This window comes from Emydura macquarii, unplaced genomic scaffold, assembly GCF_026122565.2.
Source record: "Emydura macquarii macquarii isolate MOO-44397 ecotype Brisbane River unplaced genomic scaffold, CSIRO-AGI_Emac_v2 contig_509, whole genome shotgun sequence".
NCBI classification, from domain to species: domain Eukaryota; kingdom Metazoa; phylum Chordata; order Testudines; family Chelidae; genus Emydura; species Emydura macquarii.
Genome location: NW_027130646.1, coordinates 1,020,671 through 1,304,293, shown reverse-complemented (window position 1 = coordinate 1,304,293; position 283,623 = coordinate 1,020,671). Strand labels below are relative to the sequence as shown.

General features: G+C 56.0%; 2 protein-coding genes and 1 long non-coding RNA gene across 3 annotated transcripts; 1 reads left to right on the top strand and 2 right to left on the bottom strand.

Annotated features, from left to right (window-relative positions):
- Window positions 1-8,341: 8,341 nt before the first annotated feature.
- Window positions 8,342-50,252, bottom strand: ATG16L2 (autophagy related 16 like 2). Its single transcript, XM_067539089.1, has 18 exons — window positions 50,138-50,252; window positions 38,856-38,940; window positions 37,265-37,385; window positions 36,490-36,563; window positions 35,693-35,935; window positions 34,442-34,507; window positions 28,623-28,718; window positions 25,225-25,287; window positions 24,835-24,943; window positions 22,876-22,981; window positions 21,994-22,064; window positions 20,335-20,406; window positions 17,141-17,261; window positions 14,623-14,728; window positions 13,367-13,516; window positions 13,027-13,074; window positions 11,325-11,426; window positions 8,342-10,109 (listed from the first exon to the last, which is right to left on the bottom strand). Exons 1-18 carry the CDS (start codon window positions 50,250-50,252, stop codon window positions 10,022-10,024), a joined length of 1,836 nt encoding a protein of 611 aa, XP_067395190.1. The 3' UTR covers window positions 8,342-10,021.
- A 9,922-nt stretch (window positions 50,253-60,174) lies between these two features.
- On the bottom strand, window positions 60,175-267,952 carry PDE2A (phosphodiesterase 2A). The gene is made up of 30 exons (XM_067539088.1): window positions 267,783-267,952; window positions 154,061-154,150; window positions 141,429-141,517; window positions 112,501-112,610; window positions 111,836-111,891; window positions 106,944-107,003; window positions 99,702-99,861; window positions 98,896-98,948; window positions 97,200-97,274; window positions 95,998-96,039; window positions 92,166-92,234; window positions 86,295-86,425; window positions 84,265-84,376; window positions 81,865-81,904; window positions 79,630-79,693; window positions 77,998-78,076; window positions 77,479-77,656; window positions 75,209-75,321; window positions 74,410-74,487; window positions 73,778-73,900; window positions 73,232-73,302; window positions 72,569-72,691; window positions 71,917-72,004; window positions 71,093-71,140; window positions 70,537-70,611; window positions 69,732-69,831; window positions 69,062-69,174; window positions 68,553-68,591; window positions 68,036-68,142; window positions 60,175-65,757 (listed from the first exon to the last, which is right to left on the bottom strand). Exons 1-30 carry the CDS (start codon window positions 267,801-267,803, stop codon window positions 65,529-65,531), a joined length of 2,736 nt encoding a protein of 911 aa, XP_067395189.1. The 5' UTR covers window positions 267,804-267,952; the 3' UTR covers window positions 60,175-65,528.
- LOC137147187 (uncharacterized) lies at window positions 205,364-206,763 on the top strand. Its single transcript, XR_010918164.1, has 2 exons — window positions 205,364-205,674; window positions 205,865-206,763. It is a non-coding gene; the product is annotated as an uncharacterized lncRNA (long non-coding RNA).
- Window positions 267,953-283,623: the final 15,671 nt, after the last annotated feature.

The following is a 283,623-nucleotide window of genomic DNA, read 5'->3' as shown; positions in this document are numbered from 1 at the left end:
GACTGACCTCTCTGCCCACACCCCAACCTGAGTGCCTACTGTGTCCCTCCCTGAAACGGTGCCCCGCTCTGCTACCCTCCCCCATGCAGCTTTCCAACAGGCAAACCTGCTCCCCTGAGCCAGGCGTGCCATGGCTAGAGTTGGCTCCCCGGTGCTCTGACCTGCCTCCAGCTGTGGGGCCGGGCTGAGACGCACCGGAAAGGGCTGCAGCACCAACCCAGGAGAAAGCGAAGGCTGGGGAGCAGGCGTCCTGCAGGGGAGACAAACCGCCTGGAAAACGAAAGCTGGAGCCAGGGCGAAGGGCCACTTGGCAATAGCTACGTGCGACTTTGCCGGGGGGGCTGATTGCACAGGCGGGGCCGTGGCCTTTTAAGACACAGCCACTGAAAAGGAAGGGTGGCCGCTGCGCGAACGAACTGGGCTCATCTCCCCTCACCTACGCTGCGAGATCCATCTGGGCAAGTGGCTGTTGATGCCACGCTTTGAACAGCATTGCGCTGAGTGGCGTCCTGTGTCTGGGCAGTGCGGCCTAGGGGATGATGCACTGGACTGGGAGTCAGGAGACCCGGAATTTATTCTCTGACCTGCTGCGCAATCGCAGACAAATCACGTCGCTTCGCTGTGACTTAGTTTCCCCTCCCACCTTTCATCTGCCGTGTCTGCTTAGAGTGGAAGCTTTTCAGGGCAGGGACTGGCTCTCTGGCTAGATCTTCTTCATTACATTGCACCCATCAAATGGGGTTCCCTTTACGGGTCAGCTCCCTCCGAAACACTCCGTTCAGTGTTACATCCTCTGTCACACCCCATGAGACCACGTCTTCCGTTCTGCCACCCTCACACTTCTCCTTAGGTCAGCCCTGTTTTCATGGAGGGGTGTTACTTTGAGCAGGTCTCTAACATTCATGTGCCTCCTGCAGTCTGTCTTGGTTGCACCACCCATCCGTCTCGACCCTCGCATTTCCAGGAGCGGATCAGTCACTCACATTTCATCTTGGTTGCCCAGAACCCTACATTAAAATCAGACGGACCACCAGGTCATAGGAAGATACTAGTAAGCTTAAAAGTCTATCACATGCTACATCACTTCTCTGTTTCCATTCCAGCCAGGCATGTATTATCCTAGGGCTAGTTTCAGCCTCTATTTCCCCAGATGCTTGAAACTTTGCATTTGCGATGTTGTCCGCCCATCTAGTTTCAAGGTTAATTCTTCAGCGGCCACATCTTCGAAATGACATACCCTATACTCCGTTTCCCAGCTGCTTATTCTGAGCCTGTGTCTCTGCAACCCATCCCTCCTTTTATCAAGAGCCTCATCTAAACTCTTTCACCTCGCTGCACAGAACAACAATATCCCCTGCAGACAGCACGCACCGGTAACCACGAAAGGGCCCTCGATGCGCTCCCACCTTTACCAAGAGTTTGTGGGTGTCACTGCTCGCCATTCCCACGAGTGACGTTGCACCTTCATACGTGGTGCGAACAAGCCGCACGTCAAAGCGCCCTGCTTGTGTCTTCGCTGCGAACCAGGGGAAGCTGGGGTTGAGGTTAGCTGATCTGGTTTGTCTCTTTCCAGTCCAACTCTCTAGCGGAAGGAGGAGAAATCGAAACTATTTGCCCTGCTGTCGCAGCACGGCAGGGGCCGTTGGGTTTGTGTACGGAGGATGCTTCTTTCTCCGTTGCCGGCTGAGCCAGGTGTGTGGGGGTGCATCAGGGGGGTGTCCCAGGCACCCAGGCCCCATCTGACACAGAATAACTCTGTCCCCAGCCTGTAAAGCACCCAATGTTTCTTTGCTAGGCCCTGCCCGGTGAGGTCCGGGGCAGGTGGATGGACTGACCTAAATTAACAAACTCCATGGCCGGCACGGCTGGGGCTGGGAAACGGAAATCAACGTCCCGTCGCACTGATGCTAGGGGACCAGGAGGGGGCTAATGAATAGGCCCTCTCCAGGACCCACATCACTGCTACGTGACTACGCTGGGTGAGGAGCACGGGGCCTTCTCTGCAAACCATCAGCATCCCCAGCCTACTGCCTAGTAGCACGGCGAGGGGTTGGAGACAGCCCGGCTACTAGTCTCGGCTCGCAGCCTGGGCTTGTGTCGGGGCACAGGGCTGGGCCTGCCCCTTCCCCTGAGCTCCTACAGCTGGCCCCCGTCCCGGCAGAAAGGGGATCTCGCACTCCACGGGTCCCCCCGTGACGTGGCGGCAGCCAGACCTGTGCCCCAAGTTGTCACAATGGGGACGGCAGCCCTGCAAATCGGGCCCCTTCCTGGGCCCCAGAGAGGGCCCCGTGGCACAGTGGCCACCCATGGCCGTGAGAGAGGTAGCCGCAGCCTGTCACGCTGTCCGAGCGGCAGGCAGGAGGTGTGAGCCTGGGTGGACCCGCCCCCGCTAGTTTGGGGAACAACAGCAGAGACGCTGAAGCGGGACAGGTAGCAGCCGCTGGTGCCTGGAGCCGGGCTCTGGGGCGGGCAGGGCCAGTCCATGCCGCTGAGGCTTCCCTGCTGCTGTTCCTCAGGCTAGCGTGGTATGCCAGGCTCAGGGGAGCTGGCTCCGGGAGAGGGCTAGGAGGCCAATAGATCAGCCCCAGGCTCACCAAGTCCCGTGTCCCCTGGTAGCTGAGCAGGGGTTACGCCAGGTTAATTCACACACCTGGAGCCCATCCAGGGCCGCCCAGGACTTGTTAAAAGCCTCCCCTCCAGAGAAAGAGCGCAGCTGGAGTTGTGGGAGTGAGGAGAGCTACCAGAGTGTTGTGTTAGACACACAGTTGGGAGTTTGGCCATAGTATTTCGGAAGCCAGACAATGCACACACCTGAGTTGAAATGCTAAGTAAATATAGACTGAATGAAGTGTTTGTGAGCCACTTGTGTAACTCATCTGAAAGTGTCATCTATTTATTTGGTCAGTTTTGCTTTATAACCTGTCAAGAGCCGACAGAACTTCTAACGGGGCCAATGCCTGTTTTTCATTTTTGAACCATCAACCTTCCTTAGTTTTATCTCTGAACTAAATACATGCACTTTTTCTGTTATAAATAAAGGCCCTCTAAATCACCACCCACTGTAGCACTTTCCCTTTGGCTGGGATGGTGGAATTGGCAAGACGCTGTCAGAAACCAGGCGGGTTACGGAGCAGGACGCTGGCAGGAGAGGACCCTGCAGGTACAAAGACTGGGGGGAGGGAAAAACCCTGCCCGAAGAGGGCAAAGGACTTTTCCCAGGGCTGGAGGCCTGAGGGAAAAGACCTGCCAGAAGGGGAAGATAGCACTGGACATTTGGTTCGGCACCACCACGCCCAGTGGGGCTGTCAGGGGTCAAGAGCCTCCCCTGGCAAGGAGGCAGGAAGGGCCCTGTCCGAGCAGGGGCCAGACATGAAGTCAAGGGGCCTGGGGCAGTAACCTGGGGAAGCTAGCAGCTTTTCTGAAGCCACAGCACGAGGCTGCTACTTGTAGGGTCCCTGGGTTGGGGCCCGGAGTTGAGGTAGGACCGGGTCCCCCCAACCAGCCATTCACTGGAGGGGCAAGAGCCCCAGCGAAGAGGCAAGGGCCTGTGAGAACCAGAGACAGGACTGGGACCCAGCAGGGAGCGGCCACCTTAGAGAGGCTGTATTACCCTCCCCTACCACTAGAGGGTGGAAGAACCCTAAGGGGCAAAGCAGTTCCCTGACCTGCCGCTGGAAGGGAGCGCTGGACCCAGCGAGGCAGAGGAAGAGCTTTGTCACATTGGGTGCATCAGCACAGGCCATCAGCACACCTCCGGACTGCGGTGCTGACTTGCACAGGGAGAGTGACTCTAGGATGATTGTGTCCCAGAACGGGGTGGGACAGGCCCCGCAAGAACGGGATGAAATTCAATGCGCACAAATGGAAGGAACGATCAGGTGCACACACGTACACACTGGGCAATGACCGCCTAGGAAGGAGCAGTGCAGAAAGGGGCTTGGGGGTCGTAGTGGATCACAAACTAAATATGAGTCAACAGTGTCACACTGCTGCAAAAAAAACCAACCATCATTTGGGCTGGATTAGCAGGAGTGTTGTAAGCAAGACACAAGGAGTGATTCTTCCGCTCTACTCTGCACTGATCGGGCCTCAGCTGGAGTATTGTGTCCAGTTCTGGGCAGCACATTTCAGGAGAGATGTGGAGAAACTGGAGAAAGTCCAGCAAAGAGCATCAAAAATGATGAAAGGACTTGAAACATGAGCTACGAGGGAAGATAGAAAAAAATGGATTTGTTTAGTCTGGAGAAGAGAAGCCGGAGGGGGGACATGATACCAGTTTTCAAGTACGTAAAAGGTTGTTTCAAGGAGGAGGGAGAAAAATTGATCTCGTTACCCTCTGAGGACAGGACAAGAAGCAATGGGCTTAAATTGCAGGAAGGGCGGTTTAGGCTGGACGTTAGGAAAAATGTCCTATCAGGGTAGTTAAGCACGGGAATAAATTGCCTAGGGAGGTTGTGGAATCTCCATCACTGGAGCTGTTTAAGAGCAGGTTAGACAGACACCTGTCAGGGATGGGCTAGAGAACGCTTGGTCCTGCCATGAGTGCAGGGGACTGGAGTCGATGACCCCGCGAGGTCCTTCCAGTCCTACGACTCTGTGGGCTCCTGGGCCCAGCACTGCCGGTCAAGGGGAAAACCCCTTTGCTGTAACCTGAGATACGGTGCTGTGAAACAGCAATGCCGTTACCATGGTCACAGCGGCCGTTATGTTTACAATGGCCTCCTTTTTGTTAAAGTGGATGGGCTTTTGGGGGGGGGGGCCGGGCCCTGTGGGTCCATCAGCTCTCACAAGCTAAACGGTGTTAGACCGGGTTAGGTCTAATGTGGCCGGGAAAGCTGCCAGCACTACCTGGCGCTGTGGGCAGGACACTGGCCTGGCCTAGCACTCAGGCGGCTGGGGTCCAAGAATCAAGACCCTGCTCCACCATGGGCCTCCTCTTGGGCCGGTCACGTAGCCTCTCTGTGCCTCAGTTTCCCCAGCTATGTCATGGGGATATTCGCCCCACCCTACCTCAGAGGGGCGTTAAATACACTACAGACTGAGGGGTGCTCAGCTACCCTGGGGATAGATGCCAGGGCGAGGGGAGCTTTACAGATCCCTGCAGCAGCAGGCCGGTGCAGGCTGAGCCAACCCCTCCAGAGGGGGGCGCTGCTCTCACTGAGCAGCAAAGAGGCTATGCTGAGGTCATCCTGGCTGAGTCCCAAACTCAGCTCCAACGCGAGGGGCCAGGCTGCTGGCCCGACGGGCAGGGAGATAAAGGAAAGATCCAGGGGTGTTAGGGCCAGCGGGGATCATTTTAATCCTCTAACCTGGTCCCCTGCATAGCCCAGGCCAGAGACTCATCCAATGACACCTGCATCACGCCCAAGCCGGCTGTCTGAGATAGAGCGTCTTGTGGAGACAGCCATGGAGCTGGGAGCCAAAGACTTCCAGTGGGTGAGAACCCACCGGTTAATCCCTCTGGCTGTTAAAAACATGGGCCTCATTTCCGCTTTGAGTTTATCTGGCCTCAGCTTTCAAACGGTGCCTCTCGTTCTGCCTCTGTCTGCTTAGCTAAAGAGCCCTCTGCTCCGGGCAGCCTGCTGTCCCTGTCGGAGAGAATCCAGCCATCGCTGACCCTGCCCTCCGCTAGGGTCCTGGAGCCCCTCGCTGTCAGGTGTAAGAGAAGTGCGCTGGGCTTTCCAGGTCTGCCAATGTCGTTCGTGACGTGTGGCCACCAGCCCCGGACGCAGGCTCCAGTAAGGGTCTTATCATCGCCGTATCCAGAGCCAGCCCCAGAGAGGTCCCAGGAGGATACATCCCAGGATTGCACCGACCCTCCTCGCCAGCGCATCGCAATGGCAGCTCGTGGCTGGTGGATTCTCCAGTCGCTGGAGGCCGGGTGGTGGAGAAGCTTTTGAACATCCCCTTCCCGGACGCCGCACGTGAGACGCTGATGTCACCGCACTAGCTCTGCCCCCAGTGCAGTGCGACGGGGTGACAGCCAGGCTCTGGGAGAAGACCCCCATTAAGTGCTGCTCCGTCTCATACGTGCCACTCAGCGGTCACAGGGGCAGAGCGGGCAGACGTCCTCCGCCTGGGAGCGAAAAAATGGCGAGACGCCTGGCTTCTATTCTCACCTCTGCCACTGGCTGACCGTAGGACCTGGGGCAAGGCTCTTGACTTTTGTGTCTCCCTTTCCCCATCTGTGCAACTGGACCCAGCTCCCGGGGAAGGGGGGTTGTGAGGTTCATTCAGCGCACAGGAGGGACAGCCCAGGTGGAACGTGTTTATTATTTGGGGGCAAGAGGCTGACCCCGGCAGTTGCCCAGGGAAGATGGCAAACCCCTGAGCAATTCTCTTGCCCCTTGGCTCTCCCCACAGGGACGCGAGGTGCAGAAGGAGCAGGGACCTGGGGAAAAGGATCCTGGTTCCACCAGCTCTTTAAAAAGTCAATGTCTCTCCACTCTTCTATGCCAGCAAGAGTACAGGAAGCTCCCCCCGACTCCACCCCTGCCAGTGCAGAGTTCCCACTAATGCCCGGAAACGAGCCGGCTGGCTAAAGATGCCTCGCCCAGATGGTGCTGCCCAGAGGAAGAGCAGTAGCACCAGCAGCTGCCGGTCAGCCCAACAGCCATCGTCCTGCGTGGGAACACAGCGCAGCGTGCAGGCCTGGGGAGCCAGCTGCAGCTGAGCCGAGCTGAGCGCGGAGCTGGCGGCCCGGCTGTTACGCTGATCACAAGGGCACAAAGGGCCGGTTGACGGGTTAATGAATCACGTCTCCCCCAGCTTTGCCAGGGGGGATTTACCTTCATTTTACAACCAGGGAAACTGAGGCACAAAGAATGGTGGCAATTTGTCCAGGGTACAGCGGGGACGGTACCACAGGCTTCCCCATGCTTCACACCGCCTCGGGCAACTCAGGCGTTTGCAGCACGCTGGCCGTGGCCAAGCACAGGTCATGAGCCGGCCGCTGGGTGGGGGACTCCACTATGGGGTTAACTCTGCTCCGGCATCTGTCTCCTCCTCGGCAGATCCAGCTGGTGAGGCAAGGGCTGCCTTCGTTCGCCAGCTGGCAGCACCGCTCCAGGACGGGCCTCGCCCATAGGCAGCCTCCCATCCGGAGGGCAGGTGTGCCGCAGCAGCGCATGCCGGGGATTGTCCCCGCCAAGGGCAGGTTCACGACCCTTTGTTCTTTCCCCGCCTTGTGCCGCCCCGGTAAAGACACTTAGTGCATCCCAGACAGTTAACCCGCACCAGTATCCTGAGATCAGGCTGCACCGTTATTATCCCCTTATGCTGATGGGGAAACTGAGGCACACACGCCCCGTGACTTGATCAAAGCCACAGAGCCAGTGGCAGAGCTGGGGTCAGGGCTAAGGGATTCCTGGCTCCCGGTCCCACACGCACAGCGGTGGAGAAGACCAGTTAAGTGTTGTAAGAAACCCACAGGGCAGGGCGGACTCCCTGGTTGTCAATATGCTGCACGCAACCCCAGAACGACCATGAAGACAGCAGGGACAGAACCCTGATCCTCCTGCTCGAACGGCAAAGGCCCCCACCTCATGCGGTAAAGGAGAATCTCCATTAGCGCCGTAGAGACTCTGACACACAGCTGAGGAGTCCTGATTCTCTCCAGCAGAGGGCAGTCATGCACAGTTCATTTTAGCAGCGCTCCCACTTTACAGCCAGCCCAAACGATCAGCAGCGTGCAAGATGCGAGCGAGCGCTCGGTCGCTGCAGAATCAATGGCCAGCCGTGCAACGGCCGCTCATGTAAATTGCAGGCCCAAAACAGCCGCAGCTGGCCAGGAAACACGTGGCTAGTCTGCTGGGCAATGGGCCGGAGCCCTGTGGCTTTCACCTGATCATCCCAGGGGATGGGCAGCCCTGAACTCTTTATTTCTGCCTGGGTGGGGCTTTTAAGTGGAGCCAGGCATTGGAACTGGGGGGGAAGCGTGGGGCTGCTGAATGAACCGCTTTGTCAAGGCTCGCGCCCCCTTGGATTTCTACAGCGCCTTCCATAGCAAAATGCAGCTGCCTCTGCAGGGGAGCACAACAGCCAACCCCACCCAGCAGTGCAGGGCGACCTGGTCTCTCTAGCTCAGGGCTAAGATGCATGGGGGGGAGGGGGGAAGGCTGCGTTTCTAGGGTGCCTGTTCTGTGTCCAGAGGGCGTCAGCTCCTGGGGCGGGGGGTCACAGAAACCGGTGTCTTTGAGGAGCACTAGCCCCCTAAACAACTGTGGATAACTCCTCCGGGGGGGGAGGGGGGGGCGGCATGGCTGTGGAGCGGCTGGGTCTGTCCTATGGGAGGCTGGGCTCCAAAAGGAGAGCTCGGACACGGGAAAAGAATCAGCCCAGCTCATGTTTGACAGCTGTATTCACAGCACGGCTCTGTCCGGACAGAACAGGCCCGGAGAAGGACACGCAGCGCCAGGACTACAGCTGAGGTCACGGTCTCCTGCCCCCACGTCCTGCCACTGGGCCTGCCCCTGAGCTGGTAACAGCTGGTGGGGGGAACTGGCGGGAGGATGCTACGTGCCCTGCCAGGTCCTGCCCTAGCTCCAAAGGCACAAAGCTTATTCAGCGTGGCTGGAGGGGCCGCCTAATTCCTCGGCTCGCAGGGCAGGGCAGGCCGGCTACTTGCCGAAATCAGGTGGTCGGCCCCCCTAGCCCTGCTTTGCCATTGCCAAAGCGAGGTGGGCGACTCCGCAGCAACAGAGCGACAGGTGGGCTGAGCCGCGCATCCAACGCCTTCTTCGCCGGCAGTGGAATCCATCGGCACCCGCAGCCCGCTCCTGCGCTGGGCTGAGCCGGGCACAGCCAGTCCCCCCCGCTGGGCTAATCAAAGACCAAGCCTCTGCAGAGGGCGGATCCCACTCCCCGGCCGATCGGGGCACCGGACAGCACCGGGGACCTGCCCCAGGCCACGGTTTAGAACCCAGCAGAGGCAAGAGATTGAGATGAGACTCACTCCCCGGGAAAAGCACCCAGAGGCCGTGTCTAGAGCCCACAGGGCTAGTGTCTATGGCATCTGGGTTGGCACAAGACTGCCCAGGCCTCGGAGATGGTGCTCGCTGGCATCCCACGAGGCGATCCCCGATTCCCAAAGCAACCCCCCGCCCCCAATCTCCGTGCAATTAATGGGAGCTTGTCCACAGCCAGGATTTACCCTTCTCCCACGTGGGCTGAGTTAGCCTGGCACCGGTGGGAGGATCTATTATCAGTATGAGGCCAGAGCCTAAATAACCTCTTGGTTACGTCTACACTGCACACACTGCCCGGGATCTGACTCGGGTTTGAGTCCACACACAAACCAGCCTGACTCAGGTCAGCAAGCACTCGGGACCCGGGTTCTAGGGCCCTGCTGGGGGGGTGGCTCAGAGCCAGAGTCCAGCTCTGACTCGGGTCCAAGCCTTGTCGTTTTGCAGTGTGGACGCAGCTCAAGCCGCAGGCCAGAGTCAGAAGGTCTGTGTCGGGCAGTACGGCGGCGTTAGCAGGGCGAGACCCGGGTTTACAATGCAGCGTGGACGCTCGAGCGCAGGTTTGGAAACGCCGCGTCATCAAGCCCAGGTCCCACCGGCTGTGGTTCGCCATAGAGTGTAGACATCCGCGTGGAGTCCGGGCCCCCAGGAGCAGAGGTAAGCGTAGGATTAAACGCCAGCTACAAACCGTTCCACCCCACTGACCGTTTCAGTCCCAGGTCCCATGCCCAGAGGCAGGCGGCAATTTCGAGCAGGCCAGGCCCATGGCTGGCAACGCAGCTGTGTGAGAGAGAAACTTGCCCTTCGGGTCCGAAATCTTCCTTTTCCAAAATCGCAGCATCCGTCCATCTGCCCTTCGAGGGCGGAGTTGCTCGCGGAGGCAGAGGTCTTTGGAGAGCAGCACGTGCGGCTTTCTGACCACCTCCCAGCGCCAGCCCCTGCGGGACCGTTTGCATTCGCCAGCCCTTGGTTGTGTCCAGAGCTGAGCACAGCAGAAGGGGCCGGGCCGGCTGCAGGTAAAGGAGGGGCTGGTGCACAGTCCGGCTCCAGGCTGCGCGCTATTTCCAGAGCACCACCTTCCTCCCCTGGTCCACGCTCACAACACTGTGGCCGGAGAAGCACCACGCCACGGCGTTCACAGAGGCTCTGGAGGGGGGGCAAGGAGAATTAACAGCACACGAAGGATCAGCCCTTCCCATCGAGGCTCCCTAGTAGTGCTATGGGGGTAGGGATTCTGTTATCCCAGTGGGGAAACTGAGGCACAGGGCAGGTAAGTGGCCTGGCTCAGAGGGAGGAGTAGACTGCAGAAGTTCCTGGCTTCAGTCCTGTGCTCACACCATTCTCCCGTCAGTGAGAGAGGCACAGTTACCCCAGGAACAATGCGGACAGTCGGACAGGCAACAGGGGTGGGGTGGCAGACCTGTGACTGGCGTAAACCAGCACAGCTCCTCTGGCCCCTGATTTACCCCATCTGCCCCAGGCTCTGTGGAGGCAGCGTGGCCTAGTGTCTAGTGCACTGGGCTGGGACTCGAGAGACCTCGGTTCTAGTGTTGGCTCTCCCATTGGCCTGATGGGTGACTGTGGGCAAGTCACCTCACCGCCCTGTGCCTCAGTTTCCCCATCTGGGAGACTACCCTTCTACAGAAAGTGCTTGGAGATCGCTGGCTGAAAAGCGCTGTAGCGGAGGGAGCTATTATTATGAAGCAGTGCTTTTCACCGATCTGCATGTACAAGGCTCGTAACTGCAAACACCCTTGTGAGGAACCATGTTATACAGCTGGGGAAACTGAGGCACGGAGCGTTTACATGATCCCATACTGAGCCAGTGGAAGAGCCGGGCGTCCTGGCTCCCACTCCCCTGCCTTCAGCACTGGATCTCCCCCGTCTTCCTTCCCCCGCTATGGATTAAAGCACAGCCGCCTGGACGGAAGGACACTGTGGTGGAAACAGCTTCATCCCCACTCTCTAAAGCGCCCCAGTGTCCCGTGCCCTAACGCCGCACCCCGGTTTTCTCCAGCTCTGAGCAGGGGTTACAACAGGATCCACCCGACCCTCCCCTAAAACATGGGCCCCTCCAGGAAGCCACGGGGTGCCTTAGACAAGCCTGTCTACGAAGCCTCTTCCCCAGCCTCCCTGGCCCGGCCCGCCCACTGCCCCAGTGCCCCTTGATCGTCTGCATCCTAGGAGCCGGGCCTGTCCCCGACTGAGCCCGTGCTCTGCATTCCTTCCCCACGGAGCAGCCAGAGCAGGCTCCCCTCCTGCCCTGCCTCTGGGCCCGCCCGACCCCAGGATCCTGGTTTAACACACTCAGCCTAGCCCCTTCAGGACAGCCGCCTGCCCCAAGGGTCAGCGGAGCGTCACCTGTGCTCCCCAGACAGGATGGCTTCCAGCTTCCCGCTCTCCATGTTCCAGAGGTAGAGGGAGCCGTCGGAGGAGCCCACCAGGGCATAGCTCTTGTCGGGGCTAGAGAGGGGGACAAGGACCAGAGAAGAACGTGAGCTCAGCACACACAGACTCCTCTGCTAGTGGATGCTGGCACATGACGTAAGGACTCCAGTCCAGTGAGGCACAGAATCCGTTCTGGGGTTTGAGGGCTCCATCCAGAGAAGCACGCTGAGACTAGAGCTTGCAGCAAATCTGTGGAACTCCCTGCTGCAGGAAAAGAGCTGGCGAGGTTTATAGTCTCTAATACGTGCAGCTCTGCAAGCCCAGGGCAGACTAAGGGTAGCTACAGACCATGTTCTGGGCTGTTTATTCATCATCCGCAGGGGCCAGCACAGAATCTCACGAACCTCCCTTTCCCCACCAGTACAGCTTTATCCCGGGGCAGCTCTGCCTTCCTTCGAGCCGTCACGCACTGAGCCTGGCTGGAGGAAGTTCCCCTCACCAGGGAGAAAACAGAGCAGCAGGTGGGAGACGCCAGCTCGGGCTGTCTCAAGGACAACAGAATGAACACAACCACAAGCAGAAGCCATCCACAGAGAGCGCGCTGGGGCCGCAGGGCTGGAGAGAGCCGGGCACTGGGCGCTTTGCTCAGGGGGGGGACAGCCTTAGAAAAGGGCCGCAGCATCTCCGAGAGACCCTGGCCACGGGTCCGCAAGGAACCAGCAACACTGGCCTGGAGAGGAAGGAAAGGGGGCTGGGGACGATGGACCGGGGTTGGGGCCAACCCTGCACCAGAAGGGCAGGTAATAGGAGGGTCCCGCCCAGACTCGGCTCAGCACTCGCAATGTTGGCGGTCCCACTGAACCCCCGTGGGAATCCATTGCCCCACATCCGTCAGCAGGGCCTGGCCCTCAAACCTCCCCCCACCCCCCCAGAAACGAACCCATTGTCCCATCACCGGGGGGGCAGAGAGTCCAGGCACTGGCCCAGGGGGATGGTCAGAGCCTTGGAGAGGGTTCTGCCACCTCCGCTCCCCGGAGCCGTGCCCATCCAGCCCAGGGAGAGGGATCCCTCCTGTCACCCAGACCCCAAACCCCTGGCGGGGGGGGGTGGGTGAGGCTGAGACTGACACGTTGAACCCTCCCCGTGGGCAGCCAGCGAGGCTCCCTGAGCGGCTCTTCCACGCTCCGCGCGTGGCGCGCTGCCACGGGGGCCGCTGGCCGTCAGCAGCACGGCGCTGCTCTGCCCTCGAGGGGTTAATGGCCGGGATCACCCCACGGCTCGCCCAAGAGGCCTGGCTCGCCTTACCACGCCCGGGGGGAGAACCGGCTCCCCTCCCCTTCTGGGGAGGTCTCCAAGGGCCCGCTGCACCGACGCACTGTACCGAGCGGAAGGGGCCTGCCGGCGCTCGGAGCTGCCAGCCCGTCTGCCCCTGATGGTGCCGGCCAGGGAACGGGGCTGCAGCGGCTGGGCAGATCCTCAGGTTGCCCCCAGCCGAAGCAACCATGCCTGGGCAGCAGCCACGGGGCATCGTGGGGGACCGCAGGAGGAGCCCCCCACCCAGTGACCCCCGGCAGCGGGTGTCCCCTTCATTGCCCCTGGATCGGCCCGAGGGCCGGGCCGAGCCTGCTCCCCGGTCTGTACAGCGCCGAGCGCAGCCAGCGGGCCCCCCGCTCACCTGAATATCGCCTTCGTCCAGTCGGAGCCGCACTTGAAGCCGTCGGCCCTGCAGGCACAAAACAGGCCCTGGTGAATGGGCAGGCGTCAGCCAGGGCTGGGGCTCGGAGGGCCGTGGGGCAGAGCCCCGCCGTGGGGCAGGGACAAGCTCCCTTGTGGGGCGCAGGGCAGCCGGCCGCGGACGCGGGCCCCGGGATGGCACAAGCTCGCCTCGAGGAGGAGGGGTGGCCGAGCTGGATGGGGCGGGGGGACCGAACAGGCCCGGCCCTGGCCGGGGGGCAGAGGACCTTTCGGGAGGGGACAGGGGTCACGGCCACGCCCGGCTGGCCCCCGCCGCTCACCGGAACACCTGCCGGACGTTGTTCATCCGCAGGTCGATGACCTTCAGCGTGTCGTCCCTGGAGCAGCACAGCAGGTGCATCTGGTCCTGGCTGATGTGCAGGGAAGTCACCTTGCCCTCGACGGGGATCACTTCAGTGCACCGCGGCCCCCTGGACTCGTTAAAGGGGGGGGCCTCGTTAGAGTGGGGGGGGGGACGCGTTAGAGGCCAGCCACGCGGCCGTCCCGTGGAGAACCCACGGGCCCTGCAGCCACCCGCCCTGGCTGGATCAGAACCAGCCCGCCCCCCGCTCATTCGGATCCCCGCTTCCAGCACACGCCAGATCTCTAGGGCGTCGATTGCATTCAGCCCCGGCTAACCCGGCAGCCGCCGGGCTCAATTACAGGCATTAATTAGCCGGACGGAGCCGTTGCTAGGGAATGGCACCAGGTCAGCACTCACACACCCGGGGGGGACCCGCCGAGCAGCCAGACGCCCGGCCACGCTGAATGGTGACTCGCCCACCCCTCCCCTCCCACCCGAGCACCCCTTCGCTCCGCGCTGCCCCAGCTGGCACTGGCCTGCAGCCGTCAGCCCCACTCCAGCCCAACCACGGAGCCGGGCCAGGCCCCAACGAGCCGGCCCGGGGGGGGACCTCTGGCGCCCTGATCGCGGGGCTCGTGTGACGACTGACACAGCGGCATCTGAGCACTACAGAGCCATCCCACGGTCCCCCATGACGCACTCAGCCCCAAGATCATGGATGGGAAACTGAGGCACGGAGACAGGGAGTGACTTGTGCAGGGGGCCAGGAATCTGGCCCTGCTCTCCCACGTTCCAGGCCAGAGCCTGACCCACAAGGTCACCCCGGAAAGGCTGGTCTGCGCATACCCAGAAGGGGGGCTAACTGCTTAGTAGCCCGCTGAGCGGCCACAAGGCCCAACCCACAAAGCACAGGCCCCGGAGGGACTCCAGAGCATTAACCCCAGCTCCGACACTCACTTCCTCTGTGGCCCCTGGGCGAGTCACTTAGCCCATCTGTGCCTCAGTTTCCCCACCTGTGAAACAGGGAGATTCATGAGCCCCTTTCTCTACGTGAGACCCTGGACGAGTGGGAGGGATTGAGGGCAGGCAGGGAGCTGTTCTAGAACAGCAGGACGGGGCTTTATCCCACCCGTTCACCCAGTGCCAAGCAAAGGGGGCCCGAGAGTCGAGGAGCCCAGCCAGGGCTTCCTGCCTGGCAGCGACCCGGCCCGGGCCGGGGGGGGGAGGAGTCACCTGCTGTCCCAGAAGCGGATCTTCTTGTCGTGGTGGCCGCTGATGATGACGTTGTCACAACACACCACGTCGTTGCAGTAGGAGACGACGTTGATGGTCCTGCAGCCTGCGGGGGCAGCACAGACAGAGTGATTGGGGCGGGGGCGAGGGAAGGGCTAGGACAACAGGGTGGTGGAGGCTGGCGGGGCAATGCCCAGAGCCCGGGGGGCTCTGCCATGGGCCACGCCACCTCGCAGGGAATAGCCTTCACCCGCAGGGAAAGCACTGACCGTGCGTAAGGGACACAGATCATCCACCGACACGTCGCAGCTGGACAACGCCGCCCGCCCACCCCTCGGCAGAGCCCCCGCCACACTGCAGAGTTGGGCCCGGCACTGGGTCCCACGCACCAGCCCCGAGTTCAAGTCCCAGGCTCGGTGGGCTGCGACCCGGGGTGGTTCTGTTCTCAGCACAAACCGCTCGGCATCCCGGAGCCAGGGGCGAACCCCTGCTCAGGGCAGCCTGGCCCACGCCCGGATACCCTCCGCCTGCCTCCCCACCACCCATCTTGCTCTCTGGGGCAGGAGTTGGCCACCCCTTGCGGGTTTGTCCAGCGCCTAGCACAACAGGGCTGTGAGCTAATGGCTCGCCGAGGGTATCACTAGTAGCCCCAGGACTGGAATGACACAAACAGGGGGCAGGCCCACAGCCAGGATAACGGGGCGGGAGGTCAGTAATGGGGGGCCTTTGCCGAGCCGTGGGTGCGTTTCAGGACCGGCACGGTGAGGGGCTGCAGGCCGGGTCCGAGACGCAGCGGCAGAGCTGTGGGCGGAGGAGAAGTCCCGGGCTGGCGTGACAGCTGTCCCGGGAAAGCTCCCGCTCCGGCAGCTGCCCGGACTTCCCAAGTGGGTCCCCCCCCGCCCCGCGAGGGACACGAAACTCGCAATGCCGGCTCGCCACGCCGGGGACCCACCCCCCGCCTGGCTAGTCCAGCGAGGCGCCTGCTTGGCTCCCACCATAGACACGGTGGGAGGGCCAGAGGTCAAGAACCAGGGTGCTGCCAGCTCCCACAGCCTCCTCTGAGGCCTGCAGCGCTCTGTAAATACAGCAGCCCCAAGGTCCCCCGCCCCTCCTTTGTCTGTTTATCCACCTGCTCCATCTTGTCCTAACGCCAGTACGTGAACTGCCTGGGGCAGAGACTGTCTTTGTTTCACTGCCCAGCACAATGGCCCCAACTGCAGGCCATTACCCTTGGGGAAACTGAGGCACGGCGTGAGTTGGGTGGCAAGGCTGGGAATTGAACCCAGGCCCCCTGCCTGAGTCCTGTGCCCTGCCCACTAGGCCACACTCTCCCTCCTACAGCTGTGCCACCCAGCCACTGAGAGCCAGCACTTCTCTTCCCCCTTGGTGACATTTCATCCGTCACACAGAGGGAAGCGGGAACGCGTCCCGAAATCGCACAGCCGGCAGGTGTCTCCCCCGGCGGGTGATCAGCCGTGAGCGCTCCTCTTCCCCATCTCCCCATGTCCTCTAGCCCCCGTTAAAAAGCCATCCCATGTAAGTAACAGCTGAGCCAATTCATCACCATGTAAGCACGCCAGGATGGCTCGTCCCCATCCCCGGGCCAGGGCGTGTCTTTCAGACTGTAAGGCCATGGGGACAGGGACTGTCTCTTCCCTGTGCGTGCAGCACCTGACACACGGGGGATCGGAGCCCTGGGGTATTACTGTAATAGAAACGGTCACTTGGCCGGCTTTTCTGAGAGGCCTACACACCACAGGGCAGGCTGTCTCCCTGCGGCAGGCCCAGAGCAACTAGAGATAAGACCTCCAGCGCTCCACCCGGGGACCACAGAGAGGTTCTGCTAGAACCTGCTGTAACAGCAACGGCCAGAGCTCCGAGGGCCCAGTGGTACCCCCTGCACATGGAACATCTAGGCTAGAACCCAGCACCCTCTGCTCTAAGCATCTGTCCTGGAGCTAAAGGGAAATGGCTGGTCGCTGGCGCAGCATAATTAGAGACTGTATCACGGCCGCTAGCCCGAGACACTGGACTGGGCGTCAAAAGAGCTGGGTTCTGCTCCCAGATCTGCCACTCCCCTGCTGCGTGACTCTAGGCAAGTCACGTCCCCTGTCGGTGCCTCAGTTTCCCCATTCAGACCGTAAGCTCTATCGACCCAAGGGCTGCCTCTGGCTCCGTGGCTGTGCCTCTCGCAGCACGAACCGCTAGATCAGTGGTTCTTAACCTTTCCAAACTACTGTACTGAAGCCTGAGTCCCAACCCCACGGGGCTGAGGCATGTAACTTAGTTTCATGGCCCCTGTGGTTCCAGCCCTTTCTTGCCACCCCCAATACCAGCTCTGCACTTGCGAGCCCTCTAAAACCCCAGGTTAAGAAACACTGCTCTAGACCTCCTACAATCCAGCAGCGTGCGTGGAGCGTGGGACACGCAGGCGTGTGTGAGCGCGACTGAGGTGCCCCCTCGCGGAGGGGCGCTGGTGAGAGGCGGAACCCTCTGCCCGATAAAGCCAGTTACTTACAGGCCCCCTTGCCCAGGTCCCACTCTTTGACGGTCCGGTCCCGACTGCCCGTCACCGCCTGGTGGCGGGTGGAGCGGAATTTGGCCGCCGTCACTTTGTCGGCGTGTCCCGTGAGCGTCTCCTAGATAACACAACAGCCGGGGATGTTCAGAGGTTTACGGCTTGTTTTTTTTATTTCATTTCCTGCCCCAATTGTCTAAGTTTGAAAAATAAAATCAAAGAAACCGAGCAGCACCACGGGTCTTGTTACAGAAAAATCTGCCGGACCCCGACCCAGGGAACAAGAGCCCAATGCTGCCCCCTGCTGGAACTGCTGAGGAATTGACAGGGATGGTGGGTTTCTTTTGAAATGCATGAAAACATTAAAATCATGGACTCAGTACACGAGGGTCCCTCCTGACCTTAAAGTCTATGAGACTCTAAAGACTTCCAGTTAGAGAATCCACCGTTTACACTAGTATAGACCTGCACATGACCCAGGCCCCCCGTTGCAGAGGAAGGTGGAAACCCCCCCAGGGGCTCTGCAAACCTGACCTGGCTGTGGGGGAATTCCTTCCCGACCCCAAATAAGGCGAGCAGTTAGACCCTGAACACGTGGGCAAGACCAAAGAGTCAGACCCCTGGGAAAGAATCATCTGGAGTAACTCGGAGCCCTCCCCATCGAGTGTCCCACCCCCATGGGGATATTTGCTACTAGCAGCTGCAGATCGACTACAGACCACTGGAGGCTGTCCTGGCCTGCCATCCCCTCCAGAAACATGTCAAGCTCAGTCCTGAAGCCCGTTAAGTTTCTTGCCCCCACTGCTCCCCTTGGGAGGCTGCTCCAGAACTTCACTCCTCCGATGGCTAGAAACCTGCGTCTAATTTCAAGGCTAAACTTGTCGATGGCCAGTTTACATCCATTAGTTCTTGTGTCCACACTGGCGCTGAACTTAAATAGCTCCTCTCCCTCCCTGGTGTTTACCCCCTGATGTATTTACAGACAGCAATCGTATCCCCCAGCCTTCTCTTCGTTAGACTAAACAAGCCAAGCTCCTTGAGTCTCTGCTCAGAAGGCGGGTTTTCCATTCCTCCAGTCACCCTAGTTGCCCTGCTCTGCACCGGTTCCCGTTTGAATACATCTTTCGTATACATGGGAGACCAGAACTGCATGCACTGTTCCAGACCTCACCAACGTCTTACACTTTCCTGTCTCTGCCGGAAATACCTCGCCTGATGCATCCTAGGACTGCGTTAGCCTTTTTCACGGCGGCTCATAGTCATCCTGTGATCAACTGGTACGCCCGGGTCCTTCTCCTCCTCCTACGTGGGCAGGCTGGATTTAAAGGCCGTGGGACCTAGTGGCCGGGGCCCCAGGCTGGGAGCCAGAAGAGCAGGGAGCTAATCCGCAGTTACACCACAGCTCCTCTCTGCTCCTCAGGAGACCCATAGGGGGCGGAAATAGCCTCAGAAATCTTTTCCTGGCTGGTGTGAGAGCTTGGAAATAGGCTTGCTTTCAGCCCCCAGCTCGCGGGCACAGGCGGAGTGCAGCGCACTCCAGCTCTTCTCAGTTTCCAGGGCCCGTGGGGAGCAGAGCGCGAGCTGGAGCAGCCTGGAAGCTGCTCTGCTTTACGTTAACAGAGCCACATCCAGACCGGTGCGGCTCCAGAACACAGGGCGGGAAGAGAGCTGCCGAGAGGAATGTCCTCCCTTTCTAGACTGAGCTCTGCTGCTGACCTGCTGGGTGATCGCACCACGAGCCCCGGGAGACTAGCCGCTGGCTTGCTGCGAGAATCTCTCGCTGAGCCGCCCCTGCAGGAAGGCACACGTCAAAGCCGGGACTAAAAGGAGCCTAGATCTGACCGCGAATTAATTCAACGCCACGCGCAGCTCCAGCCAGGGGAACCGACCCATCTACACAGGCTGGAGACAGCTCCTGAAATCCCGGGTGACACCTGTTCCCAGCGAGGCCAGCGTCACCCCAGCAGGGAGGGAGGGAGGGTTTGAGCGTGCAGCACCATGGGCAGGAAGCGTTCCCGTGGGGAGACTCAGCGGGGGTTTCGTTTAGGCCCCATCCGCAGATCCGGGTGTAGGGCCGGTCAGTCCTAAAACCCCAGTGCTGCCAGCCCCGGCGGGACTTGGGAAATAGCTCTGTGGCCTCCCAGGGCCGGATCCTCCACCGGGGTGGATCTGTGCAGCGCTATCTCCGCGCCATCAGAGCCACTTTGCACCAGCTCTGAGCCCAGCTGCAGCAGGGCCGGGTGGGGTGGGGCACGATTTCAAGTGAATGCAGCCAGGATGCCCGATTGGGGTGGGGATTCCCGCGCTCCGCCCAGAGGCCCAGACCCTCCAAGGTGTCTCGGCTCCCAACTCCCCTGGGTTTCAAGGGAAGTCAGGAGCCTAAATCCCTCGTCGCTGTTTCCCCTCGAAAGCCGCCCCAGAGGTCGGTAATTATTGAGGGCTGAGGGTTGGGGTGTTTTGCTAACCTGCTGCGGACGTGTGTAAAGTGCTTGAGCCTAAGTAAAAGTCTAGCTTTAAAGTAAGAGCACGCTCGTGTTGTGCTGGAGCCTAAGTCAAGTCGAACTCTGTCGTAAAAGCACTCCTGTGTTGTACTGTTTCTACTCGGCCATCTGTCGGCTGGACGGCCGTGTCTCCATTTGGCTATTTCCCGACACCACCTCGCACCAAGTAAAGTGACCCCGGACTTCGGGTTGGCAGAACCCCGGGTAACAGCTCCGTGCCTCAGTTTCCCCCTCTAACATGGGGATGCCAGCACTGACTGACTGGAGCGGGGCCAGTTCACTGCCTCCGGCCGAGCCCCTTCCACACGTGCTAAATTCAGGAGAGCTCATCTTCATAGCATCCAGGGGCAACCAGAACCGGCCCTGCCCGCCAACAGCATGTGAGCAGACCTTTAGCTGCGGCCACCCCGCTGATAAGTTAACCTGACTGGCAGCTCTGGGGTCAGAAAAGCAGGCTCAGGGTACCAGCAAGGGGGGTGTGCCAGAGATAGAGATCAGGGGCACGACACCCACCCCCCGTACATCCCGGGTCTGCTTCAGCTGAGCGCATCTGACACAGCTGGTGGCCCTCAGTCCTCGCCATCTCCCCCAGTTCTCTGGATCATTCCCCAGACAGCAGGGGATAGTCACCCCCCCCCGCCGTCCCCCGCCACTCGAAAGGCAGGGATCCAGGCAGGACCCCGCGGCACTTACTTTGGATTTGCAGTCCCTGATTTGCCACAGCTGCACTGCCTTGTTGTACGAGGCCGCCAAGACCTGGCACCCCTGAAAAGGAGGAAAAGGGAGTCGATGGGAACAGCCAGGGAAGGAGTGGCGTGAACGGGGGTTCCTGCCGCTGCCGGGGGTCATGGAGAGCTGGGATCTACAGATGGCAGGTGTGCGCCGTTAGCTGGGTCCACGCCTCACCGCGGGGCGCTCCAGAACAGCCAGCTCCCCTCTGCCAGCCACTCAGCTGCTCCAACAGCATCCGGGATGTTTGCCGTGGGTTCAGCGGAGACCAGGACAAAGGAATCCCGCACAGAACCCGCCCCCTGGTTTCCCTTGGATCGGGAATATTGGCTGAGTCCGAGACAGGCTGGATTCAGCTGCTTGCCTCTATAGCATGAAGAGTCCCAGATGACGGCTGCAGATCGATGCTACCACCTCGCTAGGTGGTCTGGATCTTCCACCTGGGCTGCCTGCCCCGGGTCGCCCCACATCCTGCCCCGTCTACCCTGCAGCCTTTCTCCCCTTCCATCGTCCCAAAAGCACCTGCCCGATCCTCCCGGACACAGCCTGACGCACTACCACAGCTCACAAGGGCAGGGGAGCCAGCCCCTTCCCCCTCCCGGACTGGACGAGGCTCTCCAAACACCCCCTTTCTCCCCTGCACCCCGCTAGCTAACACCTGAGCGCCGGCTGGTTTCTGGAAGAAAGCCCGGCTTTGGAGATCATCTGCTGTACTGGACCAGCGGGAGCTGGCAATCCAGGAGCTGGCTCTTCTCCGCAGCCGTCTGCTGCCACCCAGCGCCCACGCTGTGCAAACCCTCCTGCCGACGGCACAGCACCTTCAGTGCGCGCTGAATCCAAGCCACTGGGGGGGAGCTGGCCCGGACGCCTGGCTCACATCTGCCCTGTCACTCTCTAGGGCTGCCATTTGGCCTTTCACAAGCACTGTTACAAAGCTAAGCCACAAGGCCTGGGGGGGGCACGTACCAGGCCATGGCCCTGCCATGGCTGCCGGGGAGAAGACAGGTCCTTGGCACCTCCCCGCGGTGGCAATACCAGGGACAGATCCTGTGCAGCTAATACCACTGCTGAAGGGTCCCGCTCCCGCGCCGCACCCCGTAGCCCCCAACGGAGCCTGTAGCGACCTTCCCCCTCCAGCTTCTCAGCACCCTCCCTCTCCTGCCCTGGGGTCCCCTGACATGTCACAGTTTCCTTCCTGTACCCCAGGGGCTCCTGAGTTATTCAGAGACGAGCAGAGGTCTCAGAAGCCCCGTAGCTCTCCCTGGCCCCATGGCTACGACCCCTGAGACCTTCCAAGTTCGGCAGGAGACATTTCCCGGAGGCTGCTCCAGGAGCGGCGAGAGGAACCTGGCGACCTGCCCCCTATGCCAGGCTCTGGCACTGATACGCCACGAGGAAGCCAGAGACCAACCCGTCCTTCACCAGGCTAGGCAAAAAAACCTGCAGGCCTTTGGCCTAATTTTTTTCCCCTGGCCTGGCTCCTCCACCTCTCCTCTCCCCAGGAATGACTCCTGCCCTTCGACAGCCCCCTCCTCGCAGTCAGGGGAGGCGGCGGCTGAGAGAGGCGGCCTGCAGCTCCGAACAGGGTCGGCCTAGCCACGCCACGCCCCGTGCCTGACTCACCGATGGATCAAACTCAATGCTGGTGATGCTGCCGTTGGCTCCTTCCAAGGTCTGCCGGCTCTCCAGCCTCCCTGAGAGCGGACAGACAAACAGCACCGTGATTAGCAGCACCGGGGCAGCGGGGACAGACCTAACAACCGCAGGGACAAGCCCAGTTCCCGAGGCTCTGCACGCTGGGAGCTGCGAGCCCTCGGCAGCGCTGAGAACCAGACGGCTCAAATCAGGGGTCACTTTAAAAAACAGCCCTTGACCTCTCTGTGCCTCGGTTTCCCTCTCTATGTAATGGGGATTATTTACATAGCAATGCCTCTAAGCAGAGAACACCCAGGACCTGGGGGGTGCTTGGGTCTGAATTTCAAGGCCAGGGAGCCTCCCACTTGGCCACGCCAAGTTTCTCTTGGCTGGCTTAAATTGTATTGCTGTGTTCTGTCTAGGAGCTGCCGTGTTCCACCCCAGAGACAGCTGCACCTCCGTGCAGCAAAGGGAGAACTCCCAACCTGTTAAAAGGGGAGGTGAAGCGATTTGAGGTGTGTCTGGAGCAAGCGCACAACAGGGACGCAAGCTCGCTATTACGCCAGCTGTTGGAGAGGCAGGAAAGGGCTGGGCGGTCATGGGAGGAGGCATCAAGGACTGGCCGCCCTTGCAGGCGTGGGGGCACAGTCACTGGCATGGCAGGACTCACCAGCCCGCACCAGACGGTCAGCAGCTCAGCCCGACCCCCATTAGGGCAGGGTATTACCACCCGCTAACGCGGCTTCATACGAGACAGGAAGTGAGCTCTCAGCCACCCTCCGCCTTCACCAGGCTGCTTCACGTTAACCCCCGGCTCGCTGCGGTACTTGACGCCAGGGGCCGGACGCAGCAAGCTGCCCGTGGCTTTACCTCCCGCCACGTTCCAGAGTCTGACGAGTCGGTCGGTCCCGCCCGTGGCCAGCACATTGGAGCTGGGACTGAACTTGACGGCGTTCACCTCGGAGAAGTGCGCCTCCTGGAAGAGAGAAAGGAGAACAGGAGAGGGGAGGCTGGCTGCCAGGCTGAAACCAGGAGGGTGAATGTCTCCTGGGATCCGTGACCCGGCACCGGGCGCCAGCCTTCCTGGGCGGCATGGCCAGGGCAGGGCGCCTGGGATTGCCACATTGATTCATCCCTCTCCGTGGCCCTGCTTAGCAGAGTCACAGCTCGCTTCCCATCTCCAGATCCGGTGCCAGGCAGGAAGGAGAGGACCCCACGGCACATCGCGTGGGAAGGACTCTCATGGTCAGGGCAGTGGAGGTCCCGGCTGACGACTGCCGGCCACGGTTTGCTAGCCAGGTCTCCTGCGGCTTCTCGCGTCCGCTGGTTCCATCCGCCTCCCACAACAAATCGCAGGTCCTGGCCCCACAGGGCAGCTATTACCAGGAGGCTCCCACTAGCATCTAATGGGCCCAGCTGACATCAGGGGCCCAACGTTATTCATCCCTCCAGATAACACAAGAGCCGGGGGTCACCCCATGAAATGAATAGGCAGCAAGTGTAAAACAACCAGAAGGACCGACTTCTTCGCCCAACGCACAGCCAGTCTCTGGAAGGCAGCACCGGGGGCTGACGACTCGATAAATGGCCCGGTTCTGTTCATTCCTTCTGAAGCACCCGGCCCTGGCCACTGTAGGAGGACAGGTTCCTGGGCTAGACCCCCTGCAGCTGTTCTTCCGTTCCTACATGCTGGGCATTGCACACCCATGCAGGGAACATCTATGCTGCAATCTGAGCACAGCTGGCCAGCTAGAGGAGACTACGAATGAAACGGACCTGATCTCTGTAGCCTACCTGGGTGTTAAGTTGCTGGGCCTGTGACCTTCCGAGAAGAAGGTTATGAAGGAGGCAGGGCATCTACCCTGTGCAGCAGGCAGAGGTCAGCAGCTCTCCCAGCCAGCGCACGGGGCTCTGAAGGAAACACCTGGCAGCACACGTCTCCCCAGCGGCACAGGATGCCACGAGCAGGTACCAGGCACCCCCCACCCTGGCTTCCCACAGGACAGTGGTTCAAGTTCAAGATCACAGAACCGTAGGGGGGAAGGGACCGCCAGGGTCAGCGAGTCCCACCCCCTTCCAAGACACAGGATTTGTGGGGTCTAAGCCGCCCCAGGCAGACGGCCGGCCTGCCTCCTTTCGGTCACTATCCTTATCTTTCAGCGCCCCGTGGCCTGGGCCCAGGACACCTACGCGATCCCGTCATGCTCTCGGAGCGGGTCACTGTCGGCCACGCTGTCCCGCTGGCCCAGCGCTGCTCTCCACGGTCAGAACCTTCTCGGGGGCTGGTCCCGGACCATGGAACAAACACCCCCAGGGACTCAGGCCCGTCCCAAGCCCCCCCTTCCTGCTGCCAGGCTCATGTCTTGGACCCACCTTCACAAACAAAACACAGAGCAAGGGGTGTCGTAACGAACCCCACCTGAACCCCTGAAAACCAAGCCCCTTCTGCACCGCACGCCCTTCTCCCTGGGGGGACGAGAGAACACACGTGACAGACATTAGTCTGGTGACCTAATGCATGACTGGCAGCTGCTCAGAGGATCCGGTGCTGAGGGTGGGAGAAGAAACGACGCAGAAGAGAAGAAACCAGCACGGTTGGGAGCAGCGGCTGAGAGTCCCTCTCGTGGGCAAGGGCAGAGGCTGACCATTTTCCAGAGCCCCCTTGAACGCAGGGGCTGCAGAGAACAGCGCTGGAGGGGGTGGACCAGCTACCTGGCTCGCGAGTGGGAGCGAAGCAAGCGAGCGAGAGACCGGCAGCACAACGGGCTAACGGGAGAAGGAGGGAGACGCTGACCAGTCCACCTGTCGCGCGCGTCCCCGAGCCGTTACCTGGACGTCGCTGACGCGGGACGGCAGGCAGGCGACGAGGCAGACGGGCATGCAGCGGTAGTGCGCCTCCGACACGCTGCTGATGGAGTTCCCTCGTTTCAGCCTGAAACTAACAAGAGCAGGGGCCAGGTCACAACAGAAGCAAACGGCCCTCGGAGGGATACGGGGTCTGACGCCAGCCCAGCTGAGCCGCATCCTGTCTTAACGGCAAGAGATCATGCCACTGTGCCAACAGCCTGGGGAGGGGGGGTGGTTGGGAAAAGGGGGTGGCAAAGGAGGCGCCCTTAGACCCACCGTTCAGTCAATGCCACCCAGACCAGGCTGGCTGCCTTTGGGAAGTGAATTAAATCCCGGGCCCCCGCGACGCAGGACACATCACTACACACTTACTCCAAGAAACCCTTGAAAACATCCACGCATTGGGCCAGAGTCACGGACGTAGCGGAGGCGGATCTACAGCGAAAGCCAAACAGAAAGGAAGGTAATGGGTGAGCAAAGCATGGCCGGGCGCGGGACGGAGACGTTCTTCGGGAATCGCGGCCTGTTAGCGGATCGCCCAGCCCACAGGGCAACGTGCCCTTCTCCCACCCAGCTGCGGACGCAGGCCGGCTCACGGGGCTGCAGCAGATGGCAGAGAAGAACGCCGCCCTCCACGCCCGACGCAGCCGCAGAGACGAATGGGCTCGGCTCAAGGGGACGGCAAAGCTTCGCCTCTCAGCCCCGGCGCGACATCTGGGACCCCCTGAAATCAATGGGCGTTTCGCCATTCATCTGGATGGGGCCGAGAGTTGGCCTCTAGCATCGAGTTTTCTGCTGTTGGGGGGAGGCCACTAGGAAGAGCTGGGCCACGCAGGAGCAAGCTCCTGCTCTCTCGGAGTCTGGACCCAGTCATGCAAGACCCCTCCCCACCCCTGCCTGTCGGGGGCCCCACCTCGATCCTGTCCTGTATTCAGGCCAATATCCCTCCCTTGGGCCCGGAACCGGGGGCGAGGGGAGAAAGGGGGTGCGTAGGTGCACCGGGGCGGCAGCATGGCGTTGGCAACACACCCAGGTGGGTCTGCGATAGGGGAGACTCGTCCGGGGATGGTTAAGCGAGGAAGGGAGAGGGGAGTTGGGTACCCGAGCTCTGCTCCTGCGGTAAACGCCAGCCCGGCTGGTCCCATGCACGCATAGGGCTCAGGGCGGTTAAAGGGCCATCCTGGACCGTCTGAGTCAGGGCTGAAGCCAACCTCTCACGTTAGGGATCAGGACACGGACAGATTATCTGCAGCTGTGGGGTTCTCTCACCTTCCCCTGAACCAGCTGACGCTGGCCACTGGCAGAGAGAGGCGCTTGGGCTGGACCGACACCGGGACGGATCCAGCAGGGCCATTCCTATGGAGACCAAGCCTTGCATTTTCCCTTTTGGCTAACATACAGCTGACGAGGGTTTCCCTCTGGGTGGACGGATCCTAGCACGGCTGCCTCGCTCTGCTCTTCTCCATCTCCCCCCATGCTTGCTCTGCCTCGCCATTCTGCCTACGCATACCAGCAGGGCCCGCCGGCATCCAAGGGAGGACCACAGAAATCAGAGATGGGACAGGCCTGCTTGGCCACCATCCATCGCCTCTCGGAGGGATCGGGGCAGGAATTTCCCCGGCACTGTGCTCGCCAGTGCTTGGGGCAGCCTGGTTTTAAGTGCCTAGGTAGAAAATACACCCCAGTGGATGGCCCAGCGTTAGCTGAAGCAGATGGAGTAGCTGGGACCCAACAGGCATTTTCTGTCTAATCTCTACGGCTCTGTGACCTCTTCCCTCGGGAATGAATCCACAGCCCAGCACGTGCGACTGCAGGGCTAATTCCCAGGCGGTGGGAATGCTCTTGTGTTGTCCACACGGCTCGGTGTGACTCAAAACCAGTGAAGCATCCCACCGGAGAGGAATGCGGTGTCGAAGAGAAACCAGAGAGGGAGGTGTGACTGAGGGGGCAATGAGCTGGATAATGGACCTAGTTTCTGCACTAGTGATGGGGGAAACTCTAGTGGCCTGGAGGCAGAATCCAGGCCATTTGGATGCTTTTCCACGCCCTGTCTCAGCCAAACCTCTCAGGCTGGAAATGTCTGGAGAACAGACTCTCCCACGAGCACTTCTTGTTCCCATGCAAGGTTAGGACGTTCTATAAATGTCACATGTCCACCTACTGTGGGGAAACTGAGGCAGAGCAAGGTGGGGAAACTGAGGCAGAGCAAGTCCGTGCCAGCACCAGGGCTAGAACTCCTGGGTCCCAGCCCTGTGCTCTGACCAGCCTCCCTCAGAACGGCTGAGAGCCTGCAAGGTACTGGGCAAGGGACAGGATAAGCCTCTTGTGCTGACCATGGCATTCTGAGAGGAACTGCCTGAAAAACAGCAGCCAAATTTCAGAAGCAAGAGAGTAAATGAAACGTTTTGGATCCCCAAACAGGGCTGGGGTTTGACTGGAGTTTGGGGAGGGCAGAGGTTCAGGTCGCTTCTTGTTTGATCCGGGCGGTTCACCCGCCCCTAGTGCTTCAAAATAAACGATAACGATGGAAACGGGGAGGAATCAAACAGGAACGGGGACGGAGTCTAGTCGCACAGCCACATCGCCCCCTGGGGGACTCCCCGGGCCCATTCGCTGGTGAATCTGCACCTCAGAACCACAGATACACACAGGGCAAATATGTGAGCCATGGATTGCCAGCAGATGGAAGGAAGTGATTATTTCCCTCTGTTCGGCACTGGTGACAATATATTTGGAGTATCGTGTCCAGTTTTGGGCCCCACACTACAGAAGGGATGTGGACAAATTGGAAAGAGTCCAGTGGAGGGCAACAGAAATGATGAGGGGGCTGGAGCACAAGACTTATGAGGAGAGGCTGAGGGAACTAGGCTGGTTTAGTCTGCAGAGGAGAAGAATGAGGGGGGATTTGATAGCAGCCTTTAACTACCTGAAAGGGGGTTCCAGGGAGGATGGAGCTGGGCTGTTCTCGGTGGTGGCAGGTGACAGAACAAGGAGCAATGGTCTCAAGTTGCAGTGGGGGAGGTCTAGGTTGGGTATTAGGAAAAAGTTTTTCACTAGGCGGGTGGTGAAGCACTGGAATGGGTTACCTAGGGAGGTGGTGGAATCTCCATCTTTAGAGGTTTTCAAGGCCCTGCTTGACAAAGCCCTGGCTGGGCTGGTTTAGTTGGGGTTGGTCCTGCTTTGAGCAGGGGCTGGACTAGACACCTCCTGAGGTCCTTTCCAATCCTCGTCTGCTAGGATTCCATGGATAGTGCACCGGGGTCATTTTATTTTTAAGCAGCCACAGACTTTCCTCCACCTTCCTTTCCAGCGTGGAACAGGGACCGTCCCACACGATGTAGCCCCTTCACTGCAGGTGGGGGGGGGAGTCTCCTCTCTCACACGCAGCACATAGTAATAGCTGCCCTTCCCCTCGTCTCCCAAGTCTCTGCTTTGCTGTGGCCTTATCCCTTTGAAGCCTGGATGAGTCCAGAAGCTGCTCCATCAAGAGGATCAGAGATTTTCTCGCTGGCACCTCTGGGCCTTACAAACCAGACCAGGAACCTCCCCTTGATCCCGCTGGGTCAGACAAACCTTTGGATCTGTTAGTGTTGTCGAATGCCCAGAGTCCGGGCACCGGGGAGGAAATCAATTCTCTTGATTTCCCGCTAGCTAGAACTTTTCTGGCTCCCTAAATGGCTTGTCCACACAGCAGCCACCCCAGCTCCCGGCGCGCGTCTCCCTCTGTGCGCGTACTTTCGCTCAGCCACGATCGCACAGCCCCTTCCTACCTGAAAGGCCTTTTCCACAGCTTCTCGCGGCCGTCCAGTTCCACAAGCTCTTGGACAGGCGCTGTCACCTCCTCCGGCTTCACCTTGTCCGGTTCCCTGCGGGGAGAGCCAAGCTGGGCGTTAGCCTGGGGGCACAGCCAAGGGGGGGTCTGCGACAGATTGTCTGCAGCGGATTTGGTACCACTTCAACCAGCTCGCTCCAGAAAGCGATACTATTCACGGGGCAAAAAAAGGCAGTTAACCTGGGACAACGGGGCGTATCTTAGCAGCGCTCATCCCGGGAAGCCTCCTGAGAGAAGTAAGTTGCAGTTCCTTAACTGTGTCCACACTCGGGCCACCCCACTGGACAGGACACCGGCAAAGCACTCCTAGTGTAGCTCAGACCGGCAAAGCTGTGCATTTACCGCTGTCGCTCATTCCCCCACCCTGTCAACCAACAGGCTCTACTGATAAAAGTGCCATTTATCGTCATGACACAACGGCCCCTTGGCAAAGGGTCCCCTCTTCTCTCATCTCAGACCTGGCAAATTCACTACACCAAATACACGGCTGGCAGGGTATTTACCCATAAAGGGGAACACGGACGGTCTCTATTGAAACCTTGCAACCGATCCATGTGCATGATCATGGCGTGATGTGTGTATGGGCGATATATAAGGGATAATGCAACTATATTGAAGTTTCATGCCCTTATGATCTCACGGTAAAAAGAAGTCACCAGGCAGTAACGTTACTTAGTGATGGCCTCCAGCAGCAGGAAGGGACCCCCCTGTCCCTAGCCAGCGGGTGATGAAATGCAAGGCTCAGTTGTCTACCAGGCCCCAACCCAGAGCAGTCAGTGGGAAATCATCAGGCACAACTGCAAACAATCAAAACCACTTGGCAGCAAAAAGGAACATTGCAACAGACATGGAGGGGGGAGAGGCCCTTTGCACCCATTTCCTAAGGAGATGTCTTGTGGAGCAGGGCTGTTTGAGGAAAGTTTGGATCCTGGTTCCTGCGAAACCGGCCAGCTCTGCAACAGACTTTACTTTGGAGGGATGCCTCACTTATGAGATAAGAAAGGGAAAGATAAGTGTAGGGCGTAGTTTGTGCTCTATGCTTTTGTTTTGCATTGTAACCATTTTCTTCCATCACGCTCTCTTGTTTCTAGTTGAATCTCTACCCTGTCTTAAACAACCCTGCTTTGGTTTTATTACACACGCTCACAAGAGCTGTGTGTTACACGGGAGTGGTGATTGAGGGGGAACGCTAATAAACTGGGGTACAGGGACCCTTCAGGGGCGGAGAATCTGGGAAATGGGGTGCACCTACTGGTAACCCGCAAGCTGAACCAGGGCTGGCCTAGCCCAGAGGAAAGGGCTTGAATGGCTGACAGGTTGTGGGCATCAGGGGACTAATACCCAGCTACCATGGGCGAGGCTACCTCTCACTAGAGAAAAGGGGTGACAAGATGCCTCTCCATCTTCAGCACCCCAAGAACCATCACAACCATAATCTGCAGACACAGAGTTCTGAGCCCTCAGGGAATGGAGGTTGTTCGTAACTCCGAAACGTTCGTAACGCTGAACAAAACGCTGCGGCTGTTCTTTCAGAAGTTTACAGCTGAACGTGGACTTAATGCAGCTTTGAAACTTGACTATGCAGAAGAAAAATTGTGCTTTTAAATAAAACGAAACAAGCACAGACACCGTTTTCTTACCTTGTCAGACCTCTTTTTAAGACTTGCCCTTTATTTTTTTAGTCGTTTATGTTTAACACAGCACTGTGCTGTATTTGCTTTCTTTTCTTGGTCTCTGCTGTTTGTTTGCGCACTTCTGGTTGCAAATAAGGGGCGTGGCTGACCCGTCAGTTCGTAACTCTGAGCTTCTACTGTGCCGGCAAAAATGCTGGCCAGCTAGTCAGGCCTAGAAGAGCTACAGCTGTTCTTCCACCTCTCATTTCTATTATTCTGTCAGGGTGTACGGGGAGATTCGGATAGAGCAGTAAAAGGGCCAGGCACCACAGGATGGTGTAATATTGATGATCATATTTGTTCCTAGCAGCAGCCAGACTTGGCAGACCTTTCTGCAGGCCTGTGCAGCCTTGGTATAACAAAGCCAGGAGGGGAGGGGAGCCTCTTGCTCAACCTTTGCCTGACTCTGCACCCCTCCCTGACGCTCTGGTGGATGTGCTGGGATGTGTGTGTCAGGAAAAGACCAATCAGCTTATTTCTGCATGTCCTCTGGGGGATGTTTGTCCTGGCCTCCAGATATGCAGATTCTGTAGGAACACACCTAGTTAATTAAGCACTTTGGTGACCTTAGGTCTGGCTTTTGAAACTTTTTTCCCCTCTTTCTTGACCTGTTATTGTCTACTAACAAGTAAAAATAGGGGGTAGGGGGGTGAGGCTTGGACACCTTGGGGGTCTCTTCTTGGACACAGCTTCTGGATCCTCCAACGGCAGCTGGAAGATCGGGTCAAAAGGAAAGCTGTCGCTGTTTCCCCTCGAAAGCCGCCCCAGACGTCAGTAATTATTGAGGGCTGAGGGTTGGGGTGTTTTGCTAACCTGCTGCAGACGTGTTAAGTGCTTGAGCCAAAGTAAAAGTCTACCTTTAAAGTAAGAGCACGCTCGTGTTGTGCTGGAGCCTAAGGAAAGGAATAGCTTTGTCGTAAAAGCACTGTTGTGTTGTACTGTTTCTACCCGTCCATCTAGCGGCTGGACGGCCGTGTCTCCATTTGGCTATTTCCTGACACCATCTCACACCAAGTAAAGTTACCCTGAACTTTGGGTTGGCAGAACCCCAGGTAACAAGGGGACTGGAATTCAGCTACATTCAGCTTATATTTGAAAAGTCATGGAAGACAAGAGAGATTCCAGAGGCAAATATAGTGCCAATCTATATAAAGGGAAACCAGGACAACCCAGGGAATTACAGACTTAACTTCAGAACCCAGAAAGATAATGTAGCAAATAATTAAGCAATCAATTTGCAAACACCTGGGAGATAATAAGGTGATAAGTAACAGTCAGCATGGATTTGTCAAGAACAAATCATGTCAAACCAACCCGATAGCTTTCTCTGACAAGGTAACAAGCCTTGTGGATGGGGGGAGGCGGTAGATGTGGTATATCTTGACTTTAGTAAGGCTTTTGATATAGTCTCACATGAGCTTCTCATAAACAAGCTAGGGAAATACAACCTAAATGGAGTTACTATAAGGTGGGTGCAAAACTGGTTGGAATATCATTCCCAGAGAGTAGTTATCAGTGGTTCACAGACATGCTGGAAGGGCATAACGAGTGGGGTCCTGCAGGGATCAGTTCTGGGTCTGGTTCTGTTCAATATTTTTCATCAATGATTTAGATAATGGCATAGAGAGTACACTTATTAAGTTTGCAGATGATAGCAAGCTGGGAGGGGTTGCAAGTGCTTTGGAGGGTAGGATTATAATTCAGAATGATCTGGACACACCGGAGAAATGGGCTGCAGTAGATGGGATGAAATTCAATAAGGACAAATGCAAAGTGCTCCACTTAGGAAGGACCAATCAGTTGCACACGTACACAATGAGCAATGACTGCCTAGGAAGGAGCACTGCAGAAAAGGGATCCGGGGCCATAGTACATCACAAGCTAAATATGAGTCAACAGTGTGACACTGCTGCAAAAAAGCAACCATCATTCTGGGCTGGATTAGCAGGAGTGTTGTAGGTAAGACACGAGTAGTAATTCTTCCGCTGAACTCTGCACTGATTAGACCTCAGCTGGAGTATTGTGTCCAGTTCTGGGCACCATATTTCAGGAAAGATGTGAACAAATTGGAGAAAGTCCAGAGAAGAGCAACAAAAATGATGAAAGGTCTAGAAAACATGACCTATGCGGCAAGACTGAAAAAAACTGGGTTTGTTTAGTCTGGAGAAGAGAAGACTGAGAGGGGACATGATACCAGTTTTCAAGTACATAAAAGGTTGTTACAAGGAGGAGAGAGAAAATTGTTCTCCTTAACCTCTGAGGATAGGACAAGAAGCAATGGGCTTAAAGTGCAGTAAGGGCGGTTTAGGTTGAACATTAGGAAAATGTCTGAGCTGTCAGGGTAGGTAAGCAATGGAAGGAATTGCCTTGGGGAAGTTGAGGAATCTGCGTCACTGGAAGTTTTGAAGAGCAGGTTCAACAAAGAGCTGTCTGCAATGATCTAGATAATACTTGGTCCTGCCTTGCGTGCAGGGGAATGGACTAGATGACCTGGCGAGGTCTCTTCCACTCCTACGATTCCACACAACTGTCTGGAGACCAATTATCATACATGTCACTGAAGCAAGCCATAAATATTCCTCTCGCTCTACAATCCACATTATCTCCCAGGTCCTCTAATGAACCAGCTGCTCGTTGGACTCAATTAACGTATCCATCTGCATAGCCCCAATTTACCAAGTGTCTGTTCTGTTCCCTCTACTCTGCCCCGCCCTCAGCCGGCGTCCCAGACAGCACAGGGGTGAGGGGACGAGTCCAGGAGAAGCAGCTGCATGCAGCCCCGGAGCAGATGCACTCCCGCTGGGACAGGAGCTGGCTGCTAACCATGCCCAGGGAAAACACGGTTGCTGGGGAACCAACCCCCACAGCCCGAGAGCTGTCGCGCTTCAGCACTAACCCAGCCATTTCTAGCCTCACTGGGCACTTGTCACGCTGGGCCAGCGCAGTAACTCACGCAATGGGGCTTAAATCACTTCCCTTGGGACATGCCACGTCCCAGCATAATAAGCGAACGCCTCCCTGAGATACAGCCCCTATTTGTGCCCTTTCATAGAAGCAGAGAAGACGAGGGTGGGGAGGGACCTCAGGAGGTGTCTAGTCCAACCCCTGCTCAAAGCAGGACCAACCTCAGCTAAATCATCCCAGCCAGGGCTTTGTCAAGCCTCAGCTTAAAAACCTCTAAGGATGGAGAATCCACCACCTCCCTAGGTAACCCATTCCAGTGCTTCACCACCCGCCTAGGGAAAAAGTGTTTCCTAATATCCAACCTAGACCTCCCCCACTGCAACTTGAGACCATTGCTCCTTGTTCTGTCACCTGCCACCACCGAGAACAGCCTAGCTCCATCCTCCCTGGAACCCCCTTTCAGGTAGTTGAAGGCTGCTATCAAATCCCCCCCCATTTTTCTCTTCTGCAGACTAAACCAGCCTAGTTCCCTCAGCCTCTCCTCATAAGTCTTGTGCTCCAGCCCCCTCATCATTTTTGTTGCCCTCCGCTGGACTCTCTCCAATTTGTCCACATCTTTCCTGTAGTGGGGGGGCCCAAAACTAGACACAATACTCCAAATGCGGCCTCACCAATGCTGAATAGAGGGGAATAATCACTTCCCTTGATCTGCTGGCAATGCTCCTACTAATGCAGCCCAATATGCCATTAGCCTTCTTGGCAACCAGGGCACGCTGCTGACTCATATCCAACTTCTTGTCCACCGTAACCCCCAGGTCCTTTTCTGCAGAACTGCTGCCTAGCCCATCGGTCCCCAGTCTGTAGCTGTGCATGGGATTCTTCCTTCCTAAGTGCAGGATTCTGCACTTGTCCTTGTTGAACCTCATCAGATTTCTTTTGGCCCAATCCTCCAATTTGTCTAGGTCACTCTGTATCCTATCCCTGCCTTCCAGGGTATCTACCACTCCCCCCAGCTTAGTGTCATCTGCAAACTTGCTGAGGGTGCAATCTACCCCATCCTCCAGATCATTAATGAAGATGTTGAACAAAACCGGCCCCAGGATATCTCACCAGGCACCATCAACCTCCCGAGAGAGGTCTGTCTCACCGCCGTTAGCAGCCAGGGCTGCCAGCTACTTACACGTCAATACTGACTGTTCTCTTCGTCGCCTTCTTCAGTTCCCTGGACAGCTGGGCTTGTTTTACCCTACAAGGAAAGACGGGAGAATGAAAGGGGGCAGCGATGGACCAGCACTGCTCCTTCCCACCTGCCTGCCCCTTTCCCAGGCTTCTGGGCAGACCCAGGAACCCTTACCCCTTCCTGAGAGCAGGTCTAGAGGACACAGGGGTAAGGACATCTGCATTCTATCTACACTAGCGCTGCTTCAATTGCTCCTACCAGCGGTGTGCGAGCCAGACGCACAGCGGGAATATTGCTAAAAATCCCCAACGTAGATAAGCGTTCCGAGACCCCATGCAGAGCAGGGAGCGTGATCCTCTCCATGCAGCACATTTGGTACCCATGCACGTCCGCACCCACACCGAGCTCAGGAAACAGAACTCACAGCCGGCAGCTCCAAAACCAAGAAACTAAGAGCATGGGATTGCAGCCCTGCCCATCCCAATTCCATCCAGCAGGAGGAGTCATACTCAAGAGGAAGGATGGCCCAGTGGTTAGGACACTGGCTGGGACATGCGAACCTTCAGTTCAAGGCCCTGCTCTGCCACAGACTGCCCGTGTGACCTTAGGTCAGTCACTTAGCTGCTCTGTGCCTCAGTTTCCCCCATCTGTACGACAGGAATAATAGCCCTGCCCTGCCTCACAGGTGGGCTGGGAGAATAAATTCATTAAAGACCATGAGGTGCTCAGATATACGGTGATGGGGCCAGACGAGCGCCTTCAATAGACGGCGAGTACATGACATGCTCATGGCCCGCTGATAACCTCAGCCCCCGGCCTTTGGATTGTCTGTGAAATCCCACCCAAGGGGCTCATGCTGGCATAAGCGAGTGACACCCTTCATTGCGGAGGGGCCGCACTCCTCTTCCCCAGTATGGCAGCACGCCGCAGACCCACTTACAGCATTGCTTTGGCCTGCGTGGGACTCACACCAGTGTGTAAACGGCTCCCGGACTCTGCCCCAGGCAGGCAGAGCAGCAGGGAGCACGAGCAGCGCCTTGCACATTTGCTGCCTTGCCTTGGGCTCAAATTCTCTGCACTGCAGGGTCCTTCCTTCCACTGGAGGAGGGGGGGCTAGGCCAAATTCCCTCCTACCATGGGGCCTCTACCCACCAGGTCTCCGCTGTGGTGCCCAGGTCTGCCCCCCCTGTGCCCCCTGCCAGCCCAGGCGAGTCTCTCGTACACTGGCCTGTGAGAAACCCTTCAACCAACCTCTCGTTCTTCTTGTTCTGGTACTCAGCAGCCTCCGCTTTCCTCTGCACCAAGCGCTCCAGCAGCTCGTACTCCCTCTCGGCCGCTCGCCGCAGCTCCCCCTCGCAGAGTCGGTACCGCTCGCGCAGCGCATCGTATTCCTCCTTCCTGGCAGAGTTCCCGCGGCCCAGCTCCTCCGCCCGGCCCTCCAGCTGCTGCCGCTCCGCTTCCAGCTCCGAGATCCGCCCGTTCAGGGAGGCCAGCCTGAGCCAAAGCAAGCTCTAGTATGGGCGCAATCCCCCCCAGCCCCACGCTCAAACTTTTGTCAGCACTCCTAGAGTGGAGCAACTACCACCTTGATCCCTGGCCGGGGATTGAACCTGGGGTCTAAAGAGGCGAGACCACGAGCCTCTCCAGCTTGAGCCAAAGGCTTAAGTCCCTTAGCTAGGGGCTGTAGCAGACTCACATCCTCTGCAGAGGGGGAAACACAAGACAGGCTGAAGTCGGGTAACTGGCTAGCGCTAGGCATGGACTGTACAGGTTCTCTGCCACACGCCCAGCTTGCTGGGTGATCTCTGCAGGACCAGCAGGAGTGAAGAGTAATAAACATTTACTGCCATTAAAGTCAGCAGCTCAGATTTTCATTCCAACCCTGGGCAAGGTCTGAAGAGGAAGGAGGGGCCAGTTTTGCAGAGCAGACCCGCCCCTTCACGCTGCTTAAATAAACAGGTGTCTGTATAACATAAGTCTCAAGGAGCGGGGCGTCGGGAGGAAGCGTGTTAAATCAGGTGCATCCAGGACCTTGGGGGCGCCCTTACCTGGTTTTCTGCTCCTCCAGTTGACACCCTTTGGCCTTGAGTAATTTGTTCAGTTCAATAATCCGATACGCCAGCTGCAAAGGGGAGAGAGATTGTAAAGGCCAAAGAGCAACGCTCGTACGTGAACGGAGCTTTCTCGAGGGCTGTGGGGCGGACGAGGCATGGCTGGGCTGAGCAATAAACTGGACTCCACCAGAGATTGTGGGGTGGGACACAAGAATGACGACAGACAGGGGCTTTGTGTTGCTTGCTTTCATGACAATACTCAGGATATCTTTTACTGGGCCAACTTCTTGTCTCTCTCACCAACAGAAATCGGTCCAATAAAGGATATTACCTCACCCACCTTGTCTCGCTAACATCCTGGGACTGACACAACTACGACACCACTGCATACAGCAGCTCTGAATGCTCTGCCTAGACACAAGCCGTTTCTCGGCCCAACTAATTTCTGAGCTATAAGAACAAACTAAAAAGTCTAGGAGCTGCTTTCAGATCCAGATTGTTATGCCAGAATTGCAGAAGGGTTCCCCAACTCCTCCTCAACCTACAGCTCGGCAGAGGTCCTGTCTCTGGGTCTATAGTAGCATAAGTCCGGCAACCCTGCTCTGCAATACCATGCCCTGCCTTCTTTGCAAGTGCAGAGTTTGCATTTACCAACGGTAATACCTAGACACCAGCCACCGCGCTAGGTGCTGTACAGACACAGAGCGAATGACAATCCAGGGTCCAAACAGTTTACACTTTGTGTACACTTCCCTGCCCCGATACATACCTCCCCACTGACATCTTTCAACTCTGCGATTTGTCCTTGGTACTTCATCTTCAGGGCGTGTAACCCTTCTGTGGAGCCCAAGGCCGGCTCCAGCCCAGAGTCACTGGCTTCCCACCCTAACCTACAGACACAGCAAGTTAAAAAAAGAAAAAAAAAGTCACTTCTGAGCATGCAGAGCGGGCATCTGCTGAGACTGCAGCAGAGTTGAACGCATTTCTCCAGCAGCACGGCATGGCGAGTGTTTGAGGCAGAGGGGAAATGTCGCTGGGGCGGGGTGCAAGAAAGAGGTTGCAAGAGTTACAATGAATTGTTTTGCTTGATGCATTTCCAAAAAAAAAAAATATATATATATATCAGAGTCTTAACTCAGGAGCAGGGGAACATCTTGAATTCTGAGCTCCTGAAATCTCTTTGAATTTTGCCGCACTCCCCCATCCTCTTCACATTCATAGCCTTCATTTGAAAACAGCTGAGCTTCTGCTCTTTCGCAGCAGAAAATCAGAATGCAAACAGAGGTGTTTCTGCTCTATTAAGTCAAACTGCCTCTGGCTCAGATGCTGTCTCTGGCCCCAGTGCCCTCAATGAGGTGTGAAACTCAGGGCCTAATTGGAGCCATTTAAACACTAATACTGCTGAGCGTAATAACTGGCTTCTCCACTGCTTTAGCAAGGATATTACATGCAGACACCTCTCAGTGTAACAACGCAACTCCCCCAAGCTGCCCACTAACTATGAAAGTAGTCGTGCACACGTACAAGGCGGTCAAGTTCACTTTGCCGTGGGAAGCTTAATCTTTGCATAACATAACCGCTGTTAAAGGTTAACTGTGCAACATTACCAGCGAATCAGGCCAGCTCCTGCGCCCCCGGCCCTCTCTGCTGGAATAAAGATGACAGAATCTGGCCCAGAGGTTTTTGTGGGGTGAAAGAGCGAGAGACAGACACACGCAGAAGGATTGCTTCCTTCACCTCTTGAAGTGCAGCTAATTCTGGGGTGGAACATGGCAGCTGTTTACCACACAGCAGTTTGGGGCAGGACGTGAAGGAGCAAAACACTAACCAACTGAAGCTGCAGAGGGAATCTAGGAAGGTGGAACGTAATTATCCACAATTCAACCTGGCCTACGCCCCAGGCTTAACCTCCCCTTATTCTTGCAAAAAGTCACTTGGGGTCTACGGTCCAGATCTCTGAAGTTATTGAAGTCTCATCTGAAAGACAGCAACAGCGGCTCAGCACTGCCGAGGGTAAAGCGTGGCTCCTTCCATCCTGAGCCACCTTCCACCCTTACTCAGCTGCGTGCGGAGCGAGGAACTGGGTGCCTGGCTGACTCTGTGGATTTTTGTTGGGAAGGAAGAAAGATCTGATTGTGAAAGCCCCCCTCCCCTGGGCACGGACAGCCACAGCCAGTCAGAGGCATTTGGTGCTGCGAGCGACCAGAGACACGGTCAGTTACTCCTCTCTATCCACTTCCAAAGAGAACAGTGCATCCATTGTGGAGGCAGCGGGGATATACCCCGGTGCTGCTGACTCCAGGAAGCGGTCATGCCACTTTCACGCCTGCAGAGGAAGAAGAGGGATACGCTCTACTTACCTAGGGGCCTGGAGATCGAAGGACTCAGCCTGTAGCTTCTCGGTGAAATGCACCAGCAAGCTGGACTTCTCCAACAGTTTGGTATCTGCAGGGAGGTAAAGGGAGTCAGGACATGGGGACCGCGAGCATTGTGTGTGGTAGACGGGGGGCCCCATTCACCAGAACCCCTTCTCTGAAATCTGGGGGGGTGTCAGACAATAGTTCTGCTGCCACTGGCTTAGCAAGCAGTTTATCCACCTACACAATGGGGTGACCAGGCCGACAGGTCTTTTTCCAGCCCTAAATTCTCTTACTGTGAGCGCCCAGGGCCTAGCGCCGGGCTGTAGCGCAGTGACTGGGCCTGCTGCTGTCAGCGGTCGATATGGGTCACGCCTCCCCAAGGAAAGCACCCACACTCTGCTTGAGAGGGAACACACCTCCTGGGTGGAGCAGGGGACCGGGAGTCAGGATTCCTGGGTTCTATTCCCAGCGCTGTTCAGGAAACTCAGCATGACACGAAACGCTGGGTGCCCGACAGATTGTTGTGAGCTGTATTAGGGTCGCGGGGAGGTTTAAATGCCTGGGAGATTCTTGGAGAACACCCTGTAGCCAGTGTGTTAGTTGTGCTCACACAGCAGTTCTTTTCACAGCCCAACCGCGACACAGCCCAGGTTGTGTCCACCAGCGGACCAGGCCGTTTCTGTTGGCGTCAGTGCGTGCTGGGAAAACCCCGGGAGCGGGGCACAGCGTGCCTGGAGGACACAGGACAACGTACTGCACGCAGTCGGGAGGAAGGCACGGCACCCAGACTGGTTACACCGGTGCAGGTCAGGTGTCAGACAAATAACTCTGGATACACTGGGGGAAAAACCAAACAAAAGCTCCTGCTGCGACCTCGGCTGCCGGCCAGGACGACAGGTGTTTCGCTCCCACGCTGACTAACCAAGCGTGCGCTGGGCCAGATGGTTTCAAAGTCCACTTTGTCATCCATCAGCCACTTACAAACGGGGCGAAGAGGGACGGTGCACCTGGCCCTGTTGGATCTGGCGCATTGGCAGGGCCGGGCTGCACTAGATTCAAGTGTGATGCCAAGCTTGCAGGCTTTTATCCAGGGGAGCGGTTGTCAGCCCTTTCCTCCCCCCAGCTCACACACTGGGTCTAGCTAGCAGGCCCAAGCCCCGTCTGCACAGGCAGAGCTACACCAGTGCTGGAGCAACGACAGGGAAGGTGCACATGTAAATGTGGCCCAAGAGGGCTTCCAGGACCCTTGATAGGACCCTTCCAGGACCCTTCAATCAGTGGCACAGCGGAGAGTCAGGCTGTGAAAATCACCAGTGCCCAGAGAGCAACTCTTTGTAAGTTTCTTGCTGGGAAACCTGATCGGAGGGAAAAGAATGAAGTCTACCAGGCTCAATTTGTCCCACAGGCCCTGGAGGGCTGACGCTGTGACAGTCCGACCAAGGGAGATGTCGGGAAACCGTGGCCGAGATTTTAAACACGTCACCAAAACAGCAAAATATGAGTCCAGTGCTTTAAACACTGCCTTAGAATTAAAGCCAGGTGAGTAAGACTTGGTGGGGCTGGTGTTACAAGCAATTTGATGGCTCAGGCTTTGTCCGGAAGCGACATTACACACCCACCCACACATACAAATGAGAGGACTTGGCTCTATTCAGCCGTAGGTCTCAGAGGGGACAAGTATTATTATTTCTATTCTACACGTGGGGAAACTGAGGCAAGAGGGGGCCGTAACTTGCCCAAGTGACCCAGCGGAATAGCCAGGAATAGATCCAGGTCCCCTGAGTCCCAGTCCAGTGTTCTGTCCACTAGGCCACATCGTCAAAAGCGACAGATCAGCAGTTCCCTGGACTGGCAAGGCTGGCACGGTGGGGGCAGGCAGGAGGCGTGGCTGGAGCCCACTGCGCTCTGGCAGTCCCCAGCTGGTATACGGCCTGGTGCGGCAGGGCACTTTAGAAAAGCCCCGGGGCACAGACTGGGCCCCGGGATCCGAGCTCCCTGTCTCAGCTGTGTGCAGCGGAGGCCGGGTGGAGCCAGCGCAGAACAAGCCATTCCCCTTGTGATCGGTGAAAGGAGCGGGAGCCAGCTGTGGGCACTGGGCGAGGAAGCCAGGCGGGGGTCTCTCTCATTGCTCTGGGCGCAGGGAGAGTCACACAGCAGCGTCACCTCCCTGCATGTGGACTTTAGCCGGGTCCGTGTCAGATTTAACACCCCGGTGCCTAGTCCAGAACTCACACCTGGCCGAGTGCCCTGCTCAGCTCTGCCCGCCCCTGGGCTAACCACGGGACTAGAGGAGGGAAGATTTTGGCCCCTGCACCCTCCAGCGAAAAGCAGGACCGCTCTGCTTGAAAACACCCCACCCTGTAAAGGATACTCAGCTTTACCCGTCTTTCAAGCCCTGTCACAAGCACTGTCTAATTACTCCTCAACTCCCCTGTGAAATAAGCAAGTCGTGCATGTTTTAGCATGGGAATCATTTCCCCCATCACTGGAAGGCAGCCACCTCTGGCATGGAATGTGGCAGCTGTTGGATAAAAGCACAGCTAGACTTTGGGACAGGAAGGGCAGAAATGACACCGCCGGGGGAATCTGAGGCAGCAGAAGGTAACTAGCCACACCTCACTTTGGCCAGGCTCCCATGCTCTTATGGCATGTGCCCAGAGGCTTCGTGAAGCAGAGGTGGGTAGAAATGGGGTTTTACAGCTCCCCTGAATGCGGGGCAGCCAGCAGCACAGCCCCTGGTCCAGGAGAGACTCCAAAGGAGCCGTTTCTGCTGACAGCCAACGCGCATCTCTCGGTCTGCGCCTGGTCTGGGGCTCAAAAACGCTGGGTGCCCTTCCCCCTAGTCTGACTCCGCTGGGAACCGGATCAGCCGGGAGCGAGCTGCCTACTCTCAGATGGGGCTGGCTTTGCTCTGGGCAGCTTTGTTCAGCGGCAGTTCCTTGTTCCCCCGTGTTTACTGCTCTGCCTCACTGCTACAACCTCAGAGGGGCTGGGGGGCGGGGCTGGCCCCCAGCTCTCCTGCCGCCCCCACCCTCTGGGACTAACTGCGGTGCCGCTCTGTGTTCTCTAGCTCCCGGCCCTGCCTGCCCCAGCATTTTGGGCGTAAGCTCCCCGCAGTGGAGCCGATCCATCAGCGAGAGCAGCCATGCAGAAAGCACACAGGCGTTTCTTCCAGACCCGCTCCAAGCAGGGTGAACTGGCAGGGGTGCAAACGCATCAGTCCTGGGTGCACTAAACTCGCCCTGCATTGCCAGCACACCCGCCTAGACACAGACACAGCCGGTGACTTATAGCTCTGACCCTTGGGTTTCAATCTTAACATCAAGTCCAGCAGGGTCCAGCCAACACTTCCTCCTTCTGAGACTGGTTCCAAGTCCCTAGCTGCTTCCCATGTGGGGATATTGCAGAGGAAATCTGAAAACCACACATCCTGTCAGCCTGCCCTGGACTTCACAGACCCCACGGCATGTTTCACAGAAGGAAGGTTTGCTCTGGATTTCTTAAGCAAGTTTCCCCCTGCCGTCATGGCTGTCCAGCATGCTGGCTACCGCGCTCCACCCCAGAAGCGGCTGCATTTCAGCAGTCCCAGATACATAAAGCTCATAGACGCTTTGCGATCCAACCGGGTGGGAGGCGAAGGGGGCAGTCATAGAGCACAAAAGATTATTTGACAATTTAGTCCTGCTCAAATCTCCACAATGTTTGCGAATAAGGGATGCTATCGCATACTTGGCTCTGGCTGTGTTTTAACTGAGTTTGTAATCAGCTGAGAACACCGTTGGCTCAAAACATGGCTTGTGTCTGCCACGTGGTTCTTGCTGTTTATGATCTTATACCGGGCCCGTCCCCATGGTATCTGAGCATGTTCCAATGTCAGAAGAGCTCACAGTTAGTTAGCAAAGAAGGCAACTAACAGTATTTTCCCCCTCCCAGAGCATAGGCCGGCACCTGCTGTTATCTGAAGTGCAGACAGGATGAACTGGTATTAATTAATTCTCTCTTCCTCTCAACTGTCTGTGCAGGTCGACAAATGCACGGCACGCGGTTGTGTCTGGATTTTTTTTTAGCTTCAGAGACATCACTGTCTGCTGTAGCCATGACAGCAGAGCGTGTCGTGACGGGGTCACCTAAACTTGGCTCCGGCCACGGTGCAGGCAGAGATGTAGGTAAGCGGGGCCAGTGAAATATTTCCACTTCGTTCCGGGTCTGTAAGCAGCAGCAGGAGCCGCATTCGCAAGTCCAGACCACAAGGGGCCAGGAAGCATGTTCGTGTCAGAGAATCCTAGAACCGTAGGGTCAGCAGGGAGCGCAAGGGTCACCTGGTTTAACCCCTGCCAAGATGCAGGATTTGTGGTGTCTAAACCATCCACGACGGATGGCTACGCAACCTCTTTCAGAAAACCTCCAGTGAAGGTGATTCAACAACTTCCCTAGGCAGTCTGCTCCATCGTCCTGCCCTTCTGACAGTCTTGACGTTTTTCCTGAGATTTCATCTACATCTGCTAGGCTGTGGTTTGAACCCATCGCCTCTTGCTCTGCCCTCTGTGGCACGAGAGAACAACTTGTCTCCACCTTTTTTATGGCAGCCTTTCAAGAATTTGAAGACCACTATTGCGTGTGTGTGTGTGTGTGTGTCCCCAAATCTCCTCTTTTTCAAACTAAACAGACCCAGTTCCTGCAGCCTTTGCTCACGTGGCCTGCGTTCCAGCCCTTTGCGCATCTTTGTTGCTCACCTCTGCATCCTTCCCAGTTTCTCTACATCCTTTCTATATATTAGTGACCAAAATCGGACACAGTTCTCCAGCTGAACCCCAACCAGCGCTGAGTGGAGCTGTACTATCACCTCCTGTGACTTGCCTGCCGTGCCTCTGTTAATGCAACCCAAAATTGCATTTGCTTTTTTTGCAGCAGCAGCATCGCATTGCTGACTCCAGTTGAGGTTGTGATCCTCCACAACTCCCAGATCCTTCTCCGCAATGCTGCTGCCAAGCCAGTTATCCCCCATGCTGTATTTGTGCGCTTGGTTTTTCTTCCCTAAGTGTAGCACCTTACACCTGGTCTTTGCTGAATTTCATTTTGTTGTCTGTAGCCCCGTTCTCCAATTTATCAGGATCCCTCTGAATTTTAGCTCTATCCTCCAAAGTGTTTGCAACCCCCCCTCTCCCCTCTAGCTTGGTGTCATCTGCAAACGTGGTCAGTCTGCTGTCTATTCCTACAGCCAGGATGTTAAACACCAGACCCAGATCAGATCCCCGTGGAGCCCCACTTGAGACCTCCCTCCAATCTGACATCATTCCATTTATAGTTACTCTGTTTGCAGTTGTTTAACCCAGCGGTTCTCAGCCCAGGGTACACGTACCTCTGGGGGGGACGCAGAGGTCTTCCAGGGGGTAGATCAACTCATCTGGATATTTGCCTAGTTTTACAACAGGCTACATAAAAAGCACTAGCGGAGCCAGTACAAACTAAAACATAGTGTTATATTTACATTCCAGTTGATTGCATGGAAGACGAGCTGAAAACTTTCTTCTGGGGGGGGGTCGTGCCAGAACAGGAAGCAAGCCCAGGGTTTGAAAGAGCTGAATCACGGCGGTGCTGGCTTGCACAAAAGGCGCTGAATGCTGGGTTTTGTTTCTCATGTGCAAAATGTACCGAGGCAGCAAAATCAGAACAAAAGACACCGCACCAGGCCAGCCAGCTCCTCAGACATTTCATCTCCCTGCGTAGCCATGCCTTCTTCATCCCCAAAAGGCCTGTACGCGCAGAACTCCTCTTCGGAAAGATTTCGTCAGGGACTGACATCCGGCACTCGCTCTACACAGCACGTTGCATGCACATCACAATTCTCCCTTGCTGACCCTTAATAGTAACAGGGTGGCGACACTCAAATGCAGCCACCTCTGGGGAAGGAAACACCCCACACACACACACTCAGATCAGAAGTGTTGTGGGATCTTGGGCCCACACAGCAGTGAAAAGACCCTGGCTGTTTAGAACTGCATAGGAAATTCAATAGAGCCATCTCGGGAAGAAGAAGGTCTGAGAGAAGCCTCCTGGGATTCGAACTGGGCGTCCATGTTTCAAAGCTAAGGCATCACTAAGGCACCCATGGACACTGAGCTACCTAACCCTGGCCCTTTGACCTGGCCCATTGTGTGTGAACAGGAGCACCAAGTGCTCATTATTGCAGAGATAAGGGAGTGGCACCAAGAGGAACTGGGCTAGCCCTGCACTGGTCTGAGGAATAACAAATCGTCTCCAAGGCGGGAGAGAGGCACTGAACGGCAGGGGTGTCCGCAGGTCTCAGCGAGCTGGAGGGGGCCACCCCAGGGGAGAATGGAGACCGAGACAGTGACCGTTATGATGAAGAGAAGATCCCACCCTCCAACGGCGTCATTGAGAAGGACAAAGGACTGCAGGCTGCGGAGCAGACATCAGCTTCTCCTTTGCCTCGACTTATCGCCGCAGGATGATGGTAAGACAAGAGCCCTGTGCTCTCTGCAGGACCAGAGTCCAAATAAACGAGATGGGAGGTGCTCGGAGAACACAGGCAGGGCTGAGATGAAGGGAAATTACTCCCAGAGTTTTCTACGAACATCAAGACCCACCAAGTCACCACCTACCCCAAAATAGGTAGGATCATCCTGCTCAAAGGTCTGTCAGATGCAGGCCAGAAGGAGAATGGTGCAATGTTCCCATGCCTTTGGTGCCTCTCATCCCAAAGGCGCTTACACATTATGCAGCCGTGCTGAGATCCTGTCAATCGCCGCTGAAATGCAACCACCTCTGGGGTGGAACACAGCAGCTGTATGTTACGTCAGCCAAGATAATTCCTCTCTCCCCTTGGTGTTTACACCCTGCAGAACCTGGTCTGTGGTTATCATGCTACGCTTGTGCTGGCTGCTATTATAAGATTCCTAGAGACTACATTTGAGGCGTGCTTCATTTATCCGCTCTGGGGAGGAGGGTACACAGCGTGGTGTCTCCAATCAAAGGTGGCTGGTTCCTCTGAAGTGTCCATCAGTGCTCCAGTGCCTTGGTCAAGGTATCAAATTCTTTACGGTGTGGTGCATCAAATAAAAATCTTCCCCAAGCACATCATTTTTCATTGGCAATTTTTAATTCCTTCAGAGTAACATAGAATCATAGAATATTAAGGTTGGAAGGGACCTCAGGAGGTGTCTAGTCTAACCCCCTGCTCAAAGCAGGACTAACACTAACGAAATCATCCCAGCCAGGGCTTTGGCAAGCCAGGCCTTAAAAACCTCTAAGGATGGAGATTCCACCACTTCCCCAGGTAACCCATTCCAGTGCTTCCCCACCTGCCAAGTGATTTTTCCTAATATCCAACCTAGACCTCCCCCACTGCAACTTGAGACCATTGCTCCTTGTTCTGTCACCTGCCATCATTGAGAACAGCCTAGCTCCATCCTCCCTGGAACCCCCATACGTTCCCTGGAACACTTGTAGGACACCACCCCCGCCCCACTCGTTGGCAGACAGCAAAGATGCCAAGTGTTGACTGTACCACCGGTCTTGTACTAACCTCTGAGCCCATCACACTGTTGCTTAAGGTGGGGCGAGATAGCAAAGAGATGATACTGCTTCATCCTTTGCAAGTCTATAGAGCCTGTTATCTGGGGAATCTCAAAAGATCCGACATCAAACCTGACAGCACCCAGTGTCCAGGAGTGAGGAACTACCAACTTCTAAATTGTACCTCCGATTTTTTAGGTGACCTTGGGGAAGTCATTTCAAGTCTCTGTCTCACTTTCCTCCATCTGTACAAACACAAACGAGCTGCGTCTTGCAACATATCTGTGATTGTAAAACTCAAAAGTAGCACACGTTTGAACATGCAAAAGTACGGTCATTTCACAGCAGTGGAAATCGATGCACAGGAATCTTACGAGATTCTCCCGAGTCTCATCAGCAAGTCAATGGAAGAGCTGGACCTGCGCCTAAGTGACCTGCCCAAGATTACACAGGAAATCTCTGGCAGGGAAGGGAATTAAACCCAAGGGTCCAGAGACACAAGTTAGCATCCTAAGCACTGCACCATCCTGCCTCCTGGAACTGCACCTCGAGGCCTAAAGGCTTTGGACTCCAATTTCCTGGCTGGCAGATCCACAGACAATGCAGATCTTCTTCCTTTTCTCCTCAATCTCGAGTCAAAATCTGAGCAAAATACAGCTCCTGCTAGGAAATCCAGGCTGGAGGACAAGAGTTTGAGCGTGGAATAAACTAGGGGTTTTTCCCCATTGTGATTCTGGCTTCATTTGTTGTTAGGAGTGGGATTTTTCCCTGCTCTTCTCTATGTCTTTTAGCCCTTGGCCATCCCCAAAGTGAAAGACACCTGATTTACTCTACACCAGACCCCTCTCTCTTACCTAACCCACTAGGCACAGAGTCAGAGTGCAAAGCAAAAGAGAGGGTTAAAAACGAAACCTGGAGTACACGAGAGTGCGGGGGCGAGCTGAACCAGCGTTGAACCTGATTTAGAAACAAGTGTCGACCACGGCAGGCTTCAGCAGTGTTCAGCTGCATCTGTTGCCCGCATCACAGTATTTTTACAGAGCAGACCAGTCTGCATCAGATTGACACAGCCTCACTTCCGAGAAGGGGCAGAAAGCGAAAGCAGACGTAGACCTCCCCTGCCAATCTCAATACAAACGCATCAGGGAAAGTGCTGTTTTCGCCCAAGACTCCTCACAATCTCACCATCCTTGCAGAGGACACTAGAGCATCTGTTTTTCCTCAACCCACCCTTCACACACTGTTTTGGTTTGGTTCCAGAGTGTATGACACAGAAAGTTCGGGTGAAATTAGATCAGGATCAGAAATGCAGCTGGGGGGCCTGGAAAGCATGTCAAGGTGAAAGGCACAAATGTACAGACCTGCTAGCAATGGGAAAGACTACAGTAGCCTTTGACTCAAAGCTGTCATTTAACAGAGGTGAGGACATGAAAAATATTGGATGAAAAAGTATAAAGCAGATACAGTCATGGACATGAGCAACGGAAAAATAACAATAAGAAGAAGAATAACACCTATCTCCTACATGGCACTTTTTGTCAGCAGATATCAAAGCTCTTTACAAAGGAGGTCAGTATTATTATCCCAGTTATACAGATAGGGAAACTGAGGCACAGAGCTCCTCCAATATATCTCTCTGAGGCCAGGGCAGGATTATTCCCTCCAGGACTTTTAAGATTGGTCGCACAACCTGCAAAAGGTCACAAGGGTGGGGATTCCACCACTTCCCCAAGGAGACTATTCTTCAGCGAGCAATGGGAGACCATTTCTAAGGGAATATGGCAGGAACTGAACTTTGGGGAGGACTAAGCCAGGATACAAGCATGTGATCTGGGAAATGACTGTGTTATTTTGAAGAGAAATATATATATATAATAACCTGAGGTTTAAACAATTGGAACTGGACAAATGCAAGGGTTAAAAAAAAAATCAGATTCATACAGCCGTTCCCTAGCTATGACAATGAAATCTTATCCATCACCCTCAGCCACCTCCTCCCCTATTGTTTATTGGACCACTTCTTGTGTCCTGCCTTAAATTAGACCCTGATCCAGCCAACTATCCATGGAGATTCAAGGGCACATCTGAACAGAACTCCTTGCTGGATCAAAGCCCTGGGATGTCAGCTCTCCCAGGCAGGGGCTGCATCTGTGCATTTGTACAGCACCCTGCACAACGGGGCACCAATCCTGACTGGGACACATAAGGACTGCCAGGTCCAATCAGTCCTGAGGTCCATCCAGTCCAATATGCTGTTGCTGATAGTGACCAGCACTATGCTTCAGAGGAGGGTGTACAAACCAGTGTGAACATTAGATCTGGCCTCTAACGGTTGGATATTGGCTTGAGCCCTGAAGCCTGAGGTTTAATCTCCCTTCCAAGATGTTTCTTGCTAGCACAGTACAAAGAGTCGACAACAACCAGGAAGTTTTCTCTGATATGCAGCCGAGATTTCCCCCTCGGTGCGTTTCAACCCTTCTCTTACACTTTCCCCTCCCTATATCACGCTAGGGTGTCCCTCTCTTTCTAGGCACGGAACAAGCCTGATTTGTTTCTTTTGGCTCCGCGACGTGTCGGGGTGGGGGAGACGCAGCGATTCCGGCTTTCCTCACCAACGGGCATTTGCCAGCTGCGTCGCAGCCCACGCAGACACAGCCGCGCCCGGCAGGAGGGGGGACAGGGCGGCGTGGGAGCTCCTGTTGACACGTGAAAACGGAAGGGCAGAGATAGGCACAAAAACATTGAGCAAGCCACACTTCCCGCTGCCAGAAAGGGGATATTTATATTTCAAAGGCAGATTCAAAACAGATGACGCATCCAGTGAGAGGCTGGGGGAGGGCGGGGGGGACAGGACCCAGGGACACAACAGTGTGTTGAGTGACAAAAACTAAAGTGTGGCCTTATTATCACTGAAAGTTCAGTTCCCTTCGTGATCACGGAGCGGGTCCCGAGGCCCCAGCCCTCCGCCCCCGCAGGGGCTACTCAAAGTCACACACCCACCACGGCTGCAGCACCTCCTGCCCCTCACCCAAACCAGGTACCCCCCCTCCCCGGGGGCCGGTGCCTGCCCTCCCCCTTGCCCTGCCATCCTGGCCTCAAATCCGCCCATCCCGGAGTCGCTCCGACCCCTCTCAGTCAGCCCCCCCAGGCTGCTCCTATCCCAAGGCAAGCACACCCCAGAGCTGTCCCAACCCCCAATCTCCAGGTATTCCTGCACCCCAATGCAACAGGCCCCCCCAGGGCTCCAGCCACCCCTGCCCCCCCAATTCAACAGCCCCCCCCCGGGCTCCAGCCACCCCTGCACCCCCAATTCAACAGCCCCCCCCCGGGCTCCAGCTACCCCTGCACCCCCAATTCAACAGCCCCCCCGGGCTCCAGCTACCCCTGCACCCCCAATTCAACAGCCCCCCCGGGCTCCAGCTACCCCTGCACCCCCCAATTCAACAGCCCCCCCGGGCTCCAGCTACCCCTGCACCCCCCAATTCAACAGCCCCCCCGGGCTCCAGGTACCCCTGCCCCCCAATGCAACAGGCCCCCCCAGGGCTCCAGCTACCCCTGCACCCCCAATTCAACAGCCCCCCCGGGCTCCAGCTACCCCTGCCCCCCCCAATTCAACAGGCCCCCCCCGGGCTCCAGCTACCCCTGCCCCCCCCAATTCAACAGCCCCCCCCGGGCTCCTGCCACCCCTGCACTCCCAAATCAACAGCCCCCCCCGGGCTCCTGCCCCCCCGGGCTCGCTCGCTCACAGGCCTGCACCAGGTCCAGGAAGCGGCCGCCCTGCGCTCGGTCCCGGAGCTGCAGCTGCCGGACGATGTGGCGCTTCCAGGAGGAGCCGCCGCCGCTCCCGGCCGCCGCGGCCATGTCTGCACCCGACTGTCACTCCGCTCGCGCGCCGCCCGGGGAGGGCGGGATCCCTCCTGACGTCACCGGCGGGGGAAGCCCCGGGTGCGGGCCCAGCCCCGGGGCCGGGCCCGCGGGCGCGAGACACCCCGGCCCGCCCGCGCGCCGTGCACAGACTGCAGCGCCTGGCGCGGTGGGGAGCCCAGCCTGCCCCATGCACGGGCCCCGGCGACAGAGGGGGGAGCCCAGGGCCCCGCCTGCCCCATGGAGCCCAGCCTGCCCCATGCACGGGCCCGGCGACAGAGGGGGGAGCCCAGGGCCCCGCCTGCCCCATGGAGCCCAGCCTGCCCCATGCACGGGCCCGGCGACAGAGGGGGGAGCCCAGGGCCCCGCCTGCCCCATGGAGCCCAGCCTGCCCCAGCAGCCGAGGGGCTAGAGGGGGAGGGGAACTGAGCATAGCAGGCTGGGTGGGGTAGACCCCACATTGACCTGGCTCGTGGGCCTGACCCTAAGGGGCAGGAGACTGCTCCAGGGGGACGTGTGGCTCTCCCCGGCTCAGATCCAGCTCTGGTGCCCACAGGGCGCTGCCCCCGTTTCCTCTGGGAGCCCAGTCTGGCCTGGGGTGTCTGCACACCGCAGATCACCCCTCTGGCAGCTGGCTCCCCCTGACAAGGGCAGAGGCTGCGGCCAGGCCTCCTGGCACCGGGAACAGTCGCCTCATTCTTCTCTGTACTGCGCACCTCCCGGCCATGGCGTGGCTCCAGCCGCCACGGCACCATGTGTTTCTATGGGGGCCTTCACAGGCACGGCCCAGCGTGTGCGGGGAGCAGTAACCACCAGAGAATTGTTTTCTGTCCATCCCTCTGGGCCCTTTGGTTAAGGAACCCGTTTGTGTGATATCTCCCTGTCGACAGGAGCTGCCTGAGCACCGTGGACATGAACCAAAGCCAATCTGAAGAGCCAGCCTGGAAGGGTTCAGAACTAGACCCAGCTCCCCATCCTGCAATTTGACCCCCTCCAGTTCTCCCCAGTGTGTCTCATATTGTGTAAAGCTGCCTGCAGCAACGCGAGCCTGGGTACCAACCTCAAAGCCGGCTGTTAAGAAGTGGGGCACAAACCCCACATTGGCTGTGAGTTCTGTAACCAAGTGTCAAGTGTAAACTCCTCAGGCACTGTAACAGCCTACCCATGAAGTCACAGACAGTCCCGCGGGGCACTCCGATCTGCCTCGCCAACCAGGCAAGCCTACCTTTGTGATAGGTGGTCCCTAACACCAAGGATCACAGCAATGTTCAGATTATTCCCGGTCCCACAGGACCAGTCATTTATCCTTGGGCAGTTGCACCTAAGATCTCACACTAAAGACAAAGCTTGTAGCTATTCCTATAATAAACTATATACAGATTTACTCAGTAGGAAAAGGAAATAGGAGAGTTATTTATAAGGTTGAGGTGGGTAAGCATAGATACACACACATGAGTTAATATCTTAAGTTTCAAAAGATAGCTGAACCTTCTATAATAAGCAAGCTCTATATGTGCTTTAGGATTAACCCAGGCTAAGCACTGGGGACTGCTTACTTATGTCTAGTAAACCTGGCCCCTCCAGAATCCAAGCAGCACAGAGACACACTTGATCCTTCTGGTTAGGGGTTTTTATCCCTCTCCTCCCTTATGCTCTGAGCTGCAAATTCAGCTAATGGGAGGAATCCACTTGTATGACTCATCTTCACGTGGGAGGGAGCGGGCAAAACAACAAGCATCTTTTGTCCTCTTTATCATCCCACAATAGTCCATCTCCTGTCGCTGGACCTTTTCTGTTGGGCAGGACATAACACCTTCAGTTGGAGATCAGCACTTCACACCACTTAACGTCTCTTTCCTGTCTGGTGATTTACATGGTCACGGGCTCATCGCTCAGATATTACCTTACAGGAGAGGATACAGATGTTCTAGGTAAAATGAATTGATGCAGCAACTGACAAGCATTCAAAAAAGTGTAAACACTAAACACATTCTTATCATTCGAATCCCCACTTCAACAACACAAAAACTCGGGAGCCCGCCGGATTCGGGCTGTGTATTTGTCAGTGTTCGTCTGAGGCGTGGGGACCTTGGCATGAGCTGGCACCTGCTTTGCCAGCATCATAAATATCCTTCCAGAGACCCAGTTCTCACCAGTGCTTCTCATGTTTCTTCATATTATGGAACATTACTTAAGCGAAAGATCCTCTTGCAGACACGTATAATATTAGACCGGATCCCACACTTAGATTCATAGAGCGTAAGGCCAGAAGGGATTGTTAAAACCATTTCGTCTGACCCCCTGCATTTCGCAGGTTGTTAAATTTCACCCAGTTACCACTGTATGGAGCTCACTAACTTGTGTTTGGCGAAGGCATCTCTTCCAGAAAGGCAGCCACTCTGGATCTGAAGACATCAAGAGATGGAGACTCTACCACTTGCCTTGGTAGTTTGTTCCAATGATTATTCACCCACACTGTTAAAAATGTGTGCTGTATTTCTAATCTGAATGTCTAGCTTCAGCTTCCAGCCATGGGCTTGTCATGCCTCTCTCTGCTAGATTAAAGAACACTTTAGTATGCGGTGTTTTCTCTCCACGAAGGTACTTACACATTATAATCACGTCTCCTCTCAATATTCTTTCTAATAAATGTAAACCCTTCGTTATAAGGCATTTTCTCCAGCTTCCAAAGCATTTTTGTGTCTCTTTTTCTGTGCCCTCTCCAATTTTCCAACCTCCTTTTTAAAAAGTGGACCCCAGAACTAGATGCAGTGTTACAGTATGAGCCTTGACCATGCCATATACAGAGGATTAAACCCCTTGAGAGACAGAAAACAAAGGACCAGAAAACAATGTTATATATGCAAAGCAGCCGAGTTAACATTGCTCTCGGAAATGTAGCATTTGTTTTTTGTTTTGCAATTTTTCTGTGCAGCTTTAACACTGTAGTCATATACTCTTTTGCATTTCATTTCCTTCAGGGATGGGCTGAGGAACTTGGTCATGTTTAATATTGTTAGCATTTAAATGTTCTCATGTTGGGTTGTTTCCTTTAATGCTGTCCTAATGTTCATGGCACCAAGTAGGATAGTCACCCCAGAAGGAACTGAGGATTAAATGGAGTAATGCCAAATGCATTAAAAACTTGCTAACTGATAGAGCTCAAAAAGTCGTCAGTGGGAATCAGCATCAAATGAGGTTGTTTCTAGCGGGTTTCCATAGGGATTGGTTGTAGGCCAGATACAACATTTTCATCGCGATTTGGAAATAAATAAAAATTCACTGCTGACCAAATTTGCCAATGAGATGAAGTAAATAATGATGAAGACAGAGCAGTCCTACAAAGCAATCTGGGTCACTTGGTAAACTGGGCCCATTCAAAGAAAATACTACCTCATTAATCATATAAAGAAGCAACTTCTGTTTTCCAGGTTCTTCTGGTTGATAAATCCACTCCACTTCCTCTGCACCTCCATTAACCAAACCAATAGACAGGCATTAAAGGTAGCGAAAAGCTTTGTGAAGCTGGAATTAAGCTAGAAAATATCTACTTGCAGTAACCTGTTGCTATACCTCATCTACCTCGTCTTTTTAGTAGATTTCTTAAGTGCAAAACCATTTAAGAGAATGTCATTATCTCAAGAAACCCAAATGTCTGAAAGCCTGGAAATTCCAAGTTACGCTTAGCTAGACATTAGCATGCAGCAAGGCGTCTAGTTAGGGATACCCATGTACCCTAAACTCTTCTCCTGGTGGTATGCTAGTGGGTTGTGGGGGATGAACTTGAAGAAATGGCAGAATGTGTGTGTGTGGGGGCAGATTTCAGTTGGCTTTCAGGATCACACCTTGGGGAATCCTTCTTTGCTTCTGGATGCCCAGGTAGCAGTACTAACTAAGAGCATTTTAGCCATCTCTTTCTCTCCATTAAAAGGCCATTACGCTTGGAAAGTCAAGCCTTTACAAGTTAGGAAATGCCAGAATTATAGATTGCCTGTGCAACTTTAATTCAATCCTCTTGTGTCTATGCATTATGACAGTCTTTAATTCCATGATCACATTCTGTTTTTTCCCACAGGCCCCCTACCTCACTCAGTCCACAGCTCCCTTTGACGTCAAATTTCCACCCAGGCAAGCTGGACTTAGTGATAGTTCGTTGCCATACACCAAAGATCACAAAAGATTCAGATTCCTTCCAGTCCCAAGAGACCAGTCACTTACCGCAGGTCAATTTGTTCCTCAGATCTCACACCAAAGACAACAGCTTAGCTAATCCTATAGCAAACTAACAGAGGATGTATTAACTGGGGGAAAGAATGAGAGTTATTTACAGGTTAAAGTAGGCAACGTATATACCCAGCTGAGTTATAGTTTATGGTGCCAAAAGGTGACAGTTTTAGCACTGAATGTCTTTTAGGGCTAACCCAGGTCGAACCTGGGGATCTCCGCTTCTGTGTCCTAGCTTCAGCCCTGCGAAAGTTCAGACAGCAAAAAGAGGGAGGGAACATTTTCTACTGACCCTGTTTTATCCCCTTCTTCCAACATTCAAGCAGATGGGACGGGCTTTTTTGGCCATAGCACCTTCAGGAGTGTGAGGGCCATTAACCAAGTCTTTGTATGGTGATGTTCCACAAGGGCCCGTAATGGCAGGAGACCATTCCTCCCGCCTGGGTTCACAAGTTCAGAGCAAGCGTTTGTACGGTTATAAAGCAGAACGGTCATCTCACTTTAGAGCAAGGGATGCAGGCGTTACAAGTGCCATGAATGCAGGCAGCAATTTACAAGCATTCCATAGAGTCTAAACACTAACCACGCTCTTCTACGTCTAACGCCCTTGCACAATGCTCACATGCAGGGAAGCTGTCTGGTTTCCAGCTACGAATTTGTCAGTGCTCACACTTGTAATTTGAGCAGCCATGACCCAGGGGTTTTCGGCCTGTCTCGTTAGGTTTCTATTCCATAATCCCCACCATTTGCTCTGACCCTGTATCCATCGGCCTGTCGTACAGGGTCGTTTTGCAGACTAGAACGACTTCGGGAATTTTCGTATTGGGGAAACCTGTCAAAATACAATCCTGAATCCACCCCCACCATACAGCTCTAACAACGCTGCCGTTCGTTTGCCTTTCCCCACAGGATGGTGGGCCAAATCCGAATCCGAATCCTAGTCGGGGCCAAAAATGCTGCTGGCATCACTGGGACGAGTCTCCAGATCCTGGTTATTAAACAAGAGGCTTCATCTCTCACTGCCCATTGGACTACCCAGGGAAATCCTGGCCAAGTCCCTTTGCTTCTGCATCAACGTTCAAGTGAAAATTCCTCCCTGGAGAGACTCCAGTGTCTTTAGTGGAAGCTGCTGGGCCGGAGAAGCTAGCAGGGGAAGGGTGAAGAGAAGCCTAGGCCCCGTAATCATGTTAGGCTGGACGGGGTTAGCGGCTGCCATTAATCCCAGACCTGCTTAGCATCAATGGTGTGCTAATCGCGTTACACTTAATGCTGCTCCGCTCTGACTGAGCCGCCGGCGGGGCGTTTCCCACTGGCCCTTCACAGAGCAGGGCTTGAACACAGTGACAGCGCTGATTACAATCCCTGTAGCATATGAAGTTATTGTCTAAAGGAAGGTGCCTCCCCATTAGCTGATGCACAAACGCGACGCCTGGGGTATCACTGGGAACGCTCAGCTGGCTGCGCGTCAGAGCGTAGTACCATGCGTGCAGCAGCTGTAAGTGATTTCAAGCGCCTCGATTTAAATCAATCCCCCCCGTCCCCAACAGCGCCCTGCGCTGGGACTCGGGGGTTCATGCCCTCCCCCATAAGGCTCTGCCCCTATCCCAGGCGAACCCCTCTGGGTGTCACTCCAAAGGGCACCCTAAGGTGCAGGGGGAGCAGCACCAGACTCGGGGGAGGGCCCTGCCACAAGACGGGGTGGTGGCTGGAGGGTCATGCAAGAATGGGGCGGGGGAGAGATAATAGAGGGGGCTGGGCATTCAGACACAGGGTGGGGCTCGGAGCCAGGACCTGCGGGATAGATGAGGGGGTGGGGTGGGGTGACAGAGGGGTTATGGGACTCAGCGGGGCACATGAAGGGCGGGGGGGCGGGTCTGGACCCTGCGGGCAGATGGGACAGGACCTGGATGGGGTAGGAGGCTAGTGAGAGGGGTCATCACAACCCAGCTCGTGTGTGGGGGGGTAGGTAGGTGTGGGGGTCTATATCACACTCCAGCTAGAGTGACGTAGGTGAGTGTGTGTGTGTGGGGGGGGTACATTGCACCCCAGCACGCCGCGACGCTCTGATGCCTTGAGCAGCCTCTGGTTAAGTTGCGTTCAGAGACCCAGGCCTGTGTAAACAAACAGCAAGTGGACGCCTGCCCAGACCCCCCAGTAACCAGAGCCGAGCGTGGCGAGCAGCTGGGAAAAGTGGGGGGGGGGGGCCCTGGGCAGTGAAGGCCCAGCCCGGGCAGATGGCATCGGACAAGAGGGCCTTGAAGGCCACACTCGGAAGGGGGACGTGACCCCAAAGTGAGGGGGTGGGGGGCTGATGCTAGGGAGCAGGGTCCTTCCACCTAGAGTCTGAGGGCATGTGGCCACCACCCAAGCAGGGTCCGACCCACAGCATCCCCGCAGCAGGGCCAGGGCCCGAGACGGGCGAGGAATGGCCGGTGGGCTGGCTGTGGGCCCCCCGCCCACACCCAGAGGGCAGGGCCCCATCGTCCTTTCACCGGCGCCACGTGTCTCCTACGACTCTTACTGCAGCTGGTTAATCCATTGCATTCGGAGTGCAGTGATCAGTGGGCCCGGGGAGGGGCTGGTGCGGAGACAGCACCCCAGAGCGGAGTGCCCCCATCCCTGTCCCGCGTGACCATGACGAGACGGGGGGGTCAGCCTCCCAGGGACCCGGGGCCAAGGCCTGTCCAGGGTCTCGTGGCCTCCGCTGGGGCGAGGACGCGGAGCCTTTTGCCAGCTGATTCCTCCGAGGTTGGGCAGAAGCCAGGAAAGACAGCGCAGGGAATGGCAAGGCAGAGGTAGGTAGCCGGGGAGGGGGGGCTGATAGTCCCTAGTGCCCCCAATCCTTCCCTCCCCCTTCCATGCTGATAAATGGAGCCCCCGCCCCCCAGAACCCTCTTCCCTTCCTCAAACCCTCCGCACTCCCGGCCGGCAGGACACGGAACGCACCACGGGGGAGCCCTGCCTCGATTTCCCTCCCCTGGGGCAGAGACAAGTCCAAACAGGCTGCCTGGCCAGGTACCAAGGAACCCCCCCCCTTGCCTCCTCGGAAAAGGGCAGAAGCGCGACCCTGGCTCAGGCACTCCCCAGGAGAATCTTCTGGCTCTGGGTGGGTCAGGCCTGGGCCGCCCTTAAAAACATCCGCTCACCCGACCTCTGGCGCGCAGGGCTGTGAAACATTTTGCACCCTGTGGCGACGTTGGGTTGCCCGAATTCCCCGGGCCAGACGCAGCTCAGTCAGCAGCCGCCGCCCTCCATCCACCTTGCTCCCCCCTCGCGGGGAGATGTCCTGCCAAACTGGGGAGGGTTTCAGGCTGTGTCACTGGTGAACCGTGGGTGATCTGCTGGTGACTGTGGGGCTGGCTTGCCCTGACGTGCTGGAGCAGTACAGCCGCAGCGCTTCAGTGCAGACGCTGCCGACGCCAATAGGAGGCCATCGCCCGTCGGCGTTTGCCACGCTCCTTCCCCAGAGGCGCAAATTCTTCCGTCGATGTCGCGCGGGCCCCGCTGGGGGTTAGCGCAGCATCACGCTGTGGCTCAGGGAGCTGGGTTTTTCGCTGCCCTGCGTGACATTGCAGGGGCGACCTCACTTTTTAGGGTAGCCCGTGCGTGTCATGCAGAGCCCTCGCTGTACGGGAAGCCGCCGGAAGCTAGCAAGGCCGTGTCATGTCTCTGCCAGACCAGAGACCATGGGGCGTGAGCAGCACCCCACCATCAGCACGTCACCGTAAAACACTGGGACACTGGCTCTGCGCTAGCTTGGAACAGAAGCTGCCTCGGCTTGTCTGAGGGGCCGGGGCTTGGGACTGCATGGGGTAGGGGGGCGGAAGATCCTGCCTCCCTGACCAAACATAGATGATCTGCCCCCAGGCCTCCCCAGGGAGGGATGTTGAATTTAGGATGTTGTCCTGTTTTGTCTGTTCTGTGCTGGCTGAGCTTTAGCTGCTAAGTAAAGAGCACAAAACTCATCGCCTGAGCTCTGTGGAAGCTGACACGTGTGTCTTGTTCACAAGCGGAAAGATATTACTTCCCCCATCTTGTCTCTTCGAAATGTGTGAGCACGCTCACACGCCTTGACTGCTTCATTTCTGCATGCCCCAGAGAGAGAGAGACTGTAAACTCTTAGTGTCGACGACATCTTGTGGCAGTGAGTTCCACAGGCTAATTTTGCACCATGGGAAACTGCATCTTGCCTTTGCTCTGTTTTCAACGTTCTCCCCTTCAGTTTCACGGAACGGACCCTGGTTCCCGTTCTCATTTACGCTGCCTGAGGCAGGCGCACTGAGGCACCTCAGAGGGCGGTTAGAAGGATGTGCTCACAAACAGAAAGGCTGGAACACTCGCTCTGGAAGAGCAGCGTGCTGGCCAGGATCACACCCCTGCAACACAGGAGTCAGAGAGGGCAGAACAGGGCTGAGTTCATCTTGTTCACTTGCAATGCAGGAGTGGCTGCATTTCAGTGGCACTGCACGGGTAGCTTGCAAAGTGTCTTAGGAAGAAACGTGCTATATATGGTTGTCATGGACTGGCTATTGTATGCTACCACTGCCCTTAATGGATGTAGTCAGTACTCCCAGCTGTGTACCTGCTCCTAACCTGGGCCACGGACACGCCTCGTTATTTTTACTTTTCAGAGTCAATTAAAAGTAACTTAGAAAAACTTACTTTCCTCCAGTATGAAGCTGAGCTAAAGAGAAACTCAGATAAGACAAAAGAGAAAAGGCTTAACAAGGGTTTAAGCGTTGAGGAGACAAGACGCCGTTACTGTTAGACCAAAGAAATCACCGCAAACCACGGACGGATTTGTCCTCCGCATTGTTCCATGACCGAAACAGTCAGATCCCACTGTCTGTTCTGAGCGTGGGGCGATTCTGAACTGGTATAAGCTCTGCTATTCACTTGGCCATTAAGCTTCCCTCTGTCGCCATGTGTTGCATCCTCATCCTTCCTGCCAAGGGTATCATCAGAGGGGCCATTAACATCAGAGGAGCCACCCACATGATCTACGGCTCCAGAATAAATGAGCCTGCGTGCAGGCTATTTCACACCACCGCAAGAGCAGGGGTAAACCTCAAATCTTCCTGCTCTAAAAGGCCGGGGTCCTACCATGTGACCTAAAGGAAAATCTCCTTTTGCTAAAGGTAGCATGGGGTCTATGACACCTAGCTGAGCAGCCCTGATTTCCTCCCGAGAGGAGAGTGATGCACATATGCACCAGCCAGCTCCTTACAGTTTGTATCGTGGGCCCGGTTTTCAGATGGGGCAGGCCCTGTACTAAGCTGTCCAATCGCTGGGATTGCCACAGACTCTGTCAGCCTTTCCATTACCAAGTAACACGGCAGATTCCAAACATTACGCCTTAAAAACTGCCTTGGAGACATCAGTGAAGCCAAGCGTGGGCTGGACAGTGAGGTCTCAAATGCCCCAGGAGTTGCACACCAGAGCAGGACTTTTTGAACCCCGTTTCCCTAAGTGTCCTGTAACACTGTGATCAGGTATGCTGACGGAGGGGGAAGAACCCCAGGTGGGGTATCACCGACACCGCTCCCGGCTGTTCCTTGGAAATCTCCCACCCAGAACTGAAACAGATCAGCTCCTGGTTAGCTGAGATCCGACACAGCAAGCTGTGTGCCGTGTGATCTAAACGCCTGGCAAAGGCTGCCTTATCCCGCTGCAGAATAAAAACCAGGCGCGGGAGATCGGTGTATGAAATTTATTAGGAAAAAACCAAACAAACCCATTTTTTCCCCTTCACAACTATTCAAGGGGGGGAAAAATTAAACCCCAGAACAACCCATGTAATCAGAAGCTCAGACAGAAAAGCCAGAAATATTTAACATACGCTAGGTAATAGAACCCCTACGAACCAGACGTTCTTTACAATATCTACAGGTGGATATGTACAAGGGAGAGAGAGAAAAGGAACCCCACATACACACACACCGACATTAAAACCAGCCAGGGCTCAAAACACAGCCACAACTTGGAACCAGCCACTACACATTTTGGTTTGGTATGTCTTCTCCGCTTTCATACAGCACCAGGAGATTCTGGTGGCAGCGGGGTTTCGCTACTGGCGCGTCTGCTGCCCTCACCCGCCTCCTTCACTCTTTTGTGCTAGCAAGTGAGTTGAAGGAAGGGGCCACCTTTTGTGTGTTGGCTGACAGCTCTTGCTTCATTTGCAGGGAAGAGTTAAAACAGAAAAGGACCAAGCTGCGGGAAAAACACGCCTATGTATGTAAGCTAGTAGTTCTGCATTCTCTAAGGGTGAAATTCAGATCAGCACAAGTTCTGCATACGCTCTGAACCCTCAAACTAGACAGGCCTTACACAGGGGTGAATTTTAGCCTCTGTTTTTTCTTTACACGTTTTCAGTGGAGACAGATTTGCCCCCGTTGATTTCTTTTTTCCAAACCCTTTTCCATCTTGCCACCAATCAATAGTCAGCCTCTTAGAAGCCATCGCTAACTCCATATTACCGCGAGTTTACATACACCGTAAGCTTTGTTCTTCATGCAGCGGAAGATGGAGTGTTGATAAATAATATCGCGTTCACGAACAATGGCTATAATACAATGAAATTAATTACAAGCTCTTCCAGATACAATAGAATTGATCATAACACTCAGAGAAAACTTGGTTTTCAGGGTTGGGGTTTTTTTTGCCTTTAAGGGATTTTTATTTATTCTTTCAATTTCTTTGCTATCGTCTCCTCTGTAAATACTTACAGTTGTTCTAAAAGGGATTCTGGTAGAAAGAAATACACGCACTCATATACAAAGCTATCAGCCAACACTCACATTTAGTAATTATGCAAGGTCCTACAGAGGGTTTTATACAAAGCATCTTTCTAAAGGCAACTCCGAATAGGTAAGGCAAAGGAATACACGTTTTCGGTTGGCTTCTTTGTCGTCAGAGTCTCCCCCTGTTCCCCACACATAGCAGCACACACTACATATATTCAAAGAAATGTACAATTAAAAAAAAACCCCGAGAAAAATCTCTACGTAGCCCAGATCCACAAGGAATTCACGCCCCCAGCATGAGCCAATGTTTGGTCGCTGTGTGCAGCGGAGGGCATTTACGGAGGACACCCGTGTCTGCTGCGTGTCACTGAAGAACAGATGTTCCTCCATTTATTCACTTCAGTGCGCATCCACCCACAGGAGCCGTACAACTGTGCTCCTCTTCCCCAGGTAAACAGCCCAGCTGCTCTGTACGCTGCTGCAGCTTAATAGCCCTTTCCAAAGCCTGAATAATGCTTCCAGCCCCAGAGCAGCTCCTGTGAGATGGGAGAGTCGCAGATGGGGAAACTGAGGCACGGCAAAAGTGTAAGTGATTTGCCCGAGGTCACGCAGCGAGTCAGTGGCAAAGCCAGGAATAGCATCCTCCTCTAGGATTGCAGTCCACTGCCTCGAACACCAGCTCCCTCCTTCGCCCCAGGTGGAGCCCTGCTCTGGTATTTACCAGCTGTATCCAGCAGGGGAGTTTACAGGACCGACGTGCTTTTGATTGGGATTTCCCCCACTTCCCAGAGCCACAAATTCAAACCGTCTTCGATTAAACAAACACGGCAGCGCCTACTGATCATCATTCATAGGTTTTAAGGCCAGAACAGACCATCTAATCTGACCTCCTGCATAACACAGGCCAGAGAACTGGCTTTTGGTGCCCATTGTCTCTTGAGACGCTCCAGCCATGAGCATGCATCTTTCCTGTGCTCTCTCGTGAAAAAGTGGAACCAGGCCATGCAGGAGGCTGCCTGGTACTGGGCTTTGCTCCTTCTCCAACAGCTCCATCGTCTATTTCCCTTACGGCTGGAAGATCCACCCTTCTCACAATAATCGTTTGCAGAGAGGCCGGCTACCTGATCCGGAGGGGTTCTAGCGAGAAAGGCACCCGGGCTCCCACGCCTTGGCTCGGATCTTCCACGGACGCCAACTTGTTCCATCCCCTGTTGCTCAAAGAGCCCCACCCCTCATTCGAAGCTCCCCGCGGAGCAGAACGAAGGCTTACGGGACGCATCGGACGTGGCTCAGTTGAGAACAGCTGGATTTGGGGGCCGGAAGCCGAACAAGGCTAAGATGAAGAGAGACGCTCAGGGCTAAGCTGGCGTCATTCGGTGCTGCTCCAGTCAAAATCATTGGAGCCGGGCCAATTTGCACCAACTGAAGATTTGTCCCTCAGAGCCAACGGGAAGCTGGGAGGTGCTGGCCACAACACTAGAGGAGAATGTCTTGGATTTCCTGCTTTCCTAACGATCAACTGAACACTTTGCTGCAGCGCTGCACACTGATGGCTCCTTGACCATGCGGAGAACAAGGATTCACATATCCCAGATTCCAGGCAGTTAACAGGGGAAAGTGCCAGGTTAATGTCCATGACATGTACCTGGCACCCTGTACGCTTGCCGGCTGACGTGTTTCCCTGTCTGCTGCATTCACACCATCTCCTAAATCAGCCCCGAACCCCCGACAGAGCGGGTGCAGCAGAAAAGAAATCTCTGCGAATGCTAATAAAAGGCCCAAAGGAGGATTAAAACCCCTCCAGCGTTCACAGGAACCGCTGCCTCCAGCACATTTCAAATGGCTGGCGGTGGCCTGCGTGGAACATGCCCCCTGGCTCCTGGCCCTCTACGTGATCGATCAGCTGACCCAACCAGACAAGGTGCAGGTGGCCCCGTGCAGCGGCGGGAAGGATCTCAGTACCCGTTCTGCTGTGCTTTCGGTCTCTGCGCCCTCTCTGAGGGAACGCCGCGCCCGCGCAGGAAGACGCTGCGTGGCAGAGGCCGGCGTCGCCACTGCCTTCTGGAAGCAGCACGCCCCATCCAGGGCAGCCTGGGCAAGCCGGCATGGTCTGCTGCTGGCTGAGGGCACGGGAACGGGGCTGGGTATTTGCTGGACACACCCGGGCACTGGGTCCTTCACTGCCAAAGCAGCCAAAGGGTTCATCTCAAAAGGGCCGCGATGGGCCAAGATGCAGGCGATGGGGAAAATGCTCCTCGGACCAAGCACATAAGACCACAACGGTCCTTCATATGGACCAGCCCAGGCGTCCCAGCAGGCCAAGTTCCAGCTGGACCCAGACGCATGGCATGCTGGGAGCTGTAGTTCTCACCGGCTGCACGTCTGCATTTCTGTTTCAGGCCAATTAGCTGGGGCCCCGTGGGCGCCGGGCAAGCAGCCCAACATCGCTCTCCCTCTTGGGCCGAGGCTGGGTGCCCCTGACTCCAGAGCGGTTCCCAGAGCGAGTGGGAAGGACGTACACCGTGGGCAGGACGCTTCGCCTGCCCATGCACTTGTGACATTTGCAACCAGCCCTGCCCAGGAGCGGGTGCCATTCCCCCAAAGCAAAGCTGACTGGCTTGGCATAGGGGCAGCGCAAGGTGGGGTGTTTCTTTGTGGCCGTGCTCAAAGGGTTAAAGTGATTTGCTGGAGGGGGGGAAAGCTCTTTGCACTGAATTTTCTCACTCTCCTCTCCTTGGTGGTGGAGATCAACCTGGAGATGCCAGAGCCGTGTCTGCCCCTGTCTCTCTTGCCTCCCTACAGCCGCTGGTCTAAGTGCCCATATCTTCATAGCGTCACCGGCTTCCTTTATGTCCTGACCCATCTTTTATTTGCTCTCCTCAGGCGTTCTTTCCCACTCCAAGTTCTCCCTCCTGTCTGCCTCCTTCTCAACCCCTTGTGAATTTCTCAGCAGTCAGCCCCCTACCTAGGGCAAACGCCTCCATCCACTTCTCTCTGAAGTCTGAATTTAGAGGTTGGGTTAGTCTGGGCCAGTCACCGCTGTGTCTGGTGAGTTCAGGGCCGACGGGACCCTTCTAAGGGAAGGGGAATTGGATTGGAAACATTCAGTCCAGCCCATGGCCTTGAAAAATCTTTGCCACATCACAGATATAGAGCCTGGGGGGAGCGTCCGTGCGGTAGGGGGAAACCTAATGGAGATCTTGGGGTTTTCAACGGCCTCACGCAGACGGTCCTTCCCGCTGCATGTGGCGCAGTGGAACGAAGAGAATATGCCCCACTGCACTGAGATTCAGCAGGCAGGAGTCGGAGCTGGTGGCACGTGGTCTAGGGCAGTGCACTGCTCTACGCTGACGCCAATGGATGTGCAGCTGCTGACACCAGCTGTGACTCGGGCCCTGCGTTCACGAGCCGGTAGTAATAATGCACTGGAGTTTCCGCTTCGCAGCTAGGGGCACGTGCCTGGATCAAGGGCATTTTATGGCCTGTGGACGCTGGCCTCTCTCCTCCCCTGCAGTGTCCCATGCGGAAAGGTTTCCCCTTAGGATGGCTCTGTGCACCTCTCTTGATCCAACCATCCCTTCTCTGCCCTCTCTGCTTCCTGTGCCTGTCTCCGCCCCCTCACACGGCCGGAGGAGGTGTGTCTGGCACCAGACCGAAGGGCAGGGATGCGGTTGTTCAGAGGAGAGCAGGGCAGCTGTGAGCCTGCGGTTGGGAGTACGGGACCAGTCACGCCCGAGGGCCTGGAGGTCTGCAAAACACATTTCGCTGCCAGCCAAGCGTCCCTGGAGCAAAGACCTGGGCTCCAACGGCCCCACCGCTCTGCACCGCGGGAAGTTCAGATCTCGTGAGGGAACTTACCGTGGATGGCGTGAAGCCTGGGAGCCTGGCCTGAAAAAGCAACGCCCCCCGCGCTCAAGGGACGGGCAGCCTCACGCTTCCCCAAAGCAGAGGCTCTCCCTGGCCCTGGCTAAACCCCCAACCGTTCACAGACAAGATACCGAGCTCTGGGAGCTGCTAAAGAGCGCCTGGACCGGGGCAGAAGCTGCTGGCCTGCAGGGGAAGCGGGGTTCATTTCAATGTACAGCGAAAAGAGAGCCACCCGGAATAAAAAAAAGAGACAGCCGGTGGGTGAGAGTCTTGATGAGTATCCTGTCGTCCCACCCATGGGGGCGAGGCCTGGCCCGGGGGGACGGGGCGTGAGATGCCGGGGCCGCAGAGAACACACTGTACAGATAAGAACGATTTATCAAAAGTCGCCTGGGTTTGTCTCTCTGTCCCGCCCCGTCCAGCCGCGGCGAGGACAGCCTCACTGCGCCACCGACTCCAGGTGCCCCTCCGTGTCCAGGCAGCCGTTCATCTTGGCGTTTTCCTGGTCCATCACCTGCAGGTCGTACTCCTCGTCCAGGAAGTCCAGCGAGTTGTTGCTAGGGAGGCCCCGGATGGTGAATTTGTGAGACACTTTGGTCCACTGCTCTCTGTTGCTGGCCACCCTCTCGTACAGCTCAGTGGCTTTCGGGAACAGCTCCTGGAGCAGCCTGGGGGAGAAGGAGAACGCCCGTCCGTCAGCACGCCAGCAGCAGCGGCCCCGCGCGGGGAGCGGGGTCCCACCACACTGCGCACACGCTGTCAGGGGCTGACCCGAGCCAGGTGCCTCGGGGAGCGGGCTCGCCGCTGGGTGGCAGAAAACCAGTCGGCTCTGAACTCAAAACAGCCCCCGGGACATTAAAGGCCATGACATAAACACAAGCTCATCACTAGGCAAATGCCAAGGTTAGGCCACTGGCCCGGGCAGGGTCCTTGGGTTGGGGCTGGGAAAGCCAGCCTTCCTGCTCTCAGCTTCCCCCAGGTCTGGCCATTGTAGCACCAGCCAGCCCCTTTTAAACTGGCCTGCTGTGCCCTGATTGGCCTCCGTGTGATCCCGGCCCTTCTAGGCACCATAGGACCAACTCTCACTGGTTCTGCCTGCAGCTCATCACAGGAAGCCCCTCTAGGCAACTGCTGGAGGCCTGAACTCGTTGCTCTTCCCTTCTAGCTGGACATCTTCGAAGGGCGGGATGCGCCGAGGTGGCAAGTTCCCCGGCAGGGGGCAGCAAAGGCCTGGTGCACCCCATCTCACACACATACACTGCTCTCACCCCCGAGAAGCTGAGGCCCAGATCGAGACCCATGATTTGGGGGACTCTGTTTTTAGGGACCCAGCTTGAGAGAACTCAAAGGAGCCAGGCCTCTTTATGGTGTCTCAAGCTGCCCCCGCCCCCATTTCTGAAAATCTTGGCCATGCAGTCTAAATAGGGACAGGATGCAACGGGGCAGAGGAGATGAGGGGGAGGGGCAGGGGGCGGGGCAAGGTGTAGTGTATTCATTGGTTTAAGTGCGTAAGGTCCAACTCCCACATTTCAAAATACTGATGAGGAAAACATGTTTTGTGCAGCAGATCACGGACCTGTGGAACTCACTGCTGCAGGGTGCTAAGGAGGCAATGCACGGAAATCCGAGGTGCACAACAGCTATTAGGAGAGGCAGTCTGGCACCTGTGACCATGACAACGCACCTCATTCCCTACAAAGCCACTGGCCACCTAGAACTGCACGGCTATCACTCTGCTGCCTATCCCAGTCCCCAAAACATACAGAACCAGGGACAAGGCTCAGGCCCTCCTGCCCAAAAGCATAGGCCCCCGACTAGCAGAGCTAAAGCCGATTTGCTGGGAGCAGTACGGGGCGTATGACACGCAGCTGAGCAGCTCCCGGTGTGCCCAGCGGAGGGCAGCGCTGCACAGCCGCATTGGCACGTTCATTGCGCTGGCTGGGCACTTTGTGTCCAGTCTAGTGTTACAAGCTGACTCTCTCCACATGGTGCTTTGCACATTGGGCCCTCGAGCCCCCCCAGAGCTGCCCAGCCCCAGGCTCTGCTTCCCAGCACAGGGCAGGGGCCACTGCCTTGGCACCACGAAAGGAGAGTTCCCCGCCACTCTGGAATCCCGGGCTTCGGCTGCCGCACCGCGGGACCCAAGGGATGGGTTTAAATGCACCTGGCTTGACCCCAGCTGGCAGCACCATGACAGATGCCGCCCGCCAGAGTGCTCCCCCCTGGTTTTCCACCCGCTCCGTCTGCCCAGCGCCAGCGGGTGCTAAGCATCCCCCGGCCATGGGAGGATATCGGGGTCACAGCGTGCTCCCCCCCCCGGTAAACAGGATCCGATGCCCAGGGCACTGTGTGTGTGTGTGTGTCTGTGTTTCAACAGGATTTGGTGTCAGGGCACTATGTGTATGTGTGTGTTGTGTGTGTGTGTGTTTACACAGGATCTGATGCCCAGGGCTGTCTGTGTGTGTGTGTGTGTGTGTGTTTAGTTGGTTACGCAGGATCTGATGTCCAGGGCTGTGTGTGTGTGTGTTGTGTGTGTGTTGGTTGGCTTGTTAAAAAGGATCTGATGATGCCCAGGGCTGTCTGTGTGTGTGTGTTTTGTGTGGTTGGCTGGTTACGCAGGATCTGATGCCCAGGGCTGTGTGTGTGTGTTTGGTTGGTTGGCTGGTTAAAAAGGATCTGATGCTGCCCAGGGCTGTGTGTGTGTGTGTAGTTGGTTGGTTGGCTGGTTACACAGGATCTGATGCTGCCCAGGGCTGTGTGTGTGTGTGGTTGGTTGGTTACACAGGATCTGATGCTGCCCAGGGCTGTGTGTGTGTGTGTGGTTGGTTGGTTACACAGGATCTGATGCCCAGGGCTGTGTGTGTTGTGTGTGTAGCTCCATGCAGCTGCTGCATTGCTCTGCGCTGTACCCCGGGGGGGCAGGCGGCTCTGGGCTTGGGGACTCACTTGTAGATAGGCATGGCGATGTGCTCCATGAAGCTGATCTGCAGCTCGGGGATGTAGGCCTTCTCCCGGTCCATCATCTCCATGGGGCGGTTGCCCATGGCTTTCTCCTGCAGAGAACAGGCACATGGGGCAGTGATCCCACAGCACACAACTTCACTCCTCCCGGCCCTGCTCCCACCCGCCTTTCCCATGGCACTGCTGCCCGGCCAGCAATCCTCTGCGCAACCACCCCGACGCCCAGCCAGTCTGGGGCGGGTGCAGTGTCCTCTTGGGGCAGACGGCCCTGGGGATGGAGGGTGAAGTCCCCACTGTGCAGAGGGCTGGAACCTGGGCCATGTACGAGCCCCCGCCTGGGGGAACCTCACCCAAACAGGATCGCTGAGGGACTCGTGGCATGAAGCATGCTCTCACTGGCCGGAGCCCATTGGAAACGCAGCCCTGGGTGGTGTGGGAACAAAAGGGATGGAAGCCCGGACAGACACACCGGCTGCCCCAGGGGGGATCTTTCTGTACGTACCAGATCTCCCTGGGAGAAGAACTCCTTGTAGATCAGCTCCTGTGAAGGAAAGGCCACAGATCACATGGGCTTCTGCTGACCACCTCCACCCCAGCCCCTGTATCCTCTGCTACGACTCGCCTGCCAGCACCGGGCAGGGCGCCTCCCAAGAGACGCTCCCGCCAGCAGCACAGGGGGCTCCGCGGCGTACAAGGCCAGGCCCTAAGGACTCGAAGGGCCGTGATTACGGTCTGTGGGGCTCAGGAGGACCACATCTGACCACGCCGGCGCCCAGCGGCACTGCAGAGCAGTGCATGCAGAGCAAGCCCAAGGAGACCCGTCCCATGCAGCCAGCACAGAGATCCGGGCACCGCCTGCAGCAGGTGGCGGCTCCTCCCCGGGGGGTGCCACGGTCGAGGGCAGCTGGGGGGGCACAGAGGCAGCGTACGGCCCAAGCGGAAGGGCTGTGAGCCCCTCCAGGCTGGGCCCCGGTGGAGGAGGTGGGCCGGGCTGGCCCCGCTGGTACTCACGGCGATCTTCCTGGTGGTTTTCCACCCTTTGGTCTGGTCCGAGAGGTCGCAGGAGGTCATGAGCAGGCAGAGCAGCAGGCTGTGATGCTGCTGGTTCTTCGGGTCATAGCCCACTGGGCCGGGAAAGGACAGGGACGAGTGATGAGCTGCTGGGCGCCAGCAGATCTCCCCCCCTCCTCCCCCCCCCGCGAGGCCTGAGTCTCCCCAGCTTCCGCCCAGCCCTCCCCCGGGCTCCAGCAGAGTTACCCCCCATTCCCACCTGCCTGGGAACCTGCGGCTCAGTGGGAAAAGCTCTGTCAAGCCGGTCATGCCAAAGATCCCCAAAGGGGTTTCGGCATCTAACTCTCCTCGGGCCCAGTGGGAGTTGGGAGACCCTGGGAAACCGCAGCCCCGGCTGATGGATTCCCCTGGGTTCGGCCCCCGGCTGGGCTGAATGGCTCCAGGAGCCACGCCCCGCCGCCTGCCCGGGATTTGCACCCAGGTGCCCATGGGGGTTTGACACAGCTGAGGGGCTAATGAGCGAGTGGCACCTGCCCCCCAGGGATCAGACCGAGCATTACAAGCTGGGATTTCCAGACCCCCCCCCCGGTTCGCTTTGTGGCCAAAAGCGAAGTGAAGAAAAGGACCCGAACGCGCCCAACTTTGCCCTCCACGGGAGGGGAGCCTTTACCTTCCGCCATCTTCTGCAGGTCCTTGAAGATCCGCAGATGGTGCGCGAGATCCGTGGCCAGGATAATGTCCCTCATCAAATCCAGCATCCTTTGGTAATCCTGCAAGGCCAAGCACACCCCGGATGAGTGCCGCGCGCCTCGGGGCCCCTTACCCCACGTGGACTGATCGGTACCAAAAGGTCAAGGGAGCGTGCCAAGGTCACCAAGCGACACAGGGGCAGGATGGGGAGCGGGACTCAGGAGCCCCAAGTCCCCGTCGCCCGTTCTAACCACTAGGCCCCGCTCCCTTCCACCTCGCAGCCCTGTGGCTTTTATCCAGCGCCACCCATGACTGGTTTGGGGGCTGGGTTTAATCAGCGTGAGTTTCTCCTGGAAGGAGAAACCCTGATCAAAGGCTCCAGGGATCCAGGAGGAGGGAGACGCGGCTTGGCCGAGTCTGGCGCAACAGGACCAGCGCAGAGAAAGCCTCAGGACGGGTGATTTGCCGCAGGAAGCCAGGCTGGGGTGGGGCAGCGCGTGGCTGGCCTTTCTCCTCTGGAGCAGAGAGCTGAACTCCTGCGGGCCCCAGCCCGAAAGGGAGACAGTCTCACACACACGTGCCCGGAGTCCAGAAGCCCCACGTAATCGTGGGCAAGTGAGCCCGGCTGGCGCGCCGGGGGCTGCACGTCCGGAGTGAGGGGCACCAGCAAAGCCATGCAGGGGAGCTTGCCCAGCAGTCGCCTGCCCTCTGGCACCCCCCTCCCCGGCAGCGCTGTGGCCGTCCCGGGCCCGCGGGGGCTGAGCAGGAAGCCCGGGCCCACTCACCTTGCGGGAGAAGTGGTCGAAGATGTTGCAGCCGTGGGTGTTCAGGATGGCGATGGCCTGGGCGAAGTGGTGTCTCTGCGGGGGGAGATCCAGGGCAGGACAGGGAGGCTGCATTAGTGAGAGGGCTCCACCGGGGGACAGCGCCCCCCCAATGCCCCTTCGCGCCCCCCCCCCCGGCCCATAAGAACATGTCGGGCAGGACTCCACGCTGCTTCCCGCCGTGTGGCCGGCCGGCCGCAGACCTGGGCGGTGGGGAATGTGCTGGAGGGGACAGGCGGGGGCTTTCCCTGCTGTTCCGCCGCCGCCCCCAGGCCTGGGGCTTCCCCTAAGCTGCCCTCTCTCCTGGTCCCCCGCGGAGGGAGGAGGAGATGGGGGCCTCCACGCCCTGCTGGGGCCATCCCCCTCTTGCCATGGCAGCCCGGCGGCCAGCGCGGCCCGAGGCCGAGAACTGACGCCTTCGTTCCACGTGTGAGCTAGACAAGTGCGCGCCACAGCCGGAGGCGGCGCCGCGGCAGGCAAGGGAGCGAGGCAGGGTGCAGGGGAGCCGGCACCTTACCTCCATGACGGAGCCCTCGGAGCTGTACAGCGCCGCCAGGACCGATTTCTGGAAGACAGAGCGGCACCGGGTGGCGAGGCGAGCCGGCAACGGGCGAGGGCTAGCGGGGGCAGCAGCCGGGCATGTCCCCCCGCCTGCAGCCCGGCCCGAGGAGGGCCACGGCCCTGGGTCTATGGCTGGTGGGGCGCGGGACTCGGCGCCCGTCCGCGGGACAGCGGGCCACGCGGCCTGACACGGGGGCCGCGAGGGCGGCCGGCACGGTCTGCAGGGGAGGAGTCGTCTCCTCGAGCCTGACCCGGTGACCCCCCAGGCTGGGCCCGGGGAGTTTCCAGCCCTCCTGCCGCGTGGCGGGGAGCCAGAGGGAGAATGAAAATCAAGGTGGCGAAGAGGCCCCTGAAGTTCAGGCCCGGGCGGGAGGGAGCCGGGCTTTGGAGAAAGGTTTGGGGCAGTCGGCAGATCTGGAGACGGACCAAGCACTCGAGGATCACTGGGGGCTAGACCCATGGTGCTGAGCTCTTCCCAGGGCCCTGTCTCCCCACCACCCCTGTTGGGGAAGTTACGCCTCCTCTAATCACTTTCCTTTCCTCAGCAACATGGTCCCATGTCTGGATCCAGGCTGCGGGGCTCTGGTAACCCCCAAACGAGGAGTCCTGAGAGCCAGACCCCCCCCTGCAGCTTGTCTCCTGCTCCGTCAGACAGCCAAAGCCCCGACGCCCAGTGGATCGTCTGTAACCTCCACCTTCCCCCGGCCTCCCCGGCCCATCTGTAATCTCCCATCTTTACTGGCAGATCTCCTGTAACCCCCCCACCCTGCCCAGCCTTACCGAAGCCACCTGGAAGGAGTTATTCGTGCCCCTGTGGTCCAGGTCGTGGCACATGCAGGAGACGAACAAGGCGAAGATCTCGATGTCTCTGCGGAGAAACGGAGCCCCTGAGTCGTGGGCGGGGCTCTCGGGCTTTCCCTGCGGTGCCCCGACCCGCCCGCGTCGTCTGAACAAGCCTCACGGCTCCACCTGAATCCCGCCCCCACTGACGGGGGGGACGGGTTCCCCATTGAGCTCGACAGGCCCACCCAGCCTGCAGGGGCAGGGATCGCTTCACCCACCCGCTCCTGGCTGGAAGGCAGCCGTGGCTCACCGGGACCTCACACTTTGGGACAGGAAGTGAAGAGGAAGAGGGCATTGTGGGATTTCAGTTTGCAACCGGGAATGGCCCAGGGCCAACACCCCCGGCTCATGCAACGCGCCGTAGGCAAGCGGCTAGGACCTGTGGCCCCCCCGGAGAGCGGTGCGGCGCCCCCCAGCCCCCAGTGCCAGGCTGGGAAACTCAAGGGGAAAGTGCCACTGGCGGAGTCAGCAGCACAGGTTCGCCCACGCAGCGGGGCTGCTGATATCCAAGGGAACCCCGGGGCAAGGGGGGGCAGAGCTGGGGCGGGGGGAAGCTGGGTCTCCGCGCGCGCCGACGCCATCCCCCTACTCCAGGTAGTTGACCAGCTCCAGGTTCTTGTAAAGCAGGTAGCAGAAGTGGGAGACGGAGAAGGCGTGCATCCAGTTGTGGTAGGGCGGGTCCCGGTAGCCTTTCCTCACCATCAAGCAGAACCTGGCCGGAGCAAGAGAGACCGGGATGAGAAGGCAGCCATCCCCACCCCCCCGGGGAGCTGGCGCTGCCCCCTGGCCTGCAGTCGGCGCGGGCCTGGCCGACACCGTGGCGCTTTCACCCTTGACGGGCCGGGTCATGACGGGGCTTGTTGTGCTCACAAAGCCACGTGTGTGTGGGTGTGTGTGAGCCTGCTTCAGGGCGGACAAACCTGCAGACTGCCTGTCTGCATGCACCCGTGAGCAGGCCGGGACCTGCGTGTCCCTGTGCCCGCCTCTGCCTGTGCTAAGATGCCCTGGTAGGAGCGGGAGCCGGGTGGGGCGGCCGGGCTCACACAGGCCACAACTTTGGTCCTTCTTGGTCTGACTCATTTGGCAGGGGCGAGAGGTGTTTGCTAGCCCGGGGACTGTGCACCTCCTCCTCCACCCCGGCCGTGCGCCACTGCCTTCCCAGCCAGGGGCTCAAAGCCGGAGCGGCCCCCCCTGCTCACAGCTCCTCGCCCCCCTGGGTGCTGGGCTCCCGCCGCGCCGCCAGCGAGCCCACCTGGCTAACGTCTGGCGATCCATTTTGTAGGTGTTGATGAAGTTCATGTCCTGGAGCATGCTGAGGATGGCCTGCGGGGGGGAAAGGGAGCAGAGAGGTGGCGGAGAGGCTGCTTCCGGGGATGCTTGGTGGGGGTTCAAAGGGGGCCCCAGGCCGGGCACGGAGCCAGCGCCCTGCACCCCTTTTGTCGTTCCTTTCGGGCCGGGGGCAAGATCCAAATATGGAACCAACGGTCCCCAACGCTGCCCCGGGCGGGCGCCAAGCGGGGCCAGGACAATTTACAGGGAGCCGAGGCAGGGTCAGAGCGTGGGGCTTTCGTGTTAGACAAAGGCCGATGCAGTTCCTCGGGCCAGGCGTGGCCGGACGCTCTTATCCCCACTGCACAGCTGGGGAATGGAGGCGCCGAGCGATTTGCCCAAGGCCAGGCACGCCAGCTGTGGCGGAGACCCCCACCATGGCTAGCCCTCCAACCACTGGCTCGTCCTCCCTCTCTGTCCACTGCCATGGGCCAAGGACCCTCGGCGCCCAGCCCCCGCGGGCACTGACCATCGGCGTGTCGTCCTCGGGCAGCGAGCGTGGCGTGTAGGTGAAATCAGCGAAGCTGAAATCGATGGCGGACACGGGGCAGATCCCGCCGCTGAGCAGTTTCTTGTACTCGTCATCCGAGACCTGCCAGGAAGCCCCGGGACAGGCCGTTAGTCTCGGGGAGCCAAGCCGGGGCCCGTCGGAGGAGCTACCGGTACAGGCTGTGTTCAGCTGTGCGGCACCGGAGTCCTCTGGCAGGCCACAGCCGGGCTGGCTCTGGGAGTCCCCGCTCCATGCCTGGCCGCCCCCTGGCCTCTCTGCGGAGGCTGCCAGCGTGGGGACCCGCGAGTGCCGGCGGTCATGTGCTGCTGGGCCCCAGCCTGCTCTCAGCTCTCCGGGGCTAGATCCGGAGCGATGGCCGCGGAGGCGCCGACAAATGGACATTCCCAGGCCGGCCCCTAAAATGCAACCACCTCTGGGTGGAGCACGGCAGCAACACTGGGCCTGCAGCGGCTTGCGGGCGGGGAGGGCAGAGCGGGTTCCTCCAGGTGGAACGGGAAAGATTAGCCAAAGACCCCCCCCACCCCAGAGTCACCCATCCCCACCCACGGCTCAGTGCCATGGAGCCGGCGAGAGCCGGCCCTGCCCCGTACCTTCATGTGATACATCATCATCTCGTTGGCCACGTGGCTGCGGTACTGGGCTTCGTGCACCTTCTTGTAGAGCAGCGACTGGCGGGACAGGGAGGAGAGGGCGCTCAGAGGCCAACCCTGGGTGCACTTGTTCCTGCCGCCCCCGGCTTCCAGCTGATCCCCCCAGCCCGGTGCATGCAGCACGAGTCTTTCCACGAACATCAGCTCAGGCCCTCCGGTCTCCTTAGACCTTCAGGTTCCCTCCCCTGCGTTTCCGGCCCCACCCGGGACCCTCGCCCTGAACTCACGCGCACACGCAGTCTCACTGCTCTTCTCCGAGGCGAGGGGCGCTGCCTGCCACCTCCCCTACGGTGCTGAAAGGCGACAAGCCTCACCGCTGACGCAGCGTGATTTAGGTCTCCTCTCTGCCCTCTAACTACGGTCCCTTGGCCGGCACCTACAGCTGAAATGCGGCCACCTCTGGGGGGGGGACCCGACAGACACACAACAGCTCGGGACAGGAAGGGAAGACGGCTTGTGTCGAGTCGCAGGGCTAAGTCAGGGAGGCAGAACCCAGTTCCCTGGCTGGGGTGCAGACATGGGGGCCTGTGGGCAGCAGATGCTGCTGTAGGGTTGTCGGGTCCCCGGCCTCTGGCCCTCCCCGACCGGCCGTTCCCCTGCATCCAGCGCTCACCAGGGCGCTTGGGAGCTTCGAAGGCTGGACCCCGCCGGCCAGCGCCCACGCCCCTGAGCGCCGGGCGTGGGAACCCACCCCTCACCCCCCCCTGCCGTGGGATACAGGGGCAGCCCGGCTGCTCACGTGGGCGATGCTGATCCCGCAGTAGATGGAGAAAGCCGTGGCCAGGTCCTCGTCGAACTTGCTGAACCAAGGCCCGTTGATCTTGTTGACCAGCTCCGCCACCCCGATGACCTCTGCAAGAACAGCGAGAGCCCATGGGCGCTGACGTCCCCCCGGCCAGGAGACCCCGCCGGCCTGGCCTGCCCGGAAAGGCCTCATTCTCTGGGGGGCCCAGCCCTACTCCAGCGGAGGGGGAAGAGCGGGGCGCTGGTCTAGAGGAGGCAGGGCTGGGACAGGATGAGCCAGTGCCACTCACCCTCCCCGGGCTGGTGATTCCCCAGCCTGGGAGACGCTTGACTCGCCAACAGAGCCATGTGGGCCGCCCTCCCGTCCCACCGGGGAATGGCTGCTCACAGGAGGGCCAGAGTTTGAGCCTCCAGAGGAGGTTAACCTCGTGACTGACGGGCTGGGCCGGTGACAGATACCAGGCTGGAGGCTCCGGGGCGCTTAGCCCCACGGTGGGTGCGGCAGAGCCGCTCCCCGGTCTGTGCTTTGCGGCGAGCCCTCTAGGGCAGGGCCTGGCCCTTCGGGGTCTGTGCAGCCCCGAGCACCGGGCCCAGTGAAGGTCTCCCCACGACACGGCTAGCAACGGGGCACGGGCCCGAGCGGGAAAGCGCCCTCTGCTTCAGTGGGGGGCGGGAGGGGCTGGCGATGCACTTGGATCCTCGGCTTGGCTCGGCGCGGGCGTGAGGCCGCCCTGGGACTAAATCAGCCTCCTGCCGACCGCCAGCAAGGGGAGCCGCCCCAGTCGCACAGGGGGCGGGGGCATGCCATGGGGTGGGAGGTCCCAGGTTCTAGCCCTGCCGCCGCTGGCTGGCCCATGGGATTTGGCCCGTGCGTTTTAAATCACCAAGGCCCATGGGCCAGGATGACTTCGCCTGCGCTAATGCCCCCAGCCTGGCGCGCTGGAGTTAGCCGCCCTGGCGCAGTGCCCAGGGGTGCCGGTCAAGCGGAGGCCTGGAGCCATTTCTCCTCCCGTGGGAGCCTGTTCCTTGGGGCCGGCAGCCGTGGGGTTTTGTTTGGTGCAGGGCAGGAGTTCAGAGCATGGCTCGGGGGGGGGTGGGGGGGAGGTCACTTATCAACGTGACGCTCTGCGAAGGAGCTGAGGAGAAACAGCTGGGCTTCCCCCGGGGACACCAGTGCCCACACGGGTCTGAGCAATGCCAGGACCAGGGCAGGGGCCTCCCAAGCAGAACAGCGCCGCCTCAGCCAGGTTCTGGGGCTCCTCCCCGCTGGGGATCTCAAAGCACATTAGGAACGGTGAGTTAAACTTCACAGTTCAGTCCCCCGCATGGCGGTGACATACACAGACCAATCGGCGTCGTTCTGCTGACTGCCACGGAGATTTGCCAGTTAACACCAGCTAAGGATCTGGGCTAGATGTTGGGACTGGTGGGGAAACTGAGGCACCAAACGGTTTAGTGGCTTGCCAAGGGACTCGCAGTGGGTTGGCAACAGGCCCTCCTGGATCCCAGCCCTGTGCATTAGCCACAAGCTCGCCCTGCCTCCCGGGGGCCAGGGATGAAACCGGCAAAGGAAAACGTGGGCCGGGCATCAGACTGAGTTCTGCCAGGGCCCCTCTCTCCAGGAGTAGGGCTGGAATCGCCGAAGTGCACGGCCCTCAACCAAGACTCGGGGCAATTTACATTCCCTCCTCCCATCTCCCAGTCCGCCCCGCCGCAAGGGCCAGCGCCGTGAGCCTTATCTGCGGAGTGGGGAAACTGAGGCACAGAGCGGCCAGGTGCCTTGCCCAGGATCACACAACCGGGCAGGGGCAGAGACGCCAGCAGGCCCGAGGAGTCCGGCTGCCACCACCAGCCCATCTCCTCTGCCCTTCGCCACTGTGCAGCTGCTTCCCATCCGCTCTGCCCCCTGCCCGGGCTCCCCAGCCGCCCGGGGCCTTTCTCCTCCTATACCTGCTTCCCGGCTGCCTCGTGCTTCTGTTTCCCCACCCCCCGCAAATGTGCACGGCCCCCCTGCAAACGGGCCAGTGGCCTCTGACCGTGGAGTCACTTCGCCCTCCAGGCTATTTCCCAGCGAAGGCTCAGGGCAGCGCCAGGCGGCCAGGCTCCGTCCCCTGGGGAGAGAAGGGGCCAGGAGACGGGTGGAGGCAGCTGGTGACACCGAGGCATCCGAGGCGCCCCACGAGTGTGGCCCCATGGGCGTGCTTGGCCCAAGGCCCATGTGCCGCGGCGCTGCCCGGGGAGCTGCCCCTCCCGCCCGGCGCTCACCATGGCTTTCGTTCTTGATGGGGAAGCAGAGGATGTTGCGGGTCCGGAAGCCGGTGCTGTCGTCCACCCCCCGGTAGAAGAGCGGGTGGGAATAGGCGTCCTTGATGTTGAGGATCTTCCCCGTCGTCGCCACGTGCCCCGCGATGCCCTGGTCCGCTGGGATGCGGATTTCGTAGCTCTGAGGGGGAGATGGGGGCAGAGACGTTGGCCCCCGCCCGCTCCAGCCCGCCCCAGGCCCAGGCACCCTTCCCATTCCCCGTCCTCCCGGGCTCAGGGACCCGTCTCCCCTGCCGATCTCCATCTCGGTCCTCCCCACCCTCCACCCCCCCATTCCCAGCCGAGTCACCATCTCCCAGCCTTCACAGAGCCTGGAGGCCACACATCCCTTGGCTGGAGGCCACCCCCTCGGCTGCACCTCTTCCCCGGGGGCTCCACGGCCCCTGCTCCGTCCTGCCGGGCTGCCGGCGCTCCAGTGCCCGCTGCTGAAGAGCCCCAGGCCCTCCTCCCGGCTGAACTCACCTCATCATCCACCACGCCCCCGTCAAACACCTTGGCCACCAGCTCGTGGCTGAAACTGTCCAGCAGGAAAACCGAGCAGCTGCAAGACACAACCAGCCCCGCTCAGCCAGATCTCAACAGCAACCGGGCACCCTGGGCTCTCCGGCACCGGCCAGCCCTGGGGCAAAGCACTGAAGGCGCTGGAAAGACGTCCCTTGACTCCACTTGGCTTAGGACCAGGCCCCGTGCCTCCTGTTAGCACATCTCCCCTTTGGATTCGTTGACCCAATACCCCGCCAGGAGACTAGGGGCTTCTGTGCCCTGGCCGGACCTTCCCTTGAGACTTAACAACCACGATCCTGGCCTCTGGGGTCACAGGAGATCCCGTGGCACTGGGTGTTAGCCCTGCAGTTCTGGCTAAATTCCAGCTGGGTAATGGCATTTGGCTTTCCTCAGTTTCCCCTCCTCTTCCTTCTGGGCAAGGTATTCTTCACTTGCTGTCCTGAACTACGCAGTGCTGTGGGGCACTGAGAAGCAGCTGCCACATTCTGCCCCAGAGGTGGCTGCATTTCAGTGGTGGCTACCTTTCTGTGGTGGACAGAGATGCCTTTGCATAGATGTGAAACACTTGGGGGCCAAATTGGATTAAATTAGCTGGTTTGCTAAGGGCTGCGTCATGTGGGTGGCCTATTCTTCTACCCTGGTCCCTCCCTGTGGCTTTTCTCATGGATAGGGGGGTGATCCTGCCCTTTGCACTAAAAACGAACAGGGACATTACAAAATAAAAACTTCACTTTCCTGTTACATTTTCAAATGCGAACACCTGAGAAGGTGACAATTAATATCGGAAATGTGTAACCTTAACTGTGCCCTCTGGGCTAAATAACCTTAACTCTGCCCCAGGGCCATGTAACGTTAACTCCAGCTCCCAGGACACATGCCCCTAACTCCACCCCCCGGGACACATACCTTTAACGTTGTGTATCTCCACACAATCATGTTCTATTTCTCAGCTATTATATTGTGCCGGATGAGTCTCTCTCTGGGTCACAAAGACTCGAGAGCGCAGGGTCAGGCCCCGTGTATGCAACTTCTTGGGGGTGGGGGCCTTGTGTGGGAACCTCCATGAGGCTGTACCTGGTGGGCGAGCCTGGCACTCTCCAGGGCCAGGGACAGCAAGCCTCACACCCTTTAAGGGCTGCTTCTCTTCCTCCCAAGGCCACAGGGTAACAGGGCAGGAGCATGACCCTCCGCTCATACCATGCACTGAGCTGGAGGGAGCAGGCAGCCATGCAGCTGCGCTCTCAGGGCAAGCTTGAGCCCTGAGCCCCGACCCTGGGCAGGACCAAGAGAGATTGGCTTGGCTGGCACGGCCGGACCTGCCCCTGTTCACGCCGGGGGAAGTGAGAGGAGAACCAGGCCCTGTCTCCATGTTCAGGAAGCCTCCAGGTTTGCTGCCCTGCTGGTGTGTGGCGTGGGTAGGGGGAGATTTTCACGGAGGAGCCGGCGAGGACCAGTTTTTCCCAGGGTCAGCTGTTCCTGGAGGACGTCCCCGTCGCAGCAGAGCCAGGAACGTGACCCCGGCATGCGTGCACACGTGGGCCTGCTTTGGGAGCCGGGGGCACCCGAGGGGCAGAGCAGCCGCTCACTCACATTTCAGCATTGCTGAGGTTCCGGGCTTCCGTGATGATCTCCTGGAGCAGCACGGACACGTCGTCTGCAGGGGAGAAGCAGATGGTTTGGCAGCTCAGGCTGGGCCCAGGCTGCTCAGGCCAGGCAAGGCAGCTCCGGGGACACACAGCCCCTCATGTCAGCGCAGGGCAAGAAGCATCCCCAAGGGATGGTTCCCTGACACCCCCAAAGCTGGTGCTATGGGGCTAGGCCGAGGTCCTGGCCATTGGCCCCAGTCCCAGGTCCATCGCTAGGACGCCAGGCTCTGGCCTGGTAGTGTGAGCATGCCAGGGTTCTAGCCCCAGCTCCGATGCCAGCACTGACCACCGCAAGTCACTTCCCCGCCCTGTGCCTCAGTTTCCCCATCGGCCCAAGGGGACCGCGCCACTTGCCCACTCCTCGGGCACGATACACGGAGGATGAAGGCGGTGCTGTATAGAGGGTGGCAGGGCCCGATTCTGTTTGTGGTGACACAGGGGTAAATCTGGGGGGATGTCACGGGGGGGCCCCCTGGGGGGTCACTGACAACAGGAGCTCACCAACAGCAAGGTCGACTGAAGCCCAGTGAAGATGTCTGGGAGCTTGCAGCCCACTGGGGGCCGCCGGGCGAGAGTCGCAGAAAGCCAGGAGGGGAAGCCAGGTGACTAGCCGCCTGACTAGCCGGAGGAAGGCTGGCCTAATGGGTAAGACTTTAGCCTCCAAGCCGGGAGATATGAGTTCACGTCTCTGCTCCACCACAGACTCTCCCCGTCACTTTGGGCAAGTTGATTCCTTGCTCCCTGCCTCAGTTTCCCCTCTCTAAAATGGGATAACGGTCCTGCCCATTCAGACGGTAACGTCTCCCATCTGCATGGGGGTCCCTGGAGGTGGGTGGGGAATGTAGACATTGCGGGATGATAACAGAATTGGGGTGGGAATCACAGGAGAAAAGGTTTCTCCCCTCTCCCCCCACATGATTCCCAGGGCTTCCTGGTCCCAGAGGGAGATCCTTTCTGCTGACTCCAGAGGGCCAGGCCCAACTCAAGAAGAGGGGAGGCAGGGGCGGGCGGCTCCGGGCCCGGCAGTGCCATCGGAAGCAGGGCAGACCGACCCACGCCTCCCGCCTCCCCTGAGGTTTAGATCTGGGGGGGGCCCAGTTCAGCGTAAGACACGGAGACGGGGCAGAGTCTCTTCCCAGCTGGACACAGCGACCCCGGGCTGGGTGAGGCCCTGCTCACCACCGCCCAGGGGATTCTGTGGACTGGCTCAGCCCGCCTGGGCCGGGGCCCTGCCTTGTGCGTCCCCAGAGACAACAAACAACAGCCATAAAGCGTTAGAGCAGCGGGCTGTGAACAGGTGCCAAGGGGTTGTGACCACCCATTCGGCTAAATGGTGCGGGGGGGTCAGGCCTTCCTAGAGAGATGCTCCCCAGACACCCCTGCAGAGAGAGGCCACTACCCCACGTGGATAAATCCCAAGTCGCCCCCACACACCTCCCGCCAGCCCCAGGCCTTAAAAGCAACGGAAAAACACTCCACGCAATGGCTGCCGGGTGGCCCACATGAGAAATGAGTGTGTGGGTTCTCAGCCCCGTCTGCCTGGGGAGGTGCCCAGGTCACGAAGCCGCTCCCCCAGCGGGTGCGAAGGGCACTCACGGTGCCCGTCTGCACAGAAAGGCCCAGGAGACCAGGGGCATTAGTAAAATAGAGGTTTCCTTTTGGGTCCCAGCGGAGGGCGGCGCTGACGCCCTGTGGGGCGACGAAAGGGGAACTTGCAGGGCTGTGTCTCCGCGATGTGATGTTGTTGTGACATACTGGGGGGCGGAGGGGTGCACCGGTGATCTGTGTGTGCATGTACTGGTGATCTCTGTGTGTGTGCACGTGTGAAAGAGAGATATACTGCTCCCTAGTGCCTGCTCTGCAGAGAGGATAAGGGGCTACTGTTGCTACCAGCTAAAGCTGCTCTGGGAGCTGTAGTTTGGAGCGGAGAAGTCAGGGGTCGGGGCCCAGTGACCCCGACCTGTTTAATACATGCAGAGGGGCTGCCACAGATTTGCCCCGGGGCCCCTGTCCACTAGGAATGTGGCTTCCCAGAAGCCCCCCAGCCCAGAACCCCCAAACCTGGGCCAGGCCTAGAGGTGAAAGGATCCGCGCCCTATTTTCAGTGCCCAGCCTGGCCCGTCGGAGAGTCAGGCACCAACACACTAAATTGCCTGTGGGACCCAAAAAAGCCACCTACCCAAGTGCGTAAACAGGTTCTTCGCCACTTGCAGGAGCGCCTGTGGGGGGGGGGGGGAATGACACGGGTTATCTCAGAGTTCGTTATTGGCGTTAATTAGCCAAATCCGCTCCCCTCCCTCCCCCATCACCCCGGTGACCCGTCGCCATCCAAATCTCACCTCCGTCTTCCTGCCTGTGACCTACACAGTCTTCTCTAAAGCCCCACGTTTCCGCCTAATTAGACTTCATTATCTGCCACAAGCAACTGCCACCCAACAGCTCAGGGACGGATGGACAGGGACATACGTGGCAGCCGGAGAGAGAGCCCTGCCGAGTGAGAACTTACCTAGGAGGCTGCCTTCAGCTCAGCAGTGTTAGGTAGCGTGGCAGTGGAGACCAGGGCCCCGCTGCGCTAGGCGCTGTACGTACACATAGCGAGAGACGGTCCCTGCCCCAAACAGCTTACAGTCTGCACAAGGCCCAGCAGGTGAAGCTATTTCCCGGTGCAATGCCGAGGCTCTGCCCCACAGCACCACTGGAGGGCGCCCCCAGCACGCGACTGAAGGAGAGGATCACTACCGTTCGCACGGGTGGCGGGGGATTCTGGCAGACGGACGTGAGTGTGTGTGGTGAGGGTTTGGAGCAAGCCACATCTGACACTGTCAGGGAGTGGGACGAGTGCAAGAGCCGGCCTAGATGAGCGTGTGAAGGCGAGCGAGTCAGCGTGTGCAAGCATGTGATCTCTGCTGGGTGTCAGTGTATGAACACACGAGGGTATCCGCGTGTGCAAAGGAGTGCGTCACCACCTGCGTGCCAGTGTACGCCTGGGCGTGCCAGCAGAGGCTGTGCAGAGGTGTGCCGTTGCTTGCACTAGTGTGAGAGAAAGGGTGCGTGAGTGCGTGTGACCCTGTGCTTGCACGAGCGTGTCTGGGTACGTTCACTACCCCTGAGCAGCAGCCAATTCACGCGTCTGACGCTTTTCACCTGACTTTGGATAAAAAGTTGAAATTGAACATTTTTTTGCGAATCAAAAAACCAAACGTGTTTTGGCTTTGGTGGGTCCCAGCGGCTCCTTTCGCCGAGCTGGCGGGGAACGTGCCCTTCGGAGGTCGTCGTTTTCCTCCTTAATCTTTCCGCAGCCGAACGAGCTTCGATTTCAAAGCAAACAGCCAGAAAAGTGAAACGCTGGGCTTTGAAAACGTCACAACAAAACGCTTTGACGGTTTCCCAACTTTCAAACCTGTTTCCAGCCGGGAGATTCGCCAGCCCTGAGCCCGGTTCCGTGAAGGGTTTTAACCAATCGCAGCTTTTGATGAAAAAACATTTTGTCCCAAAGTTCCCGCCCGGCCGAGTGCTGGAGCAGGCTAGGACAAAACCTCCCCAAAAGAGGCCAGTGCTACACACACTTAAATCCTGCCTTTTCGTGCTGCTGAAATGTCACAGAACATGCCCCTGCATAATCTGATGTGCAGAATAAGCGCCCCCTCGCCCAACAAGCTGCGTGTGTTGTGTGCTGTGTGAGTGCAGTCAGATCTCCCGGCAGCAGTCCACATCCACGCCCCGTGTCGAGGGGAAGCATGGCCTAGTGGTTAAGGCCCTGGACTGGTTCTGAAAAGATCTGCGTTTAATTCCTGGCTCCCTAGGTGACCAGAGACCTGTCACTTTAGTGCCGTGCTTCCGTTTCCCGTCTGTAAAGTGGGGCTGATGATTGTGTCTTGTCTATTTATAGGAGATCTGGGGGCAGCGCCTGGCTCCACCATAGATTCATTGTCAGTCCTGGAGCAAGTCGCTTCATCCTCTGGGCCTCAGTTTCCCCACCTCTAAACAAGGGGCGAGACTTCCCCACTCATGGGGGAGGGGCGGGGGGGGGCGTGAACTTTAATCCATTCGCAGCAGCAAGGTGCTTGGATCCAGCCGAGGAAAGTGTCCAAATAACCGGGGTACACAGGGCTGGCCGTAGGTAACCCCGCATGGCCAGCCATGGGTAGCTCCCGATCATGGGGGCAGGGATTCCCCCCCAAAATGCGGGGGGCTGGACCTGCCTTCCTGGCATGCAGGGTTACATGGAGACTGGGAAACATCCTCCCAGCAGCGCCGTGCCCTGCTCCCCTGACCAGCGTCTGGAGACACGCTGACAACCCTTCCCTCCTTGCAGAAGGGCGCCAGGCTTTTCCAGTGGGGATCTGGCTGGGGGGGCAGCCAGCCCTCCTCGGCAGGGGGCTGCGGGCTGGCGTACAGCCTGTGGTGGGTACCCAGTTCAATCCCCTCTCAAATGCCCTTCGTGCCCCCACTCCATCTCCCAGTGCAGTGATGGCCGGGCACAGCCCCCCCCCCCCCCCCCCCACAACACTGCTGCGGCATGCCTGGTCTATGACACCCCTCCGGCCGCGCGTAACGACAGAGCCGCCTGCCCCCTTACCTGGCACTCACACTTCAGCTTCTGCTCCTTCTGGAAGGCCAGCGTGCTGGTCAGGACGGTGGAGGTGTAGCAGAAGCAGTGCTGGATCCTGTGCTCGTCGGCCTCCGTGTAGCTAGGGCGAGAACGGCCCGGTCAGAGGGAGTGACGGGAGCCCGACGCGCCAGGAACCCTGCTGATGTCACCTTTCCAGAGGTGATGCAACCCCCCCTGAAATGCAGCCACCTCTGGGGTGGGACATGGCAACGGTTGCCCAGTGCGCCACGCGTTCCTCTCCTCCCTCCCGGACTACTGCGACGCGCTGCTCTGAGACCGAGGTTCCCGGGCCCATGGCCGCACTGCCTGAGCCTGTAGGGCACGGCATAGGGGTCCGCCAAGAACTCGGCGCCTGCCTTGGGTGGGTAAAAGTGGGAAGCTCCCCGCCCAAGACAGACCCATAGTCTTTGCAGGAGGAAGAGGGGGGCAGCAAGTGGGCATCAAAATGGGGTCACTGCTGGGGGGCACCTGCCCAGCAATTCCCCCCAACCCCTCAAGAAATCCTGAACTGGTACCACTGCTTTAGACTGGTTCCCCTGTCTCCTACCCACAGTCCCCCGATCCCTCCGGCAGATCCCAGCTCCCCCCTGCAAGCGTTCCTCCTGCGGGGAGGGTCCGTCTGCCCTGGGAGGCATGACGGGGGGTGAATGAGGAGGCCAGGGGCTGAAGGTTGTGCGCGGCGAAGCGCACCGGCTGGGGATTACTGCACGCTTGCTCCTGGCCGAGCGCGAATCTCTGAGATCGCCGGAGAGCTCCAGGCCAGCGTTCGTACTGGACAAGGGTGGGATGGAGGAGTTTGTTTGGGGGAAGTTCCTAACCCCGTTTGTTATGGCAGCCCCTTGGCGCTAGGTGCTGTACACAGAGTGAGCAGCGGATGGTCCCTGCCCTGAAGAGCCGATGATCTCAAGACACCAGCAGAGTGAACGTTGGGATAGCAGCAAATGGCACGTTAGCGCCGTGGGGTTTTTTGGGGAGGGGGATTGTTGGGGGAGGAGCAGCTAAATGGAAAGAGAAAGAGGGGAGGGGGACGGGGCAGGGGAGGAGACACCGTGCGGGGCGACGCGGAGGGGAAGGGTCTGCGGGGGAAGAGGAGGGCTGGAGCCAACGGATAAAGTCCAGGCCAAACGGCAGCAAGCTCTCTGAATGGCCGGAGGTCCCTGCCTTGCTCTCCCCGCCTGGAGTCTCTGGCAGAGCGCGGCAGCTTTCCCCAAGGCCACACGAAGAGGAAGCCCCTGGGCCTAGTGCCCCAGAGTGCATGCGGGTCTCCCCGGCGTGGTTTGGGGTCCAGAGGAGTGTAGGCGGAGGGGTGGCCAAGGTTGGGCCCCATTTCACCCCATCTCCCCTCCGTACAGCACTCCCTGGAGTGGATGCCCACCCCCCATAGCGATCCTGCATTAGAACGGGGGTGACGGGTGGCCCCCCAGGACACCTTCCGGCAGCCCAACGAGTTCACCGCAGAGAAAACCGCCGCTGCTGCGGTCTAACAGGGGGAAAAAACTCCAAGGCCCAGCATGCAAAGCGCCAGCTTGGCCTTCTGCTGGGCTCCAGACAGCCACGCTGCATGCTGGGACTTGGAGTCCGCGGGAGCCGCACCTCCACGTGGGCAGCCAGGGTGCCCTGCCAGAATCCCAGGCCTGAGGGGGCCTGAAACGCCAGCGGGTCCCCACATCCCCAGCTAGGAGCCCAGCAGGCGATCTCCTGCTAGCCCAAAGGCCATCAGGCCCCCAGCACCGGCGGGGAGACTGGAAGGGAGGGTGCAGCAGTGATGCCTAGTGGTTAGCGCAAGGGGACCAGAGCGGGCGCCTGCAAGGCGCACAGCACCTCCTGCAAGGTGCATGGGGCCACGGCTCTGCTTTGGGCCCTGGACCTCCCCATAACCAGTGCCCTGTCAGCACATCTCTGCCCTAAGGCCACGCGATGGGGCCCGGGGCCCAGCCGTAGGAAGCGGAGCTGTCGCCAGCGCGCGGCTAGCGGCAAGGGAGCAGCCTCCCACTCACCTCTCTCCTCCCCGCTTGTTGAAAGCGCAGGCTAAGGCCACCACCTGGGCGGTGGCCCGGCTGATGACCGGCACGCACAGCATGGAGGTCACCTCGAAGCCCAGCATGTGGTGAAGCTGCTGGTGTTCCTCCTGGGGAGAGAAGATACAGACCGGGGGGAGGGTCAGACCGGGGCACAGCTGGTCACCGGGCACGGAGCAATAGACTGATAGATCTCAGGGACAGACGGGATGACTGCGCTCACCCAGTCTGACCGTCTGTGCCGCATGGGCCAGAGAACTGCCCCCTCCCCCAGTAATTCCTAGCACAGCTCATTTAGAAAAACAGCCCGTCTTGATTTTAAAATAGCTGGTGATGGAGAATCCGCCATGCTCCTTGGTAAATTGCTCCAATGGTCAATTACATTCACCGTTCAAAAAGTACCCGTAGTGCCAGTCGGGATTTGCCTGGCTTCAACTTCCAGCCACTAGATCGTTTTAGACTTTTCTCTGCTAGACTAGAGCCCGTTATTAAATACTCGTTCCCCACGTAGGTGCTAACAGACTGATCGAGTCACCCCTTCACCTTCTCTGTGTTAAGCTACATAAATCGAGCTCTTTACGTCTGGAAGTTTTCGGAGCCTTTCATCGTTCTCGTGGCTCTTCTCTGAATCTCTCCAGTTTATCAACATCCTGCTTGAACTGGGGCTACCAGAACCGGACCCAGGATTCCAGCCGCGGTCGCACCAGGGCCAAATACAGAGGTCAACTACCCTCTCTGCTCCTACTCAAGATTCCCCTGTTTCTGCATCCCCGAATCCCATTAGCCCTTTAGGCCACGTCCTGCTGGGAGCTCGTGTTCAGCTGATTATCCACCATGAACCCCGAATCTTTTTCAGAGTCCCTGCATCCCAGGACAGCGTCGCCCGGCCTGGAAGTGCAGCCTGCCGCCTTTGCTCCTAGACGTCTGCACAGAGGAAGGATGCAGGATCTAGGTACTGCGAGACACAGCAAAGGTAACATGCCAGCCACGCGTGGGACCGTGTCTCCCCCTTCCGGCTGGAACCACCCACCCGATTTGCACCAGGGAATGGGCAAAGGGGGTCGCGAGTCCCTGACGCCCGTTTGCCACCCCCCACGGGAGAACTGACGCCCGAACTGGGAAGCGGCGTGGCCTAGAGGATGGCCCTTCGTGGATGACCGTGCTAGACAAGAGCTAGGGATTAATGTTTTATTAATTCGTTCCACGTAGATGTCCGATCAGCCGCCCGTTGATAACAGCCAAGCGGTTGCAGCCTCTGAACACCATCTCTAGCCTCGCTCGGAGCTGCTGGGACACGGGGACCATCTGTTCCGTACACTGCTGCCACGGGGGCAGCTCGCCACGTAGATCTGTCACAAACAGCTTCTCAAGGAGACAGAGGGGCCGAGAGAGAGGCAGCCGGGCAGCAGCCTCTGCACAGCTTGGGAGGAAAAGCCTGGCCTGGGATGTTTATAGCGCTGAGCTCCTGTGCCCGCAATAATCCTTTAGGATTTACTGCTCTCAGTCAATCTAAACAGCTGGTTCACCCCTTTGCCGCTGCAGAGCCTCACAGCCCTTCCTGCGTATCCTTTCTGGAATAATTCCTGAGCTCCAGCGCTTTGCCAGCCGGGGCCGCTCGGGGCAGGAACCAAATGCTTATCTGTGCCTTGCCAGAGCCCCGCGGGACGCTGCGCTTGACTGGCACTGCTCACGAGGCCACGGGCATTTTTCTTTATATGCTGTAAAAAAACCCACACGCCGAGGCCTTCTGCATGAAACAGAGCAAACAATTGTCGGAACGGGGAGGGTAACGCAATATTGCAATGAGCTGGAGGGGACCGCCGCTGGGTGGAATCAGAACCGCGAGGCTGTGTGTCATAGGCCCTGTACTGCCCTTTAGAAATGCCCTGGTTTTTTTGCGACGGGGACGTTCTTTCGCTAGCGACTGGGCTGACAGCCACGCACTCCTTTCAGGCAGCCGCAGACAGCCTGTGAGGCAGGTTCCCAAGCAGCGACCTTATTCCCTCCACCATCCCAAAACTTATTTACGCTGATTTCACTCCCTTAAGACTTTCTAACCTCTCTGTCTGCCCAAACGGAGATGATGGATTGCTTGGGAGGCGCAGAAAAATAACTTCCCTGCCCCCCTGTGTCGGCTCCTGATCACAGCAGATGCCAGGGCAGGTTTGCAGCTGACCCTGGGGCAGGCGCTCAGCCGGCTCTGAGGTGAGTGCATGGCTGCGAGGCGGGTTATTATTATTCCTCAGCAGTGATGAAACCAAACAGCTGATTGTTTGCAACCTGGGCTTTAAAGCCAAGAGTTCTACCACGCTGCTGTGAGCCGGACAGGATCTGCACAGATTCCTCACAGGCCCATTGGAGCACAAGGCAGATAAGCAGTTGATAAGCGGGGAAATGATGAGCCACAGAGAGACTAAGTGACTCGCCCAAGGTCATCCAGGGCGTCTGGGGCGGAGCTGGTCTCCTGAGTTCCAGCCCAGTGCCATAACTGTAAGACCAGCTCTTTTGCTCAGCTGTGTTTCACAGCGCAGGCCTAGATCATGCACAAAGGTTCCACTAAGGGTCCATCAAACGTCCAGATTCCTAGGGGCTCAGATCTATCCCGCTCCTCCCCGAGCCACTCTGGGATTCTTCAGGGAGCTGTTCCCAGACCGGCCCTGCATTCGGATCTGGCCCCAGGCTGACCCGCAGCTCTGCCAATGCACCTCAAATCCAGTCTGCAGCCCCCTGCTGTTCAAGCCTGGGGATTTCCCCTCCCCCCCAGCTTTGCCGATGCAACTCAATCCCAGTCTCCCTCTCCGCACAGTTTTGCCGATGCAACTCAGTCCCAGGCTGCAGCCCTCCGCCGTTCCAGCCCTGGGCTCCCTGGCCACCCGGCTCTGTGCAGCACAAGAACGGGAGGAATAGGCTGAGACCTATCAAACTTGGCAGGTCAGCCCTAGGATGGCAACCCTGTCATTTGGAGATTAGAAAGCCATCGAGCGATCCTCTGAGCTGACCTCCTGCACGACACAGGCCAGCTCTCATGAATTCATCCCTGCTCCTAAGTACAAGAGCTGTGGCTGAACCAGAGCAGAGCTGTTAGAAAACCATCCAGTCCTGATTAAAAAATTGCCAGCGAAGGACAGTCCAGTACAGGACGAGTTGTTCCAATGGTTGTTTAGAATCAGAGAATCAGAGAGTTGGGAGGGACCTCAGGAGGTGTCAAGTCCATCCCCTGCTCAAAGCAGGACCAACCTCAGCTAAACCATCCCAGCCAGGGCTTTGTCAAGCCTCAGCTTAAAAACCTCTAAGGATGGAGATGCCACCACCTCCCTAGGTAACCCATTCCAGCGCTTCACCACCTCCTAGGGAAAAAGTGTTTCCTAATATGCAATCTAGTCCTCCCCCACTGCAACTTGAGACCGTTGCTCCTTGTTCTGTCACCTGCCACCACTGAGAACAGCCTAGCTCCATCCTCCCTGGAACCCCCCTTCAGGTAGTTAAAGGCTGCTACCAAATCCCCCCTCACTCTTCTCTTCTGCAGACTGAACATGCCCAGTTCCCTCAGCCTCTCCTCATAAGTCCTGTGCTCCAGCCCCCTCATCATTGCATCTGACGAAGTGGGTTCCAGCCTACGAAAGCTTACGCCTGCAGAAATTACATTTGTTAGTCTTTAAAGTGCTACAGGACTCGCGTTGTTTTTGCTGTATACAGACTAACACGGCTGCCCCTCTGGAACCAATCATTTCTGTTGCCCTCCGCTGGACTCTCTCCAATTGTCCACATCCTTCCTGTAGTGGGATTGTAGTGAGATTTGCCCTCACCGTAAAACATTTGAGCCTTATTTCCAGTCTGAATTTGTCTCGCTTCAACGTCCAGCCGCTGGATTGTGTTAGACTTTTCTCTGCGAGCCTGAAGAGCCAATTATCCTATTTCAGTTCCCCAGGGAGCTACTTATCAACCGTGCTCAAGTCACCCCGTCACCTTTGCTTTGATAAGCCAAGTAGGTGGAGCATCTCGAGTCTCTCTTTATCTGGCACGTTTGCCAATCTCTTAATTATTCTCACGGCTCTTATCAGAACCTGCCCCAATTTATCAACGTCCTTCTTGAATTGTGGACACCAGAACTGGACGCAGCGTTCCAGCAGCGGTCGCATCAGCGCAAAATACAGAGGTCAAATAACCTCTCTGCGAGATTCCCCTATTTATGCGTCCAAGGATCGCTTTAGCTCTTTGCAACTGCATCACATCGGGAGCTCGTGTTCAGCAGATTATCCACCATGGGATGGGTGTTTCTGAGTCCCTGCTTTTAGAGTCCCCCGCCCCAGACGCCCAGCCTGCCTTCCTTGTGCCTAGGTGTCTGACTTTACATTTGGTCGTATTGAAATGCATATTATTTGCTTGCACCCAGCATCCCAAGTGATCCTCTACGTCAGTGACCTATCCTCTTCAATATTCGCCCCCTCCCCAATCTCCGGGTCATCTGCAAATTGGGTCAATGATAATTTATATTTTCTTCTAGGTCACTGATAAAAATATTTAGGGCCAAGCATTGATTCCTGTGGGATCCCACCAGAGAGACGCCTGCTCACGGAAGACTCCCTGTCTACCGTATGGTCGAGAAGATGGGGCACAAAACTGAGACTCCCAGGATCTGTGCCCGGGTCTGCCCCTGAATCTCTGTGTCACCTTGGGAAAAATCACATCCCCGTTCCGTGCCTCAGTTTCCCCACCTGGAATACTGGTGTTAATTCTGTAACAACTCCGCGCTCCCCTAGCGCTGCACGGTTGTTGCTTTGGGGGCACACCACAGCCGCTTAGGACTTCTCAGGAGGGACACAGCTTAGAGTCCCCTGCTCCAAAAGCCAGGCCCCTACCACGTGAGCTAAAAGAGACTCTCCTTTAGATCTCAGCTGTATGGGGCCTATGATCAGTTCCGATTCCACCCAACAGAGAACAGTGCTGTGGACACCCATCAGCTGGTTCAATGCACCGCCAGTCTGAGCACTTCTGATGCAGCTGTGGGGTGCTTTCTGCAGACCTGGCCCTGGGCAATCGCCTGACACTTCCCGCCCGGTGGCGGGGTGTTGGGAGAACTGCTCTGATGGTATGGTTAGAACAACGCGTAAGGGTCGGTGACGATCTCACCGCAGCTGTGGTTCCGCCGACGGGGCCGCGGGCCCCTCGGACAGGAGAGGAACATGGGTGCCCCTCCCATCCAGCCACCTGTGAGCTGTCCAGGGCCTCGGATCATCCCCTCCTGGTAGCAGCACGTCCTTGAACGGCCCAGCAGCCACGGCCGGGAGCTGAGCGGCACGCCGCAAAGGGACCATCCTGTGGCTAAGGCCAGTCCAGGAAATTTCTGCCGCTGCTGCTGTTCTGGCGCTGCCCCTGCCCGCTTGGCCACACCGGGAGGCTCCAGCTCTGACCCCAGAGACTTCTCCCACCCTCCTCTGAGCCTCAGTCACAGAACAGCTGTCTGCGGGCACACGCTGTGCTACGGGCGTCCACCCCGCTGCGTTCCCTGGCCACCGGCTGTCAGGAAGTACCTCGGCATCACGATCCTGCGCCCATCACCCCGGTGTCGGAGCGCCCGTGCACCACCAGCTCCCGAGGGAGAAGCAGGCAGGCTATCGAGACTGGCCCTGCAGCTGAGAGAGGCGCTCCTACGCGCTCGGCCCTCTCCTTCAGCCAGCGCAATGTCAATGCCGGGATCCGTCGGCCTTTTGCATTCGCGCTGTGCCCGCCTTGGGAGCAGCCGAGAGCGGTCGCCTTAAAGACCGTGCACATCCTCCCCCTTGTCCGCCCCAGGCCCGTGTGCCCATGATCTCTCCCCACGGGGCCCGGCGGGGGACCCGAGCTACGTACCAGGCTGATGTCCTGTAGGGTGATGGATTTTTTCTCCTCCACCATCTTCCCCAGGCGCCCGAACGTCAGCTGCAGGGAAAGAGAAGAGAGTCAGGCGGGTTGGGCTCGGGGGCGGAGGAAGGGAAAGCTTGGCTGGTGGGTGAAGCGGCAGGAGCCCGGGCACAGCTGCCAGGGGCTCTTTCAGGAGCAGCGGTACGGCCAGCTGCCCCCGCCCGGCGCCCTGGAGCGCGCTGGTGCTAGAGGAGAGGCAGGACTTGGGGCCAGGTGCTCTCAAGGGGAGGCAGCTGGACGCAGATGGGCGGGTGATTCTCCCCAGCTCCCAGGATAACAGAGACTTGGCGGCCTGGGGCCTCCCTAAATCCCGGCCTGGAGGGACCGGCTGAGTCCCCACTCCCCACAATCCTGACCTGGAGGGGGAGGGCACAATATATGGGCTCAGGGGGACAGCTCAGTCTCCAAGCCCTTCCGGAGCTTGTCCTCTGCGCTGAGCTCTGCAGACCACTGCAGAAATATGGCAGGGGGGACGCCTGCCCACTAGGCAGTGGGCTGAGATGCAGCAAACCCAGCCCGCTGGGACGCTGTCAAACCAGTGACTGGCAGCTCCGGGGATGTTACCAGTCCCCGGGCCATGCAATCCCTTTAGCAACGGTCCGTGCGCCCATCAGCGCCTACACTTGCAAGACGGCTGCAAAGGCCTTTTACATGCCCCCCCGAGTGGGCTTCCCGCACATGGGGCGTTAGATCCATTGCAGCGAGCAAAGGTTCCCCGGGGACGAATCTGGCCCCCTCTGGGTTAACGATCGGGGGGAGCTGCTGATGGCCAATGCTGGGGCCCCCCTTGCTGCTGCTGTGCTGGGAGCTGCTCGCTGGCATTTGTTTCCCCGTCGGTAATGGGCGTATCCTGGGGAGCAATCCGGCTCAGTGGGTGGGTGCGTCACCGCCAGCCCCGTAACCCCAGGTGCCTTAAAATGTTCTGCTGCCGGAGCTCCCTGTCTGGACGCTCCCCACCCGTCGACTGGCCTGCACCAGAGGTGACAACCTCGGTCTGGGCTGGACTGCACCCCGAAACGTGACCCCCGGCGGCGTGGGGAAGCACAGCTCGGCCTCAGCGCGCTTCTGAATCTTTGAGTCAGAGCAGATTCGGGAGAAGGCGTGAACATTGTCAGCGGAGACTGGAGAGTTACGTTGGTAGGATGGCTCTCGCCCCCACAGCCCAGGGGAGATCAAAGACTTGGTCCAGGGACCGGCTCTTGCTGGCGCTCAGAGAGATCCACCTGCCCACCAGCCGTGGTATAATCATGCGTTCTGGCAGCCTACCGAAGTCGCCGACCCCAAACAGGTAAATGGCAGGAAAGATGAGGAGGAGATTTGGGGCATAAATCAAGACAGCCGGGGCTGAGAGCTCTCCGCCCCCAGCGTGAGTCTGAAAGGCCACTTGACCTTCCGCAGACACCGCCGCGTGCTCGGATGATTGCGTTATTACCTAGCTGATGGAGCTACCTGCTCGCATTGATTGGGCTCCCTGGCGGGCGAGCTGTCGATTGATCAGGTCCCAGGGGAAGGGGGAGCTGCTTAAATACTCACAAAGGGCCTGTTCCATGGGCAAGTCTCGCGCGGAACTGAGGTCAGGTCCAGCAGACCCAGCGGTCTATGGCAGGGGTTCTCAACCTTTCTGGAATCACACCCTTTTCTCCCCCCATAGAATCAGAGAAGACGGGGGTTGGAAGGGACCTCAGGAGGTGTCTAGTCCAACCCCTGCTCCAAGCAGGACCAACCCCGACTAAATCATCCCAGCCAGGGCTTTGTCAAGCCGGGCCTTAAAAACCGCGAAGGATGGAGATTCCACCACCTCCCTAGCTAACCCTTACCTTGACGCCCCTCCCACCCTACAAAATGGATCTTTCCAACGTAATCTAGATGGAACTGGGGCTGTTCGTACATTGATTCCAGGGGAGGGGAATTTGACTTAAAATAAATCAGTCTTTTCATCCTGCCGCAGAGCCGTGCATAGGCCGGGGGAACCTTTTACGAGCACAGACCTTAATAGCCACAACGTTTTCGGGGCTGCATTGCTCAGTTTCGTCATCGAAGAGGACTAGTGGGTGAGGCGCCCCAGGTCACAAGGTGACTCGGTGCGACTCGGAGGGGCGGCTGGCCCGAATTTGAGTGGCAGGGCGATCCGGGTGACCAGACAGCAAGTGTGAAAAATCGGGATGGGGGGTGGAGGGCAACAGGCGCCTGTATAAGACAGAGCCCCGAATATCGGGACTGTCCCTATAAAAATCAGGACATCTGGTCACCCTAAGTGTGACCCCGCGCGTGCTGACTCCAATTCGGCTGGGCTGCGCCTCTGTCAGATGGAGAGGTGACTGGGCCAGACCTCAGCTGCCAGGTGGCATCGTTGTGACCCAGGAGTGAGGAGGAAGGCTCGCCACATCCCCCGAGAAAATTCGATGTGCTTCCCGCCAGTGGCAAAGCGCCGGCCTAGGTGCATGACTCGCCTGGTGAACATTTGAAGTCAAAGGGCCTTACGCTCTTGCATGGTCGCCCCTTTTGAGAACGGCCCGGCGGAGCCTCCGTCTCTTGGGTGCTTTTGAAAACGTTAGCCGGAGTCTGCACGCCACCAGCATCCGCGCCGACTCGCACCCAGAGTCCTGGCCCGGCACACACTGGGCTCCCCGGGAAACGGGGGGTGGGTTTTTGGGGGATGGTCTCCTTTTTAGCTGTCCCACAGCTGAGCCCCAGGGACCACCCCTTCCTCTTGGAGAACGTGGAGGGGATATTCCCAGGACAGGATTCTGCCCAGGGGCTGGATGTCTAGCATGGTGCCGCGGCTGGAGGGGTTGTCTTCAGGGCTAGAATCTCGGCGGGCGTAAATCAGGGCAGCTCCATCAACACAGGTCTTGCAAAGCGGATCGCCGAGGAGGGAGACGGCTCTGGGCATGACCCGGGGGAAAGAGCTGAAGCTCTGGCTCCTGAACAGGAATGGCAGCCCGGCAGGGAGACGTGTTAGCAGCAAGCAGCCACGAGGGGGAAGCCTTCACTTTAGCAACCCAAGAGAAAATAAAACCAACTGTGGCAAATATTGGCCGGAAAGCTCCAGCATTTCAGCGTGAGCGTGGGGGAAAGGTCACGATGCACCATCACCCTCCCTTGACCTCATCATACCCCTTCCCCGCGGCCTGTAAATCCCCTCGCCCCAGCTGCTAACGAGGCGCTATCAACAGGGGTGTTCCCCTGGAGCTGGGCCACGCGCGTGCGCTGCCTGACGCCGGCTTCTGCCCAGAGGCTTTTAAAAGGACCTTCGGGAAAGTTCAGCGTGGCCCCGCACCAGATGTTCTCACTCGTGGGTTGGCGGCGCCGGGTGCAGCCAAAGCAACAGGCAAGAACCGGGGCAGTCAGTGGTCGTGTCTCCTGTCCGTAATGACAGGCCACTGGAGCTGCAAAAGCTGGAGAAGCCAATGGCCCCGCGAGGGTTGGACTGAGTGTGGCCAGGGCTAACAATGCCCGTAGACCCACAGCTCGAGATGGGGCTGAGCCAAACGCCCAGGTCTGAGCGCTCCTGAACTTTGGATCTGAATCCACACTCAGTGGCTGGGGTCCCCTCTTTCCTCTTTGCTCCCTCCCCCGGCTGTAAATGTGCCACCCTGTGCCAGGAATTCCTTCCTGACCCCAGCTGGGGAGCTGTCAAGGCCTGGAAGCATGAGGGCTGTCACATTTTGTACATGCCATGGCTAGCTTCGTCTCTAGAGTGGGGCTAATTTAAACCCCAGAATGTCTGGCGCTCAGAGCCAAACTGCTGCTGATCAACAGAGAACTCATAATGACTTACAGGGAAGCTGATCTCCTCGTCCAGCACTTTATCTCCCACAACCTGGAGGAAATAAGAAACACACAGGTGAGGACCAGGGAGCTGAGGGATGGGTGCCCTGGAGAACCCTGGCAATGGGACAGGAGCTCAGAGAGAATTTCAACCTTTTATGCAGCACCATCTAATTAGCCGAGAACTGATTGTCTCGGTGAGAGGTGCTCACAGCATGGCCAGAATCCAGGTCTTCCTGCTCCAGATGCACAGGCCTCTGACACCTGAGCTGAAGGAGACTCTCCAATAGCTATTAGAGCCTATGACACATGGATGTGCAGGTCTGATTTCATCCAATAAGGGGCATTGCTGCTCAGTGTTGCACATCCCTAGCCGGTGATCTAATACAGGGAATGCTCCTGTGTGACGGGTGGGTGGGAGGGGAAGGAATCTACTCAAAATCAGACTCGGTGTAGGGGGTGACATGACCAGGTCACCACCATGAACCTTAAGGTCACCCCCCTTTTGGAGTCTGTTTCCCAATGTGCATTGTGGCCTGACGTCATCCCACTGCACAGCGACGCTGAGACAAACCGTCCCAGGCTGTGTTGCAACGGGATCGTTTTTGCCAGTCGCAGCATCTTTGCTGGGATGGTTTTTATGTGCATTCCTAACGCTCATGCTTCAGGGTTCAACCACCCACCGGCAGGGGTCAGGAAGGCATTTTTTGCCAAACAGGGTATTTTGGGAGGGTTTATTTAATCTCCTTCCTCTAAAGCATCTGGGATGGCCACGCCCAGAGATGGGTCATTGGAGGGCAAGGATCAGGGCTCTGAGGTGGTACCGAGAGCGCTGTCTCGCTCTCAGGTGCTTGGCTGGCTGGTTCTTGCTCACCTGCAGGGTTGGGAAGGAATTTCCCCCTAGTCCGACTGACAGTGATTTTGGGACAGAGGAGGATGGGGACACAGGAGAAAACCCAGGGAAGGAAAGCTCCTCTCAGCGGAGCAGCATGGATGGGTGGATGGGCGCACGGATTTATTTCATGTGTTGTGCTTGACCCGCAACAGCCGATGACACCCCAGGCCCAGGGAACGAAGCCGGAGGAACCCTGCCTCCCCCTCTGTGCTCCAGGCAGGGCAGCAGGGCTCACGTGCACCACGGCTGTGCCCTAGGGGGAGCTCCCTGCCCTCCCATGACAGGCACGGCACGCGTGGGGATGCGGCGCCACCCACCTGGCAGAAGAGCTGGTGGTTATCCTCCGAGACCAGCAGGAGGCAGCAGCAGGGGGACTGGGTCTCCTGCTTCAGCTGTGCAAGAGAGAGGGAGGTCGTGGTGGGCGACACGGAGAGACCCTCTTCAGAGCAGGGGAGGGTCTCTAGCACTGGCAGGGAGCCCTGGGACACGCCCGCCCGCCTGTCCTGGTGAGATCTGCAGCCCAGCCGGCTTTTCCCCCCCCATCCGTGGGGAAGCTTAGCTGAGCCAAGCTGCCTGATGCGGGCCCATCGCCAGCCCCACCACCTGGGACCTGTACTTACACAGGTGGAGAAGTATCATCCTCCCTCTGCTGCAGGTGAGGAAACTGAGGCAGGCAGCTTTGGGTGACTCGCTCTCAGTCACACAGGGAGTCAGCGGCAGAGGGTGGACGAGAACCCAGGAATCCTGGCTCCCAACCCCCTGCTCTGACTGCTACCCCTGGCTGCCAAATGGGCTCCGGGCACAGGGAGACGTATCGTAAGAGATAAAGGGGCTAGGAAAGCAGAGGACGGCCCCTTCCCGGCTGAGGGAAACAATAACTTCCAATGGTCAGAGTCCAGTTGCACCTCCATAGGAGTGCTTGGGGGAGCACATCCAGCTGCTTCCTGCTCACCTGCACCACAAAGCCCCCATTCCCACCGATACACGCTTCTCCCCAGACGTCCGTGCAAACACAAGCCAGCTGCAAAATGAGCTTGGCAAAGCAGATTCCAAAGGGCACAGCCGGGAGACGCAATTCCTCGCTAGGGCCCAGTCTCTACCGGCTTCACTAAAGGCGTGGCTTTATCCCCATGTACTTGGAGTCCAGCTTAGCCCTAGATTATCTCAGCTGAGTTTGATTTGCTATCTTATCTCGATTTGTTAGCTTGATTTTTCTAGCTTATCTCAGGCAACCTTGACTTGCTGACGTTCTCCCTGATGCGCTGTTCCCGCCTCCAGCGCCCAGCTGTGCCGGGCCTGACTCCACTTGATAGCTTGCGTGATCTCACGAAACCACCCCTCCCCTCTGAGGTGGGACGGCTGCAGGCTCCTGGCAGCGTTCTAGCCCCACCCTCAGTTGTGTGGACAACACGCATCAGCAGCCAAGAAAAGCTTTTGAACGGGACCAAACGTGAACTAAACCCTTCTCAGAGAAGGGAGAGGTGTGCGCGGCCCCCTCCAATTTAGCGCCACACACTGTTCACTCTGAAGCCTAGTGATGGCAATCTAGCCATTGCTCGGGAGGTTTCTTTTGCAACCTAGAGAGCGAGAACAGGGATCGGGGGTGTTAAATTGACCAAAAGTTGAAATTCTGCAGCCGCTGATGGGCCTGGGGCATGGCGCTCAATCCTGTCCCTCCGCTGGGGCATGGAGCGCACCAGACGTTCTGATAAATAAAACATGCACTGCTGTGTATTCCTGGTTATCTTGCTGTGCCGGGACCCACCCGCTCAGTCCAGCCCCTGGAGAGGCTGGCCGTATGCAAGACGCTCTGCAGGGAGCCGCTAACGTCTGCCCAGCGCTAAGAACAACGCCAAGTAACATGCAAAGCCCGGGCCGCGTCGCAGCTCAGCGGAGGGCAGCAGCTGCCCTGGGTTTCCCTGCGTGGTGGATGGGGCAGTTTCGCAGAACATCTCCCCCCACACTCCCCCCCGGGAGGTCAGTCACGGTCAACGCAAAGCGCCAGATACTCACGTAGTTAATGACTTTGAGCTGGAGGGACGCGGCGTCGAGGTCGTACAGCTCCCCTGCAGGAGAAGTGAGCAAGAGCGTTAGCCGGCGCGGCAGGGAGTGGTGGAAGGGAGGTGATAACGGCCCTCAAGCCACGGACCCCACAGTTAGTGGCAACGCCAGCTGAGCCGGCCGGAGCCACTTACGGAGCTGGCCACTGGCTGTTCTGGGAGATCAGGGGTTCTGGAAACTGCCTTCCTCCTCCTCCAGCTGGTGACTCCCCTCCGCCAGTCGTCTGCCACCAGCCAGAGGAGGGTCAGTGGGAGCTGCCAGGCTCTTCACCCCCGCCTGAGAGCCGGGCACAGATTCATTCCTTCTCGCCCCTGCCCCAGGAGGCAGCGCAGCGCCAAGATCCCGCTTTGCATATGGGGAAACTGAGGCACCGAGCAAGGCCAGAACTAGCCCACTGTCTCCCAGCCACAGCGGCAGAGCCAGGAATTCGGGCCTGGGACCGTATCGGGCCTCGAGATCCAGAAGCTCTGGCTCCAACAGCCGGACAACAAGAGGTGGGAAATGTTGATGACAGAGGCAAAGCCCGTCCGCCCCCGCCCCCCTATACACAGCTGTTCCGGGGAATCCGGGTCAGCATCGCAGCCCCTCTGTGCCTACACACGTTCGCCCGTTCCCTTCTGAGCCGCACGGCCACTGGCTGCGGCACGGGCCGTGTGCCCCCGGCAATGATCCCACGCAGGGGCTCCCTAGCATGTGCCGCCCGCCCGCCCCGGGGGTGCTCAGCCCCGCCTGGGCTGGGAAGAGCCTTTCCCCCTCACCGCACAGCTGAAGTATCTTGCGGTCCAGGTCGCTGTAGCTGTCACGGGCCGCCCTCTCGGTCTTGGCCAGGGAATTCTGGGACGAGCTGGTGGACAGGCTGACCTGGGGCCAGGGCTGCAGCTTCTGGAGGGCTTGGACCCGCCGGTACGCCACCAGGATCTGCAAGGCACAAGCAGGTGGGGGTGGAAAGGGTCGGGGGGGGGGGGTTCCCATCCCTCCTGCAACCCTGCCCTGCTCCCACCCGCCAGGGGCATAGTCCGTGCGCCGTGTGCTGGGCACAGCTCCCATGAATCGTTTCGGACAGAGCGTGGGTCAGGCCGTGCCCTTTGCTAGCCATGAGGTGGGGGAGAGAGAACAGCTTCAAGCATCAAACCCCGTGTAAACCTTCCCCTCACCATGGCACATGGCAGCGTTCCCGTTCACGCGCCCACACGGCCTGCACACAGACAATGAACCAGCTTCTGGGGATCTTTTAAATAGGAGGTGACGGAGGCTGTGCATTTGGATACCAAGGTGAGAGGCCGGGTAGAACTATGGTGACTTAGATTAGATTAGATACCAAGCAGTGAACACACCTTGCCATGTAGATCTGAGCCAGTAAGTCCGAGAATTAAAATCAGCACGAGAAAATATCCCAACTGAGAACGTTCCCTTAGGGTTTTTTACTGTTGTCCCTTTTAAATAATAAGACAAGACAGTTGTCTCCTTCCTTAAATCACTGTTGTAATAAATCCACTGTTACTTGTGATTTTTTGTATTAAAGAAACACCTAAATCCCCAACAAAAATCAGGCCGTATTGTGCTAAGAGCTGTACGCGCACACAAACAAGTGCATAGCAAGAGATGGTCTTTTGCACCTGAACCTCTATGTGGAAGATGCAGGAAGGTAGATAACAGCAAAAGATAAGGCTTCGGAGAGCTCACATTTTTCCTTCTCCTCCCTCCGTTCCTGTCTGCTGGTGAATCCTGGGAATTGTCATTCCTGGACTCAAAGTTATGGGAATCACCTAGTAACAGGCTTATAACCTGGAGTAGCTGTCTGTTCCTAGCTAGATACAATACACCCTCCCCCTTTAAAATAACCATTGTAAAACTTTAAACATCCCTTCCAATCTGCCGCTGGAGTCCAGCAACAAAGTCTTCCAATCTTTCAGGCAGGCTCCTTTGTCTCACATTTCTAATCTGTGGAGAGGCAGGCACACGACTGGGCAATGGAGCAATTCCTAAATATTACAAATTGTCCATCATTCCTACAGTGTCACTACTGTTCTCTGGTACAAGGTGGAAATCAGCATTCTCTTCTTCAGCCGTCTGCTGATGAGCTGCAGACAACCTTGAAATGTTCCATTTCTTTCCCTCTATTAATGCAGCAGAATCTGCTTGCATTTCTGTTATCTGCAAAGGACGTGAACGTCCTTCCTTTGACTCTGCATGGCAGCTCCACACGGACAAAATCCGCCGTTTGAAACTTGTGACATTTAGCACCTTCCTTCCAATCTACAGACAATCTCTCCTGCTTGTTCTTAACACGTTCATGAATAGTTCCGTTGGAGGATTTGGTTGGAAAAAGAGAACAAACCCTGGATCGGTGGTAAATCATGTACTGGCCTTGCATCCTCTTAACAATTCAAAAGATGATGCTCCTGTTGTTGAGTGCGGAGTCATCCTGAAGCAAACAGTGTTTCATGCAAAGCTTCTGTCCATGATCTCACCTGCAACTAAAGTTGCAAACTTTCCTTCACCAGCCTGGTCATTCTCTTGAGAGACCATTAGCTCTTGGATGGCATAAAGAAACCGTTTTGTGTTTGATACCATTGCTACAGAGGGAGTGTTGCAGGGCAGCAGAGGTCAACTGCATTCCACTGTCAGTTACCAATTCCATCGGAAATCCTTCTCAGGTGAAAACTGATGACGTGAATTTAATCACTATTTCAGTGGTAACCGTTCCAGTGAATGTAATTCCCAGCCACTTGGAATGATACTTTACCAGTACTTTGAGAAACCTTTGTGTACCGGGCTGATATTCAGATGGTCCCATTATGCTGAGAACGAGTTTCTCCCATGGATAGTTGCGATAGTCAACTGGTCTGAGAGAGGTGTTGAAGAGTTTATGTGACTTCTCATGAGTAGCACAAGCCAGGCAATTCTGGATTATTTCCTCAACCTCCTTGTCCAACCCTCGCCCCCAGAAGTCTTGTGGCGGCTGTCTTTTGGTTCACCTCATCCTCAGATGTCCTTCATCTGCCAAATGAAGCAAGCGTCCGCTCACAAGTGTAGGCACAAGAAGATGGTCAAGTCTCAGCATCCATTCTTGGTCACAGTCTCAGAGTGGGCAACAGCCATGAGAGAAGACAAGTTACTTTAGGACCTGAAGAGTTACATAGTCAATGGATGGCCTTACAAGATGATAATACCAGAACACACAACCATATAGATATGTATCATGAGAACTGTCCGTGTAAAAGGATGCGCAGGTGAGACTGACAATCTGCAGTGGTGTTCTTGGCACCTGGAAGATACACTATCTGGGAAGCAAAGTCTATTAATTTGGTGGCCCATTTGGTAATTCCTAGAGCTGCACATCCAGACCCTTGTGTAGTGAATAAAGGTGAAAGAGGTTTGTGATCAGATCTTAAGATGTATCTCTTACCCTACAGGTAGGTTCTGAATATCTTACTGTCCAGAACTTGCCAGCACTTCTTCCTCAATGACAGAATATGATTTTTCTGGATCAGTGAGGGCTATGAAGGTGAATGCTGTAGTTAGTGACTTCTCATCCAACTGTTTAGCTGAGTCAAGGCAGCCCCAAGAACTCACAAGCATCTGTTGTGACAATCATTTCTTTCTCAGAATCGAAAGGGCTAAGACCTGGGTGCTGGAAATTGCTGTTCTTGCACGCTTCAACCCATTCAAACCTCACATTCTTTTCCAGGAGATGAGGCAAAGGAACCACTTTTGTAGCAAATTGATGTACAAACTTCAAACAGTATTCGCATAATCCCAAGAAGGACCAAAGTTTGTCCATGTTGTTAGGTTCTGGGGTGTCATGAATGGCTTTCACCGGGTCTGGGTTTTGGCTGTATGCCGTTCCGAGAGATTGTATGTCCTGTGTATGCCACTGAATAAGTATGGAATTGACCTCTCTTCTTGCTGTTGGTAAGTCCCTGTCTTTGAACTTTCTCCAGAACCCCTTTTAGGATGACATCATGTTCAGATTCATCTTTGCCATACACTAGAATGTCATCTTGAAAGTAAGTAACCCCCTTCTCTCTCCAAAGATACCATGCATCATTCTCTGGAATATGGCTGCTGCAGAGGCTAACCCAAATGGCATCCATTGGAATTGGAACAAACCTCGGGGAGTGACAAATCAAGAGTCCTAAAGACTCATGGCTCCTTCCAGGTGAGCAGCATTTCACCGATGTTGGGTACAGGATGGCAATCCACAACAGTGTTGGAGTTTAGAGCTCTCAAGTCCACACATGTACGGACAGGCACCATTAGGTTTCCTCACAAGAATTGCGTTGTTTCAGTATCTCCACCTAGAGCGGTTGTCCCAGTGCAATTGATACATTTTGCACTTTATGCTGCACGGGTGCCAGATTGTATTTTTTGCTGGATCTTGTGGGTGAACTTTTTTTGCAACCTCTGTGGCATCGGTGAAAATGTCTGGCAAGTCAGAGATGATTCCTGGTTGTAGCCTAGCCTCAGTTTACAGGACAGGTTCTGTATGACTGGGATCTACTATCATCTGAAGAGAATTCCTTTTTGGGCTTCATAGATTTCCACTTGGACATTAGAACCTTTCTACTAAAGGGTAGCTGTAAAATAGCCATTGATGGGGATGGGACATCCATCATGCCTGCCAGGATTTATGTCTGGAGAATGCAACTCAGGTTGGGAGTTGGCAAATAGCGTGGATGGGAATTATAGCGTAAGGCGAACCAGAATCCGCTAACATCCTTGCCTCTTGGCCATTGACTCACCTTTGCCAGTGATGGGGGTGATCTCCTGTCACATTCAGAACACCGTCATTTGTGAGAACTCCAGAAACCACACTGACGGCAGACTGACGGACTTCAGCCACGTGTCCTTTTTCGTGTGCTGATTTCTGGGCCCGACACCCTTGAAAGTCTGACCTTGTCACCAGGGTCACCGCTTCTGTAGCGCTGGTAGCAGCGTGCTGTGTGGAAAGATAAAAGCACCATGGATGGAGATTTAGAGTTGCACTCTTGTATCGGACTGTCTTCACCTCTGCAGGCTGGAAGACATCAAGCACTTAGCCCAGTGGCTGGAGCTTTCCACGCGTCGGGTGGTTTCCACTGTTTCCTCCAAGGGAAGGTTTTTTATCACGAGGAGTAGTTCATGGCCTTGGAAGCGGTCGTCATCCTGACAATTTGATCTCTGGTCATTTCATCTGCGAAGCTGGCGAATTCACAGGCGGCTCTCAAAACACGTCACGCAGCGAGACGGGAGGCGATGGGCTTGCGAGGCGTGTGCACACGGGAACAGAACTTGACGCGTTCGGCGACGACATTTAGTAGCCGACCCAAATGATCATGCAGGGCTCGGAGAGCAGCATCGTATGGAGCCGCATCTTGCACTAAGTCGGTAACAGGAGGCAGCTGCTGGAAGATTTGCTGCCCTTCGGGACCAAGGCAATGTGGCAGTGAGTCTTTCTGCTTGCCTGGAGTGTAGGAAGACGTTACCGTGGGAAGCATATAGCTGCAGAAGTAAGACGTCCGTTGTTCCCAGGGGAGCGGAGGAACTCCTGGGGTAGGCACGAGCGACAGTGGAGGCGGAATTTGCGCCCATGGTAATAAGTGTGGAAGCAAGCTGGAGACGGCCGGTGAACCGAGCAAGAAAGGTGGAGAAGAAGCAGCTGGTGAGAAACGCTGGCCCCAGCACTGCCCGACTGGCCCTGGACAGCTGTGCATGTGGTGCTGCTGGGATACTCAGAACTGCAGAGGAATTTGCCAGCTGGGAAAAAGGAGCCATCTGAAAAAATAGGCAGCAGCCCTTTGAATCTCTCTGCTCCGCGAGCTGAAGTTGCAGATAGCAGCAGCAGACGCTGGGTCTGTGGAATTGTCCTGCGAGCAGGAAACTACAGGAACCAACGAACTTCCAAACCCAAACTGGGGAGCTGCCCGCACCTGGCTAGATACAAGGGGGCCACAGCCCGGCGGAGCTCACAAGCGAAATAAACAAGATAGACAAAGGAAGGTTCGTTATCCCCATCATAGCAGACTGGGGCGGGGCGGCCCAGGGATCTGCCCAGTGTCAGACACGAGGTCTGACAGCTGGGATTCGACCCCGATCCTGTCCCGCACCTCCACCAGAAGCCCACCCTTCCTTAACAATTGCCTTGCAGCCCATTGCTGCCAGTCGGTGAGCCAGTGGCGGACAGAAGATGCCAAAGCACCGGACCCACATGACATTGGACGAAGGAGGCTCTCCATTAGCTAGCAGCCTAACACGGAGAGGCAGGATTGTCCAGTGGTTAGAGCACTGATCTGCCTCATAGACGATGGGGGTTCAATTCCCTACGTTGATATGGACACTGTGTGGGACCTTGGGCAAGCCACTTAGCCTCCCTGTGCCTCAGTTTCCCACTGGTGCGAAGCGGAGAACAGCCCTAACCCCTGAGCGGCGTGGGAGGAGAAAGGCCTTGAAGATTGTGGGGTGTGCAGATGACAAGGAGCTGAGCGGATTGTCCTCGACGCAGCAGAGGGCAACACGGCCACATCAGCCCCTTCACTACACCCTCAGGCCTCGCCAACCTCCGCCCTGCAGCTAGCTCTATTCAGCCACGTGCCGCAGGGAGCACATTGCATCTCGCCGTGGCTCTCCAGCGCTCGCTCAAATGGCCTCGCCCAGACCGTACTGATTTTCCAATGATTCTCGTTCCTCTCTCAGCGTGGACGGGGCTTTGTCCCGGAGTCAGACTCTGAACGCTGCACATCGCCCTAGTTCTCGGGCCAGCGGCGGAGCAGCAGCGACATGCATGCAGGAGGCAGTCTGGCTGAGAGCTGGCTTTTCCCTAGTGCTCGGTCCCGGCTCCTCCATCCCGGGAAACCTCCATCAGAAAGAAGGTTCCGAAAACTCAGCGTCTCCTTAGATGCCGTGGTGCCACACACCGCGAGCACGAGGAACTGTACCAGCATGGAGCTCCCACCGCTCCCAGCACCAGGCCCGTGCCACCTGAACCGGCAGGGAGTCACTCCCAGCGGCCGAGCCGATTGCAAATGGCTCCAGCAACCTCCTGGCAGAAAATGTCAAAATTTGCTTTGCTCGGCAGGCTCCAAAAGCAACAGTTTGTGTGAACGCGTCAATTTCAACGGCTTTTTTGTTCTGCACCCCGATTTCTCTCCTTCCCCCCACTTCCTTCCCCTTTGTCCCTTTTGACACTGACAAGGGGGGGGAGATGGAAAGGGGACAGGGAAAGAATTGTTTTGTTTTTCGGGTTTTGTCAAAAAAAACAAACGGGGAAAAGATTAAAAACCGGCCTGGTCAACCGGGGAGAGTCTTTAAATACTCTGTCTCTTCTCTCTGTACTTTTGGGGACAATTATTTATCCTTCCTCCCACTGTTTGGGGCCCGTATCTATTTTGAACTGTAAGCTGGATGGGGCAGGGATCACCTCTCATGCTGTGTCTGTGCAGCACCTAGCGTAAGCTCCCCTGATCTCCGTTGGGGCCTCTACTCACCATGAGGCTGAATTCATGAATGCCATTAAAGTGCTTGGACATCCCCAGGCGGAAGGGAGAGTGAAGGGCAAAGCATCGTTATCATGAATATATCTGCCATGGACACGGGACCTTCTGTCCCGGGGATCCTAAAGCACTCTACAAAACGTGTGTGCACACACAGATCCCTTGCACGCACCCACACGCACAGAGATCCCCTGCGCGTACACACAGACACACAGAGACACACGCTCCGAGGGAAGGGTCGCGGAGTCTCTTTATTCCCTGACCAGTGCACCCCTACAGCCTCGCCCAGGGCGAGCCCACAGGCCATTCACCCTCTGGCACCCTGGGTAAGGACTGGGCGCTGGTGCAGGGGTCCCCTTGGCGGAAGCTGAGGCAGGCTGCACCAGGGAGCTGGGCATCAGCGGCGGGGAGCCCTGGGCAGGAGCGTGGCTGATCTCCTGGGCATCCTGGGTGCCAGAGACGGCCAGTGAGCCCTCACCAGCGAGGGGCAGAGGCGTGTCAAGTGCAGGGAGCTCCGGCGTTACTCACATGCTTCTCCAACACACGCAGGTTCTGCTCGTCCGACTCGTTCAGCCGCCCGCCGTGTACCTGGTGGGGGCAAGGAGAGAAAGTGAGGACATCCACCCCCCCGGGCGTCCCACCAAGCCTGGGCTCCCTGCACCCCAGCTCTGGGGATCAATGCTGACCCAGCAGCACCCCCCTGTCCTTCCAGCCCTGCTCCCGTCCCCCCATCTGCCGCGGCCCTTTGGCTCGGCAGCAGCCTGGCTCTGCCAGCCCCGTGCCAGGCGGCTGTCGGGGAATACCGCCGCGCCTGCTGCCTCTGATGAGGGCTGGACAGCAGGGGACAGGGTTATGGACCGGTGCTAGAGAGGGTCGATTGATGTGGACGGGGCATTGGGCTGGCTCAGCTACCTGCCCAAGTTCAGAAGCCGCTAGCCACCCAGAAACACTCGCCCGGCACGGCAAGGGTGCCCCCCTGGGCGTGAGATGACCGTAGTGCGGCTCAGAGCCCGCCCCAGGAGGGAAGGGCGGTCCAGCAGGAGTGTACGGAGCAGGGGCTGGCCCCCCCCTCCAGCAGGACTCGCCGGGCAGCTTGTCTTTTCCACTCCCGGGTTGGAACCATCAACACCGCAGCAGAGACGCTGGGAAATCCCCGTGTGACAGCAGCCGGGGGCGCAAAGCCCTGACGGAATCAACGTGACTTTTGCCAGGCACGTCAATGGAGCCGGGGCTTTACCCCCGGCCGTGATGCACCCGGGGCCGGTCTCAGGGGGCGGAAATCAGAGCCGCCGGGCTGATGTCACCGGAGCTCCCCTGGGGCGCACCACCCCAGGAGCTGGCCCTTTGCCGGAGCCCCACACGGCTCTCCAGAGCCCGGAGATCAGATCTCTGCACAGGAGGCTGCGGTCGGCCTCTCTCGCACCCTCCAGCCGGCGGGTCCAGAGGGGATGCGATGGGGTCCAGATAGCCCAGCCTGAGGCCTATGGGAGAGCAGGGGGCACCGGAGACATCACCCCGTTCTCCAGAGAGCCACGAGCCCAGATCCAAACACTCCTGACCCATGGGGCCAATCAGGCCTGAGGACGTCTCTCGCCTCCACGATTTTCTCAGCCCCAGCCTCAAGCCATCTGGGGAAGCGGCAGGGGCTCAAATCACCTGCACTTACGGCGTTGGCCCATAACTGGCGGTCGTGCTCCCGGGAACGGCCCAGCCAGCAATGCTGCTGACAGCCGGACTAATTAAAAAGCCCCCTCCAGGCCCGTCCTTTAAGCTGGGATTTTAATGATCTTCGATAACGGCACTGACAAGGCGATCTTGCACCTCTTCAGTGCCTGCTGCACACAGCTCCCAAAGCCCTTCATGAACGTCAGTGCTTCAAGCCTCACAACCTGCCCAGGACAGGAGGTCCGTCAGTGTTACTGTCCTCATCTGACAGTTGGGGAAACTGAGGCACGGAGCAGGGAAACCTCGATCTCTCCGGGAGCCGGGGACGGAGTGGGGAACAGAATCCAGGAGTCCTGAACCAGGCAAGCCTGACTCCCGGCCACATTTCAGTCACTCTCAGAAGGAGGGTTTTCCCATGGGAACCAATGCATGCGCTGTGGGACCATCTGCTCTGTAGACATCCAGGCTGGCTCAATAAACCCCCCCAGGGCCTTCTCTGAACCTCACACCTCTCAGGGGTGGAAATCAGGAGGAACTCCAAGGAAATCCAGATGTCAACGCCAGCAGAATCATGTCGGTAGGACACTGGATTACGGCCCTGTCTGTGCATGTGAAGAGATGCTGGGTGCACAGAGAGGAGATTGCTTCTGCTCCCACCCGCTCTGCCGTGCGCACTGGGTAGCCAGCTGCCACCCTCAGCGTCCCACACCCCAGATTCAGAGGCGTTCTGCATTCAGCATGACCTTTACCGCTGCAGCCAGGGTGTGCGAGAACACGGTCCCGTGTGTTAGAGCGTGTGCATGCTAGAGCGTGTACTCCGGTGTGTTACAGCACGTGTGTGTTACAGTGCGGGGACGTGGGCACGGGAGAGAGAGGCAGCGGGTATTTTCTTAGCTTCTGGAGTCAAATACCCTGTCCCCTTCTTTCAGATCCGTGCCTGCGCACCTCCGAGCTCACGTTACTGTCGCTAATTAATTAGCGCTTTGCTCTGAGCAACTGCTTGCAGGCTGACAACACTGACGAGCTGGGCCAAACCGGCACCCGAGACTGGCAAAGCGAGACGCCTTGCGCTTCGTTATTACAAGGAGAGGAACGGGTGCCAGGCGCTTTCAGTGGGAAGCAGCGAGGGCTACCTGATACGCTTCAGCTCCCACAAATCAGGCCTTCCCAGGGAGTTAATGGGCTGTTTGTTCTCCTAAATCAGTCATTAACGAACACAGCCACCTGCTTTCCAAGAGGCTCATTGCTGCTGGAAAGTGGCGTGAGTGAATTGGAGCATGAGCAGTTTGAAAGAGAAGACAAGCGAGAGCCACTGAACGAGCAAGGGTGGCTTCGATTGGTGCATCTTCCCAGGCAGGATCCTGGGTACAGTGGGGAAAGCACCTGAGCAAACGGCCCACGTGGAGTTTGGACTGAGAAGGAAGCAGAGCGGAAGATTCAATGGCCTCTACTAGGAACTTCCTGATTGTTGTTGATGTGTCAGCACCGGTGTAAAGCCCTTAGCCAGCATTTCTAGTGTGTCTCCACATGGCTTTTATGCCAGCTCAGATCAGTGAAACTGGTTCAACTTATTCAGCAGTGGGCAGGCCGCAGAGTGCAGTGGCTGCATTCCCACAGTGCCCGTGGCGTGAATGGAGCTGGACAGACAAGGGGCATGACACTGGCCCTGCCCCAGGGAGTTGAAATTGGACAGAGAGCCACGGAGCTGCATGTCTGGGGCGAGATCTGAACTCTGGGGGGACGGAGGACAGGATGGAGGGAACCGGGGGCTGAGGATGGACAGAGAGGGGAAGGGTGCAAGTGTGCTGTGCTCTGCCATGCCAACACAGGCCCACTGAATCGAACTGCCCGGCTCACGTGATGCGCGTATCTGCCTGTCACATACGTAGGTGACAAACACGCGGGAGCCTCCCACCGCTGGGAGCGCGGCGGCCTCACGCCTGTGCCGCACGCCTGGCAGCGACTCACAGCGTGTGTGAACGACGTCACATCTATGCAAGCCCGGGGCATAGCCGGGAACACACGTGTGCCGCCTGGGGGGCGAACGGCGGGGCTGGCGGGGGGTGGGGCGGCTCTCTCCCGCCGGGGCTGCGAGGGGACCGACGCGCGAGTGTGTGAATCCTTTTAATTCCTTTTTAATAAGCGCTGGAGAAAAGCTCTTGCTGCTAGCGTGCTGCTGTCGCTCCTCAATCCACTGAAACCCTTCTCTCTAGCTGGCGCTGCGTTCCCCAGGGGCGTCACGGCCTTTCCAGGGCCGGGCCCAGGTGGTATTTACCGACAGGCCGGCTCGGCTCTTCATTAACCTTGCATTTCATCTTGCTGCGCCCTTCGCACTGGCCTCTGGCTCTGCGGAGGTCACCTCAACACACCCTTGCTCGTGCGAGGCTCCCGGTCCCCGCCAGGCCCATTGCAACGGCCTAATTGGCACCCGGCTAATTGCCGGGTCACCGAAGGAGCAGCCGGCCGCGGCGTTCCCTCTGCCAGCCCCCAGCCCTCCGGCTCCCTGCGCTACGCTGGTGTGTGCAAACCGCACTTCGGAGAGCGCCGCACGGGGCAGAACCAGACAGAGTTCTACGGACCCCATGGCCCTCTGCTCCAAGAGCGCGGGCGTCCCCCTGCGATCTCCTGCTGCGGTTTAAGGCCTGGCGCAGCTCCGGGCCAGTGGAGACACATGCACAAGCCAGAACATGGCCCTGTGTCAGGATCGGGAGTGGAGTGGCCCGCAGTGACCAGGGGCTCTGGGGGCCAGGCTGACCAGCAGGGAGCTGATCCATCAGGTCAGGGCCCGGCTTCAACATTGCCCTGGGGGGTCCCTTTAATAGAAGAAAAACGACCGGCCCCCTCCTCAATTCCACCCCTTCACCTGCAGGGGGTGCCAGGGAGCATCCCAGGTAGCCAAGCATCAGCGCGCAACGCACCCTCTGTGCTCCGGCTTCCCCACTAGAGGGAGCCAGTGAGATTCCGTTCCCTCGTCCGCTCGGCCTCGGTTTCCCCCCAGCAGGGGCAGTGATGACCGACGCCCCCGGCAGCCCGGCGCTGGGCGGGAAGCCGGTGAACGAGGTGAGAACCCCAGGAGGGAAAAAAAACTCTCTCCCGCTGTGCCTGGCCAGACTCCGTGAGATTCACCCCCCGGATGGAGGCCGCATCCGTGGCAGGGGGACGGTCCTGGGCACCCACGTATCATAGAATCATAGAATCATAGAATATTAGAGTTGGAAGGGACCTCAGGAGAGCAGCGTGCAGGCACCATTAGATCCAAGCCCTTCCTGCCACTTAGAGCCACGGGCAGAGGCGGCCCCGTCAGTCACTCAGTCTCCTGCCCGAACCCCGCTCGGGGTGCTCCCTTCCAGTACCCTCACGCACCGCGGATGGATACCCTCCACCACCCCCGGCCCCCTGCAGGGCCTGCGCCTGGGGCCTTCGGCAGGAAAAACACGCCACTTTCCGCTGGAGGGAAAGCCCAACCCCATCCGCTAGGGAGCACGCGGCAGGGCCACGGTCGCCGGGCTGAGATACGCTCGTCTGCACCAAACCCGCCTACGGGCGCTGCGGGGGGCTAAGCAGCTGCTGCGTTCCACTGCGCTGGTGCCTGCCTCGCTTGGGGGGCGGGCGGGGGCAGTGGGAGCCGTCTGCGAAGGGCCGTGCAGTCCTTCAGCACAGACAACACCTCATCATACAAAGGGCTGGGCTGCCCTGTTTCTCCTACCTCCCCGCTGCCAGCTTTCTCCTCTTCCCACTAGCTCCTATTCACTTACCAGGATGACGGCTACCACGCCCCCCAAGTCCTTGTCCACCAGCGGGTTTATTAACACTGCAAAGCAAGACAGCAGAGTCAGCCCCAGGGAGAGCAGGCGCAAAACTAGAGCGATAATAGGGGAAGCAATACGGGGACACAGGCTGGTATTTGCAGACGAGGCGGTGTCTGGTGAAGTACCACAAATGTGTAGCTATCCATCCATCCATGTACTCCTTCCCTTCCATCCTTCCACCCATGCACCCCCATCCATCCATCCATCCATCCACCCCCCATACATCCACCCACCCATCCATCAATCCATCCATCCACCCAGGTATCTCCCCCTCCATCCATCAATCCATCCATCCACCCAGGTATCTCCCCCTCCATCCATCCATCCACCCAGGTATCTCCCCCTCCATCCATCCATCCACCCATCCATCCATCCATCCACCCATGTATCCATCCATCCCAGGAAGCCCATCCTCCAGCCATCGGTCTATGCCATGTGCCTCGTGGTCTGTCCATCCCACATACCCCACAATGGAGCTGCTGATCTACCTGCGCACTGCCCCTGTCACTGCGGTATCCACGCACCACTCCATCAGAAACGCAGCGGATGAGACACAAGAACCCCTGCTCACCCCCTGCCCCCAGCGCCAGCCCACTCGAGCCCCTTCCTACCTTGTTTATCGGGGGGCAAAGGGGCCGCCAGGCTGCCCATCTGTTTGCCCTGGAACTCGGACTGGGGCAGCCCACTGCATTCCATCCGCTTCTGCTTGAGGACGGCATCTCTGAAAGCACAGGAGCAGAAGGCACAGCTCTGAACCAGGAGGACAGGCGGCACTCCAAGGAGAGAGCTGCTGGAGAGTCAGGAACAGCCGTCAGGAAGGGGTGGCAGACAGCTGGCCCCAGCCTGGGAGACAGGCTGTCTGACTGTCACGATATCCTAGGAGGCCACCCAGGCAGCGGGGGACCTGGAAAATGCCAGAGTGCTCAGACTTCGCCGCCAACCTGCCATCAGCCCAGGTCTGCGCGGGGCACATAGGTGGCCACTCCGCTGAGCTCTATGACACTTGTGTATCCGGCCTGGATTTGGCTAACAAGTTTAATCTCACACCCGGTACTAGCACCAGGGCTAGGTGCGTCACCAGCGCCGAACCCTCGCCCTGCCATGGGCAGGAATTCACAGGCGGACCTGGGTTCGAATTTCAACAATGGGTCAGCCAAGACCCCGGAGCTGAGCTTCCTTATGACAATGAGGGACAGACACCTGGGGAAAAAACAGGGGGTCTGAATCCCAACCAATCAGCACTTGAATCAACCGATTGCAGCCAATATTGTGGTACAATAACAGTGCATAGAGCACAGCCTTTTCTGAGATCAGGCGCTCGATCTCACTGCGAAATGTCTGCATTGAGACTACACGAGGAATTATGGATGCTCACTGATATTGCGCTTTAAAGTCTGCGACCAAACAAAGGGAGAAACAGGTTTTCTCCTAGCGAGGCGGGCAGGCAGATCTATCTCAGCAGCAGGGATGTGACCCACTGAAGGAGCAAGACGCTGAATATTGTCTGCGAATGCAGGATGACAGGGGCTGTGCATTGCAGAGAGACATTTCGGAGGAGCTCGGGGGCTGCAGGTCACTGATTATTCTCTGCTAGGCACGGTTAAGGCTGGTAGAGTCACAGAATCTTAGAAGATTAACGTTGGAAGGGACCTCAGCAGGTGTCTAGTCCAACCCCCTGCTCAACGCAGGACCAACCCCGACTAAGTCATCCCAGCCAGGGCTTTGTCAACCTGGGCCTTGAAAACCTTTAAGGATGGAGATTCCACCACCTCCCTAGGTAACCCATTCCAGTGCTTCACTACCCGCCTAGTGCAAAACGTTTTCCTAATATCCAACCTAGACCTCCCCCACTGCAACTTGAGACCATTGCTCCTTGTTCTGTCATCTGCCACCACTGAGAACAGCCTAGCTCCATCCTCCCTGGAACCCCCTTTCAGGTAGTTGAAGGCTGCTATCAAATCCCCCTCACTCTTCTCTTCTGCAGACTAAACAAGCCTAGTTCCCTCAGCCTCTCCTCATAAATCATGTGCTCCAGCCCCCTATTCATTTTTGTTGCCCTCCACTGGACTGTTTCCAATTTGTCCACATCCTTTCTGTAGTGGCGGCCCAAAACTGGACATAGTACTCCAAATGAAGCCTCACCAATGCTGAATAGAGGGGAATAATCACTTCCCTCGATCTGCTGGCAATGCTCCTACTAATGCAGCCCAATATGCCATTAGCCTTCTTGGCAACCAGGGCACACTGCTGACTCATATCCAGCTTCTTATCCACTGTAACCCCTAGGTCCTTTTCTGCAGAACTGTTGCCTAGCTCGTCGGTCCCCAGTCTGTAGCTGTGCATGGGATTCTTCCGTCCTAAGTGCTGGACTCTGCACTTGTCCTTGTTGAACCTCATCAGATTTCTTTTGGCCCAATCCTCCAATTTGTCTAGGTCACTCTGTATCCTATCCCTACCTTCCAGCGTATCTAGCACTCCCCCCAGCTTAGTGTCATCTGCAAACTTGCTGAGGGTGCAATGCACCCCATCCTCCAGATCATTAATGAAGATGTTGAACAAAACCGGTCCCAGGACTGACCCCTGGGGCACTCCGCTCGTGACCGGCTGCCAACTAGACATTGAGCCGCTGATCACTATCCGTTGAGCCCAATGATCTAGCCAGTTCTCTATCCAACTTATAGTCCATTCTTCCAACCCATACTTCTGTAACTTGCTGATAAGAATACTGTGGGAGACAGTATCAAAAGCTTTGCTAAAGTCAAGGTATATCACATCCACCGCTTTCCCCACATCCACAGAGCCAGTCACCTCTTCACAGAAGGCCATGAGGTTGGTCAGACATGAGTCTTGTCACCATGTGGAGTGGCTCACAATGGTGAGTACAAACCTCCGGGCAGACGGTCAGAACAAAAGGCAGACACCCCGAACGGGTGGGATGTGCTCTGATATGATGTCACGAAGCCAGTGACAAATGTGAACTCCTGGGTCACCAGACCAGTCTTACCATGGAGTCACAGGCAGTCCCCTTAGTCTATCTTGCGACCCAGACAAACTGGAGTTTGTGACAACGGCCACTTAAAGCTAACATCACACCGCATCAGGTTTCTGCCAGCCCCACGAGACCAGCCAGTCAGCCCAGATCAATTGGTAACTCCAGATCTTACACCGAAGACAACGCGGGCAGCTAAATCTGCAGTAAACTAACTATAGGTTCATTAGCTAAGAAAAAAGAAAGAGAGTTCTTGAGAGGTTAACTATAAGTACAGGTGAGTCACAGTTTGTAACTCCAAAGCCATGCAATAAACGGCCAGTTTCCCCAAAGTCTTTCAGGGCACCCAGCTTGTCTCTGGCGATCTCTGCTTTGCAGCCGGCACACTTCCCTGTAGGCGTCCAAACAGTTCAGAGATGAAGGAATCCATTCTTATCTCTTCTTCAGACACAAGTCAAGCTGACCAGGTCTCTGCCCACATGGGCTTTTCCTTTGATGACCAGGACTGAGGAAGGCACTTAATCTTTTGACCTCCGACCACCCCGCACAATGGCCCCTTGCCGTGAAATTAGCACTTTCTGTTAAAGTCCTTAAGTCCTTCGTTAGCATTTCCCCAGCTTCCTTTGCTAGGTTCTTTAGTTACCGGGGTGGACAGGAGGGAAATGTTTGCTTTTACGTTGTAACAGGCACAGGTAAGTGAAAACAAGGCAAATCACATCCTGATAGTTTTCATGAAGTTCAAACACCTTATAAATCTAACTAATGCAAAGCATTGGCCTGAATATGCTCTGCCATGACCTGGTCTGGTCTGGAGGAATCTGCAGGCTGACACACAGTCTAATCGCCAGCAAAGCTCGCTCTTGTCGAAGCAGAGAGGTAACCCGGAGGCTCGCAGCTCTGGGTATCCCCAGCAGCGTGTGGCAACCCCCAAACTCCGGGCCATTGGAGAGCCCGGGCTCAGCTCTCGGCGGGGTCACACAACACCTGCACATCCACCCAAGGTAGGATCGCTCCCACTGGCCCAGGGGGAACATGTGTCTCCCTCGGGAGAATAGAGGGACCGTGCCCTGATCTTCTGCCTCTGCACAGCTTCATTCTGCCCCTGGCTGTCTCCCTGGGCCATGCTAAACTTCTTATCTGCAGGGGACGGCACAGGTTTTATTCCAGCCCCCCGGCCTGGTTCTGTCCCTGCCATGCCAGGGATGGACAGACGGACATCAGAACGGGAACGGCGTGGCTGACAGCCATCTTCAGTCAACTGCGTCTCACACGCCTTCGCCGCTGGGCCGCAGTGACACACGGCCCTGCTCACAAGAGGATTTGTGCTGCCTTTCAGCGATCGAAGGCAAAGCAGCGGACGGGGATCCTCCCCCATCAGCTGGGTACCAGGGTGCTTTGCTGCCCGACATGTCCCAGGGGGACCCAGCCGTGCCAAAGCCAGAACAGATTCCACGGGCACGAGCTCATTCGTACGGCTCTGGAGCTGCTCCTTTGATCTCAGGGCCCCCGCCCAGCTGCCAGGCGGTGACACAGCCACAGCCGGCTCACACTCAGCCAGGCTGCGAAGCTCAGAGCTTACATCTCGCACACTGGTGACATTTGCAAATGCCTGCTTCTAATGCGGCGTGTGCAACCACAGAGATGACCCGAGAGGGAGCGGAAATGTCAGGGCTGGGATGGATTCTTGCCAGTCACCGGGGAGCGGGCGCCTGGCAGACATAGGGCACCAGGAAGGGGACTGAGTCCGGGGTACTAGAGGCAAATCCGAAGGCCAGACTTGTGGGGAGAAGATGCAGTCCATATGTGAACTTACCTAACCTGTTCCCATTCCAGGGACCAGACTTGTGCAGTGTGTGGGTCCTGCATATTACGCACAATCACACATGCACACACCTTCTATACCAACACAAAGACATGCCTGCACCCTCGCACGCTACACAATCCCATAGACAGGCCCACATGGTCCCGTATTTTTTCCAGACCCTCCTTTGGAAGGATTTTAAAAGAAGCCACTAAAGATACGAGCACCGCTCCCACGTTCTCCCCGTCTGGTTCTTCAAACTATTGCTCGGTGCAGTTCACAAGATTCCCCAAAGTCACCCTTTTCCTAGAACAATGCAAGATCAGGGTTTGAGCCCCAAACTTTTTTTGCAAAAAATTCTAGAAAAAATATCCTTAAAAAACAACCCCCCCAGCCCCCAAACTTTTAAAACACGTTTTCAGGTTTTGAAAAACAAACATTTCACTTTGGTTTGGTTTTTCAGTTTCCAGTTGTTAAATGGGGGGAAAAATGGAAAATTTATACAAACCTAAAAAATGCTGGAAAAATGTTCATTCAGGTCTGCCGATGGGTGGCCGACCCTTTAAGGAAAGGGGTGTATGGGGAGATTTTGAACAGACCAGCAAAAGGGCCAAGGACCACGTGATCGCGTATCACACTTGTTGCTAACAGCAGCCAGAATTGATAGGCCTTTCTGCAGGCCTGTGCAACCTTGGCGTGACTAAGCCAGGCGGGGAGGGGAACCCCTTTATCAACCTTTGCCTGACCCTGCACTCCCTCCCTGATGCTCTGGTGGACGTGCTGGGATCTGTGTGTCAGGAAAAGACCAATCAGCTTATTTATACATGCCCTCTGGGAGATGTTTGTCTGAGACTCAAGATATGCAAATTCTGTCAGAACATACCTCGCTAATTACAGTGCTCTGGTAACCTCAGGTCTAGCTGTGGACGTTTTTTTCTTGTTACTTGGTGTGTTATTGTCTACTAACAAGGATACATGCGGGGTGGGGAGATCTCTGGACTCAGTGAGTGAGTGTGTTTTTTGGATCCTCCAACGGCAGCTGGAAGATCAGGCCAATCGGAAAGCCATCGCTGTTCCCACTTGAAAGCCGCCCCAGATGTCGGTAATTATGAAGGGTTGGGGTGTTTTACTAACCTGTTGTGGATGTGTGTAAGTGCTTGAGCTCTGTAGTAAGAGCACTGTTGTGTTGTACTGTTTCTACCTGGTCATCTGTTGGCCGTGTCTCCATTCAGCTATTTCCTGACACCACCTCGCACAACGTAAAGTTACCACGAGTTTTGGTTGGCAGAATCCCGGGTAACGGGGGCTTAGAGACACAGAGACAGAGAGGAGGAGATCTACCTACTCCACCCTCCAGCCCCTTCCTTCTCCCTTGAGACACAGATCTGCAGGGAGCAGCCAGGCAATTGCAGAAAACCCAAAGGGGAAAGGCCCTGGCTAATCTGCCTGGTTGACGCTGGACTGGCTTGGTTCTTGAGAAATAAACCCAACGCTGAAGAAAGGGACCAAACTTCCTCCGCTGTTGGGAGCTTTCTTCCCGGCCCCATTTCGATGAAAAAGCTCCCACCAGCAAAAGGCAGCATGGCCTTTTGCCCTCCGTCCTTGCTGGGACGCAATGCAAAGTCTTTTACCAATTCCAACCCGCCGTGGGTGAGCAAGAGCCACTCCCAACCCATGGCTGGCTGGAGACCCATGTGACACGCGTGACCTCCTTGATCGAGGCAGATTCGCCAGTCTAACCGCCAAGCCATCATTACAATGTGCCCGCTTTCCCGTGTACCGAACCTTCCTGGAGCGCAACCGGCCCAGGCAAACAGCACTTGGGAATGGGAAATACATGGATACACTCAGTAAAGTGACACAGCGCTATCAAAATCTCTCGTCCAATTACCCCCATCGCTGCCGCCCCGTACTTCAGCTCCCGCAGGTAGAAAGCAGCGTACAGAGACGTAGCCCCGGGGGAAGTCGGATTGGTGGAGTGGCCTGGCTTTTGACCAGGGGCTGTTTCATGCCGGGTGGGTTCAGGACTCGGGGTTGTAGAAAATTTTCTGCTGAAACTTTCTTTTGGGGACAAATGGTTTTTTCCATGAGACAAAGTTTCAATTTTCCCATCACAAGCAATATGTTCCACTGAAAAGTCTGATGAAGACAGACATTTCCCCTCCTCTTTTATCTAAATGTTCCGGGGAAAAGACCCCCCCCCCCCCCCCCCCCCCCAATTTCCCACACAGCTCTGCTCAGGATCTCGGTTTCCTGGCCTTCAGAGAGATGGCACCTCTACCACCACGGCACCCCCTGGCACCCAGCGGGAGGGAGGCGCGTCACCTGCTGAGACCCCAGCACCAGCAGCAGCAAACGGGGTCTCTTTGGCGGGGTCCCCCCCAAATAACAAGGTACAGAGGGCCGGGGTATCCATCCCGCCCAAAGCCCTCCACGATCACAAGCTTGCAGACAGCTGGGGATTAAAGAGCTCAGCCCCAAGGGGACAAGTATTGGCGGCATTAGTAAACCAGAGGCCAAGATCCCACCCCACTGGAGACGTTTAACAAGGCAAGACCCTGCTGCCCGTGGCCATCTGGGACAGGTACAAGGCACTCTAGCACTGCCTAGTCCCTGCTCTGCTGTACAACCGCCCCACGCATGGTGCAAGAGCCTTCTCCTAGGTCACTCGGACCCTCGGGTAAATTCCCTTCTCCCCTCTGCGACTGGCCGTACTAGGGAACGTGTCATTCACTGGGTCAAGAAGGGCCCAATGGGTGATTCGTCCCAGGCTTCCCCTCGCCCTGAATACAGAGGTACGTCACCAGCGTGCTGGGCATCCCGGCATTGTCACAACAGGCATTACAGAGCAGCCCCGGACAGCACGGGGTGCAAAAGTTATAGTAAAGCAGTAAAGTCATGCGGGGCATCAACAGAGCCGTGCGTGGGGAGCCTAGGGCTGGGCTAGCAGGGGGGCTGCGGGTCGGGAGGGAGGGGCACCGGCAGAATGTGTGTGAGAAGAGGCTTGGACAGTCTCTGCCCACATGACGTGTGACGAAGGCCGGCTGGGAGTTTGCAGGGAAACAGGATCCGCGAGCCCTGGGGACCAGCAAGGCCAGTCCTGCAAGGGAAGTCTTCACCGCCAGGAAAGATGGGAGCTGAGCGGATTCCCTTGGCAGCAGGCAGTGACGTGAAGGACAGCAGGGGACCCTGGAGCTGTGGAACGGGACAGGCGAACCTTGGTGTGTTTGTGTTTCCATGACCCACAGGGCTCCCCACAGCCTCAAATATCCCTTCCTAATCGGATGTGCTCAGCGCACCCACCGCCCGCTGGCAGATCAGAGGGACCGCGGCTCTGGTGCACAGACGCAGCTTCATGAGGGGCACAGGCAGAGCTGGGTGGGGAGCCCAGAGGTGGGATGCGGGGCTGTGGGTCAGGAGTGAGAGATACAGGGACAGCCGCATGTAAGAACACAAGACCGGCCAGACTGACTCAGACCAAGGTCCATCAAGCCCAGTGTCCTGCCTTCTGACAGTGCCCAATGCCGGGTGCTTCAGAGGGACTGAGCAGAACAGGTCATCAAGTGATCCCTGCGTTGCCCATTCCCAGCTTCTGGCAAGCAGAGGCTTGGGACACTTCAGAGCATGGTTTTGCATCCCTGCCTATCCTGGCTAATAGCCATTGATGGACCTATCCTCCATCAACTTAGCTAGTTCCTTTTTAAACCCTGTTCACAACATCCTCTGGCAAGGAGTTCCACAGGTCAACTGTGCGTTGTGTGAAGAAATGCCTCCTTTTGTTTGTTTTAAACCTGCTGCCTATTCATTTCATTTGGTGACCCCTGATTCTAGCGTTATGCGAAGGAGTAAATAACTCTTCCTTTTTTATTTTCTCCAACCAGTCAGGATTTTACAGACCTCTAGCCGAACCCCACTTAGTCGTCTCTTTTCCAAGCTGAAAAGGCCCAGTCTTATTAAGCTCTCCTCACGTGGAAGCTGTTCCACCCCCTAATCATTTTTGTTGCCCTTCTCTGTACCTTTTCCAGTTCCAATATATCTTTTTGGAGATGGGGCGACCAGATCTGCATGCAGTGTTCAAGATGTGGGGGTACCATGGATTTATAAAGAGGCAATAGGATATTTTCTGTCTTATTATCCATCCCTTTCCTAATGATTCCCAACATTCAGTTAGCTTTTGTGACTGCCGCTGCACACGGACTGGATGTTTTCAGAGAACCATCCACACTGACTCCAAGATCTCTTTCTGGAGCAGTAACAGCTCATTTAGACCCCATCATTTTATATTGTGGCACGGGTGGCTTGTTCAGCCCTTTCGTGGGTACTGTACCCTCTTCGGCTACGACTATGATACACCTGGGTGGGAGCGGGGGGGGGGGGGGGCCCAGTCCCACCCTTTGCCCCGGGCCCCGACCCAGGGACCCTGTGTGGAGTAGTCTCCAAACTGCCCAGTCCATGACTTACTCCCTTCCCTGGGCCGCCTGTCCTTGGCCCCTCTGCCTGCAGTCCGCTTCCTGGAACTGGATGGGGAGAGGTTCTCCCTCAGGCCTGTGCCTTGGGTCCCTGGCCATGGCCGGACGGGTACACCCTTTTGTCTCTGGTACCTTTGGGGTTGTAATACGTGGCAGTGGTTGCTCCAAGTCCTATAGCAGCTCTCCTCCCCTCGACTCTCTGCTTCTCCTCCTAACTCCCTTCCAGCTGCCCCCATCTGTCTGACAGGGAGGCTTTTAACTGCTGGGGCAAACTCCTTGATTGGCCTCAGCTGGCCTAATTGCCCTGGAGTAGCCCCAGCTGGATCACCCAGGGAACAGGGATTTGTTAATCCTGGGGCTAATATAGACCCCTCCACTACTCTCCTGTAGCCATCCGGTCTGGCCCTGTCACAATGTGTAGGGTTGGGATTACATTTTCCAATGTGCAGAACTTTGCATTTATCAACACTGACTTTCATCTGCCAGTCTGTTGCCCAGTCCCCCCGTTTCGTGAGCTCCCCTTTGTAACTCTTCACAGTCCGCTTTGGCCTGGACTCTCTCGAGCACATGACACGAATGAGAGACAGTGCGTCACTGAAGGGTTTTGTCTCCCCTTTCCCCCAACAGCCCATGTCCTCGCCATTTATGCCCTCCAAGTGCGACATAAGCCTGAGCTCCTGATGGCTTGCGGGCTCTGAAGGCCCATGGCGTTTTCCACAAGCCCGGGGAGCTCTGGCCCCAGTGCCCTGGAGAAAGCCCAGCTGGAATTACTATCCCCGGCCTGCTTACATTAGCTCCCACAACACTAGCTACCACAGGGACAGGCCCCTTGGAAAAACCCCCGAGAGTCTCCTTGACGTTTCAGAAGAATACGGTGGCGTGAAATACACAGACGTACGCAGGCTCCGAATGAGCTCTCCCCTGCCGAGCTGGTACCAGGCTTCAGGACCGGACTGTGTTTGCATGAGCACACCCGCCCTGCCTAGGTGCTCGGCCTGGTGGGACTGCTCGGCCCGAACGACCCCTTTGGCTGGGGTTGGGTCACGAGTCACGTTAGTGTTAATTGCAGGGACAATGAAATGTTGTTGGATGAGCGAGGGGCAGCAGAGCTGGGCTCGGCCCGTCCTGATTGCAGGGTCTCTCTCACCTGACCTGATCTCGGGAAGCGGGATGCTCGGAGGCAGATCCCCGTGAGAGGTAGACAGGGTGGGGATGGGTGTCCCTGCCGGGAGATGGGGCAAAGCCCCAGCCGTGGTTCGACCTGCCCTGCCCACTGTTCAAAGGCAGAGTTCATTAAGGCTCCCGTAGGAGTTTTGTTAGGTGAGCCGAGATCACTTGTTGTGGGACAGCCGGCCTGCCCAGCGTGCTTTCGTTATCCTGCCTCAAGGCGTCGGAGCGCATGAAGCTGGCAATACCACCCCGCCCCCTCTCGGCGGGTCGCCGATCTCCCGAGCCCTGCCCGTGCCGGCTGAGGTCGTGCGGCAGGCCCCTTTCTCAGGGCTCTCCAGCTAGACTCCGTGCGGATCAGTCCCGCAGGCCCATCCGCCTGGGCATTATTTACTTTCCAAAAACCCGCTGCCTATTCGGCACTTACCGGCCGGCCTTGGTCTCCGACCTGGGGGTGTCCCCTCCCAGACTCTTGCCAGGGGCTGTCTCTGCTGTCCCCCCTCTTTCTCTGTCCATCCTGTCAGTGGCTGCCATGCTCCCTGAAACCCCCAGCCTCTGGCAACACGGGCGCTGCCGGCCGGGCCTCCACAGCCCTGGCTCTCTCTGTGCAGGTTAGTGATGGGCACATGCCAACCGCTGCGCCCCTTGGGCATCCCTCTGGAGCTCCCAGCCCCGGATCCACTGACTACTCACCGAGCTGTCAGATTCGCTGCACCCCCCAAGCCCAATTCACCGAAATCCGTCCACCCAACTCATCTGCAGCGCCGAGGCCCTGGATTGCTAGGTGCACGGGACGCCCTGCCTGAAGTTTGTAGCTGCAACCGATCCAATAAACTCCCCCTCCCCGGCTCCGACAAGCGCTGGGATTTGCAAAGGAGATTAAAGCCAAGTTGCCTCTTCAGACGCTGCGTGATGCGGCTTTGTGTTTAATTTGGAAGAACCCCGAGGGTAACTGTGGTGGGGAGAGACGCAAATCGCTCAGACACTCGGGTGGGATTCGTTGCTTTTCATGTCAAGTTTCAATTTGTCTCTGGTTCCGTCTGATCTGTTTAGTTTATGCAATTAACGGCGGCTCATTGAGGATAGAAACGAGATGAAAGAGCCCCAGATGGAGCCAACTGGCAAATGAAATAGAAACAGTCTCTGATATTTACCCAAATTATCATTATTTCCTTTGTCTTTCCTTTTATACCTACCGGCACGTTCTGCAGTCCCATACATGCAGCCCGTGTGAATATTAACAAGTCACATTCACGCCTGGAGATGTCACAATGAGCCTTCAGATGCAGAGTCCTTTTTTCCCTCCCTCTGAAGTTGAGAGAACAAATTAAATCTGGTTTTTTAATTTGCTCTCATTATTTGGGCTTTGGGCTTTTCTTTGATAGAATCCACTTATTATCCCTGCTTGAGGGAAAAGAAACGAAGAGACGTCTTTGCCAGGGAGAGAGGTGACATGGTTTCCACGGGGATAGTTTAATACCATTGGAAGGACTATGGTAATACTAGGAATTATTTTTGTTAAATTAGCCTAGAGGCCCCTCTTGAGAGCGGGGGCCCATTACGCTAGGCGCTGCGCATACACCCAGAATCATCGAAATGCGGGGCTGGAAGGGACCTCAAGAAGTCATCAAGTCCAACCCCCTGCACTGAAGAAGGGCCAAATAAACCCAGACCATCCCTGACAGGTCTTTGTCCCGTCTGTTCTCAAAACCTCTCAGCGACGGGGGTTCCACGATTCTCTTGGAAGCCTGGCCCAGAGCTCGACTACCCTGAGATAGAAAGCGTTTCCTACCATGTCGCCTCCATCTCCCTGGCTGCAGATTAAGCCCATCCCTTCTTGTCCTACCTTCGGTGGATCTGGAGACCAATTGATCCCCGTCCCCTTTAGCAGAGCCCGTCACGTATTTGAAGGCTGTTCTCAGGTCCCCCCTCAGCCTTCTTTGATCAAGACTAAACATGGCCCGTTTTTTGACCTTTCCTCTCAGGTCAGGTTTTCTAAAGCCTTTGATCATTTTTGTGGCTCTCCTCTGGACTTTGTCCAATTTGTCCCCATCTTTCCCAGTTCTCCCGCTGAGGCCTCAGTGCCGAGTAAAGTGGGACAATTGCTGTTATGAAGTGGAGACGTTCTCGGGGTTTTCTCTGAGGGCTGGGTGCGTGCCTCAGTTTCCCCTACGTGTTACTCATGATTTCGGTGATGGGACCCGGGTGCGTGATCATTTCAGAGACCACTAGAGCGTGGATGGAGACCTAGCCAGGAACCCCTGCCCTGAACCAACCAGTCGCAACAGATTGTGACCAAGAGGAGTGGCCACCTTGCCCGGGAAGGAGACATTGGACTGGGAGTGGGGAGGGGCTAGGGGATGGGTCTGGTGGTGCCTGGGGGAAAGAGGCCAGCCCCCGTGTGGGGGCCTGGCCGGGAGGGAGCCTCGAGAATGGGGCTCTCCAGGTGGTTGCTGCCGTAACTCCTAGTTAAACTGCGAGCAGAGTATTTCTACGCTGTGAACCTGAGAACTAATAAACCTTCTGACTTTCCCGCTGGCTGTGAATCGCTTCTGACTGCAAGGCGGGGTGCCTGGCCCTGGGACCCATCCAAGGGGAGTGTGACATTCGCCCCCTGCAATCCAGACCGGTGTGTAGCAGTGTCACCCCAATTCTTCACTCCTGGGCCCTGACTTACCCTGCTTTGCTGTGTGAACCACCCACTTCTGGGTCGGCCCACGGCCAGCCTCCTGCGTGTAATCGGTCCCTGGCCTAGTCAAGGAGCGCTCCGGCCGGCCGCTCATGGGATAGACACCCAGCAGACACCCCCAGGCCCAGAAGCAACCCCGAGAACTGCCGCCTGCTCACTTACACGTGTCGGTCAATTTACCAAAGGAATCGATATGCACCAGCTCTGTCACTCTAAGCGAGGTCTCTGCACACACTCAATCCACACACACTGCTTCAGATCAAACAAACAAAGAAGTTTATTGACAACAGCAAGATCTGAAGTGAATCGAAGTCAGATTATTAACAAATCCCGGAGTTAGTCACAATTAACTAAAAGATAACTCGCATCTTAACCTCAGATTCACAGGTCAGTCTGTATGCAGCTTACCACACAGGCTGGCTGCGACGCCTCTTGCAACCAGGCCCCTGGGGCCAGGGGATCGGCCCTGGGCATGAACCAAGGTGCTCACAGGTGCCCAGGCCAGTCCATTGTTCCTGTACGCAGGCCTCTGTGGGGCGCAGAAAAACAGCCTTGTGTTCGTCTGCATCTATCCCAGCCGTGTGAGACACCCATTTGGGGATCTGACCCAGCAGAGTTTCACGGCTGTCCCGACGCATGCCGTTGCAGGGAACATGCTACCACAACAATAATGCTCCGCGTGCCATGAGCCTTCCAAAAACACCTCACCTGGCACCCTCTGCATCAGGCCATCCTCAGCCACACTGCCAGGGTGCACATGAATGAGACACGGATCACACCATAAGGGCGTACGGCGTGTCACAGGGAGCACGGGCGCTGAAAATTGTGGGGCCAGGGTCAGGAGGTGCCTGCACGGGTGTGTGGAGACCCAAGGGGCAGACGCTGAAGCGCTAGAGTCCGGACCGGCTGGGCCTGAGCGGTTCAAGGGCACGATCCCTGTGGGACTCCATCACCGTTACCTTCCTTCCGCGCCTTGCACACGACAATCCTGCGAATACGCCTGAGATGCTGGCAGGTCGGGTGCCAGCGCGTGCCCCTGTCCAGACCGGGCCGTGCTTTACCCTTCGTTTCTCCGTGCTCCGCAAGGAAGCTCCTAGGCTGCGCTCCAGCTGACTGGGTGCGCCGACAACGCTGCGCCGCGTCAGCTCAACGCGAAGGCTCGGCGCGGTAAACCGACCCCTGCAGGGCGCCCGGGTTCTTCGCCAGGAGTCTGCCTCGTCTGGACTCGGTGAATGGAGCGGACGGTGTGAAGCGGGGTGCTGAAAGCCCGGAGGAAGAACGAGGCCCCCCGGGGGCCTGGCAGACAGAGACTGTTCCCAAAGCGGGGGCCGGGGCCCCGATCCTGTGGATCCGTGCCAGGCGGTTACCTGCCTGAAGGCCACAACGTAGGCGCCTCTGACATTTCCAAAGCTGCCGCTCGGCTGCCACCCGACTCAACCCCAGAGATGCCGACGTCCCCCAGCCGGCCGAGCCACGATGCCGCTCCACAGGTAGCGCCCCGCCCCCGAGCGGAGTGCCTCAAATGGGGCGGGGAACACCTGTTTCCCCCCGTGGGCCCAGAGGTCTAACACCTGATACCTGTCCCAGCAGGAGGGCCGCACCTGCACAAAGACAGCAGGTGTGGGGGCAGGGGGGATGGGGGGGGGGAACACAGGGGGAGCGTGGCGGAGGCATGGAGCATGACTGGGAGACAGGGAGGGAGAGAGAGAGTTGTGGTTGTAGGGCATGGCCGGTTGGGATGGCTGATCTGGTTCCAGTGCTTCACCCCACGAGAGGATTTGTGGAGGAGGATCTGAGTGGAGGGGGGGTGCCTGTTTCTGGCCCATCAGCCAGGTGCACCAGGTCAGCCACTTAGGTGCCTCTAAGCCCTATGTCCAGATGGGAAACTGAGGCACAGATTGATCAAGGGACTCGCCCAAGGTCGCCCAGGGAGGCCGTGGCAGGCCAGAGTCCCACAGGTCTTTAGGCACCTGAAGCTGCAGAGGTGCCGAGTGGACAGATAAAAGGGCCCACGCAGGCTGGGCGCCGAACCCGCTGATTTCAGCACCACTAAGCCGCTGCAGTTTGTGAAAATCCAACCTGGCGCCCATCTGCAGCTTCGGTGCCTGAAGCCCTTGGGCAATCCGGCCCGGGATACGGAGCTCCCAAGTCCAGTCGAGGGCCTTGCCCGCGAGCCCAGCCTTCCGCCCCAATTGGAGTTCAGACGGCGACTTGACTTTAGCGATCCACTTCCCGCTTTGAACGGCCTCCGCAGACCCTCGCCCTTCCTCAGTCAGCCTCAGGCTCCCCGTCTAAGCCCTAGCAGGCTGTGAAATGCGACACTGTCCCGCGTCAGGGCAAAGCTCTCCTCTCTGGTCTGCATTACAGGGCCGGGGGTCACCGGTCCCAGGATTTCTCAGGGCGGGTTCGTGCTGCTCCCCTGACACTAATCTGCTTGAAGCCGGCTCACCCTGCGCCAGGAAGGGCTCGTTTTCACTGCAGAGCTGCTACTCCTCCAGCGCCGGCTAAGAAGCAGGGGATGTGCCCCCCCCGTGGTCTCAGCACCACGCCCGAGTGAGCGCAGCGGCAACGTGGACACAGCTGCTCCGGCGTTATCCGCTCCCACTCCAGCTGGGCGGGGAGGAGGTGAGAGTCCCTCCAGGGTGGAGAACGTGATCGATGCGCCAGGGGCGACGGACCCGGCGTGGCGCCGGGACAACGTGCCGTCACTAACCTAGTGTTCGCAGCCGTTTCACTTCGCACGGTTAAACCGTGAGCCAAGCCCTTTTCCGAGCCAGCCTGGCCTTCTGCTAGCACGGCCGCCGGCGAGGGGCTCCGGGGACCTGGTTCCGCGAGGCGGCCCGTGGGCCAGGTGTTCCCATAGCATCATCCTGCCGCTGGCGGAGGGGAGCTGGATTGAAGGGGGCTCGGCGCGGCCTCTCTCGTGGACGGGACGTGCTGAGGGCAGAGCAGAGTGAAAGCTGCCGGGCCGCGGGGAGGACGCCGCTGTGCAGGGCAGCTTTCCCGCAGCCCCAGGAAGCTGAGACGAGAAGCTGGAAGAGAGGACCTGCCAGGCAGGGGGCGCAGATGCCTCTGGCAAGAATGGCGGGGGTTTGCGTGCAATCCACCCTGGGGGTCCGTAGGTGAACAGGCTGCCTGCCACGCTGGGCCGACCACCACCTACCAGACTCAGCCCTGGTCTCCGCTTACACGTTTTGCAGGCGTAGGCGTGGGAGAAACCAGTGGTGTATGGAGAGTCTCCAGCGCCCGGGGGCCCAGCCTACATTTGCACCCCCGCCAGGCTTCACAGCCCCCCACTCCTCTGTACCTCCAGGGTTGGAGGGGAGCGTGAGGCTTGGGGAGGGCGCAAATGCAGGCTTGGCTCCACCGCCCCGCCTCTCCCTGCACTTACCCACCACGAGGCGCCCCCCTCCTGCTGCAGCCCCGCACTGGCTTGGACAGGGGCAGCCTCACCCCCCCGGCCTGGGAAGAGGGGCTGGGCTCCCCTCCATGACACGCAAGGGGGGGAGGCGCTGAGGGGTGCCCGTCAGAGCCTCCTGCGCCCCCTGCCCATCGTGAAGGGCCTCCCCACACTTACCGGAGCCTCCTGCGTCCCCCCACCTCCAGCGTATCATGAAGGGCCGGCCCAGCGCCCTCCCCCCACCCGCAGTCCGGCACCCAAGGCCTTGGCCCCTCCCCACCCACACAGCATGCCACTAGGAAAAACACATCCCCCTGTCAATGTACCTGGGCCCTAGTGTAGACGCAGGTGCACCAGCCAAAAGAAGAAAAAAGAGGGACCATGTTGTTTTGCCAGCGTGGCTTACATCACTGACGGACGGCAGCTGGTATAAACTCCAGCCCCCTTCTGCTTGTACAGGCTGCGTCTCCACTAGGCGTTTAGCTACACCGGCAACCCCTAGCTGGTGTAGACAAGGGAGCGGATTCACACCCTCCCATCCCCCCTGCTATTATCTACTGTCAATCAGCCAGCAGGCGTGACTTGCTCTTTGTTCACATTGATTTGGGGCCGTCTGGGCCAGAGAGACGGCTCCCTTCTGGCTCGCCTGCGAGGTCCCGGGCCCCTCCTGCCTGCAGCGCCTGGGCCAACCCAGGGGTCCTCTCTGCAGTTCCGCTCAGTCCTTCTGCGGGATGCTCTGTGCTGGGTGTAGGGCAGAGGATGGGTACGACTGGGGGATATTCCACTGGGGGCAGAGTCCCTGAGCCCATCTATCCGATGGAGGCCTCTACTTCTTCCAGCGTCCAGCCGGCAGGGGCCAGCCACGGCACGTGCGCACGTTCCCGACCGGCCGGCCACGGGGTACGTGGACACTTATCCTCTTTATAGCTGTTTGCCCAGCGGGATGCGGCTGGTGCTGAAGAGTGTTTTATGGCTCGAGTGTACACAAGAGACGCACCCGAGGCATGTGTCTATGTACCTTTTCCAGCACCCTCCCCCTTTAACAACTGTTTGCCCAAGGGCTTTTACCGCAGCTGGGGCAATCTCCTGGAGCGACGACCGGCTCAAACGAGAAGCGGTGCCGGGGCCCCACGTCAGAGAGCCAGGACTGCGTACGTGATGGTCCCTTTCCGCACAGGCCCCAATGAGGCCACAGCTGGAACCGCGGCCCGGCTCCGGGCGCCACCCTATTACCAGAGGGATGGGAACAGATCAGAGGCAATTCAGAGCAGAGCAAACACAGCGATGGAGGGGTGGGCAGGATACAACCGGGGAAGAGGAATGCAGTGTGCTGAGTATGGCTGCTAGCGTGGGGATGTGAATAACCAGCGGGGAGAGAAATTGTCTAGGACAATTGTCTAGGGCAGCGCAGGGGAAATGGGATGCAGCTGAAGGAAGGGGGAAATTAGCTTGGGAAAACCTCCTGACTGCGAGATCCTGCCTCAGCCTGGCAGGATGGACTTACATGACCTATGGAGGTCCCTTCCAGCCCTAGTTTCCACAGCTGTGGAATAGCTTCCCCAGGGGTGGCTGCCTGGGACGGCTCAGGAAAGTTCAGACAGGACCTTCATTCTGGAAATTTAGAGTCACATTCTGCCACCCACCCCCACGCTGGGGATTTCATCGGCTGGTGCAATAAGGCGCTGGGGATCTAACCACTAGGGACTCCCATCAGTTCAACTCCACCGTGGTCAGCGGAGTTACTCCGGATTCACCGCTGTCAGTGGGAAACGCTTCAGGCCCTCCGCTCGGAACCAGGAAGAGGGGGGTAAATATCACTGCTTTAACATCAATAAATACATTCAGACCTTTTATACGTCAGTCTGTTTCTTTGTATTTAGTTCCATTTAAAAAATAAACCTACTTGAAATAAAATGTGAAATTATATTAAGGCCTAAACTTACTGCGAGCTAGTAAAATCATTCAAAGAAATAAATACAAAAATTGTATCCAGCAGTGGTTTTCAATCTTTTTTTTTACTTTACGGACCCCTAACAAATTTCAAATGGAGCTGTGGACCCCTTTGGAAATCTTAGACATAGTCTGCAGACCCCTGTGGACCACAGACGGGAAACCACAGACATACAGAATCTGGGAGGAAAAAACATCTTGAACTTCTGAGGGCAGCTCCAGCTTTATAAATGTGTCACAATCTCCTGGACTGCATTAAGGATCTCTGGTATTTTCAGGCTTTACAATGCAGGCAGCGCAGGTATTTTCACGTTTCCAGATGTAAGTACTTCGGAACCTTAATTACTTGGCGCGGCAGTGTAGCTAGCAGGGGCAGAGCCCATGTTCTGAATTTGAACTAGCCCATTCAGAGTGGAGAAACTGATCTTGACTTGAAAACGCAGAAAGCGCCTAGGAGGATTTTCATAGACTCAGATCGCAAGGCCAGAAGGCCCCGCTGTAATCACCTAGCCTGACCTCCTGTATAGTACGGGTCGCAGAACATTCCCCTCCAAAAATTTCAAAAGCAGTTAGGTGCATAATTGATTTCCCAAGGGAGTTCAACCTGCTTTTGAATCCCTCACCGGGTGCCTCTATACCTTTGAAAATCTTGCCCAGGGTGGCCAGAAAGACCTGTCAATTCACTAACTACAGGTAATGCTCCCTTTGTTTAACACTGCTGCAGCCATGTCAGGCCTAGGATGTTAGCGAGACAAGGTGGAAGAGGTAATATCTTTTATTGGACCAACTCTCTTGGTGGAAGAGATAAGCTTTTGAGTTTCCCCTACAGACGTTCATAGAATATTAGGGCTGGAAGGGATCCCAGGAGGTGTCTAGTCCAACCCCCTGCTCAAAGCAGGGCCAACACCAACAAAATCATCCCAGCCAGGGCTTTGTCAAGCCGGGCCTTAAAAACCGCTAAGGATGGAAATTCCCAGGTAACCCATTCCAGTGCTTCACATTGGTCCAGTAAAAGATATTACCTCACCCACCTTGTTTTTGTTTAATAAATCACTTTAAAAACATATTTAGGTAAACTTTTTGTTCCATCAGAAGGTAGCTTGCCACAATTCATAAGCAAAAAACTACAAGGCACGTGTCACTCATCATTTTCTAACCTCATAAAGCATGTAATAATGAAGACTCTGAATAAATGTAAGTTACGCTACATAATTGCTTAACTAAATGTGTATGGATCTAGTGTATCCTCCTGCTTAGCAAAAGGGAGTTTCCAATGTAGTGTGAAGGCTGTAAATCAATGTGTCTGAATGGTTATAGCAACCAGTCGGAATGAACCTTTCTTTAAGAAAGATAACTGAAAAGCACAAAAAGATCCAGCTCAATGATTTAAATGAAGGTTTCCTGCTTGCTAATTTAAATGATGGTTAAAATAACAGAATCCTAGACCTGTCGAACTGGAAGGAGCTTGAGAACTCTGCTAGTCCAGGCCCCTGCACTCAAGGCAGGACTTAAGTATTATCTAAAATGGACAATTTAAATCAATCCACCCACCAGGGACCAGCTTCGTCCACACAGCGTTCAGTCACCCTCTGGGCCGATAGCTGGCACAAGACGTCTGCCCATACCCCTAGGGCTTGATTGCTGCACCCTCGGACCAGACCCTCTGCCTGTGAGACTCTGCGCAAATCATTTCAGTTCTGCAGGACTCAGCTCCCCCTTCCCCAGGTATTACAGGGCTGGGAATCCTCGTTTTGTCTGTCTTGTGCAGCGAGCCTCTGAGGTCTCGGGCAGGGCCCGTCTCTCTAACACGACGGGGCTCTGGGTCGATCATGGCCGCTAGGCGTACTGTAATACAAAGAAAACGGTGCACAGGCTTCTGGCAGTTCCCGGGCATCCCACTCCGGCGTGGGTGGGGCCAAAATCCCGGGCATCTCTAAATGCCCACACCCCCAGCGGAGCTGAGGATTCAGGGCCATGCGTGGCCATCAACGGCTTTCCAGCCAGAGCCATGCCCGGTGAATCCCGCATCTCACCAAATTAGCGACAGCAGGCGGGAAACAAGCCAGGCAGGGCACCGTCTGGGCCTGCCCTGTTCTCATCAGCGGGGACCGCACCTTCCGTGGTGGTTAGCCCTGCAAAAAACCGGCCCTGGAGTCCAGAGCGTGCTCCAGTGGTTACGGCAAACGCTTAGGAAGCAGGAGGCCCAGTTTCTGGTGCCTTGCTCTGCCCGGACTTCCTACATGACAGTAGGCAAGTCACTAAGCTGCTCCGTGCCTCAGTTTCCCATCTCCGCACTGGAGATGAGAGCCCCGTCTCCAGAGGGAAGGGTGTCGTGAGGATACAGGCGCTAAAAGACTGAGCGGCTCTGGTGCTACGGGGTCAGCCACGTACCAAAGACGAAGATGGATGGATCAACCGGGTTTTGCTTCCACCTCCTGATTTACACCAGAGAGCAGGATCTGGCCGTGGGAGATAATCCAGTCTCCCATCACCAGGGTTCAGCCCGGCTCCTCGGCCTGCTCTCTTTGTAGGCTTTTTGTGGCGGTTACGCTCTGGCCCTGCGGCTGACAAGCTGTTGCTAAAGACAATAAACTCCCCGAAGGCGGCGACAGAGGGAAAGGGAGAGAGAGAGACCTATCTGATAGGAAATCGGGGAGATGCAACGGCTTCACAGCGCCAGGCCAGCCCCCAACGGGCCACCCCCACCGGAGTGACAAACACTGGCGCTCGGCACGTCGTCCGAAACGACAGCAAGCGATCGCGTCCGCTGTGAACGGGCCGGGTCCTTTCTCCACGATGCTGGGGTGGATCAGACGTGACCCCCCGGCCTCCGCGGCGTTGCTCCGTATTTATGGCTGTGCCCCGGAGACGCGGGATCTCGGCGGACACACAGTGGCATGGCTACGCCAGTCTAGGCCGTGCTGGGCCAGGGTCTGACCTCGGCTCTGCCGGTGTAAATCCAGAGTGGCTGTACTGAAATTCACAGAGCAGCCCTCCAGATCTTTTTATCTGGCCCACCACAGCCCAGCTCGGGGCAAGCGATCCAGCAGCGCCACAGCCAGGAAGGGGGCAGGGGATACAGGGGGAGGGTGCCTCCAGCGTGCAGCTACAGGCATTACATGACGCTCTGGTGAGAGCCAACGGGCTGGAGCCGGGAGCCAGGGATCCAGCCCTCTGGGACAGCAGCTGCCACTGCAGAGCGAGTGGGGGGTGGGCTCACGCTCCAGCCCCCACCCCTCCAGGGCCCACCACCCCCTGAGGGCAGGATCCGACCCGCTTCTTTGGGCTGCATTCCCTGCCCACCCATGGCTCTCAGTGCATTTCGTGGCCCTCTGCCATCCTAAATTTGCCCATCCTGGCAGTAGAGTTAAACTCTGGATTTACACCACCAAGACCAGATCTGGCCCAATGCTGAATTTCCACGGCACCGGCACAGCAGGAAAAGCAAAGCAGGCTCCCAATATTCATTCTTCCGTCGTCCTTGTGAAGTAGGGAGGTCCGAGCCCCATGTTACAGACGGGTAAACTGAGGGGCCGAGCAGCCGAGTGACTCGCCTCGGGCCACAAAGCGATCCAGTGACAGGGCCTGGAGCAAAATACTCAGTCCTTCGCTTTCACCGCTAGCCCAGATTCCTCCACTGTCTCACAGGTGCCTGTGAACACTCCTTTTATTTCACTTGCCTGGATCTGTGATCCAGCCAACGTTGATTTGTTTTGTGCTTTGCGTGGGAGATGCACGTGGGGTAAAAGTCACCCCTGTGTGTGTTTTTGGGGGGAGGGGGGGGGTAAAGCACGATGTCACGGCATCAAACTCCCACAGGCAGCCGATAACAGTGCATCAGCCGGGGGGAAGGGGGGGAGCGGAGGGGTCAATTTCACCCCTACCCCAGAACGATGGCGTCTGTTTGCAGGGAACGGAGCCTTCCATGGCAGACAGCAGCCGGCGCACGCGGGAGTTACGCCGTTTACGAGGTGGGAAGCTCTCAGGAGGTCACAGAGCGGGGGTTGTGAGCCAGGCTGATCGCTCACTAACTGGGGACATGGGACGAGTCACGGAGTCGCTTACCCCACTGGGAAAGCACAGGCTGTGGAAAATCTTTGCCAAGCAGCGGCTGCCCACCTGAGCTCAGATTTCCAGCCTCTGCGTATTTTCCCCTCTGCAGACTTAGTGAGCACTTTGAGGGAAGCTGATATAGGGGACGGGGTGAGTTTGTGGTTAAGATACTGGATTGGCATTTGGGGGCCCTGGGTGCTCTGTCCCAGGCTCCTTGGGTGAGCTTAGGCAAGTTGCTTTGTGCCTCAGTTTCCTCAATCTGTAAAATGGGGGCATCCCCCGGGTGTGGAGTTGTGGTGATTATTTCATGTACCATGTGCTGGGCAACAACATGAGACGACAAAGTGTCTCTTCGTTAGGAGAACTATTCACAGAAGGCAGCTCGCATTCCAGCCACTTGCACACAGACTGACGTCCGGGTGCTTCACGCTGCCTCCTCCCCTCCTGCAACCTTTGCGCTGCCCGCCGAGTTCCAGGCCAGTTGCTACAAAGATCAATTCATTGTTGTTACTGTGATGGGAGCCGTTACTCCCCTGACTCTGTGGAGACAGCCCATCTCTGCACCTCCACCCAGCTCTCCAGTCACTCAGGACGGGGGCATTATAAAATGGAACCGATGGAGAGTACAAAAGCACCGCCAGGTTCATGCAGGCATCTCTGGAGCCAAAGAGATGGGAGAGCCCTATCTCAGATCACTGACTCTGTCGCCCAGGGCCAGGCCAGGACTGGGTCTCACTCAGACGGTCTGGGTTTGCCTGGCGTACTGGTAAATTTTCCAGGAAGCTCTTCTTGATAATCACCCCAAAGGTTCTCTCTGTGTTTCCTCCCGTTAGTATAATAGGCTGGATGCCACACTAAATCATTCCTTTCCCTGCTCGGTGTCATATATCTGCAGACTCTTCTCCTATCCCCGGAGAGATGCATAGTGAGAGGTGAAGGACCCACCCAAGGTCAGGCAGCAAGGCAGTGGCAAAACCAGGGTCAGCTGACCTCCCATCTCGTGCCTTATCCCCCTACAGTGTGCTTGATGATGGTGACGTGTGTGTCCTGGGTCCCTGTCTGGGCCTGGTCTGCAGGTCTGAGTCTGCTACAGGTAACCAAGGGAGGGGGCCCTATCGCTTTCTGTTAAAATCCCAAATGCTCAGCGTAAGAAATTGCAGCTTCAGTTCCCGGTGGTGACCGTGGTGGTGGTGGTTCCAGAATGCGGGTCACATAGCTATGTGAATCCTACATTCCTGCAGCAGTCGGCTGTAAGGCCAGGCCTACACCAACCTTAAAATTGGGTGGCCGTTGATGGGAGTTATGCAAGCCACACAGAGTAACTTGCGTAACTCCCGTCGACTTCGTAACTAAGGAGCAAGGCATTGGAGCGAACAGTTTATGGTTATGAGAACATATCTTGGCCAGAAGTGGATCTATTCCTCTGTCACAGCTGCTTGCAGAAGATGCTGTGTGCATGAAACTTTCCACCCACACCAGGAGCTGAATAATTTATCCTGAAAACCCTTCAGAGTGTTTTGCTTCCAAACAAACACGGGATCCATTTCTCCAGGCCAACAGCAGTGTTTTTACAATGATGTCTTTTAAAAGTTTAATGACACCAGGGCCAGCTGCACACAGCACATTCAGAGCAGGAACGTCCGGGCCGCCGACTCCCAAAGACACAGCAGATGGGCCCTTAATCACAAGGATCAGCAGCCAGGTCGCTGCTTCGGAGCTTCAATTGAATCATGTCAACAATCAGGGGTTTTTTAAATACAGAGGAAAATCAGCCCATTTAGGAGACTAACAATGGCTTCACATGCATATCTTCCGCAGCACGTTCCGAAGGTAGAGCACGGTCATCGCCCCCATTTTACAGATAGGAAAACTGAGGCACAGATTAGTGGAGTAACTTGCCCAAGGTCACACAGTGAGGTGCTGGCAGCGAGAGTCTCTTGATTCCCTTGCCTCATACTTTATTTGCGGTCCCACAACCCCTGGTGCCATGGAGAACTGGTGATGGACGTTAACACCCTGGAATGATCCCTTGCATATTCCAGACCAGGACTTTAGAACAACTGAGGCAGAGTTCCCTGCCCTGCCCAGGAAGGTGGGACAAGCCAGGCCAGCTGGACGAGTCTGTTTAGTTTCAGGCAGACCAAGACCCCGGCTCTATCACTGCCTTGCTGTTTGCTCGCTCTGTGCCTCAGTTTCCCCATTTGCAAAAGGGTGGTGATGACACACACCGCCTTTGAGATCGGCTGATGAAAAGCGCGAGGCAAGAGCGAGGGATGTTGCTTTAATGCAGCCTCTTGAAGGCCTGAGGTTCAAAGCTGCTGAGCACCCACAGCTGCCGCTCAGCGCTTCGGGAAAACCAGGCTCTGGGCGTGTGAAGATCCCAACCAGCTGAATGGAAGCCGAGAGATGGCAGATGGGCACAGACCGACGGGGGGGAGCCCATCTCCGTCCCGTGTCCCATCTCCAGCGCTTAGCAGCATCCCGGGTCTGCCCTAAAAGGGCAGCGTAATCTGCCGGTGCCACCTCCATGCCAACCCCTGCCAGTCTCCTTTCTCTGCCTATTCCCTTGCTCCTGGCAGCTCCGGAACGCCCCGGGCGGCCCTGCTCATCTAGCAGTGCCACGCTGACAGCCGCTCCCTGCAGATGGAAGAGCCCCTGCTTCGAACAGAAACCAGTGCCTCTTCGCCGTGGGGGAGCCACAGGCAGAGGGAGCATTCGGTGTGTGGGGCTATGGAGGGGCCCTGCTGGGGAAGGCGACCGGAATGAATGAGGAAAGGGACATACTCAACAATACGTGGGGCGGGCGAGGCACCGAGCCGGAGGCAGGGAGCTGCACACAGAAGAAGCCCCAACACGCCCGACCACATGTGCACAAACCACAACGCCTTCTGCTGCTCCACGTTATGTCCTGGTACAGGAAGAGGCAGAAACCACATCACTACAGCGCCCCGGGTGTACCATATAGCTGCATCCACATGAGGGGCTGTACCAGGCTGAGCATATCAGTCACAAAAATCGCCAACATAGTTAGACCAGTTCAAAATCTGCATAAAAACTGAAAGTCTTTCTAACTCTTCTCTTATCAGGGGTAATTGCAGCTGCTGTTCTAATGATTTGCCTCAGTAATTTCCTGCAGCAGGGAGTTCCAGGGATTACCTGTGCGTCACATAGAAACAAGGCTTCCTACATTGGAAACTCCAACAATCTGCAGAAGAGGTGAGATGCTTGCAATAGTTTCTCTCATCATTCTACTACCATCCCTGAGGTGCTTATCTCCCATTACCAGTCTCTTACACTGAATTTATACAGCCCCAGTTCCTTTAATAGCTGAGCACCTTACAATCTTAATGTATTTATCACTACACCCCTAGAGCTGTCCTGGAACTCACCAGATAACCAAGGTTAAAACCCAATGACCCGGAGAGCTATAAAACCCTCTGGCCCTATTAATATGGTGACAGCGTTTTATGTAGCACGGTGCCAGCCGGAGATATATGGCAGCTAAGAAATTAAATAGGAGAGGAGCACTGAGCCACTGAATGGAACAATTTAATTTCTGCCTCCATCTCTCTCGGTTTATTGCCTAATGGAGCCTTCTCCTTCCCCAGAGCAGTAAAGAACAAAGTTAGCGGTGGGGTCAGGGAGCAGAGAAGCAAGGAGGAGAAAGAACTCATATCGCCAAAGCTGGGTTTATACAACTATTGTAATGAACGGGCTAGCATGTATGTAAATGTCACCGCGGCCCTCTGCTGGATAGAATCGGATCTGCTCCACTGCGTGTCATAGATCTTCTACTGCGGACAGATGAGGGAGATTCTCCTTTAGTGCATGTGGAAGGAGCCTGTGTTTTTGGGGCAGAAGGATGTACATTTTAGTGCCAGTGAAAGGTGCTGGGTTGTCAGTCTTGGGGTCTGAAGGCTGTGGCAGCTTCCCCGACATGCTGCCTGGCTAATTCTGGATGCACATGGAAAAAGTGGGCCGTCTGTTCAAAGATAGACCAGGAGCTCTCAGAAGAGAATTAACTGCTGCTCTCGCCAGCCTGCTTTTCCAGTGCGGGGGGAGCTGCATAAAACCAGGATCCTCGGGGCATTTCAGTTCCCTCTCCTCCAGTGAGGTCACAATCCTTTGTTTTGACATCACAATTCATTGCCATGGAGACAACGATGTCACAAAAGCAGAGGATTAGGATTCCTAAGCAACAATGATCCTGTTTTCATGCTATTGTCCTTACACATAAATAAATACAAAAACGAAGGGCGCAGCCTCCGTCCCGTCCCGTGCAGAACGAGCCATCTGTCCATGGCATTTTTAGGGTGCCCATCACGGGCTCATCCAGACACGAGAATGTTTTTCGAAAATGCCTGTGGTGCGGAGATATTTAGCAGGGCTAATGAATTAACGGGAAAACCAATTCTGCTCTATAGATGGCAGACTTTCCCTTCCAAATGAATCAGCTGCCACACGGCACCCCAGAGGCGGTTGCATTTCAGCGGTGGGTGAAGTGATATTTGTTTACATCGGGCCCTCTCCTCCCCCCTTCCTGAGTTCTATTCCCAGCTCTGCCGCTGACTCCCTTTGGGGGAGTCTCTTCCCTGCTCTGTGCCTCAGTTTCCCCATTTGTTAAAATGAGGAGCGCAGTACTACTGATCGACTTCACAGAGTTTGAGTGCTGTTCAGATACCCCGGTGATGGGAGAATTCCCAAGGGCTCCGAGCAGCTGAAAACATGTAAAAGGGCCCACAGAACAGGAATCCTGTGTGGGGCGGTGGATTAGCAAATAGCTGTTAATCCGGCACACGGAATGGCCTGGACTGGAATGGCAGAGGGTGCAGCGGAAGATCAGGATGGAGAGGCAGTGGCAGAGCGGTGCAGGAAGCACTGTCCCACTAATGCATTACTCCCATTAGCAGTAAATTCCCTTACAGACGTAAAAATCAATCAAACAAACAATCCCTGGTGAGAGGCAAATGGGGCAGCAAAGTGCTTCTCTGCACTGGCGTGAGACAGGCACTAAAACGACGGAACAAAGCTTCGTATCAACGCCATTGATCTCTGGCTAATGGTCTACTCAGCAAGCTGGCTGTTTCCTAATGAACTCCAGCCCAGCCTGCAGTAGCTCTGAAGAAGATGAGATGCAAGAAGAAATGACAGTGATTTATTCTAACACCCCAGAAACCCAAAGAACTAGAGGAAGTGTGAATATATTGTAACAAACCTCGGGCCACCCGTGCTTATCGCTACACTTCACATCACATCTTACTTGGCGCTATGGAGCAACCGCAAGGCTACCACAACTCAGATCCTCCTGCTCAAAAGGAAACCCAGCCCTAGGCCATTTGAGCCGAAGGAGAATCGTCAGTAGCTGGCAACAGTATAGGGTCTATGACACACTGTTGAGCAATGCTGATTCCACCCTATAGATACAAAGACAATACAACGACAGAGCCAAATCCCTGTCCCATTAGACTCATAATTATAGCCAGAAAGCACCACGATGGCCATCTAGTTTGACCTCTTGCATAGCACGGAGCAGAGAACTTCCCCAGCAGACTTAGACTCAAGCCTATCACCTCTGTTTGAGATAGAGCGTCTCTTTCAGAAAGGCATCCAGTTTGGACTTAAAGACTTCAAGTGACGGCAAATCCACCAGCTCACTAGGTAAATTGCTCCAATGGTAAATTCCCCTCCCGGTTAAGCCATTAGAAAGCACTGAAAAGCACGCAGCTTTGTATAATAACCCTGCCTTCGCACAGTCGCAGCTTTGCCAAGACTGAGCTCATTTTCCTCCAACTCCAGTTGTTTTTCCTACTGCAAGGAGGGCTACGAGAGAGGCCAAGTCTGAAGCTCCTACCTTCAATCACTGTTAAAGTTACATAAGTCCCGACTCTTACTTTAATCAGGATATGCCAACACCCCAAATTCATTTTTTTTTAAAGTCCTCCGAAAATAATTAGCCCCTAGTATATTGGTCTAATAAGAATCCCGCCCTCCACCCACCCCTAAAACACCCTGATGAACGTGTCACGTACATTGACACCCATTCACCTGCGCACCTACGCATGCGATATACGCCATCGTGTGCCAGCAATGCCCCTCGGCCATGTACATTGGCCAGACCGGACTGTCACTACGCCAAAGAATAAATGGGCACAAATCGGACATCAGGAACGGTGACATTCAAAAACCAGGCGGAGAGCACTTCAATCTCCCTGGACACTCAGTAACAGACTTGAAAGATGCCGTTCGTCAGCAAAAAAACTTCAGAAACAAAGTCCAGCGCGAAAGGGCGGAGCTGGAACTCATATGCAAACGTGACACTCTCAGACTGGGTCTGAACAGAGCCTGGGAGTGGCCAGCCCACTACGAAAAACAATGTTCCCTCTGTTGGCATTCATCAACTGTTGTGAGTGGGCCTCATCCGCCCTGATTGAATGAACCTCGTTAACACTCGCCCCCCTCACTGTGATGTAACTCACCCATCCTTGCATGTGTGTAGACATCTCCCTAGCTGAAGTCCCCACTTCGTGCATCTGATGAAGAGGGTTTTTGCCCACGAAAGCTTATGCCCGAATACATTTGTTAGTCTTTAAGGTGCCGCAGGACGGTCGTTGCTTTGATTAAAAACAGACTAACTCGGCTGCCCCTCCGGAACTCACGTAAGTTGCTACATCTCCACCAAATGGTTCAGCGTCGCTGACACGGCACAGCTCGACCAGCGCTAGCCGGGGGACGGGCGTTACCCGGACCTTGTAACCTTGGGGGCAGGTGACCGGCTAGGCATGTAGAAGACCCAAGTCCCCCAAAATGGAGTGAAACGGTTTCGCCTGGCCCTAGCTGGTAGCTCATCTCTTCAGGACACCATGCGGTGTCTTTCTTTGGTTCTCGCGGGGGAATGGGCTGGGTGTCCCCAGTTCCCGCTGGGGAATGGGCCGTCGACCGCTCTGCCCCGCCGGAAACCTGGCCTGGGAGAGGGGTTGGGGCGGGGGAAAACACCGGGGGGCTGGTGGAAGCTGGGGCTTACCTGAGCTTTCCCTCAGGAGGCAGCTCGTGGGGAGGGTCGTCGCAGATCAGCCTGGCGTCTCCCTCCAGAAGGTAGACGTATACGTGCTCCTAGAGGGAAGAAGGCACGAGAAGGTACAGTCCTGCGTACACACGGGCACTCCCTCGCCTCTCTCGGGGTTACGTGATCCCCTGACGCCCCTTGGTCTGGACCCAAAGCGCCGCCTGCTGGTCTGGTCTGAACCGTCAGCTCCCCCCAACCCCTCGTCCCACCCGTCTCAGCCCAGACCTGCAGCCCCCCCGTCTCCCCAGGCTGGGCCCGTTCCCGCTCCCCAGCCCGCCTCTCCCCCCATGCCCCTGCGTCCCGGGGGAGCGTCTCCGGCCTGGACCATGCAGCAGCTCGGATGAGACCCTGACTTGGTCCTGCCGGGTTGGCATCTTACATCCCCCGTTACCTCAGACCTGCGCCCCCCCGCCCCGCTGCTCCAACCCACGGGGGGGTTTAGTGAGCATACGGCCTCCCTCCGGGGCCCCAAATTTATGCTGGGAAACCAACCGGCTGAATTTGAACCCACCCCTCAGTGGAGGTGGAAAACCAGCCTGCTGACATCCCCCCCTCCCCCCCAGCCTCGCTCCCCTGTGTCCTCGGTGCTGAGTGGGCATGGCGTATGGGAGCTGGCGGTGGGGGGGACACCCCCAGAGGAGTGCAGCTCCCATTCACCCCTGCGCGCCAAGCCTTCAGGGCCGCGGATGGTGCAGAGCTGCCCCCCATCCATGTCGCTCTGTCCCAAACACCGCCCGCCCCTGTCCGATCCTGGAGCTGGGGGGGGATGGCGACCGTGTGTGGCACAGAGAGGCAGGCCAGGGTGCCCACAGAAAGCCCGCCCCCACCCCACCAGTCCCATACTGAATGACTCCTCAGCTCACCCTGCACTGGACCAATCAACTGGCCCCCTAAGCTCCGGAAACTGCTGTGTGATTTGACCTGTAATGAGCTTCGCCACTAACGAGCTCTGCAATTAAGTCTCCCCTCCTGTGGTTTGGCTGGATGCGCATGCAGCTCGCGGGGTTGGCAGGGAGGGGGGTTCGTCTCACGGGGGATTAACTGGCTTCCTTCCACAGCATGGAAGTGCTGGAGACGGGTGCCCAGACCTGCAGGGCAGCTGGATTCCAACAGGATTTCTCCCGTGTAAATCAGGCGTGGGCCCCGGCGGGGTGAGGGATGCGTGGGTAACTCGCGAATTGGCGCCCGCTCTTTCTGGCAGCGTGGCAGAGGGGTCGCATCTGGCGGCACGGCTGGGCGTTGTACCCAAAGGGGGAGCCCAGTCCCTCCAGCACCGTGGCAAGGTCTGGTGGGGCTCCCCTAAGTCATCAAGCCCAGTCCTCCGCCATCGCAGGCGATCCCCTCATATCGGCCTGACCGTAAACGTACCAAGCTCCATCTTAAAGCCAGCGTGGTTGGTCGCCCCCCGGCCATACACATAGGCTGCTCCAGAATCTCCTTTCTCTGATGGTTAGAAACCTAATTTCCAGCCTCAGTTTACCCCTGGCCGGTTGATACTGGTTCATTCTGAGAAACCCCCGCAGAAGTAACCCAAGGCCAGCTGCCGAAACAGGAACCGGGACTTTTAGAACAATTCCCCGTCATCTGAGCTCAGGCTTGACGGCCCCCGATTAAGGACAGCGTGCCCAGGCCTGCGTAATTCTCACGGATGGTGAGTGCTTTCCTGTGTCGGGGCCCCTCCAGAAGCTGAGATTCAGAGGGCGCAGGGCTTAAATATGGCTACCGATCCCCAGAGCCCGTCTCTGGATTGGGACAGCGACCAACACACCCTCTGATGTCCCCTGAGATGCCACAGATCCAAAAGGAAATGGTAACGCAAAGCTACAGATGGCATTTTAAGCAATTCCCAGGTTCCCTAGGCTGGATGGCTGCCTCCATTTCCGCGGCTGTTAATTAGCTGGAAAGGTCTCTTGCCACATTAATCCTATTGAACACTAGGGGCTGGGCTGTGACACTCATGCCTGGAAATGCACAGCCGCTTGATGGAGAGGGCCGGGGCTCAGCTATCGGGATGTTAGACTCGGGACCTCAGTGCAGGGAGACCAGGCTCCCGCCCAGGCCAAGGTCCCCAGGCCCCGGCGGAGGGCTGATGAAGAGTGAGCTGGACACAGGTGGGCACCCGTGTGCTAGTGTCGCTGACCTCGGTTTGGGGAGTGCCGAGCATCGGTTTAGAAGTTATGAAAATCTTGGGAGTCACTGGCATCGTTAATCTCACATAAACATCTGCACCCCACGGTGTAAGGTGGCATCTGAGGTGTCCGCATCCAAAAACTTCTGTAGCTGGGTAAATCATCAGCTGGGAGAGTGCCAGTCACTAGTGCGATGTGCTGGTCTCCAACAGAAGGGGAGGAACCGGATCTTTATGTGGCTCGGGCTCTGGGGGGGCCAGCATTACTAGGCATAAGCAAAAGATCCCCAGTGCTTAGCCTGGGTTAATCCCCAATGACGGCTACAGCTTGCTGAGTATAAAAGCGTCTATTACGTTTTGAAATTTAAGATCACAATTCCCTTGGGTGTGGGTACGTTGACCTGTTTTAACCTTAGAAACGACTCTCTTCTTTCCTATGCCTAGTGAATAAATCGTGAGGGAAGTGTCTTATCGGACGGGCAACAAGCGCTGGCTTTGGCGTGAGATCGAAAACGCAGCTGACCCGGAGTCAGTCCGTTGGGACTGGGAGTCACCTGAAGGTTGCTGTGATTCTGGGGGTCAGGGATCCCCTGGCACAAAAGGCAGGGCTCCGCTGGGTGGCGAGACAGAGCGGCGTAACCCCCGGGACTGCCTGCGACGCCACGTTAAGCCTGCGACAGGGCCGGAGGCGTTCACATTGGGTGACTGCTTAGTGGAAATCTGAGTCTGGAACTCGCAGCCAAGGTAGGTTTTGTGCCCTGGTTCGTAGCAGTCTGCCCTGGGGCTGGTACTTACGCAGGATGGCTTGACTATCGATGGTGCTCACCCGGCCCCTTTACCTCATTCTGGAACGGATTTATCCTCCCGCAGCCCTGGGAGGCAGGGCAGGGCTCTTATGCCCATTGTACAGACGGGAAACTGGGGTGCTTTAAATACTTTGGAAAAGCCCACTAGGTGCCGACCTGCATTTTCAGGTGCCTAAATCCCTTCAAAAAACTGGCCCATAGGGTTAGCGCCACCGACTTCAAGAGAATGAGCTGCACGAATTAGGACTGGTTGAGTGAGGAAGGAGTACAGGATTTAGCCCTTAACCCATGTAAAGAGCTTTGAGAACTGTGGCTGGAAAGCGTTCTAGAAAAGCAAAGCATTTATTTGTCCACCCATCTATTCCCCCCCCGCCCAGGCTTCCCCACCATGCTATCTGAGCTCCCGCGCTGATATTTGGCCCTGTAGAAAGGGGCAGCCAAAGCCCTTTGCATTGCCTAAGCGACGCTTTCTGTGGGTGCCTCTGCCCAGGGCCAAATCTTGGCCCCTCTGATGAAATTTCAACCGAAATAAACGTGATTGCTCAACTCGGCTCCACTTCTCCCCTGACCCTCCTGCAAATGGAAATCTCTGCCTGCTGGCTGGCTGGGCTGGGGCCGCGATCTGCACAGCTGGCAGGGATGAAAACCCAGATCGTTAATGCTTGTTTGCCCTCCCACTTCCCTGTAATATCGATCACGCGCCTGGCAGTTTTAGGTTAACTCCGTTCTGCGCCGGCATTCTTGCTCTGACAAATCCCTCCCGTGTGGTTTCATACTTTCACCCCTCGCCATTCCCCCAGCCGGGATAAAAAGAGCTTTTCATGGCACGCTGGCTGGGGAAGAAATCCAGCCTAACTGGGAAATGGGGTAGTGAGGAAAAGAGGCGAATTCGGACCGCCAGGCCCCCGTTAAAGAGCGAGATCTTGCTGCCCGGCCCGGCTCAGTCGAGAACACAAAGGAGCAAGGGCTACAAAGCGGCATGGACCGAAACACCTAGACGTCCCGTGCCGGAAATGAATCGGTGACAGTTCAACGAACGGGAGCCGTGCCGATCTACCGGGGAAGGGCAGATCTGACAGATCAAATCTCCGTTCTCCCCTCTCCAGTCTTTCAAAGTAAAGAGGCAATCTTTCTGCTGAGGCGAAGGGGGTCGGAGAGTTCCACCTCAGGAGGTGATTTCCTGGCCGAGCCTCTGCTCAGGGCGCTAGGAGAGGCGACAAGCGGCATTTCAAGGAAATGAAGCACGAGCATCGGACGGACCAGGGCAGCACTTGTGGCTGAGAGACACCGTCCCGCCATGTTTCATTCATGGTGCAGAAGCACACGGGCATAGTGCAGGGGACGTCTCTCTGGCCAGTCCTTGTTTGATAGGGAAGGGAGGGGGTGATTAAACGTTTGTTAATGGATCCTTCTTGGAGAAGGGCGGTGGGAGATTAGCCATCAAAGCAGGTGCGGCCCTTTACATGCAGGGCAGCCTGGTCCCGATTCTGATGTTTACACTCCAGTTTTACATCTGAATTGGCTCTCACTTACACCCGCGTGAATTAGGAGTCACGCCCCTGACGGCGGCGGAGTTCACCTGCACGTTCCTCCCGCTTCCAATACCGAAGCAGGACCAGCCACTCAGGCTGGAGGCTCAGAGCCATCCTGGGTCCCTGATTCAGGGAACGGGTGGGGTGGGCCCCAGGGCCAGCGCAGAGATACAGAGCACCCGCCTTCCACAGCAGCAGGACCGGAGGCAATAGGCTGGTGGGCGATGCTGGAATCTCCTGCCAGAGTCTGCCCCATGCAGCCAGTCCTAGGGTGGCCAGCTGCATGTCTCTCCCTGGCCCGGAGGAGGGTCCATTGCACAGGGTGCATCGTATTTAGCCAGCAGCACAGGCTGTGGGGAGGGGTCACCAGTCACCCAAGTCTCGGGTCTCCGTAGGAAGCCCGTGATAAGGAGGAAAGGCTAATTCCTGGCAGCTGAGTGCAATGAAATCCCATTAGCTCCGGCTCATGTAAGAGATAATGCATGTCACTGCCGCTGAGTGATTTAATGTTATGATGCTGTGGAAACATTAGGGGCAAAAATACAGTTTTCTTCTGCCTCAGTTGCTGCCTCTCTGACAGGTTTGATTTGTCTAAATTATGACTGCCAGACAAACGATGGGCTTAGCAGACTTTCCAGGCGGAGGACTCAGCAATCACTCGCTTGCAGCCCCTGAGCAACGCCAATTAACGGAGCCACGTTTAATTGGGCTGGGGAAAAGGGAAGAAAAAAAAAAAAAGAGCAGATTTGCCTACGCGCGTCAGCGAATCTCCGAGAGGCTGGGTCGGGGGAGACGGCCGGGAGCAAGGACACGCAGTGGAGCAGGAGGGAATTGAGACTGAACGTCGGCAAACAGAAGTTCCCTCTGCCGGGGTTCACGAGAGGGGCCGGGCACAGATAAAGGTACGCTCGCTGCCTTCAGCACGTGCGAGGCTGGCTGCGTCAAAGCCTGGGCCAGGAACGCCCAGAAAACGGAGGAGTTGCATGTGTGGGGCATGGTCCATGGCCCGTAACAGGCTCCAGGGAGGCGGGCAGAACAGGACCACTGAGCCCAAGGTTAAGGAGGGGGTACATCTGCCTGCCAGGATCACCGGGGAGGGGGAAGGGGGGCGGGGGAAGCTCCTACCTCGCCAGAGCAATTCAGCACCACTCCAAGCTTGAAGCCTGGATTAGGACCTTCCTAGGCCCCAGTCTCTGCTGCAGTGGGGTGCAGAGGGGCCGTGCCGCAGTGGGGGGCTGGGATGACTCTGGCTGACGCCTTGGCGGGGGGTACCTGGGAAATGCACATTTCAGCAACCCCTCTGCCAGTCTCCGGGGGCCAGGCCCCCTCAAGCGAGCAGGACACAAAACCCAGCTGGTTTGGTTTCTCATCTCCGCAAAGTGCCCGGCCCTTTCCTCCCGTCCCCCCCACAAAACAGACATGACAGTCTGAATGTTTCTATAACCCGGTGAGATCAGCATGCTGGTATCTTCGGTCCGTTTGCCAAGCGCAAAGATTGGAAAGCCGTCGGGTCAGCTTTCTTCCTCAATAGATGCCGTTTCTGGTCAGGCAGTTGGTAATTGTCTAATATTAAGGGTATCTAGTCTGCTTGTAATAAAAGAGGGCTGGAGGGCGGGGACTGGAGAGCTGAGAGGACTGAAAGCTCCAGCGATGTTACGGCCAGACGGGACCATTGTGATAATCACAGGTCAGGGAACCTCAGCCGAGAAACTCTGCACCATGCCCAGAACTTCTGGTGGAGTGAGAACAGGTCTTTGAGAAGGACAGCCAGCCTTCATTTCATGACGTCTCATGATGGAGTCCCTCTAGATAAGTTGCACCCAGGGTTAATTCCCGGCACTGTTATCAATATTGAACATTCTTTCCAGTCCAAATCTGTCTCGCTTCACTTTCCTGCCGTTGGATCTTGCTACGTCTTCGTCCGCTAGGCGAATGAGCCCGCCACTATGAGACGTCTCAGCATAAAGGACCGAGATACTGCAATGAAGTCACCGCTTAACCTTCCCTTGGATAAACCCAGTCGTTTGAACTTGGTTACGGGTCCCGTCTCCACTAGCTGAGCCCTTCCAATCTGGCTCAGAAGGCTCCGGTTCTACCAACCACACATCTTTTCTGCCATCTTCAGTCTTGTCTAGTTAGGCCCTGAGTTCTCTGGGGAAGGGACAGCCTCTTACTACATGTACGTGCAGCACCTGGCACAATGGGGCCCTGATCACAGTCAGTGCCTCTACAAATAACAGTGCCTGGAAGCCGTTTCTATCTGCTGGTTCCCTGAGACGAGTTGCTGGGTCTCAGTTGCCAGTGGAGAGAAGTGCCCCCTCCTAGAAGACGCCATCATAACTTGCCCCTTTGCAGACAGCCTCCGCAGAGAGCCGGAGGACTCAATGGGGCCCCGCAGACGGAGCTGTCCACTTGCCCCCAAAGGCAGGCCCTCCAGGGCAGGGGTCTTGGCAGGATGTTTTGGGGGAGTTTGCCCTTGCTGCATCAGCCCCCTGGGCTGTCGCCGTAGCACCTTTTGCTAGCAAGGAACTGGTGGACAGAGATGGCACGTGGAGTATTAAATCCTAAGAAGGGTTGGCAGCCACTGAACCTGGGGCTGGATCTGAAGGGGGGCCCAGCCCTGGCAGCTCCAAATGAGTTTGGCTCAATGGGTCCAGCCACCAGGACACAGTGGTCAGCCCACATGCAGGGAAGTTAACTCCTTCCTCGCCTCTCGTATCACGCACAAGCCCTGCCAGATTTGTATCCCAGGAGTGAGCCACGGCGGCTCCACTGCAGATGGGAAGTGGACACCAGAGCAGACAGGAGTCAGCCATGCAGTTAGGAGATGGTTGGGCATCACCCTGCCCCCCACCCCAAAACACCATCATCGCGTCGTGGACACGTGAAGACAGACAAGAACGTCTCCTCTGGCTAATTTCTTGTGGGCACTGACAGGCAGCTTTGCCTAGTGGATAGGGTACGGGGCTGGCAGTCAGGATTGCAAAGCATTGCCTTTATAAACAGTAACACAGCCTCACAACAGAGCAGGGAGGTAGAGCGGTGCTGGTTTTGATACGGTCTCCCACAGTATTCCTGCCAGCAAGTTACAGAAGTATGGGTTGGCTGAAGGGACTATAAGATGGATAGAAAACTGGCTAGATCATCGGGCTCAACGGATAGTGATCAACGGCTCGATGTCTAGTTGGCAGCTGGCAACAAGAGGATTGGGGCAAAAGAAATCTGATGAGGTTCAACAAGGACAAGTGCAGAGTCCTTCACTTAGGAAGGAAGAATCCCATGCACAGCTACAGACTGGGGACCGACGGGCTAGGCAGCAGTTCTGCAGAAAAGGACCTGGGGGTTACAGTGGACAAGAAGCTGGATATGAGTCAGCAGTGTGCCCTGGTTGCCAAGAAGGCTAATGGCATATTGGGCTGCATTAGTAGAAGCATTGCCTGTAGATCAAGGGATGGAGTACTCCCCTCTATTCAGCACTGGGGAGGCCACATCTGCAGTATTGTGTCCAGTTTTGGGCCCCCCACTACAAAAAGGATGTGGACAAATTGGAGAGAGTCCAGCGGAGGGCAACAAAAATTATTACGGGGCTGGAGCACATGACTTATGAGGAGAGGCTGAGGGAACTGGGCTTGTTTGGTCTGCAGAAGAGAAGAATGAAGGGAGATTTGATAACAGCCTTCAACTACTTGAAGGGGGTTCCAGGGAGGATGGAGCTAGGCTGTTCTCAGTGGTGGTAGATGACAGAACAAGGAGCAATGGTCTCAAGTTGCAGTGGGGGAGGTCTAGGTTGGATATTAGGAAAAACTTTTTCTGTAGGTGGGTGGTGAAGCACTGGAATGGGTTACCTAGGGAGGTGCTGGAATCTCCATCCTTAGAGGTTTTAAGGCCCAGCTTGACAAAGCCCCGGCTGGGATGACTTATTTGGGGTTGGCCCTCATTTGTGCAGGGGTTAGACTAGACACCTCCTGAGGTCCCTTCCAACGCCCATCTTCTATGATTCTATGGTTTAGGCAGGGAAACTGAGACAGCAAGCTGGCCTGGGAATTTTTTCTTTGTTGGAAGCCCCCATCCTGGATGCTTTTGGCTGGCGAGTCCGTTTCAGGCTAGCTCTTGGAAGGAAAGCTATCTGATACCCTCTGTGCTGGGACCAGGTCTCCAGCTCTCATCTGACTTCTTTACAAGCAAAGTGCACCGGTGCCAAATTCAGCCATCGGTTTGGGACCACTAGCAGCAAAGCACAGACCTCTACCCCTTGAGTTAAAGGAGTGCCTCCGTATTCTGACAGCTGTAGTCGGTTATTATCCTCGACGTGTGGCAAGATGAGACACAGACTTTACAAGCATATTACCGCACCTGGGCTATGCAAACAAGCCATGGACCCAGTGCTAAGAGGGTCTGGCATAAATGCCACCCCCATTATTTGATTGAAAAAGCACTGGCAATTATCTCTAATTTTCTATGCCGCAAGACGCCTGTGAATGAGCTGCATTTATAGGCGCGATAAAGGGAGCGCTAGTTAACAAAGGAGTAATGCGCACTCATATACCAGGCAATTGAAAAAACTAATTAAAAAAAAAAACCACTCTCCACGAGCGCCTTGCTAACAGTTCACTGCAATAATTGTATTGTGTGAAAACAGATTCAGTCGCTTACATTGCGGCAGAGCCGTGAAAAGAATACATTCCATCACGCCAGCCTTTGTACTGCTGGATCCAGCCTTCCTGCTACACTGATCTCTGACAGATAAAGCAGAGCGGGCCGGATCGCGCTCGCTTTACTCAGGGGAGGAGGGCAGGGCCTGATCCTGTTCTTAGCGCTGGCTGTGGCGGCTCCGGATTGACCCGGGTGTAAACAAGAGCAGATCTCTAGGGGTGTTCTGCCGTTTGCTATCGCTGTATATCAGGCAGCCCAGCGCAATGGATACAGGTGCTTAACCTCCAGAGACAGGACCTGATTCTGCTCTTGGAAGCTTTAGAATCAGCAGGCGATTCTAGTTCGCCCACCAGCATGAGGCCGGTGTGAGGCTGACCTGCTAGCCTGGCAATCTCTTGCCCCCAGCCCTGGCTGGGAGGTGCAGTCGCTGGGCTGGACGGGCAGGTTTGCAACCGGGCAGCTGCTGTGTTGGACGAGGTGAGGCGAGGTTCGTTGCACCACAAGGTCACGGGTTCAAATCCAGCCCCGTTGGGTCGCTCGTGAAAGACATTTGCCGGCCTGTGTCCAAAGAGCAGACGGTTTAAATCCTCAGCGGGTGGCGGGTCGTGTGGCTCAAGCTGGACTGGGGCTCAGAAGAGCTGTACTCTAGTCTCTGCTGTGTGACCTTGGGCAAGAGCTCCCCCGTGCCTCAGTTTCCCCCGACAGAGAAAGGGCTCATAATGCTTCCCCAGCCCTGTGAAGCGCTAAGCATAAACAACAGAGCCTGAAGGAGAACGGCCTTGCTCTGCCTGGAGCTCGGCCACATGCGGCATTCTGGATTAATCCCCCTCTGCGCGCAGATGACTTTCCTCCACTCCATGGCCCCTGCCTACAGCGGGACTCACACTATGGCCGGGCACCCTCTTGAAGAGAGGCCCAGGCATTTTGGGGCTCTTCGTGGGTGGGGAATTGCCCAGGCGTCAGCCCGCTGCGCATTAACTTGGTGAGCAATCCCCGCCGCCCTACGGGACATGTCACCCCCTCCTGCTAGAGGAGGATCTTCCCAGCTTACAGGCGCTAATGGACAGTCGGCGGCGAGGGAGAACACGCAGTTGTTGGCCCCTGTGCTAATGGCAGGAGATTAGGAACACAACAGCCCCTGAGAGCAGAGGGGATTTTGCACGGCTGCCCGCTACGCTATCGTGAGAATGCGAGGAGCGAACGTCAGCCCGAGAATGATTTGCGGCTCAAAACGGCTAACAGGAGAGCAGCGGCCTGGGTGCAAAAGAGACAGGAGATGAAAGGCGATTGCAGACTCCGCTAACACCCGAGCTGGGGCAGAAACAGGGCAGCAGGTTCCAAATTGACCTTCCCTGTCCCCGGCCAAGGCCTAGAAGGGGGGCAGGCAGGTATTTTGAGCACTTGCAAAACAGCAGAAGGGGAAAGAGGGCATTTCACCCAGGCCCGGGAGGCAGCAGAGGCAGCGTGGTCTAATGGCTCGGGCACTATCATGGGAGTCAGGACAGCACCTCTGCTGCGTGACCACGAGCAAATCATTCCCCTGCCGTTTTTGGTCTGCCTTGTCTATTTATATTGCATGAGCCTCAGTCTCCCAGCATCCATATGTACAGCTCCCAGCACCCCGAAGCCCAGATCTTGGTGGGAGACTCGAGGGGCTACTGGGGTATTCCCCACAGGCCCAGGAGATCCAATGCCTCCTCCAGGCAGGAGGGTGTCCCGTGCATGGAGCCAGCGTGGCCGGTTTCAGCAGTTGCACGCAGCAAGGGAGAGCTCCGAGGTGAGCGTGCCAAGCTGGGCAGTTTCAAAAACAGGCGGGGAGTTTTCAAGGGGGTGGGGGGCTGCCGGTGTCTGCGACCCCTGGGCAGCGGAGTTTACAACTGGGACCAGGGCGGACACGGTCGCAGGGAACGGGGCACGGTGGGACAGCTGCTGGGGGGCTGGTACGGTTGGACACAGGTTGCCCGGGGTCTACACATGCACCGCGTCCACCTCCGTAGCTCGACCGTGGCTGTTTGGGGAGGGGATCTCACTGCGTTGCGGCGACGGGGCGCGTGCGTCGGCCGGAGACGAAAGAGAGCGCAGACTTGGGAGTGCAGAGAAGTCTCCGTGCCGCGCAGCGCTCCCCTTTGGAGCAGGCGTGGTGCCGTGAGGTGCCAGGGTGCTAACAGCCAGCACCCCGAGAAGCAGCATGGCTCTCTGCAGGGCCCGTATTTCCCCCTCGGTTCGTCCCTGGCATTTTCTTGCTCTAGAACGCGCTGCCACCCCACGGCACAGCTAATGCCTGGCCCACGGAGCTTTATATCCGCGGAGATCTCCCGAGCGCTCGGTGACCTGCCGAGCCGTGAAGGAGACAGCGTCTGCAACTCCTCCAGGCCCTGGCAGAAAGGCCCTGGGGTCGGATCCTGGCCCCACTGTTTGTCCGGAATATAGACGCGGGCTGATCCTCCCTTCCCAGGATGTTGGCTCCGGCCCCACTTCGCTTCCACTGATGTCCTCAAGTTCCAGTGTGAGCGGTGCCACGGCCGGCGGCCAGCTGTCTGTGCGTGGGCCCCTCTCCCCCCACCCCTCTCTAGTGATCACGTTTGCTTCCCACGTACAGAACACGAAATCCTGCGGCCCCGGCGCTTCCGCTCGGATCACTGGCAAAACCTCAGGAAGATCAAACCCCGCCTGTATCCTGCAGCGGGGCTCTGCCAGAGAGCAGGTGACTCACGAGTTCCTGACCAGACATTCCCCCTCGCCTCTGTGATTCCTGACCCCAGTGCTCAAGCAGAGGTTAATCGTCGGAGAGATCTCCTCCCGCCCGGGTGCAGAGGATTGCTGCCTATGGGGCTTTGTTTAGCTGGGTTTTGAATGTCTCATGGGGTCAGGTTCCCATCACGGCCCCTGGGAAGCTATTCGATAGCAGCATCCATAGCCCCCCCATGGGGGAGAAAAAGGGTACACTTTACCGGGGCCCGGAGGCCCTGGGGGGCCCGGCCCAGGCTGCAACCCCCATTACCATGAGGAAAATCTTTTTCAAGGCTCATGAAATTCTACATATGGGATGAGGGATCGTGGTACGTGTGAGGGAGACGGCCCGAGTTACAAATTTGTACTGGGCCCGAAAAAGTTATGCTTGGGCCCTGGCCGCTTCATCTAGTTACGATCCCAGTCATCCTCGATATGAGTGTTCCTGCCCCATCACGTCGTACAGACTTTACCGACGCGGGATAGGCCGGCGTTGCTAACGCTGCTCCACAGAGAGAGAAACCGAGGCACGGAAATCCCACCGGGAGGAGGAAACTCTGCCTGTATTGTCCATAAATCTCTCAGCTAAGTACATAGCACCCAGAGTTGTTCAAACCCTTAGGTCATGCCCTGCTTTCAGAAGGAGGAGCAGGTGGTCTTCGCTGCATTTTGAAAGCAGAAAGCCAACAGAGCCGCAGGTCCCCCATAACCTCCCCCCAGCTAGACCCTGTCTCTACGTACCACTTTGGGGAGCAGGGATGCAACGGCATCTTTGATGACTTCCCGTAGGCAGGTGACGTCGATCACAGACCCCAGACTCAGTAAGGCATCCTGGGAAAGAAGAGAAAACCCATGTGTTAATGGAAACGTCTAATTTGCAGCTTCCTCAGCGGTAACGGAGCCTGCTGCAGGCATAGTTTCGATACCAGGGCGATGGGCACTGCAGAAAATCCTGAGACAGACAGACAGACAACTCATGAGCAGGAATTCCTAGGTGGCCCTGCGCTAGGCGGGACAGGCTAGAGATGATCAAATGGTCCCTTCTGACCTCAAAAATCTATGAAGCTAGAACCTCAATAGCATATCGTGCCAAGATTACCTTCTCTCTAGTTATCTTGCTGGGGATTATAAAGCACAGTACGTCTTCTCCCCTTCTGAGCGGAGACCTCAATCTAGACTGAACCTCTAGATCAATAGGGGGAAGAAAGCATTTTCAGCAGAGCCAGACCTAGGCTACCCACAAGAGACCAAAAAATGGCTAACGGACTCACTGCACTCAGAGCTAAAGGCAAACGTCACGAGAGAGGCAGTGTGGCCTCATAGGTAATGCACTGGCTAGGGATTCAGAAGACCTGGGTTTTGTTCCTGGATCCCCTGCTGGGGAACTTTGGGCAAGCCATTTTGCCTCTCCGTGCCTCAGTTTCCCCATCTGTAAAATGAGGATACTAGCACTGATGTCCAGTGTAAAGTGATTTGAGATGTACTAATTACAAGTGCAGGGTTTTATTATTATTTCCTAGCCCCTTCAGTGAGTTCTTCTCTCTCTAACACACACAAAACTCTATCGACTAATCCAGCAAGTTCTTCCACAGGCCGGGAAAGCAGAGAAATGATTATTTCTATGTTCAGATACTTGGGAGAGACTCAGATACTAGGGTGACAGCAGGGCCACAGGCGGATCATGTCCCCTGGGCTGGGGTAAAGCTGGGCACTGGCCCCACATCTCTGGAGTGCTAACACGAGGCCATAACCACAGAGCCAAGGCTCCCTTCATGGCAGCCCATCAACCAACGAAAAGATTCCTTTCCCTCACCCCTTTACAGGCGGAGCATGTGTGTTCTCAGGCAGCCCTGCCACCAGGGCCCGGCAGCCATACGGGTGTTTGTCAGTCACAATTTGCTGCCTCATTCATCCCCCCAGCTTCCGCCCCTCCCCTCCTCCCCACATTTGCATGGCAGGCCAGGCCCGAGAGACGTGAATCCAGCTCAGGGGCTCCGCACCTTCCCTCCCGCCCGTCTCCCAGGCCGTCCCGCTCGCGCCGCCTGCCACCCTCGCTAGCATTTGGCGGCGAGGCAGAGGTGAAGCACGCACTTCAGCCCACCTGGGCTCCGAAGAGGACGTGCCACAGCCTGGAATTCGCCCTGTGAACCGAGCCGCTTTCCAGAGACGCTGGAGCAAGCGGATTATGATTGAACTGGAAATACGCGCCCCCACTGAGCTGCATTCACCCCAGGAGTAGCTCCCGTGATGCCAATGGAGTTGTCCCACGGGGCCGACTCCGAATGCATCAGCAAATGGTGGGCCTGCGACGAGCCGGTGTATCTGGAGGCTACGAAACGGCCTCGATAACGGCCGATTCTAACCTGTACAGGGCAGCAAGCAAAGGCAATACTATACACACCCTGTGCCTTTCATCCCGGGATCGCACAGCAGTGCACAAATGGGGAAACCGAGGCACAGCGTGGGGCTGTGACGCACCCACGGTTACACAGGGAATTGCTCTCAGGGCTGGGAATTGAACCCAGCTCTCCTGAGCTAACTCTGGACTGGCGCTACCGCTCAGCGAACACATCCACGTCGGGGCACAGAAGGAACGTCCTTTGCCCCCAATGAATTGCTTTGCTGCCTCCGGTGGCTGGGGGAAAGTCCCCTCCCTCGGATGCCGGGCGAGCTACACACGGGCCAGGTGATCTCTCGAGGTCCCTTCCAGCCCTGCCGTGCTCCCCTGGTGGCCGGATTCTCCTCCCGCACCAGCGTGGCTGCATTCCAGATTTACCCCAGCGCGACAGCAGATTCTGATCCATCGCCCGGCGCCCCCGGCTGGGAACAGACCAGAGCTGAAAGCGAACGGTACCAGAGTCCCAGGGGCCTTGCAGTCAAAGGGACCCCGTCCTGTTTAGCTAGTAACGGCAACACAACTGGAAACCCGCCCGGAACTGGGGCCACTTCCGCAAGGGCATCTGTAGCCACAAAAGATCCAACCAGGCCACCCAGTTCTGCCGGTGCTGACGACCGTCCTCGTGGCATGGGTAGAGCTGGAGACAGGGCCAAAGGATCAGTTCCGTCCTGGCCCCACCGCCTCCCATCCCCTCCAGTTTTACAGCGATGGATCTCCCACTCCTCTCCCTGTGAGCCGCCAAGCCTGCTTCTGATCCCCGCCTGTGCTGGCTTTAGACCCGTGTGACCCAGTGGAGTTAGGCCTGCGAGACGTTAGCGTAAGGAAGAGCAGGGGCAGACCCTATCCAGCACAGAGTCTTAACAGACCCGGCCAGCTGGTTAAATCCCAGCCACGGACTCTCCGCGCGACCTGGGGGCAGCTCACTTAGGCGCTGTGCCTCAGTTTCCCCCGTCACAAAACGAGAATGACACAGGCCCACTTCTGGAACGTTCTCAAAGCACTCCGGCTGGGAAGTAAGGAAAGGGCTAAATTGTCCCTCCGGCTGCAGAGCCACACAGGGATTGTTACAAACAGCCCAGGTGTGCTCCAGCAAAGCCGCCTGACCATGCGTATGGGACCTAGCCGGCACCATGCACCCCTTGCCCCCCACACCCTCCAAGAGGCCAGCCAGCAGGGCCTTGTCTCTGCTCCTCCCCCAAGGCAGCGTAGCCAGCCGGCTAGAAAAACACGGGGCCGGGGAGGAGTCTGTTGGAGACCCTGCGAGATTGCTGTGCCGGGGGCCCCCTCGACGCGGTGCGCGGCTAACAGCATTTACCACAGTCACTGAGCCTGACAAGGGAGCGGTGAAAACGCCACGAAGGTCTCGGCGCCTGTGCTCCTGAAAGAATCAGGCAGGCCAGAGCAGAACGCACAGTGCAGGCTCCGTGGGCCCAATTCTCAGGGACGCTGAGGCCCCCTCACGCTGCTGTGAAAGCTCCAGGCCCCAGCTGCACCATGACCGCACTTCACCTAGCCAAGGAGTGCTGGCTCCCCTGCTCCTGGGCTGGCTGGGGCTCCAAAACAGCCCAGGTGTAACTTAGAGCAGCCTTGCAAGTGCTCTAAGTTATGCCAGTGGCGGAGGGGCACCATCTGTTGTCCTCCCCTGCTGTCCTGCTTCCTCCCCTCCCCCCAACACAGAAGCGGGGCTGTACAGAGGGGGAGGGTGAAGCGCCTGGGTTTGAGTCAGCCAGCAGGCAGAGCTGGGAGCACGGAGCGCATGAAGGAGCTTCAGACGCTGGGAATGGCCCCCTGAGAAGGCTGCCTGAACTGGACAGTGGGAGTTTAAAGCCCTGCGAGTGTATGTCACAGTAACGATCCGGCACCAACGCCCACTGCTCCCGGCTAAGCCCTCCCCCACTGGGAACTGGAAGACAAAAGGAAATGGGGGTGGAGCAGAGAGTCACCGGACTCCCAGTTCAGTGCGTTATCCATTAGCACGTCCGTCCTACCTCGGGGCCTCTGGACGGCTCAGAGATCTGCTCCGCTCTGGCAGTCGCGACATCAATTCTGAACCGAAACTGCAGAGGACTTGTCAAGCAAAGCAGAATGTAATTACCCCGCGTCTGCCCTTTCCCGGCGGAGCTGTCAGAGCGGCTCCTGCTCCCCAGCCCGCGAATCTAACAGAGGAGGGAGGTGAAAATGAAGAGATGCCAGGATCTCCCCAGGCTGGGCTGGGTGCCGATCAGGGCCGGGAGCAGAGCTTGCCGCGGGTGTGAATGCCACAGGGGCTCACTGCGCCCCAAGGGGCAGCAGCCAAAGAGAAACAGAGGACAGAGAGCCGCACGTGGGGCCTTACCTGCCTGCCTCCAGATCCTGTTGTTTTAGAACCAGGGAGCTGGGCTGACCATTTCCCCCTCTGGGTCAGGACCTTACTAAGGACCTTCAGAAGCCAGCCATGTGGGAGAAGAGTTTTATTGCTCTGAAAGCAGACGGCAGCGCGCTCCAGAGGGCAAGGGGGGTGGGGGGCCAGGGGAGACAGACGACGCACATTTTCAATGCAAAGCTGAGGCTGCAGGGACAGCTGGGAAGCTTGATGCCAGGATGGCTCGTCCCCCTGCACACCGCCCGTCCCGCTCCCCCGTGCATCAAGCTGCTGCTGTTGTTTTTCCCCAGCTGTGATTGATGCTGTGCCTGCTGCCCTCGCCAAATGTCACCAGATGAGTCTGGGCCAAATCGGCTCAGCAGCGGGTTCAAATCAGAGCCACGGAGTCAGGGAGGGCCGGTTCAGATCACTGTGAGACTGGCCAGGGGAATGGAAACAGCAGGGATCCCGGTAGCAAGTATTCAACAGCAGAAAGTCTCATCTTGTGGCCCAGCCAGTGGACTAGGCCTCAAAAGACTGGGTTCAATTCCCAGCTGGGCCAAAGACTTGTGGGACCATGGGCAAGTAACTGAGTCTCTCTGCGCCTTGGTTCCCCCTCTGTAAAATGGGTATATTGCGCCTGTCTTGGCAAGTTAGATGTAAGCTCTTTGGGCCAAGGAGAGTCTCTTACTTTGTGTGTATATCCAGTGCCTGGCGCAGTGAGAGTCTTTTTGTTACGTACAGCACCTGTGTGTACGTACAGCGCCTGGCACAGTGTGTACGAGCACCTGGCCCTTTACTCTGTGTGTACGTACAGCACCTGGCACGGTGAGCACCCTTTACTCTGTGTGTATGTACAGTGCCTGGCACGGTGAGCACCCTTTACTCTGTGTGTACGTACAGCACCTGGCACGGTGAGCACCCTTTACTCTGTGTGTACCTGCAGCACCTGGCATGGTGAGCACCCTTTACTCCGTGTGTACGTACAGCGCCTGGCACAGCGAGTGTCCCTTACTGCGACTATGCCCAGTGCCTGGCACCGAACTCAGCAGTTCTGACTCTGACATGCAGGAAAAGTGTCTGGAAGGAGCCAGAGAGGCCCTTTGCAGAGCAGAGCTTCTCTTTAAAGCCCTAAATCATGCCCGGTCCAAGGATTGTACAAACTAACCGCCAGTCCAGGGCCCCTGCACTGCAGATTGGACTCCTGGGAGCCCGTGTTATTAAGCACTCCAGCTGTGCTCTGGCCATCTCGTGTCAAGAGAGCCCTGCTAGCGAAGGTCAGCAGAGCCTGCAGAGTGCTCCGGGACCATCTGCTCGCTCGACGGTGTTTATTCGGGGGATACTTTGACCCTGAGATTTCTGGCAGCTACTGTACTCGGACGGGGCCAATCACTCCTCGGTTTATTTGTGCAAAAGAAGGATTCAAGAGTAGCTCTTTAAATCTTGGGGGAGACAAGATACCGAGGGTCCATGCTTTTGCTCCTAAGGCCCAGTTCTCCCCTGCAACGCACCAAGGATCGGCACTTGCAAACAGCGGTGTGAGATGGTCCCGCTAGGCTCCGGTAGTATTTTACACCCATATGGCAACACAGGCGAGGAGCATCTGGCCCCTAGGAACCTTAGCATCTGCCTTTCCCAAATGTTTACAAGCTGTACCCCCTTCTACGCCATCGTGCGCTGGTGAAGGCCTGGAATAATTAACACTGACATTTCAAACATCCTCATTCCCGTCTGAGTTAGCATCCACTGAAATGCACAGGGCAGCACACACCAAAAAGCTAGGGCTTCAGGCTCTCTGCAAACTCAGGCAGGCAGGAAACGGCCTCCGGTCGACACAGCATTACTCTTTTCGGGGTGGTGGTGGGGATTTACTGCATTGGCTAGAGAACACTTCCGGGATCAATTGTGCGGGTCTCCACTGCCCGCTCAATCGATCCTGCAGGGTCGATCCATGGAGCCTGACGCAGCGGAATCAGTGTAGACCTACCCTGAGCATCCGGAGATCAGCTGAGAGGCCTGCCTCCCGCCCAGAATTCCTTCTGGGGCATGCTACACATTTCAGGAAGCAACACCTTGCACTTTTTTATTGGGCTACCTCCTGAAATCATTACTTGCTCTCTACTCAGGCAAAACCCTCCTGAAGCTAACCACCATGGTGCAAAATCAGAGCGAGGTGAGATTCCACTCAGGCCCATCCGTAAGCGTTTACATGAGTGACTTCCTTGCTTCCCCTTCCTCAGCCCTCATGCTCCCCCGACAGGAACAAAACCCAGGAGGGAGAGCGCACGGGTCTAGATTAATAGCAACTGGGCGTCACCAAGCCTGCCGTCAGAAGTGGCAATTGCACAGCATCCTCGCTGTTGGCTTTGACGGGGACACCAAGGATTGATGGAAACACAACGGCTGTCACTAAACTCCGCACCGGGCCCATCCAGAACGGGACGGTGATCAGCAGGGAGAGAGCGCGCCTTGCCCTGCTCCAGAAGCACTCCCCCCTTGCCAGTTAAAAGGAGAATCGCCACTAACTCATTTCTCCTGACAGTATAAGGCTCATGACGTGCAGTTCTGAGACCGTCCAGCTGAGGGCGCGCGCACACGGGTCCACTCCAGTTTGGTTTTGGAAGAGCAGACCCAAAGCAGGGAATAGGGCTGCTCACGTGTCACTATCCCCCAATGGGTGGCTTCAGAACCGCTCAACCGTGGATTTGATTGGTGGAGCACGGGCATGTCTTTTGCTGTGATTGGGGCAGTTGCTAGAACATCCTGGGCTCTTCTCAGAACGTCCTGCTGCCCCGTGTTGTGATTGGATGGCTGGATTTTCCTGTGCAGTGATTGGAGGGATGGCTTGACAATGGGAGGGCAGGGAAAGGAGGAAATAGTTAAGAATGTGGGTGTGACCTGTTCCATGATTGGTGAAATTCTTTAAGGTCCTCTGCTCTGATTGGTGGGGTGTTGGCTGTCCTCTGCTCTGATTGGGGGGATAGCTGTGTCCTCTGCTCTGATTGGTGGGGTGCTGGGTGTCCTCTGCCCTGATTGGTGGGATATCTGTGTCCTCTGCCCTGATTGGTGGGGTGGAGGTGTGTCCTTTGCTGTGAGTGGTTGGGATGGAGTCCAAAGTGCTGGCACAAACTTCCCTTTTCAGTGAGGGCTCTTGTGTCAGCTTGTCCCAGTCAATTGGTTCACTGCCCAACTCTGAAACGGCGTCTCTCTCTCTCTCTCTCTCTCTCTCTTTCTTTCTTTGATAGCTTTGCCCACGGCTACTGGACTGCAGCAGCCGAACCTGTCAGAGCCTGCCCTGATCGCCATGAACTCCTGCACTCGTGCAGCCCATCGTGGTAGCATGTGTCTCAGAAGGTCTTCCTGACCCCTGCACTAACTCACTCGTGCCCTGAAGCATGGGAGTGAGCTTAAGCAAATGTAACCACAGAACAACCACAACCTTCCACTGGCAGAAAATCAATGGAGTTACGCCAGGGATCAATTAGCCCCATGAATTTTTCCGGGCGAGCCCATTTAAAGTCAGGATACTGTACATTCACGTGGTCTGCCGCGTTTCTAGTAACAAACCCACGGCGAGCTAGGAATTCACAGATGCCATTATGCTGCACCAAGGACTCAGATCCTCCTGCCGAAAAAGCAGTAGAACCCCACTATCTGAGCTAAAGGAGAATCACCATTAGCAATCGACAGTAGAAGGTCTATGACACACAGTGGAGCCATTCTGATTTCATCTAGTAGACGGCAGTGGCATGCTCAAACGTACAGAATGTTTTACCTAGGACACGCACAGCTCCCTGCACCTGCAAGCACGTCTCCATCTGGTTGCCTAGGTCGTGTATTCTGATCTTCTATGCACTTGCTAATTGACTGCCTGTGCTGAGTGCGGCGCACACAGGAAGCAATATATTTGGCCATTCTGCCGTCACACTGAGCAGGGTTTCCTGCACTGATCTGTGACTGATTTATTTACTCCTTTGACTTGCTGTCAATTCCTTTGCATTACTAACGACGGCCTGAGCCGGCTGCTGCCTTCTGGCGGCCCAAGGATCATCAGCAAAGGTGGAATTTTAAACACAACACGCAGCTCGCTGAGCTGGAACCCGCTTCTGCTTAAAGCGCGGCTTTTCAAAGCCGACCTCCGGCCCAGCCCGAGTGTTTGCTTTGATCCAGGGGCATCCTGGCTTGACAGCCCGGGAGACCGAAACCCTGCGTGTACTCGCGGCTCACGTGTTTCACAACCGCCTCCTGGGACACCTCTCCTGCCGTGTGCCGTAAGGCTCTGCCTGGAGACGGCCGATGGCCATGGGAAGATGGTGAACTGCTCTGACATCCCAGGGTGGGCAGCCGTCCTGTCCAGGACTGCCACATCCAGGACAGAATGGGGATGCTGCGCAGCACAGACCAGACCAGTCTGGGAGCTAGAGAGAACCCCAGGGTTTGCCTGCAGCCTGCACAAAAATCCCCTGGGGATTCATTATGGCTGAGTCTCCCCCGACGAGGGACGTGCAGAAGCCTCTGCCTTGGAGGTCCCCAACTTCCCTTGGGAAGCTGTGGTGCTGCCCTCAGGCTGGATTACCCTGCCCTGTCCCCGTGCACCTTCACTCACGTTCCTGTCGTGGGGCTTCCCCCACGGGGACAGCAGCTGAACTTTAGAGCTCCTAGTAGCCGCTGGTGAGGGGGATTCACTAATGCAGCCCACCCGCTTGTTCCTAGCCTTGTTCCCCCTGCCACTTATTTCCTCTCCAGGCCTCCCACGAACGTGGGCCATTGGAGCAGACCTAGCAGTTGCAATCCCCTCTGCCTTGCAAACTTTCCCCTGTGGCCGGACGCGTGCCTGGTCTGAATCTAGTCTGCACTGTCCTGTCAGCTGCCGCTCCAGCCCCTCACCCACTTCCGGCCCCATCAGAAGAACCAGATGGGAATAACCAGCGTCTGTTGGCTTTACACTGTCCTTCCCTCCGATGGCAGGGAGTCTGGTCTCTTGGCGCGATGGCACCAGCTGGGTCTAGCAAAGCCAAAAGCAGCAGGCAGGTGAAAGGAGAGACAGCGATGGGAATCTCAGACAGCAGGGAGGATCCACAGCGCCACCAGCCCAGAGTCCGCACCCTGCCCCTGAGGTTCAGGCTTGATTTTAATGAATGTGAAGAGCGAGGAGACTGAGAAAATATCCAGCCAAGATAACCTAGGATTAAAGCAGTGCCCCCTGCCCGGGCCCCACTGCTTTCATTCCCACCGGCTCAGGCTGATCCAAGGAAGGAGTGAGATTTTAATCGGGTCAATATTTGCAGACGAGAGAGTCGATCGGGACCAGTCCCAAAGCCACGGCCTCCCGGCCGCCCGTTAAAGGTTAGGTAAACTGGTCCAAACCTGACTCATCTGCACGTGGGCATCTGCATCTCGGAGGCATGGGCTGGGGAGGACTGGGGGGAGATTCTCACAGCGCTGCGTAAGGCAGCAATGGGGTGAGCTGCACGCCCCTGCAGTGACGGCCCTGGCAGCCGGCAAGCAGCGGTGGATTAAGGTTGGCCTGGAGAACACACCTGGTCTAGGCCCACTTTTCAAACAGGCTCAGCAGATCCTAAATCACGCTCTGGTTTGAAACGTGCAGCAATTACATCAGGCCAGTTCCTCAACTGCTCTGCATCCAGTAGTGGACAAACTGGAGAGAGTCCAGCGGAGGGCAATGAAAATGACTAGGTGGCTGGAGCACGTGACTTATGAGGAGAGGCTGAGGGAACTGGGCTTGTTCAGTCTGCAGAAGAGAAGAATGAGGGGGATTTGATAGCAGCCTTCAACTACCTGAAAGGGGGTTGCAGGGAGGATGGAGCTAGGCTGTTCTCAGTGGTGGTAGATGACAGAACTAGGAGCAATGGTCTCAAGTTGCAGTGGGGGAGGTCTAGGTTGGACATTAGGAAAAAGTTTTTCCCTAGGCGGGTGGTGAAGCACTGGAATGGGTTACCTAGGGAGGTGCTGGAATATCCATCCTTCGAGGTTTTTAAGGCCTGGCGTGACAAAGCCCTGGCTGGGATGGTTTAGTCAGGGTTGGTCCTGCTTTGAGCAGGGGGTTGGACTAGACACCTCCTGAGGTCCCTTCCAACCCTCATCTGCTCTGATTCTATTATATCAGCATAGGCCCCCTGAGTTCACTGGAATGACTCGCACTGGGAGCAGCTGACGATTTACTCCCGTGATTTCAAAGGGAATCACACCCCCCGTCTCAGAGGGCAGCGTTATGCCCGTCAGATTAGAGCGCCCCCCGTGGCAGTTCTGCTTGGCACCGGAAACGCCCCCAGCACCCCAGGCAGGCTGCTTAGCCGGAGTTGGGCGCCCGGGGCGTGGTGGATCGCGAGCGGCACAGGCTCAGAGTACCAGGCTTTCCTTAAGCGATATCATAAAGCCACACGTGAGGGACCTTTGGCTCTTAATCACACAGGTGTAAATCCGGCGTCTCCCCATTGCCGTGAGTGGATTTACCCCCGGGTCTCGGGGAGCTGAATTTGCCCCCACATTTGGAAATAAACGAGGGGCAGGTTTAAATCCGGACTCTTTGCAGATTGCGACACGGAGGAGTTCACCAGGCCGTGCTGCCAGCTGGTCCTTAACTCAGAGACAAGAATCCCGCTTTCCCCCCTCATGTCCCATCATTCCTGACCCACAGCTACCACCTTCCTTTGCACCCTGAACCCACCTGACCTGTACCCAGATCCACGCTGAAAAGCCCTGAATAGCGGAGACCACGCAGGCCGAGCGGCTCGTTAACCGGCTCCAGTCTTGGTGAGCTGAGCAGGCCAGGGCCAGGAAGACTGAGCCCCGTCAGCGCAGCCCCTGCACCAGATTGGCTCTCCAGATTCCCGGCCTGTGGGCCCGGCCCCTGGCACCAGCGCCGAGGTCGCTCGCACGTCCCCGGGTTGTTGCCCAGGGGTGGCCCAATGCTGATGGGAGGGGGAGCAGGTGGCTGGACGTTCAGAGGCAGATGGGCGGGGTAAACGTCTATGAAGAGCTGCCGGCAGGTTGGATCTGTGTAGACGGTACCCCCTCTCCTCACACAGGGAGAGGCAGTGTGTTCCAGTGGATAGAGCACTGGCCTGGGAGTCAGGAGTCCAGCCAAGACTGAGGACCTGCTGGGCGACCTTGGGCAAGTCACGTCCCCGCTCTGTGCCTCAGTTTCCCCTCCCCTTTGTCTGTCTGTGAGCTCTTGGGGGCAGGGACTGTCTCTCACTATGTGTGGGCATCACGCCTAACACCATGGGGCCCTGGTTGTGGTTGAAGCATTTAGGAACTGCAGTAATAGTGTTTCTCTTCCCCAAGCGAGGCAGGCAAAGCCGTGGGCAAACAAACCAGCGCAGCCCTCTGGCTCCGGCAGTGAATGCGTTTGGCAGACGGGCCCTTTCCCGCATCCCCGTTGTCCCGAGATGCACGGCGCCGAACCAATCCCTTTCTCACACTGGCAACTTGGGACTGAGATTCTGCCCCAACAAACTCCTGCTGCCTCTCCTGCATTATTCACTCCCTCCTCTTTGCTGTCAGGTGGTGGCGGAACGCAGCCTAGAATCCCACCGACAGCCTCCTTTGAACAGTTCTGCCTTGCAGCTCTTCGCTGCTGCTGACAGCTTCTTGGCAAGACGCAGAGCGGCACGGCCGCCCAGAGCCAGGCAGCCAGCAACCTCTGTCCTGCATGCCGCATCGCTCTGGCTTTGCAACTCCAGAGGACATCGCGCCCCATCCTAGAACAAAAGATTCGCCTCTACAGCCCGGAGTCCGGCCTCATGCAAGCACAACGACCACACCTCGCCGGAGGCCAGCGAGTCCGGCATGGCTCACGACCGTGAATGCCAACGTCAGGGCGGACCAGCCAAAAACCCCCAACAAGCTGAAATCTAATGATAGCACACGCAAGTAGCAAGTGTGAACTCCTCAAGCACCAGAACAGTCACAGACAGTCGCCTTGGGCACGCTGGTCAACCTTACACCCAGGCAAGCCTGCCTTTGTGATAGATGGTCTCTTCCACCGCAAATCACAGCAATGTTCAGGTTACTGCCAGTCCCAAAGGATCAGTCACTTACCTCAGGTCAATTGTACCCTAGATCCCACACCAAAAACAACGCTTGTAGCTAATCCTGTCACAAACGAACTAAAGGTTCAGCAACTAGGGAAAGCAAGAGCATCATTTACCAGGTTAAAGAGGGAAAGACACACACACAAATGAGATCCTGTCTCGGATTCCAAAAGATGACAGTCGCTGCTATAATATGCACCCTTTATATGTCTTTTAGGGCTTGCCCAAGGTAAACCCCTGGGGACTCCTTGCTTATGCTTAGAAATCCTCACCCCTCAGGGTTCAAGCAGCAGAGGAATGAAGTTTCTCCTAGCCAGTCATTTTTATTCCCTTGCCGCAGAGTACAAACTGATAGGCACCGACACTTGAACTATCTCCTCTTCATGCCCGTGGGGAGGGCAGTCTACAAGGTCTTTCTCCTCTGATGTTACCCAAGTGCTCATTTGATTTCAATGGACCCTTGTGTCCGTGCTTTACACTAATTAATGCTTCTTTCCCGCTTGGTGAGTTCCAGGGGGTTTACAATGCAAACACTGCTATGGCTCTGTAACTTGGGGTACAGATACGTGAGACTCAGGCCATGTCTACACCAGCATGCATCGGTGCATGTTTTTTCATGCCGCCGAGTGACAGAATTTTGCCGGTGTCCGTGGTAGTGTAGTCACGGCCTAAAACTTGCAGCTTGTTACCAGCTATTCATAAGGTCTACACCCTCAACACATGCTTAACGGTGCAACGTCGGTTTTAACCAGGCTAACACAGGCGAGCCAGACGGGTTTCCAGCCGTGCCTTCGTCAGTGTTCAGTAGGCCAAAGGGCCTTGGCGTGAGCTGGCACCTGGTCTGCCAGCGCCATAAAGGTGCCACAGTTTGGCTCTCATGAAAGGAACTTCGGGGGCATCTCTCCTCCCAGTTCCCTTCCTTCTACTAATTACAGAGCTGGATCCGCTGTCTCAGAGCTTCATCCAGAGCCCGCGGGATTCTCTCTGTTCACGGAAGATGGATCAGGCCCTTGGCATCCATACTTCAGCACCGCGGAGAGCGCCAATGTCAGGAAAGGCCAGAACATTTGTGTTGCCCTGTGCTTTGCAGAAGGGGCAAAGCTGTCCCAGCTCCCACTGCCCTTCCCGGCCACAAGCGCACTCGGTACCTCGTCAGGCCGAGCCCTAAGCAGCTTCCGTTCCAGAGATCGGAGACAAAATTGCTGCACCCAATTTCCCGCCGGCTCTTTCCCCGTGCCACCGTTCCGGGTGGGGCATCGCATCTCCTCCCCGGCATAGTACGGACTGGGGTTATCTCAGACCCCTGGCATGCCAGGCCCTGGCAGCCTCAAAAACCTGCTGGGGAAAACACAGCAGGTTGGCAAACACGCCCACTCACAAAGCTCCTAGCGGATCCGGCTCCACACAGGAAAACAAATCGCGGTGCGCTGCCACCTCGCAAAACTCACGGGAACCTGGGGCTGGCGGGAACCAGGAGCTGGTGATTGAAGGGCTCGGCTCGCTAATGACCCCATCCCGAACTCCATCTGCTGCCGGCTTTTAAAAGCTTTGAATGTGTTTCGGCCACCGCCTGGGCCCGAAGGAGACGTCCCCAGGGGCAGTACAGTGGGGGTAGATGACATATTCTTCCCATCTCGTAGATCTGTCCCCAGATTCACCTGCCTAGGAAGGGCCAGGCCAGGACCCACTCTCTTAAGTGGAAGCCAGGTCCCTTTTCTCCTTCTGGAGACACAAATGGCCATGCTAAGGGGAAAGGAAGGCTGCCTGTATTCAGGGTAATCACCAGACCTGAAATCAACAGTCAGCTATGGCCAAAGCGGGCCCAGCTAGCATCACGCATTACTCCAGGCAGTCAAGTCCAAAGCAGACCACAAAGAGTTTACAAAGGTAAACTGCGTGGCTGGGTAACAAAACGGCAGATGAAATTCACTGCCACTAAGTGCAAAGTAATGCACGTTAAAAAAACCAAAAACACAATCCCAACTACACATACAAAATGACGGGGTCTAAATTAGCTGTTACCGCTCAAGAAAGAGATCTTGGAGTCACTGCGGCTATTTCTCTGTCAACATCGGCTCAATGGGCAGCGGCAGTCAAAAAATCTACCAGACTGTTCGGAACCATTAGGAAAGGGATGGAAAATAAGACAGAAAATATCATCATGTCTTTATAGAAATCCATGGCACGCCCACACCTGGAATACTGCGTGCAGTTCTAGTTGTCCAGCGCCAAAAAGATGCATTCGAATTGGAAAAAGTACAGAGAAGGGCAACAAAACTGATTAGGGGCATGGAACAGCTTCCATATGCGGAGAGAGAAAAAAGACTAGGACCATTGAGCTTAGAAAAGCAGCAACTTAGGGGGGATATGACAGAGGCCTATATAACCATGAATGGCATGGAGAAAGTGAATAAGAAAGTATTACTTACCCCTTCCCATGACACAAGAACCAGGGGTCACCCAATGAAATTAATAGGCAGCAGGTTTAAAACAAACAAAAGGCAGTCTCTCTTCACACAACGCACAGTCAATCTGTGGAACTCCTTGCTAGAGGATGTTGTGAAGGCCAAAACTATAAATGGGTTAAAAAAGAATGAGATACAGCCATGGAGGACAGGCTCCATCAATGGCTATTAGCCAAGATGATCAGGGATGCAACCCAATGCTCTGAGTGTCCCTAAACCTCAGACTATCAGAAGCTGGGAGTGGATGACAGGGTGGATCACTCAATAAATTGGCCTTTTCTGTTTATTCCCTCTGAAACACCCGGCACTGGCCACTGGCAGAAGACAGGATCCTGGGCAAGACGGAGCATTGGTCTGACCCAGGAAGGCCGTTTTCATGTTCCTATTATATGTATTACAGTAGCACTTGGAGGCTCCAACTGATACCAGGGCCCCGTTGCGCTAGGTGCTGTATAGACACAAAGTGAGAGACAGTCCCTGCCCTAAAGCACATGCAATCTATATCTACACCTAGAAAAGACAGACACAGCGTGGGGGTAGGGGTGGGAGGGTGAATACCACTCTCCCCATTGTATAGATGTGCTTTAACCCGGAGATTATCCTGGCTTCTGTGAGGCTGATCCTCTGTCAAGCACTTGCAACTTCTCGAATGGAAGGTGTTTTTTAACTGTGATTTAGCCGTGCAACCCCTCCCCTTTGAGGTTGGTCTGTCCCATTATCCCCAGCATCCGGAGAGCAATGGAGGGGAACATCTCCAAATCACCCCAGCGCCAATGACTTTCTTTAGTCATTTTCTCCTAGGTGCTTTGGAAACTGCTACCCTGAGGGACTTGCCCGAGGTCAGACTGAAGCAACGAGGCAGCAGGAGCGCCCTGGCAGCTCCAGTCAATCCACCCCAAGACGCCTGCCCAAAGGTGAGTTGGCAAGAGAGCATGGCGTTCCCTTGGATAACACAAAACCTCCCCGAAGGAAAGGAGCTTTTGTGATATGATGGGAAGTGAATTTTCTGCCTCCCGAGAACAATGCCTCTATCTATTTTAAGCTCATCCTTTTTCTTTTTATAGGACTGGAGCCTATTGCGGAGCGGAAAGCTTTTTCTGTGAAGGTCGTGCCGATTTTTCCACATTGCCCTTCAGCTAAACCAGTGGCCTAGATTTAGGAACCAGGCCTCTAAGGACGGGATACTTTTGGCTGCGAGCTAAAGTTTAGCAAGCGGGAGGCCGAGGAAAACATTTAAGTAAAGTCATCTCCCCCTGAGATCATCAGAGACACGCCCAGGCAGAGCCAGATGGGCCCTCTTACTTCATCTGTACATGATCCTCATGAAGGTAAAACCACTAAAAATTGCAACTTGTCCTTTACCTTGTTTCCATCAATCATGCCAGCCTCCTTGCTGCCCCCTGACAAGTTAATCAGGAATAGAAGGATGGCCTAGTGGTTCAGGCACGTGACTGGGCTTACGGAAATCTGTGTTTGGTTCCCGGTGGCTCTGCTACAGATTGTCTGTGCAAGTCCCTTCGTCCAGCTGCCTCAGTTTCCCCATCCATAAAATGGGGATAATAATGCCCCCCTCTCTCACACAGGATAGATTCGTTAGCCTGGCTGCAAACCAGTTTAACCAGCTCATGGAGTACAATGCGTAAGGGCTCATGACAATAACCCCTCACTGTTGTCATGGTACAGGCTAACGGGGACGTAGCTGGGATACCCTGGTACAGCCTCAATCCTCAGCTTTCTATGGCTGTTCCACCCAGGTGTAAATTAAAGCAGCCTCGAGGCTGCTCTAAGATAGTGCAAGGGGGGCTGGCTTGTAGGGTTAGGCAGGAAAGAGGGGACCTATGCATTCACGTACCCCTGCCTTGTGCTCTGTGAGGTTGCCGACGCACTCCAAAACTGTAACGATTAAAGCCACAGCAGCCATGGGCTCTTTCTCTAAGAGGGAAGCCTCCTAGGCAGGAAAGGGAGAAGTCAGCCTGCGTGCTAGTCGGTTTGGCTGCAGGCGAGTGACTGGGTTAGCAGCCAGGAGAAGGAGGGTGCTTGAGCAAAGGAGCCAGACACACAGCTGTGCCTGCAAACTGTCCCCCCCACCCCCAAAATATAACAGTGGGAACAAACCAGAGCACTTCTGTGTCTCCCGCTGTGTGACCGCCAGCCCCGGTTACCTACTCGCTCACCGCACTGCATCAGGCTTTGAAAACCTGGCCAGGAGATAGAACAAGGCCATGAGTAGCAAGCTCGACTGCAAACGGAGCGTGCATTTGCAACACACCGACAACGCCTGTTTGGAAGCACATTGTGGGCTGTTGCCAGCCACGTTCCGGGCTCCAGGGGAACTGCCGGGTGTTCTCCAGCTCTGCAGAGAACCACTAAAGGCCTCCTGGAAGACGTTTTCCACGCTGGTGCAACAGCAAAACACAGCAGCAGTGTGGGGTGGCAACACATAAGAACCACCACACGGGCTCAGGCCACTGGTCCACCTAGCCCAGGAGCCTGGCTGCAAACCATGGCCAATTCTAAGTGCTTCAGAGGGAATGACCAGAACAGGGTGATTATCGAGTGATCCCAGCCTCTGGCAGTCAGAGATTTAGGGACACAAAGAGCAGTGGGTTGTGTCCCTGACCATCCAGGCTAATAGCCATCGATGGACCCTGTCCTCCATGGACTTATCTAATTCTTTTATGACTCCTATTACACTTTTGGCCTTCACAACATCCCCAGGCAATGAGTTCCACAGGTTGACTATGCATTACTTCTTTTGTTTGTTTTAAACCTGCTGCCTGTTAATTTCATTGGGTGACCCTTGGTTCCTGTGTTATGTGAAGGGGTAAATAACACTTCCCTATTCACTTTCTCCACCCCAGTCATGATTTTATAAACTTCTTACTGAATGGGGGCGGCAACCTAGCGACAGATGATGTGGAAAAAGCTGAAGAACTCAATGCTTTTTTCCCCTCTGTCTTCACAGACAAGGTCAGCTCCCAGACCACTGCACTGGGCACCACAGCATGGGGGGAGGTGAGCAGCCCCCAGTCCTGAAAGACCAGTTCAGGACTATTTAGAAAGGCTGGACATGCACAAGTCCATGGAGCCGGATGCAATGCATCCAAGGGTGCTGAGGGAGCTGGCTGATGGGATTGCAGAGCCATTGGCCATAATCTTTGAAAACTCGTGGAAACTGCGGGAAGTCCCAGATGATTGGAAAAAGGCAAATCTAGTGCCCATCTTTTTTGCTGCTGTTGTCACTGGCGGAAGATAGGAGACGCCAGGCTGGCCAAGGGGCCCCTGCAGAGCGTCCAGGTCTTTGGGCAGAAGAAAACAGCTACCGCTGTAACTCACGGCAAAAGAGGAAACGGTCTCATTAAAGTGAAGGGAAGATCCCTGGGAATGATTGAGCCTAGAACTCGGCAGTGCAAACTGCTTGCACCTGTTCTTCTCTTGGGCAAGGAACGCTTTGCTGGTGTTGACATCAGAATCCGTGTTAAAGGTGGTGGCCATGTAGCACAAATCTACGCAATTCGTCAATCTATTTCCAAAGCACTGATGGCTTGCTATTCAAACAAGGGAAGGAGGAGGATCCAGGGAACTACAGACCGGTCAGCCTCACCTCAGTCCCTAATCTTCTATGATGCTATAACCACAAACCCCATTTAGTCGTCTCTTTTCTAAACAGAACAGTTCCACTCTTTTTAATCTCTTCTCATACAGAAGCTGTTCCATAACCCTAAATCATTTTTGTTGCCCTTCTCTGTACTTTTCCCATCTAATTCATCATTTTTGTTGCCATTCTCAGTACACTTTTTTCAATTCTAATATATCTTTTTGTAGATGGAGCGACCAGAACTGCACGCAGTATTCAAGGTGTGGGTGTATCATGGATTTATTTAGTGGCATTATGATATTTTCTGACTTATCTATCCCTTTCCTAATGGTTATTAACGTTCAGTTAGTTTATTTCACTGCCACTGCACACTGAGTTGTTTTCTATTTACAATGCCTCCAAGATCTCTTTCTTGCGTGATAACAGCTAATTTAGACCCCATCACTTTCTCTGTATAGCTGGGCTTGTTTTTTCCCATGTGCATGGCTTTGCATGTAACAACGTTGGATTTCATCTGCCATTTTGCACAAAAGAGATCCCCTTTGTCAACGCTTGGCGGTCAGCTTTGGATTTAACGATCTTGAGTAATTTAGTACCAGCTGTGAATGTTGCCACCTCGCTGCTCACCCCCTTTTCCAGATCGGGTATGAATCTGTGGAACAGCACTAGTCCCAGTACAGTGGTTATTTCTCCCTCCTCCTGCCCCAGACCTCTCTCATCAGCTTGTTGTGTTTTTTCAGATCTGTGGGGCAAAGACAGTTTTACACCAGGCTTGTAGGGCCCCCAATGGGGCTGTGATTTCTGATTGGCACTTAATGTAACACCAATACTAGCAACTGAGAACGCGGTAGCATTACTTCGCAACCTGATGGCACAACCAGCACCACCGGGGACGTGTTTCCTGCTCCTGTGAAACATTTCTTATGAGGAGAGGCTGAGGGAACTAGGTTTGTTTAGTCTGCAGAAGAGAAGAGTGAGGGGGGATTTGATAGCAGCCTTCAACTACCTGAAGGGGGGTGTCAGGGAGGATGGAGCTAGGCTGTTCTCGGTGGTGGCAGGTGACAGAACAAGGAGCAATGGTCTCAAGTTGCAGTGGGGGAGGTCTAGGTTGGATATCAGGAAAACGTTTTTCCCTAGGCGGGTGGTGAAGCACTGGAATGGGTTACCTAGGGAGGTGGGGGAATCTCCATCCTTAGAGGTCTTTAAGCTGTGGCTTGACAAAGCCCTGGCTGGGATAATTTAGCTGAGGTTAGTCCTGCTTTGAGCAGGGGGTTGGACTAGACACCTCCTGACGTCCCTTCCAACTCTAATAGTCTCTAATTCTATCACTCATGGCAGGACTAAGTAGAAGGCAGGCTGAAGGGCGGATATCTCCCAGCACAGCAGCATCTCCAGCAGGGTGGGTTTCGTAAGACAAGACCAGCCGCCCAGAGGGAAATCTCCCCATGAGAAAGGCAGAGGGAAATGGGACACGTTGGATAGCTGCCGGCAGAGCTGCGTGCACCAGGATTTGGCAGCAGCTTTGGAGTGTATCACAACGTAGCAGCACGAGCGAGGAATCGACCCATCTGCAGCACTCGCAATGGAGCGACACTACCCTGCGTTAATCAATGTCCCTGAACCGCGGGGGAAGATGATGTCTAGCAGGAACGGGGCTGGAGCGTGTTATAAATCAGCTGCGATTCCATGGCAGGCAACGGGGTAACAGAGGCATAAAGAAACCAGAATCAGACCCCTGGAGACCAGGCTTGGTAGCTCCCAGCTAATTGTACCCTGGTGCTGAAGGAACCTCACGCTTTGGATGCAATGTCCCAGGAGCACACCCTCTCCGAGGTCATTTGCCCACGGACCCTGCTAGAAGCTACAGCATAACTTACTCACTCTTTGCCTTTTCAACGTGCTGTTGCTGGCTTTGGACTGGACTCAAACCGACAATGGTGAAAATCCCATAACAGTGGCAGGAGAAGGTCCCCTTACGGTGTGAGGAAGGGAACAGGGGTTTTTCTTCCAGTGACCCACAGGGCTTCTTTTATTAAGAGAGAGGCTGGTCTTGTAGCTAAGCGACTGAGCTGTGGGTTCAACACCCAGGATCCCTGCGTGCCCTTCGACAAGTCACTTCCTTTCGCTGTGCCTTTCTTTCCCCTCACACCCCTTGTCTTAGCTGTTTAGACAAAAAGCTCTTGCAGCCAGGCATTGTGTCTCCCTGTGTATGTACAGCACCTTGCACAAGGGGGTCCTCACCTGGACTGGGGCCTCTACACATCAGACTATTTAAGTTTTGTGTCATCCTCGTCACCCTGCAGGGAGAGGGGGGGCGCTTCAGAAGCTCAACACAACCATGATGGCTGGCTGCATTACCCATGATGCTGCAATCCTATGAGCTGACGACTTATTAAAAATCAGCTGTTCAGACAGAGGCATCTAGCTAACCACACTATCCAGATTCCACTTCCTCTTCATTTCAGGGGCCAATCTGGGTCCTGAAATATGCAAATGGCTAATGATACTTATCTTAGTGGTGATTAATTAGCTAACTTCCCTTCTTCAGTAAGGGTTGCCCACTTGGGATGCTTCTGATCCCGTGTGTTTTATTCATGCTGGGATTTTGGCTCCTGTTGACAAATTACACATACTCAGAGAGAATCACCCGGTGGCCATTACTCTGTCCTCGATAACAACAAAACAATAAAGAATCAGAAGGAAAACCAAAACCCCGCTACTGTCTTGCTAACTCCGAAATAAATCACCCTTGTCTGGGAAGATAAACAAACAGGCAGGGCAGGAGATGGAGAGCTAAGAAAGTTTAATAAAACATCTTTTATGGGCTGAAATCGTGTTTGAGCCATGAAACATAAACAGCACAGCACAGGGGAAAGAGTGGATGAGCCTGCACAGATTTCAGGCTTCAGCTGTCATCAAGAGCAATGTTTGCCTGCTTTCCGTAGCTATACAGCTAGCACCAGAGTGGCCTGATCTAGGAGTACCGGCAGCTGACTCGGTTACCTGTGTAATATCCTACATATAAACATATCTATATGGCCTGCATTCCAGGTACGTGGCGCAAACTCACACCTATCTCTCGACTACAGCCAGAGATCTAGATATCTATAGCTGGCCGAGATTCTAAGGCCAGAAGGGACCATTGTGATCATCTAGTCCGACCTCCGGCATAACGCAGGCCAGAGAATTTCACTCAGTGACTCCCGGGCCAAATGATTTATGGCTGGGCGAGAGCATCTCCTTTAGAAAGTTGTCCAGTCCTGATTTAAAGACTCCAAGTCATGGAGATTCCACCCCGTCCTTTGGCGAGCTGTTCCAAAGGGTTATTACCCTCCCTGTTAAAACCGTGCTCCTTGCTTCAGAGGGAAGGAACAGAACAGGGCAATTTATCGAGTGAGCCACCCCCTGTCATCCAGTCCCAGCTTCTAGCAGTCAGAAGTTTAGGTATACCCAGAGCGTGAGGTTGTATCCTTGACCATCTTGGCTAATAGCCATTGATGGACCCTGTCCTCCATGGACTTATCTGATTCTTTTTTGAACCGTTATATTTCTGGCCTTCACAACATCCCCTGGCAAGGAGTTCCGCAGGTTGACAGTGTGTTGTGTGAAGAAATACTGCCTTCTCTTTGTTTTAAACCTGCTGCCTATTCATTGCATCAGGTGACCCCTGGTTCTTGTGTTATGTGAAGGGGTAAATAACACTTCCTTCTTCACTTTCTCCACACCATTTGTGATTTTATAGATCATCATATCCCCCCTCAGTCGTTTCTTTTCTAAGATGAACTGTCCCAGTCTTACTAATCTCTCCTCATACGGAAGCTGTTCCATATCCCTAAATCATTTATTTGCCCATCTCTGTACCTTTTCCAATTCCGATATATCTTTTTTTTGAGATGGGGCAATCAGAATTGCACGCAGAATTCGAAGTACAGCCGTACCAGGGCTTTCTATTGTGGCATGATGATATTTTCTGCTTTATTATCTATCTCTGGCCTAATGACTCCTAACAGTCTGTTAGCTTATTGGATTGCTGCTGCACATTGAGTGGATGTTTTCAGAGAACTATCCACAATGACTCCAAGATCTCTTTCTTGTGTGATAACAGCTAATTTAGACCCCATCATTTTGTATGTAGAGTTGGGATTATGTTTTTCAATGTGTATTACTTTGCATTTAATCAACAGTGAATTTCATCTATTATTTTCTTGCCCAGTCATCCGGTTTAGTGAGATCCTTCTGTAACTCTTCGCAGTCAGCTTTGGACTTAACTATCTTGAGTAATTTTGTATCTTCTGCAAACTTTGCCACCCCTCTGTTTACCCCTTTTTCCAGATCGTTTACGAATATGTTGAACAGCACTGGGCCCAGAACAGATCCCTGGAGGACACCACTATTTACCTCTCTCCCTTCTGAAAACTAACCATTTTCCCTTTGTTTCCTGTCTTTTGGCCAGTTACTGATCCAGGAGAGGACCCATGACAGCTTGCTTTACTTAAGAATCTTTGGTGAGGGACCTTGTCAAAGGCTTTCTGAAAGTCCAAGTACACTGTATCCACTGGATCACCCTTGCCCATGTGTTTGTGAGCCCCTCAAAGAATTCAAATCGAATTCTAATTCCTTATTTCCACTTTGCACCTTGCTGAGTTCAATTTCCAGCCCCTGGATTCTGTTCTGAATGTGTCTGCTGGATTGAAGAGCCCTCTAACAACACACATTTCTCTCTCTCTTAAAATTGCATGCAATGGCAGAAAGTGGACAGAGAAATTTTCCAGAGATTCGTTGCGCTCATTTTTTTGTGGTTTAAGGAAATTTTGCCAAGGTGACAATTTGCCTGGAGCGACAGGAACAAATGTCACGTCTTTTTAGAGTGAAAACCGTCTAGCTTGACAGTCTCATTTGAGCTTAAAATGCAGAGCCCTTTCAAGGGGAAAATCAGACCAATTTCACACTCTCCGTGGAAAGGCTCTGGCTGGACACCATTTCGGTTTCCATTGCGAATCATGCACCCCGGGAGTGGCTCTGGATCTGCTTGCTGCTGCTCTCTCTTGCGTCTGGCGGCAGTGTGGAATAAATGGAGAGAACCCACTGGTGTTACGCTGATGGGGGAGACTGGACTCATGCCCTGCCCTGAAACACAAAGATTCTTCAAATGCATTTCAGGGCAGCACCCCACACACCCCAACCCTAGGGCGGTTGGAAAGCTTGGAAATGAGCAGTCAAAAGACCTGTTCACTGCCCCACCCACCTGTCACTTTCCATCTCTCATCACCCGTCCAGGCCTTCCCTCCACAGTGTTTTCCCTCCTGGTTCCTGCACCCTCCAGGTTCCACCAGGGTTCCCCCGCCCCCTACCCTTTCTTTTGGTGTCCAACTTCCTTCCCTGAAAAAGTCCCCAACTGCTGCTCCAGTCTAGCCTCCCAACACCCCTGCAAGGGAGGAAGTATTCTCCCCATTGCACAGCTGGGGACCTGAGGCCCAGGGAGGCTAAGTGACTGGCCCAAGGTCACACGGGCAGGCTGTGGCAGAGCAGAGGATGGCACACAGAACTCCCACGTCTCCGTCTAGTGCCCTGTCCTCAATTCGCTCACTACCACCCCCACCAACCAAACCCTGAAGGGCCATTTCCAAGAGCAGCAAAGCATTGCTGGGAAACTTTTCTAGCTGGTGAAATTCATGCCCGGGCTGCCCCTCTGCACCAGGTCTAGGGACACGCTTCAAACCCACTGCTGCTTTCAGAAACCAGGCAGGCTTCTGCCTGGCGCTGAATCTCCCCCCGGAGAGAAGAAAAGATGGGAACGGTGCGGACCGGTGAGCTGGCTTTATCCGGCACGGTGGGCCTGAGTGACGTGCTGACAAACCAGGCAGACAGGTTCTGAAAGACACACCTCCCCAAGGGCAGGCCGTTGAAACACGAAGGCGGGAAGCAGGGGACTTATTTGCACGCACCCTAGCTCTTTGCCTTGTCGTAGATGACAGAGGAGTGCCTTATATATGGGAGGCAGCGTGGCCTAGCGGACGGAGCACAGGACTGGGGCTCAGGAGACCCGCGTCTATTCCCGGAGCTGCTGCTGGGGGGCCTTGGGCAAGTCACGTCCCTGCCTGTGCCTCAATTTCCCCATCTGAACAGTGGAAATAATGATACTCACTGCCCCTCCCCTTTGCTAAAGTGCTTGGAGATCTGCAGCCGAGAAGGGCTACGGAAGAGCGAGAGATGATGCTGATTATTTTCAGGCTCCAAAGAAATTTGAACGAGACACAAAAACGAGGCAGCCTGGAGGGCTTGGGATGGTTAAAGATTCCGTTATTACATTGTGATTTTCTTGGCAATCTAAACGCCATGCCCCGCCCAGACACGGAGGAAGCACAAGCGAGCCCCAGACAGCCCCTCCACCGTAGGAACACCCCAGAGCTGGATCCTGGCGTGGGCCAGTCTCTCTGAGAAGCGTCCAGTTGTCAGGGTCTGAACTGAGTTTCAGCGGTGGGGTTTCCTGAGCTGGACAAGGCTGGAAATACGGAGAGGAAACTCTTCTCTGAGCATATTTTGTTCCGAGATCAGAGGCTGTGAATTCTAATGAAAACACGGCCCCTCGAACTCGGACCCGACCGCAAATCACGGCAGCTGAAAGCAGCCCCGTTCTCCTGCGTAGGGACAATGCCCTGCCGCAAAGCGTCACGGGCACGGGGCCGCTGGGCAACTCGGCCACTGGGGCCCCGTGTACGTCAGAGCCAAGCCGATGCCATCTCTGGCTGGGTTATTCGCTCCGCTCGGGAGCTCGGCAGGAAAAGACGTGGATCAGAAACGTGGAGGCGATTATCACGGTAGCCGCTAGAGGCCTCAACTGAGATTGGGGTTACCACGGTGCCAGGCGCTGCACAGAACCCGCCCCCTCCCCGAGATCAGCCCCCCTCCTCCAGTGCCGGGCGCTGTACAGACCCCACCGAGATCAGGGCCCCCATTGCGCCAGGCGCTGCACAGACCTCGAGCAGGATCGGGGCCCCGTGACGACTGACAAAGCGAGTGCCAGCTCATGCCCAGGCCCCCCAGTCTCTGGAGAACACAGACACGTACCCAGCGGGCATCTGGCCGGCTCCCCCGTGTGCTAGCATGGCGACACCAGGGATAAGTACGTGTCTAGTGCTCAGACATTATGAAATGCTTGTAAGCTGTCCCATCCTAGAGCTGGCGTATAATGTCTGTCTCCCACGGGGTAAGGCAATACGTCAGTCTTTGCCTTGTAATCCTCTGTCACTGCACATCAGCAACCAGGAGAAAGACCTTAGCTAGCGAGAAATGCCGGCTTCCAGCAGAAGGCGTCCTGTCCTGTCCCACACATCAGGCCCCGCGATGCCAGAGGAACTAATGTGGGACCTAAACTGACTATGATTCCCTCCCGGGAGATGAGTCTTGCGAGTGAATTCCTCCCATCAGCTGAGAAGGACAAGGGGGGAATGGGATAAAAACCCTTAACGTGCGCGGATGTGAAGAGGGCCTGCCATGAAGCGTCTCCCCATCCACCTGTGCCGGCTTCGCCAGCTCTCACGATATTCGATTTTCCTTAAAGCCCTGGCCGGTGGCATCATGTGACTTCACTGACCTCTCTTTTAGAGAAAGGAAAGCCCATTTCGAGCCCCAGGGGATGGAGGAGAAAAGCCGGTGAATGTGTCCTAGAAAGGAACAAAGGCAGGAGGGACAGGAGATGGAACCCCTGATGTATTAGACTTTCACATCTCATGATTGACCAAAGCGATCTCACGATTTCTGGGGGCCCTACACGCGTTCCAAGGCTTGGCGCTGGACAAGGAGCGACTCCAGCCACGGCCCTGGCACCAGAGTGGGATACGCACAATCCAGACCGCCGCTCACGCGGGCATCCGCCAGCTGCTGGCTTACCTCCAAAAGCCCCGTCTGGGCTCAGCAGGACCCCAGAGATGGACAATGGGCGGAAGGGGTGATCACGGCCGTTCTGCAGGCCGGGTCGGGAGGCGGGCGGGAGCGCCTGGCACACGCAGCTACAGGCAAAGCGCATCTCCCGGCGGGGGGCGAGCCCAGCGTTTGCACTCCGGACCGAACGCCTGCCCCGGCTTTGCTCTGGGGCTCCCCGAAGACATTGGCTCTGGCTGTTATTCCGACAGGGCTGTATCTCCAGTTGCTCAGTAACACTGGAGACACATGCACTGTAGAATACAGCCAGGCCCCTCCACGAAGAGTCGCGGGTCTGAGGCCAAGCTGCCCCTGCCTACGCAGGCTGGATGCTCTCGGACTCCCGGTGAATCACAGCGGCAGCGCCTCCCTCTGGCTCGCCGCCGCATGGCGCTTCCTCGCTTGGAACAAACGCCAAGTACCGAGGGCCCTTGAAACGGAGGTTTCTGGGGATCCTACGCAGCTCCCCCACATCTTGCAGGGCCAGGACCCCACAGGGGGGGACGGGGACGGAAAAGATGTCCCCAGCGCCATCCTGTCCAGCCCATTCAGTCACACCTGTCCCCATGAACCAGGCCTTCTCCCCACAGTCCCTTCCGCCTCAGGCAGGTCGGGGGTTCCCTCCTCCAGCACCACTTGCCCCCTCCCACCTCCTTTAATCACTTATGCCTCTGCCCCAGCAGGACCCCTCCTCTCCCCAGATCTCCGAGCCTCTCCGAGCCCATCGCCCAGCACACAGACCGGGGCAGAGCCCGAATCCAGGGCCAGGAGTCACATCTCCGGGAAGGCCAAGGACTCGGGTTGAAACCCCTGCCTCTCCCCGAACCTCTGCTCAGCCCAAACGGGCAGGACAGAGCCGGCAGGCAGAGGACATGCCCACCGTCTGGTTTGGGGGGCTGCACGCCGAGGGTTGGAGCAGAGAGAGGGGTCAGGTCTCCTGAGGGACCCACCCCGCATGGCGTGGCAGCAGGCGCCGGGGAACGCAAGGCTGCGGCCAGACAGACAGACCCAGGTCTCTCAGCATGCTGGAGAGAGATGGCGGCCTCCCTGCTCCGTCGCTGACGAAGCCGGGGAATGGCAGGGAAAGGGGCAGGGTTCAGTCGGATCGCGCGCTGATTCTGCTTGCCCGGCCCCCTTTCCCACGCCTTCAGCAGTGCACCGTCCGGCGTTGAGGAGCCTAGCCTCCGGCGGGCGCCGTTTTCGCTCCCTCCCTCCCTCCCTGCAGAGGGGGCAGTTCTGTGGCTTTGGGGGGACCCCACCCAGACACCCAGGCCCCGTGGCAAAGCCAGGTGAAAGAAGCGGGTTCTCTGCAGGCTGCCGTTCTGCAGCCGTTCTCAGCACCTGCTGGGGCAGATTGCACAGCCAGGGGTGGGGGGGGGGCTTTCCCCATCTCCCACGCCAAGGGCTGTTCCCTTGATGCAGGTGATGTCGTTTCCCCCAGGCCCTCAAGATGCCAGGCGGCGAGGCCGTCTTCCTGGCCCCAGACCCTTCAGAGCCTCCGAGAAAAGCCAGCAGTGTGGTTCTCACCGCCGAAACGCAAGACGGAGCGATGGGCGTTACTGGCAGGAGTTTGGGCTGGCGCTGCTCAGGAGAGGCAAGTGGGGACGCCCTGTGGCTGTTAGACAGCAATTCCCCAGAGGACCAGCAGGGTCTGGGCTCGATTCCCAGCTGCACCGCTGGCACCTTGGACAAGTCACTTAGTGTGCCTGTGCCTCAGTTTCCCCATTGGTGAGAGACAGAGAGAGAGAGAGAGAGAACACCCCTTTGCATGTCTCAGCCCTGACAAGGAGGGTCAGGCCTTCGCTTGCGCCACCAGCCTGCGGGATCCGCTCCTGCCCGGGGCACAAACGCGTTAGTGGGATTTGGACAGGGGCCGGCGAATGTCATGAGCCGTGCCCCTGGCTCGGCAGCGGTAATTTGTGGTGCAGCCGCCAATCGCTGGCGGGGGCCCAAGAGGACTCTCCACCCCTGCAGACACACACTGTACAACGTTGCACCGTGTGTGGCGGGGGGTGGGCTTGTCAGCTGGTCTTCCCTGCAAGCTGCAGGGATCAGTTCTTGCCAGAGGCAGGGCCAGGGAGTTGATGGGCCCGGGCTCGGAGCTGGGCTGGCAGCTGTGTACGAGGGCAATCTGTAAAAGTCCTGGGAAGGAACTCTGGCCCAGTCGACAAGGTGGGGGGGGGGGGGGAAAGGCATTTAAAAAACTTCTTTCACAGAGAGGAGAGGAAGGGGGGGGGGGGGGGAATCTCGGTGCTGCGCCAGAGGAACAGCTCTCCAGGGATATCGCGCAATTCCTCCCACTTCAGAGCTCAGACTAGGGACCTTCCAGCCTTGATCAGCCGGGGAGGGGGGCTGTTTACTTTGCTGAGCCCCCAAGGCTGCTCCCCTCCCCACTGCTTTAATCACTCGTCTCTCCGGGGCCGCCGCTAAAAACAAAGGATGTCAGATTCCTGCCTCGGTGTTTTCCCCTTCATTGAGCCCATCACTGAGGAAAAAGGTCACGGCTATTGGTGCATAACAAATCGCCTGCGCCGGCCCTGACAGCTGCTTCGAGGAAGTCATCAATCTGCAGCCCTGTGCTTTAGCAAGAATAATCACCCTCCCCACAGGCAAGCTGAGGTCTATCGGCCTGCGTCCCTTAGACAACACCTCCCCACAGCACCAGGAGCAGGAGGGCCTGGCTTCAAGTCCCAGCTGCGCTGCCGGCAGCCGGGATAAGTCACTTCGCTGGCCTGTGCCTCAGTTTCCCCACCTGCAAAAGCGAGAGAGAGAGAGCAGCCCTTTGCGTGTCTCAGCCCTAAGCAGGATGGGGAGGGTCAGGACCTCGGTTGTGCAGCCAGCCTGTGGAATCCGCCCCTGCCCGAGGGCCAGAGACACAAACTCTTTAGTAGGATTCGAACCGGGGAGAAGGGGTGGTGGTGGAGGGGAAATAGGAAGCAGACACAGGGCTCAGCTCTGATCTATATGCCTGGAGAGGCCCTCCTCACCATAGTGTCTGAGCATTGCCCGTGTTGTAATGTGGTTCTCCTCGCTCCACCAGCAGGGCAGCTGTTATCTCCATTGCACAGGTGGGGAAACTGAGTCACGGAGCGGCTCCGTGACTTGCCCGAGGAGCAAGGAATTGAAAACCAGGTCTCCGGAGCCCCCGGCTAGCACCCCGGCCACGCTGGCCAGTGCATCATGAGCCTGCTTCTGCCGACGCAGCTCTGCTGATCTCAGCGCGGTCACTTCTGAGGCCTGTAGGCAGGAGTTCAGTTTCACGCTCCTTTCCCAGGAGGGCCAAGACTCCCATTGACTTCAACACGAGCTGGAGCCGGTCCACCATGGAGCGCCTCGTGCCCGGCCACAACCGGGAACAGGAGCCAGGAGCCCTAACGCCTGGGCAGACGGCCCAGCCACTGGTGGAGACGTACGCCAACCACCGGGTCCCAGCATCCTTGCACCGGCTTCTGATCTCACCCAACATCAGTTTCAGACACCGCCTCCCTCGTCTTGTCCCCAGGAGCCCGTTACAACTCTGCTCCTGGCCTGGTGCCTTTCCCGGCTCCATGTGCCTCCTTCCTCCTTTCTTTCCTCCCAGAGGTAGCTCAGCAAAACACCTTCTTGTCCCGACACCCTCCGCCGTCCCCCCCCCGTCATGTTTGCCATTGGATTGACTGGTCCCTGCAGCATTACCCTGGTGACCACCATCCCAGCCAGGATGCTGGACAAAGGGGCCCAACATGGCCAGAGCGGCTTCCAACGTCCCAGCAGCTTGCTTAGCCCCTGCGGCCTACAGGTATAGGTTGGTGAGATACGGGCGTGGATTAAGGCTTAGCCAAACTAATGCGGACCCGAGGCCTAAAGAGTTGGCCTAAGTAACTAACCCATAAGTGACTCGATGTCCCAAGGTGGTGCAGACAGAGACAACGGGGTGGTCCCAGCTGGCCCAGAGACAACTGGCGGTGGGCCCGCCTGTCACATCTGGGATCGGGGTAACCATTAGCACCTAGCAGCCACTGGGTGCAGCCAGCCACTTCAGGTCCCCCTCTCTAAAACCAAAATAACCGCGCGCCGGTTGGGTGAGTCGCCCAAGATCACACGGGAAGTCGGTGGCAGAGCTGGGAACGGAATCCAGCTCCCCCAACTGCCAGCCCAGCACCCGCGTCACGGGACACAGATCCACACTTTGCCCACCGGTGGGGCTGCCAAGATTCGGGGGGGTCTGGTTCGGGTCCATCTTTGCATGAGCTACACCCCACCTTTCCCACCTAGTCCAACATTGAGCTCAGTGGGCGCGCATTTCTGACATTGGAAAAGAAAGGCACTGCTGGGCTTCTCTGCCTCCCCGTGACCAAGGGCACTTGGTGCCTTCCTGGTGTAGCCTATAGGACTAGCCTGCTTGCTTGCATACATATATATATCTCCCTTTCCTTATAGATGTAAGTATTGTTGTTTTATTATAACAGAGTCATAGATTGATACTGAAGTATTATAGCTGATGCAAGGTACCTACAGGCCACATCCTGTCTGAAAGAGAAGGCAGGCAGCATACGTGTGTTCGGACCTTTGGCCCAGCTACGTAACGATGAGTTAAAGGATAAGACATAGATGGTTACAACCTTTACCCTAGATAAGTCAGGAGGCATCAAAACAGGGGGGGCTGCCTCATGTTACGCCCCGAGTAAACTTCACAGACACACCACAGAACCCACAGAAATAGCCCGAAATAACAAAGGTGAGATAAACGAACCGTCTGCAAAGGACGTGGCTATGTCATTAGTACGCCCGAACCTGCCAGCCTACAGAAGAAGTGTACCCGAATCATGTGGGGGTGAAGAAGCCAAGTTTGGACTTAGAAGGACCCATATTGCTCAGGGTATAAGAAGGGGCAAATCATGTTACTTGGGGAGATCGGCAGCTACTCCTTCCTGAAGCTGCTTTTAGTGAGCGTTAAGATTTTGTTCTTCCTTTATACTTAGTGGTGTTTGTAGTGTTAGTCTTAGCCTCATAGCGCTTAGCCCTCGAGCATCGCCTCCACTCAAGAGTTGAGGAACCAGACGTCTCTCTCAACCAGGTCATCAGGAAGGATGTGAGTACATTAATCCAAAGCATACCATAGATCTATATCTGACATGAGTCTCTAAAGTAAGACTGGAATTCTATCCATTATCCACGTGATTATACATTTTCTTTCAATCAGTCATTTTATGTTACCTTAATAAAAGCTTATAAAATGATACAAATCTGGCTATCACTGTGAACCTGCCTGTCGTGCACCTTGGGGTCCCTCTAAAACTCTTCCAGAGCCTGATTCCGGGACAAGAACCTCATTATCTTCTGGTCAGATCAAATGGCGAGCCTAGAACCCCATTCAAATGAACCCCAAATCAAGGTACAGTGGGACACCTCCCTGCTTTGTTGACAGCAGCATAACGATGACGACTAGGTCTGATTCAGCACCGGTGAAAGGGGGATAATTTCCTTTAATCTTCTATCGGATTTCTTCGCCGCCACGGGCGCAAGGAACTGAGGCACTCAGATATGAAGTCTTGACCGCGGTCACCCAGGAAGTCTGTGGCAGAGCCAGGAATTAAACTCAGGTCTCCTGAGCCCCACTCCAGGGCCTTACCCACAAGTAAGGAGAGGGAGGGGCGGGAATTTGCAGGTTGCCATCAAGACGGGGCTCCTTCTGGGAGCCCTCCCTCTCTCTTAGCCTGACAGCTTGGCCCCGTCTCTCTGCTGCAAAATCAAGCTCTGGAAGTGAGTGGCTGGTACCCTGGGGCTGCGACTCAGTCAGTTTCTTGTCCCAGGATTGGCCCCATTGGAGCACAACGCACCGAAGTGCTTCTCCTGCTGCAGACACACCGGTGCGATGCAGCCTATTGCTATTCAACCCCACTCCCCGTCCGCCCTCCACCCCACGCAGGTCACGGGAGGAGGTGGCTGGCAGTTAACGTTATCAGCCCTTGACATCAAACAATCTAATCAGCCGCCGGCTGCCAGTAACGGCAGCGCCGGATGGGAAAGGACAAACGAGTGAATCATGCCCAGGATTGCAAAGCAGATGATGATGCGGCTGATTGAAGCAGAGAGGCTGCGAGCCATAAAAAGCAGGCTGGGACCAACGAGCAGACCCCACTTGCTTGGGCAGATATTGCACAAGGTACTTGGCTTTGCCGAAGGCCATCATTCCTGACCTGCAACGCCTCCCCACCCCGATAGTCCAGCCCCGGCTCCCCAACCAGCTCTGCCTATGCCCCTCCCCGGCTCCAGACGTGGACCCTTACGGTAATGCACCCCAATCCTGGCCAGCCCAATCCTTCCAGGCCTGAGGCCCCCACACAGCCACTCCCAGCCCTGCCAATGGCCCCTTGGAGCGCTGGTCTGCACCCCCTAGTCCTGGGCTCCTGTTATGGGTTGGGTTAAACCACTTTGAAATGGGTGAGGGGGCGGCACAACACCTAATTTTAAGAGAGTTGTAAGAAACCATTCAGCTCCTTCGTGGAACCAGCTGGCTGAAATGGGAGGGGCCTCCAGCCCAAACACAGGCGGGTGTACGATTGCGTGTCACGCAGAGAAACAGCAGAAGGACCAGGGAAGTGGAGAAAGGAGGCACAAAGGGAGCCCCAGACGCAGCCCGGTCAAGCATCCAGAGCTTTTCCTGAGAAAAGCCAGGACCTCGAGAGCGAGCTTTTGGGGCAGAGTGCTGGCTGGAAGCGGGCTTGGAGCAGCCAGCAAAGAGACTGTCCTGCTGTTGGATTCCTCCTGTGTTCAGAGGCACGGGACTTTGTCCCTCCTGTGTGCAGACACAGGATTGCATCCAAGGTACCAGACTCCAGCCTCCATTTCTCCCCCGAGCAGAAGCAATGCCTTCCCCAGTGCACGGGGTGCCCTTCCTGAGCCGGCCGGCTACCCACAACTCACACCCGTCCTCGAGGCTTCTCGCTGCCCAGAAGGGGAGGGGGCAGAAACTCTGGGAAAGGTTTCAAGCCAAGAAATCTCTTGGGGGAGCAGCAGACGCTGCTGCGTGCTCAGCCAGGCGCAGCAGAGAAGCTGGATGCAGGGGAAACGTGTCAGGGAACTGCGTGTGCGGCCAGCTGCCGGAGGAGCTGGGAAGCGGCACGGCAGGCGCGAGCGCCCAACGCCCCAGCTGGGTGCCAGTCTGCGCGGCCCGTGCGGGGAAGCAGCAGACACAGTGCAGAGGGACCCCCATGAGACCCAGCCCCGGCCTGGAATCCTGCCCACTTCTATATGCTTTTAGCAGAGGGCGGCCCAGGCAGCAGGCTGGACGAGCCCTGACCCCAGAGGCCTGCCCTCCTCAAGGGCCCATTATCGGTTTGCGGTAAATTCCAGTTGTGGAAGCCGCTGTCACGAGGGTACCTGGCCACCTTCCCCTTTCTGCCAGCCCTGGGAAATGCCCCGCTCGCAGGCCTGGCCGAGTCCCCCCGGCGGACAGGCACCAGAGCGTCTCAGTCCGTCCCGCGCCCTCAGCCCGCTGGGTCCAGATGCCGTCTCTGGCTCTGACTCGGGTGCGGGATCCGTCCTTGGGACGTGGGATTCCGTAGCCCAAGTGCCTGGGGCCCCATGCCTAGGGCCGAGAGCCCCCGCAACCGCCCCCATCCCTGAGGCACGCTCGCCCCGAGGCCAGCCCCACTGCCAGCGTTTAACTCTTTGGGGATGTGCGGCAGGTAGGGGGAGGAACCCAAGCTGGGCATGGGAACATCTTCAGTGCCCCTCTTCCACCCCAGCCACCTTTACTCTGACAGCATAGGGAAGCTACAAATCCCTGCCAAACAAACCCACCCCTGCACACAACGCCCCATCCCTCCTGAATGCCCTTGGAACTGGTTTGCGTCCTCCGGGGAAGGCAGAGCCCTCCCTGCCCTGACTCCTCCAGCCGGGTCCCGTGCTCCCTCTTTGGCTGTCACAGGCCCCCCTTTTCGGAAAGGTCTGTCTCCGTCGGGTCAGCTGGAGAAAACCGCAGCTGCCCCAGCCGCGCGCTCAGGCCCTGGAGAACACCCGGCCCCCGACCCCCTTTCCTCTCCCCACCAGGTTTCTGACTAGCCAAAGAAACCCCTTGGTTCAAACTGACGAGAGCCACTGAATGCTGATCGCCTTGATTACTTTGCCGTCCCGGCCCAGACGGCTCCTCGCCACCTGCCAGGTCCCCGCTGCCGCACGGCTGATCTAATTCACCCGGGACGTGCGCCGCCCAGCCAGCGCTCACACCAGCCAGTGGAATTCAGAACTAGACACACACCTTTCCTCCAGCCTGCTGTCTAAGTCGTGACCGGCACCCATTAGCCATTATTATTTGCATTTACCGTAGTGCCCAGTCCTGGACGACGACCCGATCGTGCTAGGCGCTGTACATGCACAGGACAAAACGATGGCCCGTTGTCACACTTGCCTCCGAGCTCCGGCGCACCACGTACACTGCACTGATTACAGACCATGTTCTGTACCAAGTCTCCATCCCTCAGCCCCGGCGTGTTGCCGCCCTCGCTTGGCCCATTCATCGCTCCCGTGAGCTCGTAAGCGGCCTGCGTGCGCCATCAAACCCTCGCCGGCTGCTCCAGCTATGAGCCATTCCTCAGCACATTCAGCAGGGCTAGGACGGCAGTCGCCCGGAACCCGTCTTCCCTTGTAGCCTAAAACCAGGTTGAGAAGACAGGAAAAGCTGGTGCAACAAATTGGTTGCATCATTGCAGCAAGCACCCCCTCCCGCCCCCGACGACTGCTGTTGCTTTAAGGTGGCCACAAATTAGGAAACCGGTGTCATTTTAGGGCCCTGCCCCCTCCCCCCATAGGCCTGAGATGCCACCGTATGGCTGAGTGGTGTTCCTGCTTTGGAAGGAGCGTAGGTTTAGCACACCAAGGCTGAGCACAGTCGCCGCCAGCTTCCCTCTCACCGCAGCCCCCCAGGGAAGCTGGAAAAAACCCTGAAGAGCCACGCAGGAGTCAGCCGGCCCTCCTCAAAAATCCCACAGGAGTCCAGGGCGATGGCCCCCGAAGGCAGAGGCAGACGCTGCAGCATTTGAGAGCAGGAGGCCCTGAGTCTCCCCGGCCGAGGCAGCGTGGTCCAGTGGTTAGAGAACTGGCCGTGCTGGCCATCTGAAAAGAGGCAGAGGTCTGGAAAACCTGCCTTCCAATGAGAGACTCGAGATGCTCCATCTATTATCTCATCCAAAAGAACACAAGGACTGGAAGGGACCACCCGGGGGAGAGGCCAGTCCTCTGCTATCCCAGCCAACCCCGGCCAATCAGCCCATTCATAAATGCACCAACCTCTTGCCTGCAATGATTAGAAACTTTCTTCTTGATTCCAGCCTCCGTTTACTCCTGGCCACTTTATCCCTATTTGTTCTTGTGCCAACGTCGGCCTGAGTAGCTCTTCTCCCTCTCTGGTGTTTCCCCTTGTGATATATTTCCAGAGATCCCTTCTCAGCGTTCATTTTGCCAAGCTAAACCAGCCATGTTCGGGCAACCTCTCATGAGCCCGGCGTCTTCCTTTCCCCTGCCCGTCCCTGGCCGCCCTTCTCTGGACCTCTTCCAGTTTGAAGCCATCCTCCTGGAACGTGGCTGACCCGAATCAAACACGGCATTCCAGATGAATGGAGAAGGTTAGGAGGTGATTTGATCCATGGGCTATTGGGAGCTGATATCTGGGGAAGAGCTCTCTAGTCTAGCAGACAAAGGCAGAACAAAATCCAGGGGCCGGAAGCTGAAACTAGACAAATTCAGGCCACAAATAAGGTGCAGTTTCGACAGGGAGGGTGCTTAGCCATCAGAACAACTTGCCAGAGACGTGGGAGATTCTTCATCCCGTGAAGGCTTTGCTTCACGCCCAGATGTCTTTTTTAAGGCTCTGCTGTAATTCATGTAGACGTTATGGAACAGGAATTAGTGGGTGACCTTCCATGGCCTATGTTCTGCAGGTCGGACCAGTTGATCATCATGGTCCCTTCTGGCCTTAAATTTATGATTCTGCCGCCCACAAGTCAGGAGACATAAGAACGTAAGAGCTGCCGTACTGGCTCAGACCATGCTCCAGCTTGCCCAGAATACAGTCTCATGGCCCATACCAAAGCATCAGGGGAGTGAACAGGATGATTCTGGAGTGATCCACCCCTATCCTCCACTCCCAGCTTCTGGCAGACAGAGGTTTAGGGTCCTCCTTCCCCAAGCATGGGGCTGCATCCCTCACCATCTTGGCTAGCAGCCACTGATGGACCTAACCTCCAGGAATGTGTCCAGTTAAACTTTTGACCATCATAACATCCCCTGGCAATGAGTTCCACAGGTTAGTTGTGTGTTATGTGAAGAAGTGTTTCTTCTTGTTTGAATTAAACCTGCTGCCTTTTAATTTCATCGGGTGGCCCCTGGTTTTTGCATTGTGTGGAAGACTAAGGGAAAGTTGGGGTTGGTCCTGATTTGAGCAGGGGGTTGGACTAGATACCTCCTGAGGTCCCTTCCAATCCTCATCTTCTATGAGTCTATGATAAATAACACTTCTCCGTTCACTTTCCCGGCACTGTTTGTGGCTTTATAGACCGCTGTTATATTCCCCTTCAGTCATCTCCTCTGTAAGATGAACAGCCTCAATCTTTTCAGTTTCTCCTCGCATGGAAGCTGCTTCAAAGCCTTGATCATCTTTGTTGTCCTTCTCTGAACCTTTTCCAGTTCCGCAATATCCTTTTTGAGACGGGGCGACCAGAACAGCACACAGCGTTCACGGTGGGGGCACACCACGGATTATTAGAGTGGCATTACAATATTTACTGTCTTGTTTTCTATCCCTTTCCTAACAGATCCTGACATTCTGTTAGCTTTCTGTCTGCAGTTGGGCTCTCTTCCCAGAACTGCCGGGTGACCTTGGGAAAGTCACTTCCCCTCTCTCTGCCTCCCACCCTTTGTCTGTCTTGGCTATTGATAAGCTCTCCAGGTCTCTGCCCATACAGCACCTAGCACCCAGCACGGAGGGTCTCCAGTCTTGGCTGGACCCCATAAGTGCTACTGTAGCATAAAGACTGGTAATAGCTGTGCCAAACGGGGATACCCTGCCATACTGGCAGACACGAGTGGATAATGTAGACATGGCAGCACATGAGGCTTGCTTTGCACAGGTGTGAAAGGCAGTGCGAAGGGTGGGAGAATGGAGAATCGCCGCTGCCCAGAGCACTGCGCCCTCCTGCAGGACTGCAGAGAAGTGTTGAATAATAACGACACCCCCCTCTTCAGCAGCACACAGACAAGGCCTTTACATGGCTTGAGGCAGACCAGCGCTGTGGGCCCGGGGGCGTCTCTCACACCCCCAGACATGCACAAACACATCTACCCACTCCCGGCTCCGTACGCTGACTCATACCGTCACATCCGCACACAAACCAGCCGCTGCCAGATGTTCAGGCCCTCCTTCCTACGCTCCTCTCGCAGGGGGGGGTCACAGGTACACCCCCCCACCCTGTCTGCCTCTCCCCCTTTCAGGCTAACAATCCAGAATTCGGCTCTAACACAGGATCAGCTGCCCTGCCCCTGACTTTAAGGCCGGGGTAATACACCCCCCCTGGAACAAGTAGCTGGGCTTTCGCTCCTGGACCACTCTAGGGTCATCCGGAGAGCAGAGCAACTTTAAATGCCACAAAGGCAGCGTTATTCTGTACCTGAAGGGTCCCTTGTTGTGGGTGCCTTTAGCAAAGACATTTCTGAGCTGGGCTCCTGGTAGGTGAGCGGGGAAGGTTGTTTCACAGCCGGAAGGCTGCAGTATTAGCTGAGATAGCTCGTGACTCTTAAAGGGTCCCTGGTACTTTAAGGCAAGCTTTAAAAGCCGGCAGGTCCTTGTCTTGCATTTCTTTCCTGCTGTTCCCAGGGCTCCGGTGGGCGAGGAAGGAAAGCAGGCTCGCCAGTAGCAGTATAGGGTGAGGCGACACAGCTCTGATTCCATCCAGTAGGGGGCAGCGGCGGCACACACTTATCAGAGGTGCTGCCTCCTGCCCCAGCCGCCTAGACATGGAAAGGCAATACAGACGCCGGTTCGTTGCTGTGGAAGGAGAGGGGATGTCTCCCAAGCGATGACCCGCAGCATCCCCCCTTCAGCAGAGTGAGACTAGCTAGCGGACCAATGCCTCTTGTCCTGCATTTCCTTTGCCATCCTTATCAGACTTGCCACGTGACCGTCAGCAGGGTTTTGCTGGACTGGTTCAGTCCTCGCAAGCCAAGGGGCGGTCATGGCTGGGGCCACCCTGGACCCCAGGACAGCACTTTAATCGTAGATTGCCACACTTCTAGACTGCAGGTCCCTACCACCGAACCCACAGGAGAATCTCCATTTGCAGTATAGAGCTAATGACACGCCAGTGACGGCGGGTACCCAGCAAAATCAAGGGGGACTGCTCTGGTGAGTGAGGAGTGGCAGCGTCTCCCCCGCGTGCCAGAGTCCGGCAGACCTCCCTGTCCCGGTCAGAGACTCTGGAGACAGGAAGCCGCATCAGATCACTCAGCCCCTGCCGCTGGGCACCGTGCAGGATTGGCCCTGTCGATACATTTACTAGCGTCTTACCCCATCCCATTTTAAACGCTGTTCAGACCAGATTGATGTGTCCTTCATTTGACCCCCTGGCTCCAGATCACATGTCCGAGGGGCCACCCAAAACTCCTCTCCTCCACCTTCAAATACCTGCATGAAGGGTGTAAGCCAGCAGGGCAGGCCCTGCCCGCCTCGTCTCATGGCTTGCCCTGGCCTCTGCTTTCGGTTTGTGTCACCTCTGCAGGTGCCGCTGGTCAGCTGAGATGGGTGAGCTCAGTCACATGGTGCCGCCCTGATCCCGCCCTCCCACGAACAGGTGACCCGCTGCTCCGAAACACAGAGAATCGCCTCATTTTGAAAGCCCCCTCCAGCTTCCCAGCCATTAGCGGCTGAGTGATGGGAGCATTTAGGAGCCCAGCCGAGTGCAAGGTGCTGCACAAACACAGTCTCTGAAGAGCTCACAAGCCAACAGAGTGGGAGGGGAAACTGAGGCACTGAGCAGGGAAGGGATTTGTCCAGAGTCACACAGCAGGTTGGGGCAGAGCTGGGAAGAGACCCCAGCTCGCCAGAGTCCCAGTTCAGATCCCGGTCCACCAGGCTGCACAGGCGGGCCCAGGCCAGCTTCAGAGTTGCTCCTGGCCCTGCTGCAGAAGACGCCGGCCTCCACGCTGCCATCAGCACATGAACATGCTCCGGCCTTACTCTGCAGGCTGGCCGGGACAGACACCCTAGCTCCTGACTTCGAAAATCCCACCCCCCTGCTCAAGCAGCCTCTCCCATCCAGGAGAAACAGGTGTCTCGGCAGTCAGCCGGGAATCCTCTCCCCCCCACTCCGCCAAGTGCATGAGCCAAGCCCTTGGAAAGAGGGGTCGACCCTAGCTGGACGGTGCAGTTTCTGTTGCCACGGAGGGATTGCAGTTCCTCAGCAACGCCGATTGAATTAGTTCCTCCTCTGGAATGGGAACTATTTGTGGGACGAAAGCTATTTCCCACCCTCGCTCTGGGGTGGTGCGCCGGGGACCGGGAGGAAGATGAGAGCTGACCCCGCTGGCAGCTGGGATTGGAGATGAGCCGTGACACAGGGACAGGCGTGTGAGCCGGGCTGCAGTCGCTGGCTTAACCCCATTGCCTGAAATATCCCCCCCAGTTGCCTGGCCAGGTGGATGAGACACTGCGTGGCACCCCTCCACATCGCCATCTACGTTCAAACAAACCACGCGCACTGCCACCAATAACGACGCTGCTGGCGTACATTCAGGGTGCAGGGCTCTGAAGGGGCGGGCCCCTCATTTCTATGGAGGCTGCACAATGCGCGCCGGATAGGCGGGCGTGGATCCAATCACCGTCATCCACTACGCAAGCCCGTCTCCCCCATCACTTTGTGTCACGGCCCGTCCCATGGGAGCTGGCGGGACGAGTCAGCAGCAAGCGACAGGGGATGGCTTTTTTCCTCCAGGGTTAGATCTTATAGCGAAAGCCCACGTCTTCACTTACGGAGGGTTTTTACAGTGTTTAACATGTGTTAGCTTCCTGGCTACAAAACCCTAGTGGAGACAAAGCCCTGCAGTTTCTACCATACTGTAACTAGGTGAGGTCAAACCCGGGTGGGGGGTATAGTCCTAAACTAAAGTGCGGTCAGAATGCCTGCACCTGGCCTCCACGAGGATTTTACAGGGAGAGGGAATCGCGTGCGGGTCACCTCCCTGAACTCAAGCGGTCGGACGCCCAGTCCCCGGCCCCAACCACTCGGCAGTGAAGCCGGACAGCAAGAGTTGGTTAAAATCTCAAACCTGCCTAAAGAATCAGAGCCGTGTCGCTCAGACAGACCTCCATTCAGGCCCCAAAGGAGTCAGGCTTTGGTGGCCATTCTTCCATTGAAACAGACCCCTTCTGCGCTCTAGTTTAAACCCTTTTCTTAAGACGCCTTGGGGATGTTAATCAGCCTGCAGTATGGCCGAGGGTTCAAACACCATGAGCCAGGCCCCCAAAATCACGAGACTGAACAAATAAATACATCGGCAAATGTGCGTGTGTATCGTTTCTCCCCTCACACTGCTAGTCCACATCATGGATAATAGCTTACTACTGCTGCCGGGTAACAGAAGTACTCTGGCTCAAGTGGGAAAGGGTGAGCTTCACACCCTGCCGATGATCCGTGCTCGGGACTGGTTGCGTTGAAGAGTTTGAATGAGTATCTGTGAGAGAGACCAGCAAGGAGATCCCCCTGGGGTCAGTTTCACAGAGGAACTTTCCCCTTGGTCAGGGCTGTTTCAATGCGATAGCTCTGAAGAGAGCTGACTACGTACGCAGGGCTGAGTCTGAGCTTTCCCGGGTCAGAGCTCTCCTTCCTTTTTAAAGCCACCACATGCTGGACGCATCCCTCCAAAGAGCGACTGGATCGAGCAGTGGGCCAACGAGACGGTCTCGCAAGAAAGGGAGAGCGGCTTCGTGGCCCAGGAGATCTGGGATCAATTCCCGGCGCTGCCACCGGCCCCTGGTGCGACCCTCTGGGAAGTCACTTTGTGTCTGGGACTCAGTTTCACCTCTGCACAGTGGGGATAATGACCCTTCCTTTGTCTGCGTTGCCTATTAAGGTTGTAAGCTCTCTGGGCCAGGACGGTATCTTCCTATGTGTCTGCACAGTGCCTCGCACAATGGGATGCTGATCTCAGGGGGCTGGCCTCCAGCCACTGTATCAATAATAGTATCCAAGGAGTGTTATATTTCTCACGGCTATTTTAAGCTATGCATTCATTTCTCCTCCTCCCCTTTGGGCTCTGGGACGCTGATGAGTAGCCTCCATCACTCTTTGGCTCAGTGTTATTTTTCCAACCCATGGACCATGCAGTTGAAATCTCTCTGTAAGGACGACAGGCGCGGATGTGATCTGGGGTAATATTCCTGCCACAAGCGGCTATGAAGTGAAGCCATCAGTTACGGCCTTTGGAAATGGCAGGGCAAACATTTCAGACGGGTTTCATTAGATGAATGATGATTCCAGACGTGTTAGGAAATATTTTTCATCGCGCACGGTTACGAAGAGCAGAATTAAAGGCGTTTAAATACCGCGCCCTTTAGAGAGCCACCCAGCCCCGTTACGATGTCACGGAAAGACCTCGGCTGTCCCGTTTCCGCGTCGCGCTCCAACATTTCCCACCCACCTCTCTGGGGCGGGTATTGTGCAGGCTGACAGCCACCAATCCGAGCCCGGCGCACGACAGCGTCCAGCCTATCCGAGCGAAGGCCACTGCAGCACACGCCACGCCGCCAGTCACAACGAAGGACCTAAAGGCAGCCTGCCAGTGACAGCCCAGCCGAGCCTGCCACTAAGTGATGGCAAGTTAGGGAGACATTTCCACCTCACGGCAGGTTACTCCATAGCGGCCCACTAAGGTTTCTTTCTGTCCTTCCCAGGCGCAAAACCTATCCCACTCTGTGGCTCAGTATTTCGCTATGTCCATAAGGGCTTCCCTGCAGGCCCGGCCCTTGGATGATGACAGGCTCCCACGAGCTCTTTGGACAGTGCCAGGAGCTGCCCTCCAGAGTTGGCAGAACTTGCATGGCTCAGAGAGCTCAGCACGGGACCCCAGGAGAAGCAAGCCGGGGAGTCCTGCTGGTTATTTTAGCAAGCCAGCGGTTACAGCAACAGTGGGGATAACACCCAGATCCTCCTGCTCCAAAAGCCCTGGCTCAGACCACTTGAGCAAAAGGAGAATCTCCGTTAAGTGCAGTAGAGGGCCTATGGCACACAGTTGAGCAGTTTTGATTCCATCCAGTGGAGGGAAGCAGGCAATATTCTTTATTCGGTGTGCTGAATCCAAAGCCCCCTGAAAGGCATGCAAAGACACCCAGTGCCTTGAGCACTGACCAGGTCCTCTCTCTCTTCTTTATGCTCAGTACAGATGCCACCAGGCCCAGCTGATCCAAGCACAGGAAGACATCAGCACCTGGATGATGAACACCTCGGCAATGAGCCAACACCATCACACCTCTGTCTGATTGCCAGGACAGTCGGGAGTCTATGCTGCTGTGAACGCACGCGGGTCAGTTCCAGTTCCAGTATTTCATGGTTGCATTTCTTCAGCCTGGTTTCACAGGCACTGATGCAGACGCTTTCATTCTCTCAGGCTCCTAATTTACTGATCTCAACGGGAACTGACCGACTCACGCCTGGGGACACCATTTTCACACCGGCTCAGTGGGTGGTTTTTTACCCCGGCAGGGCCCATCTCAGAGGAAACATTTGAATCCCCATTGTAAAGATAGGCAACTGAGGCACAGAGAGTTTCAGGGACTTGCCCATGGTCAGACACGAAATCTGTGGCAGAGCAAGGAATAAAGGCGGGTCTTCCACCCCCCAGCCCTAACCATTGGGACATCCTTCCTCCCTTGATTGGAGCTAGCCGTCTACAGACCTTCGAGATCTGGACCTTAGAGATGCCCCCCTTTCTCCGTTGCCCTGGACAATAATCATGCCATTTCTCATCGGCAGGGGGCATGGGGCACCCACTTCGCACAAGGGGATGGGCGATGAGAAATCCGGCTTCAGGTGTTTCTCGTTTTGATCCCTTCCATTTTCCCCTGAACTGCAGCCCGCATCCACGCTTCACTCATCCCGTTTGTTATGTATGAGTGCCACCAGGAGCCCCGGTGAGGGTCCCATTATTCTGGGCACATAGTGAGCACGCTACCAGGACTGTCTCAGGTGGGAAGCGAGAGCTGTCGCTCTCAAATCATCGGTAGGATTAGGGTATCCCCAAGAAGCTCCCATGGGGCTCAAGGGTCTTTATTAGTGGTGGGAGCTGGGATGCATGGGGAACTTTTCCCCTAGTGCAGGGGCCTAGCCACACGGGGGCCTGGGATTGCCACGGGCTCAGCCAAGTTTGCACACCCCTGCCTCCCACACCTGCCCACTGCCCTGCTCAATATATCCGGCGTTCCAGGTCCCCTTCCCCCTGCAGCCAACGCTGGGCCGCCAGGGCTCCTGTCCCATCTCAGCACCAGACTCTCCCCTGGGCAGACGCACCTGGCTGGACCGAGGGGTAGCCAATGGAGCTGGCGGGCCAGTGCCTGTTATGTCTCACCCACTGAGCCCATGCCACAGAAGCCAGCTCCATGCCAGGTGACTGGGGGCTCTCAGGAGCAGTCCCCACAACTGTCCAGTCACTGGGGGCGGGGCAGTGTTGCCGAGTGGCTAGAGCACTGGATGGCCACTCAGGTGAGCTGGGCTCTATTCCTGGCTTTGCTACTGGCCTGCTGGGTGATCTCGGACGAGTCACTGTGCCGCTCTGTGCCTCAGTTTCCCCATCTTTAAAATGAGGAGGATGATCTGACTTCCTTCGTAAAGAGCTTTGAGATCCACTGACGGAAAGGGCTGTTTGAGAACTAGGTGCTGTTATTAGTGTTTAGTATTTGCGATGCTCCATACATCGGATAACATACAGCTCGGAATACCCAAGGAACGCAGGGGCGAGCGGCTCAACCATGAGACTGTGAGTCAGGTTCCAATGAAAGCTGTGAATGTCCGGCCCCTCTCTGAGTCAGACCACTTATTTAGGAGACAAAATACAAAACAATCCTGTACCCCATCTCTGATAGTGCCCAGAACCAAGCATTTCAGTGCAAGATGCAGGAAACCCTGCAGAAATAGAGTAACCTGCCCCCAGGGAATTTCCTTCCTGACCCCATTTGTTAGAGGTTGGTTTATGCCTTGAAGCATGAGGACACTTTAGACACTCATGTTTGAAGAGAGTGAGACTAACTCTCAGTGGCTCAGTTTCTCCGTGGGGACGCCAATAATCCTGAGCTACTTCACAGGGGAGAGCATGAGGGTTAATTCATTAACATCGCTAACGCAGCGCTAAGCTTGGGTGTGTAGAAAGCGACATGTACAGCTGTCAAAATAAAACTCTGACACCGACTTCCCGAGGCTTGATGGCAGCCAGCAGGAAAATGCCTGCTGCAAACGGGATCCCACAAGGGAGATGGAAAGCACGTGAAATGAAGTGTAATTGCAGTTTTTTAAATGAAAAAAGTAACCAAAGACTAGCGGCTGTATGGAGACCGGCCCTGTGACCATTGTGTCGTGTTTATCTGCAGAGCCCGGGTGGGAAGGGAAATGGATGCTGTCTGACCTGATTTCACAAGGGCTGGACCTCTATTAGGCATCTTTTGAAATTCCTCAACCATAGCAAAAATGGAAGCGTTGCTTTCCTCCCGCCCTGGCTTGCAAAATAATCTCCCACCTCTCAGCTGGAGCCCTCCAGAGCCTCCGAGAGAAAAATAGAAGAGTGGGAGAAATAAACAGCTCTGGAATAAATCCATGCCTAATGGTACCTCTGCTGTTTCTCAGCAGCTGCTCCAGTCTTGCCCGTGGACAGACGGTTCTCAACACCCGGGCAAAGCAACATGTCACCAAAGGGAACCCGCAGGCTAAAAACTCAATGGTGTGTCTTAACTGTTTCAAGCCAAACCAACACGACGTAGGAGTCACTGCATCTGAGCTGTTTGGATCAGCGCCAAGGACCCGGGGAGGGCAGTCAGAACTTTTTCAACAAAACACTTCTTCATGGGAAAATGCGGAAGCTTTTGGTGGCAATGTGTGGGTTTCGATTAGACTTTCATCGTGGAGGTTTTGTGGCTCCAGGATGGAATTGCTTATGAAAACCAAGCCGCAGGCTCTATCGCCTGGTGGTTGGGGACCACCCCTGGTGCGTTTAAGACCCAATCTGATCTGCATCCAATCCGCGATCTACAAAAACTGTCCACGGATATCCGAATCTGTAGATAACAGCAGATTTGCAGTGCTCTGCTGATGAGGGCCTTAGGTGATAAGCTAACAGAGTGAGTCTATCTGCTGTGTTTTTTCAAGAGAAATGTCTAAAGTTTTTGACTTGATGCAGAATGAAACCCTGACATTTTTCTCCAAACAGAATTATTGTTTTCCTGCCACTCTTCCTGCTGCACTCCCAACCCTCTACCATGCCCACGTAAAAGACTCCCAAAATAGACAAGCATTAGGAACAGGCAGGTTGAATTGGGTCCATCTAGGCCGGGACCATCTCACAGTGGTCCAGTACCAATTGCTTCAGAAGAAGATGCTAAAGACCTTCCACAGAAATCCTTCCTCATTTGGAAAGCTAAATGAATTCTTTTTATTGGTCTTCACTGCAGAGGGTGTGTGTGGGGGGGGAGATTTCCACACCTGGGCCATTCTTTTTAGGGGACAAATCTCAGGAACTGTCCCAGAGTGAGGTGTCAGGAGAGAAGGTTTTGGAACAAACTGATAAATTAAACTGTAATAAGTCACCAGAACCACTAGATGATCTCCTGAGGTCCCTTCCAACTCTAATATTCTATGATTCTATGACTCTAAGAGCTCTAAAGGAATTCAGATTCAAAATAGCAGAACTACTAACTTAAATCAGCCTCTGTATCAGGTGACGCACTAATAGCTAATGTGACACCAATTTTTAAAAAAGGCTCCAGAGGCAATCCTGGCAATTACAGGCAGGAAAGCCTAATTTCAGTATAAGGCTGGCTGAAACTATAGGAAAGAACAGAATTATCAGACACATAGATGAGCATGATATGTTGGGGAAAAGTCAACATGGTTTTAGTAAAGGGAAATCATGCCTCACCAATCTATTAGAATTCTTTGAGTGTGTCTGTGACCCGTCCATCCCTAGGGCAGCCACCTGAAAATGCCAAGGTCAGGGCAGGCTGCAAACGGAGAGCAGATTCTCCCAGCACCGGTGGGTGGCACTGAAGCCAGGCTTCCCAACCAGCCACAAACTGCACTTCTGAATCCCCACAGAAGCCAGTATACAAATACACACAGCCCCCTTTACTGCATTTCAGCTCCAGGCTCTCAAATCAGCACTAGGTCCAGTAAAGAGACCAGTTACTTAAACTCTCTGCTCTTTACTAAAAAGGTTCCCTCTGACCCCAAGGGGTCAGCCACAGCACCAGTTCAATATGAGTTTGGATCTTACCTAAAATACCACGCTGCCAGCCAATCTTTTAGCAACTAAAACTAAAGGTTTATTGTAAAAAGAAAGAAATAAACCATAAGAGAAATATTAAAGGGTTAAAGCAAATCAGATACATACAAATGATTGAAAGTCCATACACATCAGGTTTCTGGAAGAAATGTAGAGTTGCAGGCTTGTATAGTTCCCTCTGGTTCACATCCAATATCTGGATGGGTCTAAATCCTTCGGTTCAGTTGCAAGGTGAATTGATCCAGAAGTAGGTGTGTGTCTGCAGCTGGCCAGGAGCATAGACACAATGGATTCTATGGTTTGATCTTATAAACCCCCTCCCCCGGCCATGTGGGGGGTCACAAGAACCAGACTGGAGTCCAGAGTCACATGGGCCAATTCTGGTAACTCTTCAGGTGTGCTTGGGCCCCTCCCATCTGTGTGTGTCTCAATGGGCCATTAAGCAGTCTATTGTCTTGCCGCCTCTCTGTCTGGGGTGTGTCCCGGCCAGCCCAAATTGACATACAGAAATAGCAGTACATCCATAACTTTCATTTCACATATAATACATGAACATAAGTATTAGTATCTTACTCAGCATGATATATTCTTTCTAATGGTGCCCGACATGATGTACCTCCCACGCATTATCCTGATTCCGCCATACTGATGTCACACAATATACTAAATGCCCCCCCACTCAAGCCAGCCCGTGTGACACCCCCAACACGAGACTGGTGTAGAAAGGTGTAATCAGAGCTCCTGAATACACCTCAGGGCCCCCCTTATCCAGACAGCGTGACAGTGTCAACAAGCACATGGACAAGAGTGATCCAGTGAATATACTTGGACCTTCGGAGCCTCACCAAAGGCTTATAAGCAAACTAAGCAGTCATGGAATAAGAGGGAAGGTCCTCTCCTGGGTCAGTAAATTGTTAAAAACAGCAAACACAGGGTAGGAATAAATGGTCAGTTTTCACAGTGGAGAGAGGTTAATAGCAGGGTCCCCCAAGGCTCTGTACTGGGACCTGTGCTGTTCACCATATTCATAACTGATCTGGAAAAGGGGTGAAGAGTGAGGTGGCAAAATTTACAGACGATACAAACTTACGCAAGATATTTAAGTCCAAAGCTGCCTGCAAAGAATTACAAAGAGATCTCGGTGAATTTGGTGACTGGGCAAGAAAATGACCGATGAAATTTAATGTCGATAAATGCAAAGTATTGCACATTGGAAAAAATAATCACAGCTACCCCTACAACATGATGGGTCCTAAATTGGCTGTTACTGCTCAGGAAAGATCTTTTGAAGTCATTGCAGACCGTTCTCTGCAAACATCTGCTCAATGGGCAGCAGCAGTCAAAAAAGCGAACCGAATGTTAGGAACCATTAGGAAAGGGATAGAAAATAAGACATACAAATGCCATAAAGCCACTATATAAATCCATGGTATGCCCACACCTTGAATACTGCCTGCAGGTCTGGTCGCCCTGCTCAGAAATGACTGGAATTCATCGTCAGGGGATGTGGTGAAGGAATAAAAGCGTGACATCCCCCAGCAGCTATCTATAATGACGTATCCACCCACCACCCACCTCTGATCTCACTCAGGGCATGTCTACACTGCAATCAGCCACTGGCCAGCCCCACCCCAGACCCCGGGGATGTGCTCCAGCAACTAGCCTGTGCTGTGGTTTGTGACGCCTTGATGGAAAAGTGGGAAGTGGGTGGGACTGTTCCCACTGAGAAAGCGAACTGAAGCCGATTCACGGCTGCCCCGGCGCTCGGCGGCTGCTGGGGAACGAACTCTGCGCAGGACAGGGGTTTGCGTGGCAAGAGCCCCGCTTGCCTGCTGTCTTAGCAGAGCGACTAAGCATGGAACGGGCCAGATGGAACCCGCCCCTTCGTCCCAAATCGAATCCCTTCCAGGCACATCCTCGGCACGGGCTAGAGCATCTTTCCCTGCCCCCGGCTGCACCCAATCTGCCCCCTCCCGTGGCGGATTTGGAACCTGTATTACAATCGGAAGCTATCGATGCTTAAATGCTAGGAGGTCCTGCTCCTGCGTGCAGGTTAGGGGGCTCCGTAGTGAAGCCTGGGCGTGGCCTAGCTGCAGTCTGTCTGCAAAGAGCCAGCCTCCACTAAGGCGGGGTGAGTCGTGTCTGTCTGCAGCAGGGAGCAGCCTGTTTTTCTCTCCCACTGGTTTTGGCTCCTGCGCGTTATCGCTCGGGATTCGAAGAAATAAAGGGGCCTTAGGGTATGGCCTCCCAGCAAGAGGCCTGTATGCTTTTGATTTAATCTCTCTGTGCGGCCGATGTGAGCACAAACACTGCTCAGCAGCATTGGGCTTGCTCATTTAACCAGGGAAATGTAGCGCCTCCTCATGGTATTGATGAGAGATACCTGTCCTCCGATCACGGATTCTGTTCACCCCCACGAGACTCTGTGCTCCGGGAGGAAGATGACATTAATACCACCACGGCCAGTGACAGCGTGAGGTGCGGGTACTGCACGCACCAGCCACCAAGCAGAGGGGACGCGTGGGCTATATGCTGGGTCTTAACAGCACGATGAAATGCCAGAGCTGTTTTCCCCTCTGTATTCCAGGAGGGAGAGGTAGCATGATTTATGAGCTCAGACATCCCACTGTCTTTGCTTCTGTACCATTTAAAGGGTAACTATGATATTGCCACGAAGCTGGAATTCTCCCCTCACTGAACTAAACAACAAATAAATTCTGTTACTCCAAGCCAAGGTACGTGCTAGGATGCAGCCACAACAGCTATTTATACAGGGATCTCCCCACCGCCGAGGGCTGAGATATAACTGCCTCTGAGGTAGGGCATGACAGCTGATTGTATAGAGACACCTTGCCTGGCATTGAGATGCAGCGGGCTCTGGGGTGGGGAACATGCAACTTTATCCACAGACTAACTTTTTAAACAGTCTCATGGGGACACAGCTCATATGAGATGATCAGTTTCTCATGCTTTATGCGCTAACAAAATCCAGAGCCACCTGGGACTGCGTGGCTCTCCCTGTGTTGCACTCTGGGGCTGCTAAGCTCTTCAGAGCCACAGCAGCGATAGACCCCAGAACCTCCAGATCCCCCATCACTTGAACTCCAGGAGAATCTCCCTTCACTCATAGCAGTATAGGGTTTATGATACACCCATCCACACGCTAGAGAAGTTCTTACTCTGTCCATTAAACGGTGGTGGTAACAAAAAGAGAAGTTCATTATATTATTAATCTGTCACTGCTGCAGGGATATTAATATATCCCTGGCTGATTACAAAGATGACTGGTGCTTTCAAAGCAATGGAAGAGGTAGCCCATGCCAGGTGAGTCATAGATTCATAGCAGATGAGGGTTGGAAGGGACCTCAGGAGGTATCTAGTCCAACCCCCTGCTCAAAGCAGAACCAACCCCAACTAAATCATCCCAGCCAGGGCTTTGTCAAGCCGCAGCTTAAAAACCTCTAAGGATGGAGATTCCCCCACCTCCCTAGGTAACCCATTCCAGGGCTTCACCACCCGCCGAGGGAAAAAGTTTATCTTAATATCCAACCCAGACCTCCCCCCCTGCAACTTGAGACCATTGCTCCTTGTTCTGTCATCTGCCACCACCGAGAACAGCCTAGCTCCATCCTCCCTGGAACCCCCTTTCAGGTAGTTAACGGCTGCTATCAAATCCCCCCCCCCCATTCTTCTCTTCTGTAGACTGAACAAGCCCAGTTCCCTCAGCCTCTCCTCATAAGTCTTGTGCTCCAGCCCCCTCATCATTTTGTTGCCCTCCACTGGACTCTCTCCAATTTATCCAGATCCTTCCTGTAGTGGGGGGAATTATCAGTTCTTTCCATCTGCTGGCAATGCTCCTACTAATGCAGCCCAATATGCCATCAGCCTTCTTGGCAACTAGGTGTTGACTCATATCCAGCTTCTCATCCACTGTAACCCCCAGGTCCTTTTCTGCAGAACTGCTGCCTAACCCGTCGGTCCCCAGTCTGTAGCTGTGCATGGGATTCTTCCATCCTAAGTGCAGGACTCTGCCCTTGTCTTTGTTGAACCTCATCAGAATTTTTTTGGGCTCAATCCTCCAATTTGTCTAGGTCACTCTGTATCCTGTCCCTGCCTTCCAGGGTATCTACCACTCCCCCCAGCTTAGTGTCATCTTCAATCTCGCTGAGGGTGCAATCCACCCCATCCTCCAGTCACTCAACTAGGAGGAAGCAGGATGTCAGGAGGCCCCAGCTCCAGCAGCTGCCACTCCCTTTGCCCACAATCACCCCACCAGGGCAGCCAAGGCAGCATAGATATCACCGACTCTTCCCCTATGGCATACAGCACCACCCCACAGCCAAACCCAGTCTATGGGGCCAGTGCAGCTTAACGGCTGGAGCAGAACGCCACCAGGGGCTTTACCAGGACAGCAGCAGTAAGAGAAAACAGCGTGGAAGGAAATCGAGACTCACAGGTGCTTGGAGAAGGCGGCGGGAACGTGCCACAAACAGCAGCCTGAAGCAAAATGAGGCCGGTAGGGCCGCAGCCGGCCATCTCTCCTAGATTTAAAGGGCCAGCTACCAGGCAAGCATTCTGGGAAAGCCAGCTCCAAAACAGGTGAGCTCAATGGTGAGTTGGCAGGCAGGAAATGGGGAGCTGTTAAGCGCTGCCCAGAGATATTTAGGCTCCCCTGATAGCACTGGCAGTTAGGATCTTAAATACTGCTGAGTGGGTGGGCTGGAATTCCTTGCCTGCAGGAGAGACCGGCTAGGGACTGGATTAATGGACTAAGCTTCCTTCTGGGTGTATTATAGCAAGAAATGCCCATATCCCTTCTGGAGATGGGCTCTTCCTTTGCTGGAGGTTTATTGCTGCACGGTGGGAGTTAGGGGGGCTGGGGGTGTTGCATGCGAGGCCAGTTGCATGGTCGGGGCGACAAGCGCTCCGAGCTCCGAAAGAGAGGACGGGGTCACGCTGGGGCCTTAGATCCCCGCCTAATTCTGGCGCCGTGCAGCGAAAGCCGGAGGCTGCTGCTGTTACAGGACTGACTCCGCTGGCTGCCTCGTGCTGAGCTCTGGGCGCTGTGAGTGATGCAAGGGGGTCAGCCGGGGGGGGATAGAAGGTGGGGGAGGAGCAGAAATAGGGGGCTAGAAATGGGTACGTTAAAAATAGTTGGGGGAGGCCTAAGTGCCTTTCCCTCCCCGCCGGTGTCCTCGGCAGCTTGCTCGAAGAGGACTCGCATTTTAAAAGCCTCTGTCCCCCTGTGGTTTCAGTCCTTCCTCGCTTCCTAAAACAGCCTTGGCTGTGTTAAGTGCTGGGAGAGCAGAGAAGCACGAGACAGACGAGCCCTCGGCGGGCACCCAGCCCATCTCCCCGCCAGGGCGGGGCTGTTCCCGATTCCAGCCTCCCCGATGCTAGCGGCTGTAAACGGAGGCTGATTTACGATTCGCCGGATGCTCCTGGCTGGAGACCAAAACGTGGGGCTGAGCGTGTGCAGCTGCTGCGGCCTTGTCCGTTGGCTTCGTGCAACGGCCAGGGTGTGTGACGACATGCAGCCAATGCAGAACGAGCCCCTGCCTGCGTGCAGCGAGTTTGGGCGTTCTCAGGCCGTATCTCCCAGCCCAACGCACTCAGGGCCATCGAGGCACGTCACTTGGAATTAACGGGAGTTATTTGCTCCCTATCTTGGCTCCCCCTTGATACAACTTCAGCAAAACCACCCAGGATCGAATGGGCCTGAACTCCTTTCTCATTCCTATGGGGTCAGGAGGAAGGCACGTGGCAAGGATGGCGGGAAAAGAGTTTTTCTGTTTAGGCGGGGCTGAGTCTGTGTCTTAGAACGTCTCCATCTCTATCATAGTTATTTCAGCAGCACCAAGACGTCTTAACTCAGAGCACTGCCCTGTTACGCGGCACAAACTCCTAGCCAGAGAGAGTCCCTGCCCCAAAGAGCATGTATTCGAAAGAGATACAGGGAAACTGAGGCACAGAGCAGGAAAGGAACTTGACCAAGTGGCAGAGCTAAGACATGCACCCAACTCCTCTGACTCTCGGCCCATCGCCTCACCCACTGGACCGCCCTGCTGCCCCTCTCCGTAGCGTCTCTAGGGCTTTAGATAGCCCTGCCTTGTCACGGCAGTATCCAGGCCCCCGGCTGCCAGCCCAGCCCCTTTCATTTATCGACTCCAAGCAATGTGGCTCTCAAGCATTTCCCAATATTTATAGACAGCCGTGAAGACGCTATAGTTTTCCCCACGGGCTGCACATCTGTGCTCAATGGTCCGGAGCCCCTGCATGCTTGGCAGCCGTGGTACACACAAATAAAACACACCCTGTTATTTGCCCAGCTCGCCTTCCTCGCCCACTTCAGGTTCTTTTCATGGTCATAAAAAAAATAAATCCATCAAGCCACCCCATCTGCCTGCGTCAGGTCTCTCGGGCAGAGCTACGAAGCCTGCAGCTGCGTCTGGAGAGACCATGCAATCAGTCCTCGCCCTGTGTGCTCTGCCCTCTCCTGGTTTATTTGAATGTTTATGACCCGTAGAAATCTCCGCCTGGCCTGTTCCCTCTCAGGAAGCTCTCCTCCAGTGACGGATGCTGACAAGTTGCACGGCGGGGGGTCTCAAAGGATGGAAAGAAACTGCAGGGAGCAAAATGGCTCAAGTGTCTCCCCGGAGCGGGGGCTTGTTTTAAACAGAGGTCAGTCGATGTCAACCCTGATCCAAACACGGGAAATGTTCGGACGCTCTCTAAGTACTAATCTGTAATATCGAGGGCCTACATGTAAATCAAACGAGGCACTTTCCCTCCCACACACTCTTTGGATACCCACCATATCTTGCTTCACTGATTCCTTCCCCAGTGGGACACTGACATGCAGCCCCCCGACCTCTGCCCCCTCTCAGAAGCAGGTGGCCATCCACAGCGTAAGGGATTGCCTGCTCCAAGACACACAATCGAACGAGCTTTCCCAGCCGGGCAGCCAGGTCCGAGCGACACAGGCCCGGTCTACGCTTAACGATTCAGATTGACGTAACTGCGTCACTTGGGGGCTCTGATAAAAGTCTCAGCCCCAGAGCGCTGTAGCGAGCTCAGCCTAACCCCGGCTGTCGAGGGGACTAGCTGCTGCCTCTCAGAGAGATGGATTAGCTGCATTGAGAGGAAAAAACCCTTCCATAGACGCAGGAAAGGCATTCGGACCACAGGGCGTGCATTAGCGAAGGGAAAGGATAGCGCCGTCCAGCGAGGCTCAGTGGAGAACAGAGGGACGAAGGAAAAGATCTTGGGCCCTCATCCATTTGCTCCGGCAGTGACTTAACGTCAATTTGGAAAGCACAAAGGAGGCCATGGCCAATTGAGCTGCCAATCCACAGCGTGTGATTTTCTCAGCACGACACGTGTGTCTCATCTCCCATCCCCAGTCATTATGCTAAGAGGAGGGCTCCTATCTAGCTAAGCAGGGGATAATAAACCCGGCCGGATGGATTACAGCTTAGAGAAGGAATCACACAAAGAGGCGCCAGGATCTAACTCCGCCAGCCTAAATCTCCAGTCGTTTATGCTTCCGTCAGAGCCTGGGACAAGCTCAGTGTAGCCAGCAGGGAATCCAGGCACATATTCGGCTTTGAGCAAGCCGCTATTCAGACGCTGTCGCTTTGCTGGGGAGATAAGAAAGACGTGGCTTAATCCGGTGACACGGTTAAGCGGCGGGCTCCAAATTGGGTTACAAACTATATTAAAAATTGGAGGAGAGATGGACCTCTGGAAAGGGGGAGCTGTCAGCGCCGGTTCTGTTTGGGGAGGGGAGGAGCTGAAAAGGAAGATGACGTCCCTTTAAATGGGTTCAGAGGGGCAGAGAGGGTGTGCAATGAGCCACGTCCTTCGGGGAGAGGACGCAGGTTCTGGGTACATCACACATGCATGGGGAGCAAAGACCGGGGACCTGGGGCCTGTCTTCTAGAAATCACTAGAAATCTTCTAGAACCGCCTGTGCTGACGGTGACAACAGCACGTAGTGTTTTCCGTCTGTGGATCTCACAGCGCTTTACAAAGAAAGGTCAGGATCATCACGCTCATTTTTACAGCTTGGGGAAACTGAGGCACAGAGTGGGGGCGTGACTTGCCCAATGCCACCCAGCAGGCCAGCAGCAGAACCGGGAGTACAATGCACATCCCCTGAGCCCCAGTCCGGTGCTCTCTCTACTTGGTCCCTCATTTCCCCCCATTCCAGACATCAGAGTGCAATGGGATCTCATGCACCACACGTTACGGGGCGCACAGGATTTGGTCATCTAGTCTGATTGCCTACCTAACACAAGGGGTACAATTTCACCCTGCAATTCCTGGATCAGGCCCATATCTTACGGCTGAGCTAGAGCGTATGTTTAGAAGCAGATACCAATCTGGGGTGGAAGACTCCAAGCGAACAAAAATCCACCATGGCTCTAGGTGAGTTGTTCCAGCGGTGAATTCCCCCTACTGTTAACAAATGTCACCTTATTTCTAGTCTGCCGTTTGTCTAGTGTCCCATTCCAATCACCGACTTTCGTTCTGCCTTTATCTACTCGACTAAAAAGCCCTCTGCTATCAGAAATCTCTTCCTGGCGTGGGGAGCTGCAGCCACTTTTTAATCTGCATAAACAGATCGAACTTCTTGAGTCTCTGGCTGGAAGGTGGGTTTGCCAGAACTGGAATTCTGTGTGCAGCTCTTCTCCGAATCCTTTCAACATCCTTCCGGAAGCGTGGACCTCAGAACTGGACGCAGCCAGAGGTGCTGGAACTAGAGGTGCTGAGGGGGGTGGTTTCCATCGTATCCAAGCTTTACAGTTTGGTTCAAAGCTTTCAACGCCCGCACTATACAAATTGTTCCAGCCCCTCTGAACACAGTGTCCAGTAACCATCTCGCCAGTGCGCCCTAAGCAGGATTTCTCCAACATCCCAATGCTGGCAGCACGCTGATCTTCCTGGGGAGCAACAAACTGCCCCCAAAAAAAGCAAAGAAGAAGGAGAAAATGAGGGGTCAGAACATCAGGCTCCTGGAGGCTCAGGAGGGGTGGCATCATCTACAGACAGTAAAACGATTGCCACCCCCTTCTCCAACATGTTAAGAGAGAGAATGGGCCCCCTGCTCCATCCCTTCTGGGCAGATCCAGCAGTACAAGCAGGATGGGCGTATAAATGTAGGCGCATAAAGCCAGCGTCGCTAGCTCTCTGCCTCCACTCCCAGGTGGACCAAGCACCGGCTCGGCGTGAGAGACGCTCCGGGGTGCTCCTGCCCCATTGTGCACAATGGCAGCGGGACGGAGGTTTTCTCCATGGTCCCAGTGGCCCATCATCTCATGCCGTGAAGGCTGATAGTGCTGGTATTTCTATTCTAGATTCCCCTCGCATACCTCCAGGAAAGGTTGGTTGTATGGCTCTGGGGTCTCCGACGGCCTGTGTTCACAGCTTTCATGCACCACTGGACCCACCCAGACCTCAGCGAGAGGGCCTTGGCTCCCGTCCGCCTGCCTAGCATTGCACGGCACATAGCCAGGTAAGTCCTTGCGTGGAAGGGGTGCCGATTCTAGGCAGAAAGTCCCGGGGGGCGGTCAGAGAGTTGGTCACCCTTCGGTGGGAAGCAGACATTTCAGAAAGAGCCAACGTGTGTGTCTAGGCACTGGACACAAGGCTATGGGTTACACCGTGACTTCAGCGCCGCCGGTGCAAATCTGGGGTGGCTGCGTCGTGAATCGGGGAGAGCCCCGCATCAGAAAGTCAGGGCTCCTTTTATTTAGGTGCCCACATGTGGATTTAGGCAGCTGAGTTTGAAAAGGCGGGTGTTAGCCCACGGCTTGCTCGCCAGCTTTCCTTAACCCCGAGTCCCTTCCAGCAGACTGAGCAGGCGGGTGGTTGGCCCGATCACGTGGGCCGATCAAGGCCAGCCTCTGTGACGCGGGTGCAAGGACTGCGGTACTGAGCTGTTGTGTCTGGTTGGTTGCCTAAGGCACGGGGGATGGGTCTCGCTCCTGGAATGGACGATTCAAACGTTTGGAGCAGGCGGACGGCAAGCGCCAAAGGACACACTTTCTAGAATGGGCCTTCAGCTGAACGTCACCCCTGGGGTCAGGGTCCGAGGACGTTGCCACGGATCCCTGGCGGGGCCTTCGAAGTCCCCGTGAATCACTGACAACCCAGGAGGGCCGGCGTGCAGAGCCCTGCTCATCGATGGAGGGAAGATTTGCAAATCAGGCAGCATTTCTTTGCTACGCTCCCAGCTCTGATTCACAATATTGAGTGCAAATCTGGGCATCGACTCGGAGCACAAGGGACTTGGCAGACGTCTGCCCTGCTCGCTTTAGGTGCCTTCTCTGGCTGACATCCCAACCTGCAAGCTCCTAACCTTGACCTAGTTCTCTTCCTGGGGTCTGGCATGTGTAGGCACGGGTGCTTCCACAGCAATTCTCATCACTCAGCTGCCAGGAGGATTCGGCTCTAGGGCATACAACAAACGCCTGGGTCTCCCAACCAGGGGGAGATAAGCCTATCACAGTTCCACAGCACTGGCAAATCCACAGCCCCCCATCTCATGCTACCCCGGAGCCAAGGGAAGGCGATGGCCCAGAGATCATGGCACCCAAGAAGGGGCAATATCTTCTCGGGTACAAGAGAAGCACAACTCATTCAGTTGCCAGAGCTAAAGGGCAATTTGGCCGTGAGATTTCTCTTGTGTTAATACTTGTATTGCTATGAAAGTGGTACGCGAGTGAGCCGCTACCCCCTGCTGGCTGGAATCAGAACCGCTCATCTGTGTGCCATAGGCCCTGTACTGCTCCCAGCTTCTTTGGCTCAAACAGCAGTGGCCTGGGCTCTGGAGTCCGGAGGGTCTATCAATGGTGACGACCGGGCGTGCTCCGGGATTTGAAATGAGTGCAAATGAGTGCATTCACTGACCGGCGCACACCCCATCTCCACAGACAGCTCCCCTGGTTCTTGGGACGGAGCAGGCCGAGCCTTTCAGCGCCGTCCTTCAACTCAGAGCAACAAGCTTGAACGAGGCCGTTCCCCTTGATCGATCTCCTTATGATCAGCTGGAAGGGGTACCCGCAGAACTGCAGGGGGCAGCGAAAACGCTGCGGAGTCTGGCCAGGGCGGGCAGCTACCTGGTCTCTTAAAGGCCCCGCCCGTCAGCGAAAGCTTCGTCCAGCATTTCTCCTGCCCTGGTGTGCTTACTTTCCTGGATCACCCTAACCCCTTCTAGAAACGGCAACTCCAGAGAGGCGTCAGAATAAACGCAATCCTCAGCTCCCTGCGTGACACGGCGCGCACCCCGAGAGGTGCCCACGTACGCTCCTCTTTTCAGCCTAGACCGCGCTCGGATCAACGCCGGATCCTTGCCACAGTCTCGGCCACGCAAAATTACGTCCGTGGCCTGGCTAGACGCCCTTGTTCCTCCTCCTGCCGCTCTGCAGCCTGATGGACAAGGTGACATACCAGCAGGGATATGCCCGAGGCAGGAGGTTCCTTTTCCTCTCAGGGCTACAGAAGCACAGAGAGGGCTACACACAGCGAAGTGTGCTGAAATCTAAGCAGTGCCCGGACCTACACGCCGCTCTGGTCCAGGGCAAGGGAGATCAGAACCAGCCCTTTGTGAGTCAGACTTCTCCGAGCCCTGGACAACCTCGCTGGTTTCAGTGGGGGGTGCCCAGGGTAGGCGAGAATGGAATTTCCTGACCTGAAGTCAATGGCGCTGTGCGGATTTACAGCCGGGGAGGTGCTGGCCCATAATAACTATGTCTCCAGGCACCTCACTGCAAGTCGCTCGGCTGCCACAGAAGCGAGTGAGGGGTGAAAAGATAAATAAGGCAGATCTCCCCAGACTCTCAGGCCCCGTCCAGCAAAGGGGAATCCACCACGACGCTTGGTGACGTGCTCCAGTGGTTAATTACTGATAAAAACGGACACTTTATTTCCCGTCTGAATTCGTCCAGCTTCGATATCCAGCCGTTGGGGCGTGTTAGACGGTTCTCTGCTTGACCGAGGAGCCCATGATCAAATTTCCCCACGTAGGCACGTCCAGACTGTGATCAAGTCACCTCTTAACCTTCTCTTTGTTCAGCTCAATGGATGTAGCTCTGTACGTCTCTCACGATAAGGCAGGGTTTCCAATCCTTTCATCATTCCCGTGCCTCTTCTCTGAGCCCTCTCTAATTTATCAGCATCTTTCCTGAAGTGCAAGATGCAGGGGTAAAATAACCTCTCTGCTCCTACTCAAGATTTCCCTGTTGATTGTATCCCAGAATCACATTAGCTTTATTGGCCACAGTGTCACATGGGAGCTCATGTTCAGATGATTATCCTGACTCCTTTTCAAAGTCACTGCTTCCCCAGCCTGTAAGCATGGCCTCCAGGCTTTGTTCCTAGATGTCCAACCCGATCTCCACCCAGGATGACCGATCTCCACCCGGGAGACGAATTGGGTCCACTTCCATCTCTCCTGCAGAGACAGTCCCCCTGGGCCGGTACAGAGACACACGAGCAGAGAAGCAAACACCGACATGGCCTGAGCCACTCCTCTCCTGACTACAAGACTCCCGGTCTCCAGGGAAGTTTCAGCAGCATTAAAGTCACATTTAAAGGAGGCACGGTGAAGAGGGTGAGTTACAGAGGGGCTGAACCGAAGCGCAGCGTGGGGAAATCCCAGCCACTCCTGGCTCCATTACACACAGCCACTGCTTCCTGGAAACTGACAGGAGGAAAGTGAGGAGGTTGGAAATGAAATTACCGGGGCCTCTCCTGAGATGGGCTCGTGCTGACGCTTCCATTTCCGAGCTGCCGATTTACGCTCCCTTTAATGGAATCTGTTTGCTTTCATTTGTCAAGTGGGATTTTTTTTTTCCAGTTGGAGGAATAAGTGTGTCCGGGGATTCCCTTTTGCCTTACACGAAATGAGGCTGCTTCCCAGAGTAGCCAGCAGGCTGGTAGCAATATGGAACTATTATTCTTTATCTCAGGCGTTGTCTTCGTCTTTTGTTTGTTTCTTTCGTACCTATCTAGGTGTGCGTGTGTAAGGACCCCCTGGTCACAGGTGAGGAACTGTATCCTGGAAAGCAGCAACTCTGCAAAGTATTTCAGGGTCATGGCACGTAACCAACTGACCCCGGACCCGCAGTGACATGCTGTGGTCAACAGGGTGACTGTGATCTTTGGATGTATGCGTGGAGGAACAGCAAGTGGAATTAGGGAGGTGGCGTTGCCCCTGTATCCAGCATGGATGAGACCAGTACTGGGTGCTGTGTCCAGGTCTGGTGTCCACACATCAGAAAGGATGCTGAGAAATTGGAAAATGCTCAGAAAAGGGCAGCAAGCTTAACTCTTCAAGGTCCGGAAAAGCTGCTTTACAGAGAGACACTAAAGAAGCTCAACGTGTTTAGCTTATCCAAGAGAAGGTTAAGAAATGCCTTGATCACAGTTTATGAGGCCCAGATCCAAATGACAATGGCAAAGGATGGTCCCACAAAGTTCTTCATGGCCCAGCAGACTGCACCCCTCCCATGTTCTGTCTCTGCTGACCTGGTTACACGCCTTCATGCCCTTCGAGGGGACGTCTACACTGCAATAAAAAATCCACAGTACCGAGTCTCAGAGCTCGGGGCAACTGACTCAGGATCACGGGACTAGGACTGCAGGGCTGAAAATTGGTCTACGCTAGAAGCCCCAGTTCTGAGACCCAGCCCCCTCGCGGGATTTCAGAGCCCAGGCTCCAACCCACGTCCGATCGGTGGCTGAGACAGACTGGAGCTGGGAGCCCCAGGTGTAGAAGGAAGAAGAACTCTGTCCAGCCAGCTCCCCGGAAGTGAGGTGCCACGTCAAATGGAAGCAGGCTTCAAGGCTCCTAAGTTCTTCTGGATGACCTCGGGCAGGGCCCGTCCCCTCTCCGTGCCTCAGTTTCCCCTCTCACCCTGCATCTGTCTTGTCTATTAGGATTTTAAGTGCTTCGGCGCACGGATCAGCTCTGAGTGTGTATGTTTGTACAGTGGGGCGCCAGTCTCTGGGTGGGCCTCTGGGACCCGTCATGCTGAGAAGAAGAATAGACCTGTCCCCGGGGAGGCTGTGGCTGGGCGGGGGAGAGAAAACACTCCGCCACGCTCTGGAAGCGAAAGGAGCTTCCCCCTCCGTTGAGCTACCCGCTGAGCATCTGCCACATGAGTTTTCAGTGCCAGGGGAGGGCTGACATAGGCCAGCTTCCAGCAACAGGCTGCCAAGCAAAAACATCGGCCCTCTCCTTTTACACCATTTAGGGAACAATCTGGAGCAGTGCTAAAAATATACCTGGGCTGTGACTCATCCCCAGCCCACCCCGATGCCCGGGCACCGCTGGGCCCTCCACCTCCACCTGCCTTTACCTGCAGCAGGACTTCACCGAGCGCCAGCGGCCACTCAGGATTACAGGTCTGTGTCGGGAGAGGTCGGGGCAATGGCACGCTCACACTGTGACAGGATCCATTATTTCCTGCTCCCCTGTCACCGGCTGCAGAGCTCAGGGCTCTGTTTTCAGGTATTTGGAGATGGAGAACGCGAATCCCTGCTAGCAATCCAGCTCTCACGACCTACCCTACAACAGCAAATCAGTACAGGCATTCCACAGTTCGCAAGCAACCCTACAATAATAAACCAGTATAAACATCCCAGAGCTCGTAAGCAACCCTACAATAATAAACCAGTATAAACATTCTGGAGCTCATAAGCAACCCTATAATAATAAACCAGAGCGGGAAGCCGATACCTCACAAACAACCACGCAAACACAAACCAGTATGGGCAACCCAGAGCTTCTGAGCAACCCTACAATTAAACAAACCATCGGATGCAGCCCAGAGCTCACGAGCAACCCTACAATAACAAACCTCTGTGAGCAACTCACTGCTCATGAGCATCCCTATAACAACAAACCAGCACACGCTGTCTCGCCCTCACACATGACTAGCTCCAGGCTCCCCGAGGGTTTTTATTTGCGTGAGCCCTGGAGAATGTCCTGGGCTCAGCACAGATCCTGCTGGGGAAAGGAAGACGGAGAGAGAGCGGGAGCTGTGACCCAGTTGCAGAGTGTGTATCCGCTCCCAGGCCTGGCCGACAGGGCTGCACTTCCGACCCGTTTATCGGACCCCTCGGCAGGCCCTGCAGTGTCAGGAACTCATCAGCTGATACAAGAGGGGTCAAGGCTGGGCCGGGGAAACCCAGGGCCCTCTATGAAGCAGCAGCGCTCTTGTTTGCAAATGACATGGGTTCAATCAAACCAGGCTGCAATAGTCGGTAGCCCGAAGTACCTCTCTTAATTACACTTTTTATAGCTGGGAAGCAAACTCTCCTGGGGAAACTTGTCTAGCCACTGGAGAGCCGGGTGTGTTTCAGCAGGACAACCCAGCAGGCCCGCTAGCCCAGAATTGTGTATCTGGGTAGTGATGCTGCATGATTCAATGAAGCTGATGGTAGCCTGATCATTTGGGTGCTTGCGTAGGATGTGGAAGGTGACAGTCCAGTTCCCTGCACTGCCACAAACTTTCTGTATGTCCTTGGGCAAGTCACTTAGTCTCTCCCTACCTCAGTTCCCCTTCTGTACAAAGGGGACAACAGCCCTGCCCTGCCTCACAGGGATGTTGTGAGGATAAAGACATACAGTAGTGGGACTGTATATTGACCTCGGTGAGAGAAACGCTGTAACATTCCCAGGTGCGGAAAGGCAGCTTTTGTGCTGTCTGACAACGTAGGAGGAATTCTTCCTGACCCCAGTGGTTGATCCACTTAAGGCCTGAAGCATGAGGACTGATGGTCATTGTACCTATTCCCACACGTGCAAATACTAACAAATCTCATCCCAGGGAGAAGCTGGAATGCTTCAGTTCGACACCGCCTAATGGGCGCAGAGAGCAGCGTAGCTGTTTGCTGCTCCTGAAAGAGCCCTTTAAAAGTCATTTCAGGTGCTGCTGATGCATTACTAATCCCATCTGAGGAGGATGTAATACAATCTCATCTTAGCCTGGCTGAGATGAGCAGGCTGCATTGGCTCCCCTGCAAGAGGCATTGGCACTGACTCGGAAACATCCAGTTGCTGTATCCCACATAATCAATCATCATTACAAGTGAGGCTGGTAGCTCCACCTATTTTTAAGGTTGCCTGACACTTCCCATCATAAGACCCTGTTTTCAGTTGCTTATGGCTTTGCCACGCTTTCCCCTTTCAGGCTGAAATTTTCCATGCCGGGCATCTGCCTCAGGCTGACTTTTGCAGGGCGGGAGGCAGGGGAATTTCATCCAAAACGGAGAATGAAGCTAAGGACTGTGCCTTTTGCCATCTCTGGGGAAATCCATCCAAATCTGGCCAAATTATAAGCCTCTGAAAAACTGCAGTTTGCACCTGCTCAGTAGCAACTTCTCTGACTTCTCTGAAATTCTCCTTCTCGAGGGTGCTTGAATCTCTCACAGCTCCTAGCACGGACCAGACTGCACATCCGCCAACGCCTCCATGACTGATCATGCTACAGACGAGGGGACAAGGGTGGCGAAATTAGAATTCCCCTTTAATGCTGCAGCCAGCGGCAATGAGCCAGGGCACGGCCGGGCACTGGAACTGTCTCTCCAGGGGCAGGAGGCTGTGCGGAGGAGGAAGCTGTCTGATTCGAATGCAGAGGGGACGAAAGCCAGACCAGGGAGAAAGGACAGCGGTAGATTGGGACAATGAGTCTAGGACTGGAAGTGGCGGGAGCTGAAAGAAACGGGGACTGGCTGGACAAGGAGACTGGGACATGGATGAGAAGCCTGAGCAGGGGAGACTGGGACCAGGAAGCATGGGTGCTGGGTATTATAGGTGGGGGAAGGCTTAACCTTCCCAAACAGCCAGGCATGGCCACACACACACTCCAGCAGCTCCCCGCCCTGTCTCAGCCTCCCCTGAACAAGGTGCGGCTAGAGGGGGGCGAGCCAGCCATTGGTCTAGGATTTAGGGCCACTTGGCGCCTGGACCGCCCGGCTGGTATTCCGGGACAGCTGGAGCTGCCTGGAGCTGGGGCTGCCAACCAGGACTTGGGGCTGCTGGGGCCGCCGGCCGGGACTTGGGGCGGCTGGAGCCACATGCAGCTGGGGGTGCCAGGGCCGCCCTGTCAGGACTCAGGGTGGTCCAGCTCTGGAGTGGGGCTCCTCCAGTTGCAGTAGGCGGGGCAGATCTGGGCGGCGGAGAATGAGGGGGTGGGAGGGGCGTGGCCTCAGGTGAAAGGGGCGGGGCCATGGGCCACCCACTGCCCACGGCAGGTAGGCCAGGAGAATAGGACTGGCCCAAGGAACCGGGGTGGAGAAGAGACAGGACTGAGCCAGGTTAGATGGAAGGAAAAGTCAAGCCTGAGGGCGGGGAACAGGCAGAGAAGTCTGTGTTCACTAGACCAAACTCCCATCCAGAGCCCGGACTGGACCGTTCCTCTGCTGAGAAAGGCACGTGTGTCTATCCCTCGCTAGCGCTGGGCCGAGTGGAAAATGACAGCCAGCTCCCGCTATCAATTAGCTCCCCCCCTCCCCCAGCCTTCAGCACCCCCCTCTCCAGCCCCCAAGCGCCTTCGCTCTGCGCCCCGAGCACAACGTGGGGCGCGCTGATAAAAAGGCGCCGAAGTCAAGGCCTCTTCCTGTTGTTGTACTATTGTCGGGGAGGACAAACCGTGTCGTGGAAGCCGGCCATCTCCTTCAAGGATTTCCCGTTGCCCAGAACATCTCGCTCTCCTCACAACAACACGGACGGGCAGGGCTGAGGAAAGCGTTGCCTGCTAATGAGCTTCTGAAAAGGACTTGGGTGTGGGGGGGTGGTTTTGAAGTGGTTTCACCAGGGGCAGGAGAGGAAGTTGTTATTTAAGTGGTAAACAAGTTGCAGGTGCAGACCGATCAGTTTGATTGCCAGCTCTCCCCTGCCTACACACACACACACACACACACACACACACACACACACACACACACACACACACACACACACACACACACACACACACACACACACACACACATGATATCTAGGACCGATTTCAGACCTGCTTTAAGGCCCTGCAGGAAAGGGGTTAAGTTGGTTCCACCTAGAATCAGCCATGCCCCATAGACACCAGGGAAGTTTGTTCCTGTCACATTTCCGCCCGGGAAACACCGCAACGTATTGATTATTGTTGGTACGACGGCAGCACGTCTGCATTGTGCTGGGAGCTGTACGCCACCCGTCGGGAGACAGTCCCTGCCCTGAAGGATCTGCAGTCTACACAGACAAAAGGAGTGCGGACGGGAATATCACGATAGCCATTATACAGATGGGAAACCGAGGCACGGAGAGATGGAATAACCTGCCCAAGGCCGAAACTGAAAAACTGCAGCAAAAGTTGAACCCAGACCCTCGGTTCACCTGCCCGAACTACAAGACCACCCTCTGCCCAAAAACGCTTTCCCTTTCCAGCCCCAAAGGTTGGCCGCCCAGCTGCTTTCAACCCAGACCTCTAGAACCCAGTTCCCTGACACCTCCAGAGTCTCAGCCCACCTCCCTGGAGTGGCTGATTCCCCGTGCCCCCCGGAGGAGATCCGCTCAGAGCGAGGGCAGGTCATTGGTACCTCTCTCAGGCCTGCCCTCGCTCCGGGGCTATGCCAGCTTCCGGAGGTGGGCGGAAGCCCGGCGGTAGCGGAGGAAAGATGGCCCTGTGGTCACTGCAATGACTCGGGAACCCGGAGTTCAATTCCTAGCTCTCTCAGAACAAAAGCAACGCACGTGCCTCTCAGATGATCTGTGCAGATCACTTCTCAGCTGCGCTGGCCTCCCGCAGCTCCCCGGCCATGGCAGGGAAGTGGTCACAGCCTCTCCCACCATTACTCACCTCCCTCCAGGTGCTTTCATTCTGACGCAGAGCGTGGCCGGCCAGAACCCCTCCAGCCCTGTCAGGCTGTGCCGCACACACACTCCGGCTCCAAAACGGGCTGCGGTTTAGAGCCACACAGAGCGGTCTCCATCCTGAGGCAGCTCACGTCAAATGAGCCGGCAAGCGACCGGGCCATGTCCCTCCCGGCCCAATGGGGGCTGCCTGGTCTGATGAGGGGGGTGGCAATGTGTCCCACCATCCCCTGCGGATTCTCCGGAGGACACTGCAGAAGGGCGACGTTTGGCTGCTATTCGCTGCCTGTCGAAAGGCGAGACGAAAGCAGGGCAGAGGGAGCATCTCCGGAAAGGGCATCTCCCACGGCACTCTTCCTCCCAGCCCGGGGAGCAGAGATCGAGGCTCCAAGAGGACGGGCTTGCTGCTTTGCTGGGAATGGTGGGCTCACAATAAACCCAGATGCAGCGAGCCCATCTCCTGTTGCAGCACAAGATCTCATACGATGCATCCCAGGTACACCGCATTCAACGGCACTGGGGGAATGGAGGAATAACAGAGACCGAGCGACTCACCCACGGAGTCCATGGCATAACCAGGAGCTGAACCCCAATGTCCTGACCACCCCGCCGGTGCCTGACCCAGAATGCCAGCCCCCTGGCTGGTGAATTAAGCCTCATGCACTCTGATGGTGTCTGTTTCACAGACTCCTAGATCCCGAGGCCAGACAGGACCACTGAGATCATCTAGTCTGGCTTCCTGTATACCACATGCCAGGCACCTGCCCCCAAATAATTCCCAGAGCAGATCTTCCAGAAAAATGGCCCGTCTTGATTTAAAAACAGCCAGGGATGGAGAATCCACCATGACCCTTGGTAAATTAATCCAGTGGTTAATTACTCTCACCAGAAAAAATGTACGCCTTATTTCCAGCCTGAATTTGTCTAACTTCCACTTCCAGCCATTGGATCATGTTAGACTTTTCTCTGCTAGAAAGAAGAGCCCTTTATTTAATATTTGTTCCCCACATAGGTACTGTGAGGCTGTAACCAACTCTCCGGTTAACCTCCTGTTTGTAAGCTAAATAGACTGAGCTCCTGGAGTCTATCGCGATAAGGCAGGTTTTTTAAGCCTTTAATTGTTCTAATGGCTCTTCTCTGAATCCTTTGCACTTTACCAACGTCCTTCTTGAATGGTGAACACCAGAACTGGACCCAGGTCGCACCAGTGCCAAATACAGAGGTCAAATAACCTCTCTGCTCCTACACAAGATTCCCCTGTTTCTGCATCCCTGGATCATATTAGCTCTCTTGGCCCCAGCGCCACGCTGGGAGTATATGTGCAGCTGATTATTCCCCAGAGTCACTGCTTCCCAGGGTAATGTCCCCCAGGGGGGCTGTAGATGTGGTTGCATGCCATCTTCTTAGCTGTGGACATTTACATTTAGCCCTATTACAATGCATATTGCTGGCCGTGCCCAGTTTACCGAGCCATCCAGCGGGCTCTGACCCAGTGCGCCCAGGTAAGTCCAGGCCCCCCATCTCCCTGGCTGGTGAGGACAGGACTCTGAAGAAGGAACAGCAAGAGAAGCTAGTGCCTGGAGGAGGAGTTGCTGGAGTTTCTCTATGTGGAGCAGCAGCAGTTCCTGATTAGAGACGTGTCCTAGCCAGGAGTCCCCTCCCTTCCAACAGGAGAGGGAAAAGAGACAACAGGAGACTTGTCATGGGCAGCTCATCCACCTCTTGTGGGCGGAAACGGCAAGCGAACACTACACTGAATTATGTACAAAATGGCTTAGCCATCCACAGGGCAGGAAACCACAGTGGCATGGCAGCCTCTCCTGTGGGCTCACTGCCCAGAAGATCTGGAAATGAAGCTGAAGGGAAATGAAACAGGTACAAAAATCAGCCGGTAGAGAGGAAGTAAGTTGGGTGCTCCTATTTACCCTCTGTCCTGATCCACGAGCAAGGGACCATGCAATGAAACCGACAAAAAAGATATACTGGAATGGGAAAAGGTACAGAAAAGGGCAACTAAAATGATGAGAGGTATGGAAAAGCTTCCATATGAGGGGAGATTAATAAGACTGAGACTTTTCAGTTTGGAAAAGAGACGACTAAGGGGGGTATGATAGAGGTCTATAAAATCATGACTGGTGTGGAGAAAGTGAATAAGGAAGTGTTATTTACCACTTCTCATACCACATGAACTAGGAGTCCCCAAATGAAATTAATAGGCAGCAGGTTTCAAATGAACAAAAGGAAGTATTTCTTCACACACCACATAGTCAACCTGTGGAACTCCTTGCCAGAAGGTGTAGTGAAGGCCAAGACTATAATGGCGTTCAAAAAAGAACTAGATAAGTTCATGGAAGATAGGTCCATCAATGGGCAGAGATTGCTGTTTTCCAGAAGCTGGAAATGGCTGACGGGATGGTTCACTTGATGATTCCCTGTTCTGTTCATTCCCTCTGAAGCACCTGGCACTTGTTGCTGTCGGAAGACAGGATCCTGGGCTAGATGGACCATTGGTCTGAGCCGGTATGGACGTTCTTATGACATGCAACAAAGGCAACACTGATCAGGAGGTTTTTAAGCTGCGGCTTGACAAAACCCTCGCTGGGATTATTTATCTGAGGTTAGTCCTGCTTTGAGCAGGGGGTTGGACTAGATGACCTCCTGAGGTCCCTTCCAACTCTATGATTCTATGTTTCTATGATCAAAGGCAATCCTTTATATAAGGATTATATATAATTAGCCTGGGGAACTCCCTGAGACAATATGTCACAGAGGTCAGGAACTTGGCAGGATTAGGTAGCAGGTTAATTTAGGATTAAAATAAGATTTGGATAATGGGACCATTCACAATCACATTGGATAAGGGGGATATATAGTTAGAAGGGCTATAAACCCTCATGCTTCAGGCCATAGGATGACTGCTCTCTGGGGGTCAGGAAGGAATCTGCTGTTTGGCCATAATTCCATAATTGCCCACTGCAATGTTTCATGCACCTTCCTCTGAAGCATTTGGTACAACCCACTGTTAGCGACAGGGCACTGGATTAGCTCATAGGAGCTCAATTTAGGGGCTGTGACACACACACTCCCAGTGAGGTCAGAAACAGGTGTCACTGGGTGGCAACCACCCTGCCCTTCCTGTATGCTAAGTGGAAAGGGGGTTCCAGCTAGATGAGGGTGTGGGTCTCAGTATGGAAAAGCTGGGTGGAAGAGAGGGGCCGATGGACCAGTGTTCTGATCCAGCATGGCGATTCCTAGGCTCCGTCTTTATTTACTTCCAGACCTCCAGCACTGAGTTGGAACCTCACAGCCTGGTCTAGCTGTGCCCTGCCCCAGTTCTGCACCCACGCAGCCTGGCATCTGTTTCTGCACAATACTGCGGCTCATGCTGCTATGTTCCATGCTGAAGGGTTTAAGCTAATTACCCGGCTCTCAGCCAGTGGTTTACTCCACAGCCACAGAGTGTGGGGTTGCTAGAGCTCCCTATATTCCACGACTGTCGCTGCTTCCATGGATGGAGATGGGCAGATGTTGTTGCCTGAGTCGTCGGGCAATTCTCCCCAGCTGGTTACTACAGGATTTAGCCTTGTAACTTTCCAGAGCTCTCAGCGCCTGGGTTATGGTCTGTTTCAAATGCCAGTGATGACATGTTGACAGTCAGCTTCCTGAAAGCGTGTTACACAGCCTCCAGGCCTGAAAAACCTGGCAACCCCAGAGCCAGGAGCGCCCGCATCGCCAGCAGCCTTTGTCCCCCTGCACATCTGTCAACAGCTGATTACTCATGAATTAGAAATAATCGACTGGGAGGGGGCAACGCCTGCAGGGTTCCATTGTGGAGCAGACAAAGCGTTTCTAACTGGGGAACAAAAGTGACGCTTTAAAGGGGCCCACTCCCAGCTGGTGAGGCCCGGCGTTTGAGCGCCAGCTTTTTCCTCACTCCTCTGTGTGCAAAGCCACTGCACAAAGGGCAACAGTGTGCACACGTGTGGCCCTACAATAACCAATGGACGGGGCCAGCCCTCTGCAGAGAATCTGTGTGTCTAGTTCAGAGCTTAACAAAAGCAAACCAGGGGCACAGCTCAGCGTTCCTTAGCAACCCTCCAATACAAACCGCCCAGCCCCGGCCCTCCTTAGCAACCCTACAATAACAAACTAGTGTTTTCTACCCAGTACTGACGGACAACCCTACGATAGCAAACCCGACTTTCCTACCCGGAACGGAGGAGCGGCCTTACTGTACAAAAACGCGTGTGCTGCCCGACAGACACGAGCAACCCTACAATAACAAAGAGGGGCTGGGTGCACTAGGAATGAAAAGGCATTTGGGCGACGGGTTCACATCGTTTCATCACCCCCTAACGGGTAGTAGGTCTCCACTGTGTCTCATCTATACTGATCCAGGCTGCTGCCGCCTCCACCGGATCCCATCTCACTGGCACGGTCACAATGGCTGGGAATTCTGCCCCATAACAGCCCCTCTGCCCCCACGCCAGGCTCCGCCAGCTGCCGAGATCCGTTTCAGCCCGTGTTTCTCCCACGAGCATCCTCCACCACAGCCACGGCCCCTCTCTCCCGGTCGTCACGGAAATATAAAGCACAGACAGGCCCTGCCCCCCCTCGCCCTGCAACGTGGTAGAGTCTTGTGGGTTTTGGCTGCTTTTCTTAAAGCACCAGCTGCTGGAGTGACGTGATTATGTGGCGATCTCAGCTTCCGTTTGTTGCAATAGCAGTGGGCTTTGTGCATGTGTATAGAATCACAAATAGGTAGGACTGGAAGGGACCTCAAGAGGCCATCTACTCCAGCCCCCCTGCGCTGAGGCAGGACTAAGTATTAACCATTCTAGACCATCCCTGCCATGTGTTTGTCTCACCTGTTCTTACAAATCGCCACTGACAGAGATTCCGCAGCCTCCCTACGTCGCTTGTTCCGAAGCTTAACTACACTGGCAGTGAGGAATGGTTAACCTAATTTCCCAGTGTCTATCGTAAATCTCTCTTGCCGCAGTTTAAGTCCATTACTTCTTGTCCTTTCCTCAGTGGCTAAGTAGAACAATTTATCACGCTCCTCTTCATAACAAACTTTTACGTACTTGAAGACTGTTATCATGTCCCCCCTCTGTCTTCTCTTCCCCAGACTAAACAAACCCAATTTTCTTCAATCTTCCCTCAGAGGTCACGTTTTTTAGACCTTTAATCATTATTGTTGCTCTCCTCTGGACTTTCCCCAATTTGGCCATATCTTTCCCGAAGTGTGGGGCCCCGAACTGGACACAATACTCCAGCAGAAGCCTAATCAGCGCAGAGTAGAGAGCAAGAATTACTTCTAACGTCTTGCTTACAACACTCCTGCTGATTACATCCCAGAATGGTGTTTGCTTTTTCCGCAATAGCATTACATTGTTGACTCATATTTACATTGTAATTCACTATACCCCGCAGATCCTATTCCACAGAACTCCTTCCTAGGCACGCATTTCCCATTTTGTGTTTGCACAATTGATTATTACTTCCTAAGCACAGTACTTGACATTTGTCCTTATTGAATTTCATCCTATTTATTTCAGACCATTTCTCCAGTTTGTCAAGATCATCTTGTATTCTCCGCCTGTCCTCCAAAGCGCGTGCAACCCCTTCCAGCGTAGTCTCTTCTGCAAACTTTATAAGCATACTCTCTATGCCAGTATCCAAAGCATTTATGGAGATATTGAATAGAATGAATCCCAGGACAGATCTCAGTGGGACCCCATTCGATACGCCCTTCCAGCTTGACTGCTAACTACTCTATGAGAATGCTTTTCCAACCAACTGTGCACCTACTTTATAGTAAGTTTGTCTAGACCAGTGGTTTTCAACCGGGGATCTGCAAACTACGTCTAAGATTTCCAAAGGGGTCCGCACCTCCATTAGAAATGTTTAGGAGTCCGCAAGTGAAAAAAGTTTGAAAACCACTGGTCTAGAAGATATTTCCCTAGGTGTTATGAGAAGGTCACGCAAAACAAAATCAAAAACCTTAGTAAAGCTGAGATACATCACATGTACTGCTTCTCCTGTATACACAGGGCTTGTTACCCTGTCAAAGAAGGATATCAGGTTGGTTTGACATGATTTGTTCTTGACAAATCCATGTTTACTGCAACTTATCACCTTATCATCTAGGTGCTTACAGACGATTGTTTGATTATTTGCTCCATTATCTTTCTGCGTACCAAAGTTAAACTGGCTGGTCTGTAATTCCCTGAGCTGTCCTTAATCCTCTTTTTGTCGAGAGATACTATATTTGCCCTTATCCAATCCTCTGGGATGTCCCCATCTTCCATGAGTTTTCAAAGATAATCGCTAATGGCTCAGAGATTTCTTCAGCCAGTTCTTCACATAAGATGTATTTCATAGAATCATAGAACCGGAGAAGATGAGGGTTGGAAGGGACCTCAGGAGGTGTCTAGTCCAACCCCCTGCTCAAAGCAGGACCAACCCCAACTAAATCATCCCAGCCAGGGCTTTGTCAAACCACAGCTTAAAAACCTCTAAAGATGGAGATTCCACCACCTCACTAGGTAATCCATTCCAGGGCTTCACCACCCTCCTAGGGAAAATGTTTTTCCTAATATCCAACCTAGACCTCCCGCACTGCAACTTGAGACCATTGCTCCTTGTTCTGTCATCTGCCACCACCGAGAACAGCCTAGCTCCATCCTCCCTGGAACCCCCTTTCTGGTAGTTGAAGGCTGCTATCAAATCCCCCTCACTCTTCTCTTTTGCAGACTAAACAAGCCCAGTTCCCTCAGCCTCTCTTCATAAGTCCTGTGCTCCAGCTCCCTAATCATTTTCGTTGACCTCCACTGAACTCTCTCCAATTTGTCTACATCCTTCCTGTAGTGGGGGACCCAAAACTGGACACAATATTCCAAATGTGGCCTCACCAATGCTGAATAGAGGGGAATAATCACTTCCCTCCATCTGCTGCCAATGCTCCTATTAATGCAGCCCAATATGCAGTTAACCTTGGCAACCAGGGCACACTGCTGACTCATATCCAGCTTCTTATCCACTGTAACCCCCAGGTCCTTTTCTGCAGAACTGCTGCCTAGCCCATCGGTCCCCAGTCTATAGCTGTGCATGGGATTCTTCCATCCTAAGTGCAGGACTCTGCACTTGTCCTTGTTGAACCTCATCAGATTTCTTTTGGCCCAATCCCCAATTTGTCTAGGTCACTCTGTATCCTATCCCTGCCCTCCAGCGTATCTACCACTCTCCCCAGCTTAGTGTCAGCTGCAAACTTGCTGAGGGTGCAATCTACCCCATCCTGCAGATCATTAATGAAGATGTTGAACAAAACCGGCCCCAGCACTGACCCTGGGACACTCCCTTGTTACTGGCTGCCAACTATACATCAAGCCATTCATCACTACTCAGTGAGCCCGATGATCTAGCCAGCTTTCTATACACCTTATAGTCCATTCATCCAACCCATTCTCCTGTAACTTGCTGGCAAGAATACTGTGGGAGACTGTATCAAAAGCTTTGCTAAAGTCACGATATACCATGTCCACCGCTTCCCCCCATCCACAGAGCCAGTCACCTCATCATCATCATCAGGCCCTGCTGACTTGAAGACATCTAACTTGTCTGAGGCCTTGTCTACACTAGAAAATTAAGTAGACCTAACATAGGTCGACTGCTGATGTCCACACGACCCTCCTTGGGTCGGCGGAGTGCATCCGCACCAGGAGCACTTCCACCGACCGAAGAGGGGCGGTGCAGGAAGCTGAAAGCCCCGTCTCTCAGCTGCTGGTGGGCTGCCCTCTCCTACACTCCTCCCTATTCCCCGCCGGGAGCCAGCCTCAGGCTTCTCCCTTCCCTGTTCCCTGCCGGGAGCTGAGGGAAACCCAGGGAAGTTCCTCCCCATTCCCAGGGGGAAGCCATCCAGGTCCTCTCTCCTCAGAGAAGTGGGGTCCAGCTGCCCTGGCTTCTGGTCCCCACCAGGAGCCGGCTCAGCTGTTAAATTGACAAGGCTGCCCCGGCTCCTGGCATGGAGGAGGTGGAGGGGAGGCTGGGCTTCTCACCCCACTCCCAGCTGCGAGCACAGACCAGCTGCTCAGGCCTCTGAGGGGCTTTGTTGACAAAGGACACCCCACTGCCGACGTAAGGGACGCAGGGCCTCTCCGTTGACACGGCGTCGCCCTTAACTAAGCCGACATAAGCCCTACACCTCTCGTCAAGGGGGTTTTATTATGTCGGCCTAGCAGTGGGAGGGCATTTTAGTCTGCACACCTCCATTGTTTTGTCAACAAAACTCTCTCGTGTGGGCCAGACCCAAGTAATTCTGAACTTGTCCTGTCCCCATTCCAGCCTCATGTCCGATCCTAGGTTTTTTTTGTTTTTTTTTAATAGGCATCAGGTTTAATACAAACAAGGGGAAGCACTTTTTTCACACAACACACAATTAACCTGTGGAACTCATTGCCACTAGATAAGGCTAGGTCCATCAATGGCTATTAGCCAAAATGGTCAGGGAACCAACCACGATGTTCACTGTGTTGGCTGGCCAGTCACCGCTCACCTTTTCAGGGAAACACAAAAGGCATTTAACACTCCGCCCATCGCTGCATTTTCTGTTATTGTCTCCCTCCCCGCCATCACTGAGCCAGGGGGCGCTTCCCAACCGCGAGGGGCAAAAGTGTGTGTTTGAAAAGGTGACCAGCTGGCGATGGAGCCGGAGTCGACATCTCGATAGCGAATGAGAGATGATAGATACGGTGATATCGCCACTGCTCAGCCGGGGCGCTCTGTCTACCAGAGCCACGCCCATGCTGGGGGGGGCAAAAGTGGGGCCCTCCTGGCTGGTACATCAAACAGCGGTGAGAGCGCCACGTACGGCAGAGCAGGCGTGATGCATGTGGTGGAATCTCCTACCTAGATAGGCCTGGCAGTGCCTCACACCCCTCTGAGGTAGGGCTGTTGCAGGCGGGGCACGTATGAACAGAGAGGTTAAAGGACTTTCCCAAGGTCACACCAGACATCTGTGGCAGAGCAGGGTCCCAAGTCCGAGGCGATTGCTCTAACCACTGGACTATCTGCTCCTGGCCGGGAGAGAGAGGGGGCGGCGGGCGCTACCCGGCCAGCGCCAGGAGCAGCGTGCATGGCAGTACAAGAGCGAAAGCGGGAGCTGTAAGTGGAAATTAAAGAGCCTGAGACGGGAAGGAATTAAAAGAGACGCGCGCGCAAAGCGGCAGCTGTAATTACGGCACTGGCATTTCTAGGCAGCGACTTGAACCCGCTGCCCTTCTGCTTCTGAGCGAAATGAGGAGCTGCCAGTCAAGCCAGGACCCCTCAGAGGCACCTGCCTCCACAGGCCTTTTATTCAAATAAAAAGATCCATGTGAAGATGGGGATAAAAAAAAAAAAAAAAGCCTTGATCCGTAGGAGAAATATTCTCTGTGTGGCCCCGTTAACAAGCCAGGGGACCGTCTAGCACTGCAGCAAGGACAGCAGGGGGCGTTGAATAAAGTCCATGCCATAGCAACTTCCCCGTCCATGGGTCCGATCTCCCCGGCAGGTCCTCTGACCGCTGGCTGTCCACCTCGGAAGGCTCAGACCGGAGGCAGCTGGGAGGACATCAGCTGCCACGGGACGAGTTAAGAGAACCAGGGAGGAGAAGACGGAGAACACACAGGATCATTGCCTGCAAACGTAGAGGCTGCAGCAAGGACGTGGTGTGTGTGTGTGTGTGTGGGGTGGGGTGGGGGGCCCTTCTTCTGGCTTGACAAGAAAAGGGGGCCCAGCGGAGAAAGACACAGGAGAAGAGACGGATCCTAGCTGGGAAGTGTGGCTGAACCGGGGCAGCGTGTCCCTGCGCTGGGACAGCGCCCCCCTCTAATGTCTGCCTCAGCCCTTCCTAGACAGCTCAAGCGTTTGGAGGGGGTGTGGTGGGTGAGAAAGGGCGAGCACATGGCATTAGACACCCGCCGTGCCGGCCGACGCAGGCTAAAGGGCTGGTAAATAGACCTTCTCAGCCCAAGCTCTGGGACCTCCCCCACCTCGCAGGGTCCCACACTGGACCACTCAGCCAAGGGCCCCTTCCAACATTAACGCCCAGGGGAAGGGGGCCAAGCTGAGTTGCTCCTGAGTGGCCCAGGACGTGGCCCATCACAGACCCAGGTCTGCAGGAGGGGGGGCAGCCAGCGGCCAACGAGGCTAACCCCCACCCAGGGGGGCAGGATGAGAAAAAGGCAGGAAGGGAAGCAAGCCCGCAGGCTGGAGGGGGGGAAAGAGAGGCCGATAAGAGCCCTCCGCTGGGGGAGATGGTTGCGAGTGGCAGACCTGGGGGGGGATACAGCAGCGGCCGCCTAAATCAACTGGTTTGCTAAGGCCGTGCCCGGCCACGCTCAGCAGTAACCGCAGCCATCGCCGGATGCTTATTTCGGGCAAGGCGGATTAACGGGGCGCAGAGGAAGCCCCCAGATGGCGGGTGAACCGCGTGGCGTTCAGCGCAGCTGTCTGCCGCGACTCCTCTAAGCCGGGGTGTGTGTGCGTGCACGTCAGCGTGCGTGCGTTTGTGTTGTGCACATAGCATTCTGCACTCCGTGTGTGCGTTCTGCAGCCAGGGCCTGCCCGCCGTCCGTTTCACCCAGCGCGGGAGGAAGGAAGCCTGCCTAGCACAGGATGGGGGGCAAAGGCCAGGAGAAAACGACTCACAATCCACAGCAGCTGCCATCTGAGATACAGACAATAAATACGATGGGACAGCTACGCCCCCGGTGCATGCGCGCTGGCTGTGTTGGAGTCTCCCCAGGGATCGATCTGGCCCATGGGATAAAAATGATGAGCCATACCCACCCCCCTTCCTGGACGGAATTAGTGCACGTGTATTAAGGCTGGCGACGCTTGCACCCCTTGTCATGCCAGGGCTGGGAAATGGAACGGCCTCTGTCCATGCACGTGGGGCCGGGGGAAGATCTGCGCCGCTATTTGTTATTTCTTTCGCCCCTTGAGGTCAAAATGGCTTTCCGTGGTTTTGGCTAGGGCTCCACTAGAGAGGTTCCAGCGTGGCTGCAGGCGCTCTAAGCTGATGGGAGAGAGCGCTCCTGTCGATTTAACTAATCCACCCCCCCAACCAGCGGGGGCAGCTGCATTGCGCTTCTGTCAGTCTGGCTTACATCGCTCGGGGGGGTGGCTTATTCACACCCCAAGCGACATATGTTAGCCTGACATACATGGTAACGTAGACACAGCCTGTGTCCCGGAGCCCTTTTTACTACACCCTCTCCGAAAACAGAGCGTTTGTTGGCCACTGACAATGGATCGATGAGCCAAGCGGTCACCCTGCTGGCATGGTCAGCCACTAAAAGAAGGAAAAGGTAAGTGGCATGGTGACTGCCTACGGAATAACGGTGTCTGTCTTCTTCCATCGGCAGCTCGGAGTGCTTTCATGTGTTCTCATTTTGGGTTTAGTTTTTATCACCGTACTTTTAGTTTTCTGTGCATTTGCACAAGGTTAAGTCTCAGTTGATAAACTGAGCTGGGGGCAGTGGTAGATACCCTGGAAGGCAGGGATAGGACACAGAGCGACCTAGACAAATTGGAGGATTGGGCCAAAAGAAATCTGATGAGGTTCAATAAGGACAAGTGCAGAGTCCTGCACTTAGGACGGAAGAATCCCATGCACAGCTACAGACTGGGGACCGACGGGCTAGGCAGCAGTTCTGCAGAAAAGGACCTGAGGTTTACAGTGGACAAGAAGCTGGATATGAGTCAGCAGTGTGCCCTGGTTGCCATGAAGGCTAACGGCATATTGGGCTGCATTAGTAGGAGCATTGCCAGCAGATGGAGGGAAGTGATTATTCCCCTCTATTCGGCACTGGTGAGGCCACATCTGGAGTATTGTGCCCAGTTTTGGGTCCTCCATTACAAAAAGGATGTGGACAAACTGGAGAGAGTTCAGAGGAGGGCAACAAAAATGATTAGGGGGCTGGAGCACATGACTTATGAGGAGAGACTAAGGGAACTGGGCTTGTTTAGTCTGCAGAAGAGGAGAATGAGGGGGGATTTGATAGCAGCCTTCAACTACCTGAAAGGGGTTCCAGGGAGGATGGGGCTAGGCTGTTCTCAGTGGTGGCAGGTGACAGAACAAGGAGCAATGGTCTCAAATTGCAGGGGGGGAGGTCTAGGTTGGATATTAGGAAACAGTTTGTCACTAGGAGGGTGGTGAAGCACTGGAATGGGTTACGTAGGGAGGTGGTGGAATCTCCATCCTTAGAGGTTTTTAAGGCCCGGCTTGACAAAGCCCTGGCTGGGATGATTAACTGAGGTTAGTCCTGCTGTGAGCAGGGGGCTGGACTAGACACCTTCTGAGGTCCCTTCCAACCCTAATATTCTCTGATTCTCTGATTTTAACTACTGCTCGCCGAGCCAGTGTGTGTGTGTATAAAATCTCACTTATTTGCAGCTCCTGAACAGCATTCAGCTCTGACGTGGGAGATCTCCATTCTTCAGAAGTGAGTACAGGCAAGTGAACGATGGGGTATGTGGCCCTGAATCCAGCAGCGAGAACAGCCTATAATAACAAGTTACCATGGGTCACAGAGGATCCATCAGTGACATTTTTTAAATCAAGCCTGGATGTTTTTCTAGAAGATCTGCTCTAGGAATTTTTGTGGGGAAGGTCTCTGGCCTGCGCGTTCTCACTCATGTACACTGTTATATGCAACCAGCAAAATAGCAGGGGGGGACCGAGATCGTCGCAGACATCTGACTCCTGCAGGACCAGATCTCATCATGGACTCAGTACCCCCACTCTCTGTTACCAGACCTGCCTCTCAATCAGCCAGGATGCTGCCAAGAGGTGCGAATTATCAGTATGACAGCCTCAGGCAACCAGAGTGCCCCAGAGCGTCCTATGTTCAGCTTGTCACCCATCCAGCCAGCGGCTTCTTTATTGTTACTGATGATACAGTCAAGCCTAGAGGCCTGTTGTAACAATCAGGCCCTACAGATTTACCCTAATTATGAGTTTCATTGAAAGAAGCGAGTAAAAGTTCATAAAATGCCATGTCACAATAAGCCACAATAACAAATGCTGCGAAAAGTCGGTGCAAAACAACTGGTCGGAGAAACTGGATTCATCTAAGCCAAAGAGGCAGGGAGACAGAATTCAAAGATTGTTACAATTATGCTTGTTACAAACAGGTGATTGGGAGCTGGAAGTTAACAGGTCAAAATCGGTGTGTCGGCTATTAGGCCTAATTAGTAAACCAAAAAATAAGGAGTCGAGCTATTCCCTCCCGTCACTCCCTTTTACGGTCCCGAAGAGATTTTGTGGGGGGAAGAACAATAAAAAAGAAAAACAACCAATGAAAACAGCTAAAGGGATCTTGTTCAAATGAAAGCCTTACTTTGCATTCCCAATGCTGTCCCTCCTTTCCCGTATCTTTGATCAAAGGTTAAAAAGGTTATTAACCGTGCATTTGCCATGGTAATCAGCAGGTTGGAATCTCTGTATACCAAACCCCAGACCTTGATTAACACTGTTCAATGTTAAACAGTGACTGGGTTATGTTAACACCGTTAGCCGATACATTCCATCTGAATTCATACAACAACTGGGATCAGCGCTAGGTGCTGTACATCCATTGAGATCAGTGCTAGGTCTGCACATGCACAGAAGGATTACTATCCCCATTTCACAGATGTGGACTGAGACCTAGAGGGATTAAAGTATTTAACTCCATCTGAAATCAATGGGGCCTAAATCCCTTTGATGATTTGGGTTTACATGACTTGCGCAAGGTCGCACAGGAAGTCCGTAGCAGAGCTGGGAGCATGACCTCCACTTTTCAGAGGCTCAGGCCTGCTCTGACCATAAGGCCACCCTTCGTCTCTGGTTCCCACTCTCTAACCTTCCCAGGAGCATCTGTCCTTGCATTAGCATCACTGCTAGTTACAGGGGAACAAAGGGGCCATTTACCGCAGCTCTGGGCTTCCACTTCCAGGGAGACCAACTCAAAACAGAGGCTTGTGTAGGGGAAGAAAAATGCAATGAGTCTTTCTGCACTTCTGGAGGGTTTGAGGCTCAGGGGTCAGACTGCCCCTTTGCATCTTGTCTCAAAGCCATTGGGGGTTCCAATTCAGGGGGAGGCCCTGGATCCTTGCTGCACACTTTACTTTCACAGAGGCGTCTGTTCCCTTGGGTGTCAACCAGGTTCTCCCTTCTAATCTGAATTATGCCAGGTCTCTCCTGCTAGGCCAAAACAAAAACTACTCCGAGTCCCGTTCACAAGCTGGACAACGTCTGGAGCACCCAGGGTTTTAAATCAGTGCTAATTTCTATCAGCGTTAGCATCGGAAGGAAGGCCTGCCATGCTCAGCCGCTTCCATTTCATCTCAAGGCAGCCGGAGTGATTGTTATGCTGCATGGCCGCATGACCCTGGACTGCTCTCCGAGTCAGATCTCGCATGCCCCGCACTGTCCGGTCAGCAGGAGAGCCTGCAGCGAGACGCAGTGGCTGAGCCGACAGTGACGCTGATTCAGTCGGGGGTGCTCTTTCCCACAGGGTCAACATTGAACCGACGACCACCAGTGCTCAGACACTGAGAATGCTTGTGACTCCGGCGCCCAGACACCAAGTGTTGGCTTTGTGATTCACCCAAGGCCATGCAACAAACTCAGTGGCGCAGACAGGAATAGAACCTAGGAGCCGTGCATCCCCGGTCCTCTGTTCCAACCACTAGACAACACTACCTCTGCAAAGGGCAGGGCCAGCACTAGCTCCGAAGGACACTGAGGCGCCAAGTTAGTCAATGGGGAAGGGTGCCTGTGACGACACCAACCCACACGTTGCAAAACGACGGGGTGGGGAGTTATCACAGAATCACAGAAAGGTGGGGCTGGAAGGGACCTCGAGAGGGCATCATGTCCAGCCCTCTGTGCTGAGGCAGGGCCATGTAAACCTAGCCCAGCCCTGACAGGGGTTTATCCAACCAGTTCTTAAAAACCTCCCGTGACGGGGATTCCACAGCCATGCTTGGAAACCTGTTCCAGAGCTTAACTCGCCTTCGAGCAAGATAGATTTTCCTAATATCTAAATTAAATCTCTCTTGCTGCGGCAGAAGCCCATCGCTTCTTGTCCTACGTTCGGGGGACGTGGAGAACAATTGATCACCGTCCTCTTTAGAACAGCCTGTAACAGATTTGAAGGCTGTTATCAGGTCTCCCCTCGGTCTCATTTTCTCAAGGCTAAACATGCCCAGTTTTTTAACCTTTCCTCAGGTCAGATTTTCTAAATCTTTCATCATTTTTGTTGCTCTCCTCTGGACTCTTTCCAGTCTGTCCCCATCTTTCCTAAAGTGTGATGCCCCAAACTGGACACAGCACTCCAGCTGAGAGGCCTTACCAGTGCTGAGTAGAGCCGGACAATTACCTCCCATGACTTATACACAACACTCCTGTTAATACCACCCAGAATGATGTTAGCCTATCTCACGACTGCGTCACACTGTTGGATCATATTCCATTTGTGATCCACTCTAACCCCCGGATCCTTTTCGCCCATGCTGCCGCCTCGCCAGTTATTCCCCAGTGGGTAGTTCTCCACTTCATTTTTCCTTCCTGAGTGAAGCACTTTGCGCTTGTCTTTATTGAATTTCACCTGGTTGATTTCAGACCAATCCTCCAATTTGTCACGGTCCTTTCGAATTCTAACCGGGTCCTCCAAAGTGCTGGCAACCCCCCCAGCTCAGTGTCAGCCACAACTTTTATAAGCCGCCTCGGCAGTCCATTATCCAAGTCATTAATGAAAACATTGAATGGTTCCAGTCCCAGGACTGACCCCTGCCGGTCCCCACTAGATATGCCCTCCCGTTTGACAGCGAACCATTGATAACCACTCTTCGAGTGCAGTCTTTCAACAAGCTGTGAACCCACATGGTCGTAATTTCACCTAGGCCACATTTTCCTGGTTGGCCTCTCAGAATGTCATGTAAGACTCTGCCAAAGGCCTGACTAAAATCAAGACGATCACAGGAGGACGCACAAGGAGATTTCAGCCGTTCCAGAGAGAGGAGAAGGTAGCAGGAGGCAGCAGCTGCCGTGTAACAAGTTAAGTAACAGCAGAGTGAGAAAACCTGGTGTTGCCCATCCCGTAACTGTGGTTATAAAATTTTCACTCTGGTAACCTGGCCCCTTCCACCAGCACCACACGAATGCCAGCCTCCTGTGCGCCCGAGCCTTTTCTCTGCCCGCTGGGTCCCACCAGCCCCTGCCAGTGCCTTCACCGCTGCTTCGCCAGCAGGGCACCAGCCCTCGTGAGACAGATGGGCCCTGGCCGGTGGACAGGGCTGGAGGAAGGGGATGGAGACGACGGGAACCTTTCCTGAGCGGATACTATGGATCAGAGGCCCTGAAATTCCAGCAGGCAGAGAAGGGCCCGGCAGAGATTTGGTGAGTTACCGCGTCTCGTGGGGAAAGGTGAGCAGCTGCCCGACTGGTGCCCTGCGACGTGGGCTGTTTGCGACTCGGCCGGCTAAAGCCCCAGTTAAACTCCCAAGAGGGCGCCAGGCTGCACTGGCAGGGAGATGGGCTGGATGAGCTCACGGGCCTTCCCGCTCCTCGAGAGACAGTGACTGTCTAAATACTCTATTATTAATAGCAGCCCTGGAGACGCGAATCCTCGCGCCATGGAACGGCTCCATGTATGGTGCTGACTTCACTTATAATTAGAAAACCCAACTGCTGAGGCCCCCTGGATTTGTGCCAACGCCTCCTTCACCCCCACCCCGCCTTTCAGGCATCGCTTCTTGACTTAGCTCTCCAGGCAGACGTGTCTCCACGCGGCGCCCCGTCCAGCTGGGCTCCCTGCAGCTCCTGGCCGGGGTGTCCGGCTGCTACCAGACTAGAAATGTTAAATGAGAAACAGAACCGGGTCTGGCATGGGGCATTTTGATGGCAAGCCGGGAGGTGCTTTAAAGAGCGTCCCCCCCACGCGACCAAGGGGCCTGCCTTCATTTAGCCGCGTTGGATGATTTCAGCTTCGCTCTGGCCAGGGGAGCCTCTCTGGAGCGGGATTTGCCCACGGTCACAGGGGCGGGAGCCGACCGCAGGAGTTCAGAGCCCCTTCGATGCCTGGCCACCCGCCACGTCCCTAGAGCCGCTCCGCTGAGTGACGCCACGTTTGCTGTTGCGCAGGATCTCACGGATGGGGGGATCACACATGTCCAGCCCAGCCCCGGGTGGAAACGTCCCTGTGGAGTGACAGCGCCATGCTCCGCTGCCCTTCCATTTCTCATGCACGTCAGGGAGCAAAATGTCCCCCACTCCCCTGAGCCCTGGTTTAATACCAGTAGGAAGATCAGCATCTATTATGTCATAATTATTAACCACCAGACCATGTATCTGCCTCAGTCTGCTGCTCTCTGTTTAATATGCCATAACGACTCTGCTAAATCACCCTTTATTAGAAGCTGGAGCATCGTCGCTGAGAGTTAAAGTACCCCTGGCTGCCCTAGTCCAGAAAAATGCTGGGATGGGAGATATTGATGATGGGAGAGCAACAGTGGTGGCTCCAGCTCTGCCTCCTGCCCCCAGTTTCTTTCAGACATATTACTTCTCGGCCTAGCATAGCTGCCGCGTTCTGCCCCAGAGGTGGCTGCATCGTTAGGGTGGCTGGAGTGATCCCAAATGCCACGCTGGCCCCTGGGAGAAGAATTTGACCCCTGGCACACGGATTGTTCTATCAGCAATGGGATGCAGCCACCTCTGGGGTGGAAGGCAGCAGGTGGCTCCGTTTCATTTGGGGGGGGGGGCCTACATCATGCTGATAATGGGAAGGCAGCTTCCGTTTCAATCGCTATGGAGAGGTGAGGTGTCTCTGCGCATCCGTTAGCAATGAGACTGAAAGCAGTGGTGCAGACCTTTTGTCCAGGACAGCGTGTTCCTGGAATGCTTCCCCTGGAACAGAGCTCTCCTTCCTGTCGCCGCTCGCCTGCGAAGAAGCTCAAGCTCCTTGGTGCGTCTGAGTGTTTTTCCTAGACATTTGCTCTCGGCTTAGTGAGGCTTGCCAAAGGTCGGCGGGCCCCTCGGCTCAGCTGGCCAAGCGAGCACCAGGCAGCCAGCCTGTAATCCTAACCCACTTAGCGCAGGCTCTGGAAACCCTTGCTAAACCAAATATCCAGGAATCGCGCTGCAGGCTGCTGAAATGCAGCCACCTCTGGGGCTGAGCGCAGCAGCTGGTTAACAAACAGCACAGGAGGCAAAGAATATGGTGGCAGGTTAAGGACCCTGGCCCACCAAGCCTTCAGCAAGGCACAGAGGCCTGTCCACATGATTCTCCTTGGCGATCGTATGTGGGGGAGTCATTCCTTCTGCAATCCGGCAGTGATCAGCTAACACCTAGAAAGCTGAGGGCTGACTAGCCTGATCTTAGCAGACATCAATGCTATCCTAGGAGAGGGGATAATCCAGAGACCCTGGTAAATCCATCTGCAAGAATGAGGGTCTGGCTGGATTCAGATAGATACACCACAACATGGCCAGGGGTCCAGGATTATCACTCTCAGAGAGAGAGCCCTGATCGGATCTTCAACAACCATGAGAAACCTTCAGCTTTCCGCTTCACCCCGGAGACCCCCCACTTCCCTGCATCACACCCCAGTTCGCTTCGGACTCCCACGGGGGAGCAGACGAGGAAGCCACTCCAGGTCGGGGTGACTCCCCTGCCATCATGCGGCCGAAGGTCTGGCGGCAGGTCTTCCATCAGCACCACCCGATGCTCCCCCCTTTTTCTGAGCTTGTGACATCACTGGCGTGATTGTAATTTCATCTCCCCTGCTGATTGGCTGGTTGCCTTGTCTTTTTCTTTATCATTTTTTTCATTGGCTGAGGCTAGAGACTTGCCCCCACCCCCTCGTCCCTTCCACAGTATAACTTCTGCAGCTAGTGGCTGCCTCTGCCCAGCCAGGGGCAGCTTTAGGGAGGCTGCAGATCCAGCTGCCACCCTCCACAAGCAGCCTCCCCTTTCTGCCAGCTAATGACCTCTCCGGCGGTCCCCGGGGAATGATCTCGTCTTTCCCCGGCTGCCAACCGGCCAGATACCCCCTGACAAACGAGCCGGGCCTTTGCCAGCTAACGTCCACCGTGCTCCACATCCAATGCATGCTATCGTCTGAACCACCGCCCCTGCGCCACTCTGCGCATCGCTGCCCTCTCTGGGACGGAATCAGAACTGCTCAACTGTGTGTCATGGGACTTATACTGCCAACTGCCCTTGGCGAGTCTCCTGTAGCTCATGGGGGCGGGGCCTGGTCTTTTAGACCAGAAGGAACCGAGTCGAGTTCCCCCCATCACTGGGGAGGTTGGAGATGCAGTGATTTACGGAGCCAGCAGCACGTTGCTGAGGGAGTTACGCTGCCGTCCCAGTACGTGGCTGGCTTTGAGCTCAGATCACGGACGGTGCCCCGGCGAGGACAGAGATGGGCTTTGGTTTAGGACAACCTCGTTGCTTGGGAATTTTGTTTTGTAACTATGAAAAGGGGCAGTTGGTTGGGATCAGGGTCCCTTTGTCTCCAAACCCTACCCATGTAGTTTAGGTGAGCGAAAGGGTCATTGGATAACGGGCCGTGGGACTGACCCATGGCTAAGGCCATGTGATCAGTGCTGATGCTACTCTTAGAGGGTCCTTGCCCTAATGACGCATAATAATACTTAGCTCTGCCATAGCTCTTTCCATCCAGGGATCTCCAAGGGGAGAGCCTCCGGAAGGTGACTCGGTGCCATCCTACAGATGGGGAAACTGAGGCATAGAGAAGGGAACGGACTTGGCAAAGGTCACCCACTCAATCTTGGGACTAGAACCCACGGTGTAGCCTCGCACGCCTGCCTGGACTCTTTCCCTGGCCAGGGCTGGCTGGAGAGAACCGTGGGGAGCAGAGAAGGATTGGAAGGCGGGAAATGTACGAGGCAAACAAAAATCTGGATTCATTTGCCTTTATTAAAAATAATACTGAGCAGCCCGTTGCCGTGGTGGCTGCCGATTCGGGTTGCTAAGCTCTCCATCTGCTCCGAGACAGGCGTGGAGAATATTTCCAGGGCTCTCTTTTAATAGATTGCCACCTGGCAAAGGCTAAAGCCGGCCAGATCGCATGGCAGCTGGGCGCGGCTCTCCTGCCTTTCTCCTCCCTGCTCCCCTTGGCTGTTTGAGAGCAATAAAGGCGGGCTAATTTTGCTCCTCGGCTCTTTAAAGGTGTGGGACGGGGGTCACATCATTCCAACTCAATGCATTTCTCTCTCCCTGTGCTGCAGGGTGCTTATATCACTTTAATCGCTCTTCTAATCCGTTGTTCTTTTTAAGGTTTTCCTCTTTCTCCCGTTTTCCCCCCCCTCTGGTTTCAATCTCCTCGTGTCTGGCGCCTTTATCTCTCCCGGCAGAAAGGCACTCGCTGGTTTCAGGGAAAACTCCACCACGTCGCAGACTGCACAGTGCTGCTCACGTGTCTTTCGCTGGTGTGGACCGGGGTCGGGCTGGTGGGGGGCTATTGGACCAGATGGACCGCTGGGCGGACAGCCGCTAAAGGAAAGATGGCCTCGTGGCTATGTCGCTAGCATGGGTTCCGTTCCCATCTCTGCCACCGGCTTGCTCTGTGACCTTGGGCATGTCCCTGAGGCTCTGGCTACACTGCAAATGGGATGGACGACTTGTGCTGCAGTCACACCTGGTGACCGCCATGTGGATATCCCCTTGGTTATTCTGTGCCACAGCTCAAATGAGAACAAGAATCCTCCCCTTCTCTGCTTAGCCTGGAAGCTCTTCAGGGCAGGGTCCGTGTACTAGGTGTATGTACAGCCCCTGGCACAATGGGGCCCTGATCTTGGGTGAGACCACTAGAAGGTCCCGTAATAGACAGAATTCTCCTGGGGAAATCTACCACCAGCTGTGCTGATTCCAAGCTCACCCCCGTTCTCAGTGGGGAGAGAGAAAGTGAGAGAAAGAAGAAATAGAGGGAAGCAAGAGAGAAAACTGACGGGAAGAGAGAGAACGCATGGTGGGGACAAAGAGAGAAGAAGTGAGAGATAGGAAGCGCAAGAGATAGGAAGAAAGGAAAGAGAGCGAGGGGCAGAAAGAGAGGACGCCTGGGAAAAATGAAGTACGCTGGGCCTACCCCTACCCCAGTTTACAGTCCTCCAAGCCCCTAGACTTCAGCAGGAGAGCACACGGCTCCCTGAGCCGGGAGGGAAGCTGAGCTGCTCTGGATAATATACATAGTGTTTAAAGAGGAGATGCTAAATCTAATCAGATGCTATCTGGCCACGGTGGGCTGGAATCTCTGCAGACAGCTGACAAATCCAGGCTGCTCGTGTGATGGCAGCCAGAGAACTAATAGACTTCCCTCCTGGGAAAAGCAATTTTCAGCCAAGAATAGCAAAACCTGCCTTGTGCAAGGAGGGAGGGAAGAGCCTCCTGAATCCCCTTAGCTGTACTACGCCATCCATTACCTCTCCGAAGCGGCTGGGTTTTATTCGTGCGTGGTGAGCAGGCGAAGGCAGGGGGGCTTTTCCTGCCAGGATCACGCCGTGGCAACGGGAATATCTGGCGCTGATGCTTTTTATTTTCCAAAAAGAACCGAGTCCGGGGCGGGAGCAGGGAGGAGTTTGGCTCCGGGTGGAGGCTGCTAAGGGGTCCGGGAGACTTTCACCTACTGATCCCGGAGGCTGGGAGTGAGTGAAATTTGTCACTGCCCGGCAGCCGTTTGGGGAAGTGAGTTGGGAGGGGGGGGGATGTCAGTTTCAGCCCAGAGGCTGTGGGCTGAATGGACCATCGTGAACTCTCTACACCTGGCTCTTCCGCAGCTGGGCGAAGCGTGCCGGCAGGGCACGTGCCTGGGGGCACCGGCTTTGTGGCTACAGCTCAGTTGACCTGCAGGCCTCCTCCCCAGCTGGCCAAGCTCAGCCCCGGGGTGCTCTAACAGGCACCCTCACCACGCCAGGCGAATGACTACGCAGTTCTGGTTAAGTCAACAAGCCTCTAGAGCCTTCGTGAGGGACCAAACTCTTCTGCACAGTCCTCTGCCCAGGATTGGGCCCCGGATGGCGTGATCGTGTCACTTCTCCCACACGAAGCGGGGTGGGGCCTGTCTAAGACCTCCTGAGGCAGGAAACCATGCTGCCGAGTCAGGTCCCGAGGGCTGTAAGCCACTGCCACATCCCCAGTCCAAGGGCCTGTCTGCTCTGCCGGCGTCCCAGGCTCCACAAAGGGGCCTGCTTCCGTGTCCTTCGTTAAAATGGTCCCTTCCCCCAAGGTCGCTGCCTTGCTCCTGCCCAGAGCTGGCTGCGTTTCAGTAGTGGTGCTTGCATGTCATTTGGGATGCGCTTCAGAGGCCTTCCCAAAGATGAACGAGCAAGGGTGCAAGCGGGGTCAAAACACCGAATGGGAATGTGCCGTGTCCCATGGTACGGGGGCACAGCCAACAACACAGAAAGGAAAAACAACGAGAATCCTGCAGCACTTTAAAGACTAACAACTTGAATTTCAGCAGGCATAAGCTTTCGTGGGCTCCAAACCACTTCCTCAGATGCGTCTTGCGTCTGCGTCTGAGGAGGTGGGTTGGAGCCCACGAAAGCTTATGCTTGCTGAAATTAAAGTTGTTAGTCTTTAAAGTGCTACAGGACTCCCGTTGTTTTTGCTGTATACAGACTAACACGGCTACCCCTCTGGAAGTCTTCAACACCGAAAGGGGGCACATTTAAAAGGGATCAAATTTTTTTGCATAGTCCATAGTTAATCTGCGGAACTCGCCACCACAGGATATGATGGTAGCCAAGAGCTCTGTGAGAGTTTAGACAATTATACGGATGATGAGAAAATCTACAGTGCCATTCAATCAGATAAAGAAAGAAAAATAAACCCTCCCGCTTTAGGACGCAAGCCAAACACTGACTGCCCAGGGTTACAGCAGGTTATTCCATTACATGGGTTCTTGCACCTTCAGATGGGATACAACACTAGACAGAGCCCTGGTCTGATCCTGCATGGCAATTCTTGTTCAAAGGAGCAGTAAGGACTAGTGGTTAGAGCATAAAACCAGGCATCAGGAATGCACACGTTCTAATCCTAGAGGCCTAGAAGTAATGATTTGCTCAGCTTCCCCATTTGTAATCTTCCGTGGATAATAGGCCTTTCCCACCCTGAGGGGTCTATTATTATTAAAATCATCTCCGAAGGGCCTGTCACCTGTAGCATCTAGACTCCATCTGCAGTTCAGCCAATCCCGCTTTCTTAAAGCACCATCTAGCACAATGGAGTCCGGGTCCACCACCAGGGGTCCTACCTACTGTAGCAATACAAATAATTAATGATAACAGGTGATGAGCTGGCCAGAAGCCCCAGTGCCCAGGGCAATCCAACCCCTCATGAGGAGAGTCTCGGGATGCATCGTGTCCTGGGCCCTAAAAGTGCCAAGGTTCATGTCTGAAGATGAAAAGTGCTCCCTGCGCTACATAAATGGGCTCGGAAGGATGAGATTTTTAATCAGTAAATGTCAGTAAATGTCAGTTTCACCGAACACACGCACAGGCTGACCACAAAATATTTCCACAGGTAATCATTGAAATACACAGAGAGGCAAAGCAAGAAAAACGCTGCCTGAGAACTTGTTAGAGGTTGATTTAAGGCGATTTACTTAGTAAATTTTGACATTTGATCATGACAATTTGTGTTTTAATGGTTATAAAATGTGCCCTTTTTGAATCTCAAGCTCTACTGCCATTAAGTAATTATTGTCTGATCCCCTCCCCCCCACCCCAGCCATTGTCTGACACGCCCATAATTTCCCACCAGGGTGAAAATTTAAATCAATAAAAACGGGAAAAAAACGCTCACAAAGACATAGTGAGATGATTTATCAAAATTATCAAAATAATAAAAATCAAATTCTGCAAAGCCTAGGAATAAATGTGACCTGGTAGTTAGCAGGCCCAAGACCCTCATGATGGCAGGGGGTGCTGGGCTGCCGGAAGATATTTTCTTTCAGATGCGACATGAACCATGCTCCTGACTCCTTCTGTGACCATCCCAGTTAAGTTCCATATATGTTGCCTACCTAAAATGCCTCCCCCTTGCCATGGGATTGGTACCATTTATGGCGGCCCGCAGGAGGCACTATTACAGATAGCATTTTAAATTCTGTTCGTTGCAATGGAGAAGAGAGAGATCTTGGAGAAATGCCCCCAAGAGAGCTCTGGTGTGATTGTTTTTAGCCGGTGAGCATAGCCCCAGCCAAGTCTGTTCTGCCGTTCACTAAGGATCATGTTCCTTGTTTCCAGTTGCTATTTACAAGTTATAACCCACCTAAACAAATGGTTGGGGTTTTCAAAGGCTCCTAACTGAGCTCCCACTGAATTTCAGTGCCATTTGGGTGCTTCACCCCTTTGAAAATCCCAGTTCACATGGTTTCCAACCATTACAGGATACAGGTTTCTTTCCTTCCCCTCCTAAAAACTGTTGTGTTGCTGGTGCTGATACCCTGGTGCATTCCACCCCAGAGGTGGCTGCGTCTCAGTGGCGGGTGAAAGGATCTTTGTACACCTGCAAAGCCCTTTGGGAACAAGGGGTGATCCAGAATTTTAAAGAGGGCTGAATGTTATTACTCTGCTACCAGCACAGCAACAAAAGGCCCAGGAAACGTAACAACATTCCGCCGTTAATTTTTTTGTGGCGCTAACTCCTGGTAGGGGGTTTAATCACAGTGATTATCAGAAGCACATAGTGGAAATTACAGGAATATGAGAAATTGTTCATCCACCGCAATCATGTTTTTCAGGGGCATTTTGAGAGGAAGAAGGAATTAACTTCTTCCTCCTCCCCGCGCCTGCGTTTGAGAAGCACAAGCAATGTCTTTGCCTGCTGGGGAGCCCACCTCCCAGATTCTCCCAGCTCTGAAGAGCAGGCAGCTCTCAGACTGATCTCCTTCCCGCCTCACGTCAGCAGGACAAAAGGAAAAGGCGGTTCATAGAGAGACCTCCCCAGACTAGCGGCGAGGAGGGGGAAGAATCCCTACTCCAGCAGCGTCAGCTTCTTTTACTTGAGGGACATGCATATCCCAACGAAGTGATCCAAAAAGAATCTGAGGAGCTACTAGCAAAGGACACAAAAACTAACCGCAAAATGTTGCCTTCCAAACAATCAGTGGGGCCCCTGGACAATCCAGGTACGTTGCAGAGAAGCTAAATGAATTCTTTGCATCGGTCTTCACTGCAGAGGAGGTGAGGGGGATATTCCCACACCTGCGCCATTCTTTTTAGGTAACAAAGCTGAGGAACTGTCCCAGAGCCAAGAGAGGAGATTTTGGAACAAACTGGTCAATTAAACAGTACAGAGTCACCAGGAGCAGATGGGATCCACCCAAGAGTTCTAAAAGAACTCAGATGTGAAACTGCAGAATTATTAACAGTGGTATGTAACCTATCGCTTAAATCAGCCTCTGAACCAGATGACTGCAGGGTAACTAATGTGATGCCGATTTTTAAAAAAGGCTCCAGAGGCGATCCTGGCAATTACAGGCCGGTAAGCCTAACTTCTGTACCAGAAACATGGGTGCCAGTTATGTAAGGCCCAGGAAGATTTAGTCTTTCCTGTCAGCCTGGCGTAGCTCTGCCCACACGCCGTCACAAGGCCCTGCCCCCTCCTGCTGCGTCCCGCCAGCATGGCCTGGCAGAGTGGCTGGCTCAGCTAGCCGGCTGCCTCTCCCCTGCAGCGGGTGGAGTCTGGCAGTGCCCAGCCAGAGGGATTTGGGGTGTTTGGGGCCGGCACTCTAGGGCTGGGGCATTGCAGCGCTGAGGGGCGGTCTGGTGCTCGGCCCTTGGGCGGGGCGGCGCTGGGGCATGAGCCAGTCAGCCAGGGGCCGGGGCAGGCTGGGGCGGGGGTCAGCACTGGAGTAGGCCAGCGCTCCGAGGGCTGGGGGCACTGGGGATGCTGGGGCCGGGGTGGGTCGGTGCTCCAGCAGTGGTGGGGAGGGCAGGCTGTGGCATGGCCGGCCAGCCTGAGGTTTGGGCAGTGCGGGGCGGCACTGGGGTGCAGGCTCTGGGGGCTGGGGATGCTCTGGCACTGGGGGCCCGTCCAGCTGGCCTGGTGGAAGAGGCGGGGCTGGGGCTAGTCTCCCCATATTGACTGTTCACCAGCTTCCCATGACCAGAAACGATGTTAAAGAACTGAATTATCAGACACATGGATAAACTTGATATGATGGGGAAGAATCAACATGGCTTTGCAAAGGGAAATCACACCTCACCAATCTACTAGAATTCTTTGAGGGTGTCAACAAGCATGTGGGCAAGGATGATCCAGTGGATATAGTGAACTTGGACTTTCAGACAGCCTTTGACAAGGTTCCCACACCAAAGCTCTCTTAAGGCAAGCTAGCAGGCTTGGGCTAAACGAGAAGGTCCTTTTATGGATCAGTAATTGGATAAAAGACAGGAAACAAAGGGTGGGAATAAATGCTCAGTTTTCACAATGGAGAGAAGTAAATAGCGGGGTCCCCCAAGGATCTGTATTGGGACCTGCGCTGTTCAACACATTCATAAATGATCTGGAAATAAGGGTAAACAGTGAGATGGCAAAGTTTGCAGATGATTCTAAATATCTCAGGATAGTTAAGTGCAAAGTTGACTGCAAAGAGTTACAAAGGGGATCTCATAAAACTGGGTGATTGAGCAACAAGATTGCAGATGAAATTCAATGTTGATAAGTGCAAAATGATGCACCTTGGAAAACATAATTACAAATATACACACCCAGAGATTAAATTAGCTGACACCACTCAAGAAAGAGCTCAGAGAGTCATCGTGGATGGTTATCTGAAAATGTCTCTTCAAGGTGCAGTGGCAGTCAAAAAAGCTACCAGAATGTTAGGAAATGTTAGGAAAGGGAGAGAGAAAATACCATAATCATAGACTCAGAGAAGAGGAGGGTTGGAAGAGAACTCAGAAAGTCATCTAGTCCAACCCCCTGCTCAAAGCAGGACAACCCCAACTAAATCATCCCAGCCAGGGCTTCGCCAAGCCGCAGCTTAAAAACCTCTAAGGATGGAGATTCCACCACCTCCCTAGGTAACCCATTCCAGTGCTTCACCACCCGCCTAGGGAAAAAGGTTTCCCTAATTTCCAACCTAGACCCCCCCACGAACGCATCCATACTGCACCACGCAGACCTTCTGATTCAGGATCGAGGCTTGAGCTGCATCCACACTGCAAAACGACAGGGCTTGGACCCTGTTACAGCAGGACTCAGGCTTGGACCCATCCTGCTAGCAGAGTCTTAGGGCCCCGGGCTGACCTGAATCAGACTGAGCTGTGTGTGGACAGAAGGGGGGCTTGGGCTCAAACCTGATTCAGAGCCCAGGCTTAGAGTGCAGTGTAGACAGACCCCTGATGTTCTCCCTTCTGAGTCAGTGCTGAATCAACCACCCAGGAACAGAGCGAGGGAGCCCTGAGCATGTTGAAGGTATCACCCATCAGCTGTGACGCAGAGCCCAGCTCCTGGCCACATGGGTTCTCTGAAGAGTCCTGCTGGTGGGGTGGGTAGTTACCTTCTGCCTGCCTAAAAATCCCCTGGAGTTATACTTGGAGAAGTGACTCCTTGTGTCCCTTCCCTCTGTTATGCAGTGTTGCTATGAGGGACTTGATGCTGTGCTCCACACCAGAAGTGGTTGCATTTCAGTGGCGGGGCAGGGATCCGTGTAAGCACTTAGCAAAGCGCTCTGGGATCAGAGGTGCTGTTTCCATGTAAGATGTTGTTACTATCAGATGGGGCAGAAAACCTCCAGGCTTTTGAGTCTCTTCTGATGACATGATGCTGCAGGAGAGTGTTGTCTAGTGGTTAGAGTTACAGCCTGGCAGTCCAGAGATCTGTCTTCTGTCCCCAGCTTTGCCAGAGCCTGACTCCGTGGCCTTGGGGCAGACATGCAGCCTGTGTGTGCCTCAATTCCCTGGCTATGAAATGGGGATACTCCAACTTTGCAAAGCCCTCTGAGATCTCAGTCCAGAGAAGTACAAAATATTCACTAATCATACAGAGCAGTGCACGTAATATCCTCCAAACACTTTCCAAATGCAGACTAATTGATCTTCAAAAGTATCCTGTCTAGGCCACAGTAATCATTCTGGTCTGTAAATGGGGAAACTGAGGCACACACCCCAACGGTAGCGAGTGTGTCGATAGCAGACGTAGGAGCAGAACTCATACACTCCTCTACAACCGCCTGCGTTCAGTTCACTAGGCCACACTGCCTCAGCTACTACAGGCGTTCCCCTCTCTTATTACGTGTGTAAGAAAATCTGCTTACGCACGCTAGGCAAAGAAGGGGGCTGGGAAAAGCTGGTGTGAATCCTGGTTTTAGCGGGGTCAAAGTCAGTGTGGGATTGGCTGACACCCCTTCTCATCAGGAAATGAGCTCCCCTGTCGGCACGGAGCAGGGCGGAGGTCATGCAGCAGAGCTGGCGGGGAGGGGCTGGTGTGCGCTGCACTTCCTTTTGTCAGGCAGAGGAGTCAGGAGGGAGGGAGATGTGGAAGGAGCTCTTATTTAATCCCGAGGCCTGGTGGAGTCTCATTTGTGTTTTGCAGTGGCAGGGCCTGTTTGTTTAGGGTGAGGGGAAGCAAATATTTAAGGGTGCACGTTAATCTCTTGCTATCACGGTCTGGGCTGGGGACAGGGTGTCTGTGTCACAAATGGTCCCCGGCTCCCAGCCACGATCATTTCAACCCTCCCCGCTGAAATGCAGCCACCTCTGGCAGCCGTTCAGCAGCGCACAGCATCTTGGCTTGGGCCAGGAAGTGAATCGGGCAGCCCAGCATGACATGGAGCTAGGCGTGGGCACCTGATACAGACAATACACAGGTGGAATACCAGCTGAAATGAACATGGCTCGTGCAGAACACGCCCTTCCGGGGTGGCAGTCACACAGACCGTGCATGCAGACAGGCCAAATGTACACGCAAAAACAGGACACTGGGACAGGGTACATGAGGCATGAATAAACTCAGACCTGGACGGATGACACATGCTGCAGAAATAGACACACGCTTTAGTGAGGGGCCATTGTCTAATCTCTTTCTACAGTTCTCTGCCTGCTCTGAGCCCATGGTGCTGCCCTGCGCAGCTCCCAGATTCGCTGCCTTGAGCTCCAGATTAAAATCTTCCCTTCAGACACAATCTCCACTGGAAAACCCGTCTGCAAGCGCCTCTGGGCCCTTCCCTCCCCGTCAGGTCTTTGTGTAAAGGTCTCTCAGCCCGACCCCCAGTGCTCTCACACACACGGATGAGGCAAAAGCCTGCTGCTCGGCCTGACCCAGGCGCCGAAGCGCCAACAGCCTGCCGGGGGAAATCAGTGATCGATAAATATCGCCGGGCGCTTTCGCTGGAAAGCATCAGGGCCGCACTCACGCAGCAGCGTCCCCGTGCATTCCCTTCCTGGGCAGAGTCCGTCCATTTCCTGCCACCCCCGTGCTGCCTCAGGACCCCCTCAGCAGGGACAAGCTGGTCTAAAAACACCAAGATCAAACGCTCCAGCTTCTGCAGAGCTCCCAGCCCCCCCCCCCCCCGGCTCCTGGCAGCAACGCTTGGGGGAAGGGAGGCAATTCATGACCCAGCTGTTCCTCTCCCCAAATCTTTGTGGCCCCCTGGCCATGGCAATACTAGCCCGGCAGGCCTGTGCGGGGAGGAAAGCCATCCAAAGCCAGGACCGCGCTCGGAGGCGGCTCAGATCCATGCTGCTTGGCTTGCTCTGCCAGCTGTGGGGGGCGTCACTGGCACGCCGTGGCATCTCACGCCTCTTCTCTGAGCCATGCCACCTGCGCTGGAGGGCAGGAATGGGGCGGGCAGCAGCTGGCTCCACCAGCTTTACCGCTCTTGGGAGGAATGGCTTGGCGGATCTAGCGTTTTCCCCCTGTGCCCGCTGGCTGGTGAAACTGGCTTTCCAGCAGCACACAGCAGCCGGAACATGGGTCAAGGACCTGGCCCATCTGCACAGTGGACCAGCCTCCCCTCTGGTGTAACACTGTCGACGTCAGTGGAGTTACACCAGGGATTAATTTGGCCCTGTGCATCCAGCCAAGGGATGCAGGGCTCTGTTAAGGGGGCCCGTAAAGTCCAAGGAGGGTCGCCTGTCTTCTCCCGGCCAGCCCCAGAGGAGGGACTCCTGCTCCCGGCTCTGCGTCATGCTGTGTGTCCGAGCTGAGATATGGCAGAGCACACGCTGCCGCCTCTCTGCCCGGGCAGCCCTGGTTACCGTGCAGCAGCAATAGTCATTGCTACCTTCCAGTCCAGAGCGCCCTCTATTCCAGGATCTCCATGCTCTCACGGCTCCACTGTACGGCAGGGATTGCCCCCACGCTACAGATGGGGAAACTGAGGCATGGGGCCATTACGGTCCTGATCCAGCAATGACTGAAGCACGCGGTTAAGTACTTTGATGGGTCGGTGACTTGCACAAGGTCCTCTAGTGAGTCAGTGGCAGAGCTGGGAACAGAGCCCAGGTCTCCTACCAGCCAGTCCCTCCTTCTCTAGCCACTTGGCCTTGCTGCCTCCCTTTGTATAAGGAGGAGGATTGCAGGATGCACGGGTAATCCATCCCGCAGACAACAGGCGTCCCTCCTCCCTCCAGCAGGGCTACAAGTGGCTCCTTCGCTGCTGGTGGGGGCGGGATAGAGCTGTGTGGTCGGCGGGAAGCCTCCTTTCTACAGAGGGCGAACTCCCCTGGGGGTTTACCTCCACCGGCCTATTGTAATCGGTTTCCTTTCGGAGCAGACACACACAGCGCTACTGCCCCGTGATGTGCTGGCGCGACAGCTCCCAGGGGGTTACAGAGCACACGCTGGCACAGCACCGCACCGCCGGGCTGGCCTGGGAGGTGCACACGGCTCTTGTAATCAGGCGAGAAGCAAGATCCTGGGACAGGAAGCCATCTGCTCTGCCAACAGCACAGCTGCCAGCTCACCGTAACCGTTACAAGGGTCCTGTATCCATCCTGGCTGGATTCCCCCAGAACCGATCCAGCCCCTCGCCCCAGCCCCAGGTTCAACACGAGCCCCGTACAAGCAGCGCCCCAGAAAAGCTCAGCTCTTTGTCAGTTTTCAGCCTGAATCTTCCCCCCACCCCAGATCCGCGCGCCCGGGGGATTTGAAAGAATTCAGTCCCAGATCCAAAGCGTGGCCTGAGCTACACGTCTCTAACTCCAGCAACCTCCCAAGGATACATCCTTTCTGGGGTCTTGACCGGAATGACCAAAGAAAGGTTCTGCCCGGCGCATGCTGGCACAGGGCTTGTGGTTGTGGACACCCACGCCACGACAGAGCGCCGAGTCGGGTAAATGTCAAATCCCCTCGCCTTTACGAAAGGAGATCTCAGTCGTCGAGGACACGCCAGCCAGCATCGTTGCTGGTTCTGATGCAGCTGAGACAGCGGAACTGGGATTATTAGCAGCAGAAGCGGGATGAAAGTAACACCGAGAGGCTGGGGTTTGGGACGCCACCGTGCGAGGGGCCGTACAGACATGAAGCACGGAGAAGCCAGTCCCTGCCCCAGGGAGCTCGCAATCCTGGGTGTCCACAAGTAACTGGGATACTCCCCGCCAGACCCGAACGAGGCAACTCTGGAAAGCTCCCCAGAAACTCTTAATCTGACCAGATTTCCAGAGCAGGGTTTGGTCAACGGGCGAAAGCATCTGGACATTCAGGAGCTGCTTCTACGCCTGCCTTGAGTTCTCCTGCCGTGAGTCGTTTGGTGTTCAGGCACCGGGGCAACGGGCCGTGGCGTAAGAACCCGACTGGAAGAGAATCCAGGGCTGTTACTCGCTTGCATTTCTCTTCCGTTTCCCAAGACTTCCTGCCTCTTCTCCCTCCTCCACCCTATCGGGCACTTTGGACCCATTCAAAGTCAGGCAAGCTTTGAAACACACGGTGTTTCATCCCAATCTTATCGAGCCACCAGGAATTTCTCTGCTGATTATCAAATTGCCTCTGCATGGATGAGCGACAAGGGGCTGGATTGAGGTCAAATAAATCCACCAAACCTTCAGCTGTCCCCTAAACGTACCCTCCTTCAAAGCAGATTCCTCCGCCCAGCCCCCACAGACGCTTCGGGCTTCCTCCAACTCCACAGTCACAGCACCAGAGAAGATGAGAGTTGGAAGGGACCTCAGGAGGTGTCTAGTCCAACCCCCTGCTCAAAGCAGGGCCAACCCCGACTAAACCATCCCAGCCAGGGCTTTGTCAAGCCGCACCATCAGATTAGTCCCAAACCGATGGGTTCAGGTTCCACCCGGGCCCAGATCTGACCCTGACAAAGAGCAACTGACTCGGAGAGGCCATCGCCTTTCTAACCGGCTCAGTTCGCCCAGCCCTGGGCTCGCTGCATCCCGCTCACTTCCATGCCGAGGAGCTGGGGTGTCCTGCAGCGAGGTCACCGCTGGCACTGTGCCGAAATGCAGACCGTGGGCTCGGTGAGCAGCCGCCCAGAGTGGGAAGAGCGAGCCTGCATGTCGGGAAAGGAAAACAGCGGGCGGCCAGTCTACGGTAGCTGTGTATGCCCCACTCCCTGCGGGAATGCAGCTGAAAACTCAACAGATGTCATTATCCGTCCATCTGCAGGACTCGTACGGCTGCCCTGTTGGAGCACCGCGCTGTCTTTAGCCTCACACCCCCACAGGAGCCAGGCCGGGGCTGTGATCCCCACCGTACAGGTGGGAAACTGAGGCACAGAGTAACTAAGAGACTTGCCCCAAAGTGTGTGTGCGCGGCGGGAACAGAGGGGGCGGGAACAGAGCAAACCACCAAAGATTGAAAACCAGGGAAGAAATTCTTTCATGACAGCAGTGTTGGAAAGGCTGTGGTGGGAAGGTACATTGTTGAATAGCATTGGGGTTTTGTAACAACATGGGCAGCGGACAAATACTCCTTCCACTGAGCCTGTCTGCCCCCCCCTTCCCCCCCGACCTGCACTGGATTTGCACTGAGATCAGCAAGACCCAAGGCCTAGATCCATTACCTAACCAACGTCCGGCTGAATGCTTCCCGATGGTGACCGCAGAATTTGGAATGGAGTCGACTTGCTATGGGGCTGGCCACCCACGCCGGGCCCTTGGCCAGCTCTCCCCTCCATCGGCTAAGATCCTGGGGGAACTATCCATGTCCTTCTCAAACTCATCCACGGCCCAGCGTCGCCCGGAGACCAGCCTCAGCCGCGAGAGAGATGGCAGGCTGGTGGTGGACAACGCAGAGCCCAGGGCTAACGTTATCGTGAAGAACGCCGGGGGTTCTCAGCAGAGGGAGCCTGGATTGAATGGGCCATGGGGGCAGCCCCCTTCCCCACCAGAGCTGCCAGCATTTGAGATGGGGGGTGGAAGTTGTCTGCTCTGTGGAGTCCCGAGCAGCTGTTATTAAAAGCAAGATTGGGCTCACCCGGCCGTCACACCAGCTCAGGCTTGATCCAGGACTCAAGAGCCACTAGGAAATCCTCCAAGACCCAACAGAGCCGCTTGAAACAGCTGCCGAAGCTCGGGTCCCGCGCCCCCAGCTGTGCTGACGGGCCTGTCTGTGATGGGGCGCCCCAGGTGTGTGTGTGCCTGGGCCCGTGACAGGAGGGGGAGGAGAAAGAGAGAGAAACGAGGGGGGTTTCCAGGCTGCGGTAGTGGACGGAGAGATGGGAAAGCACGGTGAGGGCAAGGCGAATGGCTCCAGGTCAGACAGCCCTGCCTTACAATGAAAGCATCTCAATAGGAAGACAAGAACTGCTGGCCCACACCGGGTCAGGCCAATGGTCCATCCAGCCCTGTATCCTGTCTCCGATGGTGCCCAGCGCCAGGTGCTTCCATGGGAACGAACCGACCAGGGCAATTGTCGAGGGATCCATCCCCTGTCGGCCCCTCCCGGCTCCTGGAAAGGCTGGGAATGTATTTAGCTGATGGAAGAGACGGTTAAGGAGTGACTTGACCCTGGTCTGTCAGTACCCACGTGGGGAGACGATTTCTGCTAGCAGGGGGCTCCTTAATGTGTCAGGCAAAGGCAGCCCCAGAGCCAGTGGCTGGAAGTTGAAGCTAGACAAATTCTGCTGGGCACCAGGCGTGTCTTTTTACCAGGCCTGGGCGGGGCAGTTCTGAAGCCTGGAACTGAGGCTAACTGTTAAGGCTAACATGGTAGGAAGCTGGGATGGGGGATACAGAAAGGGAGGCGACCGGCTCGGAAGATGGTTTCAGATAGACAGGAAGGGGCAGAGGGGGGAGCAGCAGCAATTTGCACCAGGAGAGTTTTGGCCAGGAGGACAGGCGTTGCAGGGTCAGATTCGCTGTACGGCAGAAAGACGGAACGGCACGGATGTGAGAGGAGGAGGAGCCGGGGACATGGAGACGGGGGAGAAGCAGAGAGGGTTTTGGAAGGAAAAAGAGGGAGCTCAGTTTATGCACAAGATCCAGAATCTAACTTGGCTTCAAGGGGACGATGCTGATTTCCACCAGCCAAGGATCTGGTCCGGAATTCACGTGACCAGCTGAGGACACAAACGGCCTGGCCGGTGAACTACGCTAGACACAGAGGGAGCTAACGGCAGAGCAGGGGAGTAGCCCTTGATAAATGTTTACCATTCAGGCTTTGACCCAAGGTCAGCGGAGCCTGCCCAGGACACAATGCGCTGCAGGATGACAGCAGCACATTACAAATGGGCCGTTTCCTCTGCGGAGGAATGCCGAGGACAGCACCCCCGCCTCTGTGCTTTCCTCCCGGCCGAGGACGGAGCTGGGCCGTGGCACTCGCATCTTCCGCTCGTTGTGCAGAGCCGCGGCAGCACGACACGGGCACGCGACCGCCTGACAGCGGAGGCGCGATGCTGATTGACGCCAGCTGCGGATCTGAGCCGTGGCCGACGGCGAGGGAGTTACCAGCCGACACCAGCCACTGATCCGGGCCAGTGGCTCCTGTGGACTGACTCCTGCTTTACCCCAGTAAACCTCCAGACGGATTCTTTGATACAGCAGTAAACAACTTAACAGCTACAAGGCCTGAGTCTGACCTCCTTCAGCCGGGTGTAAATCAGGAGAAATTCCACCTGCGCCGGGGAAGTTCCACCAACGTCGATCAGGAGTGAGATGAAAATCCGGGCCAGGCCCACTACGGTGCTGCATTGACATGGGGACCACCAAACAGATAGGCAACATCTATACCCTTGTCTCCTAGCCTGTCCTGATAGCAAACAGTTCCTTTCCCCCTTTCCTTTTCAGGGGAAACTGAGGCACACATAGGCTTCACAAGAATATTACAGAAAATTCCCACTTCGTCACACCGTTTTCTCTGTCTCTTTTACAGCATTTAGCCAGTGCGATCTCACCTAGCCGTCAGGCCAGAGGGCAGCAGCATCCTCTGAAGAGCCCTTTGAGTGGAAAGTAGCAGACACCAGACCTTCTCTCTACCTGTTTGTCACCCCTGCATCACGGCAGTGTCTGAGCATCTCCCAGACATCACGCACAAATCCTCACACAGCCCTGCGGGGAAAGACGGAATCATCACCCCCCGTTTCTACAGAAGGGGAAACTGAGGCACAGAAAGGGGCGCTGACCTTCCCAAGGTCACCCAGAGCAGGCACGAGACGCAGATCTCAGTCCCAGCCCAGTGCCTTCAGCCACGGGACCGTCCTGCCTTCCAGCTCGGAGAACTCCAGACAGGGGGAGCATCGCAGCGTTGAAATCTTCCAGGCTCCTACGTCACTTACGCAGCTGGGGAGGGGGCAGCGCGGGCAGGGGACGAAGAGCGCAAATCCCCTGTCAGATGGAGGCCGGGAGCTTTCAAGCAGCTGCCGGCTCGTGCGGCTGCCTGCTTCATTACGACGTCAGCGCTTGATAGAGAAATTGCACGGCAGGCTGCACCGTGCTGACCCTTCGTGGAGCTGTCAGCGGAGGGGTAGGGGGCCACCGGCGCCTCGGGGGCGCTGTGCCACTCCAAAGCTGGCCTGGCTGCATTTAGGAGCTGGAGGGGAGAAGGGGGCGCAGAACCAAGACTGGAAGGGGCGACTTTTCCCTCTTGATTCACCGTTGCCTGTCTCTCCGGGTGCTCCATTCCTTTGATAATGGAGACAGTGCTCCGGAGAGACGCTCGGTGCTGGCCATGATCCCCCTTCGGTGACTCCCTCCCCCGGCACCTCACTCCTGGCCTGGGGCCTGCCGGAAAGCCCACAGCAAGCCAATGGAAAGGCCCCCCCACACTGGTCTGGATCAGGCCCCCTGGAGCACAGAGAGATTCAGGCTGAACATTAACCCTGCAGATGCCATGGTGCCGAGTCCCCGTCAGCGACCCGTGCGGTAATGGAGTCACTCCGGATTGACACCCGGGGAAGGGACCGGAGAACCCAGCCCTGTGAGTCACACCGGCCTGGTGTTCCGTCCACATTGCCCTTCTCAGCCGCCCTGGAAATCAGCCTTCCTGCCTTTCTCTCCCTGCTGGCCGCAGCTGGAGGACCAGCTGCCAATCCGCTCCTGCGTTTAGGTCACAGATGGATTTGGTTCAGAGGGTCCCCCTGGGGCTGTACTCAGGCTGCCTGGCCCTGAATGTGCCCATTGTGCATGGCCCAGGCGGGTTTCGCAGGTTTGCGCCATCAGCTATGTGGAAAATGTCTCGGCTCAACAAAAGAAATCCAGGCCGGAGGAATTTCCCAGGTCGCCGGAGCCGAAGCTGCCCCGTGCTGTGTGAGCCCCTTCTGCGGAGCGTTGCCCTTTAAAAAGACAGCGCCACAGATCCCAGAGGCGCCTACATTCCTCCAGTCTGGCAGACACACAAAGGCCGGAGCCGCCATCTGCAGCTGCCTTCGGGCCACATTACACCTGTGTGTAAATCCACAGTGACCCCACGAGCTCCCTTCAGATTTCCACCGCTGTCACGGAGATCAGAATCCAGCCTTCCAGTGTAACGCTTCTGCTGGCTTTCCCAGCCCTTCTTACCCGTTTTCCCTGCTTCAGGGGGGTCAGCTGGCAAATCTTACCCGTTTTCCCTGCTTCAGGGGGGGTCAGCTGGCTCCTGCCCTGGCTCACCCGTCCTCAGCAAGAACAAGGTGCACTGTAGGAGCTTCCTCAGTGGAGCCGGCTGGTTTAAAAGCCCAGCTTGGTTTTCAGATCCCAGGAGGAGTTTGCAGGAAAGGCAAGGGAGAGAACTCACCCAGGAGAGGAAATACACAGAAGCCCGTGATGCTGACGATCCCAGCGGCCAGAGATCGTGATGGGCCAGTTGACCGCTGAATCGGTGCCAGCGAAAGGGCAGGGCACAGTCCCTCTGACGGGACGTATCCACAGGTGGCTGCTTTTCTGAACACAGCCCCACATCCGGCTTCACTGCCAGAATCAGGCCCTGATTCTGCTCCCACCGAGCCCAGGCAGGACCAGCAGCATGAATCAGCGGCTCCGCAGAGGGTCAGACTAGAGCAGAGGTTTTCAACCTGTGGTCTGCAGACCCCTGGGGCTCCACAGACTGTGTCTAAGATTTCCAGAGGGGTCTGCACCCGCTTTCAAAATCTTTTAGGGGTCCACAAATGAAAAAAAGCTTGAAAACTCCTGGACTGGATGGTCACAACGGTCCTGTCTGGCCTTGGAATCTATCAATCTGTGACCCTCTGGGGCAGGAGACAGAGCATCAACAACCACAGGCGCGGGTTGGGAACTGGAGGGCCAGTCAGAGCACAGCCTGGAAACTAAGCAGCCATTGCTCCGTTTACACGGGCTGGGGATCTGGATGCGAGAACACAGCCCTGGGGAGAATACCGCTCTCAGGGAAACGCTTTTTATGGCCATGGCCCCTCTCTAGCAGCCTCAAACCCTGATTTCCCAGCTTGAGACAGCCGTTCCGGCCGGGCAAGGGTGGAGGGAAAGCTGAGGAAGCGATGGATGGATTACATTAAAGAAGATGGGCTGCAGATGCACACCTCTGTGCCACCCCGGACAGACAAAGGTGGTGGTGGACGCTCGCACTACGACTCGGCGGCCCCAGACGATGGGCTATGGGGAAGAAGACGACAACAGAGATGGCAGCGTAAGAGAGCTTTGGAGATTCGAGAAGGGAAAGAACCCGACTGTAACGATCTGTTACTTCCATGGTCTGGCCGGCCTTTGAGGAAGGGAGTTTACAGCCAGTTAGATGGAGCAAAACTTTAGTGGATGTACCATGAAGAATGATCCGGTGCCGGCCCTAATTGCCTGGGTGACCTGTGACTCCAGGATTCAGAGCCAGATGTCTCAGAATGGCTGCGAGGGAGGCGATAAACGTGGCTCGGGCCGTATCCTGGATGACATCGGAAGCAGCCTGAAACTTTTGGCCCCCAAAACTCCCTCTGATCCTCAGCGGCTGCGCCCCCGGTGTTCCCGGGGAATCCGACTGCTCACTGCCCCGCAGCTCTCCCGCCCCTCCAGGGTCTGACTGCGGGAGAAGCTGTTTCCCCCCCCCTCCCCCAGATGGGCTGCCCACACCTTGGGAAGGGCCCATCCCCAGGAGATGCCCCGTCCCGTTCTGCAGGCAGCCCACCAGGGCCAACCACCCTGAGCTCTGCTGCGTGGTGCTGGGCCAAAGGAGAAGGAAGCGAGAGTCTCTGCGCGCTGCGTCGGCGCAGACGGCCACGTGCCTTTCTTGGTGGAACCCCACTGAGCCCCGCCAGGGACGAAGGTGGCCCAGACATCCCAGCACTCAGCTTCCTTCCTTCCACGGCACATCCTGCAAGTCACCCCCAAAGCCACCCTGATGGGTTTGACGCCTTCTGCTCGGCCCACATCGCCAGCCTGAACACAGCTTGACCGCTGCTCATTCAGATGGCCCCTTCACTGCAACCTGTGGAGACACAAGAGCAGCCGGCGTGGCCGGCAGTGCCCTGGTTCTTGCTCTGAGCGCAGGTCTAGTCCCTTCGCGGGCTTCCTCCTGCCTTCAGACTTCATGTCCCAACCTGGCCCACATGGCTCCTCCTCAACTCCTCCTCAGCCCGCTGCTGGTGTCCTCCTCCGCGTCCCATCTGGATGCCTCTTTCTATCCCTGTGGCTGGGGTTCCCTCCTCAGCCCTGTGCCCTCATCCTGCCTCCTCTCCCCATTCCCCTTCCTCCCGCAAGCTCTCTTCTGTCTCTAGGCCCTTCAGCGACGGGCCAGCCAACCAAGGGAAGATCAAACCCACCAGACCAACGCAAGCGGGCGTCGTCCGAGGTGTCCGAGCTGGGTTGTCTTGGCCTGATTTGGCGAGGAAGTTCTTTGGGGTAGATTCTAATCCCTTATCCAGTGTGTACCCGGAGTCACAGCAGGGGTGAACTTGGCCCGTCGATTTAGTAGGCGCTGGTGGCGTGTCACAGTCCCCAAGAACTTGTGGGCGAGGCAGCCTTTTCCTGTCCCTGGGGGCTTTGTCTGCAACACCCCACCCGCCCCCGCTCAGCCAAGGGCGCCACCCCCCCGACTCCGGTTTGGAGCTGGAAATGCCCCATACCGTGTCACAATGTGCCCCTCCTGTACCCGGAAGAAGCCTGAGCTCAGAGATGGAGGAGGGCGGTGCAGGGCTGAGTGGTTGCTCCAGGACTCCTGGGTTCTCTGCCGCATACTGCTGTGTGTGATCTTGGACACGCTGGTCAGCCCTCTCTGCGCCTCCATTCCCCCTCTAGGAGACGGGGACAATATTCTGCTGCTCCCATGGGAGGATGCGAGGATGGACGCGTTGGCGCCGAGACCCTCAGCTGAACAGTGCTCGACTTGTCTGATTGCCTTTGAATTGGTCTCAGATGAGCCTCAATGCCAGAGGGTCGCGCTGGTTCCCCGGGCAGCTGGTGTTCTCCAGGGAACAGCTTCCTTGGGAGCCTTTCAGTCCTGGCCAGGCCAGAAGCACAGCCTTTCCCAAGGGATTCTGGCTCCGGGCCCTCCGTCCCTGCCGTAAAAGATGCAGACCGGAGTTTCTGGCCCACGTTCGGCTCCGTGTTCAATACGCCCAGGTCCAGCTGCCCCCGTGCGCTCCCCCGGCGCCTCCTGACACCTGCCTGTGAACAGCTAGGTTGACGTCAGTGCAACTTGGGTTAGAGTCACACCTAGAGACCAGGGCCCCATTGTGCTTTTCAGACACACGCCGTGAGACAGGCTCTGCCAGAGGAACTTGCATTTGGACAGCCAAAGGGAGCATGAGACACGGGGACCCGAGGCACAGAGAGATGAAGGAACATGGCCAAGGTCCCGCGGGGGTCTGTGGCAGAACCTTGAATTGAAGACAGATCTCTGGAATCCTTCCCCGGTGCTTTAACCACTAGACCAGCCTTCCCTGCCTTAGGAAAACCACCCTTCCCAATGTAACGCCCCCCTCACCCCCGCACTGAAGCCAGGATCACGGCTGGTCAAGCGCCTAAACCCCCCCTCTGGAGCTCACTCCGGAATAACCGATGGCCCATTTCCCGTCAGCCCATGTGAGGTGGGGTAGGAAGGCGGGTGCATTTCCAGCGCAATGGAAAGAAGCGACCCTGTCCGGCTTCCGAGAGGCGCATTGTGTGCAGAGGCACTCCCCCCCCGGCCCTTTCCTCTCCAGTATTACCCTGCTAATGGGTTTGTGGCACAGGGAGGATATGATGCAGATGCAAGAGACAAATGAGTCTCTGGGAAACCGACAGCCACCTGGCCTCTCCAAACGCTCAGTAACACTCAGCCCCTCCGGGACGCCTGTCTCGAAAGCCCGGGTGCAGAGAAGACAGGCGATAGCCTTCACAGAACCCCTCCCCCCCCCACAGGAGGGAGGAGCTGGGCTAGCTCCACAGGGAAACTGAGGCACAGAGGCGTGGGGGTGTGCTCAAAGTCACCCGGGGCTCAATTCTACTTCCAAAGCACAGGCCTGTGTTGGGTGTAGCCAGCGGTGAGCTCCAGGAGGAATTCCACTCTGGGCTTTCCCAAAGGCAGCATACCACTCCCCCCCACCCCCCCATGCACCCCACCGGCTTTGTAGGCTGCTGAGTCGTGGGGAGCAGACGCAGGAGGCGGCGAGGGTCCGCCTGCCCTTCCCCCTCCTCCTCCACTCCCCCCGCAGCACGCTCCAGCAGCACACCTCAGCGTGGGCGCCATCAAATCCATGCAGCCCGACTCGGTTGCTTAGAGTTCAGCGAGTGCGCAAGAGGTTTGCTGGATCAGGGCCGCGTGGCGCCGCAGAACAGAATCAAGCCGTCCGGGGGAGGTTCTATTCTACGTGGGCCGAACACAGACCCGGTCAGCGGTTTCAGAGGCATCAACAAATCTGTTCATCCCCCAACGCCCGTCCTCCTCTCTGGGCTGGTTTGATTCCCTTCCCCCCGCCCCCACGAGATCCTGCCTTCCCAGTGCCTGTCAGCTGTCAGGGGGCCACGTCCACCCCTGGATTAGAAGCCCCAGGAGAGAAGGAGCAGCCCTACTCCCAGGAACATGAGGAGCGTCCGCAAGGTGAATGGCCTAGCTCATGAATAACAACTGGGGCTGCCGGGAGTTCTCCTTCCTGGCCTTCTCCCTCCTAGGACGTGTGGGGCGTGGAAGGTGGAGATCTGCAAGAGACTCAGCGAGCCAGCCATCCTCGACATGGTCCTGTGAGCTGGGAACCAGGCGCTACGCGAACGCGCCCCGATGGACGTGCAAGAACCTCCCCCCAGAAAGCGTCCAGGGGCCAACGTCTCCTTTTAGATCTTGGAAGCCACAGGGATTAGAAGGGGGTAAGGTGACAGAGAGGAGAATTTGGCCCATGCTGGGGGAAGGAGGAGCGAACGCAGTCTTCGACCCCCTAAGGAAACGGCGCTCTTCTGCCCTCCCCTAGGCTCGGGTGGGCAGGACGTGCCAGGCTGCGGCTATGCCAGGCTGACTCACTCCGGGAGCTCCGCGACGCACACCTCTGGAGCGATACGGGGAGATAAGGCCTGGCGGATGATCCGTTACGCAAATAGAGCAGGGAGCAGCTGCCAGGTGAGCCAGCGATAAAGCCGGATGTGCACTCCTTCCGGGAGGACTTGCCCACTGCGGGGCCGGGGCCGGCTTCTGAACCTGAGAAGGAGAAGAACCCAGGCGTCCTGCTCCAGCTCTATTCCCTGCCCGGGGCTGGGACTAGAACCCAGGAGTCCCCGCATCCAGCCCCCAGCTCTGACCACTACAGGACACTCCCTCCCAATGCCAGGGCGGGAACCCCGGAGCCCTAACTCCCAGTCCCTTGCTCTAACTGTAGTAAGAGCAGCGCTCCCTCCCAGAGCTGGGAAGAGAACCCAGGAGTCCTGGCTTCCAGTCTCTTTTCCCCAACCACTAGATCCTCCTTCCCTTTAGAAAATGCTGCTCCCCGACGCGTCCCCTGGCAGACCTGCCCAGCACCCAGGAAGCCTGCGATCGACAGAGAGGAAACGCGGTTGTAAAATGCACAAAGGGCCGGGGGGAGGCAGGTGTTAATATTTCACATTTATTCGTCACTTCAGAGTAACATTTGGGCAGCCTTTGACATTGCTCTCCCCGAGTTCCAAACCACCGAGCGCTTGTGGCGTGCTGGCTTTGTGCTGTCGGGCTCCTTGGCCCCTCTGCTGCCGGGATCCCAAATGTCCCTCCTGCTCCTTCCTCTGCCTTGGAATTACACAGGGACCGAGCCCCCCGGCTATGGGGCTGCCAGCTCTCCCCTGAAAACAGATCTGTGGATCTTTCCCATTGTTTTGTCTGAAGGGCCCTATATCAAAGGGTCAATCACAGCGTGCAGGGCGTACTGCTACGGACGGGCACTAGGACACCTGGGTTCCTCCAGGCCCCCTTTCTGTAACGATTTCCCCTTCACAAAGGGCCGGAAGGTGCTTTCTATCTGAAATTAAAGTTTGCATCGCCCCAGTCATGGCCCGGTTCCCCATTGTGCTAGGTGCTGTACAGATACAGAATTAATCAGTCCCTGCCCCAAAGACCTTACAGCTTAATGACGTACGGGACACAGCAAAGCGGGAAGCTACCTCGGCTCGGTGCTGAAAAGGATCTGGGGGTTAGAATGGAGCACAAACTGAATATGAGCCAACAGTGTGTTGCAATTGCAAAAAAGGTGGATATGCTGGGGTGTTGTGTGTAAATGCACGGGAGGTGATTGTCCCCCTCTGCTCGGCACTGGTGAGGCTTCAGCGGGAGTCCTAGGGCCAGTTCTGGGTGCCGCACCACCAAATCCCTGCGACAGAGACAGGCCAGAGAAAGCCCAGAGAAAGTAGAGCCGAAAGAGTTCCAGAGCTGGACGCACCAACGCGACGGGAAGGGGACATGCTGCAACCCGAACAGCTGTACTGGCGCCTGGGTGTTGTCTTTAGCTGGGAATAATGCACGGAGGGGACGGTGCCTCGATTCCCCGCCTGTCCTCCTGACAGACACACACCTCACCCTCTGCTAGGACCAAACCTCTCTCGCGGGAGCGCTATTAGATGCGTTCCTGCTTCCCTGATAGCCACCACATATCAATGAGGCTTTGATTGATAGCGGTGTCAGCAGGTAATTCCACAGGGGCTGCCAGCGAGCGGGACTGGGCCAAGCTGTTATTTCAGGGAGAGAGAAAGAACAGATGTGACGGGGCCCAGCTGCAAGCAAGTTCCTTGCGGTAGCATCCTCAGATTAATAGCTAGCGGCAGAAGAGTGGTTCTGCCTGGAAGACAGAGTGATGGCTCCTTTAGGGTCACAGCAATTGCTTTACGCTTGGCCATGAGGATCTCTGAATGAAAGTGGGCCGATCAGGGGCTGGATCGATGGGTAAATATATTAGCTGCCTTTCTGGCGGGGAATCAATCATCAAAGGCATCTGCTAGAGACCAGCCCAGACGCTGGGAATCCTCCAACAAGATGCACCAGAGCAAAGGATTTATAAAAGGCTGGCGGCACAACCCAGCCCTGCCCTGCTTTGTGCCATCAAAGACGGAGTCAAGGAGCTGCATCTATTTCTGGCTGAGATGACACATTCCTACGGACAAGGGCAGCTTCCGCACCGGCGCTTGCTAGCCAGGGCTCGGTCTGCGTGCTTCAGGGCCTGAGACGAAGCCCGGGAAGAATCTGCCCTGCCCCATATCCCATGTCGCTCTGCAGCCTCGCACCAGTGCAGCTGGAGTATTAATATAGGGCTAACATGCCTCTCGTGCCAAAGACTCTGAAGCTCCCGTTTCAGAGGCAGCAGGTGCAATGGACAGGGCGCTGCACCGGGTGTCAGGAAGGCTGGTTTCTATTCCCGGCGCTGCCACTGACCTCAGGCGTGACCTCGGGGCAAGTCATTTCCCCGCGCCCGTGCCTCAGTTTCCCCCTTCAGCAAACAGCCTGAGCTCTGAAAGTCCAGCGGGGCGTCGTCCGGCTCCGGCACCAGCACCAGCGTTACTGACTCTGTCCCCCCGTGGCCTGGTGCGGCTGGGTCCTAACCTGATGGCGCCCAACGAACCGGGCAATCCCCCAGGCTGCGCACTCTGCCCCATAGCCCCCTCCGCACCCTGCCAGCTGGCCCTGCTTCCTGGTGGTCTGGGCACTGGACTCAGGGCAAAGAGCTTCCCAGCGCGCTGCCCAGCCAACGCTTGGCCTGGGACTGTTGTTAAAACGGCAGGTGATACTGGTGTCGAACCAAGCGGCGGTGCCGGGGCGGTGCTCTCACCCCCCTCCATGCTCGATGCACGGTGCTGTCACCATTTGGGGTAAGGCAGCCCCTGGCATCCTAGGTGCGGTCCTGCAGCCTCTCCTGCAACATCAGGGGCAGGACCCCCACTCCTGCCACCAAGGCAGATGCAAATAGAGTCATAGGCATTTATTGCTGATAACCAGCTGCCAGGGCGGGGGCTGGAGCCCCATCCTGTTCAGCCCCACCGTATCTCACACAAGCAAAGGGCGTGATCTGTCCCACTCACGGCTGGGACACACAGACAGCTCGGACCCTGCAACTGCCGCTGGCCACTGGTGCTACTCCTTCAGGCCAAGTGGCCGCTGCCCAGGGTTGGGAAGGGGGGACCAACGGAAGGGGGGAAAAGGGGTTAAACTTACACGGAAGTCAAAGGGGGTGTTGTGTAGTAACTAGATCAGGATTTAGCCCTCGGTAAAGATGCAGGCCCCAGGAAGGGTGGTGCCCCAGGCGTCAATCCTCCCTAGACCCCTAAATGATTTTCGCTGCCCTACGTCCCCTTCTCTGTTTCTAGCCCCAGACGCTGGACCCTGCACCAAGCGAAACCTCGGCATGTTCTCCAAGATCAAGGTGGAATTATCACCCGCGAAAGGCATGTACCAGGAGTCTGCCCCTCTGCACCCTCTTTCCCCCTTCGGTTCTCAGAGGGAGGGCTGAGAGAGAAAACAAAAGACTGGTTCTCCCACCTCTCTTGTCTGCAACACATGCGGTGCCGGGACAGGTAGCCTTCAGCCCAGGTAAAGGGGGAAAATACTTGTGGGAGCCACTTGTTATAGCACTGACAGCCCCACGTCCTCGGCCTTCAGGGCTGCAAAATTCGTTCGCTTGCTTGCCGCACTCTCTCGAGAGCTAGCCCCTGCTGACTAGCTGGAGACGGATTCATAAGTGGGGTGATACCGGCTAGTCAATGTCAGTATCGTTGTGGAGATAGAGGCGGGTCAGTTTCACGCTCCAGGCCAGCACCCAACTGGTTTGGAACCCATATGGTAGGTGATTATAGATAAAGTCACCATTAGTCAACCAAATGGACCCTCTCTTACACACACACACATGCAGACATGCCCCTTCACCTCCTCGTCAGGTCACCCCACTTCAAAGGAGAGCGCTGTGTCCTCCCAGATTCCCTCCTGTCAGATCATTAAGAAATCATCAGCACCGCGGTCTTGATCCACGGCCCTCAACAATTTGTGACACTGTATTTCCTCTTCCCCCTGCCCCAGGAAAGCGCTGGACACACTGGAGCCTGCAGACTCATGGTACCTGTAAGCAAATTAACATCTCCGCTAGGCAGAGCAGGTTTCATTATCTGAAGGATATCAGCGTGCCTGGCTCTGGTATTGTTTGCTTCTGTACAGTAGCCGCTTTTGGGCTCATTTCCTTTTTCCCCTTCAGAAGTTCTCAGTTATTCATTGTGTGCTGTTTTCCTTCCCCTCTCTTTGCAACACACACACAAAGAAAAAAAATCAAATCAATACTACTGAATATGCACCAGTAATGCTGCAATGGAGCACACAAAAGCTCTTTCCCTGTCTTTCACACACTCTTGTACTCGTTTCTTTCTGACATGCCTGCAAACTTTGCAATAGTACCTGAAAGTCATGGCCCAGGACCCATTGCGCTAGGCACTGTACAAACTCAGCACAGTCCAGTGCTTCTGTTCTGCCTCAGACACCAGAACAATAAAACTGAAGGGTGGCAAATTCAAAATGGATACAAATGAAATGCTTTCCTGTAATTGGCCTGTGGAACTCACTGCCACAGGATGCCACCAAGACCAAGAATTTAGTAGGATTCAAAGAGGGACTGGACATTAATACGGATAACAAGAATAGCCAGAGTTACAGTTAATGTTAAAAAAAAGGACTGGAAGGGAGATCAAACTCATGCTTCAAGGCTTTAAATGGATCTCTAACCATCAGGGGTTAAAATAAATGGTTCGTGGAAGGCATATTATCCCACATCTGCCTGCTGTGGAGTTTCTTGCCTCTTCCTCTGCAGCATCTGGCACTGGCCAGTCAGAGACAGGAGACTGGGTTGGACGGACCTTGGGACTGATCCAGTCTGGCAACTCCTATGTGCAATCAACTGGTGATAACAGGGTCCCTAGTAGACTTCACGGAGGCTCTTCTCCTGTCCAAACGTCGGCCTTGACCAAGGCTAAGGTTGTGTGGGCGGGGAGGGGGACAGAGCTGTGAGCACATCCAGCACGCTAGAGGAAGGATCGTCTTGTGTTTACGGTGTTGAACCAGGGCTTGGGACTCTCTGGGTTTAATTCCTGGCTCCATCACCGGCTCTCCTGTGTGACCCTGGGCACGTCCCTTGACCTCTCTTCCCTGCCTGCAAAAGCCCTGTCTATTCAGACGGCAGGATCTCTGGAGCAGGGCCCATCTCTAGCTGTGTGCATGTACAGGGCCAGCGCAAGGGGACCTGAGGCGGACACATCGTAATACTTGCGTGCTGCTTCGCAGCCTTGGTCAAAGACACTGGGCTCCGCTCAGGGGGAACTGGGTGAAGTTCTCATCAGACTGGATGATCACAAGGGTCCCTTCTGGACCTATGCCTCGTAATCTGGGGTGCAAAATTTACCCCACTGTTGCTCCAGTCAGGGATCTCCCCGAGATCTCCAGGCAGGCTGGAAGTGGAGACAGGAATGGAGACCCTAGAAGTTTAAGGTCCTGCTCCCACTGGGGTTTGCCCCCTGACTTGGATGGAAGCAGGATCGGGCCCTGGCCTCTCGCTGGTTTCACTACTTGCCTTGTGAATACAGACAACCCGCCCTGTTCTGCTGGGGTGGCTCACGTCCTGTGCCGTGAGAGGCTCCGGCACAATACACAGCGGAGAGCACAGAAATCAGACCAACGCCCAGCAGTGGCTAAACCCAAAACTGCCGAGGAAAGCGGTCATCCCACCCCAACACCTCTTGGAGAATCCCTTCCTGACCCCGATGCGGTCAGCTCATGCCCTGGAGCATGAGATCTGATTACCTCCCAGAACTCCAGCGGCCACTCGCTGTGGATTCACACAGCTTCTGACCAGCAATGGCCCCGCTGCCAGCTCAATACTGGCCCCTCTGCAGCCAGGGGGGTGGCAGCTCAGACCCGGCGGCTGGTTCTGCTGGACCTGCAGCAGGCAGCTCAGTGGGGGATCTCCGGGATGTTCAAATAATCACAATTTTAAAAAAATATCCCTAGTTTTGGCACACGCCTGAGCCGAAGGCGCAGCATAACCCGGCCCCTGCAGGGGAAAGGGACGGATCCTCCGCTGGCATAAATCAGCGGGGTGCCCTGGTTTTCAATGCCAATTTACACCTGGTGAAGATCTGCCACCAAAGTCTCCAGGGAAACCTGCAGAAGAGTCTCTGACAGATACAAACACACGCCGGCTACCGCAACTTGCAAGGGGTCTGTGTGACACACCACAAGTTCACAGAGACACACCCGCAGAGCGCCGGGGGGGGGGGGGGAAGAGGGGAGGACAGAACTTGCAAAAGCAGCTGCCTGGAGACAATTCAGAGTCATCTGCACAAGGACAAGAGAAGAGGAAAAGTGCAGAAGAAAGCAGGGAACTGAAGATCCAGGGTGAGAGCAAAGGGAGAGACGAAGGAGCTAGGTATGAGCAAGGACTAGGAATTCCAGGGAAGTAACAGGAACTGCCCTCAGCATTAATAATCAAAAGTGAAGGGTTTTTAGCCTTACACTGTCCTGGGTGTTCTCCATCGTCCAAGCCCATCACCAGCCCCCCAGATGGTGGCAGGGATCTCCGGACAGGGCAGCTTGCTGAGGCAGTGAGAAGACGCGGGGACCCTCTCTGCAGGAGACGGGGCCGTCCTGCCCGTTTCCTCCAGTCCCCAGCTGGAATTTCACTTCTCCGCTGCCCTGGTCGACCTCAGAGGCAGAGGCTGCTCCGGGCGGCTCTGCTGTCACAGGCGAGCTGATCGCAGCCCGGGAGAGCGCGTGGGGTCCACACGGCGAAGGGGCGGGGGAGGAAGACACCAGAGCGACACCCCGCGCTGTCTAGCAATCCAACCAGGCGCATGGAAACTCGCAGCCTCGCTGCTTTCAGCCACATTCCCTCCCTCGCCCTAATCGGGGGGGGGGTGTGTGTGGTGGGGGGGGGGGGGGTCATATCTCCCTTTCCAGCTGCACCAAGAGCAGCTGCTCAGCCTGGACTCGTGTGTCACGTGTGCTCGTGTTACCCTGCCCTCGGTGACGACCAGAGCCACTAACCTGGGCCGCTCCATCTCCCAAAGCAGGCGATGGCATGCCGGCACAGCCGCCTCGCCCCACACCGCCCGCCCCTCCCTGCGCCTTCCCCCAAAAGCCACAGGCGGCAGGAGTGGTCCCGGAGGTCACGGCAAGCATCCCGGGGGCAGGCTGGGCTGAACCGTGCCATCCGTGGCACCCCGGTGGGCAAGCTCACTGCCCCAGATCAGGGCCTGATCCCGCTTGTCCTGTTCCTGTGGAAACGTTCGTGTGAGCGCGGGCTTGGGGGGCCGGGGCCTCCCCTTCCTCAGGCCAGTGTGTAGGCGCACAGCCAGAGCAGGGATCTGCCATCACCCCTACCCGCCGGCTAGTCACTGCAACAATCGGAGCAGCCCCCCCGACCCGCAGCACCGCAGACGTGCCATCTGCAACAATCGGAGCCGAATCCACCCCCTTCTCCAAGGGGCCGGGCCAGCAACTGCGGATTGACCTCCGGGCCCAGGCGTGCAAGACAGACTGGGCCGTGATCCACTGAGGGCCTGACCCGAAAAGCCACTGAGACCAGTGGAAGCCTTTCCATTGACTGGAATGGGCTTTGAATCAGGCCCTGCGGTCCTTCCCCATCGCCTTCCGGGGGAGCCGAGCTCAACGCTTCGAGCCTGAGTAACAGATGGGGAGCGTTTGGGCCAATTCTTCCCAGCTGGCAGAGAGCCCTCGGCAGTCGCCAGCCTCACACGCAAGTAAGTATTGTGCCGGCCAGTGTGCACACTGGAAGACAACTCATTAAGTGCCATCTAGGCCGCCCCTGGGGCTCGGGCATGATGAATATTTCACTCTTTCACCCAAGGCTCTCAAAGCGCTCTCCAAGTCCGGTAAGACCCAGGGAAGGTAAGTGACTCGCTCACGGTCCCTCAGCAGAGAGGAGAACGGAGCTGCCTGCTAGTCCGGGACCATCTCCGCAGCTCCACACTGCCTCCCAGTGCCCACGGCCCCAGCCCAGCTGTCGATTTCCTACTGCTGTTGATGGGTTGTTACAAGGGGCCGAGGGCTGGATACTGCCACCCTGGCTCACCCCGGCCCAGTGGGTCAGCCAGAGGAACGCTGCGCTCCGCGGCCGGGGCGAGGCTGGCAGCGTGTGGCTTGGAGTCCCGTTATTAACTGAAAGGGATTCTTAGTACCCAGGAGTTATTGTGCGAGAACGCCACCTTACTGGGGCTGGGCGGGCAGGCGTCAAGTCCATGCATAAGGAAGTGTTTTTGCAGAACTGGGCAGGCAGGACCAGCCCCCTGACCTGTGCGGGAGCTTTGCACGGACCCAGGGGGTCTATGATGAAAATAATCTGGGATCCCCTGTTTTTCCTCTTCATTACTATCTACGGTATTTACACGATCCCCCATTACCGCACTATCTGAGCACCTGGCACCATTTCAAACCTATAGCTTCCCCAAACGCCTGCCAGGCAGGGCTGGGCTATTATCCCCATTCCCCGGGTGGGGAACAGAGGCACAGAGAGACTAAATGACTGGCCCAAGGTCACACAGGGAGTCTGTAGCAGAGCAGGACTTAAACCTGGCTCTCCTACCCTGCAGGTTCACACCCACACCCCTGGATCCGCCCTCCTCTCACCTTTCCTTCCTCCCACCCAGCAGTGAGGGCTGGTTGCTTCCTGCAAATGCCGTTCTTCAGCGGGCCCGCAGGGAGTGACACAAGACCCTGACGCTGCCAGAAAAGTTAGGCTGGGCCGCCAGCGCCTGCCAGAGCCACTGACCTATGCCAGCACCCAGACTGTGATCCACCCACACGCAGCCGGGTGTGTATTATGTCGCCCCCACATGCTCTTTGCAAAGTAGTTTGTCTCTAGCACCCCATCACCAAACCGTTTTCATTATGAAGGGAACGAATTTGTTTTCCTATTTGCCACTCACAAATGAATCTGCCGTTGCCCTCGGCGATTTGTGGACCATTTTTGTCTCCGGTTATTGCCTTTGGCCCGCGTTCAGCTCATTCCCCTTCCTGCATTCATGGGCACCGGATTAACATTGCCGAGTCCCATCACGTGCGGAAAAGTCTCGCAGAGCATATGGGCCCTGCACAAATCTCTGGCTAACAAACCCAGTCACGGGCCAGCGTCACTACTAAGAAAGCAGACCGACTAAGACCAGAGCTGGCCCTAGACTAAACAGCACCCCAGGCCAGGAGCATCTTCCGTGCCCCCTACCCCCATTTGTTAAACTTTTGAATACCTTATTTTGTATTGCATTTGTAGCCCATTTCACAGCTTTGATGCCCAATGTGCATGCCCGATTTATCCCTGTCAAATAAGATGATACATTTGCATGCTAGGATCTGTAAATCTGCATTCATTCATGCCATATAGAAGATACCTTTTTTTATAAAAATCATTTCCTCTAAGCTTATAGAAACTTTGTAATTTTAAGAACAGCTGACTTCCATTGTAGGATTCAAAAACTAAGCCTCCCAGCCAGGCGGGGGAAGCGTTCTTATCCCCGTTTTACAGATGGTGAAACTGCAGCACAGAGGCATTCAGTGACAGTCCCATGGTCCTGGGAGAAGTCTGTGTCAGAGGCAGGACTCAAGCAGAACTCCCACCCATGTGCCTTCACCACAAAACTGCCCTTCCTCTGCCTCTGCAGGAGGTCTCAATTTAGTGTCAACCAGAAACTACTAGAGAGCAAAAGATATCATCCCTGGGAAGATACAGGGACAGGGGTTAAAGCTCTAGAGGCCATCATATATTGCCCTGGTTACCAAGAAGGCTAATAGCATATTGGGCTGCATTAGTAGGAGCATTGCCAGCAGATGGAGGGAAGTGATTATTCCCCTCTATTCGGCATTGGTGAGGCCACATTTGGAGTATTGTGTCCAGTTTTGGGCCCCCCACTACAGGAAGGATGTGGACAAATTGGGAAGAGTCCAGCGGAGCACAACAAAAATGATGAGGGGGCTGGAGCACAAGACTTATGAGAAGAGGCTGAGGGAACTGGGCTTGTTTAGTCTGCAGAAGAGAAGAGTGAGGGGGGATTTGATAGCAGCCTTCAACTACCTGAAGGGGGTTCCAGGGAGGATGGAGCTAGGCTGTTCTCGGTGGTGGCAGATGACAGAACAAGGAGCAACGGTCTCAAGTTGCAGGGCGGGAGGTCTAGGCTGGATATTAGGAAAAACTTTTTCCCTAGGCGGGTGGTGAAGCACTGGAATGGGTTACCTAGGGAGGTGGTGGAATCTCCATCCTCAGCGGTTTTTAAGGCCTGGCTGGACAAAGCCCTGGCTGGGATGATTTAGCTGAGGTTAGTCCTGCTTTGAGCAGGGGGTTGGACTAGACACCTCCTGAGGTTCCTTCCAACTCTAATATCCTGTGACACAGGAGATCTAGGTTCAAGTCTAGGGTCTGCCACAGACTTCCTCCGTGACCTGAGGCAAGCCACCCTGGGTGTGCCCACACTTGGAGCTGGGCATGCGATTTCCAGGCGGAGGAGGTCTACTTGGAGCACCTCAGATAAGCTAGCACCTTACACCCAGAGCCGAGCCCCTGGCTGAGCAGTCTCAGGTATGTCCATTCTCTCCAAGAGCCCAAAACTGGGGGTTTGCCGCTTCTCTCTATTTGTGGGGCCCTAGCTGGAGCATGTCTCCTTCCTGAAGCTAGGAATCAACCCCCCCCAGCTCCAAGTCTTCAGATACCTGGTTGCTCTGTGTCTAAAATCCCCCAGCTGTCAAGCCGGGATATAATAACCCCTCCCTCCCAGAGGGGTTGTGACCAGGAGCTGCTGGAGGATTGGGGCCCCCTCTGGGCTCCTGCCAGGCCCGTTCTCCGCAGCCTCGGCTTTTTCCCCCTCCCCGGGGCTGGAGGGTTTCCCAGGACGCCCCTGGCACGTTCCCCTATCAGGCGGCACAAATAAACAGACTCAACCTGCCTTTGTTTGTGCGCGGAGCCGGCGGGCTGGAAGTTACTTTGCAAGGCGACGGGGGCATGCAGGCGTTGCTGGAGCAGAAGGGGAGGCCCGGGGGGGCCGGGCTGCGAGCAGAGATCGGCAGGGAAAGGAGAGAATGGGGACCCCGCTCCGCCGCGGCTCGCACGGGTTCGATCCGCACTAGAGACGCGGGGCCGGGGCGGACTTTCTCTGCTCCGCAGCGGCTCCTGGCCCAGAACCGGGGACCCGAGCGGCTGGCAAAGCGCCGGGCAGGCTGAGAACCGCTCGCCCGCCCGCAGCCGGGACGGGGCGGAAGTTTGCACCCTCCAGCGGGGAGCGGCTCGGGGCTCCCCGGGTCCTGACACCGGGCGAACCCAGCGGGCCCCGGTGCCATCCCGGCGCAAACCAGTCTCGAGTCGCCGCCGACCCCGTCCCCGTCCCACCAGAACCTCCCGCCGGAGGGGACCCGGCTTGTCCCAGCGCACAACCCCGCACCCCCGGGCCGGGCTGCCAGCATCCAGCGCCGAGCACCAAGGAGCCGGGGACCCCCCCCCCCCCCCCGCGCGCAGCGGACAAGCGGGGAGCGCTGGAGAAGTTCACCCCCGCTCCGGCGCTTCCAGCCGGGCCAATCCCCTCCCCCCCCTCGCCCCTTCCGCTCCCCGCAAGCCTGGATCGCCGCCCGCCTGAGAGCGAGGAAAGCTGGAGACAAGGAAAGCGAGAAAAACGTGCGGGGAAAGAGAGAGAAAGAAAAAGAAACAGAAAGGGGGGGGGGGGAGGAAGGAAAGAGAAAGAAAGAAAGGGGAAGAGAGGGGAAGAAAGAGGAGGGAGAAAAGAGCCCGGCAGCGGAGCGCGAAAGAAGCGGCCCGTGGAAGAAGGGAACAGCTCCGTGCGCCCAGCCCAGCCCCGCCGCCCGCGAGCCCCGGGGAGGGAAGGCAGATCTCGGGTCCTACCTGTAGCGCCTCGGAGCTGGGCAGGGTCTCCTCCACCTTCAGGAAAACCTGCTGGCCCCGTCTAAAAAATTGAACAAGCGCGATCAGTATGTGGTGCAGGATCAGGACCATGCTGGCCACCCCGCGGCCCTCCCACGCGCGGCTTCGTCCACACCCGCCAGCCGGCACCGCCTGGCGCCTCTTGGCCACGGCCCAGCCCGGCTCAGCCGCCGCCGCCCCTCCCCGCCCCGCCCCGCGGCTTGTCATCCACACCTGGTCCCCGCGGCGCAGCAGCGCCGGAGCTGGCTGTCACAGGGGCAGGGAGAGCCAGACGCTGGAGCTGCTGCTGCTGCTGCAGGCTCCGGCAAGGGGAAAGCAAGGAGAAGGGGTCCTCTGGGTCCTAAGCACCTGCAGGAGGGAGCCAGGGGACGAGAGCCTTGAATTTCCCGGCCACAGGCACCTCCCTTAGCAGACCTGAGGCTGGTGGAACCGGAAAGGCCCATCACCCAGCAGGATCCAGGCAGGAATTACACAGCCCCAAATTGCAGCCTTCCCAGGGACTTCCTGGGCCGCAGAGGGATGGGGGAGCCAGGATTAGAACCCGGAAAAATCCCAGGTCTTAAGATAGAGCAGGATCCCTCAGCTGTTAGCAGTAGTAGGCCCTTCCCTGGCACTCTAGGGGAGGCAGGATTAGAACCTGGGTTCCTCAGGTCTAAAAAGCAGGGGTCTCAATCTGAAGAAGAGAGCCTTCAGTGACTAGCAGCAGCAGCAGCAGCAGCAGCAGGCCCTTTACCCTCAGCTGCTAGAGGGCACCCTGCATGCCCCCACACAGCCACTACCTTACACTGTCCTATCAGTGCTGGTTTAATTGTGCGGTTACTAGAGGTCCCAGCTGAGGCGGGGGTCCCATTGCGCTGGGGCACCATGCAGATACAAAGTAGGCACGCCCCTGACCCACAGGGATGTTACTCCCTTCCCCTCCCCCCCATGTTGCAGCTGGGGAACTGAGGCACAGAGACATTAAATAACTTGCCCCAGGTCACAGACCGAGTTTGTGGCACTGAAGCTGAGTCTCGGGCCTAGTCCGGTGCCTTCGCCCCACCAGCAGCCTTCCTCTTGTCCCACTTGGTGTTGGAGCTGTCTTAAAATTAGAGAGATTCCCCAAGCCACTGGGACTTTCGCCTGCCTTGGGGTCCAGGGTTTGCTCATGCTGCAAGACCCAAGGATATGCCCATGAGTAAACCCTGCTAAGAGCTCTCCTTATTCAGGCGAGTAGCCCCCTGGAGTCCAGCTGCACTACTCATCCCTCGGGATGTAGTATGTACAATTAGCCTGTGGAACTCCCTGCCACAAGCAACACACGGGAGCTGGAGGGAAGCTGTATTCTCTCTCCGACTCCTTCCTGCTCGCCCGTGAACAAGCCGAACAAGGACAGAGCAGGGCCACCCAGCGGCTCAGGCGCCGGCCCTCGTTAATAGCCATCTGTTTATTCACACCCCCCTGACAGAGTCTGGGGTTTGGAGAAGCCCAGAGCAGATGACAGTCCTGGAGCCGCCCCCTTCCCAGCACGATCGACAACCAGGTGGGAAAAGGGTGGGCCTGGACTGCAGGCCTGCACCCTGGCCAGGGATCGGGTCATCCACACGTCACATTGCATAGGGAGAGAGACGGCGTGGGACGGGAAGCTCTCAGACAGGATCAGGGACACACACACGCACCTCCATGGGTCAGCTCTCCACACCCCTCTCTCCAGAGCACACCGCACACAAAGCAAGCTGAGCACAGAGCAACCCCCACCCCCTGCAGCTCAGATGCCAGCTCTGCACGGACTCCCTGGGCAGCCCTGAGCAAGACACACCATTTCTCTGGGCATCAGCTGCCTCCCGTCTGCAACATGGGGATCACGAGCCTTCCCTTCTCCAGCCCTCTGTCCGCTTCTGCTGTCAGCTCCTAGGGGCAGGGGTGCTCACTAGGTATGCATACAGCGCCTAGCACACTGCAACCCGGCGCTCAGTCAGTGCCTGGAGGCACTGGTGGAATACACATAATAGTTCATTGCAGCTGAACTCAGTGGTCTGCCCTGATCAGAAATACCCCACCCCCTACACACACACACTCAGCCGCTGTGGTACCATACTGAATCAGCATGAAAAAATCACAAGCCTGTTGTAGAAACTCCCCCCACCCGGCCCCTCAGCAACTTTGCCTTCCCCTATCATGGTGCATTCGCAGGGAAAATCCACACCAAAAGAGAATCCTTGATTCTGCCTTCCTGCTGCCGGGGGCCCTTTGTGCATGTTTGAAAAGTTTAACAGCATCTGTCCTTTCTTCCCTTTGACAAGATCACTCCTGACACGGGGTGGGGGCACCAGGATACAGGAGCAAAGACACACTCAAAGAGCCGCCCGGAGTGTGTTTTAATAAAGTGAGCCGTATCCCTGGGAAAAGCCCCAGGCAGGCCGCGCGAAGGAGCGGATCAATAAATAAACCAGCGGAAGGTTTTGATTTCAGGTGAGCGGCTGTTCTGCCTACGGCGGCTGTTTGGCTTTGCATCCTTCTCTTTGCTTTGAAATGCGGCTCGAGTCACCAGGCTGGTGTACGCGTGCTGACTCCTGATTGCCCTGTACAAGCCATTGCTCCGTCCTGCTGGCCAGATACTTTTTAGCCACGATACTCAGAGTTTTGAAGGCTGTTCCCAGCTCTGCCCCAGTCTCCCCAGAACACCCCAGGCCCAGGGGGGGGTTACGGGACACAGCCTGAGCCGTCATGCCACACTTAGGTCACCAGCAAATTCACAGTCTTGGGTGGACCTGGGGAGACAGCAGCTGCTTCTGGGACAGCCACCTGGTCGTGGTCCTGATCACCGGTCACCAGCTATATAGACTTCCCGCTTCCCGTCTGGCCTTGTCTAGCCACTAGCTCCTGCTCAGACCCTCCTGACCTGACCTTCCCCTTGGACGGGATCTCCCGGCCATTGGAGCACGTGTGCGAATTCTGACCCCTGCTCGGGATTGCCCTTCCACTCGCCTGACTCCCGGGCGTTATAAGGACCTTGGCCAAGCCACAAGGGAAAAGCCTGAGTGATCCATGAGAGAAGAATCAGATCCCGCCCAGCCCGGAAGGGAACTCGCTGGTGCCCCCTGCACCCGGCACCAGCAGCAGCTTAAAACGCGGCCGTGTCTCACCGCGGCAGCGCGTCGCTTGCAGAAGCGATGACCCCTGTTACGCTCCAGGGATCGTTCCTTTGCCTTATCGAGTCAGGATAGGAGCTCTTTGGGCCGTGTCTGGGCAGGACCTAGCACAGTGGGACTCTGATCTCGGTGTGGGGGAGGGTCTCTGGGCAAGATGGGGGAAACCGAGGCACCGACTAGGGAGACGACCTTGGCAAGTGTCTGAAGCGAGAGGAAGGGATTCCTCAGATGCCGGCTGCACCAGACCACGCTGCTTCCTGCTCTAACCACCCCGTAACCCTCCCTGCTCCCCCAGGGGCCAGGCCCCGAGGCGCCCACTCCCTGGGAGCCAGTGGCGCTGTACTGTCTGCGCTGGCCTGTACTATTCCGCAGGAGGAAGAAGAGCAAGCCCTGGAATAAACAGCCTGCTGAACTCTTCACCTGCATTCCCTCTACAGAATGACAAGGCTCCCTACGTGCAGTAACCAGCTGTTCCAGGGCTCCAGGCGAGCGCCGGGCGCTCCGGCCCAGCCACCTCCATTTGCATGGTTATCTAACAACCCAGTGGCTTTGTTGCATGGCTTGTTCACACCCCCATCTGCTGGAGCGTTTGCGCCTTTGGACCGGGAAGAGCTGCGTCACGGCTAACTCTAAACCAGCGCAAACACACGGGTTCTGGGGGAGGAGACCTGAGCGGTCCAAATCCAGGTGCTGAGGCCAGGGTTTTCCCTTCCGAGCCCTTCTGCTCGGTGCTGCTGGGAGAAAGCCACTTGGGATTGCCTAGCACCCGCGAGACGAGCACGAAGATCATGAAATTCTTTGCCACGCCACGTGCGATGGCTCTGAGCCCACAGGACTCGCTGGCATTACCTGGGCGATCAGAGCTGTGGCTGCCGGCTTTGCTCCCCAGAATCAGAGGAACTTGTGGCGCTCGAGATGAATCTCGTTTGTGCCGGGGACCGGGGGCGGTGCAATGAACTCCCCCAGGAACTAAGGACCACCCCGAAATTCACCACCTTCCACGCCCGTTTCTTCCACCCGCCTTCTCCAACAAAAAACAGGCCTGTGTGTACACAGCAAAAACCAAACCCCTACACTGCACACACGGTTCTCCCCCGGAGCGGAGGGGCAATGAACCGCACCCGACAGACAGACGTTAGCCGTGTCACGTCGCGCCCGGTGGGATGGCGCTGGGACGCCACAGCGACGAGGGCGGTCCAAGAACCTCTATAGACCTTTGGCCGCACGACGGAGCAAGGACAGCAGATGGCGACGGAGCTGGCGGCATTCCCTTGCCTGGGTTTGGTGTGCTGGCAGACATCCTCCCCTTTTCCTCCGTGCCCCCCAGCTCGTCCCCTCCATGGGCATAAATTTAACCCTCCTCCGAGCCCCCCCACTTTGGGATCTGAGTGGGGGCGGAAGGCAGCACCGAACCGTAACAGACCCACTCGCCTTCCCTCCCCGCCCCGCCCCGCACGCAGGCATGTTAATCACTCAGCCAGCGGCAAGCCCAGAAAGCCTTTCCCCTTGCAGTGGAGTTTCGCCTCTATCAAGTGTCCCCTTCTGAGCTCACCCTGGCTCCAGGCAGCCCCGTGCCGAGGGGCTGACATGAGTTAAATGCCCCTCGAGGGGCAGGTCAGGCCAGCGGAGCACCTAGATCCCAAAGGACTTCACCACCTCTGAAATTAACCAGGTCATCTTGCTGTGGGGATCGGGGTGGAAACCTCTCAAGGCCGGACTCCCCCCTCCACTAGGGCCGAAGGCCAGCCAGGAACACAGGATGGTCCCAGCCGCTGACAGTGCAGGGACACAAGGGTGGGGGGAACAGTGCATCCAACTCTCCTGCCCTCAGGAAAAGAGGCCCCCCTTCAGCACCAGTTCTTCCTTTCGCCAGCTGTGTTTGCAAGACGTTCCTGTCCGAGTGGCCTGCCTGCCTGCCTTGCTGGGTGTCCTCCACGCCTGTCTGCTGAGATCCCCATCCCCGGCCGGGTTAGCAACACGGCCTTCGTGCCAGCACAGGTAAAGCCACAGATCTCTCCTCTAGCCTAACCCTCTGCATTGACCAGCCCCTGACACGCCCTCGATCCGCCAACACCAGCCTGCAGCGGCTTTAACTCTGCCTCATGGCCACCCAGCCGTGGGCACAAACTCCAGGCAGGGATTCGTCTATGCCAGCAACTGCACCCCAGGGCATTGGAGCCTGACCCGCTGTGGTGCTGGGCAGACTTGGGGGTCAGCAGTTCCCGTCATTCGTGCGCCACCAAGGACAGGTTCTTGCCCAGGTTCTGTACGTTTGGGGACCTGGGAAAGGGGCCGTGCAAACCCTGCCTGTGTTTAAATGGCAGGGCGCTGAGCCCGTGAGTAACGGGGTGGAGATATACAGAGCCTGGCTGGGCCGCAGCAGTACTGCCTAGCGGTTAGAGTCGGGGGGGCCTTGAGTTCTAGTCCCTGCCCGGCCATTTGGGCCAGCCTGGAGCGGCGCTGATGTGCAAGGGGCGTCACCAGTGTGCGTCAGTGCCTCTCAGGATCAGGCCCTTAACCCCTCTGTGCCTCAGTTTCTCCTCCAGCCATGGGATAATGCTGAACCAGCTCTCCCTGGGGTTAAGCACACGTGGAGTGGAAAGCCCAGGGCTGTTCTCGAGCTCTAGCAGCCTCTCCCCAGAACCGCCCCCTCCCAAACAGCACCAGCCTGTAACCAGAGGGGTCAGTGACCCTGGTGCCTGTCGCAACCTTCTTGGTTGGACTCGGGGGGGATGCAGCCACGGAGGCTGTCCAGCCACGCTGGTCCCCATCTCCTGCTGCTGGGAGGGTGGGCAGGCGCAAGCAGAAGTTCTGGCCCTGCAGCTGCGCCCATGGAGCGGGCCCAATGCTTTCCTGGATCCGTTATTTGATGGAATCGCCCGGTGCCTCGGCTTGGGACCCCCGAGCTTGTGAGGACCCTATTAGCCCTCCATCCGCTCCCTGTCCAGAGGTGATCTCGTTATTTCAATGCCAGGGCAGCCAGCCGTGGTGTCTCAGCCGGGACGCGACCCTCCTGGGGGCTGCGTGAGCAGCAGGGCCCGCGGAGAAGTGGAGTCAAGCCGAAGACAGGCCTGGCTAAAACAGAATTGTAACAAATCTGTAGCCCCCTGGAGGGGGATTTATTTTTTGTATGGCCTGGGCGAGGCAGGAGTTCGGTCTCGTTGCTCACAATGGTTCTTTCCGACCCTGGAATCGGTAGGTCTCAGGCCACAGAAAAGGTGGAACCTAGCTCGTCCTGCTCAGAACCACAGTTTTCCTGCCACCGGAGCTAAAGGAGAATCTCTGTTAACAGTATAGGGCCTATGACACACAGCAGAGCAATTCCAATGCCAGACATAGAGGGCAGTGGCACGCCGCCGCACCAGCCAGCCTCTTCCAGTGTTATTCTTTTAACCAGATCAGCACATTGGTCCTGCCTCTAGCCGTGACCCCATGCTTCAGAGGAAGACAGGCTAACGACAACGCGACTTCAACCCCGATGAAGCGTGGGAAGCCGAAGGGAGTTCACAAGGCGTCACAAGCAAACACCGTGCATGACAGACTCGCCGCAGAAGAAGGGGTGGGAGCGGTAGGTGTCAGGACAGCCTCTTTCTACCCCCGGGCACTGAAAAAGGAGGGGCAGTGCTGCCTGCCCCCCACCCCCGGCGGCCTGGCTCTGGGTAGATGCCGCTGGCACGACTCGAGCCGGAGCTCTAGGTGGCTAAAAGTGGCCTCTGTGAAGAAGTAGCCCCTGTCCCCAGGAAATCCCTGCAGGTCAGAGCAAAAGCAAGGGCTCTTTGCCCGCTGATGTCTCCGAAGCAGCTTTGGGACTTCAAAGGAAATGAGCATACACCTCGTGTATTAGCTGGCTGTGTGTGGACCACGGGCTGGAATCTCGCTGCCCAGCTGTGTGTCATAAGCCCGATACAGCAAGTGGAGATTCTCCGGTAGCTCATGTGAAGGGCTGTGCTTTTGGTGCAGGAGGATCTAAGTTATATTCATCAGCCCTGACCTCATCCTGGCCTAGCGCGGAAGTTCCCGTGATCCACCCCAAACGCCTCCAGGTTTTGTGGGCTCTGGGAACCTGCGTGTGAAACTGACTAGGAAGCCAGAGTGGAAGCATAACCAGCCCGGCTTTGCCCACCCGAATGCTACAGCACGTTGGGATCGCTCCCTGCTCTCAGCACAAAGGCCCCCGGGGGATCTGCAGCAGGATCTGGCCTCCTTGCACCGACACACCAAGCTGCGGGGGTGCAGAGGGGGGAGGGAAGGAAGTGGGGTGAAATCAGCGAGGGGAGGGATTGGGGGGATGTGTCAGTGTGGAAGTTACATCTCCATGCACCACGTCCTGTTTTCCCACCACTCCGCTAGCGAGAACAGCGTCGGACCGCCTGGGGACTGGGGTCAAAGCAGCAACTCCGCACGGGACAAGCCCTGCCCTCCAGCCTGTGGGGGCTGAATCCAGCCCTGGTTTGCCTCAGTCGTGTTGGGGGCTCCTGCATTGGCACCCTGAGGTTGCAGCGGGCGTGTTGGGGTGGGTGGCGAGGGCCAGCAAGTCCCTGGCTGTGTGGAAGCTCCCCATCTCAGTCTGCCCCTGAGCTGCTGCTGTCCTCAGGGACCCGTCTTCCCATTCAACTTTCTTCACCCATGCCTCAACTTCCTAGTGCCAGCGCCTCAGCCCCTTTAGGGAGCCCGTCTAGCATCACCCTGCTGGTTTGAGTCAATTTGGGAGCTAGAGAAAACCCCAGGGGCTGCCTGTGTCCAGCCGCCTCAATCAAGAACCTCCCGTGTATTCCTTAGAACTCAGCCCTGCCTCGACGCGCCCACAAGAGATGCCACAAGTCCAAGAACCGGCTCTTTGCAAAGTATTTGGATCCGTGCAGAGCTGAGACAGGAGCAGAGGCTGTTTGGGGCTCTCGAAGAGGCTGCTTACAGTCACGTTTCTGGGGGGCGGGGGGAAGAACTGGCAGGCTGGTGCTTAAAGTGGGGTGCCTAGATGCTGTGGGGACAGCAAACTTCAAGTGTGTGTGGGTGGGTGTGAGAAATAGACACACAGGGTGAGCTGTCGCTTTGTATACCTAAGGGCTTGGCTTCCCTCCATAAGCCTAAACCCACTCCCAGGGCGAACACCCACCAACCAGGGCATCGTCAAACTTCGAAGTCCCTTGCACGGAAATCCAGAGGTGGCTGCACCAGAAGCCTGTCGGGTCACCCTGCCCTACGCACTGAGCAGTGAGGGCTCCCCCCTGCAGGTAGACCTGGATCCCTGGCTACCTAGCCAGTCCGGAGCCATAAGCCAACCCAGAGGAGGTGAAAAAGCAACCGCAGTGAAAGGACAAATTCAACCACAGGCCAAGCCGAATTACAGCCTGAGTGGGCTGAGAAGTGGCCTGCCCAGGGGCCCTCGAATTGCCAAGACTACCAAGGGAAAGGGTGGATTATGCTGCCTGGGAAGCAGCAATTAAAAATGCTGCTGAGATAACAAGCTGCTGGCCCGAGAGAAACAAGCCTCCGCAGCCTTGCTAGGAAGGCAACTGCTCTGCACTGGGATGACGTGCCAGCAACTGTCGGAGCCGCCAACTTTCAGAGGGGCATGACAGCACCTTGCGCCCGCTCACGGTCCCAAGGCTCTTTTTGGAAGAGGAGAGGGTGTTGACCTAGAGCCTCGGCCCCCTTCTGCGGACCGTCCTCCCATCCTGCAGCTGGCTACTCGCTGTCTCATTCTTTGGTCTTCACCGCTGTTGCGCTGCGCTGTTATACAGTTGCCTCGTTCCACCCCAGAGGTGGCTGCATTGACCTTATCTCTACACCCCTGATATCTGACCATAGGACATAATGACACAGGAGATCCTTTCCAGCCCTGAAGCCGGGCCCCTGCTATCACAGGCAGCCCCATCATATCACCTCATTCATTAATGTATCCAGCTGCTTCTTAAAGCCTTGCCTTCCGATGTAATCCCATCCCTTCTCAGCCTTCCTCCTGCCAGGCTAAACAGACCAAGCGCTTCCAGTCTCCCCTCCTAAGATCAGCTCTCCCGCGTTTAAAATAAACCGAGGGACCATTGACTCCGACGCTTGCTGGGAGCTCAGTTAGAGTGCAACGCGCTGCCTTTGTGTCGGCTGGGAGCAGTAGGCTGCCCTCTAGTGGCCCAAGCGCAGAGCGGCTACAAGGCATACTACTGCTAGCCGCACGGTTCTCCTGCACCCCTGCTTGGGTCGGGGGAGAGTCTCCTGTGGTGCTGCTGCATTGCCAGCCCTGGGAAGCATTACCTGGTGCTCATTGCATCTTAAGCCCAGCTCTCAAAATAGGATCAGACTGGAAAAGCCAACATGAAAATCACACCCAGGCTCTTGGCTCTGGCCCCGAATCGGATCTCAGCGTCCTTTGTTCCCCACTAAACGCCATGGTTTTCACGCTTGTCAGATGGGGTTTTCTTCTCTGCTGAGGCTTTCACATTCCCATTCATTTATTCTGTTGTATGCAAACGGCTCCCCCCACGTACAGCGCTACCATTCACCATGTCACCTCTCATTATCTGCTCCGACGTTGGCTTTAATCTTCGGCAATGGTAATTTAGGGGGCCGGTTAGTGCGTTCCTCTGCTGTAGCTGGTTGGCAGCCACAGAAGAAGGCAAACCGTCATCGGTTCCTGGGAGCTTTCACCACCACCCACTTATTGGCCACGCGGGGTATTTCACGGAGACCTTGGGTCTGAGGATCTCCAAGCGCTTTGCAGACACTGATGAACTGCGAGGCTAGAGAGTACAGTGGTGGTCTCAGGAAAGCTGGGTTTAAGTCCTGGCTCTGCTTAGATGCCCTGCGTGACGTTTGGCAAGTGACTTAATCGCCCCGTGCCTCAGTTTCCCTCCTCTATAAAATGGGGGCAGTAATAATACCTTCCTCTTCGCTACAGCTTTTTATTAGCAGATCTCAAAGCACTGTACACTGCAGGTCAAAATCATCAGCTCCCTTTTACAGGGGGAGAAACTGAGGCACACAAAGGTGAAGTGACTTTCCAAGGGACTTTCCAGCACCAGGGATAGACTCCAGGTCCTTGGAGGGCCAGGCCGGTGGTCTAGCCACTGGGCCACATTGTCTCCTGCCCTACCTGCCCCTGTGTTCTGAGGCCAGATTCACCGTGATGCCATAACTAGCTAGAGTCCGTCTCTCTAAATTCCCCCTGCTCGTTCCACTGGATTTGCTCGGGATCCGGGCCGGAGCTTGCGGGTTCATTCCCACCTGCGGTGATGCATGTAGCCGGGGTTTGTTTCTATGGTGACCCGGGATAAGAACCGAGGCAGAGCGGATT

What these genes read in the sequence shown, in the direction of transcription:
- PDE2A (XM_067539088.1), bottom strand. Translation starts at nt 267,803, where the DNA reads ATGGAGAACACCCAGGACAGT. An exon ending in CATCCCTGCTCCCCAAAGTG is followed by an intron (nt 141,518 to 154,060) that starts GTACGTAGAGAC and finishes TCTTCCCTCTAG; the next exon opens with GAGCACGTATACGTCTACCT. An exon ending in ATCGCCATGCCTATCTACAA is followed by an intron (nt 65,758 to 68,035) that starts GTGAGTCCCCAA and finishes CTTCTCCCCCAG; the next exon opens with GCTGCTCCAGGAGCTGTTCC.
- ATG16L2 (XM_067539089.1), bottom strand. Translation starts at nt 50,252, where the DNA reads ATGGCCGCGGCGGCCGGGAGCGGCGGCGGCTCCTCCTGGAAGCGCCAC. An exon ending in CCTGGACCTGGTGCAGGCCT is followed by an intron (nt 38,941 to 50,137) that starts GTGAGCGAGCGA and finishes ACCTCCCTGCAG; the next exon opens with ATACCAAACTGTTGGAGAAG. An exon ending in TGAAAGATGTCAGTGGGGAG is followed by an intron (nt 36,564 to 37,264) that starts GTATGTATCGGG and finishes TCCCCTTTGCAG; the next exon opens with CTGGCGTATCGGATTATTGA.